The 288,358-nt window shown below is 40.1% G+C and overlaps 3 protein-coding genes across 4 annotated transcripts; all 3 read right to left on the reverse strand.

The window, feature by feature from the left end:
* Positions 1–1,308: 1,308 nt before the first annotated feature.
* LOC117391017 (actin, alpha cardiac muscle 1) lies at positions 1,309–6,510 on the reverse strand. 2 transcript variants are annotated; one of them, XM_033988831.2, is made up of 7 exons: positions 6,431–6,510; positions 5,760–5,897; positions 5,365–5,689; positions 5,128–5,289; positions 4,819–5,010; positions 4,239–4,420; positions 1,309–1,643 (listed from the first exon to the last, which is right to left on the reverse strand). In XM_033988831.2, exons 2-7 carry the CDS (start codon positions 5,886–5,888, stop codon positions 1,500–1,502), a joined length of 1,134 nt encoding a protein of 377 aa, XP_033844722.1. In that variant the 5' UTR covers positions 5,889–5,897; positions 6,431–6,510; the 3' UTR covers positions 1,309–1,499. The 2 variants fall into 2 exon arrangements, with proteins under 2 accessions (XP_033844722.1, XP_055086961.1); XM_055230986.1 differs by having other exon boundaries at positions 5,760–5,895; positions 6,434–6,502.
* A 17,579-nt stretch (positions 6,511–24,089) lies between these two features.
* Positions 24,090–120,733, reverse strand: aqr (aquarius intron-binding spliceosomal factor). Its single transcript, XM_033988015.2, has 36 exons — positions 120,632–120,733; positions 119,839–119,949; positions 118,937–118,993; positions 118,820–118,860; positions 117,696–117,731; positions 117,491–117,611; positions 115,838–115,978; positions 112,606–112,674; positions 111,011–111,111; positions 110,856–110,932; positions 108,327–108,391; positions 104,470–104,586; positions 103,241–103,354; positions 101,211–101,314; positions 96,945–97,047; positions 95,108–95,228; positions 92,601–92,742; positions 91,896–92,074; positions 90,279–90,446; positions 88,748–88,917; positions 87,542–87,783; positions 86,644–86,793; positions 85,375–85,444; positions 84,619–84,729; positions 83,503–83,612; positions 76,036–76,171; positions 72,780–72,989; positions 65,999–66,136; positions 63,125–63,196; positions 62,524–62,711; positions 61,624–61,795; positions 50,570–50,740; positions 44,443–44,528; positions 31,475–31,649; positions 25,531–25,641; positions 24,090–24,527 (listed from the first exon to the last, which is right to left on the reverse strand). Exons 2-36 carry the CDS (start codon positions 119,926–119,928, stop codon positions 24,249–24,251), a joined length of 4,437 nt encoding a protein of 1,478 aa, XP_033843906.1. The 5' UTR covers positions 119,929–119,949; positions 120,632–120,733; the 3' UTR covers positions 24,090–24,248.
* A 3,036-nt stretch (positions 120,734–123,769) lies between these two features.
* Positions 123,770–242,371, reverse strand: dph6 (diphthamine biosynthesis 6). The gene is made up of 15 exons (XM_033988274.2): positions 242,251–242,371; positions 240,995–241,086; positions 238,142–238,326; positions 200,355–200,428; positions 198,696–198,814; positions 185,285–185,346; positions 184,723–184,817; positions 184,144–184,237; positions 178,865–179,015; positions 177,021–177,146; positions 173,134–173,263; positions 171,579–171,771; positions 137,214–137,462; positions 127,536–127,920; positions 123,770–124,028 (listed from the first exon to the last, which is right to left on the reverse strand). The coding sequence occupies exons 1-15, from the start codon at positions 242,271–242,273 to the stop codon at positions 123,910–123,912; spliced, it is 2,097 nt and encodes a 698-aa protein (XP_033844165.1). The 5' UTR covers positions 242,274–242,371; the 3' UTR covers positions 123,770–123,909.
* Between the last annotated feature and the right edge of the window lie 45,987 nt (positions 242,372–288,358).

Genomic DNA, 288,358 nt, shown 5'->3' on the forward strand with positions numbered 1-288,358 from the left:
GGTTTGGAAAGAGAGAGATACCAGGAAAGCGACTCCAGAAGTTAATTAAATAATAGACTTATGCGTAAAGGTTGTGCGTTAAGGCGTAAGTCGTTTCTGAATAGACCTTTTAAAATGCTCTGTCATCAGAATGTTAAGCACTCCAGAATGAAAGTACATTTTGAACAAATAACTGAAATCAGATCTAATTTAAATGATTTTAAAGAGATGATATTTCACTTCTATGGGGTATTGACTGCTAAAACATAACATGTAGATCACCATGTTTCCTTTTACTGTTTTGAAAATGCTATATTCACCAAAAACAAAGAATTAACATGTTTAATAAGTTTTTATAAGTTATAACATGGTAGAAAGCTCCAAAAAGTCGATTTTTCATAACTCTTTAACACTTTAAGATTTTTTGTGACTTATATGAGCAACAAGTTTGAATTTCCATGGAAAATGTCAGTTTCTCTGCATCTCTATTCAAAAAAAAATCTAGCCTCCAATTTGTATTTAGTGTGAATAAGAGCGTCTGTAGTAACTATGTAGTACATCTGTAGACAGAATATTTGTCCAGTAAATCTTAAAAATCAAGACTGTGACCTCAGCTAAAATACTAAATGTGTTCACTAATCACAACAAATTACATAAAGTATACAACTACTTCTGCTACAGCTACTACTTCTACTACTACTACTACAGCTGCTGTAGTAGCAGCTGTAGTAGTGTTCTGCTACTACTACTACTACAGCTACTACTACTACTACTTGTACTACTACTACTACAGCTGCTGCTACTTCTACCACTACTACTACTACCACTACTACTACTACCACTACTACAGCTACTACTATGACAGCTACTACTATTACAGCTGCTACTACTACTACTTCAACCACTACTACTACTACTACTACTACTACTACTACTACCACTACTAGTACTACAGCTGCTACTACTTCTACCACTACTACTACTACAGCTACTACTGCTACAGCTACTACTACTTCTGCTACTACTACCACAACTGCTACTTGTACAGCTATTACTACTTCTACTACAGCTACTACTACTTCTACTACTACCAGTACAGCTACTACTACTACTACTTCTACTATTACTACAGCTGCTACTACTACTACTTCTACTATTACTACAGCTGCTACTACTACTACTTCTACTACTACTACAGCTGCTACTACTACTACTTCTACTACTGCTACTACAGTTGCTACTACTACTTCTACTACTACTATTGTGAGAAACAGTGTAACGCATCCATGTGTGTAGTATTTGTAGTATTTGTAGTACTTCAGAGGAGCAGAGGTTTGAATGTTCTTCCTTTATTATAAATTATACATTTCATAAAAATATCACTTTGACGTAAACAAACATTTTGGTGAGGACTCGACGGAGCTGCTTTTCACGCTGGAGGCACGAGGACGAGACGGAGAGATGGAAGGAGGGAGAGAGAGAGGAGAGACGGAGAAAGAGAAGAGAGAGGGATGAGGCGGTCAGAAGCACTTGCGATGGACGATGGACGGGCCCGCCTCGTCGTACTCCTGTTTACTGATCCACATCTGCTGGAAGGTGGAGAGAGACGCCAGAATAGAGCCGCCGATCCACACAGAGTACTTCCTCTCAGGGGGGGCAATGATCTGAGGAGGGGGCATGGAAGTACAACGAGTAAAGTACTGGACTAAAGTAGAATTTTTAGGTATCTGCGCTTTATTTTAGTAGATTTTACAATGGATACTTTTCACTTTTACTCCACTACATTGAGAGCAGATATGTGTACTTTCTACTGTACTACATTTCTGAACTGGACTCAAAAGTAAAAAGTACTTTTCGAATGATTTGAGGGGTTATTTTGATCATGTTTGTGGTAACATCCTGACTGATGTTTTTGAGTTCAGGTTTTTGAAAAATAAATAAATAAATAAATACACAACGTTCAAAAGAAAAGTGAAAAAAGTATTTGTATTATTACTGTTGAACAAAGTATGTGTCATTTTTAAATCAGTATCACCACATTTTATACACTAACAAATGGACACTTACTTTGTACTTTACTTTTTACTCTCAAAGTACATTTCTAAATGGGTACTTACTACTACTACAGCTGCTACTACTACTATTACTACCATTACTACTACTACTACTACTACTATTACTATTACTTCTACTACTACTACTACTGCTTCTACTACTACTGCTGCTTCTACTAATGCTACGACGACTACTACAGCTGCTACTATTACTACCATTACTGCCACTACTACTACCACTATTACTACAACTGCTACAATAACTACTACTACTGCTGCTGCTAGTACTACAGCTACTATTATATTACTACTGCTACAGCTGCTACTACTACTATTATTACTACTAGTACTGGTAATATCACTATGATAACTACTGCTGCTACTACTACTACTGCTACTATTACTTAAGTCAATTGTTTCATGTGATTACTTTTACTTGAGTAATTTTGTGCCTCAGTATCTGTACTTTTACTTAAGTAACATAATTGAGTACTTCATGCAGCAGTGTTCTACAGGAGCTGACACGTGTGAAGCAGGTAAAACTCTCCCATGTTGACAATATAAAAAGTATTTTCAAAGTAGATACTTTTTACTTTTACTTCACTACATGTGAGAGCAGTATCTGTACTTTCTACTCCACTACATGTTTGTACTGGACTGAAAAGTAAAAAGTACTTTTTATTCCAGTTTGAGACCTGCTGAAAAGTCTGAGGGTTTAAAAATGAGGGAGGGAGAGAAAGGGAGAGAGAAAGAGTTTATTGAGGAAAAGAAGGGAGAGATGGAGAGAGAAAGAGGAGTGAGAGGAAAGGAGAGAGGGCAGGGAAGAGACAGAGAGGAAAGAGCAGGAAAATGAGAGAAGAGGGAGAGAGAAAGGAGTAAGAGAGATTTAGAGAGAGGAGTGAGAGAGCGAGAAAGAGAGGTGGGAGAGAGATGAAGAGAGAGGAGTGAGAGGGGGAAAAGAGAGGTAAGAAAGAGATGAAGGGAGAGAGGAGTGAGAGGTGAGAGAGATAAAGAAAGAGAGAGAAAAAGAGCTGAGAGAGATGAAGAGAGAGGATTGACAAAGAGAGAGTGAAAGAGGTGAGAGAGTGAAAGAGGAGTGAGAGAGAGATAGAAAGAGAGAAATTGACAGAGGAGTGAGTAAGAAGAGAAAAAGAAAGAGGAGTAAGAGAGAAGGGAGAGATAGAAAGAGAGAAAGAGGAGAGAGACAGCAAGAGAGAGAATGAAAGAGGCAAGAGAGTGAAAGAGGCAAGAGAGATGAAGAGAGAGAGGAGTGAGAGAGGTGAAAGAGAGATGGAGAAAGAGACAAAAAGAGGTGAAACAGAGATGAAAAAAGAGTGAGGGAGAGGTGAGAAAGAGATGAAGAAAGGACTGAGCGAGAGAAAGAGGTGAGAGAGAGACAGAGAGAGGTGAAGAGGGAGAGAGAAATATAGGGGAGAGAGTGAAAGAGAGATGAAGAAAGGAGTGAGAGATAGAGAAAGAGAGGTGAGAGAGAAAAGGAGAGAGGAGTGAGAGAGAGAGAAAGAGAGGTGAGAGAGAGATGAATGGAGAGGAGCAACAGAAAGAGGTAAGAGAAAGATGAAGAGAAACAAGTGAGACAAACAAGAAAGAGATGAAGGGAGAGGAGTGAGAGAGAAAGAAGTCAGAGAGAGAAAGAGGTGAGGCAGAGAAGAGAGAGACTATGAGGGTAATGAGAGGAGGAAGAGAAAGAGGGGGGTATATTTAGGGAAACAAGGGAAAGACAGAGAGGGAGGAGTGAGAGAGGGTTTTAAGAGATGGAGGGAGATAAAGAGGGAGAGGAGGAATTAGGAACGAGAGAGGTAGAGAAAGTCCATTGAGGGAAAGAGGGGAGAGAGAGGTAGAAAGAGAGAAATTAACAAAGGAGTGAGTAAGAAGAGAAAAAGAAAGAGGAGAAAGAGAGAAGGGAGAGATAGAAAGAGAGAAAGAGGAGAGAGACAGCAAGAGAGAAAGTGAAAAGAGAGAAAAGAAAGAGGGGAGAGACAGAAAGAGAGAAAGTGGGGAGAAAGAGAGAAGAGAGAGGGGAGAGATAGACAGAAAGAAAGTGGAGTGAGAAAGAGGAGAGAAGGGGTAGAGATAGAAGGAGAGAAAGTTAGAGTGAGAGAGAGGGAAGAGACAGAAAGAGAGAAAGTAGAGAGAGAGAGAGAGAGAGAGAGAGAGAGAGATGTTTTTTGTTTCATCTCTCCTCACCTTGATCTTCATGGTGGAGGGTGCCAGGGCGGTGATCTCCTTCTGCATGCGGTCAGCGATGCCTGGATACATGGTAGTGCCTCCGGATAGCACGTTGTTGGCGTACAGGTCTTTGCGGATGTCGATGTCACACTTCATGATGCTGTTGTAGGTCGTCTCATGGATGCCCGCAGACTCCATACCTGACAACACAACAGGCACAAGGGTCAAATACAAGTAATAAAACAGGAAAGAGAGAGAAAGAGAGAAGGAATGAGAGAAGAGGAGGATAGAGAGGGGGAGAGTCAGTAAAGAGAATGAGGGGGGAGACAGAGAAAAGTAGACAGAGAAAAGGAGTGAGAGAAAGGGAGGGTAGAGAGAGGGAGAGTCAGTAAAAAGAAAGAGGGCAGACAGGGTAAGGGGGACTGTCCACTATTGTCTAAATGTGCATGTGTTAATTTATATCTGTCAGTGTCCACCTCATTGTTATATTTTGTTACTTTTTCTGTTTTGTTCTAATATTAAACTCAATAAACATGTACATTATGAAAAGGGGGCCAACTGGCACAAAATATTGTATGCGTAATTACGCATGACGCACCGATGAAAGACGGTTGGAAGACTGTCTCGGGGCAGCGGAACCTCTCGTTACCAATGGTGATGACCTGTCCGTCGGGCAGCTCGTAGCTCTTCTCCAGGGAGGAAGAGGAGGCGGCCGTGGCCATCTCGTTCTCAAAGTCCAGAGCCACGTAGCACAGCTTCTCTTTGATGTCTCGCACGATCTCGCGCTCAGCTGTAGGGGTCACACGGGGTCACACAGGGTCACATGAGGTCACATTGGGTCACATGGGGTCAGTGAAGAGCACGTGTAAATTAATGATGCTTTTATATTGTATGACGCAGCGCGCACCTGTCGTGACGAAGGAATAGCCCCTCTCCGTCAGGATCTTCATCAGATAATCTGTGAGGTCACGTCCGGCCAGGTCCAGGCGCATGATCGCGTGCGGCAGAGCGTAGCCTTCGTAGATGGGTACGTTGTGCGTCACACCGTCACCGGAGTCTAGCACGATACCTGCAAACGTCACAGAGTTTAGCCGCTAGCTACGTCCGTGCGTAAAGGCACGTGGGTGTGCGTGGGACTCTGTACCTGTGGTACGTCCGGAGGCGTACAGAGACAGCACAGCCTGGATGGCCACGTACATGGCGGGGACGTTGAAGGTCTCGAACATGATCTGCGTCATCTTCTCGCGGTTGGCCTTGGGGTTAAGGGGGGCCTCTGTGAGCAGGGTGGGGTGCTCCTCCGGAGCCACGCGCAGCTCGTTGTAGAAGGAGTGATGCCAGATCTTCTCCATGTCGTCCCAGTTGGTGATGATGCCGTGCTCGATGGGGTACTTGAGGGTCAGGATACCCCTCTTGCTCTGGGCCTCGTCTCCCACGTACGAATCCTTCTGACCCATGCCCACCATCACACCCTGCACAAGCACAGTGCGCGTGAGCGCTGCTCCACTTCACACACACTCGAAATGTTCGCGCATTGTTTACCTGGTGACGAGGCCGGCCCACGATGGAGGGGAACACGGCGCGAGGGGCGTCATCTCCCGCGAAGCCCGCCTTCACCAGCCCCGAGCCGTTATCGCACACAAGAGCGGTGGTCTCTTCGTCGTCGCACATGGTGAGGGTCTGCGGACAAACGAAGCGTTACTTCAAGTTTTAGGAACGAGACAGACACTGGAGATACGTCCTGATGCACCTCACACTGCACTCAAAACCTTCAGGTCTTTTTATTGTACAGCAGTGATACATGACTTCAGTAACACAGATCTGTCAAAGGTTCCACAAATTAAGAAACGTGTTTTCTTAGGACTGATCCCGGTCCCTGCTGTTCTAAACCCGTACTTGGCACGGCGTGTGTTTACGCACAGCAGCCGCCCACATCTCTTTCATCTCTGTTACACTCCACTTACTCCGTGGGCCTGCGCGTGGCCCTATACACTACATCAAATGTGCATAGCAGTTATAAATTTCAGTGTAATCCAACTATTATTTACTGTTAGTCAAATCCACGTGAACGAGCAATTGTAAACAGCCGAGCGCGTGCATGTGAATGATTCCAGTCCAAACTCCTCGTTTGGTTAAATCAGGTTTGGCAACTTCAATGAAAATCCCGTGCGCCTTGTCGCCTCCTCCACGCATCTTTATCCAGCTGTACTCACCAGTGAAGCTCAGAGCAGGCCGGTCCTCAGAGCACCAGACTGGGGTGTCCTTCCACTCTGCCCCAGCCCCACTTATATACCTCCCCAGTGTCGGTGGGGAGGCTCCGGTCCGCGCTGTGTAAAAACCTCTCCATATTTGGCAGCGAGCAGTTCCATTGACAACAGCTCTCCATGAATGGAATGGCGTGGACAGGGAACTCCGTGCGCCCTGATCCATGTATGGCGCCCCGAATAAACACCTCTCCTGCCGGTGTTTGATCTGCCCGACCCCCCTTTCCTAATCCCATTATACCGCTACTGTCCCGTGCTCGTGGATCTTTACGCACAAGGACGCACGGGACGAAATGTGATAAGGATATGTCACAGCGTTTCCATAGTGACAGGATGCTTTACGCGCACGGACTCTTTTGGTTGTCCATGTCCCTTGTAACGAGAGGTGGGTAGAGTAGCCAAAAATGTACTTAAGTAAGAGTAATGTTACTTCAACTAGCTACTCGAGTCGCTAGGAGACTTACAGCCAGTACCGTTACTTATACATATGCTGCTAGAAAAGTACTGCAAAAAGTACAATGTTTAAAAAGTTACCCAAGTAAATGTACCTGAATAAATGTAACTATCCATCTCTGTTAGATTTACATTTGTGGAGTTAGAATATGGACCTGTATGAGTGAAGATCTCAAAGATGATTATAGCTATGTAGAAGAAGGAACTTAAGTTAATGTGTCAGTTATTTTGTTATTATTATTATTATTATTATTATTACATATGATCATATACTTATGAGGGGGAGGTGGAGGAGAAGAAAGGAGAGATGGAGAGATGGAGAGGAGAGGGAGGAGGAGGGGAAGGTAGAGAGGAGGTGTCACTTAGCCTCTTGTTATCTGTGGACAGAGATAGGGGCCAAATGCAGAACACTTGTGACCAGCTGCTGGTGCCTGAAACAACACAAAGACTTCCACAGACCACACAGGAACACACAGGAACACACAGGAACACACAGAGCACACAGGAACACACAGGAACACACAAGAACACACAGAGCACACAAGAACACACAGGAACACACAGGAACACACAAGAACACACAGAGCACACAGGAACACACAAGAACACACAGGAACACACAAGAACACACAGAGCACACAGGAACGCACAGGAACACACAGGAACACACAGAGCACACAGGAACACACAGGAACACACAAGAACACACAGGAACACACAAGAACACACAGGAACACACAGAGCACACAGAGCACACAGGAAAACACAAGAAAACACAAGAACACACAGAGAACACAGGAACACACAGAGCACACAGGAACACACAGAGCACACAGAGCACACGGGAACACACAGAGCACACAGGAACACACAGAGCACACAGGAACACACAGGAACACACAGAGCACACAGGAACACACAGAGCACACAGGAACACACAGGAACACACAGAGCACACAGGAACACACAGGAACACACAAGAACACACAGGAACACACAAGAACACACAGGAACACACAGAGCACACAGAGCACACAGGAAAACACAAGAAAACACAAGAACACACAGAGAACACAGGAACACACAGGAACACACAGAGCACACAGGAACACACAGAGCACACAGAGCACACGGGAACACACAGAGCACACAGAGCACACAGGAACACACAGAGCACACAGGAACACACAGAGCACACAGGAACACACAGAGCACACAAGAACACACAGGAACACACAAGAACACACAGAGCACACAGGAACACACAAGAACACACAGGAACACACAGAGAACACAGAAACACACAGAGCACACAGAGCACTGCAGGGAGGGAGGGGCCTGAGCAGGATGGAAACAGGACCATTCAAATTATGAAATCATTTCTTCAAGTGTTTTTTATAGAATGTTTTTCTTTTAAATGTTTTAAATTGAGTTGAATTGAATTTTAATTAAATAGTTGATCCTATTTTAATTACACCTTTGGTCTCTGTCTGCTTCGTGATCTCTTCTGTATGTGTGGAAAAAGTATTCTATAAATAAAGATATCATTTTAGTTTTTTATTATTGTTTTCTCATCTATGTTTTAATGTTGTTTCCTCATCAAAAACAGACCAGGAGTTGTGTTTTGTTTCATTCACACATTTAACACACAAACACTGTACATTTAGACTGAGTTCTTCTCTCAAACAGAAAACACTCTGTTCCACCTTGTGATGTCATCATGTGGTGATACAGGAAGTGCTCCACTGTGTTTTAAAATCCACACGCCTTCACTGGAATCATCTGGATAATTTCAGCCCTGGAATTACCAATCTCTACTGAACTAAAAGTAAAAGGTATCTGTAAACTTGAAAACTACCACTTCATGACATCACAAGGTGGAACAGAGCATTTTGAGCTTTGGATATATGATATGTTTTTGATAAGGTAACAACAAACCTGCAGATCTACACTCACCTGAAGGATTATTAGGAACACCATACTAATACGGTGTTTGACCCCCTTTCACCTTCAGAACTGCCTGAATTCTACGTGGCATTGATTCAAGGTGCTGATTCATTCTGTAGAAATGTTGGCCCATATTGACAGGAGCATCTTGCAGTTGATGGAGATTTGTGGGATGCACATCCAGGGCACGAAGCTCCCGTTCCACCACATCCCAAAGATGCTCTATCGGGTTGAGATCTGGTGACTGTGGGGGCCATTGTAGTACAGTGAACTCATTGTCATGTTCAAGAAACCAATTTGAAATGATTCAAGCTTCATGACATGGTGCATTATCCTGCTGGAAGTAGCCATCAGGGGATGGGTACATGGTGGTCATGAAGGGATGGACATGGTCAGGTAGCCCGTGGCATTTAAACGATGCCCAATTGGCACTAAGGGACCTAAAGTGTGCCAAGAAAACATCCCCCACACCATTACACCACCACCACCAGTCTGCACAGTGGTAACAAAGCATGATGGATCCATGTTCTCATTCTGTTTACGCCAAATTCTGACTCTACCATTTGAATGTCTCAACAGAAATCGAGACTCATCAGACTAGGCAACATTTTTCCAGCCTTCAACTGTCCAATTTTGGTGAGCTTGTGCAAATTGTAGCCTCTTTTTCCTATTTGTAATGGAGATGAGTGGTTCCCGGTGGGGTCTTCTGCTGTTGTAGCCCATCCGCCTCAAGGTTGTGCGTGTTGTGGCTTCACAAATGCTTTGCTGCATTCCTCAGTTGTAACGAGTGGTTATTTCAGTCAACGTTGCTCTTCTATCAGCTTGAATCACTCGGCCCATTCTCCTCTGACCTCTAGCATCAACAAGGCATTTTCGCCCACAGGACTGCCGCATACTGGATGTTTTTCCCCGGGGCCTTTTCACACCATTCTTTGTAAACCCTAGAAATGGTTGTGCGTGAAAATCCCAGTAACTGAGCAGATTGTGAAATACTCAGACCGGCCCATCTGGCACCAACAACCATGCCACGCTCAAAATTGCTTAAATCACCTTTCTTTCCCATTCTGACATTCAGTTTGGAGTTCAGGAGATTGTCTTGACCAGGACCACACCCCTAAATGCATTGAAGCAACTGCCATCTGATTGGTTGATTAGATAATCGCATTAAGGAGAAATTGAACAGGTGGCATTTGAACTCTACATGTTTAACCCAGAGTCAGATTTTTTTTTTTTTTTTTTTTGAATAATTGCAAGAACATACAGAGCTGTGGGTGGAGATAGGGGGTAGGTGAAAAGAGGAATTTTCAGAACACTCAAAATACAGCTCTGGGTAAGCCAACGATGAGGGAACACTGTTAGAACATGATTAAAAGCTCATAGAGGTTGGTTTTACAAAATAGTTTATAAAGATGTGCGGAAAGAAACGGATTTCAATTAAATATACTTTGATACTTTGTTTGAGTTGCTTAGATTAATGGGGAAAACCTTAGCACACTTGCATAACTTTTTAAAGAAATTGTACTTTAAGAGTACTTTTCTAGCAGCATATCTTCTTCTACTTGAGTAACATTATTGTGAAGTGACGTTACTCTTACTTCAGTACGATATTTAGCTGCTCTACCCATGTTAGATCCCAACAATTAACCTTACTTGAGTAGTACTTTTCCAAAATACTTTTAAACTACTTGAGTAACATTATTTTAAAGTGACATTACTCTTACTTCAGTACAATTTCTTTGCCAACATCTGTCTTTGTTTCGTTCTAACATCAATAACACATATACATAAAACACAACCAGAGTGCTCTATACGTCATGCTAAACATTACAGGGGAGATTAGCATAGCATGAGCATTAGCATAGCATGAGCATTAGCATAGCATGTGCTGACGACAACAGAACAATAAAACTAAAGATCTGCGCTTCCAGTCAGAGCTTTGTCTCAATCTACAGCCTCCATCACACTTATGACAGAGGGATTTTGGTGCATTTTGTATTTGCATAAAATCAATGTTGTCCATAAATGTAATGATGTGACTGATGCGGAGGCTCTGGAACGAGTGGAGCGCTGGGATAACGCCGGAATAATGCCGGAATAATGCCGGAATAATGCCGGTCGTCGGGATAACGTCGGGATAACTGGAAAACCCACCCCGAGTTATGCTTTACAGAAACATGTATCGATTTCTCATTTGCATCCCTTATTTTGGCTGAGCTCATGATAGAGAGAGGAGAGAGGGAGGGAGCGAGAGGGAGAAAGGAGAGAGAGAGAAAGGGAGAGGAGAGAGAGGGAAAGGAGAGAGAGGGAAGGAGAGAGAGAGAGGAGAGAGGGAGGGAGCGAGGGAGGGATGGAGACAGAGAGAGAGAGAGGAGAGAGAGAGAGGGAGAGAAGGGGAGAGAAAGGGAATGAAAGAGACCACAAGAACAAGAGAGAGGGAGAGAGAAGGGCAGAGAGGTAGAGAGGAGAAAAGAGAGGAGAGAGAGAGATGGAGAGAGTAAAGGAGAGAGAGATGGGAGGAGAGAGAGGGACAGAGAGACAGAAGGAGAAAGAGAGGAGAGAGAGGGAAGGAGAGACAGAGAGAGAGGGAAGGGGAGAGAGAGAGGACAGAGGGAGGGAGAGAGAGAGAGGGAGATATGGACAGAGAGAGGAGAGAGAGAGGAGAGAGAGGGGGAGGGAGATATGGACAGAGAGAGGAGAGACAGAGAGAGGAGAGAGGAAGGGAGCAAGGGAGGGAGGGATGAGACAGAGAGTGGGAGAGAGGAGAGAGAGGGAGAGAAGGGGAGAGAGAGGGAGTGAAAGAGAGTGTGAGAACAAGAGAGAGGGAGAGAGAAGGGCAGAGAGGTAGAGAGGAGAGAAGAGAGGAGAGAGAGATGGAGAGAGTAAAGGAGAGAGAGGGACAGAGAGAGGCAGAAGGAGAGAGAGAGGAGAGAGAGGGAAGGAGAGACAGAGAGAGAGGGAAGGGGAGAGAGAGAGAGGACAGAGGGAGGGAGAGATAGAAAGAGAGGAGAGGGAGAGAGAGGTAGAGAGGAGAGAGAAGGAGAGAGTGAAGGCGAGAGAGAGAAAGAGAGAGAGCGAGTGTAGGAGAGAGAGAGAGAGGGAGAGAGAGTGAAGGAAAGAGTGAGGAGAAAGAGGAAGGGAGAGAGAGGGAATGACAGAGAGAGAGAGCAGGATTCTAGGCGAGAGAAACAGGGAAAGAGAGAGGAAATGATAGAAAGAGAGATAGAGGGAGAGAGAGAATGAAGGAGAGAGGTAGAGAAGGAGAGACAGAAGGAGAGAGACAGACATTTTGACTTTTAACAATACACTTATTCTGTGTCACTTGTGAGTTAAAAGAAATGTGCAAAGCTACAACACAATCACACATCCATCACATGTTCCAGCCCCTCCCTCACTGAACACGGAGCCCTCCTCACTGTCCACATCACCTCAAAGCTCCACCTGCCCCACTAGTGTCCTGTATGTGAACTCCACCTTGAGCCGTGGCCCCACCTGTCTCTTTAACAGAACACTGACGTCACCCAAATATAAGTAAGTACCTATGTAGTACCTAAATTATTCTCATAATCATAAGGCCGACTTCAGCGATTCACGAAAGACGTTTAGCAATTCCAAGTTTGTGGCGCTACGTGACGTGGCTAAAGCTAGAGTAACGTCTATGTCTGTTTTATCACCTTTTTCTGCATTTATTTTAAAGACGTGATTGTGTTCATCCTCTTCTCCAGTCCCTGTCTCGAGGAGGAGGAGGACACAGGAACATGTTGTTGGACCACAGCTCTGTCCTCTCTGTCCTCTGCGTTCTCTCTGAGTCACTGCTCCAGTCAGCTGCAGGACTCCGGGCCCAGTGCTGCTCACTCACTGTGCTTTGGGCTTATGTAATAACCAGTGGACTTCAGGCTTACTCTGGGTTAGGATTGTTCATACTGTCTGTGTAATCCCTCAGTCGTCCAGGTAGGTTCCATCACAAAGAAAATATATCCAAAATAAAAATCCACAAATGTTGCAACCTTGAATTTGTTTGGGTTTGTTTCAATTTCGTTCCAGTTTTTGTTTAATGTGGATAGGCCCAGTAATTATTGGAGGTGTTTTACATGTATGTCTATGGTGGAATGTTCAGCAGTTACCATGGTGACTCAATGCACACACAAGCAAACGCTGACAAAAACAGTTTGGGTGTTTGATTTTCAGCAAAAAAACAAAAAGCAAAAAACTAAACAAAAGTGACAGTAGTACAAATCAGCTCACCTGTTGTAGTTCTAATCGTACTAGTTTGTCCTGATGAAATTGCGCTAAAATAAAGCTCAGTTTAAAGTCTAAATTTAGTAACAGAGCTTCAGACAGAGCAGTGCTTACAGTTAGCATCATATCTCCAGCTGCAAAAGTATCAGTTCAATTCAGTCGACTGGATAAAAGTTTTTCAGAGTGAAAAATGTTTTGCCACTTTTCCAAGAGGCTTCTTCAGTTCTGACAGGGTTTTGTAAGTAACTGCTTCATATCTGTCTGAAGTGAGGAGCTAACTACACTGGGTCTAACACACCCTAGTTGTTTACAGTTAGGCAGTATCTGTTAGGACTATTATCCATCCATCCATTTTCTTCCGCTTATCCGGAGCCGGGTTGCGGGGGCAGCAGTCTAAGCAGGGACTCCCAAACTTCCCTCACCCCAGACACGTCCTCCAGCTCCTCCAGTGGGACCCCAAGGCGTTCCCAGGCCAGCCGAGAGACATAGTCCCTCCATCGTGTCCTGGGTCTTCCCCGGGGCCTCCTCCCGGTGGGACATGCCCAGAACACCTCCCTAGGGAGGCGTCCAGGAGGCATCCTGAGCAGATGCCCGAGCCACCTCAGCTGGCTCCTCTCAACGTGTAGGAGCAGCGGCTCTACTCCGAGCTCCTCCCGTGTGACTGAGCTCCTCACCCTATCCCTAAGGTTGAGCCCAGCCACTCTGCGGAGGAAACCCATTTCAGCCGCTTGTATCCGCGATCTTGTCCTTTCAGTCATTAGCTCCTTCTTTACCACAGCGACCGCATCACTGCCGACGCTGCACCGATCCGCCTGTCAATCTCACGCTCCATCCTTCCCTCACTCATGAACAAGACCCCGAGATACTTGAACTCCTCCACTTGAGGCAGAGACTCATCACCCACCCGGAGAGAGCAAACCACCTTTTTCCGGTCGAGAACCATGGCCTCGGATTTAGAGGAGCTGATTCTCATCCCAGCCACTTCACACCCGGCTGCAAACCGAGGTCCTGGCTCGATGAAGCCATCAGGACAACATCATCTGCAAACAGCAGAGATGAAATCCTGTGGTTCCCAAACCAGACCCCCTCCGGCCCCTGGCTGCGCCTAGAAAATCTGTCCATAAATATAATGAACAGAACCGTTGACAAAGGGCAGCCCTGACTTACTGCCGGCAATGCGAACACAGCTCCTGCTCCGGTCATACAGGGACCGGACAGCCCTTAGCAAAGGGCCCCGGACCACTCCCCAAAGGACACCACGAGGGACATGGTTGAATGCCTTCTCCAAATCCACAAAACACATGTGGACTGGTTGGGCATACTCCCATGAACCCTCAAGGACCTTGAGGACCCGATGGAGGACTATTATTTAAGTGCAGAATCCTAAGCTTTTCAGACTGGAACCTCCAAAATAACCATGCAACCAGCCCAGGACCTCATGTGGCAAAATGACCCTCACTTTTAGAATCGCTGCCCTAAGGTGTGACTCAGGCGGCAGTTCACACCTTAGGTAAGTTTAGTATAAATCACTCTTTCGCAACATGCTCTTGTTATTTCTCATTTAATCTGTGCTCTTGGTGTTTCTCGCAGAGGTCACAGTGGCACAGGGGTTAGTCTGACACATGCACAGTCGCCCTGAAGAGACTTCTGTTTACTTCAGCCTGAGCTGGTACTACTCTGCTCCACGATATCGGTTCCTTGTTGTGCGTGTTCTTTGGGTTGATGTAACTGATGTAATACGACTGTTTGCTGGTCGTAGCTGGTCTAGAAAGTATCATAATGTTTGTAATGTTAATAACTTGCATTGTAACCGCATCATAACCGCAGACGTCGACCGGCAACAGTTAATCACTTCTTCTATATCGCTACGTTGTGAGCATCACCATAGCAACAGGTAAACAATGAATTATTCTTAAGAGGAACTAATTTCAACTAGTTTGAACATCCATGGACAGCCAAAAGTTTGTCAGATTATTTATTTTCAGTTTGTGGGACCATGGTATAAATGATACAAATCTGTTATGTGGATACTTGTGGGATAAATATGAAATACAGGGGTCCCAACGAAATATTAGAGTGTGGTCTACAGCCCCTTAGCCAATCAGGACGAAGAACACAATGCAAGAACAAAAAGCATGTAAAATTGCACTAAAAAAATCTGCGAAACAGCGAGACGGCAAAAGCTCAACCGCGATATAGCGAGGGACTGTACATGTGGATTAGAATTGTCTTAACGTTATTTTTGTTTTAAGGAAAATACAATCTATATTTAGTCCCTGCACTGGTATTGGTTGATATCCCTAATCCATCCCTAATCTGGGGGACAAATAAGGAATTTAAAATCAAAATCTTATATATTGGCCCTTTAAAGTGGGACTAAACACTGCCTGGAGTTGTGTTTTGTTTCATTCACACACATTTGAGTAACCCTGCATTATTAATCTGTCTACATCTCTAAAGCTCAAAACACTCTGTTCCACCTTGTGATGTCATGAAGTGGTAGTTTTAAAGTTACCTTTTTACCTTTAGTTCAGTAGAGATGGGCAACTCCAGGTCTGTTTGCGTTGAGGAAACATTATAACATAGATCAGAAAACCCAACCATTACTGTTCCACGCAAAATCGCATAATGAGCTAAACTGTTCCCAGCACACACAAACACACACGCACCCACGGGATATCGATCGTGAATATGACATCATGGTGTGTCCAGGGGCCCGAGGGGAGGACATGTCTGTGGCTGTGGGATCAATGAGAGGCACATATAGAGGAACGTCCCGCGCAGGGTGGGCTCTGGGTTGGTGCTCACGAGCGCTCGATACTAAAAGCCCTGTGTGTGTGTGTGTGTGCGTGTATGTGTGTGTGTGGTGGTCTGCTGCAGTGTCCAGAGCAGAGGTCACAATATGCTGCAGAGATATGAGAGGATTGTAGTCAAAGAGTTGGGAAGGTAGATGATGAAATTAAACCGAGTGGGATTAGGAGTTGTTCCATGTTCAATGTGTCACACTGGTGTTAATCTGTAAAAAAAAAAAAAATTAAAGGGCCCATATTACGCTATTTTCTGATCTTTCTGATGTTATAATGTTGTTTCCTCATCACAAATAGACCTGGAGTTGTGTTTTGTTTCACTCACACTGCATATTTAGACTGTGCTCTTCTCTCAAACTGAAAATGTTCTGTTCCACCTTGTGATGTCATGTGGTAATACAGGAAGCTCATGCATAATAGGAATTCCGACTGCCAGTATCATAACAACCAAAGAGCCAGTCCGGAGCGAGGGTGTTGAAGGTAACCCCCCTTCCCGCCCCACACCACTGGTTTAGCGGGGAACAGGCGCTTAGCAACGCTGTCAATCAAAGCTGTTACTAAGGCTAGTGGGAGTGACCTCAGGGAAAGATTGTGCCTGATTTGCCTCTTATTAATGTTCATATCTTGATTTACGGATAAAATAGTAAAATAGAAAAAAAACAAACAAAAAAAACCAAACAAAAAAACAAACAAAAAAAACCCAAACAAAAACACCAGGATCATGTCGAGTGGGTCAATACGTACATTTTAAGACCATAAAGAAAAAAAGTGAACTGAAGTTGATGGAGCCGGACACACGTCCATGATCACTTCCTATTTGAAACATGGCGTCTGGCAGGTTAGCCATGTCCATTTATATATTCAGTTTATGCACTGAACTTGAAAACTACCACTTAATGACATCAAAATGTGGAACAAAGCATTTTGAGCTCTGGAGATGTAGACAGACTAATAATAAAGGATTACTCAAACGTGTGAATGAAACAAAACACAACTCCAGGTAAGTTTTTGATGAGGTAACAACATTATAACATGACTTAAAACTCCCAGAAGTCCATGTGCTTGTACTTCCTGGTTCTAGTCAGTTTGACAGTTTTGGCAGTTACAGGAGCAAAGTGAGTCCTTACTAAATATTTACATCTGAAGCGATACCTGTATTACTTCTTTAAAACACAAACAAAATGCTTCTATCTCCATTTTTTCCACTTTCTACTTTTGTTACCAGCTCATTTGAATTTTGCATTGCACATTTGAACAATTAGCATAGCGCTCTCCACGTACTCAGCGTCTATACTCAGCAGAGGGCCTGAGGTTAGAGGACACAGGATTAAACACGAGTCAAACTTAAATAAACCCAGGAAATAGACAGCTCCCAGACTTCTTTGGAATTTAAGCAGTTTTTTGGTGGACGGGCCGTGGCTATTTTTGGAGCAGAGCTGAGGAGGCATCGTGTCAGTCAGGAGCAGAGATAAAGGTGGGTTTTACGAGCCAAGCAGAGGTACTTAAACGCATCACGCAGTTACATTCAACTCAGATGTAATTGCTCTGTCACCGACGTGAGGCTGAGGGAAAGAACATGGAAATGAATCACGAAACTGTCTAAGCAAGAGTAAAGCGTTTGAGTTTTTACTACAAAGATTGCAAATTTTGGTTTTAGTTTAGTCATTGGTTTTGTTAGAATAACATTAGAAAAAAAGAGATAATCATGACAGAATGAAACGATTTGAACATGTGCGTTTCTTGCAGCTCCTTCAGATGATTTAGTTTGTCTCATTTTTGTGTCTGTCCTTTAAAAACACCAGATTTTGTGCAGTATTTAATGATTTCTCCTTAAAATGACATTCAGATGTTGCGTCCCAACAGTTAGTTCAGTAGTAGTAAAGGGGCAGGCTAAGTTACGGGTCAGATCTGTGGACATGGACTCCCTCACAAATCACCGCACCAGTTGCACAGCTGCCTGAATATTCACCAAAAGACTCACCTTCACTCTGGACTGACCCCCACCCGACCGTCATCTTGATTCACTGCCAACGTTCAAATCCAGACCCAAAACAAATTAAATTAGCGTACTCCCATTAATGTCCCCATGTTTTACAACCTGTCCTTGTTTGATTTTTTTTAAATTTTTTTATTGTCTGTCTTAGTAGGTTCAGCCTGCTTAAAATTGGAAAAAATAAAATAAACAAAAAATAAAGACTATCCCATTATTTCTATATGTGGAATACTTCATTTTCTGGCATTATTTTAATATTTATTATGCCTCAAAATTCACATTGTGTTAGCACTGAGACACAAACATCTCAGTGTGCTCCAGTAAAGTATTTGTGTAGTTTTTAACATGTTGCCTGATCTTTAAATATTTATTAATTTTAACGTGACTCTGCAAAAACCTCATCGAGATACAGTTAGACAGGAAGTAGTGACGCTAACAGATCGCCGGGTGCTATTGTGCATAGAGCTAATTGTTTGTACGGTGTCCCTGAGTGGCCACAAAGACGCCTTTAAATCAAATGCATCATCATCATCATCATTATTATTATTATCATTATTATTATAAATCTCCCATAGAGTTACAAAAGCCCCCGCTGTCCATCAAATTCTATAACTTGAAAGCAACCTAGTCACATACTGTGCAGATGGGCGTGGTTTAGCCCGATGCCCCTGCTCCAGTGGTGGGTGGGGCTGCAGCGTTGGTCATAGGAGCTGGGAGCGTGTGTGTGTGTGTGTGTGTGTGCGCGTGTGACTAACATGGCTGAAAGTAAAAGCACGCGCCCAGAGCATAGAGTTAATCATGGACAAATGTCTACAGTTCTACACAAGCACGAGAGGGAAATTATAGGCTTCAAGGCACGACAGTGACAAAAGGGGTTGGACACGATTATAAATATATGTCTTTATGTCACTATGAGAGAAACGGCCTTTGAAGTTGCCATGTCACGCGTATCTCTATGGAGCTGTGTTGATTAAATGAAATAATAAACACATTTGGTGCAGATTTGACAGTTGTGTTGTTTCTACATGAAAGCTTTTATGATGAGAGACCAAACTGACCAGTATTGTTGTTTTTTAAATAAGAGTTTTGCCTGTAGTCCATCCATCCATTTTGTTCTCGGTCACGGCGGCTGCAGTTTGAACAGAAAGGCTCAGACCTCCTCCTCCACATATACTTGCCCCGGTTCTTCTGGGGGAATCCCGAGGCGTTCCTTCCTTTTCAGGGGTCTCCGCCCTTTAATATTGATTTGACAAAACAGAAGTGCTGCCTTTTATTTATTATTATCTATATCATAACTCATAACCAGTGGTGGAATGTAACAAAGTAAAAGTAGTAAAGTACTGTACTTGAGTACCAATTTTAGGTATCTTTACTTTACTTAAGTACATTTTGAAGTGGATGCTTTTTACTTATGCTTCACTACATCTAAGAGAAGGAATCTGTACTTTCTACTGCACTAGATTTTTAAACTGGACTATAAAGTATTTTTTATTATGGTTTGAGACCTGCTGAAAAGGCTGAGTGTTTATTTTTAATGTTTTGTTTTTTTTGAGCAAAAAAAAAAAAAAAAGAAAAATTCAAAAAGGAAAAAAAACCCCAAACAATCGATTTAATTGTTAATCAAAATTCAGCACACACCTTTATCAAAATCACTGTATTTGAAGCTTAATAAGACTTCAAAATCTGTGTGCAATTCTACTTTTTAAGTGCTTGAATACTTTTTCATGTGATACTGGTATTTTTTTTTTTGCTCAGTATCTGTATGTTTAATTCAAACAAAAGTGATAACTTCTCCCATCACTGCTCATAACGTCTGTGCAATTTAGATTTTTGGTGATTTTGTTTACATTATGGTAACTACTTTTTATGCTGTGTTTTAAGCAAATATATTTCTATTAATATTTTACTGTCCATCATGTCAATGCAAATACTTCCAAAGCGCTGGGTGTTTATGTCATATAAATCCTATTTAAAAAACAAAAAAAAAAGTCAAAGATTTGTTTTGAACTTTATTTAGACAGTGACACTGAAATGTAGTAACAGGTACTCAAACGTAACTTCCTATGACCTGAGACTAAAACGAAGTATGTGACAAAACCTTGACTAAAACCAAAAATTTCAGCAAAAAGACAGAAATAACATGTTTTTTGTTTTCAGGATAAAAAATGTTCAATAAAATACCAACTGTATCTTTCATAAAAACTCGAGCACCACGTGACCGCATCCATGTCTCTACTGCCCGCCCGTCGTAGAAATAGGGGACAGGGGACAGGGGACATAGAGTCTCAGCAGAGGGGCTTGGCGTGCCTCATGTTCTGGGCACAGAGGCGTCCCACGTTGGCCCCCTCCAGCAGCAGGTCGGAGAGCCGGTCCAACCCTACACAGGTGGTCAGGGGGCTGATCAGACCGTAGATACCCCCCAGGAAGATGCTCAGGGGCCAGCCGATGAAGAACAGGATCAGCAGCCACACCAGGGTCCAGAGGCAGCACGCCGCGCTCGCCATCTTGTGGTAGTCAGTGGGGGAGTACTGCGTGTGGAGAGAGGGGAGAGGTGTGAGGTTAAGGAAAAAACAAAACATTGCTACGGTTTGGTTTAATAGTTCTATTCGTGTGTTTTGTCTTACTGTAATATGGCAATTGAGTCAGTTTAAATCAGGCAAAAAAAAAAAAATGACAGTGCTAACAGCTAATGTTTCTAGCGTCATTTAAACTGCTTGTTCACACTCCTCCTCTCGTCTTCTTCTTGACCGAACAGGGCTGTGTTGGGCTGGGCAACACGAGGATGTCCCATGACAAGGTCCGGCTCAGGGAGGACTACACCAACACTCTCCCCCAAACTCAAGCAGCTTACATTAGATTAGTTTATTTGACGTTTTTATTTTGTGCAACAGGACATGTAGTAAAAGCATCTGTGGATACTTTTTACTTTTACTTCATTATTGTTGTTTGAGAGCAGGTATCTATACTTTTCTACTACATTTTTGAACTTTCACTTTTACTTTGATTCCAAGGTTATTTTGACCATGTTCGTGGAAACATCCCGACTAAAGATTTTCAGTTCGAGTTTCGACTTTGAGCAAACCAAAAATAAATACACAAAATTCAGAAGAAAAATTTAGAAATGGATTCGTAATACAACAAAAATCTCTATCATTTTTAATCAATATCACTTCATTTAACACTTTAACAAACGAACAGAACTTCTACTTTTCATACAAAATCTGTGTGAAATACTTTGACTTTTTACTCTAAAGTACATTTTAAACTTTTACTTCAGTAGATTTTTTCATTTGATACTTCTACTTGAGTAACTTTTTACATCTGTATTTGTACTTTTAGTCAAGTAACAAAGTAACAAACCCCACAGTGATTTATCAGCCTAACTCCTGTGGGCAGAAACTGTTGAGTGGACAAGGAGTCTCTTTTCCTCTGACTGCAGGGATATTTTCTCATAAAGACAATTAAAAGAGCACTTTTTCTAACATCTAGTGAATGTAATATTTTTGTATTTCCATAGTTCCCTGTTGTGTATTAACATAAAAACAATTAAAGAAATCCATAGCCTTATCTGGTAACACTTTATAATAACTGCACTTTTAATCCGTTTAAAAAGACAAATTGTTTATTAAAAATGATTCAGACTAAAGGGCCCATATTAATCTATTTTCTGATCTTTGTTTTAATCTTGTTTCCTCATTAAAAACAGACCTGGAGTTGTGTTTTGTTTCATTCACACATTTAACACACAAATCCTGCATATTTAGGATTCTTTTCTCAAACTGAAAACACTCTGTTCCACCTTGTGATGTCATATAGTGATACAGGAAGTTCTCCACTGTGTTTTTAAACTCCGTACACATTCACTAGAATCGTTTGGATACTTTCAGCCCTGGAATTGACTATCTCTTATTGAACTAAACGTAAACTGTAGCGGTTAAACTTGAAAACTACCACTTCATGACATCACAAGGTGGAACAGAGCATTTTGAACTATGGAGATGTAGATTTCCAGGTATGTTTTTGAGGAGGTAACATTATAACATGACTTAAATCTCACAAGAGTCAGTTTTGTGTAATATAGAACCTTTAAATAAGGTTAAAAGTTAAGATTAGAGCATTAATTAAGTAGTTCCTAAACAGTATACATTCAAATAATTAAAATTACACATACGTTTTTGTTTTCAGACCAGCCTGGTACAGAAATATCCACACATTTTAACACATCCTGTAGTAAAGTGCATGCGGTTAGTCCATGTAACACTATCAACTCTTAGCAGGAGTTAAAGACAGCAGGAGCGCCATGGCAACGTAGCTATTAACCTAATGAATACCTGTCTGGTGATTATAAAAGACATTTCACCTTCTTCACGCGCAGAGGAGAGGAGTCTTTAAGTCCGATAAGTCACAACTGACTTCCCTGCTTCTCCGGGCGTCCTTGGTATCCAGAAATTTGCGAAATGCCTGGGAAAGAACAAAAAAAACAAACACGAAAATTAGCTGCTACTGACCAGTTAGAGGTAATTTTCTAGATTCTTGTGAGGCTAGTCATGCAGAAGGCTCTAATAGGGAATGTCTGAGCTGGCAGTGAGTTACACAATGTAGTTGTAAGTTCATGTGACCCAAGACCAGGTTCCTGTCATGTGGTTTTCCGCTGATTAACGAGAAGTGAATAAAACTGTGAAAAGGAAGTTATCATCTATATAACATTGTATTTTCTTAATGTTGCTCAAAAAGGGAAGTGTATCCACGATTTTGATTTTGATTTTAACTCCATAAACATGACTTTTATGTTCCCAGATATGATTTAAACATCTGCAAATCAAATACACAAGAATGGGAGGGCATCTGACACACACGAGGATGGGTTTCCTGCAGTGATTTAGTAGGGCGTGTGGTATACAGGGACAGAGGTGGAAGGGAGGGCATCTGACGAATATGAACCCAACGAAATAGCAGATAAAAAAGAAAGTATATTGCAGGTTAAGAACGCTTTATACACTGTAAGGTCAATTACATTTATATTAATTACATCTTTAATAATAAACAATCAACTTTAATATGTGTATGTTTTAATTTAATGTTAAGATACAAAGTCCAAAATTATTCTTCTTTGTCCAGTCACACCCCAAACTTCAGGTCGACAGGACAAAGCAGAAGCAAATCTGCATTTTGTTGTGTTTTGATCGTGTTGCCATGGTGATGAGTTGGTCAAATTAACTGTAACTGTCACTAACTCTAAACTGATCTAATTAATGTACATTTTTAAAAATCTAGGCTATTCACACTTTATTTCATATGATAAAATCTGGTGAACATTTTTATACATCAAGATGCGATAAATTAACTGAAAAAAAACCCCAAAAAACAGAATACACTGGCAGTTAACCCCAACAGACAAATGCTTACATCTAAACAAGGTAAAAATCTAAACGTGTCAGTAATTGTCAGACTAATCATATTGTTATAGAAAGTAAAAATGTGAAAATAATGTGAAAATTAAGCTTAAATAAATAAAAGATCTTTACCTTTAACAGCGATAGATGAGCTCACAACAGCAGTGGATCTTCACAAATGCAGTTTGAACTGAAAAACGTCGTCATGGAGATATTTATACAAGTCCCAGAACCTGTTGATTTTAAACATTTTGTTCAAAAGTAAATAAAATCAAATATGAACAAGCTAAAATGACCAGCTGTGCATTATCCATCTGTTATTTACCCAAACACCTCATGTTATCTGTATTTGACCTGCTACATGTCACGTAAACACTGTGGGAATACAAGAGGTAGGGAGGGCATCTGACACACAGGGATACAGGAGGATGGGAGGGCATCTGACACAGGGATATAAGAGAATGGGAGGGCATCTGACACACAGGGATGAAATAATAGGAGGGCATCTGACACAGAGACATGCATGGGTTTCAAAATTATACGAAATTGAGACTGTCACCATAGCGATTAACAATTTAAAACAAAATTATATCTATTTTGAATGAAAAAAAAAAAAAAAATCCTCAAAATGTTGCATGTAACAGGACGCTGAAATCCATATAAAAGGAAGGGAGGGCATCTGACGAATATGAAACCAACAAAATAAATAAATAAATAAATAAAATAATAATAATAATAATAATAATAAAGAAATATGCAAAAAAAACAAAAACATATTCACAGCACTGGATTTACACATTTTTTATTTTACTAAAAAAGTAGACACCATTACAGATGAGTGATAGAAAAAAACACTATTTATTTTATTATTTGGTAGAAAATAAGGGATCACAAAGTACATTTAAAAGTTCTAAACAAAATGGCCGCTCCGAGCTGTCCTACTGCCCTCCGCCCTCTTCCTCCTCCTTCTCTTCTTCACTGTCGCTGTCGCTGTCCCTGCCCGGGTGTTCTGGCATGGTGGTGGCTTGCTCTGTGGTGTCCATCTTGTCCTCCGTCTCGCTGGGGGCCGTGTCCGGGTGCGTCCCCTCTGATGTGTCCTGGTCCATGGGCGTTTGTTCCTCTCTGTCCCCCTGCTTCTCCTGTGTCGGCTCAGGTGTTTTCTTCTCGTCTTTGGGGGGCTGGCTCTGCTTCGGTGGTTGGGCTAACTGCTGCTGTTGCTGAGGGAGGACAAATAAAGTTATTGAACATGAAAAAAAACTTATTGACAAAACATCTAAACAGTTACTAAATAAATCATAAAAATGCACAATAGGTCTTTAAAAGGCTCATATTACGCTAAAATAATAATAATGATAATGATAATAATTAAAAAATAAATAAAATAAAATAAAATAAAATAAAAAAAATAAAATAAATAATAATAATAATAATAATAATAATAATAATAATAATAATAATAATAATAATAATAATAATAATAAATGTAATAAACCCATATTGTAGTAACAGGCCAACAATATTACAACTATGGTGAGTCAATAAAGTAATAAAGTCTTGCCAATAATGTAATAGTTCAGTAGCTCTCAAACACTTCACACCAAGGACCAACAAAGAAAAGATTTGGCTTTCTGAATGTCACCAGATCTAAACCGGTCTATTGTAGGCCTAACCTGGGACTAAACCAGGTCTAAAACTGGACTACATCATTTCCACTGTAGTTCTAAGTGAGCAGGGACAGTATCTCAGTTGGAAAGTGTTTGTCCACTGATCTCAACGTTGGCAGTTCGTATCCCGTTCTTGACATAAACATCTTTGGGGGAAGAGTCAGATCCACTAACCCACAGATGAATGCTTTCATTGTGTCCTCGGGCAAGACACTTAACCCCCCGCTCCCCTAGTGTCTGTGTACACTGGTGTATGAATGTGTGTGTGTGAATGGGTGAGTGGTTCCTTGATGTAAAGAGTTTTGAATGCCTTGGAGGTGGGAAACCGCTATATAAAAATGTGACGATTTAATGATCCAAAGAAGGATAAAAAAGAGGATAAAATGAACTGTAAATCAAGCAACCCCACAAACTGAAGAACTTACGGGATTATTACATTTAAACTTGGCCAGGATGATCACGCTATAGATGTGAGAAACACTGAACCTATGGCCTAGATCCTCCTCGAAGGCCGACTTTCACACCAGTTTGTGTCCCATCGTGTATAATGTGTTACCTGTCTGTTCTTCTGGCTGCTCTGGATCATGTGCATGTACATGTTGTAGACCAGGTTGGCCATCTCCGGCATGTTCTTCACCACTCGGTCTGGCTGCGCAAACGCATCCCTCTGAAAAAGTCGAGAAACAAGTTTGGCGTTAAATTACAGTTTTTCTTCCATCACAAAAAACACGTCTCGAGTTGTGTAGTTTCATTCACATCTCTTTTAATTAGGGTGGTCAGCCGTTGTCTCTTTGTGACTTTAAAAGATTTGGTAGTCCTTATCTCCGCCTACTTTTCAAACCCCGCCTACACCAGGAAGCACAGACAAATTTGAAAAAGGTTTAATAAGTGAAACTGCTTTTTCCCCGTGGAGATGTTATTGCTTAGGCTAAAATGTTCCACAATATGACACTAAACATATCAATCTAGCATTTACTCAGTTACAAGTGTTTTTTATTGTGCTTAACAATGGGGTCAACTCTCCACAGATCTGACTTGTAACTTGAATTGATAGGTCTACGGCTCTGTACCTGATTTTTTCCATGTATTTACGCAAAATGTGTCTTGCCCCAGTACGGATATTTTGTATAAGCAGCTCTTGAGGTCTAAATAAGTCTGCTGTGTGCTTATAAACTCATTGGGGTGAATAATTAGGATGTTCAGAATGCATAAGGTAAGTGAGGAATGACTTTGGATCACTACAAACTCCGCAAAATGAACTAGTAGTTTTTCACATTTACCATAAGTTTGTGAAACATTCCAGGCAAAGCATACACATTTCCTGGGACACAGTCACGCACAAGAAAAGTTGCGTAATGCGCCTTTAAAACGAGCGAAACGAAACAACATTTATCTAAGTTTATACCCAGACTGTATTGATCTGATGTAATTGCGCTGGGGTCTTGAATGTTAGCTGGCTGCCTCCGGACACCGCGGCTCGTGCATTATAAAAGGGGAGGCAGGGCAGAGTTTAAAAGCATTGGTATGCAGACAGACACGTATCCCGCGGTGAGATGAAAGCCAGCGTAACTATGGAGTCCGCTGGGATGGTAGTACTGCTTAAACTGACCCGAAGGCAAGTGTTGAATATTTATACACGTGTGGACGGAGCTGCTTAAACACTATACATCAGTCAACATCCCCGGATTATACAGTTACGTCTCCTGGTATTCACTGCTCGTCTGAACGCTTTATCTAAAAAGAGGCGTTTCATTCGGAACTTAATAGTTTGGTCTGCAAGATTAATCGCACTCAAAATCCAAATCCAAAAATGCAGTTAGTAAATCGCAAAGGCTGCAGTTTTTGAAGTACCATAATTTCCCCCACAAACAACAAAATCTCTCATCTTATTCTGGATAAAAATGGCTAACAATGTAGTTTAAATGTATAAAAACATGTTCTAAAATGTCCCTGTGTGTCAGATGCCCTCCCTGTGTCTGCATGAGGTCTTGTTCTGCATAAAAAAAGCATGTTCTGAAATGTGATTCTTGTATTAGTCAGTTCATATTTCAGTCTTTTTGTCAATTCTTCTGGACGTGTTTAAAATATAAACATTCAACAGAATCCTATTATTAAAACAGAAATTGCAAATCTAGTAGCGATGGAGCAGTGACCGCCCGCCCTCGATTCCAAAAGTAAATTTCTCATTAATTTTTCCTATGGACTTCAAATCTGTTCCATATCTGTAGAGACAAAGGTTCCATCCCAGCTTCAACCAGAGCTCTGTACCTGGGCAAGACACTTCACACAACTTGTATAAATGTGGTGTGTGTGTAGTGTGACTGAATATATATCAAACACACGCCTTTCTTTAAAGAGGTGATATTTTACTTCTATGGGGTATTAACTGCTAACCATAGATTGTATAAAATAGTGGACTAAGTGAATGTGATGTCACCCATAACGTTCGGCTCCAGTCAAATGAAGCTCATTGAGGCAGCGGTTATAGAGGCGAATTTGGAGCCGGAAACAATAGCAAAATAAAAATACGGGGATCATGTAGAGCGGGTTAATAAAACATTTTAATATCAAAATTGACGAGGCTCACTGCAGCAGTTACAGAGAAAGTTTTTCAATGTAAAGGGAATTGGGGCCATAGTCGATGGAGCCGGAAGCGCACCCATCATCACTTCGTATTTAGAATGAGGCAGCTAGCAGGTGTCCGTTTATATATATAGTCTATGTCGCTAACGCATAACATATTTAGGACGCCATGTTACCTCTTATTATTCTGAAAATGCTATATTCGCCAAAAACAACGTATTAACATGTTTTATAAGTTTCACTTTTGCTTTCGTTAAGTCACTCCCCCTTCAGTGCGCTATCACAACGCAATCGCTGTTTATCCCACTAATGAAACTACTGCACATCGCATCAGATTTGTGAAGTTGTAGTGTATAGTTTTGTATCTTTTTTTTGTATATTTATGGAGAACATGCATGGGTGACATCTAAAACCTCTTTAGGCATGTTTTTGATGAGGGGACAATATTATAACATGACCAAAAAAATCTATTTCTGATCTTCAAGTATTTATTCACTTTAGCACGACTCAGCAAAAACACCATAGATTTATAATTGGACAGGAAGTAGATGCTAACAGTGAGCTAGCCGTTTGCCGTTGTGCAGAGACACAGAGAATGTTGCTTAATGCCATTCCAATCATTACCAAGTCCAAGCAGCGGTTTACACTCTAAATAGGAAGTATAAGCAGGGCCCCATGTGTGTGCCCAAAAGAGCCGTCCCCTGTAGGTATTTTTGACACCTCTGTTACCACACACACACCAGCCGTGATGCCAGCCGATGGGGGCATAGTCTGGCACTGGCAGGTCTGATGGGAGCGGGCACGGTGGTGGGGGTATGGTGGTGACCTTGGGTGGGTAATTATAGCCACGCGTACATACAGATGGCCACTTTAGGAGGAGCTAGTGGAGAGGGCCCGGTGGCTAATGCTACGCGCTAAGACCTGGGACCAAGCTAAGATTCCATTCAAAATATAGAGGTGGGATTAGACAGAAGAGCGGCGGTGACGTCAAAGCGGGGACGCACTGCAAAAAGGAATGCGTACTCTCCGTGCTCCAGTATATCGTCTGTAAATAAGATACTATCGAAAGCAATCGGTGACGCACGTGAAACAAAGGAGCTCGTTGGTCATGTATCGTTTTGAACAAAATGAAAACTCTCTCCCCTCAGATTAACAGATTAACATTGATTCTGCAAAAAATGTGACGTTGTTATGATATATTTAAATGTCTTTTTGTCTCATGAGCAGCCATGTTTGTTTTGATACCGAAGGGACCATGCATGTCCCTGATTGGCTAATCCACCTGTCAATCATGTATATTCTCAAATCAACCTGTTTTTTTTTTTCATATCGTAAAAGCAACTCTATTTGCACAGCGTTTTATTCTTTCTTGGCATGCTAGTTGGTGCTACTTTTACTGTGACGGCTAACTCTGGTCTCTGAAAGTTGTGAAAAGTGCTTATAAACTCATCTTGGTGAATAACTAGGATATTCAGAATGCATAAGGTAAGCGAGGATTAACTTGATCCATATTGTGCGTGTTTTTAAAAGGTGGAGGTTGAGTTTTTGCAGTGTGGAGGGTGAACTGTGTCAAACATGTGGGAGGAAGACGCCCGGCTCTTATGACCATATTTGGAGCTGCCATAATCAGCTGCAGAAGATTAGGATGCTTCAGGAGTCAGGGATGAGTGAGAGAGAAGAGAGAGATGAGATAGAGACTAAAAAAGTGAGAGGGTAAGAAGAGAGACAGAGATAGAGACAGAGAGAGATAGAGACAGAGAGAGACAGAGAGAAGAGCAAAGGAGGAGGGAGAGAGAAACAAAGCAACAGGGGATATAGACTGACAGAGGGGGTAAACAGAGGGAGAGAAAGCGATAAGAGAGGGAGGAAGAAGCGGAGAAGGAGGCGAGAGAGAAGAGAATAGATAAAAGGCAGAAAGCAAGGGAAAGGGAATTGAGATGGGGAGAGAAAGAGAGATACGAGAGGCAGGAAGAAGTGGAGAAGGGGGAGAGAGAGAAGAGAATGGATAAAAGACAAAGGAAGGAAAAGGGAATTGAGATGGGGAGAGAAAGAGATAAGAGAGGGAGGAAGAAGCAGAGAAGGAGGAGAGAGAAGAGAATGGATAAAAGACAGAAAGGAAGGAAAAGGGAATTGAGATAGAGAGAGAAAGAGAGATGAGAGGGAGGGAGAAAAGGAAGGAGAAGAAAAGACAGATGACAGAAAAAGAGAAATGGAATAGAGAGAGAAATAGATTAAAAAGGGTGAGGAGGGGAGAAAGAGTATAAAAAACTGAAAAAAAAGAGTAAAGATAGGGATATAGAGATAAAAGAAAGAGATAAAAAGGGTAAGGAGAGAAAGAAGAGCATAAAAAACTGAAAGAAAGAAGGAATAATTATAGAGGTAGAGAGAAGAAGAGCAAAGGAGGAGGGAGATAGAGGGAGAAAGAGATAAGAGAGGGGAGAGAATGAAAAAACAAAAAGAGGGAAAGAAAGAAGAAAGAGAAAAAGGGGATGTCTAGAAGAAGGAGAAAGATAGAAAAAGTGCGATAGGGAAATAATGAGCTACAAGAAAGGCAAGATGAGAGAGAAGATAATAGAGATAGAGGATGGAGAGATGAAAGAACTAGGAGAGAAAAGGAGATAGATGAATATAATACTGAGAAAAAGACAGAAAGAGATGAAAGAGAGAGATAGAAGAAAGAAAGACAGATGGGAAAAGAGTAGGTGATAGAGAAAGAGACAGAAAGGGGGAGAAAGGAGGGAGAGATGAGAGAGGGCTAGGAGAAACAGACAAATAGCAAGATAATCTAATAGAGATAAAGAGGCAGAAAAAGGAGAGAGAGATGGAGGAGAAAGAGAGAAGGGAGCAGAGGAGAGAGAAAGAGCTTAATTGGGATAGAGAGAAGTAAAAGAAAAAAGAGAAGAAAGACAAGTAGAGAGAATGAGATGGACAATAATAGAAATGGGGATGCAGAAAGAAGAGGGAGAGATGAAGAGCACAAAGATAGAGAAGAGGAGAGTAAGAGAAACAGATAAAAGATAGAGAGACAGGGAGGAGGGAGCGATGGAAGACTAAAGTGAAGTGATGGAAGACTAAAGTGAAGTGAGAATAAAGAAAGGCAGAGAAAATAATACAGATAAAGAGATGGTCATTGGCGGAAAGAATGGAAGAGACAAGTAGAGACAGACAGAAACTAGATGACAGAGGTGAAGAGACAGAAAGAGGAGGGGGTAATGGAAGAGACAGAGCTAAAAGATAAAGTGAAAGAAAGAGAATATCATAGAGAAAAAGACATACAGAAAAGAGGGATTGAAAAGAGAGAGCTCGTAGATAATAGAGATAGGACAGGAAAGGCAAGGAAAGACAGAGAGGAGGGAGAGAGAAAAGAGAGGCTAGAAGAAAGAGACAAGTGGAGAGAGAAGGATTAGATGATATAGAGGAAGAAACAGAAACACAAGGGCAATGAAAGTGAAACCTCAAAAAACAAAAGAGACAGGGGAGGGGAGAGAAAGAATATGATATAGATGGAGTGAGAAAGTGGAGGGAGAGAGGGCTAGAAGAAAGTAAGACACAAGAAAGAGAAACAATATAATAGAGTTAGAGAGACAGAGAGTGGGAAGAAATGAAAGAGAAAGAGCTAAAAGAAAGAACAAAAGATGGAAAATAATGGAGAGAGATGGACAGAGAGATAAGGAAAAGATGAGAGAAAGAGCGAGTAGATAACAGAGAGTAGGGAGAAATGAAAGAGAGAAAGAGCACCAAAATAAAGAGAGATGGAAGCTAATCGAGAGATAGATAGAGATATAGAGAGATATATAGAGAGAGATAGAGAAAGAGAGAGAGAGAGAAAGAGAGAGAGAGAAAGAGAGAGAGAGAGAGAAAGAGAGAGAGAGAGAGAGAGAGAAAGAGAGAGAGAGAGAGAGAGAGTGTCCACATACCGGTTGCTCCTGGCTGTAGTACTCATTGGGGCGTATGTGGAGCTCCAGAGGGCGAGCGGTCAGCTGGTTAAACACTGGGGTCAACTCAAAGCAGTTCTGGAACAAAGACACTCGAGCGAAGATGTACAGCCCCAGCCTGGCTCTGGACATGGCAACCACCAACCGCCGCACATCTCTGTGGAGGACAAGAGGAAACAGACAGGGAACATTAGAAGAAAATATATTGTGAAGGGATTATTACAATAGAGAAATCCCTGAAAATGGCTGCTACATAAAGGTCCTATATTATGAAACAAAACACAACTCCGGGTAGGTTTTTGATGAGGAAACAACACAAATCAGAAAATAGTGTAATATGGGTCTTTTAGTGCCATACCGTGTGATACTTCAGGTAAAGTAATAACATCTCCATGGAGACAAGCAACTAATGGACCCTCCACCAAAAAAGTTACATACCATTAAAACTTTAAGTTTTTCTTTTCTTTGCATTTTCTATTTTTTAAATAATAACCACAATGTTTTGATAAATGTCTCTTTCTTAAATTTCCAAATCCAAAAACTACAATAGCAAAACAACTCCTCAAAACAAATGTAGGCTATAAATTATACAGCGCGAAACAGGAACAAAACAACAGCTAACCTAACAAAGAAACACAAGATTAACAATAAATTGAAAATACGCTATGCTATGATGTAGGCGGGTGTTGTTTTATGGAAGGATAACTGAGGTGACAATGAACTAAGGTTTTCAAAGGGCATAAGTAAACAGAGTTCTCCAGCCTGAGTGAAGAGATTAGAGGTACCATTTTAGAAAACTGGAATCCTACACGGCTCATTCCAAAGCTAAGAGACGAGGTTTACCAAGTCCTCTGTAGAAGAATGTTTCCGAATGTCAAATAGGCAGACAGCGGTCCACTCGCAAGGTATGGTATTTCTGGATTTACAGAAGTTATAAGGATTAAGTAGTGTGAGCCATGTCAAATCAATCTAAATTCAAAGTGAGTTTAATCTTGACTGAAATGAATAGCAGATGGTAAATATGTCAGACCTGGCTTATTCTGCATAGATTATTTATTCAGACTAGTGGTATGTCAGTGTGTATAGAAGTTATTTTTAGAGATTATTCCCTTTTTGGAAAGCCTTATAGAGCTGCACGTGTTTTATAGGACAAACTAAAGCACTATTATCATCAGATTTAAGGCTGTAGACATTTAAAGAAGACCTATTGCGCTTGTTTCTGCTATGTGGCTTTAATCTATGACACCCGTAGATCGTTACATTATAATTTGGACATTTTAAATCACAATAATCTTCTAAAAGGACTTAATAAAAGAAACAAGTTCGCTGACTTGCGCGACTGCTGTCCCCAATGGGAGCTGACGTCACCGTAAACATCACAACAAAGAGGTGCTAGCGAAAAGCAGATTGTTTTAAATTTGTACCAAAATGACTACGCAACGCTGCTGAATCCTACACGTCCCACCGATTAAGAAAATAAAATTGAATAATGAAGTAAGTAGAAAGCACTGGCTGTATGTCGATGGCTGTGAAAACAGGGATTGAGCGACAATATGGTGTCTAGGAGATAAGTGATCAGTGCATCTTTGAATTGCTCAAAGATGCACGGATCACAACAATTACAACTTCAGGTGAGGGCAAACAACTATAACATGGTTGTAGAATAGATCTGCTTTAAAGAAATTCTTAGTGGATTAAAAAATGTGTTCTGTGCAGTGATTGGTCAATTAAAAGTGGGTGCGAGGTGGTGCTGGTAAAGCCCTCCAAACTATTCAGTATCTCTATGATTAGTGTATATCTGTTCACATGTGCTGTTTGAAACCAAAATGCTGATGAACCCTCAAGACCTCAGAGCTTCTGGTTTGTCACATCACAGGCTCTGTTTGAGACCACATTTATTCAACACTTGCTTTGGTCAAATATGCAGCTGTCGTAGTTTGGTATAACTGCAAGTAACCTGACCTGCAGTTAGTGTAAACTCAGTGTGAAGGCTCGCAGTCCAAGCAGTCAAGAGATCAGTCCTGCTCTGCTCAACCCCAGAGAGATGGTACTAAGCCTATGGAGACCATTCTTGGCTTGCTTCTTGTCACTGAGCACGCCCAACAGTGAGCTGGTTTAGCCCCACCGAGGCTGCTTTGGGGTGGAGTTTTCTAGCGCTGATGGAGAAGACAGGTGCTGAACATCATTAGAAATTTTTCTCTGTTCCCTAAGGACAAACTGGAGGATCAACTGAGGTTCTACTACTACTGCTGTCAGGACCATCGCGACTGAGCACTAAAATAGTAAATATCTTCTCAACAAATGTCAGCCCTTTCCTACACCTACACTTTCACAATCATTAACATACTTTTACATTCAATGCAATCAAATCACAATAGGCTCTTTGCACGGCAGCACGCTCGCTAACTCACTGCGTCATGATGCCATCAGTCACTCAAATTGGAAAACATTAAATAAACACCCTGTTAAAATTTGAATTAAAATAAAGACTATCCAATTACAGCTCCCTGCCCACTGCCTTATCTTTAAAAATGTATTCATTATAGCACGAATCTGCAAAAACTTCATAGAGATAAAATTGGACAGTGAAGTTGCCGGGTGCCTATTAGAATTGAAGCAATTTTTGAAGTACGATAATTTCTTCCTTCCTGTCTTATTCTCCATAAAAACAGCTAACCCTGCAGTTTAGATCTGTAAGAGCATGTCCTGAAATGTGATTTGGTGTTCTAAGTCTAATCGTAAACGCAATTTGATATTTTTCCCAAATTCAGCCCTACCTTTTGATCACAGCTTGGTTTCTCAAATCACCGGCCAAAGAAGAAGAGAAAAGGCTGAACAATTTTGGAAATAGTATTGAAATAGCAGTGTTGTTTAAAGATTTACTTCACGCATGACATGAATGGTGGTGTTTTCCGAGGGATGCTAACTGCAGCCTATGCAATTGCGATTTTGTTTCGATTGGCAAAAATCTTGCAGCCATACTTTGTACAATAGCGTTGACGAGGCGGCTGGGACATTAATCTGATGCGTCTAAATTTGGCTCTCTGCAGTACACATATTCAGATATACACAAAACTCATCGAAATTATGAGTCCACCTGAACACCACGGTATGGTAAGAGGATTAATTTCTGCAATATGCATGATGGACGTATGAATATTCAGGAAGGCTTATGGAAATGTGTGCCGAGTTTGCAAATAAATGAACGTGTTGGTATCTTAAACTGTGCAAATAAATTATAAAAATAGTGGGGGAGTGGTGTTTTCAGTGTGTTGGTATGATATGTAGGCTTAAGACGGCATGATCTATCTGTGCTTGGATGAGGGTGCTGCTGGGGCTGTCACTAGAGCAGATTGCTATGACGAAAAATGCAGGCCCGAGCGGAGAGCAGGGAGATGGGGAGATGGGGCTGTGTAGTACAGAGAGGGAAGAGGGAGGATGGGAGAAAGGACTGCTTGGTTATGGGAAGAAGAAAAAAAATCACGATTTTAGCCATAACTGATATAACAATTACTCATGATTTGCCTGGAGAGAAGGTGGGACATCAGTGCATCTACAACTGTGGTTAAATAGACCATTGGAAACATACTCGAAAAGGAGAAAGGTACGATCTGTGAGCAGCTTTTCCACTCAAGAAAACACATTTAAACGAGGTTTACTCAATTATATAGTTTTTGTAATCAACTAGAGCAATAGCTATAACTGTAATTAAAATGTGACTGATTGCACATTGATTGCCATTTTGCAGTGCTGCCTGAAGATGGATATTTTATTGAGCCCAAAGAAAGTTCAACTTTAGTTGAATCAACATTTCCACTGCGCTTCTCAGTGTCTTTTGTGTCTCGGTCAAAAGTCTCAGTCCATCTTAGCAAGAGATGAACACAACAGAAAGGCCTCTTCTAAACCAGGTCAGTGATGAGACTGGAATTTCCTTTGGAACATCTTCTGTCAGATTTAGTGTAAAAAGTCTGTGGGATCTCAGAGGTCCATAGCAAGCTCCTTACCTTTGAGCTCTAGAAGTTGAGCTTCTTAGTTGCTTAAAATCTCATGATGTTGTTCACAACTGAGCGCAAAAATCCAAAAAGCATTGAGTGGTGCCTGAAAAGAAGCAAAGGGGAGGAGCAGAGGGCAACTGCTTCATTAGCCTGTCTGCTCTGTGTCCAGGTCCTGGTGTGGAGAGTAAGAAGGTACTCGAAACCCTTAAACCATCTTTAAGAACATTTTAGAAGATATATCTTCCAGCATCCAGGCCAGGCAGACTGTGGCCACCAGCTTGAATCTGTGTAGTTTTGTGGCAGAAGATAACATGGTGGATGTGTTTTCAACTATGCAGGTCCTGGGGAGCTTGTTGAACTGGGTCATACAGGGAAGACAATGAAAGCTTTCAGTCAGCGAATCCTCAGACGAGCTCTTCTGTCCTCGGCACTCCTCCTCCACTGCTCAGGACAACTCAAAGAAGTCCTCCAAAAACACATGACCAAGCAACCTCAACTACTGCAGAGCGAAGACGACATGTGGGTCACAGCTGGAGAGATCGTCGCTTTGCCCTTTGAACTGGCCTGAAATGCAGATGTCGATTTCGAAATGGACGATGGACTTTGCGGACTGAGCCTGAGGATTGATACCTGTTAAATTCAAATCTTGCACCAAGGACAAAAGAAGGTTCGGGGACAAGAGGGTCGACCTGGGAGAATGTTATATATATATATATATATATATATATATATATATATATATATATATATATATATATATATATATATAATTAGTTGAGCCAGTGCTGCCACTTTAATAAACCATTGTAAACATGTCACTCTTTACGTGGACAGTGAAGTTGCCAGTTTGACATAATAACAACTTAACAACTCTGAACGCCCAACCAGGATATCAACTGAATTGACATTTTGGAGTTGGTACAATTTTTCCTGGATCCTACTACCTTTACCTCCTGGTCTCCTCTGCTGTGTGGGAGCCTCACTATCTCAGTTTGTAGCACAAGCTTTGGTCCTGATAAGCATCTTGTAAGAGAGGGGGCTGTGAATGCGAACAAGGGCGGGTGTAATATTCAGTGTGAGGCTGCGATCCACAGGCTGATAGAGACACAAGAGCGCTCTGCCAGAGAGATAAACTACCCTCCCTGCACTTCTCTGCTCCTCCAGCCTTATCAAAGAGAATAAAGTTATTTTTCCATCTGCTGAATGGAACAGAATCTAGTGTCAGGGCGCAAATTTAAAAGGCATATGACTCGGGTTAAACGATCAGAGAAAAATATCAAAATGCAGTTTTTCTGTCAAGCACTGAGATTAGACTTGCCATTTTTGTTGTGATAGGATAGGACACTATTCTATACAATAATATAATAAGATACTGTTCAAGTTCACATTTTAACTGCCTCTACAACAACTGTAACCTGGCTCTTGCCAGATACATACAGATTAATCCATCAATATGATGGCTTTCGCTGAAAGTGTTCGTAACCAATGAGTGGAAGGTTCAAATAAATACTTCACACTGTTTTAATCAAAGTGTCACAAAAGCGGAACAACCCAAATAATCTAACTTTTGTTAAATTCAGTTGAGAAAAGCGTATGCATCATACCCGTCTACAAGTGCACAAAGTGCTTTCCTCTGAACATTTTCCACAAACAAAATAGTCTGCATTTCCCCTAAAATAGGCTAAAGTTCATCTGTCAGTGTAGACATGTTCGTTTTTGTTTGTTTGCTGCTGACTTCTGTCCAAACCACAATGCTGCCCTGTGATTGGCCAGTCTCTGACCTATCACATGCAAACGCTTCAGCTGGAGCAGAATAAGACAGATTCTCAGATTCTTTGTGAACTCACCAAAGTCGTGAGAAATCATCTTGCTGGCAAGGCAAGAAAAAAATGACAAAAAGTGAAATATGAACGGGCAAACCAATCACACTTCAGAGCATGTTTGTACAGATCTTAACTACAGGCTTAGCAGCTTTTATGGCAGCCTTTGTGATTTGCTACACAACGCCAGGTATGTTTTTGTTTTTGATGACGATACAACATAACAGATCAGAAAATAGTGTAATATGGGCACAGAAAGCTAACTATTCAGACAGTTTAATGTCAGGGTGAACGTTTCTCAGCTTCAGGTTAAGGTGGCGTCAAAAAGGACTTAAGCCACGATTGTCTGGTTTAACTCGTGGAGAGCCTTATGTGTGAAGAGCTCGCGGTGATCTGGAGGCAGCTGAGAGCGCACACAGGCCATTTCAGAACGTATCAATTCAGTGGGAATGAGCAAAGGAGAGAAAGGATGGATGGATGGATGGAGGGAGGAGGAGAGGAGATAAGGATGCAGAGCTGGGGGGGAGAGGGAGGAGAAGAGAAGTGTGGAGCTTAGGGACACACAGTGAGAAAGAGAGAGTGAACTGACGGTTTGGGTGTTGACGAAACTTCTAAATCTCTTCAAGCATAAAAACAAGGTGGATGTATCTGAGTGCCATACGTAGGGCTATAGGACAAAAATGTTTAAAGCAGGGATGATCCCACATGGAGTTGGAGCCGATACCGATGTTTGTTATGCAACTACAGCTGATAAACAATATTTGCTGGTAAGATATTTACCTCATGGATAAGAACTACTTCATAAGCTAAATATAGCAAATCAGGAGCCAAGTTCTATATTTGAAATTCCGGCCGCAAGTATCATAGCAACCAAAGAGCCAATCCAAAGTGAAGCTGTTGAAGGTAAAGCCCCTTCCTGCCTGCACTGCAAATTTGGTAGGGAGCAATCGCTTAGCAACGCTGTCAATTGAACCTGCTCTTAATGATAGCGGGAGTGAACTCTGCGAAAGATAAGATATAATTTAATTTCATTTATCTTTATTCATACAAGGAGAGGCCCAATAGAGCACTAGACTCACTTTGTCATGAGCGCCCTGTTACAATACATTACAATACAAACAAAAACAACTGCATATGTCCATTTAAAACATTAAAAACAGGAGACTATTGAGGAATTTAGTCAATTCTCAGGTTATAAAATTAATTATGAAAAATCATTAGCCCTTCCAATTGGAGATATAACAGACAGTATAACATGCTTTCATCCTTTTAAGGTAACTACAAATGGGTTTAAATATCTTGGCATATACTTTTCTACAGATTTAAATAAGTTAATTAAAAATAATCTTTTACCTGCAATTGCAAAGATTAAAACTGACCTCCACAGATGGACGACTCTGTCATTATCTTTGATGGATCGGGTAGCAGTTATAAAAATGAATGTTCTTCCTCGCTTGCTGTATATAATACAAATGCTACCTTCATATATCTCTTCTAAAATCTTCAAACAAATACATAGTGCTATAAGAGCATTTTTGTGGAACAACAAGCGACCTAGAATGGAACTTCAGAAACTTCAGCTGCCCATCCAGAAAGGAGGCCTTGGGATTCCAAATTTCCAATTCTATCACTGGGCATCACAATTAAAATTTGTTTCAGAGTGGGTTAAAAATGGCCTGTTCTGTTTTCCTGATTTAGAAGGAATTGGCTTAGATACTGCACAGCTAGAATATCTCCCCTTTTTATGTTTGGAAAAAGTATATGCTAATATTAAAAACAATTATATTCTTAAAAATATCTGCAAATCTCTTAGTGCTATCCGTAAACACTTTAGTATTGACAAATATTCGTTTTCAGCACCTATTGCTAATAATCCAGATTTTCAACTCACCTGTACTGATTCTGGCTTTAAAGAATGGAGGGAAGTAGGTATTACAAAAATATCAGATCTCTATGTAGATGATTTTATAAAGTCATTTCAACAATTAAAAAATGAATTTAATCTCCCACAAGCTCACTTCTTTCGATATTTGCAAATTAGAAGTTATCTCAATTCTATTACATATTACAAAAATGGTGTAAAAAACAGTATTTTGGATAATATTTTTATAAAAGCTGTTGTGCTTAAAGATAAAATTATAACAAATATATATGACCATATTAATATGAATACAGGTGTAGTTATTAATATTAAGAAAAGTTGGGAATATGATTTTGGTGTTAAATTGGATGATCAACAGTGGATCAAAGTACTAAATGATGCAAAACAAATCACTAAATCAAATAAATCTCATGAAGTACAGTATAAAATTATTAATAAAATGCATGTGACCCCTGTAACTCGGAGTAAATATGAAACTTGCACAACACTTTGTTTTAAATGCAAAAAGGAAGCAGGAACCTATTTTCATTTAATGTGGTCATGTCCAATTATTCTTTCATTTTGGTCTTCAGTTCTTCAGGAAACTGAAAAATATCTTGGAGTAAAAGTACCTGAAGACCCTAAGGCTTGTATATTGGGTATAAACAACTATACTCGAGAAACAAAAATGCTTAATGTTATTATGTACGCTGCACGCCTTTCTATACTCCAGGTATGGATCCAGGAACAATCTCCCTCCCTCACCCTCTGGCGTGAAAAACTTCTATCAATTTTGCCTTATGAAAGGCTTTACAATGTCCTTGAAGGAAAGCTAGACTCTTTTGTTAAGGACTGGTCGCCCCTGCATGAGTTTTTAGGCCCAGAATGGCAGACAATAACACATATAGGTATGGACTAAAAAAGTTAAATGGGTAATAGATTCCCTGTGTTTTTTTTTTTTTTGTTTTTTTTTTTTGTGTGAAGTGAATCTGAAGTAGACCAGATTATTGATATTTTATGTTATAAAGGCTCCTTTTGGTATGATATTGTCCCCCTTGTGTGTGCTTATTTGGTGTTGGTGTGTTGTTGTTGTTTTTTTTGTTTTTTTTTTTGTGTGTTTTTTTTATATTTGTGTTATCAGTAGATATGTATTCAGTTTGTTATTGTGAAATATCATGTAAATAAATAGTTTAAAAAAAAAAAAAAAAACAGGAGCAGGTGTGAGTATAAATGTTTATCACCAGATTATTAAAGTTCTGCAGTGGCACCAATCTAACAGTTTTGTATGTCCTTGAAATGTATTCCTTTTTTGGGAAGCAAAATAATCAAACTTTTATTCCCCATTTCAGTTTTGCTGTGGCCAGTTTTTAGACATAGACAATCATGAGATCTTGTATTAAAAGTGCCTGTGTCAAAGTAAAAAACAAAACAAGTGAGTTATTCATGCAGACTATGAAGGGCTGAGTAAAAGAGTGTCTAAAAAGAATCTAAAGGTTTCAAAGTAGAAGCTGAAGTCTGGTTCTAAATTTTCCAGTACAGAAAGAAAAAATTCTTGAACAATGTCTTTTCTGTAATTCAAAGGGATAAAAGATTTGTTTCTATAACAAAATGATAATTTAGATTTTAACTGTTGTAATTCTGAGATATGTATTTTAAAAGGACACGTTTATGTCAAGCCAAAACCCAAGATATTTATAGGTGGTGACTTTTTCAATCAATGTAGCATTTAGTGTATAAAGATTTGTAGCTTGCACATCCCTTGGATGATGGATTATTTTACATCTATCAGTCCTCTCTTCAGAGAGTAGACAGCTGTCACAGTGTGTCAAGCCAGCGAGTGATGCCATACTGTAAAGGAAGTTAAACTCCTCCAGTAAAAAGATGAGACGTGAAGAATGAATGTGATCACATCCGCTTTAAACCTTCAAAACTTACACACAAGGACCCGAAAAGGAGCCCACTGCATTGAGGTGACTTGAGACAGATCGACACAGGATCAAGACACTCCAGGAGGTATGTGCCTGACATGTAATAAAGAAATCCTCACTTAATATTGCAGTAGCATCAGTAGCATAAGAATATTTACGCCAGCTCTATATTTCTCTAGCTTGTAACTTTGATTTACTGCCACTGATCGAGGGATTTTTTAATAATAATGCCCTATGAGAAGTTTTCGTCACAGTGCTCAGAACATGGAGGCAATCAATGGTGATTTGAGCTGTAGAGGGTTGAAAAAGTAACTTCTCTGGATAATCATTGCATCACTCTGCTATTTACCTGCTGCAGCTCATGCCTTTTAATGAAACTGTATTTAATGTTTTACTAGGATTATATTCCATTATTGCCAATGTGTCAGTGACATAAAATAGTTTCAACATCATCTTTTATTGCAGTATATCTCGTGCTTCAAAATGTGTTATCGTGACAGGCCTAATTGCAATTAATCTTGCAGTCTTAAGATCTACTATATGCTAGCACAGCAATTAAGCTAACAAGCCCATCTCTTAAAGAGTATTTAGAGTTCTATTGTTCTGTATTCTTATTCTTAACAATAGCTTCTTCTCTCCAGGACCATTAGTAGCAGACACCTCCTCAGACATGCTGCTATCCCGAGAAGACCTTTAGACTCTCCACGTTACCCTGGGCTCATGCATACTTCAGCATAAGAGACGCATCGCCGTAGTGAAGCTTGGAGAAGGGCAAGAAAACTGAGGACAGTTAAAGAGAGGGTATTATGCGAAATGTATTTATTTTTAGCTTTCTACCATGTTATAATGTTCTTCCCTCATCAAAAACATGTCTGTAGAGGTTTTAGATATCATCCATGCATGTCTGAGTACTTTAGTGCTCTCTCCCGGGCCCTACTCGAACCCTCCTTAAGGTTAGCTGTAAGATTCTGTGCAATGCTCCGCTCACAAGCCTACATCCCTCTCGCTCCCACACGACAATTCTCCATAAATATACAAAATTAAATAGTCTAAATTTAAAATACTGCAATGTAATTAGATTTGTGATATATGTTCACATTGTAAACAACTCCAGGAGGGTTAATATTTGAAAGAAGACTGAAATATGTACTGATAAACTAATACAAGAATCCCATGCATTACAGAACATATTTGTAGAGGTCTAAACTACAGGGTTAGCAGCTCCCCATGGAGACGCAGGAAGGGCTTCTGACACACGGGGACATTTCAGCACATGTTCGTAGAGGTCCAAATTACAGGAAAGAATTTTACTATAAAAACAGAGGACATTCTATTACCTAAATAAATCTAGCCTTTACGATTTGATCAAACGTGATTTCGATTCAGTTGTGAAACATTGTGCAGTGTTAGCAATGTGCAGGGCAAAAACAACTAAAATCACATGGACTCAACTAAAGCTGTTTTGTTGGAAATAACATACAAGTTAATAGGGCTAACAACGATCCAAGTGCTCTGATTGTGATTAGATTTGTGATTTACATTTTACAAGTAGACATTTGTTCAAAGTTTGTATTTGAACAGGTTCAAGGGTAATCAAACCTGAGAGAAGACGACTAAAAGAATCACATACATTTGAAAACATGTTATGTGACGTTATACAAGTGTTATTGTTCTAATTCTGACCTTGCAGCTTTACAAGTTATGATAGTTGTTTGAATTTTGTGTATGGGTAAGTCACACATCTACAGTCATATTTGTAACCACTAGTAAAGGAGGACCTATAGTAACAATCTAAAGCAAATCACACAGAAGGGAAAAAGCTGGTAAGGATTTGCAGATATTGCCTGAAAATGTGCCAATATCAAATATCAATGCGATCACAAAGTTCAATTTTTATTCACGTTATTCGGCCTTGCCCACTTTTCCCTGTAAGTGAAACTAAATCACGCTTACTTCCGGTTAAGTGAGAATCCCATTAATTTCAACAGAGAATTTGGGAAAAGTTTTGCCGCTATAATCTGATATAAATTAATATCAGTTAATTTGAGTAAAACGTTCTATGTTCATGAGACACAAGTCAACACTGCACTGTTTCTCTGGAGGCTTTAAAATGGCTCTGTTGTCCCTATAGAACTTATTTGCTGTCAAGCTCATCAGCCTCATGCAAAATAATACAACCCCAATGACGATGGCGGGGCCCACGGCAACTTCCTGAATAAGGTGAATACAGATTCTTAATCATAAGTATCTTGTTTAACCAAAGTTTGTGGAAATTTCTTAAAAATATAGCAAACCTTCTGACTCTTATATATATAAACAGTGAGCAAAAAAAAAAAAAAAAAAAAGGTATTAGCAAGCCTTCTTCAAATAATTTTGACAACATTATCAAGTGGTATTGGTTCCCAGTATTGGAGCAAAATGAATGAGTACGAGTGTAGACACGTGATATCCAGCCAATAGGTTAACAGTACCTGGCCTTCTATCTTTCTTTATCTCTATTTATACAGGGAGCCCAGTGAGAGCACTTAGACTCTCTTTTTCATGGGTGCCCTGTTGAAAATACAATTATAGTATATAAATAAGTATAAATACAAAAGTCCATTTAAAACAGGGGTGTCAAACACATTTTCACCAAGGGCCACATCAGCAAAATGGCTGCTCTCAAAGGGCCAACTGTAAATAAATCTAACTAACATGTTAATTAACTGTTTATGTATTTATTACTTATTCAAGTTACAAATATTGCATATGCATTTGCCTAGATGTAAAAATATGGCTGTGTAACTGTGTATCTCCTGATAAATTGAGATTTTAAGACCAAACCAGACCTTTTAATTCACCCTGTCGAGGGCCACATAAAATGATGTGGAGGGCCGCATTTGGCGCGCGGGCCTTGACTTTGACACATGTGATTTAAAACATTAAAAAACAGGGTCAGGTGTATGTACAAAAGTTCGTTACCAGATTATTAAATTGTGATTGTGGCACCAAAGTGTTCAGTTTTGCTTGACCTTGAAATATATTCAATTTTTATAAAATAAAACGGCTAAAAACAGGCACTTTTTCCCCATCTCAGTTCTGTTGTGGCTTAGACTTTCACAGTCATGTGATCAAATGTTCCTGTATCAATCATTAACGAGCAGGTGTGTAATGTCTCTCATTTTTTACCAAAACACCCCCACATCAGCAGTAAAATGGACTGATCCAAGTCAAGAGACACTAATATACTCAATAAATCTCTGCAACTTTGTGCTCAGTTTGTCCTACTGTCCAAAATGATGTGCACACAATATTATTTTGCCATCACTGAATTTGCGAAGTAGTTGAAACATGCATCGTCACTTACCTCAGATGACCCACGGCTTTGGTGCGTACCAGAGACAGGATGATGTAGTCATTCTGCTGACCCTGGAACCTGTCCACTGTGGTCACCTGTCACGCACACGGAGAGACAGAGAGGGCATTACAAAACACAAACAAGCTAACCAGGCTAAACTTACACAGCAAAGTCACATCAACAGCTGATAATGTGAAACATACTTTCAACGTGTAACAATGGTACAAGCTCAAAACTATGCATCCCCCTGATTCACACATATTAAAGTAATCCCATTTGCCATCTCCTTCTAAATACAGATAAATAGTCAGTTTGAACTTTATAATCAGCTGAAATCAGGAAGTGCAACTGTTTGCAACTATTTTAAAGGACATATAATATGAATTTTTGTGGCTTTAATTCCCTTTTAAACGTGGGATAAGTAAACTTTTCCCACACTTTATAAACTACATCTCCATTTCCAATGAGGTGTTGAGCTCCCTCTGCTGTCAGCAATGGAAATGAACGATGAGAAAATGAAGCACTTAAGCTACGTGAACGCTATGCTAATAAAGCCATGCATTGTTGTGAACACAATTTGACTACAGAATGAGTCTTTTGATTGTTTATGGACTTAAAAACTGCAAAGGAGAAGTCTGTTTTTTTTTTTTACCTGTGACATAACAATCTGGGTAATATGCAACCAGAGCATGTTTTTAGTGCATAGAAGACAATTAAGTGTGAATAAAGCAAAATACAGTTCCAGGTGTGTTTTTGATAATGGGAAAAACAGTACAACATGACTGAAAGATCAATAAAGTTCATTTTGCACAACATATGCCATTTAACATCTGGTCTATGTTGAAGCTGACGCTCTTATTTGTCAAATCAAAATCACAATCTGACTGGCTGCAAATAGAACATTACAAAGACCGTCAATTATTTAAGTGAAATATTCTGTCCAGCGTATATTTCCAACGGCTTTATGAAATGTGTTTAGGAGCTGGAGCACTTTCCTCCTTAACGTGTCCTTGTGCAGAGAAGCGGCGCAGCTTGTGTTGTCTTGTTGTAGCCGTTATCGCTGCGGGCCATGCGGACAGCCAGCTCCACTAAACCGGCTTAGAGGGCATTTGTGGCCCCAGCCTCTTACCTGGGCCCCGGGGGACAGTGGGCGGAGGGGCCAGGGCCTGGAGGAGGTAAACTCGGAGGGAGGATTGTTTTGTGGGCGAGGGAGAATGAAAGAGGAGCGCTAGGAGATGTTTTTCAAAGCTATAGGAAAGTGGTGTCAGCCAATTTGCTTTGAGAGCAGAGTAATCCTGTCTGAGAGAGGAGCGGGCTGGAGTCACGGTGTGCTCCGAGTGAAAAGGATTTTCTGAACTTGACAAGACGGAGTGCACAGGCACAACACTGCTTTTATGTGTTCTTCTGACAGCTCTGTTTACAATGGCCTTTATGCATTTTTTACTGTAAAACGTTAAACATTCTGACTTTAAAAGCACAGGCATGTCTTTTATTTCATTCATGTATGTTTGCTGCATTTTCAGTTCATGTTCTCAAAAAACTATTCCGCCTACGGATATCATAGTAATGTCTTCCTTTTCCAAGTGGATGTCTTGCTAGCAGCTTTTGTTTTGTAGCTTTTTTCTTTTCTTTTTTCTTTTTTTTTTTAAAGCCAGAAGACATTTTATTTGGCTGGCAAATTTAGAACTACATCTCTCTGTATTTTTTATACAGAGGGACATGAGTCTGGTCACCACTTCCTCGCCTCGAGCTACATTCTGATAATACCGTCCAGTCATTGTTTATTTCAGTGACACGTGAAACAAAAGCGCTCACTGCTCATCTATTATTTTGTCAAAGGATATTTCTCATGAGTTTAGTTCTTTGCTCATTGATTCTGCAGAAGTACGCAATGTTTTTCAGTCTAGTGATATTATTTCCGTTCTTTTTTCCTCATAAACAGTCATATTTGTTTGCTTACAGACCATGTGTGTCCCTGATTGGCTAATCCACTTGTCAATCACAGCCATCTGAACTCACCGGCGACCAGACTCAAATCTTTGTTAAGCACTGGACAAGTGTGTGTTCTGGATCCCGACGAGCCGAAACAAACATGGCAACACCGACAGATGTACTACAGCCTATTTTAGAAAAAGTACATATTTTGTTAGTGGAAAATGTGCAGAGGGAAGATGTCTGTGCTTTTCTCTCAAGTGGATATAACAAAAGTTTGATTTCTCGGTTTGTTCCGCGGCCGTGACACTTGAACAATCAGCTTGGTCGTCATCACTTTCAGCCAGAGCCGTTCCAGATTGACAAATGTGCAGAACTCAATTCAGAGTGACAGAAATATGAATCTATCTTGAGCCAGATTAAACAAAATATGATTTCTGCAAAGTAAAATTTTCCACGATGAAGTATGCACTAAAATGCACAAAAAATATAAGGCGATTATTCCATTACTTATCCAACAGTTTACATCAATACTGTGCACACAAGTCTTGCCTATGAACACGAATAGTATGTTTTGATTGGGGCAGTGGTGTTTGGAGGCAACGCTCTGAGGTCAGTAAGGGACAGGCCTTGAGCTCTAATGAAGCATAGGCCCAGGCATGCTCCGGTTGCCATGGTAACCAGCTGATTGGTGCTTCAGACTGGACTCAACGGGGACTAATAAAAACACAGAGCTTTTTATTGACTTGAGTGGCTGCTTAAAATGGTGCAACTGGTCGTCAAAGAAAACATTACAAAACGGAGGTGAATACAGAAAATAAAATAAAATAAATAAAATAATCAGAATGTTGTATATATATATAAGGAGGTAATGTTGTATTTCAGTGTAAAAGAAGTAGTCTTAACCTATAGATTGCTTGTTGCGTACAAAGTGATTGAGCCTACTTATTTGTTAGTTTCATTTTTTTTCCTGTCCAAATCTAAAATTGTGAAATAAGAGTGCTCACATCCCTGGTCTTCTGTCACCTCTGTGTTCTCATGGGCTTTGTAACAGCTGAGGTTTGAGGAGGCACTTTACAGCTCCTCCTGTTGAAGGCCCAGTGGGTGAGTCAAGTTACTTTTGTGGCTTCACATTTGACATTTGCTGTTTGAAAGTATATTTGAAAGTAATTATTGTATGGTGACTTTTCTGACAAGCATTGTGATTGTGATAATATATGTGTTTTATGTTTTAATAGTAAGATTATGTTCCAGGACCATGGTGAGAGGCAAAGGTGCCTCCGTCCCTTTAAAAAAAGCGAGATTGGTGCTAAAGCTAAAAACTAGTGCTTCAGTCAGAGGCTGGAGCAGACGGGGTTTTACCGAAGGTGTACGGGCTTTATGCGTTACTTACTGAAGGAGGCAGACATGAATGCAAATCCACTCATCAGGCAGTGCTAAAAGTTTGGTTCAGCCCTTGATAACGTGCACTCTGCCTTTTACTGTAGCATGCACACACACGGGTCAGTCACTCAAGCCCGGGTGTTGTTTTACATGGCTGTTTTTCAAGTACAACTCCAATTTACATCTATTATTATAGGTCTATGTGCTATACTGCATACACTGCTGTGTTGAGGCACATAAAGTTACCACAAGGGAATTTCTTTAACCACCCTACCACCAATCCATAGATAAAGTGCTCTAAATATTCTTAGTGAATGTAATGGCTGTATCAATGGGTCGAGAATAGCATGGTGGGTTGAGTGTCTAAGCCTGGGGTTAGGGTTTTAAAGCTTTGTCCATGCACACATAGTCCCTGGGCAAGACACTTGCCAACTCCAGTCACTGCTGCAATGCTCTGTTTGCCAAAGAAAAACATTCTGGCATGAACCAAACACCATGAAAAGCCGTGCTTCATTAGTGACCTAGGTAAATCTCTTAAATATGTTCTATATATCTCAGTGCTCTTGTTGCTGCACTGAACAGGTGCAGCCCCAGAGGCAACAATATGGCGCTTCTCTCCAGTAGCAGAGACGAGTGTGCAGAGTCACATGATAGAAGCCAGGTCACAGGATGCATGGGCAGATATGCAAACACGCACAAACATGGTCACGACACATTACACAAACTGTGGGAGGAAATACTGAGAGAAGAGGGCAAAACTAAATATGCAGGAAGCTGAGAATTATATACAACCAGTACAGATATATGGAAAAAATGGCTCAAAATGAGACTGCTGTGTGTTGTCTGAATCTAATTAGAAAACATTTTTAATTGTCCGCAAACCAGGAAGTTATGCTAGTACTCTGTTAGCATTGTGGTGAATAATTAGGATGACAGATATGCTTTTTAAAACACACTTTAAAAATATTTCACATTTTTAAGACCGTAAAAGTAGGTACAGTGCCTTTAAACACCAGCTAAACATGATGGCGTCCCTTCAGAGCCTAATTAAACTGCTCTCAGAAAACTTCTGGGGCTGCTGACATTTGCTGGTTTTTGGATTATGTCAAAATCCAAACTGTGAGTCTCACTGCGGACCAAGCTCTGATACTCTGCCCTTTCAGCTCTCTACACCTCCTCTTCCCTCTCCTCCAACTCTCTCTCCCCTTCCAGACACCCATCTACAACTCTCTCTTCTAAGAATAGAGTAACCAAAACTTTTACTCCAGTAAGAGTACTGTTTCTCAAATATCAAATATATTACACAAGTCTCTCTCTCCCCTTCTCCTGGACCCCTCTGCCTCTTTTTCACCCTCTCCCTCCTCTCTCTCCTACTCCTTCATCTTTCTCTCTCTCTCCCCGTCCCATTTCTCTTACCCCTTCTGTCTTTCTCTCCCCTTCCTCCTCCCTCACTTTCTCCCTTCTTTCTCTCTCTCTCTTCTTGTCCATGCTCTCTCTCTCCCCATTCTCTCTCACTGCTTCTCTTTCTCTCTCCCCCCTCCTTTCACTCTCTCTCTTTCTTTCCCCTTCCCCCCTCGCTTTCTCCCTTCTTTCTCTCCCTCTGCCCCTCCTTGCTCTCTCTCTTCTTGTCCATCCTTTCTCTCTCTCCCCATTCTCTCTCACTGCTTCTCTCTTTCTCTCCTTCCCCTTTCACTCTTTCTGTTTCTCTCCCCTTCCCTCCTCCCTCACTTTCTCCCTCCTTTCTCTCCCCCTGTCCCTCCTCTCTCTCTCTCCTTGTCCATCCTTTCTCTCTCTATCCCCTATCTCTCTCCCCTTCTCTCTTTCTTTCCCCCCTCCTTTCTCTCTCTTTCCCTCTTTCTCTCCCCTTCCCCCCTCCCTCACGTTCTCTGTTCTTTCTCTCTCTGTCTTCTTGTCCATCCTTTCTCCCTCTCTCCCCATTCTCTCTCACCGCTTCTCTCTTTCTCTCCCTTCCCCCCCTCTCCTGTCTCTCTCTTTCTCTCTTTCTCTCCCCTCGCCTGTCTCGTGTCAGTACTAGCACTTGTGCACACAGACTGGATCATCAGCTCACTCGGAGAGGCTTTTATGGTGGAACTTTACGGGACATTTAACAAGAGGCTGTGGGCTTACTGTCACAACAACCATATATGACATGATTAAGAGGAGGGCCGTGTGCAGAGGACTGAGACAATACTGACAGATAATGGAGGCAATAGGTTATATAACAAAAGCAGATACTGTTGACTGAAAAAGCATGTGCTGGTGTAGATTGTTTAGTGATGCTGATGCTAATTCTCCAGTTTTTGTACCAGTTCCAAGGTTTTATTCCTGTAATTCTTTCTGCAATTCTAAAACTAGTTGATGTAATTGCACATTTGTTCTGGAGTGGTCCATAGAAGAAGGGAGTTTTGGCTGCCATCCAGAGGTCATTATCAATTTACGGGATTTAAAAAACATAAAAAACATGCCAGAGATGCTTCTGACTACGGTGTGAGATCAGCACTAGTTAAATAAAGGCTAAAAATGTCTAGATACAGACAAGATATGCTTTGTTGAGGTCTTTTGAGCACTGAAATGAAAATTATTGCTAAATCATGTTTCTTATTGTGAGAAGAAACATGATTTAACAATTCAACCACACCAGAAACAACTTTTGACAAACACCTCCTGTAAGTGTAATCTGTTTGAAGAACTTTTGGAATGACAAAGTTAAGTTCTTGTGACATAAACATCCAGATAATCCATACTTTTTCTTATTATGATGAAATGATAACCACACAAAACAATATCCCTTAATGTGTTTTGATAGACAGAGCGCTGGTACCTTGCTGGGTTGTCCGAAGTAGGGGTTGTTGCCACAGCGCTGGTTGATAACATCTCGGATCAAGTGCTTCTGTCCATTGTACGTGGTCAGGATGCTGATGCGCTCTGCGGGGTAGCCCAGAAGACGCATGTACATGTAGAGGGCCACAGAGTACTCTGCCTCGGCAAGGTTCTACAAAAGAAGAAGAAGAAGCAACTAATGAAAGAAGTAGTGAAAGAGACAAAGGACATGACTTTTGGTCACCTTGGGATCAGTATTTCACATTTTCTAACTTAAAATAATGTCTACATTTGGAAAAACAGTTTATAAACTATGTGTCCGTTTCCAATTAGGTATTTAAGTGTGGGAGCTCCCTCTGCTGTCAGCAACTGGAATGAACAAAGAGAAAATACACAACCGAAGCCTTTATCCCCTGTGAATGCTATACCAATGCTATGCTAATAGGGCCACGCAATTTGACGTAGCACGAATCTGGTGATTGTTTATGGACTTCAAAACTGCACAGAAGAAGTCTACATTTATACCTATGACACAACAATCCAGGTGATATGCAAATCTATTTTTGACAGGTATGTAGTAGATACAGGGGCAACAATATAACATTGTTAAAAGCTCCAAAAAGTAACTTTTGTATAATATGTGTCCTTAATCCAGGATAATAATTAGGATTTGAATGGTATTTACTACTTTGGAGTTATTTAGTTTTTGGTTTTTTTTGTTTGTTTTCTTTTGCTGGTCACAAAGCTAATATTTATATCACACTCTTTTTCACATTCAGACTTTCCATGTGATTGTGCTTTCAAATTTGGAGAAATAGCAAGTCATTTTTACTCAAAACCAAAATATGAATGTAACTAAATCCATGCTGTTCATTTGAAACAAAATGGAAAATAGTCCATCTTTAAACAAGTGAAATAATCAAAGTCTTTTACTTAAATCAAGACTGTTAGTTAACCAAATTCCTGTGCAGACATTTGAACACATGGGATGCATCACTGGCGGTGTCCTTCACGAGGGGACCAGGAAACAAAAGCGCTCACAACATCTGCATTATTTATCCACTTTCAATTAGCTCTGCAGCATCACTCTCTGCTTTACTGAAAATATCTGAGACCTGCAAGTACCTCTGCTCTCTGCACTAGTATCCTGCAATACAAATTCTGTCTAATGCATTCTAGGTTTGTAATCATGTCTATTTATGATTTGCCTGGTAGAAACATTGGTGGTGTGATCAAACCAAGAAAGTTTTTTTGTTTTTTTTTAATAGTATTTGATGCAGTGTAAAAAATATAATTGAGGATGGAATTGAGTTTCATTCCTAAACTGACTTAATAAAAGAAACAAGTCCGCTGACTTCTGCGTTAGAAAACGGCGGGTAACTGACATCGCCATAAACATCATCACAACAAAGAGCCGTGTAACTCCTATGGATAGCTGCACATCACACTAGCGAGTAGTTTATTTTTTTTTTCTTATTTGTACCAAAATAACTATGCAAGGCTGCCAAATCCTATGTGTATCACCAATTAAGAGAATAAAATTGGAGAACAAAGTAAGTACAGCGCTGTGGGTGTGTACGTGTGGTGGTGAAAATAAGCAATTAAAGATTGCTCAAACATGCACGAATCACTACAAATATGACTTTTAGAGGGTAAATGGGAAGGGGAAACAACTATAACATGGTTAAAAGCTCTGAAAAGTCGATTTTGCATAACAGGTCTGCCTTAAGTAATATAAAAACAGGTGCAATGGGGTTGTTAGTTGAAAATAATTTATCTATTCAACAAATGATCTGATTATGTCGATTACAGACGCCCTAATCGTAGAATACAGATACAAATACGACACCTCACATATTGATACTTTGCAGCTAATGTCAGCGTCACACTCCCAGGGAATGTTCATAACTGTAAGCACTACTCTATCTGAGGCTTGTTAAATTTTAATCTGAGCTTTATTTTAACCCAAGCCGACCAGAAAGAGCTGGCTTAGTTGAAGCTATAACATGTGAGCTGATTCGTGCTGCGAAACAAGTCTCACTCAAATAACATTGCAGTCATAAGCTAGTTAGCATTAGCCAACACTTGATCAGTTAGTCGCTCCCTTTTTGTTCAAAATCAAACACCTAAACTGCACCAATGCTCATACTGATCACAGACTCCTGAAGATCTTGTTTAAATCAATTTTGTATTTTTTTAGACTATCTTAAAACATTTTCACAATGTTTGATAATGTGTACATTGTGTCACCATGGTAACTGCTGAACATTCCACCATAGAGATACATGTAGAACACCCCAAATGTGATGTCAGTGCAAAGTATCGATAGGTTAAACAGTTACATTCACGTGACTTCACAATACTCTAGACCAGTGGTTCTTAACCTTGTTGGAGGTACTGAACCCCACCAGTTTCATATGCACATTCACCGAACCCTTGTTTATTGAAATATATATATATATATATATATATATATATATATATATATATCAAATTCAAGACATATGTGTGTTTTACTGGTGCACAAAATGAATCGTGCATTAACATCACTGTGTTCAAAGAATAAAACCAATAAAATGCATGAACTCACAACAAATTACATATATACCTTTTTACAAAGACATGACCTTTTTTAATTCTACCACACTGAAATTATTTAAATTTTTAACCTTATGTATTTCAACAATGAACTTATTGTATTAATGCTATTTATTATTTTTAACATTTTAACACACAACCATCACCTAATTTCCATCACGCTACAGGGGTCGGCAACCTTTAACACGCAAAGAGCCATTTGGACCCAGTTTCCACGGAAAATAAAACACTGGGAGCCGCAAATACTTTTTGACATCTAAAATGAAGATAACACTGTTTAAATTATAATAATAATGCAACGGAATAATGTACCCGTAGGTTTTATTTTCACAGACAAGCCTTCTACACGTGGCAGATAAATATGGCAAAAATAAGTTAAGTGCATAAAAAATACAACTCACCAAACCGCTGCATCAGAGGGAGCCCTGCACTTGTGTCTTTGGGATTGTAAGAAATGTTCGTTTCTGATGCAAGCGTCAAAGAGGACTAAGAGACTGAAATATAAGTCAGAAGGGTTTAATGAGTTCATCACAGGTAAAGTTAACAATGAAGCACCGGACTCTCAGGAAAGGATAGGAAGAGAGTCCTGAGATGTTTGTGTTTCCAGCTTTTATAGGCCTCCCAGTGCGTGTGCGTGAGGCGGGACTTCTTCTCGGCAACATGTGGTTACACATTAAAAACCTTTTGGCAAAATCCCTGAATGTGTGTTTTTAAGTCGATCAATCTCATTGTTTTATGACCCTCACAGGATGGGGGGCACTCAGTCCTTGGTGAACAGGGCCACAGATAAGAAGTGGCCCTGGTCATAGGTGTTATCTTCTTGGCCCCAGTGCTGTAGATTGCTTTATGACCCTCTCAGGGTGGGGGTCTTTGGTGAGTAGGGCTACAGGCATCTGGGGTAGTATTACATTGTTAAAAAATACCTTACAGGATGAGGTGAACCCATCGAGAAGTGATGAGAGACAATGACACCTGCAGTGTGATTATGTCTGGTCTGCTCCACAGTTTCTTTCAAAAAACTCTAAAGGCTTATCTTTTAATCCCAGGTACTTAGTCTCCATGTGCCAAAGCAGTTTTGAAGGTTTCATTGCCTCATTTGTTTTTCCCGCATATTACGCAGAGCGGACTGTGCACGTGAGAATCACCTGTGGCGACAAACCCATATTTAAGTAGGACGCCTGGTGTTGTCTCTTAAATTTAACTTCCTTTTTCTTGGAGGTCGTAGTCTCCTCTTCTGGCTCCTCAGTTGTCCTTTTTCCCTTTGTTAAAAAGCTCTCCAAAGACTTTTGTTTTGGCTCATTTTCACTCGCTTGGGGCTCTACTTTTGGGCGACGTGTCTGATATGTTATACGTGATATGTCATTGCAGAGACAAGAGCAGATCTATCACAGATATAATAAACTTGTTACTACATCAAATAGATTTCTGTGGCGATTTCCTATCAGGATTTTCATTATACATCTACAGACAAGCTTTTTAACGCGTCATGAGGGACGGGCGAAAGTAACGTCCTCCTGATCCTCCTGCTCCTGCGCACAGCGTCTGAAAATCAGGGCTGTGTCTTTACGCAGGACTGTGAGCTGGGTCTGTGAGGTGTGAGCAGTGTTCAAACGGCTCATTTAAGTTGGGCAGGTACTTCGATAGACACATCAAAGGCTGCATTTGTTGAATTGGACCAACGTCTGGAGACGATCGCAGTCCGCTAATCATATGAGTCGGGTGCGTGTTTTGACCTCTGCCGAACCCCTGAGACTGACTCACCGAACCCCTAGGGTTCGATCGAACCCAGGTTAAGAACCACTGCTCTAGACTCCATATAGTTTAAACAGCTGGAAAACAGTGAATCTCCAGTAATTATTTTTTGCTGGGTTTTAGATGATAAAATTTTGCTTTTTGTCGTAATACAGTGAGTTCTTGAGTCTAGTCACTGTTACAAATGATCAGGTTCAGCATTTGTGCATTTAGTTATTGGATATTTTGTGGCAAAGTACAATGTAATCAACAGGAAAAACTGTCTCTTGCCCCTGACGTCATCACTATATGAATAGTAACTGTAAAATCTCAAATGTTTTAAATTTTAAACTTTTTTTTTTTTGCTGTGTTTAAATTTGCCATGACTGTCATCGTCATGGCGAATCACAAATGCATTTAAAACTGTGTCTTGTTTACCCACCATGGACCTGTAATGAAGCTCAGAATGCCAACTATTCAACTAATTCAATTTTTTACCATCTGTGACTATTTACAGATTAGCCGAGAAGAAGAAGCCGAGAACCAATTTGAATCAATTTGTGGTTTTATTTTGGGAACTACCGCACTGAAAAGAAGGAGATTAGTGTAATATTAACTTTTTTTTTTAAATGAGCCATTATTTAATGGCTATTATTAAAAGGGGGTTTGTCAGAAATAAAGTACTCTTATTATTGCCACTTGCTAATGGTTAAAGATCGGTTTAGAGAATAAAGGCTCAGAGAATAGAGCAGCTCTGCTTGTGAACAAGTCTCTCCATGGACCAGCACCAAAGTACATCTTCCACATGTTAGAGCCACATGAACCATGTCACACTCTGAGGACTTCAGGGACCGGCCTCCTGCTGGTGCCCAGAGTCAGGACTAAAAATGAGGAAACATCATTTCATTTTTATGCAGCTAAAACCTGGAACAGTCTTCCTGAAGATGTGAGACAGGTCTCTATTTTGACAATGTTTAAATCCAGACTCAAAGCGGTTCTGTTTAGCTGTTTATGTTTTGATTTGCTGTATTGTGCACCAATTGCGCTATACAAACAAACTCACCTTGCCTTAATTAAGAATTTTGAACATTTAAATGCAAATGAATCTTCACAACAGACCCTCTACCAGATTTTTCCCATGTTTTTAAGCAAAGTTTGCCTCGCCCCAGTACAGAATTATAAAGCATTTTGTCCAAGCATCAGGAAGTGCGCGTTTAGCATGCTGGCTGTTATTAACTTTACCACTCTGGCCTCTAAAAGTTGTGAAAAGCGCTTATCAATTCATTGCTAGTTAAGTGAGGAATAACTTTGGACCACTGCAAACGGCTTAAAATGAACTAGTTCTGTTTTTCTTGATGGTATCGCAGTAAAAATCAGGTATGGCGCCTTTAAGAATTTTGTACATTTAAAAGCAATTGAATAGAAGCATGTAGATTTTTAGACCTACAGACAATACAAACCTCTCTAGCATCTGTTTTATGTAGCATTAAAAAACATACAACCGCATGCAAAAATGCTTTGAAGTGCTGCCAACTCACATCTATATTTATCATATTTACATTTGCTCCTTTGCCTCTCCAACCTAGAAACCTTGGTTACCATAACATCAAGGTCAGACCCCGCTCACTGGAGTCTGAGCCGATAGCCACGGGCTGCTCAAGAACTGAGGAAGTACTGAGGAAGGCTTTAAAGAGGGTCACAATGAGAACACAACACATACTACGAGTAAATGATCACGTTCTGAAGTCATCATTGATTTTGCAGTATTTTTATTACGTAATCGAGGTTGCACATCTGACCGTAAAGAGCCATTTGGCAGCGTATGCTAATAATAACCTGAGAGTGAAAAAGTGCAGTAAATGAGGCAGGGAAGCACACTAAAAATATATAAATTTACCTTTTGTATTGAAATCATCTCATTATTTATAGTGTTATTAGGAGTTTTGTCTAGTTTAAATTGTTTACTTGGAGAAATTTCAATAATAATCATACTTTAGTGCAAGCTGACACAAAAATAATATGCGCTGGTGGGATCTGTAACGAGATAATGCCGCCTTTTAAGACTTATTTTTTAGACCTAGATTAGTCTCAAAACTGGCAACGAGGTAATTCAAAACAGGGCTGCACAATTTTGGAAAAATTGGAAAAAACCTACCTGGAGTTTTTATTGTTTCATTCACACATTTTTAACACACACGCCCTGGATATTTAATTCTTCTCTGTAATAGAAAACACTCTGTTCCACCCAGTGATGTCATGTGGTGATACAGGAAGTGCTCCACTGTGTTTTTAAACTCTGTACACCTACACTAGAATCATTTGGATAATTTCAGACCTGCAACTGTCAAACTCTAATGAACTAAAGGTCAGTTATTGGCGTTGGCTGAACACTTCACTTACGGATGGGGCGCTACGCAAAATGTGATAACACACAGCTCTTGTAAAAGATACATTTTTCCTTGCTATTTTTTTTTTTTTTCTCACAAGAGATCGCTACAAGTTTATGGCAATTTGGGTAAAGTTATCAATATGGGATCCCTAAAATCATGAAATGTTACTCAACTACTGCACTGGCTTGATTTTTAAGATTCTGTTGATGTTTTTTGCATGTGTCTCTATAGGTTGGCCCCTCTCTGTCTCTCTGAGCTTCTGTCTGTCTATGTCCCCAGTACAACTTTAGATCTGTAGACGAGTTGATGTTGGATATTACGAGGTCCCAGCTAAAAACTAGAGCACGCTGGGCTTTTGCTGTAGCTGGTCTCAGACTCTGGAACAGTCTTCCTCTGGGTATTAGTACAGCCCAATCTAAATCTTTGTTTAAAACTCATTTGTATGCACTGGCTTTTAACCATAGACTACATATATAAATGGACATAGCTAAGCCGCTAGCCACCGCGTGTAGCTCCAAATTCGCCCCTCTAACCACTAGCCTCGATAAGCTTCATTTAACTGGAGCCAAACACTATGGGTGACGTCACACTCACTTAGTCCACTTCTTTATACAGTTTATGCTTTTAACACAAACTGCCTTTGTACAGCAGTTTGGGGCAGCCGCATATGTAGATACTGTTATCTACATATATACAGCACAGAGAACACCCAGTTTAGCAGTACTGCCAAAATGTACTTGTACTGTACAGTTCTGGCTCTGAGTCTCACTGTTTGTTCGGTTAAAACAAAATGTGCAGGTGCCAGCTCCAACTGCTCCTCCAGTGTCCAATTTATCAGCGCGGGTTGCTAGGGCTGTCCTTGTGTTTGTGTGTTTGTGTGTGTGTGGGCAGATATCTATGCCATTGGGAGTAAAGAAGAAAAATAACCTCCTTATGGTGTAAATTCTGAATTATTAGATCAACAACACGGTTTTAAGTTCAGATATGGGTTAAAACGGTTAAAGGTCTAGGTTAAAGAGATATTTTCCCATGTATTTCAGCAAAATTGTCTTGCCCCAGTACAGATATGTTGTATAAGCAGCACTGATCAGGAAATGCGCTTTAGCATGCTAGTTGTTGTCTGTTTTTAACATATTTAAGACTAACAATCAGGTACAGAGCCTTTAAAGTAAGGCATGTAGTGACTATGGTTAAGGCGAGGATCAGACCACAGTAAATGCATGGAAGTCAAGGTACAGTCTCCAAAAAGCATGGAAACCCAATATGTGTGTGTTCATGTGCATGTGTGTGTGGGGGTGTGTGTGTGGGTGTGTGGGTGTGTGTGTGTGTGTGTGTGTGTGTGTGCGCTGGAGGGAGCCGTTCCCTGGAGGAGCTTGAAAATGGCACCGTGCAGAGGAAAGGAGCTTCATGTGACCTGCAGTAGTCTGGAGGAGGGCGCGTGCTGTGGGTTTAAGCACAATACCAGTCTGTGTGGGTCATCAGAGGAGGCCTGACCGCTGGGAATACACTTTTATTATGGCAACACTGTTATTGAACTCTGGCAGTGTGTGGGAGGAAAAACGGGGAGCTCTGTGGATTACTTCAGGGAGTTAAAGGCAGGCACTGAAGGCATTTTAAACTGTTTTTTTTTTTTTTTAAGCAGAACTAAACACTATATACACTGTTTGATACTAAATTGTATACCGTATTTTCCGGACTATTCGTCGCTCTGAAGTCGCACCAGCGAAACATTGCACAATAATGAAGGAAAAAAAACATATATAAGTCACACTGGACTATAAGTCGCATTTTTTGGGGAATTTTACAAAATCCAAGACCAAGAACAGACACAAGTTATAGTAATAATAACAATAAAATGGAGAACAACAACCTGAGTGGCAGTACAACACGTTAACGTGACACATGTATTCAGCTACATGAAGCATAGACAGAACTGAATATGTGTCTGGTAAGTAAACATAAGATATTAACAGTTAATCAATCACTAAAGCATAAAAAACAAGCTAACAAGTTTACTCTCAATCTCACTAAAATCATCTGCCAACTCTGGAAGTAGATGAAGCACTTCCATTTAAAATGATATATTTTAATGATTTCACATAAGTGCCACTTATAGTCCAGAAAATACTACACATGTTTTTTTAAAAGCATCATCTACTGTTCCTAATCATTTTTTGGTATGTTTAGTACAAACTATGCATTTGCAGCTTCTTGGTTAAAAACAGTAAAAATCTGTCGTGCACTGCCTCCAGTGACCACTGCAATTTCAAGAACTACGTGACATCACACATGACTGACTGATTACAGACTGGTGTTTCTGATTACAAACACCTGGATACCTGTAGACAAACCACGCTGTTCCCTATACCCCCAAAATGTGTCTTGCCCCAGTACTGCTCTGAGGGTGAGTATAAGATCGCTGTGTGCTGTCTGCATCCAAATCTGCTTTGGAGAATCAGGAAGTACATTAGCATGCTGGATATTTTTTAGCTGTAGCATGACAGCAAAACTGCTCTGGTCTCTGAATGCAATTTTGAGGCTAGGAATGCATTAGGTAAGTGAGACCAAAAAAGTCATGTACAATGCATTTTAATAACTGCTATTAGGAATACTGTGTTGGAGTATAAACCTACTGATTCAGCAAAAGTCAACATTTCGTTCTGGGACTCAGGGACATAAACACCACACAGAAAGTGCATTAGTGATCTGGGAATTTAAACTATCCCTAGTAAAACTACATTCCAGCACTTCAAATACTTTCTGGAAAAAGAAAGGAAAAACTGTAGTAGCTTATTTACATATTATATCAAAAATACTTACACAGAAATACCTTCTAGTCTACAGTATATCAGTCACTGTACAGTAACAAGATCAAAAGCCTATATTAATGTTCCTGGAGCGGTTTGTAGTCAGCTGAAAAATACTTAAATAGGGGATATTATACTTCTATGGCGCATTAACTGCTAACACATAACAAATTTGGATCACCATGTTACCTTTTATTGTTTTGAAAAAGCTATATTCACCAAAAATAACTTCCTATCACATTTCACTCATGTAACTACATCGCAACAGGTTTGTGAAGTTGTAGCGCATTATTTTGCATCATGTTTTTGGATGTTTATGGAAAACTGTCGCGTGGAAGTATGAGTGACGTAAGCTTGTGGGCTGAGCACTGGATAGAATCGCACTGCTAATCATAAGAAGTATTCAAATAGGGTTCAGGAGAGATTGCTAAATTACCCAAACATGCACGGATGACATCTAAAACCTCTTCAGACATGTTTCTGATGAGGGAACAATGTTATAACATGGCAGAAAGCTCCAAAAAGTCGATTTTGCATAATTCCCCGTATAAATTGTGTCTTAACTAAATGCCTGTCTTCTTACACAATGTCCCAGACTGTAACTCTATCTGTCTGTGGGCTGTCTGAACACTTATGAATATCTCATATGAACTGCAGGCTAAACCAGGACCTGTTAAAAATGAATGAACCATGCCACAAAATCTAGTTGGTGTGAAATGGAGGCCAGGACGCCGCTGCTCCAAGTGAGAGTGTAAGAGGGGCGACATCATTTCACCTGAGAAGGCCATAACTGCCACACTGTGTACAACAAGATTATTTCTGCACTACTCTGGGATATGTATTACAGCATATACCTGGGCTTCAATAATAAACTCCACCTAATAAATCCAAATGAATGCATTTTAGTGACTTCAGCTGCGCACTATTAAAGGGCCTGTGTTCCAAGATTTTTTCCATGCATTTGTGAAACTGTGTCTTGTACCAGTACAAATATCTTGTATAAGCAGCTCTTGAGATCAAAATAAGTCTGTTGTGTGCTGTACGCATCTAATTATAAAGTGTTTGATTGTCAGAGAATCAAGATGTGCACGTTAGCATGCTACTTGCTGTTTACCGTGATGGCAAAACTCCTGCTCTGGCCTCTTAAAGTTGAGAAAAGTGTTTATAATCCCATCGTGGTGAATAATTACGCTGTTCTGAATGCATAAGGTAAGTGAGGAATAACTTTGGACCACTGCAAACTCCTTAAAATGAACTGCTTCTGTTTTGTGTTTTTCAGGCAAAGCAATAACATCTTTGAGTCATTCATTACAAAAGTTACATAGTGCACCTTTAATGTGTTTTCCCAGTGGTTCCAAACTTCGACTATTGCACCATTACTTAAATGATTTTCCTCTAAATGAATAGCCTAGCCAGCCAGCCTTTCCACTTTCTGTTCGAATACAAGAGTGTCTAGGACTATCCAATCTCAGTTGTCTATTTGTATTACGACCATCAGCCATTATAGTGATTTTAACTCCTAAACTGACCTGGTAAAAGTAGGGGTTGGGCTCAGACTCGCCCACTCCGTTGAAGTCCTCTACATTGATGAGCTGGAAATCAAAGGTCAGGCCGGGGTTGGGCACCTGGAACTCAGGCAGCTGCTGCACATGCGGCAAGTTGCCCAGCTGTTTGTAGCGCCAGTTATACAGGTTACACAGGCTGGAGAGGAGAGACAGATGTGATCAGGGAAAGGCAATAATACAACCAATAACATGATAGTCAATGAATGAAAGGGGCTCCTTAGACTGTATGGACATAGGTAGCCTGCTAGTCACTGCTTAAGGAGCATTGGCTCCATCGACTCTGAGGTTTGATTAACAACACTGCTAAGCACCCCCCTCGCCCCTTTGAGCAGTGCAAGCTCAAAGGGGCGAATACCTTAAACAACCTTGCTCCTGATTGGCTCTGTGGTTGCTATGATACACACGCTTGGATTTCCTATAGTGAAATTCAACTCGAAATTGGCCCCTATAACCTCGATTAGCTTCATATGGCTGGAGCCGGATGCTCTGGATGACGTCATACTCACTTAGTCCACTTCTTTATACAGTCTATGGTTTGAAACATTTTTTTCATGTTATGGAGTAAAATATGTCCCCAGAACAGATGTGTTATGAAAGCAGCCCTTGGGGTCATAATAAGGCCAGTGTGTGCTATTTGCCTCCAGCCTCTGAAAGTTGTGTAAAACATATGTAAAGCATATACTCTCATCGTGGATCACTGAACAGTTGTTAAAAAAAATTAACTAGCTTCGTTATTATTATTTTTATTAGGAAAAATAAAAACATGTACAGTGCTTTAAAGAGGTGAAGCGAGTCTTTGGAAAATGCAGTACTTTCTAATGGTAAATATGCAAGATGGAATTACTGTTTTGTAGTGTGCCTAACCTGGCGCGTGCTCGTCCCTGCGCGTCCAGGTCCACCGTGGGCACCCCGAGTCGGACGAAGCGGGTGAACAGGGACTGCTCCATGTTGGAGTACTTCTGGAAGGCCATGTTCTTGATGACGGGGGGGAGCTGGTGGTGGTCCCCGATCATGATCCAGCGCTTTAGTCTGCTGTAGCCATCCTCTGGGTTCTGGAAAGTAAAAGGAATATTTGTAGACTTAAAAACATACAAGTTGTACACAAAATTGGCTCTTGTGAGCTTTAAGCCATGTTATAATGTTCTTACCTCCTCAAAAAGATAGCTGGGGTTGTGTTTTCTTTAATTATGCGTTTCAGTAATCCTGGTTTATTAGTCTGTCTACATCTCCAAAGCTCAAAATTCTCTGTTCCACCTTGTGATGTCCTACCTTTTAGCTTTAGTTCAATAGAGACTGGAAATTCTAGGGCTGGAATCATCCAAATGATTCCAGTGAAAGTCCAATCAAAACATATTTAAAAATAAACAGAAGTGTAACTTTGCACATCTCTAGCACTCCATTTCGACTTATACAATATCAAACTAATATTGTCTGGTTGAAAGCCTGCTCAGAGCATTTCCATTACCTGTAACAGTAGAGGGATGAACGTCTCAATTTCCAAAATCTGGGCTGCTTCCTCCATCAGGATGTTGTCATACTAAACACAGAAAAGCACAATACATTTGGTTAACAGGTCGATACATGTCCCTGTTACTCTCTTCATAAAACTTGTCTGGTGAAGTTTTCAGTATATCCATCCATCCATCCATCCATTTTCTTCCGCTTATCCGGGGCCGGGTCGCGGGGGCAGCAGTCTAAGCAGGGACTCCCAGACTTCCCTCACCCCGGACACGTCCTCCAGCTCCTCCGGTGGGACCCCAAGGCGTTCCCAGGCCAGCCGAGAGACATAGTCCCTCCAGCGTGTCCTGGGTCTTCCCCGGGGCCTCCTCCCGGTGGGACATGCCCAGAACACCTCCCTAGGGAGGCGTCCAGGAGGCATCCTGAGCAGATGCCCGAGCCACCTCAGCTGGTTCCTCTCAACATGTAGGAGCAGCGGCTCTACTCCGAGCTCCTCCCGTGTGACCGAGCTCCTCACCCTATCCCTAAGGGTGCGCCCGGCCACTCTGCGGAGGAAACCCATTTCAGCCGCTTGTATCCGCGATCTTGTCCTTTCGGTCATTACCCAAAGCTCATGACCATAGGTGAGGGTAGGAACGTAGATTGACCGGTAAATAGAGAGCTTCGCCTTCCGGCTCAGCTCCTTCTTTACCACAACGGACCGATACAGCGACCGCATCACTGCAGACGCTGCACCGATCCGCCTGTCAATCTCACGCTCCATCCTTCCCTCACTCGTGAACAAGACCCCGAGATACTTGAACTCCTCCACTTGGGGCAGAGACTCACCACCCACCCGGAGAGAGCAAACCACCTTTTTCCGGTCGAGAACCATGGCCTCGGATTTGGAGGAGCTGATTCTCATCCCAGCCGCTTCACACTCGGCTGCAAACCGCCCCAGTGCCTGCTGCAGGTCCTGGCTCGAAGAAGCCATCAGGACAACATCATCTGCAAACAGCAGAGATGAAATCCTGTGGTTCCCAAACCAGGCCCCCTCCGGCCCCTGGCTGCGCCTAGAAATTCTGTCCATAAATATAATGAACAGAACCGGTGACAAAGGGCAGCCCTGGCGGAGTCCAACATGCACTGGGAACAGGTCTGACTTACTGCCGGCAATGCGAACACAGCTCCTGCTCCGGTCATACAGGGACCGGACAGCCCTTAGCAAAGAGCCCCGGACCCCATACTCCCAGAGCACCCCCCAAAGGACACCACGAGGGACACGGTCGAATGCCTTCTCCAGATCCACAAAACACATGTGGACTGGTTGGGCATACTCCCATGAACCCTCGAGGACCCGATGGAGAGTATAGAGCTGGTCCAGTGTTCCACGACCAGGGCGAAAACCACACTGCTCCTCCTGAATCCGAGGTTCGACTATCGGTCGGATTCTCCTCTCCAGCACCCTGGAATAGACCTTACCGGGAAGGCTGAGGAGTGTGATTCCCCTGTAATTGGAACACACCCTCCGGTCCCCCTTCTTATACAGAGGGACCACCACCCCGGTCTGCCATTCCACAGGTACTGTCCCCGACCGCCACGCGATGTTGCAGAGACGTGTCAGCCAAGACAGTCCCACAACATCCAGAGACTTGAGGTACTCAGGACGGATCTCATCCACCCCCGGAGCCTTGCCACCGAGGAGCTTGCCAACCACCTCAGTGACTTCAGCCAGGGTGATGGACGAGTCCGCCCCTGGGTCCCCAGTTTCTGCTTCCTCCTCGGAAGACGTGACAGTGGGATTGAGGAGATCCTCAAAGTATTCCTTCCACCGCCCGACAACATCCCCAGTCGAGGTCAGCAGCTCTCCACCCGCACTGTAAACAGTGTTGGTGAAGCACTGCTTTCCCCTCCTGAGGCGTCGGACGGTTTGCCAGAATCTCTTTGAGGCCGTCCGATAGTCCTCCTCCATGGCCTCCCCGAACTCCTCCCAACCCCGAGTTTTTGCCTCTGTGACCGCCCGAGCCGCAGCACGCTTGGCCCGCCGGTACTCATCAGCTGCCTCAGGAGTCCCACGAGCCAACAAGTCTCGATAGGACTCCTTCTTCAGCTTGACGGCATCCCTTACTTCCGGTGTCCACCACCGGGTTCGGGGATTGCCGCCGCGACAAGCACCACAGACCTTACGACCACAGCTACGAGCAGCCGCATCAACAATAGAGGTGGAGAACATGGCCCACTCGGAGTCCATGTCTCCAACCTCCCCCGGGATCAGGGAGAAGCTCTCCCGGAGGTGGGAGTTGAAGACCCCCCTGACAGAGGGCTCCGCCAGACGTTCCCAGCAGACCCTCACAATGCGCTTGGGTCTGCCAGGTCTGTCCGGCTTCCTCCTCCGCCAGCGGATCCAACTCACCACCAGGTGGTGATCAGTTGACAGCTCAGCCCCTCTCTTCACCCGAGTGTCCAAGACACGCGGTCGGAGGTCAGATGACACGACAACAAAGTCGATCATCGACCTCCGACCTAGAGTGTCCTGGTGCCATGTGCACCGATGGACACCCTTGTGCTCGAACATGGTGTTTGTTATGGACAAGCTGTGACTAGCACAGAAGTCCAATAACAAAACACCGCTCGGGTTCAGATCGGGGAGGCCGTTCCTCCCAATCACGCCCCTCCAAGTGTCACTGTCGTTACCCACATGGGCGTTGAAGTCCCCCAGGAGAACAACGGAGTCCCCGGTTGGTGCACTGTCTAGTACCCCTCCCAGGGACTCCAAGAAGGCCGGGTACTCTGCACTGCTGTTTGGCCCGTAGGCCGACACAACAGTGAGAGACCTGTCCCCGACCCGAAGGCGCAGGGACGCGACCCTCTCAGTTTTCAGTATATCGAGTAGTAAAAGTACCTTAAAGCCCAGCTCCACCAGGTCGTGGCGTTTGAGGGCTGCGTGAGTACATGTCATAGCGATGATCTTAGCTTCCTTCACCAGAAGATACTTGGACCGGTCCAGTCCACTTCTGAGCAGCTCAAAGGCCCTGAACTCCTGCACAAGGGAGAGATAGGCCCATTACAAACAAACATCTAAATCATTTCTTTACAGATTTAGTTTAGACTCCAAAACATTTTTATACAGCGGTTTTCCACCTTCAAGGCGTTCTAAAGAAACGAACACATACACATACGTTAGCGTGACATTTACACTTCTGGTAAGCAGTAGTAGTCCCACTGAAATGCATTACTGGTATTGTATCATATTTTTTACAGTAGAGTACCCTGAAAATAGCTTGTTTACCCGTACTCCCCTCCCTGTGTCCTCCACTGGATTTTATTGGTCAGTGATCCCCACACCCTCTGGTCTCTCTCTGCAGCCGCACAGCCGTGGATGAAAATCTGAGCTAAAACTGCTTCCAGACTGGCTTATCGAGCAAAGGACAGTCTGTAGCTTTTATATCTCTGCTAGGGCTGAACGATATGGGGGAAAATATCAAATTGTCATTATTTTGGCAAGCATAACAAGTTCATATTTTAAACACGTCCAGAAGAATTGACTAGAAAACTGAAATGTGAACTGACAGACTAATACAAGAATCACATTTCAGAACATGTTTTAATACAGAATGTGACAGATTTTGTTGTTTGTGGAGGAAATTATGGTACTCCAAAAAGTTATTTATTCAACCCTCCACATTAGTTCATGAGTCAGTTTACAAATACATATCTGATGCAATAAAGATAAACCGGGAACCGATTACACATGGACAAACACAGCTTAGAACAAAATATCTCTGCTGTATATTGACAAACTGGGCCGATGCCGATATTATGGAAAACTATAACAGTGATACATTTTCAAAGCCTTGGTGAGTTATGCATTAAAAGGGGTTTATTCAAGAGATATGAACTGGACTAGAGATTCACCGATCTTGCTTTTTCAGTTCCGATATCGATATTTTGACTTTAAATATCTGCTTATACTACATATTAAAGAGCCCATTTAATTATAATGTTGTTTTCTCATCAAAAACAGACCTGGAGTTGTGTTTTGATTCATTCACACATGTTTAACACACAAATCCTGCATATTTAGGCTGAGTTTTTCTCTCAAACTGAAAACACTCTGTCCCACGTTGTGATGTCATGTGGTAATACAGGAAGTGCTCCACTGTGTTTTTAATATCCATACACCTTCACTTGAATCATTTGGATCATTTCAGCCCTGGAATTGCTAATCACTATTGAACTAAAGGTAAAAGGTATCTGCTTTTAACTTAAAAACAACCACTTCATGATATCACAAGGTGGAACCCAGCATTTTGAACCTTGCAGATGTAAATAAACATGCGTGAATGAAATAAAAAACAACTCCAGGTACGTTTTTGATGAGGTTTACAGCATTATAACATGGCTTAACGCTCACAAGAGTCAGTTTTGTGTAATATAGTCCCACTTGTGTTTTGTAACTGTTATTTATGCTTCATATCAGCTTCATACAGATAAACGTTTTCATGGATGAGACGTTCTAGGCCAAGTTACATCCAATTAAAATCCCAACCAGGATGTCTATCACACCAATACAAGAAAAAATCTCTACTGCACAATATCGATCTAGCTACTCCTTGTCAACCCTCGTTAACGTGATGACAGATTGCATTCAGAGGTTGACTGATTTCACCCTCTACTTCCTGCTTCCCGGGCGTCTAGACGTTTGTTCCGGCTGCTCCTTAAAGGTGCTGCTGACGCTTCACTTCAGATACATATCCTATCCATCACTGAGAGCTGGTGCCATCCATCTGTGTCAGGACGGCCTTCAAAAACAGCAGGTCTGAGCAGCTAAAACGGGTCCCGGCAAATAGAGACATATTGACACAAGTATTTCTGGTTTTAAGGGTGAACTAAAGATAGTGTCATTTATGTGCACTTTTTAGACACAACGCTTTTAAGATGGATAAAAAATTAGAATATGGGAGAGGAAACGAGTAAAAGATGAATGGAGATGGCTTTTTGGTCAGGAGAAGGGTTGTCAAAAGAATCACATGCTAATCGATGCTAAAACTAGTATTGAAACTAGATATTCATTTACGCGAATGTCGATATCACATTCTGTTGTCTAAAGGAAGTGTTTTTTATTATCATTGTGGTATCGGAATCAGTATTGAGTATTGAGTCTATTCCTTACTACAAAAATCGAGTTTTTGTACTGTGACAACACTAGTACGTAGATAATTTGTCCATATAGGTATAATCTATATCCATCTATATCTACCTCTCCATCCAACGTGATACGATAAAAACTGTTTACGGCTAAACGATTTAACTGTGTGCGTTGTGTTTTAATAGCGTTGTCAACTATTGTGCCTAATTTGCAGTGAAAATGCCAAAACAGCTAAAGATGAATGTGTACTGCCTATTGTGGTCACTTCAATTCCATGTACTATGTGACATCACGCATGACTGTCCTGATTACAGCCAGGTGTTTCTGATTACAAACAACTGGCTAACTGGCTGCAGGAGCGGAGTTTGAAGTGTGGATTCCTTGTTATAGACCAATCACACCGTTCCTTATAAATCCAGAGCCCGCCCCTCCTCCCCCCCTCACTCTCCCCTTTAACCCTGCAAGTACTGGCCAGTTTATCAGTTCTATTTGAAATGTGGTTGTTACGATATTAAAGCTGATTTCAATACTAAGGGATAGACCTGATACTCAAAACCAACTCCGATACGACAATGATTAGAATAAAAACACTCACAGATTCAACATGTTGCCAGGTTAGGTAAGAATTACAATATGTAACCAGAATCTATCATTTTGAACCTTGAGCAGCCCTTATTACCGCACTGCCCAAAGCAAAGATAGAGATTTTTTTTTTTACAGTGCATCTTGACAGACAGGCCAGACACCAGTCGTCCTGGGGCATCTCTGGGGCGTATAAATATTTGATATGTTACTATTTTAAAATTAATATTAACCAATCACACCATGAATTATTGAAGAGGTCTATTTTTAACCCCTGAGGCTCCAGATGGGTGGCAGGCTGAAATGGAGAGATAGTGAGGGCAGAGGGGACGCGTGGTCTGGGACAGCAACAAGAGGAGAGGAGGAGGAACAGAAGGAGGAAGAGGAGGAGGGGGAGGAGTATGAAGAGGGAGAAGAGGAGTGGGGTGAAGAGAGGAAAGAGGAAGGGTGACGAGGAGGAGAAAGGAGGAGGAAGTGGAGAAGAGAGGAGGGAGTGGAGGGAAGAAGAGGAGGACAAAGGAGAGGGGGAGGAAGAGGAGTGGGGAAGGGGAGGTGGAAGAGGAGGGCAAAGAGGAGGAATAGGGGAAGGAAGAAGAGAAGTGGAGAAGAGGAGGAGGAAAAGGAGGGGGAAGATGAGAGGGAGAATGAAATGGAAGGGGAAGAGGAGGAAGAAGAGGAGCAGGAAGAAAAGGGGGAAGAGGAAGAGGAGGGGGAAGAGGAAGAGGAGGTGAAGGAGGAAGAGGACGGGGATCCATCTTTGGAGGAACCCGAAAGGCATGCTGACCCTCCGCTCTGCACTAAAAACATGGTCGTGGCTGCCAAATGAGTAAGAACGGGATGATGTCATACTCCCAGATGGGGCAAAGAGCCAGATTTCCATATTGATTAGGTTGTACTTTGCCATGAAATATCTAAAAGGTAAATTCACAAATGTTGGATGACAGATTTGAGTTTCTTTATTTTTGGTGAAGTTAAGGTTTAACTTCCTGGTTGGCCATAACAGTCGCCTAGCAACCATAATGCTAACAAGGGTCAAAATTTCCCTAATATGCACAATATGCAAATTAGATTATAAAAATGAAAAACAGAGAAGGGAGAGGAGAAAAGAGGGGAGGAGAGGGGGAGAAAGAAAAGAGAGGAGTGGGGGCCGAGAAGGGCAAGAAGAGGAGGCGGGAGAAAAAATGGAGGAGAGACAGGGAGAGAGGAGCGGGGTGAGGGGATAGAGCAAAGGGGAAGAGAATGAGAGAATGAAGATAAAGAGGGGAGCAAAGAGGGGAGTGAGACGGAGAGGGATGAGAACTGATGAGAGAAGGGAGAGAGATGGTGGAGACAGAGAAGAGGGAGGGAGGAGAGAAAGAGAGATGGAGAGAGTAGAGAGAGCAGAGAGGGAGGGCGGAGTCGGGGGAGAGAGAGGTAATAGCAGAGGAGAGACAGAGAAGAGAGAGATGGTGGGGTAAGAGGGATAGGGATGAGAGGGGGAGAGAGAAGTGTGAAGAAGAAGGAGCACAGGAGAGAGAGAGGAAGGGAGAAAAGAGAAGAGAGGGAGGGAGGGGAAAAGAGAAGAGAGGGAGGGATGAGAGGGGTAAACAGAAGAGAAATGTGAAAGAGGAAGGAGCAGAGGGGAGAGAGAGGAGGGGGGTGGAGAGGAGAGAGAGAGAGGAGGGGGTAGATAGTAGGAAAAGAGAGGGAGGAGCAGGGAAGAAGAGGTGAAAAGAGACAGTGTAAAGAAGGGTGCAGAGAGGGTAATAGCAAATTAGAGACGGGGAATGAGATGATAAAAATAAAGAAAGGCATGCAAGGGGAGATAGAATTGAGAAGAAAGAGGGAAGGGCAAAGGAGAGGAAGGCAAGAGAGAGAGGGTGAGGTGAGAGAGGCGTTAAAGAAGAAGGAGTAGAGGAGAGTGAAAGGAAGGGAGAAAAGAGAGGTAGAGAAAAGAGAAGTGTGAAAGAAAAAGGACCAGAGGAGAGAGAGAAAGGAGAGGGAAAAGGGGAGAGTGGGTTGAGAGGGGTAGAGAGAAGGAAAAGAGAGGGAGGAACAGAGGAGAAAGAGGGGAAGGAGAGGAAAGCAATGGAAGAGAGATGACAGGGGGAGGGAGAAGAGAGGTGTGAAAGAGGAAGGAGCAGAGGAGAGAGAGAAAGGGAGAAAAGAGAGGAGGGAAACAGACACGTGAAGTGTGAAAGAGGAAGGAACCGAGGCGAGAGAGAGAGGAAGAGACAGAGAGGGGGAGGGAGAGAAGAGAGAGATGGATGAGAGGGGTAAAGAGAAGCAAAAGAGAGGGAGGAGCAGAGGAGAGAGAGTGCAGGTGAAGAGAGAAGTGAGAAAGAGGGACAAGGGGGGGAAACACAGAGAGGAGTGAAACAGGGAGGGACTAAAAGAGCAGGTAGGATAGGGGGAGTTGGAGATGCAGAGATACACAGCCCCCAAAGATAAATCAAGGTCGCGGTACATGTTGGCCATATTACCTCCAGCCAATAACTCCTTTATTGCTTTTCAGAGACCTTCCTGGTGTTCCTCATAAATCTGCAACGCTCCTCTCCTCCCCATAGAAATACAAGGCGGATCCCAGGAATTAGACTGAGCCCGAGCCGCTTGTAGTAAAGAGCTGACAGTGAGTAAAGATAAGTAATAGCGTCGTGTATAGATAACAAAGAAACCCATGTGAAGTATCTTAACTCAATATTACCACCAGATAGTACACCGGGGTATACAGACACTACTGCAGGGAGACTGTGTCAAAAAAATGCTAATTAAAAGGTGCACTGTGGAACTTTTCTGGTGTCCGTGCGTGGGCTGGTTGTCTCCGTGGGGATGTGATTACGCTGAGTGTTTCACAGTATAGTATTAGACTGATAAATCTCTATGCAGGCGACTCCACGAAGCCAAGTTACAGGTCCTTATATTACACAAAACTGACTCTTGTGAGTTTTAAGCCATGTTAAAACAATGTTACCTCATTAAAAAACATACCCAGAATTGTGTTTTGTTTCATTTACACATGTTTGAATAACCCTTTATTATCAGTCTGTCTACATCTCAAAATGCTCTGTTCCACCTTGTGATGTCATGAAGTGGTAGTTTTTAAGTTAAGCTGCCTTTTACCTTCAGTTCAGTAGAGATTTGTATTTCCAGGACTGAAATTACCCAAATGATTCTAGTGAAGGTGTATGGAGTTTAAAAACACAGTAGAGCACTTCCTGTATTACCACATGACATCACAAGGTGGAACAGAGAGTTTTCTGTTTGAGAGAAAAAACTTAGCCAAAATATGCAGCGATTGGGAATTAAACAAAACACAGCTCCAGGTACGTTTGGGATGAGGAAACAACATTGCAACATAAATCTGAAAACAGTGTAATATGAGGCCTTTAAAGGTAAGATCTGTGGAGAGGCAACCTCACTCAAAGTTTTAGAGTTAGTTTGAGAAATACAAACCTCTGAAATGGAACATTCCAGCTAAAGCAATAAAATCTCTATGGAGACAAGCAAACCCCTAGACAAGACAGTACAGTGCACCTTTAAAGGTTTGCCTTTTATATTATTCTAAATTAATTTGACAGTTTTGCAATGCTATAATGTAATTTCATCACAAAAACATACCTAGAGTTGGGTCACTTCCACCTTGTGATGTCAGAGAGTGCCTGTCCATGTTTTTAAAGTCAAACGTTTAATAGAAGTCAAAATGTCTACACAAAGATGGAGTTCAAGACTGAAGCTAGCAGCTACTGTTTTTTGTTTTGATCAGTTTCATTATAGGTTTAATCCCAGTGGCATTTGATAGCAGTGTAACAAAAACTACACCAAACAACAGACCACAATCCTTTGCTCCGTTTCAACGCAGCTAACATGAAGCAATTACTTTATAGCCTCTAGAGATAAAACCAGGATTTGTCATCATCGTTGTACCAAATGACCTCTAACCCTTTTGGACATTTGGACAGTGGTGCGTCTTTACCTCAAGCTGAGTGAAGATTTTCTTGATGTGGCGGTAGCAGCCCTCTGCGATGTCCATGTCCTCCTCATACGAGCGACCTTTGAACACAGGCTGGGGGGCGTTGGAGAAGAACTTGTGGAAGGGGAAGTGTTGCGCCACGGCCTGCACCTCCACTGCTTTACTCTGTTTTGGCTTCACCTTGCTCAGGTACTGCTCCCAGCGAGAGATCACCTGTAACACATGGGAGTCTGTGCAGTAAAACTGACCAAGTATTCTGTTATGACTAATGGAGGCTGACAAGAAAATGAATTTAACATACTATAGATACTAAAATCAATATAAGATACTATATTTGGAATTACGACAGCAACCGCCAATCCGGAGTGAGGCTGTTGAAGGTAATGCCCCTTCCCGCCCACACTGCTGGTTTAGAACGGAGCAGGCACTTAGTAACACGGTCAATCAAACCTGTTGCTAATGCTAGTGGGAGTGACTTCGGCAAAAGAAGGCACCTGATTTGTCTGTTGTTAATTTTTATATCTTGATTTACAGACATAATAGCAAAATAAAAAAAAAACAGCATCATGTAGAGCAGGTTAATATGAACATTCTAAGGCCAAAATGACGAGTCTGACAGTGGCATTTACAGAGAGAGGAGCGACGTTTTAAATGGAAAGTAAATTGAAGCCAAAGTCAAAAGAGATGGAAGCACGCCCTTGCTCACTTACCATTTGTAATGTAATGTCCATTTATATGTATGTATACAGAGTCTACGGTTTCTCACCTAGCTTCTGATATCAGGAATCTTTACACTAGTTTAATCCTAGTTCAGAACTGATCATGCTTTTGCAGAGATTCCACCATCATGTGTAATCTGTTCTGTGCATTGTTGCTGTCAATGTTGGGAAGAACACTTTTACTGTTCTATAATCAGGACGTGTACTTTAGCATGCTAGTTATTGTCATGGCAAAACTCCACCCAGGTTGCTAAAAATTGTGAAAAGCATTTATAAACTGATCTCTGTGAATAATTAGGTTGTTTATAATGCATAAAGTAAGTGAGGAATAACTTCTGAACCATTTAAAATGAACTACTTAAAAATTAGGTACAGCACATTTATAGCAAAACGCATAACAATTTCATCCTCTTTCATTAGCTGGTGACCTTTTATTCTAAACCTATGACCCCACAAATAACCCCTATATTTTACACATACTTAAAACTACATTAGGGCAAAGAGAAATGAGAGTCTTATATACAGAGCGTATATATAGGGCTTCCTGCTGTGGACCTAATAACCCAGCTCTAGACAAACAGCAGGGCAGCCAGGCGCTATAAATACAGCTAAGAAAAACAGTAGCATTCTGCAGTCTGCTGGAGGCCCGGATAATGACTTGTTAAGTATCTGTCGGAATGACCAATTTAGACGGCAGCCCGAACATAAAGCATTTCCTCTGGCCAATCCGATTAGAGCAGCGTTAGAATTTATCAGGCTCTAAACAGGCAGGTTATTGACTGTAGAATTCAATAGCACTGCAGCTCAAGGTACTTTTCATTAGACCTGACCCGGGGATGCCAGTGAAATACACATATTTGTTGAACAAGTACAATTTTCTATTAATTAATTAATTTTAGGAAACCAGAAAGTCAGGTATTGGATTTCCAAATGTGTTATTTAGACTATATTATCTTTGGAATGTCCTAATTTGAGTCATCCTTCGACCATTCCCACTAAGGACCTGTCCAGATGTTGAGCCATGACTTTCCTTTTCTATAAATAGAGTCTGTAATGCTTAGGCTGTCCTCTTAATTAAATTGTAATTGAACTGAGATCGAATTGTTTCAAATGGTCAATGATCAGCTTGGGGATTTTTAATGAAGAAATTAACAGCCAATCAATAAAAGTCAAACTAAATATTGTTTGGAGTAAATTTTGACATTTCTGTGTGTAAAATCACCCATATTTGTATTAATATAACATGATAGGGGGCGCCCTGCTGCACTTATTGGCTTGTGAATTAGAGCTACATGCAAGAAAGGACTTAAAAATGGCTGCTTTTGATAAAAAACACTGGTGTTTAAATGTTAATAACAAAACAACAGATTTTTTTTTATGAAAGCAAAGATGTGTTGCTTTCCATTATGATACATATTTACATTTTAAAGTAACGCAATTTCTTAATTACACTAAAAATGTGCGAACTGTGGATCTTGCATAAGACCCATTTTTGTCATAAAACATATTTTGGCCTGGCCTAAAGCTGGGAATGCATGTGTCTAATTGTGTGTGTGAATGAATTGTTCCTGCAGCTCCAGGCTACAGTGCTAATGAGGAGATAGGCCTGTACTGTGTCAGGGAGTGGACCTCTGGGTACATGCTGCACACTACATGGCTTATTGAGACCGTAATGTATAGGAGGAACAGCAATAAAAAATGAACTAGTAAATTAGTGCTTTTACAGTATACATCCAAGCTTTGCACACATAAAAATAATCAAAAAATTCTTGCTGTAGTAGTTGGCACTACAGCAAAAAAAAAAATCCCTCCTGCCCAGTAAGAATTTTTCTCATAGAGGGCAATGTAATCACAAATTGCTCGTGTTCGGCTGACAGGGACTGAGAGAGCACCTGCAACTTTCACCAAGGTCGAACTTTGTGCCAATTTTTACCTATTTTCAGATCATAAACTAAAAAAACAGATCAGCTAAAAATCTGTCTCTTATTTTAAAAAACACTTTTTAATCGTTAGCTTCAGCTACGTTCTATGCCCGCTCTAACTAAGCTCAAGCGCTGATTGGTTAGAGCGGTCACATGGTACGACATGAACGAGTGTGTGAGTGATGTGAATGAGCCGCAGGTTTAGAACATGGTTCAGAAGCTCCTAGAAGCAAAAACATTATAATTTCTTATTTGTAATTATTTATTATTCCCTTGTCTCGCTCGCTCTTGTCAGTCAAAGCCTCATAGGCCATAGCTCAACTGTGCATGGTCCATGAGCAGGGCAGAACTGGATGTACTTCGCCACTAAATACCACGAAGCTTGAGGGACAGCCATATAACATTAAAAACTGACTTTGCATATTACATCCCTTTTAATGCCAGTCTTGATCCACACAATTCTTGTAAAATCCAAAATATATATAATGACAAAAACACTGGCACAACCTTCTAACAGATACATAGCACACAATAAACTCAGATAGTTTCAAAAGCAACTCTACCTTTAGAGCAGAATCCTTATTTAAATGTGTGGAATATTACGCAAAAAGACCTTACCTGATAGAGGTAGAAGTGCCCGGCAGTCTCACAGGTGTAGGACACGTCTCCGGGGACATCCAGACTCTCCTGCAGACGACCCACCTCCCCCAGGAGCTCCAGTCGGCGGGCTAACACGTAGTTCACCCTCCCGTATCTGTAACACAAAACATACAAGATCAATGTGGTAATAACACAGGCTTTTGACTTAGAGCTGGGGTACCTGATTTTCAAACACTTAGTTCTCACAAATAGGTCATGATAACACATTTTCAAGCATTTTCCTATTACAAAAAAACCCCAAAAACCTAAAATCTCCCCTGGTCAGATCACTAGTATTCACACGCATGGATCTTTTGGCTTTTCAGTTTGCTTTTTCAGGCAGTAAAGTGAAGCAGAGACCCACCCTCCACAGCCATCACCTGTCATCCCAAAATGAGATAGTGACCCACATGGCTCCCTCTTACAGGTTTGTACAATATGTAAAATAGATAGAATTTACACATTATGAGGAGAAAACTAAAGTATTTCAACTCCATGAAATCAGAGCTACAGTAGTTCATATATATAGTGATGAGAGCTATATATTTTATATTTTTTATATTTAAGTATACCACATGACATCACAAGGTGGCAGTTTTCCTGGTATTTAGTAAAAAAAATATATACATGCATAGATCATTATTATAGCTTGCATAAAAACTTTACATATTTATTTTTTCATTATAAACCACAACGCTAATGTGCATCTAATATAAACAGGTCCATTGACTTCCTGTATAAAATGGCTGAACCAATTCTCTGCGGTTGGTCCTGCCTCTTCCTGGCATTTCAAGGTAACAAGCAATGGATTTTCATACTCATTATTTTTGAAAAATGGCTTTGTGACATTTTCAAACCCTACATGTACAACCCCAAGTCTGGTTTTCTTAATAATCACAAGAAAATATAACAGTGGTCAGGGGCAGGTGAAAACGAACGTTCCGAGCACTCAAGCTTCAAATACAGGACGATTCAGGGTTGCTCAAACATGCATGAACCACTCAAAATATAATTTTGAGTGAGCTACTGTTGAAGGTCAGCTTTATAAAGATAATATACACAGTATACTCCCTTGAAATAAACAAACACGTTAATTAAATCTTAAACAGTGGCATAAACTAGTTTCAATATTATCGTTTATCGCAATATTTCTCTGTAGTGATATATTGTACTTCAAAATGTGTTATTGTGACAGGTGTACAAACACATACCCACACATGGTCCCGCCCCCTCTGACCACAACACACCTTATCCCTCCATTCTTCACAGCTGGCAGAGCGCCTTAATATGCACAAATGAACTGACTGGAGTAGTATTGATCGAGTGCTTGTTCTAAGATTGTTCACTTGAATAAATCTATTTTTCCTTCGCTCTGACTTACACCTAATCCCGCAGAAGAGAAGCCAAATGAGGCGCAGGTCACCCACGAAGCAGGTTATAGCGGGCCAATGCTGTACCAGAGGTCAAATCTATTTTTAGAACCATCTCCCTTGACGTGTGGCTTAAGGACCTCCCCTTTGGCTGTTCGACCTTCTCTATGTATATGCAATTGATTTTTTTACTCGGTTGGGTTATTCTAGTTTCGGAATATTTCATCATTTCTGACCTGAATTGACACTCACTACGTTTACATGCACAGAGAAAACCCTGTGCGCTAAACAAGCAAGTTCAAATCGTCTTTGCGAACGTGCGCTATGAGGCGTTCAGGGGCATCTAGTATTTTGGAACTACTTTGCAGCACAGAAACAGAAATAGAGTAGAAACTTTTGGCAGAAATAGATAAGAAACATCTCATTTACACTGATCATTTGATTTTCAGACATGAGGAACTGTTACTTGCAAATAGTGTTGTCACGATACAAACATTTTAAGCTCGATTTCGATACTAAGGAACAGGCTTGATATACTCAATACCGATTTCAGTTCCCCTTTATTTAGACAACAGAATGTGATTTTCAACATTAAGTACTTTCTTTTATATTCCCATGTGGCCTTATGTCCCTCAGTGGTCCAGGTAGGTTCCCATAATGGTCCATGGGCGTATACTAGTCTGTGTCTTATACTTGTTCTGATACAGCTCAAGATCATTCTAAAGATATTCAGGAAAGGTTCATGTCTGTCCTGTCACTTTTTTAGTATCGATACCTGTTCAAATGAGTATCTAGTTGTGATACTATTCAATACTCATAGTTTACTTTGCTATTGATTAGTATCTGAAATACGATATTTTTGACAGCCCTACTCACAAGTTATTTGCTCTCTACGGCACAAAAAACACATTGAAGCTCTGGAAGGTTTCACTTTAACATAGTGGACCAAAACAAAACAATGTGCTAGTCCGCGGTGGTGGGACTGTAGTTTATCATCGCTGCTGATCTAAAATGAGTGAGTAAAACGTCCAAACACATGTCAAATGTTAGCCTGGCTGTTTCTTACCTCATGCAGTTGAACGCCTCTCCTAGTCTGTGCCTAATGCAAATAGGCCTGTACTGTTACATACAGCGGGCATGAAAGTACGTATCGGTTTCTCCAGATGCGTCATTGGGATCTGAGAGTTAATTAATGACAGCTCAATTGTAGTTTCCGGGTTTATATGCAAGTGCCTAAGACAGGTTTTGATGATCTTCTATTATAAAGAGTTTCATATTGATAACATCACACTAGGAAGATTAAAGTGATGCAGAATTAGGCCTGTCACAATAATCACTATATCGACTTATCATTCAATATATTAAAGCTGGAACAGTATATTTTGGGACTCGGTATTTATGGTGAGTACTTTTTCTTTGCCAAAGTGGGGAGATTTTGAGCATTTTTGTTGTAATATGATAAGATTTGACTTGTAGAGGGGTGAATAAGTCCCTTTTATGGCAAATTATTGGTGCATTCTGCTATTTATTTGTTGTCTTTTAATGAAACAGTCCATTTAAAACTGGTTCAATGGGATTATCTTGCATTATTCAAATCGTAATTACTGTCAAAGTAATTCCAATATTATCGTTTATTGTGATATTTCTCTGTAGCGATATATTGTGCTTCAAAATTTGTTTTCATGACAGGCCTATACACATACACAAACACTTTAAACATTTTTTCAACAAAATAAAGGTGTTTTCTTTTAATTGTCAAATAACATGTTGCTAATTAACAGTTATGGAATTCCCTAGTGTGATGTCATGATTTCCAACCAGGAAGTAACATTTGAACCTTAAAAACTGGCCAAACTATGGAAAAAAGGGAAATATTTTTATCCAGGTCTTTAATATAATGATCTTAACTGTGTTTTAGTCAAATGAGCAGTCCAACCTGTCAATTGGACTAGGCTATTATCCCATTGTCCTGGTGTGCATGTAACTGTACGGATTGTCATTCCAAATTCCTCTTTGACCTGGATTCACACTCCTCATTGAAAGCCCCGCTGCTGATGGCACCTACACTGGAATTATAGCAGAACAAACCAGGAACAAGAGGAGGTGAGGAGAAGGAGATGTGCTAAGTGGTAGAGATGTTATGAGGAAGTATCAAGCTTTATGTTACTTGTTTGGGGAATACATAGCATTGCATTGTAAATTAGTATCTGAAATATATCAAATAAACAATCACATAATATTAAATATGAAATAATATTATTACCTTAACTTTGTCCCCAGATGTGAGGTAAAAATGTTCAAATCAAATATAGCCTTTACTGACAAGAATTGTAACACTGATTTATTCTTATAATTTGGTGTTTAGGTTCTCAAGATGATTATCCAGTCAGAAAGTAAAATGAGTCTTACATGAGTCTCTCGTTTGGGTTGCCAGCTTCAAACTGAAATCCAGGTGGTTTAAACCAGTGCTTCTCAATTATTTTATATCATTCCCCCCTATGAAGAAGATTATAGGGGGATTATTATTATTATTTAATAATAATAATAATTATTTTTTATTTTATACTTATTTGAACTATACATATTTTTTGGAACAACTGATTGAACCATTTAATACTGAAAAAATAAAATAAAATAAAACAAAATTTAATTAAATATCAAATAAAACAAATTAATTAAACAAACATCAAATTAATAAATTAAAATTAAATAAATATCAAAATAATACATTAAAATTGAATAAATATCAAATTAAAACAAGCACTTTAGCAATTTGGTACGCCACCTTATATGATGCTGACAGTGCTTGCTGGTTTAAGTGACATTCACAAAGTGGGATGATTGTTGGCAAAATTTGGCACGTTTACGCTGAAAAAACTCTAGCGTCTTATCAGCATGACTGAGGTGTAATGAGGTGGCACCTTAACTTATTTGGCTTCATACTGTCCGCTGCCAACATTTTCACGGTGGGACACCGGTCTGTCCTCGTGTCCCACCGAAGTCACGGTGAAGCCAAGTGCTAAATACGCTTCATCAGACTTCCTCGTCTTACTTTTCGGGTGACTTTCGTGCGTCTCATTACCGCCGTCTATCTCCACCTTTCTTTTCATCCCTGTTAAAATGTTTTCCATAGTGTCTCTTTAGCAAAAGTGTCTCTTGTTCACTGCCCTGTGTCACGATCTGTTCGCTCTCTCCTGTTCTTTGCTGTGTGCGCACTGCGTACGCGCTGTCTACAGTATCTATAGTGTCATACGCGGAGTCATACGTGCCCCCCCCTGGCATCTCACCACACCCCCCTGGCCCACTATTTGAGAAGGACTGGTTTAAACCTACAAGGACTCTCTCTGATCTGAATTATTAATCAGTGCTAGTGCATCCTCTGCAGCTCAGTGTGTGAATTCTGGAGGCCTGTTTTTAACCTGCATAAAGAGGACACATAAATATTTTTCTCATTTTCACTATAAGGCACTGAGAACCCAGGTTCTGTTTTTTTTTTTTTTTACTGTAATGACGCAGGCTATATACAGTTTAAACACACTACAAAGCTATCACATAAAAAAACATGCAGGGAGTTGTCTTGAAAAAAAGACCCAAACAAAACTATTACCATTTAAAAGCTTAATTTTTGCATAATATGTCTTCTTTAACTATGCAGCACTGCTCTAAAGGCCACTAAGACTGGTGTAGAAAGATGATACACCCCTTTAAGCATTTACAAAAGATGAGGTTTTGTAAATAGTTTTCTCCTGTTACAAAGCATACACATTCATAGATGTTTTCTGTCTTCGCCTTGATGTCAGAGGGGGCAGTATTGTGAAGTCTGCATGTTGTAATGAGCATCAGACACACAGAGAACATGCACTTTGGTTTATGTGGCTCTGTGTTGCATTATTCACTCATGCGCCATGCTGCTGCAGTGTAGAGATGACACTTGTACAATACATGCTTTGCAAAAGACAGTAACCGTAAGGAAATGAACGGCACCTATAGAAGTGTAGTTTAAAGTATCACAGGACTGAGGGCTATGTGTGCCAGTGAGTACATGTTATAGTTCTTTTGGAGAACAGAAAGATAAACAGAACAATTATAACAATTATTTAGCATAATACCCCCTCTTTAAGGATTAGTTCATTCAGCTAAACATATCAAGTGAAAATGTATAGAAAACTTAAAATCTAAAGAGGGGGGTACTGAACTAAATAGATTTTTGGAGCATTCTACCATGTTCCCTTCTCAAAAACATGTATGAAGATTTAGATGTCATCCATGCATGTTTGAGTAATTTAGCGACCTCTCCCAGGCCCTCCAACCTTCCTCCAGCTGTACAGTTCTGTCCAGTGCCCAACCCACAAGCCTATGTCACCCATGCTCCCACATGACAATTTTTCAAAAATATACAAAACAATACGCTACAACTTCACAAATTTCATGTGATGTGCAGCAGTTTCATTAGCGGGATGGTCACTGAATGTGCTGTGATAGCGCTCTGAAGGAGGAGAGACTTAGAGCAGTGAGCAAAGGGAGGGGAGACTCAGCATGAAAAACAAACTTATAAAACTTGTTAATAAGTTGTTTTTTTTGCAAAACAACAATAAAACATAATTTTTAATAGACTTCAAATGTGTTCGGTTTAAGTTAGACGTTCATTTTTTCTGATTTTAAAGTTTGCCAGACATTCAGAATGAAGAATGTGTCACTCATCTATTCCCAGAAGCAGGCTAGACTGATAAGCCTTCACTCAGTACTCAGAACACTATAAAGGATAAAGGAGTGAGGGGGTGTTATCGGACCGCATAACCCAGAGAACAAGGCTACTGTCTTGGGAGCGATCTTTTTCAGTGATGTAGGAGGTGTGGAAGTCCGAAGATGCCTAATGAAGACAAAGTAGGACCATGACGGGTGTATGACAGGTGAGGACAGGTGTGTGACAGGTGCGGTTGGGGGTACGGTGTGGCCCTGTTGGCTCTCACACACTATGCAAGGAGCAGCTGGGACACTTGTTTGACATGTGTGCACTGCAAAAATGTATATCTATATGGGATAAATAGACTTGAATTCAGAATTTTTATCTTTATATTGGTACTATTTGGGTACTCAGAAAGCAGAAGGAGTTCCCGATTCTGGTTTACCAGTTAAACTTGTGCTTCAGCCCGTAATGTACGTCAAAAAATGTCATTTCAGTTTAAAGAGTAGTATTGTTTTTTTTAATCAGTAAAGTTAACGCCTTAAAAAAAAAAAGAAAAAAAAAAAAGTGACTACTACTACTACTAATAATAATAGTAATAATAATCATAATAATAGTAATAATAATAATAATAGTAATAATATGGTTATCTTTTAATAGGGAAACAATGAAATAAAAGCTAATCAATGTATTCTCAACTAGTCAAAAACACTTAAAGGGACTATATCATTATAGATTTAGATTTTAAATTCCAGAAATTTACAGACAGCTATATATCTCTGTCCCCAGATATGAGGAAGACAAATCAAATATATCGTTCACTGAAAACAACTGTAATGCTGATTTATTCTTAGTTACAAAAACATTGGACATGATGCACAGCTTATTTATGTTATAATTTGGTGTTTTGGCTCTCAAGACGATTATCCAATCAGAAAGCAGAATGAGCCTCACATTTGGGTTGCTGTTTCAATGCTGAAATCTAGTTAGTTTAAACCTAAAAGAACTCTGAATCGTTACTACCCCAGCTCCTGCGGCCGATCATTAATGAGACATGGCTGTTCCTGTTCCACATACTGCGTAAAGCTTGTATATGTGCTCGATATGCACGTTTAGGTTCAGCTGTGATTCTGATAAATACAGTTCTTTAATATCCTAAAATCATTGGTAACCCATGGCGATATTTATTTTACAGTGTGCGTCCTAGCGCTGTCAGCTTTCATCAGGCTGTTCTGCTGGTGCGGAGTAGCCCGTTCACACCTCGCATTGTGTCATTTCAGGCGGTGCTCTCTGCTTTCAGGGTCGCGCTTGTTTGTTTAGCCGTCTCCCCCCTACCCCCATTTCCACCTGTCGCTCTCCTTCCCCTCCTCCTCCTTCTCCCCCGTCACACACCTGCTGAAGTCCTTCTCGGTCTCCAGCTCCTCCTCTCCGTGGCCCAGACGAAGGAGGTGGCGCTCGTCGATGTCCAGAGCCATGATCTTCTCAAACAGCTGGTTCAGAGCCTGTGTGGAGAGGGAGGGGGAGGGGAGGCCATAGTGTGAGGGAACGTTGTGGTGACCTGGTGAACTTTGCTAAGATGTTCTAAAAGGAGGTACACAATTGTTCAGTTGTTCTTTTTATATTTACAGATGCTTAAGGCTGGACAGTGGGAGATCTTCCATAGCTTATTGAATATTAAAGGTGTAAGCGTATTGTAATGGTATTATCAAAACAAATTTACACTTATCCTGGCCTAACATCTCATATTGGCGTTTCAGTTTTCAACTAGAGCTAGACCTGTGTTAAATCTCTAGCAGAGGCCAATATAGCGTTTGGGCTGAGCAGCTGCCTAAATATGCATGAAGAATACAGGCTTAAAACTGCATTTGAACAATTTAGTCCTAAGAGGGAACTGGACAAATGTGACCACACTACTCTCTTATCCAGTTTGTACTAAATTCAAAGATGGATAGATAAATCATCCTACATATTGGCTGAAAAACAGTCCCAAAGTTTAAAAGCCATCGGTTTCTCTTGATTTCAAACAACTGGTATCGGCCATGAAGTACAAATAATGGAAAACATAGCACAAAGATGTCTGCCGCCCTCAGCAGGCAAAACTGGGGATTGCAGCATTTTGAAACGACAAATTAGCAGCACGGCCTTTGTAAAAAATAAAAAATAAAAAAAAAAGGGTAAAAATCACCCATGATTCTGGTGCAGATGTCTGGACAGAACACTTACTGGCTTAATGTGGATGCAGAGACGGTAAACAGACTGAATCACACCACGTAACTACGTTTCTCAAGTGTAATAAAACTATATAACTATGGTTCTATGATTCCCGGATGACTGCCAGAGGGCTGTGTTGAAAGCACTGAATGAATCCCTGGGCATATACGAAGTGAATCATTCAGCACCTGCGGTCAGTAGGGACGAAATAGAACTGTAAAACCACCCCAGGTATGCTTTTAAATGTTGAAAGATCGTATCGTTAGTAGCAGCTGCAAAGTCTAGAAAAGCACATACCTGATTTGAATGTGTCACTATGAGAGTCCTCTGCTCAGGGAAGTTGTGGTAAATATTTGAGATGATTTGGACAGCCACATCAGTCTTTCCAGTCCCAGGAGGCCCAACCACCTGGAGAGGAACCATCCAACACAAAACATGTTAAGTAGAATTGTATTTTTTATGTTCAGGATATTGATATTAAATGCCAATTATTTGTTTTTAATAAGGTGAAAACTTTTTGTCATATAGCCCAGCCGTACAATATTATCAAGTGCAATTAGATTTTTATCACCTACATTAACCCATTATCAAACTAGAAAACTAAACTCCATCTCATTTTTAAACATATAAATATTCATTGTCCTGAGTATGTGTCCCTAACATGAGTCATAATAGCTAAAAATAGCACTTGTAATTAAAACAAGTACATAATGAGCCATGCCAGACCAAACCACAGTGTATTTTATGAAGACTAGGGCACATGCCAAGAGGAGAGGTTATGGGAGGTGAGGGGCAGTGTAGTGTAAAGCATGTAGTGTAGTTTATGGCTGTGCTGATAGCTTGGCAGCCATTTTTACTTTGGCAATGTACAAGAAATAAGTCACACAGCCAGTTAGCTCTCATCATGTTAGCGTAGTGATATATGCTTATGAAATGAGAACAGGTGATGGTGCAGGCTATGGAAAAACAAAACAAGTATATAATGATTAATAAAAAGAAATCTGCATAAGTAAAGTTTATTTTCTATTGCACTGGGGAAGGAAAAGTACCGACCATTGTGAGTCCTGGCTGCATCCCGGCTCGAATGGCTTCTATCTGTGTGGGGGTGAACTGGATTGTATTCCTGCAAAGAACACACAGTACATCACAAATTTATATTACTGATACTGATTTGATATTACTGTTCATACCTTGATTTATGGGCAAAATAGTGAAATAAAAACACCAGGATCATGTAGAGCGGGTAAATATAAACATTTTAAGGTCAGAATGGCGGGCCTGACAGCAGCAGGGTGTGTACTGCATGTATATCTATAGCAGAATGTTCAGCAGTTACCATGGTGTCACAATGCAAAGATTAGACAGTCAAAAATAAGTGTGAAAACTCAAAAAAACAACAAAAAAAAACAACAAGAAAAAAAACGCTTTAAACAAAACATTTTCCGGAGCCTATAAACCACATGTGTCAAACTCAAGGCCCGCGGGCTATATATGGCCCTCCACATCATTTTATGTGGCCCTCGACAGGATAAATTAAGAGGTATGATGGTCTTAACATGTCATTTTATCAATAGATATGCCGTGACACAGCCATATTTTTACATCTATGCAAATGAATATGCAATATTTGTAACTTGAACAATTAATAAATACAGAATCAGTTTATTAAAAAGTTACAAATTAGTTACATTTATTTTACATCTGACTCTTTGAGTGAAGCTGTTCCGCTGATGTGGCCCTGGGTGAAAATGTGTTTGACACCCATGCTGTAAACAATAGAGTCATTCATGGTCCTGTTTAAGTGCTTGATCTTCAGCAAAAAAATGAGAGTGACAAACTGAAAAACTGTTGGCTAATGCTAGCTAGTGTGTGACTGTAATGTTTAAGACAGACTTGTTAACAGCACAAATGAGCTCACCTGTTGTAGTTACAGCTAAGTCAGTTCTTTGTATTTAGATTGTGTTAAGTCTGACTTGAGTAACAGAGCTTCAGAAGAGAGCAGTGCCTACAGTTAGCATCACACCCCCAGGGAACGTTAATGACATGAGCTGCAAACTATCAGTATATACTATGGTCCTGATATGGTCTTTTAAATTTAGAATTGTGACACTGTTTGACTATTAATAACAAAGTGACAACAAAATAATTAAAATCAAAATACTTTTCACATTATCTCTATGGTGTTGAAGGGTTGCAGGATATGTTTTTGCAAATGCACATTGTACATTTTAAGTGTATACACAGCTTGTTCCTTCTTGTGACATCCATAATCCACACGATACCATCCGTACCATATAGTGTAGTTCAGCTAGTACAGCTCACCTCTTGGGCTGGTTATAGGGATATGGCCCTCTGTTGGGAGCGACGTACGGTTCAACTATTAGAGTCTTTCCTTCTTGTTTCCTCTCCTCCTCTTCTCCAGCCTTCCTCTTCTTCCCCTTGTCCGACTGCTCCGAGATGGGAAACTTGATTCTGGTGTGTAAACAAATATAGTGTAAGTTTAGTCCAAAATGCATTTATATTTATAGTCAGAACAAACTCACTTGTATTGTGTTTATGTGAAGTCAAAAAGAATGGTAATATTTAGGATAAACATATTTTCGGGATGCGGAGACATGAACCCTGAAGACATTGTGATAGTCTCTTCCATTACAGGGAGTATTATGCCACAGATAATGTAGGCTAAGATATATACATCTTAAACTGTAATCCCTTCATAAGTTCCAAGAAATTGCTAAAATTGTGGGGACTGAGAAATATTTAGAGATTTTCTCTACTGTGTCGCTTGTGTTAGCTTCCGCCTTAGCCGGTTCTCTCTGAAATTCTGAATCTCTTGGGACTTCCTAGTCTCAAACCAAACAAACCCAATTTTATTTTCCAGTATCTGAGCAAAATGTGTTTTTCCCCAGTACACATATTTTGTATAAGCAGCTCTTGAGGTCAAAATAAGTGCTGTGTACTGTCTACATCTAATTATAAAGCGTTTTATTGCCAGAGTATCATTAAGTGCACAATTAGCATGCTAGTGTGTTAGCTGCCTTCTGGTCTCTGAAAGTTGTGAAAACCACTTGTAAACTTATTGCAGTGAATAATTAGGATGGTTTGATTTCATAAGGCAAGTGAGGAATAACTTTGGACCACTGCAAACCATTTAAAATAAACAAGTTTTTCATGTTTTTAAGATGTAAAAACTAAATAAATCAACAGTCTTGGCCCTTACCTGAAGGGGGGCACTTGCAGGGCTGAGTTCTCCTCCTTGACTTGGATGGTGTACCCGGGGAAGCTGGAGCGCAGGTGGTCTAGGGAGAGGAAGGTGTCGTTGAAGTCCAGGGTGGAGATCTGGTTGGGCATCTTGGAGTAGTGCGCACTGCCTGGGTCTCCATAGCCCAGGATGATGTCATGGAGCCAGTCTGGGACCACGCACTCGGTGTTCATGAGGTGTCTGATGGTCTCCAGCACAGCCTATGGGGAAAACAAGGGACAATTCAATAGTTTATTACTGGCAAATGCATTTAATAGATATAATGCATTGACAAGGTTTTTTCACAGGGCTTCAAAAAGAGGACTAGTCTAGTTTTGATGGCCAAATTTCAGGATAAGCTATTTTACATGAAACATCAAAACATATAAAACTTAACCATTTGGATGACTTAAGCCTCATTTTCACTGGTTCACTTTGGAGCAGATTGGGCCCCAAGTGTCTGCACTATCTAAAGTACTGTGGAGGATACTAGCTCCCAGAGGACATTAAACATCAAAATATGAATACAAAAAAATTATATATCCAGTATATAACGGATCAAATATGGGTTAACCCCAGTGCATTACATGACAAGACGCTAAAACAGAGCGTAAAGGCTCAGAGAAGTGAAATAAATGCAGAAAAAGCTGACGATAAACTGTAAGAGGTGTGTGTTTACGCTAGCTTTAGCTTTAACCTCGTCTCGTAGCGCCAGAAGCTCGGAATTACTTAACCTCTTTTTGTGAATCGCTGAGAGCGGCCATACAATTATGAGTATAATTCAAATAGGATTCTGATTTTTTTTTTTTTTTTTTTTTTAATAAAATATGAGTTATGTTTGGGTGATGTCATTCTCTCACATAGTCGAGCCCTGGGCCTGGAAACACAACTCACTGGCCAACGCAACTCAACAGACCCACTCCAATGTGGCCCCAGCTAACTGTCCCAATGGAAAAGTGGTTTTAAAGGCCCTGTACCCTATTATTATTTATTCAACCCTCTACAGCTCAACTCTTCTTATATTACAACTAAAATAATAAAAATCTCCATTATTGTAAAGAAAATGTACACACGTTAAATCACCAAAATATACTGTTCATCATATACTGAATGATAAGTTGATATTGTAATTATCATGACAGGCCTAACTCTACCAAATGAGCAACTGGCCCCCCGCATTAGTACCTTGAAGTTGTTCTCTTTGGGCTTGCGTCTCATGAGGATGTTGAAGGTTTCATAGGGATCCTCAGTTCCACTCTGGATGTTGTTGGTCATGTCCTGCTGGTACTGGTTTGGGTCCAGCCACACGCGGAATGTTCTGGTGTCTCCATGAAGCTTAGGTCTGGGTTCAGGACCTAAATCAACATAAACAAATCATTAAAGGGGGTATTATGCAAAATTGATTTTTTTGGCACGTTACAGCGTTGCTCCAACGCTCAGTCCAGAAGGTCTACGTCACCCATGCTCCCACACAACAATTCTCCATAAATATCCAAACGGATGATACAAAACTTTACACAACTTGACAAACCTGATTTGACCTGACTGAAGCGAACCTTATAAAACATGCTCATACACTGCTTTTGGTGGCTATAGCATTTTCAAAACAATACAAGCTAATATGGTGATCTAAATATGTTGTGTGTTAGCATTTAATACCACATAGATGTAAAATTATATATTTTTCTCTGTTTTTATAACCTATCTATCTAATCTATGAGATATTTTTTACCTTTGACATGGAAACTTGACTTGCAGAGTTTGGTGACACTGGATGGTTTCTTAAAATATCTGCACATATAATCAAGTTGTGTCAGCTGTGAAGTAAAGGCCTACAGCTGCAGTGTAAAAATGTGTTCTAAAGTGAATGTTGTCAAAAAGCTGTAGCTGAAATATTTGAATGGAGTGAATTATAGTGTAAGTTTAGAAAGGCTACCGAAGTTTAAAGACAACATTGCGCTTGTGTCTGTTATATAGTTACAATCTATGAACCCTAAGGATAATTATGTCAATTTGGACATTTTAACAAGTCCGTTGACTTCTGCGTTAGAAAATGGCATTGCCCAGTAGCAGCAGACGTCTGCGTAAACGTGATCACAACAATGAGCCCACAGTTGTCGGCCCCTCCTACGGATAGCTGTGCATCGCGCTATCAGCAGATTTTTTATTCATTTGTACCAAAATGACTACATGACGCTGCTCAATCCTACGCGTGTCACATCTTAAGAAAATAAAATTGGATAACTAAGCAAGTACAGAGCGGTGGGCGTGTACTAGCGGCAGTGAAAATGGGGTTAGATCGGAGGAATGACATCTTGAATACAGGAGAATAAAGATTACTCAAACACGCATGAATCACTCTAAATACAACTTTGGGTGAGTAAATGGTGACAGGAAACAATTATGGTTAAAACATGGTTAAAAGCTCTGAAAAGTCATTTTTGTATAATAGGCTTAAAAAGTATACTGTACAATACAATGTCCCATGAATGGACCAATTGTCTCTTAAAGTCAATGAATACAATGTATTTTAATTAATAGTTATAAACCTCTAAGAATGACAGTGAAAGTAACAGCAAATCCTTCCCAATCAGTTCAAATGCTAAAGAGGTAAGATGGTAATTTTCAGTCAAATGGTCGAGGACTTGAAACTGAGAAAGTTTTGGAAAATACATACAAGAGCAACTAGTGACTGCATTAATGGTGTATTACTGACCTTCCTCTATGACACGCCCCTTATCGTCCAGCATGCCCTGCACCTCACAGCCCCTCACGTACACCAGGCCGGTCTGCTCCAGGAAGGGCTGTCGACGGTCAAATCTTGTGCCATACGGGAGAGAGGGGCGCACCGTGATCAGGAAGCACACGTCATGCTTTCTAAGGCCTAGCAAGAGAGAACAACACAGTATGGTGAAACACAAACTACTGCTAACTCGTTTTGAGGTGTCATACATTGCTACATAAAAATATCACAAATGATAACATAGACCCTTTCAGTGTTTGTAAACAGAATGCCAGAATTCCAAAGAGCTGGTAACGTTCCATACATTAGCTTAAATGTATTTTCATCATCATAAATTATTGAAAAAAGGGGGATATTTGGGCAATGGACAACCACCCGCCCACACGTGAGTAACACCAGAGCGTCGTTAGAAATGAAATTCAACATTATGCTGGACAATAATGCACCAAAATATAGCGGGCCACAACAGTTTTACAATAACTCCTTGAAGGGTCTATTGAAACCACGTTATGCCTAGACTAGGTCCTGTCGCAATAACAAATTTATGTAATAATAATAATAATAATACATTTTATTTGTTAGGCGCCTTTCAAGGCTCTCAAGGTCGCTGTACATCAAGACAATAAAACAGAATGTGTTTTTTTTGTATTTATGTATTTATTTATGTGTGATATATTGATGAAGAAAATATAACCAAAATAATTTATGCCACTGATCTGCAATATTATATAAAAAACAGTGGGTTTCAATAAATAAACAGAAGAATAAAACACTTTAGCAGTTAGTTTACATCTGTAATGAGTCATAAAAGTGATTTATTTAACCTTTTACAAGTAAGATCTTATCATATAGCCAAAAAATAACCAAAGATTTTCCAGTAATGCAAAGAAAAAGTACACACAAATAATACTGACCCCCCAAAAATATTGTTCCACCTTTCATCCATTGAACGATAAGTCGATAGTGATTATCGTGGAAGGCCTAGTTATGCCACTGACAAATTAACCATGAAGCAGGAGAATCCCCCCAAAAACATGTCTGTAATCCCTCAGTCGTCCAGGTATGATCCATAGTAAAGGAAAAATTCAACTCTGTCAACTGGACAAATGTCTTAAAGGAAGACGTTTTGCCGTTTATCCATACAAGATGAAGATCCAGACCTAAATGAAAAACCAGGAAAAAACTGTCGCAAGAGCAGCTCTGGACCCCAATCTGCCGTACACCTCCATCTCAAAGCCACTAACCACGCCTTATAGGTACTGATATTAGAGAGGGTTGAGAGGAGAGTTAAAGAGGCATTTTTTTTGTAAGGCATGAGGGTCTTAGACATCATTTATCTCCTATTTATAACTCCATCCTCAGATCTTTTGCTATGTTTATAGGAGATTATAGAAGCTAACCATCTACTAAACTTGTTTGGCCCTCAACTACTCCAATCGTATGGCACTACCAAAAATAAATTTAAAAAAACAGCTAGAGCAAAGAAAATGTACAAGAGGATCATCAATAGTAATCATCCTAAAGGACTTACTAAAGCTATTATAATACTACCAACAGAGTAACAGTTCTTTAGCTGTCCAGACTACGCACCTTCCCACTCGTTCTTGATGTGGTCCTGCACGTTGAGGTTGACGGTGACATCGGCGCGCACTCGGGCGGGCCAGCTCTCTCCGATGTTTGGTTTGGCCACTTCTACGATGGAGAACGCCGTGATGATCTGTGCCATGCGCGCCCAGCCCCCAAACACCACACCACCATATTCGGATTCCCTGTGGAGAGAGAGGAGTAAATATTTCAATATTTCTTATTATTAGTCTGCTACTAGTTTCCAAAGCTAAAGTCCTTGTGATATCATGAAGTGGTAGTTTTGTTCAGTAGAGATTGGCAATATCAGGCCAAATGATTCTAGTGAAGGTGTATGGAGTTTAAAACATTATGGAGCACTTCTTGTATTAGCGTTTTCAGTTTGAGAGAAGAATGCTCAAACATCAAGCTGTAGGGTTTGTGTGTTAAACATGTGTGAATGAAACAAAACTCCAGGTCTCTTTTGACGAAGATACAACATTATAACATAGATTGGAAAATATCTTAATATAGATCCTTTAGGCTTGGACTGGGTCCAGGGGTGATTATTACCAACACTAACATATAGATGCACCAGTGTAATGATAATTTGAGCATTAAACTGAATCTAGTAAAGATATATGGACACAGGCAATGATTACATGTGAGATACCTGAAAGATAGATACACGATTTGACATAATGTATGAAGTGTTGAACGTGCTGTGGTTACCATGGTTTCATGCGCCACACCACATCCTCTATGTCCTGTCTGATCTCGTAGGTGGACTCCAGGCGAAAAAGGTTGAAGTTCCTCAGCAGGTAGTCATGGAGGGTCAGGAACTGCAGATTCAGCTTGGGTAAAGCCAGGCACCCTGGAGAAACACAAGGGCAAGATATATACCGTAAATTTCAGACTATAGAGCCTCAATATAAGCCGCACCAGCTAAATTTGAAAAGAAAATAAATTTTGTACATATATAAGCCGCTCCTCCAACACGACATCAACACGGGATGAACACACCTGCAGGTTTAGAAAATAAAGCTGCACCAACACGGAAAATCTGCTTTTATTTCCTCTGAAAACTTTTGTCGTCTTTTTACATTGACCAAGTTGGATTCATTGATGCCGAGCTTACGTGCAGTGGCTCTATTTCAGGGGTTGGCAACCCACGGCTCCGGAGCCGCATGTGCCTCTTTCAGCCTTATACTGCGGCTCTGCGTTGCTTGGGAAAATAAATTTTAAATATTTAATTGAAGTGTATTTTATTTGTGTTAGCTCTTTTTTGTTGTAGTTTAAGTTGGAAGATTATTATGATCTTAAAATAAAATTATATTTTCTTATTTTTCATTGCTCAAAATAAGCGTCACACTCACGGAACAATGTTTAAAAGAAACACCGCTAACGTCTCACGTCTCATAGACACAGACACAGCTCACTGTCCTGCGTAAAGAGCCCTGATTTTCAGACGCTGTGCGCACAGGGGTCAGGAGCAACTTTTGCCCGTCCCTAATGACACACTAATAAGCTAAGTATATTATCTGCTCTTGTCTCTGCGATGACGTTTCACGTATAACACATCAGACATGTCACCCAAAAGTAGAGCCACAAGCGAGTGAAAATGAGCCAAAACAAAAACAAAAGTCTTTGGAGAGCTTTTAATAAAGGGGAAAAGAACAACTGAGGAGCCAGAAGACCTCCAAGAAACAGAAAGATAAATTTAACAGACAATACCTACTTAAAATCTGGGTTTGTCGCTACAGGTGACTCTCACGCACAGTCCGCTCTGTGTAATATGCGGGAAAAGCAAATGAGGCAATGAAACCTTCAAAACTGCTTTGGCACATGGAGAACAAGCACCTGAGATTAAACGATACGCCTTTGGAGTTTTTGTTTGAAAGAAACTGCGGAGCAGAGTAGACATAATCACATCATCAGCGCAGGGCTCACACTGATGCAGCGGTTTGGTAAGTTGTATTTTTTTATGCACTTAAGTTGTTTTTGCCATATTTATCTGCCACGTGTAGAAGGCTTGTCCGTGAAAATAAAACCTACATTATTCCGTTACATTATTATTATTATTATACACAGTGTTATCTTCATTTTAGATGTCAAAAAGTATTTGCGGCTCCCAGTGTTTTATTTTACGTGGAAAGTGGGTCCAAATGGCTCTTTGCGTGTTAAAGGCCGACCCCTGCTCTATTTCCTTCTTTATCTTAAAAACTGCATCATATCCATTTCATGATGCGCAAAATGATCGTTCAAAATCAAAACTAGTGAATTCTTCAGAGCAGAATCTTTCCCCACGACTGTCTCACTTTTACGTTTACAGCTAGAGAGCGCCCCCCCGGGGCCGTTATCCAGTAAAATTCTATAAATAAGCCGCACTGCTGTATAGGCCGCAGGGTTCAAAGCGTGGGGAAAAAGTCGCGGCTTATAGTCGGAAATCTACGGTATTATACATGAACATTAACCAAAGAAAATCAACATTCAACTTCTGCCAGCAATCAGTCAGAAGTTTGGACATGCCTTCTCACTGATTTTTTTTCTTTACGTTTATCACTTTCTACTTTTCAGATACACACGGAAGACAATAAATTATATCATGCAAGATATATGGAATTATGTAAGAATGGAAAAAAAGCTAAATAAATCATGTAACGTATATATTAAAATCCTCAAAGTATCCACCCTATGCTTTGTTGACAGCACTGCAAACCCTTGGCAATGAGCTTCATGATGAAGGCTTTCACTTCACAGGTGTGCCTTGTCAGGTCAAAAGTAGTGATAAAAATAAAAAGTGGCTATTTTTAAAACTCTAGCCAGTTTTGAGTTATTTTGAGTTGAGATTTTTTGTTTATTACATTCCATACATGTTCATTCATACAGTTGGCGTTTTCAGTGAGAATCCACAATGTAAATAATAAGAAAAATAAAGAAATAAAGTGTGTCCAAACTTTTGACTGGTAGTGAACATCATGGCCAACAACAGGTCTGGAGGACTAAAAGGCCAGTGAGGAGGGAGGAGGGGTGGACAGGACTAAAGGGGAGAGTGAGGGGGGAGGTATGGGGTCTAAAAATATAGAGTATGGTCTGACAGCCACAATCACTTCAAAACTCTACCCCTGGAGGAAGTCAGTTTTAGACTGTTTCAGAACAGATTACCCAAGTTTGCCCTAATATTGCAGTTTAATGCAAAAATATAAAAATACAATATTTCTTGAGTTCAGATGACATACCCTCTCCTGAGTAGTATTCTGTGGGCACAATGTTTTGGTCCCAGATGATCTTTTCCGTGGGGTACAGAGGCATGAGGTTGAGCTGCTCTATCTGAGAGATCCTGCGTTCATGACGAGACACCTGTGGAAACAAGCGTTGAGCTCCTGACATATGTACACATGTAGGAATATTGTACGTTGCCATGGCATTTTTATTACAGTCCAGAATTCAAGTTTACAATGAAGTTTAGAATGACAACTCTATACTAAACAAAACCAATACTATTTTTCAGATTTGAATTACAATAGTTAAAGGTGCCCTAGGTAACTTTTCTAGTGGACGGTCTGGAACCTACTCGTCCACGTTGAAATGTAATAGCTTTGCCTGAAATAATCAGCAGTACGGCATTAAACTTATCCATTGTTAATGGGACAAGCAGATGACAGGGCTGAGTTTTTGGTCAGATCTGTGAGGAGGTGACTCCGCTGCATTAGAATAAATGCAAGATAAATAAGTTTAATGCCTTATGGTGGAACCTTCTAAGCAAAACAATAACATCTCCATGGAGACAAGGAGTTGGCAGACCCCAACCAGAATTTACATGGTTAAATAGTCTATACAGTGGTATGAATTTGACTTTTTTAAACAGTAACAGTTTAATAACTACAATACCTGTATAGCAACATTGTAAAAATCCTGCTGTCAATGAATACCCTTGAAAGTATTAAATTGTATAGCCTGTAGCATCTCAAAGGACCAAAGCAGGCTCTTGCATGGTCTCCATGGATACGGGAAAAACAAACAACTTATTTCGCATAATCCAACAATCCCTTACTTGTGTCCTTTGAACAGCACATGCTGCACATGGCGTTATCAGCTCAAAAAACAAAAAGTAAAAATAACTGTTCAGAGTGTCAGCAGGGTAGTCAAAAAAAATGCTCATAAGAGAGCATGTGTAAATATCCACGGGACATACTTTACACATCTGATGAATAATGGTTTGAGGGCTTATGAAATATTAAAAAGAATTATAAATATTTGGTTTATGAGCTCTATCTTGAATTTGCATGTATTTCTTATGCCTGTACACCGCACTAATTCAGGGCTTCTGCAAACATTATGCATTAAATTATATGTTCCCAGAAGCCCTACATTAATATAAAACATTTACATTTAATTTTGGTAAATTACTGTACGTAGCATGTGTTCAGTTTTTAAAAAGGCACTACAATCACAACTGAACCTGGGTTGCCAGAGTCTTAACCTGCAGATTGAGGATGCAGGTGCTAGGGTTTAGGTAGTGACCATTATGATCAGAGAGTCCTTTTAGGTTTAAACAACTGGATATCAGCATCGAAACTGGCAACCCAAATGAGAGAGTAATGTCTAATGTTTTTGTAATAAAGAATAAATCAGTATTACAATTGTTTCAGTAAAAGCTATAAATGATTGGAACATGTTTACTAGTATCTGGGGACACAGATAGGTCATGTTTATGATTATCTTACATCCTGGTCCTTTACATTTTCCCAAATACAGCTACAGATCTCATCAGTCTACTGTTGTGTTTTAAGCTACACTCATGGCATTGAATTTTATTAGATTACATGGAAATAATAAGCCTTGTAATCGCATAAATATGTACATTTAGTTGGACATTCAAGGTCTATTAAAATCAAAACAAACTTATTAACGCTTAAGCTCTGAACAACAGATCTCCACTCATGTATAATGTATGAAAGACTATCTTAAGGTCTAGTATCTAGTTTGTATGAATATTTGATGTACACGGATAGGCGGTTATAATGTAAAATGCAGCCCTTATAAGTAGAATGTGTGATAAAGCAGAGTCATTACCAGCAGCTCCAGGAGGAAGTCCTTGTCATAGCTGGTGTCCTGTCCTTCGGCCAGCTCTGGTAAAAGGCACAGGTACGACGCCACCTGGTGGAGCTTGTTTGGACTGCGGAGGATAAGAAAACAGTAGGGTTATTGCAACACTTGAATGTTGCATACTGCAGCTCATAAGTTGAGATCATGTTAGTAAACAGTTGGTGAGTGGACAAGAGGCTTTTTGGAGAGCCAACTGCAAAACGCTTATTTCAGTTGAATAAGTTGACTGAGAAGAAGTCGCTTTTAAGTGTATTTTTATTATTGATACTTTGCAGTGACATCATGCTGGCAACAAAAGATTTATGATCATGTGGACAATCTTGAGCTGTGACTCTAAATCATGGGTTGTACTCACTGTCAGACAGCAACCGATATCAAGCCTGTCTAGAGTCTTGGTGCAGAGTGAGCCCTCCACTCACTGCGTCTGCTGTGATCAGTCTTTGTGGCCAACAGTAAACACAAGTGCTCCTCAGAATAACAGCAGAAGAGTGAACGGGACCATATCTGCCCTTTTCCCCTTCATTTAGTAACTTTTACCATTGTGTAAACACAGCTAGCATGTAGCGTTAGCCTCAGCTAACATGTACAGCTACAGGGACGTTACCACAAAGAGTAAACTTTGGTCTTTTCCACACTGATGGTGTCCAGCTTCTCTGTAGCTATATATTTTGCTTCAAAATTTGTTATCATGACACGCCTAGCGGACACCAGGCGTAACACATTCCAAGCATCCTAATTATTCAGTGATGAGTTTATAAGTAATTTAATTCCTGTTGTGAGACATTTTATAAATAGATGCAGACTGGACACAGCAGTCTCATTTTGACCTCAAGAGCAGCTTATACAATATATCTGCACTGGGGCAAGACAAATTCTGCTCAAATATATGGATTTTTTTTTTTTTTAAATCCGACACAGCCACTTAAAATACAGACTTCCAAGACTATCTCAGAGCCCATTCCCATTGTGACATGACATAACTTGTGCAGACACCAGCATGTGAACCAACCCCCGGCCCTAGCATTGCACAGCCTTATCCTGCACTTCTTGTGTTAGCTCCTCTCCCTGACAGTGGCCTCCTGCTCGGTCAGCATGTGGCGAGAGCCCTGGGATTATGGAAAATCAAAGCCCGCGCGGCTCGGACAAGCTGAGGCGTGGTCCTCCGCATGCAGACCCGAGCTAATCGCGCTGACACCGAAGGAGGACGACGCGATGTGACAAGACCCGGACGTGTACATGCATGCGGGTGAGGGAGGGGGGAGCGGGAGGTCGAGGGCGGGCGGGGAGCCGGGCGCGGGCTGCTGAGGAGGCAGTTCGGAGGGATGACCTGGCATGTGAGACGTGCGGATTAGCAACAAAACAACAGCGGTAACAGCGGAGGGGAGGAAGGTTGACAGCTGAGTAAGAGAGAACAACGGCAGGTTTACACAGTATTGTTGAAAATGTGTTTAAAAAGCAGGTGCAAGAGTGTACTACATCGCTCGTATAAATTATATTACAATCATAAAATCTAACTGTGATTGGACAAACCAGCCACATTTGAGCTGCGAGTATCCCTTAAAGTTTAGATGCCAAGGTGATGAAACATTGCCTTACTACATGGTCCAATGGTTTGAGCCTAGATGCATTTGTACTGGAGTCCTTCTAAAAGAAAACTCTAAAAGTATTTAACCGAAAACCACAACGATACCACCAACACTGCAGTCCTGCAAAAATATAAACTTTTAAATTGAGGAAATATGATTAAATATATGTCCTGGCTTAATGTTTAAAGTGGTCCAGGCCTGTGCTCTCCTCCCATCGAAGTTTGCAAATAAACTATAGAGATGTAATGCCATCTAAGGCCTTGTTATGCGTTTTTCGAAAAGTTTTTTTTTTTTACTGTCGTTTATTGTATATATCCATGTATACTAATATTGCCTGTTTTTTAAGGTGACTTTTTAACATCGGTCCAGAGAAAGCAGATGAAAAATACCTGTTTAGGATAATTCTGGTGGATTTATTGAAATGATGATTAATGTACAGTGTCGTGGTTAAATAAATGATTAAATTAAAATAGTATTACACCAGAAAACTTTAAAGAGGGGGTATTTTACTTCTGTGAGGCTAATACATATGTAGATCATCATGTTACCTTTTATTGTTTTGAAAATGCAATATTCACCAATAACAGCCTATTAACATGTTGTATAAATTTCACTTTCATTGATGCTCTGAGTCTCCCTTCCCTCTGCTCCTGAAGCAAAAGAGATTGCTGCGATGTTATGTATTTTCCGACTTTTTTTAGTGAGAGATGCTCCAGATGGATAAATGTGTACAACTTAATTCAGAGTATGTGAGCCAGGTTACAATCTGGCAGTATTATGGTCATTATCTTTGTATGACCATTATCTTTGCAATTATGAGGATTTTACTGAATGTTTTTTATCACTTTTATAGGTTATTGTCCCATCCCTATGACTGGCATTGGCATGATTTGGAAGAAAATGTTATTATATATGTCTTATATATTTAAATTTGTTTAAATGTGTGAGGTATATATCTCATAAGTTTAAACTCTAGCTTCCATATAGTAAGTTAGACTACAAATAGGTTACGGTGAATGGAAGAAGTCTCTCACACCGTATAGACAATAATAACTATATCATTGCTATTGAGCCAAGATTGCTTAAAGGCCTCAGTCAATCACTCTGAAATACCACAGTGAAAGGTAATAAAAAACACTGGTAATTACAATTCAGCAATAAATATAACCCTACTCACTCCCTTTTTAAACACATCTCCACTGGTGTAAAATCTAAACCATATGCAGGAGCAGGTTCACCGGAGCGAGGGCACTTTGGGCTTTTTGGCAGCCTAATATCATTTGACAAACACAGCTGTTCTCCTCAGACTGCAGAGGATCGATGGAGGTAATGAGGCGTGCCCTGCTCTGTGGCTGCTGCCGGCTGCTGTTTATCGGGGAGGCCGGGCAGTGAGCGAAGGGCACTGCTGTTGGCTAACAAGACAGCACGGGTCACAGTCCGCTAAATTAAAGTGATGAATCAAAACCGCGACAATTATTTAAAAAGTCCACTGTGCAGCTTCTCCGATAGAGGTCTGCTACACGGTGGTTTCTATGGAGATGTAATTGGTTTGCCTGGTGTGCAAGCTGGTGGCAATGTTCAGAACAAGTTACAGGTCAGATCTATCCTGACCAACACTAGCTCAAGATCTGAATCTGTTTTTTTTTTTTTTCTTTTAACTGTGGCATAATGTTGTTGTATTTTGTTTCATTCATGCTTGGTTGATGATTTATATGCATTAAGTCCACTCCACCTGAGATGCCACCACTGTTTAAATTTTTCCAGGATTGTTGCATCACAGGTACAAACCCTGTGCAGTTTTTCGGTCCATAAATCATTGCACAAGCTGTCAAATAATGTATGGTTCTTCACAAAGCCATGCTCAAAAACATGAGATGCCAAAGCAAAGTTCCTCAAGAGCACTTAATCAGACTCAATCAGGTTTTGACTGTAAATCTTTGCAGATTTGAGTTTGAAATAAAGTAAAGTTTCTTAGGATATGAAAAAAGAACCATTACAAGAGCGATAAGCATGCGTGATTCGAGATGAAATGAATGCCATATTTGCCCAAGTACACAATGGCACTGGTTGGAAATGTGTCCTCTGCATTAACCCATCCTTCAATGCTCGGGGCAACCTGTCAAAAGTAGTGGGGATTTCCAGATCTTGAGCTAGTCTCAGTCAGGACCTTAGCTGGAGGATCTGACCTATTGTGCTTGTTTTGGGTTGATGGGGAAACCGGAGTACCCCCAAGGAAACCCACCCAGACACAGGGAGATCATGCAAACCCCACACATAAATGCATACCCAGAACCTTCTTGCTGTGAGTGCTAACCAAATGCAGTTGAAAGTTGTTCAAAAATACAAACAGATTTACTTGTTGAGTCCAAATATAAAAGCAAGCAAGGTTCATTCTCTTACAAACACTCCTCCACATATCAATTCGTCTTTTTCTCAAACTCCAAACTGCATTTCACTCAACAACAAGAACAAAACGTTGTGTACTGCCTGTTTAAGAAGGTAGAGCAGTTAGATAATGAACCACTGTTGCATGTTTGGACTATGGACAAATCCTTCAGAGCAGCCACGCATACTACAGCACATCTGTTCCTGCCAGTGGCCCATATTCTCTCAGTGCTCCTGCTCCTCCTCATGGTGAGGGCTTTACCTGAGATGTCCGAAGTGCTTCTTTAAGGAATCTCTGGTGTCTACTGCCGCCACGTTAGACAGAGCAAAGTCCAGGAGCTCGGGGAAGTGGGCGAAGGCTGCCCTCTGAAAGACAGGCCACACAAACACAAGTCAGGATGCTACTTATACAAGCTGAATATGAGCTCAGTTAAACCTCAGTTATAAGCTCAATGTGGATATTAGATCAGATTTTGTATGTAAATTCTATCAAAAGACATAGCATCATTCAACTGTTGCAAAACTTGTACAAAAAGGACATTAACACACAAAATTAAAAAACATTATGATGTACTGGTGACCTTAAATGTCACCTAGTGAATAAATTGTATTAATATTTATGACACTTGTGAATCATTTCTAAAATATTTTAAATCACAGTATTGTTCTAAAACAACTTAATAAAAGAAAATGCGGCACTGATTTCAACCTGTCTGTACAGCAAAGTGCCACTCTGCAGGACCAGGCTAAACTCCTACAGAAAAGTATAGTTTATAGTAGCAGGCAGCAATTGTTTGTGCCAAAATGGCTGTGCGACGCTGACGAATCCTACACATATCGCAGATTAAGAAAATAAAATTGGAGAACAAAGCAGTACAGAGCAGTGGGTGTGTACCGCTGGTGATGAAAACAGGCAATGACGTCTTGAATACAGCAGAATAAACATTACTCAAACACACACGAATCACTCTAAATACAACTCCAGACGGTAAATGAGAAGAGAAAACTTTTATACCATAGTTACAAGCTCTAAAAAGTCAATTATGGACAATACATCTCCTTTAAAGACAAATCCGAAATAGAGTTTTATGCGGTACAAGAACCATGGTGGTGTGATGTATTGTAATATCCTGTGGCTCTGTTTGAAGTATTGATTTATGAGGCTGCAGTGCTGCATTGCGTTCACAGCCAAAAGTATCAAGAAGTGTGCCAGGAGAGAACAGGGTGAATCGGCACTTAGAATACTATCTTGCACAAATAAAATGTACACTGGTGTGAAAGTGTATGCTAATGCCAAAAGCTAGTGTGATGTTGCAGAAACATGAAAAAGAATGTTCAGTGTACAATTATAAGAAATATAAAAAAATATATATATATCACTAAGATTGGCAAAAGTATAAAAAATCAAATACTAGATACTCACCTGAGCAAGTATGAATACTGCAAAAAATCACATTAAACAGGATAAAATTTGAGCTTTCTTGAATAGCTTTTGTGTCATTTTGAGCATCATCAGAACTAGTACAAGATCTCACATAAAGTACTATTACTTTGTGTATGAGAATTACATTCTATTGCAAAAAAAGGAGCAAGTTTTATCTTTGGAGTGGTATCGTAATCAGTATCGAGAATTGAGACACTACTTTATACTCTTATTTGGAAGTTCATAACAAAAGTTTATTTTACATTTTTTATCAGCATTTTTCAGTATATTTTACAGTTAAAAATTTACAATAGTATCTGTATTTTGATATTTTTCCCACCTCTAGTTTAAAAGATAAGAGGTGTCAGACAGAGCTTTTTTAGAAAATCTCAGAATATAAAATTGAACCACAACAATTTCGTTCACATATGTTTGAATAATCCTGCGGTATTAGTCTGTCTACATCTCCAAAGTTCAAAATGCTCTGTTCCACCTTGTGATGTCATCCAGTTGTTTTAACAGCTATTTTTTAGCCTCAATCAAACTGCTTTACTCTTCAATACACTACAATAACCATAAATTGTTACATTTTAAAAATACATTATAATATAATAATATATTTTAGTTTTAACCTTTGTTCTTTTTCTTCTGGTGCCCCAAGAAGTAAAGAAGTTACAATGAGGGGCTGAAATTATTCAAATGATTCTAGTGAAGGTGAATGGAGTTTAAAAACACAGTGCAGTGTTTCCTGTATCACCACTTCATGACATCACAAGGTGGAACAGAGTGTTTTGAGTGAGAGAGAAGAACACAGCCTAAATATTGTACAGTTACGATCGTAAAAGAGAATACATAGTTTTGTCCTGTACCTGTAGTGAGATGATCCTGTCGTAGTGCAGCGTGGTCATCTCTTTCTGGGTCAGAGCGTTGCCTGTCTGGTCGTTGATCTCAAACCCAGCGTAGAACTTGAGCATGTCCAGCAGCTAAACACCACAAACAAGAAGAAGAGGTTTATTCAAATGCATACACTGCATAAAGAAGTGGACTAAGAGCGTGTGACGTCACCCATAGCGACAGCAGCAGTTACAGAAAAAGTTGTGACAGTTTCTCAGTACAAAGTGAATAGGAGTCGAGTGGCCGATGGTGCAGCAAGTGCCTCATAATCACTTCCTATTTGGAACGCAACGGCTACCAAATATTAATATAGAAATATTACACCAACATTTTTATAATGCATTTTGTTGTATAGGACATATATTTTTTGTCTTTTAACCATGGCATAACATTATTGTATTTTGCTTCATTCATGCTTGTTTGATGATTCTTATGCAGTAAGTCCATTCCACCTGAGATGTCACCAAACACTCTGTTTGAATTATCCCAGGATTGTTGCGGCACAGGTAGAAACCCTGTGCAATTTTTAAATCCATAAATCATCGCCCAAGCTGCCAAATGATGTATGGTATGGGAAAGCAATGTTCAAAAACGTGAGATGCCAAAGCAAAGGTCCTCAAGAGCATGTTTAAAAGCCAAAGATAATACAAAATAATGCATAATATGTGTTCCTCAATCAGACTTAATAAGATTTTTACTATGAGTCTCTGCAGAACTGAGTTGGAAATAAAGCAAAGTTTCTTAGGATATGAAAAAGAGCAGTTACCGAAGTGTGTGATTCTGGCAAGAATTAGCATCTCAATATTTCTTTTGGAGCATAATTATCCCTTTATACCCTTATTTGGAAGTTTGTAGCATATTTTTAACAGCTCTTTTTGCAACATTGCTTATGATAACTCTATGATATATTTGATATTCAAATTTAGCATTTCTTCAAAACAACAACCATGATTTACAGAGAGAGAAAGTCATTATGATTTGAAAGGAACTGAAGTCTTCAAAAAAACTCAGAAAACAAAAAAAAAGGAGAAATGAAAAATTATACCGTGGGTATTTCAATAATCCGTCCACCTCACATTACACTAATGTTGTTACATTTTGTGCAGCTGTTATATAATATCAGCATGTGTGGTGTTTAAATGTGCGTTTGGGCTTTTGTCTTTGAGGTTAGTGAGTGCAGATATCCAGAGTGGAGTCACAGTACCTGACAGAAGAGGTGTCCCTCCTTTTCCCGCTGGGTGAGCCCGGAAAGGTGACAGTGCACCACCAGGTGGGAGTCGTCTAGCACCGTGTTGAACCAGCGGCGGGTGGGGAGCAGCGCCTGGGCACAGAGTGTGGCAAAGCAACAGTTTTTATATATTTTACAAACATTCTTAACAGAGCTGCAATGGCCACCAAAACAACATGTGAGGGATATAATTAACCTGCATTACTCTTGGACAGTCATTTTATTCATTTCAGTTAAACCAAGCAGTTTTTCACCATTTCCTGCATTATTCAATCACGTGCCATAGCAGGTGGGTCTAAGCTTCTCTTGTAGCCACAGCTGCTCTGAAGGAGGCTAGCCAAGGCTGTCAATGTGCTCCAACGACTTCTCCAACCACCACCAATACGTCACTGCACCACATTCATACAAGGGGAAGTCAAAACTGCATTATTTCATTTTTGTCACTGTTAGAGTAAAGTTGATTCATTTATTCAAGAATGCTAAATAATAGATACAATTAATACGGCACAAGGTAAAGTAAAAGCAATTAAACATTCTGATTGATTTTACTGCAGATGTATTGTGTGGCTATACAACCCTATGGAATATACAGAATTTCACAACTGTATATTTTATAGGATATTGATCATAATTCATTGGATTTGTGCTTTTAGAAGATAAGGATGAATTTTAAACTTTGTATTTTATGGGGTAATGAATTGTGATTCTTTAATGTCTTCTGTACCTGCCCTGGGACTGCAGGTGGAAAGTAGTTTGCAGTTAAATTTGGTGCAGAGCATCTTTTCTTTAATGTAATCTGTGCACTGTCCTTGTTTGTTTGTAAATAGATAAAATACAATATTTTTAGCATTTTTGTTTTACTCAAATCCCCAGATTAGCAGCCATTTGCAGTCCAGTAACTAAGCAGCAACAAACTAAGGTAGAAAACTTTAGGGTTGTTATCCTTTAGTGCATTAGTTGTGAGTGATTGGATTATAATGGATTTATACGGGACAACAGCACAAAGGAGACAGCATAGAGTGAGTTAGCTGGAGATTTGGGCATAAATTGTGGATTAATCCTGTCTTTTTTATACAAATACGCAATTTACTAGTATTTGTCTTGCCGGTGCATTTGGGGTCAAATATAATCTAATTATATAGTTCGGGGATTTTTTTCTAATGCCAGAGCCTATTTTAGTCGACTAATGAAGAATTTCTTCAAAGAGGGGGCATTACACGTCTGCTAACATCATACATTTAGATCACCATGTTACATTTTATTGTTTTGAAATGCTATATTTGCCAAAAACAACACATTCACATGTTTTATCATTTCTTATAATTGCTCCCCATGCTAAGTCACTCCCCCATCAGAACACTATCACAACACAATCACCGCACATCCTGCTAATGAGACTACTGCACATCACATCAGGTTTGTGAAGTTGTTTTGTACAGTTTTGCATTGTGTTTTTGTGTATGAGAATTGCCGTGCGGGTGACGTGAGCTGAGAATTGCATAGAATTTTACAGCTAACCGCAGGGAGTGTTTGAATAGGGCCCCAGACTATTTTATGTTATGTTTTTCTACCTACATTATAACGTGTAGGTAGAAAGCTAAAAATAAATCTGTCTTGTAGAATAGCCCCTCTTTAATTGATTACAGCCTTAACAAACTTAACTAACTACCATGGTGGATTTGTGAATTATGTTATTTTACAAACCCACCTAGTCAATACATGTATCCAAGTGAAAAAAAAAAATATCATCACTTGCAACACCACCATTTTTGATCCCACCCTGTCATCTACTGCTGTGCACTCTCGTCTTCTTCAGTTCATTCTTGATTCATGGACACAGCGAGGGGAAGTATGGATTTCAGGGAAGTGATTGTGTGTAAAAGGATAGCGCCGGAGTGGAGGACGGAGGGCAGAGGACAGAGGAGGAGAGGGAGGAGAGGGAGGAGAGGAGGGGAGGGTGAGGGGGTAGGGGCTGGGTGGACATTTTGTGGACAGTACCGGGAACAGCGAGATGCGCCTGTCAGCACTAGGCCCGGGACAGATCAAGAGGCAGGGAGTAACATGAGAGGTGCAGAGACAGCAACTGAGAGAGGGAACACTGACGGAAGAATGTCCTATACCACATCCTGTAGCTTTAGTTTTGTAGGTTTTTAGCAGACTAACAAGATTACATTATACAAAGTCGACTTTTGTGAGCTTTAAACCATATCATCTGTATTTCGATTTATTCATGCATGCTTGAGTAAATTATGTATTGTCCTGTATTTGAAACTTGAGCAGTCATTCTTAAGAAATACCAGTCTTTTTTAAGCAAATTTAAAAGTGTGGGGTGGGAATATGATTAATCAAACCTCATCAAAACATATACTTTACTATACTTTGGGATTTAAATCAGCAGTGGTAACTTTGACAACAAATTAAGATGCAATATGTAATTTGTATGTATTTTCTGAAGGAGGAACCGCCACCTGCATGTTACAGTGTTGCCTGGATTGTTACACAGTTACGCAATTAAACATATATATTTCCATGGAGATAAACAAGTCAGATCTGTGGATAGGCAACCCTGCACACAGTAAAAATGCAGACAAGTTACATGTGATCTATACAACAGACATATTGAGCTTGTGTTTGCTATATAGCTATAATCTATGACATCCGTGGGTCATTATGTTTGAATTTGCACATTTGAAATCACAATATTCATCCAAGACTTGCCCAATGGGAGCTCACGTCGGCGTAAACGTCATCAAAGAGCAGTGGAGCTGTCAGCACCTCCCCACGTCACATTAGCGAACTACAGATTTTTTTTTCATTTGTACCAAAATGACAATGCAACAGTGCTGAATCCTACACTTATCACAGATTAAGAAAATAAAATTGGAGAGCGAAGTAAGTACAGAGCAGTGGGTGGAGGGTGAAAACAGGGTTTGACTGATAATATGGCACCTTGAAAATAAGCGATTAAAGATTAAAGAAACATGCACCAACCACTCCAAATACAATTTCGAGAGGGTAAATGAGAGGGAAACAACTACAATATGGTTAAAAGCTCTGACAAGTCAATTTTATAATAACAACAACAATAAAAATAATGTATAATCTGTTTAGACTCGTTTCCATTCATTGCCAACAAGCATTCTTACAAGCCCTAATTTATACCAGTTTAGTCCAGTTCCACTAAAGATTATAGTCCATGTAGTTCAACAATTTACTTTTTAGATGCACCGATCCTGCTTTGCCGTATACAAATCCAGCAGCGTAACTCTTCCTGACACAGAGGTGAGGCTGGATGGAGACTGGATGAGCCTCATGTTTCACAGAGTGCAGAGGTGTGCAGACAGCAGTGACAGCAGACTGCACACCGCCGAGGTCAAACCAGCATCTATCCACAGTGCTGACCAGAGCTGACCAGAGCCGGACAAACGTGAAGGACACAGCAACTGACTGCATCCACTGTGGCAGGAGGACACCACAGAGCAGCTTTTTATGCGTTTATTTATTTATTTACCCTTTTGAAGTTTAACTCAGACTGTCGGTCTAATTTGTCACACTCAGCAGTCTAGTAAACTGATGGGGGAGTGAAAGATGAAACATTTTTGCAGGTTTACCAATTAGTTAAACGAACTGTATGTAAGATTTAGATATTAAATATTCCACAAACATGATCTATCTGTGCCCCCAGATACAAGGTAAACATGTTCAAATCACATACATGTTGATAATAATTGTTATGCTGATTTATTCTTATTTACAAAAACATTGGACTTGAAGAACCTGTAACTGTCACATAAACTAATGCATTCCTTGTATAATATAGAAAAGTTCCATACCTCCAAATCAATCAGTAGCTCAATGAATCGCTCACAGTAGTGCACTTGGTCCATGGACACTGGCCCTGTTCAAAACAAATCCGACAGAATTTATACGTTTGGACACACAAACACAACATTGTTTTAAGAATTGTTATTTTATAATATATTGTGTACATTCTTTTAGGTTACTACTTATAATGAAAAGGTTCAACACTGTACGTTGTCCAACAGAAGGTTTTGTTGTTTAAAGGCAGTGCACCCTTTAGCCATAACCGTAAATCTCAGACTATAAGCCGCTACTTTTGTCCCACGATTTGAACCCTGCGGCTAATTGATAGATTTTACGGCCACCGGGGGCACTGTCTAACAGTAACAGTGAGAGAGACGTGGGGAACGCTTATGTGCTGAAGAACACACTAGTTTTGATTTTGAACTGTAATTTTGCCCATCATACACACACCCTCATCATGGAAAACACAGATGATGCAACTTTTAAGTTAAAGCCAATGGATCTGGCATCAAAGAAGGAAACAGAGTCACTGCACGTACGTTTGGCATTAATGAATTGATGGTGTGACGCTGAAGTCAGCAGCGGGAAGAATTTAGTCAATGTAAAAATACGACAAAAGCTTTCAGAGGAAATAAAAGCAGATGGCTCATGTTGGTGCTGTTTTATTTTTCTAAACTTGCAGGTACGATCATCCCATGTTGATGGCGTGTTTGTGCCAACTTTCAGGCAGTTTGAAAAAAAACATGTCTTAATCTAAAACTCAACAAAACCTCTGTGTACCGTCTTTCTGTGTAAATATGTCATGTTACAACATATGTGTAACATGCGGCTTATGTTCAAGTGCAGCTTATATATGTGATGTGGCCTATATTCAGGTGCGTTAAATAGTCCGAAATTTATAGTAATGTATCTTGCCGCAGTACAGATATATTGTAGCAGGACAAAATAAGTCACCTGTGTAACGCATACGATTATAGAGCCTTTTTTGTCTGAGAATCTAGAAGTGCACATTAGCATGCTAGTCGTTTTTAAGTTTTCCCATCACTGCAAAACTCTACTCTGAAAAGCACTTATAAACTAAATGCGGTGAATAATTAACATGCTTGAAACGCATGAGGTAAACAAGGAATAACTTTGGATCACAGCAAACCATTTAAAATTAACCAGTTCTGTTTATCAAATTTCATGTTTTAACTCCCGCAGCAATATTCCTACAATTATCTACCAGTCAGGAAGTGAGAACAACAAAGCCGTGCAGACAGCAGCGAGGCCCCCTGCTGGCTCTGGTGAGTAAGTATAGCGTGGCCGGCCCAGGAGCATGCTGGGAGCTGGGGCCTAATTACCGTGCAGTGGGCAGAGGAGTGATGAGTCCTGCTGTTTGGTAGAGTCTAATCCGTAGTGTCACTTTAGACCCCCCTAAACGCGATGGGCTGGGGCTGTTTTTAGAACTCAGGTAGGGGGGACCATGTCGTGGAGCATTACAATACCAACGCCAGCGCCAGTGGTTAGTGGCGGATGGGAATAGGCATTTTGGAACATGCATGACAACAATAACTTGGCACAGCAAGATGGATTCTCGCGATAGTTGTGAAACCTCTTGAGATACTCCCGCTGTAAGGTTCAGATTCGCCCAGCAGCTGGTGGACCAATCACAGAGCAGCAGAGATTTGCGTGTAGCCAAAAGTGAAGCACCCAAAGAAACTAAAACAAACATGGTGACGCAATTCAGCCTGTAATAATGTGAATGTTTGATTTCTTTGCTTGTTCTGCTGTTGTGATACTTCGACCAATCACGTTCAAATATTCGTCCTGACATTCATCCTTTTCCCGATCGCTTTCAGCAAGAGGCGCTCCACGTTGATATATACGTAGAAGTCACTTTAGACCCCCCTAAACGCGAGTCAAATCAAAAGATGGAAATACAGTGTTTAACCTGAAATTATGTAGTTATAGATGATTGCATGCTTCTCTCATATTGCAGCATTATAATGAAAAGCTCAGATCATAAACCATATAAAGAAGAGGACTAAGTGAGTGTGACATCACCCATAGTGCTCAGCTCCAGTCAAATGAAGCTCATCGAGGCCAGAGCAGTTATAGGGGTGAATTTGGAGCCAAGTTCCACATTTGGAATTCCCACAGCGAGTATCATAGCAGGGTTTGGCAGAGAAGGCGCGCTTAGCAACACTGTCGATCAAATGTTGCTAACGCTAGCGGGAGCGACCTCAGAGAAAGAAGGCGTCTCTTTTGCCCATTATTAATGTTCATTGCTTGAATAACGGGCAAAAGAGCTAAATAAAAACACCAGGATCATGTAGAGCGGGTTAATACGAACATTTAAGATCAAAATGACGAGGCTCACAACAGCAGTAACGGAGGGAGGGGTAACAATTTTTCAATGTAAAGTGAACTGGAGCCAGAGTCGGTGGAGCTGGAAGCGTGCCCACGATCACCTCCTATTTGGTACGTGCCGGCTAGCACATTAGCTCCATCCATTCATATACACAGTCTATGGCTCTGATAACTTTGATTCTTACCTGTAGCTGGAATGGACATCAACACTTGAATGAACTGTTTGATGAGCGCTGACAGAAAAGTCCTCTCCTTTTTAGACCTGAGAGTAACACAGACACACACGTTAAAGACCTGGTTATCCTTCTCATGACACTCAGACCTTAAATATGGTCCTCACTGCTCTGCGGCGTCGGCATCCATCTTGTCCAGTTTCTTCTTGATAAGATTCCAGAACTTCTGCAGCTTGGGGACCTTCTTGAGCTCGTGCTGCAGTCTGGCCTGGGAACGTCCGGAAAGACAGTTGTATTAGCTGAAGAAAAATGGTGCCTACGGATAAGAGAGACTGAGGTATTTCTTTACAATTGCTTCTAACTTTGTATACAAGGAGCCAATGATGATTTTAAGATGCTAAGTGGAGCTAGCAAAGCGCCAAAAGTATCCCAACACTACAATGTGAATGTATTTATGAGTAGTTACCCAGGAGTTTCTAGGCCTGTAACGATAATTACTGTATCGATTTGTCATTTCATACATGACATACGGAACAATACTTTTTGGGAATCAATATTTTTGTATAAGGTTTTGGCTAAAGATTCTCTGTGCACGTAATGCCTGCTGATTTCCCCCCAAATTATTGTTTAACATTTGTTGTTAACATTTTTTCAGCCATAGATCACACTTGAGTAAAAAGATGTTTTACGTTTCAGGCTTTTAGAAGTGTCCAATGTATTATCTATACACAAATATACAGTAGGGATGCAGTCATACAGTACATTTTGATACATGACAGGGTTGAAAGTCAAGAAAAATTGGACTAGAAATATCAGATTAGACTTGAGATATCAGATACATCAGCTGGCCAATATTTGCACTTTTTAGCATATCAGCTATCGGCCTGACTTGTTGCCTAAAAAGTACACATAAAGCTTAAAACTTTATTTCAAAGATAACTGTACAAAATGTGACTACACAGGTCTCTTATAGGATTGTGGTATTTAAGGGCTGTGTGTGAGTTTATAGTCAATTTAAATGACAAAATTTGAAGAAAATAGTCAAAATCGGCCTTACAAATCAGCCCAAAAGTACCGGCAGACCTTATCAGCCATCGGTTTCTCTGGATTCTAAACAATCGGTATCGGCATCGGACATAAAAAAAACAACATATCAGCTGATCTCTACATAAGACATGTCCTGACAATCGATTAGTCAGCTAAAAAGAGGGTGTGGAAAAGCTCTCAAAACCATTATGTATCTCTATGTATCTGACCCAAACTGCACTTGCAAGACTATACATGCATGGATAGTTCCTGCAAAAACAACTACTTATGCAGAAAACAGTACTAGGAAACAATGTATTTACCTAAGGACGGATTAAATGTGTGGATCGTGAGTTTAACCTGCGTTTTTACATGTAAATACCAATAAAAATACAAAATTTTCAGCTCACTCACTCACTTCTCCTTTCTGCTGCTGTCCCATATAAATCCTTATCATCAAAATAAAATTAATAGTTGACTGATTAATCGACTATATCCCAACATGTTTCACAAGACAGAAACTACAAAAGGGGTAATGTATTCATGTTGGATGCCTTAAAGATGCCATGTACACATCTTAATATACTGCAAATGTGTCTTGGCTTCTTTTGTCTTAATATGTGTAGATAAAAATGTGACTATTTTCCATCTGTCTATTCAAATTCCTGTATGATATCCCCTTTTTTCAACAAACCATACGTTCCCTGTTTGCAGTAGTTTGCAGTAGGGCTCTTACTGGTAGCAGACACATCCACATGGGCAGAGAGATGAGCTGCTGCACCTGCTCCCTGATCAGGTCCACCTCCTGTACAACACAGAAGAAACAGAATGATAGTACAGGTTTGATTAGACACTGGACAATCGCTGGGTTTCAGACGACATCACAACATTCTATAGGTCGATAATATTTAATACAGATCAGGGACACATAAAATGAATATTGTTAAAATGTAGATTTGTGTTGTAACACAGTGAGTTCTTGTGTCTAGTCACTAATAGAAATTATCAGGTCCAACATTTGTGCATTTACGTTTTAAATATTTCATGGCAAAAGTGCAGTGTATGTTAATAAATAAGATTTTTATAGAAGCAAGTTTCACCATATTAAATACAAAGAGCAGCTGTAGTGCGCCCTCAAGTGGCTGCCAACGCTTACTACATGTTACAATTAATCACTGTCAGAACTGATTTAATCAAATTATTTATGATTTATGAGATTGCCAGGACTGAAATCAATGGTAGCAATAGTTTTTCTGCTACTTATGTTTTGTGTGTTAGTTTTAATACCTTTATTACCACTATAAACGTTTATTTTGTTGTCTTTTTTTTTTTTTACGGTTATATTTACATTTATTGGGTGCTAGTTTAGCAGCAGATTTGAAACACATTTGAAGCAGTAAATTAGAATGCTGAAGTTTACTTGTGAAAGGACGATCTTATTTCCTGGCTTTGTTGTTTATACTAATAAAATGACCAAATAAAGAAGGTAAAGTCTCTGGATTTGCATATGTCTGACGTGGCAGCCATTTTGGAACGACATCCGTTGCTGTTGCTCAAGTCGCATCTGTCAAGCCTTTATGTGGCTTCTATGATTTCTATGATAGGTTGGGTTCATAATGTTCTACAATCCCCATAGTCTAAACTGAGCTGAAGACAGGTCAGATGGTGGATGGTGGAATTTGCTGTTCAACTGTCAGAGTTTAATTTGTTGACCTGGTTTATGGTTAATATCTCTGGGCCTATCCACATGAAACAAAAACTTGCATAAAGTTCAATGTCTTCTCTGTCAACCCCAAAGACGTGATTGTCATCAGTTGAAAAGTTTTTAAGCCATAAGATTAATATGACAAGTTTAATAAAGTTCAACATTTGTGGATCATAAGCTTGGATATTTATGTAAACGTCAGGAAGTCTCCCACAAATCTCCCATAGACTTATACAGGCTTCCATCTAAAATTGAAACATAATCAAATTCTCTAAAGTGAATACAACCTATCGCAGAGCCGTGTGACACATAATAAGAGCTGGGGTAGGAGACAGTACAAGTACAGTAGAGCCTGGACATTACATTTAACATGAATCCTCTGCTTCCCTGTTGTGTACTGCAGTACTATAGGAGACAGAGGCATGGGGCGCACCAACACTGACATCTAGTGGACTTAATGTAGAACTATACTGGATGGGTTCAACTTCAGATCGGATTTACTGAGGAAATTTTCTTGAGAAGCATTGAGATTCTGATTAGATTTGCGATTTATGTTTTAACAATAGGATTCTGATTCTTCCATACAGAAGAACAGAACGAGAACCAAAAGATTGAAACATGAGCTGACAAACTAATACAAGAATCACTTTTCAGAACATTTTTGTACAGATGTGAACTACAGGGTTAGCAGTTTTTATGCTGAAAAAGACAGGAGAGTTTGTTGTTTGTGGAGGAAATTGGTGTACTCATTTATCTAATTTATTTTTCGACTTGTGCAGCTCTATTATACAGTGGCATTACACATAGAAGTGGTGCAATTCTCCCATTGGTGGGTGACAGCTCATCTTACAGTAAACTATACCATTTTTGTCTTAAGTTAATCATATGTTCTTATTCCTGGATAACTTCAGTACAGTTATATCAAGATTTTGTAGAGTTTGGTGCATTTGTTAGATTTATATGTGCAAAAAACACTTCCCTTCCCCTTGCTCATTATATTTTAATTCACACATTTTAAATGGCACTATTCCTCTTAAACGACTTAATAAAAGAAACAAGTTCGCTGAATTCCACGTTATAAAACGTTTGTGCCCACTGGAAGCCAACGTCACTGTAAACTTCATCACAACAAAGAGCTGCGCATCTGTCATCCTCTCCTTTGGATAGCTGCAAATCACACTAGCGAGTAACCGACTTTTCATTTGTACCAAAATGACGATGCTGCCGAATCCTGTGCTTATCACCGATTAACAAAATAAAATTGGAAAATGAAGTAAATGTAGAATGGTGGGTGTGTATCAGTGGTGGTGAAAACGGGTTGAACAGCAAAATGGCATCTTGAAAATAAGCAATTAAAGATTGCACAAATTTGCACAAATCATTCCAAATACAAATTTTCTAAATAGGTCTACTTTAAGAACCCTACATGTACAAGCTGTGTATGTTGGCGTGTTGTTATGCTCTGATTCATAAACTGTTATCAGATATAATTGAAACAGCAGCTACTTACACTGTGATTTAACTAAATAGGCTAAAATTTGCAAATGAACTCAAACTTTCAATAATAATAATAATAAGGAATACACTCAATACTCAATACCGATTCTGATACCCCAATGAGAAACAAAAACACTCTTTCTTTAGACAATAGAATGTGATTTTCAACATTAAATGGTAGTACTTTCTTTTATATTTCCATGTGGCCTTATATCTGTGTAATCCCACAGTCGTCCAGTAGGTTCCATAGTGGTCCATGTGTGTATACTAGTCTATGTGTCTTATACTTGTTCTGATACAGCTCAAGATCATTCTAAAGATAATCAGGAAAGGTTCATTTCTGTCCTTAGAATGTGACTTTTTTAGTATTGACACTTGTTAAAATGAGTATGTAGTTTCTGTACTAGTTTTAGTATAGATTAGTATCAGATTTTTCGATACCTTTGACAACCCTGTTCTGTTCTGAATTGAATACTTTAAATAGATATTGCATATAATGTATAACATATTTCAATGAATATCTCAGGCGTTTGTGTATAGTTTCCTGGGTAAAATTTGTATATATTGATATTTCACATTAAAGTTGATCAGATCATTGGGAAAAAATAGCTAATGGTGATATGCAGGAATTATATCATAAAAAAGAACAGATTTTTTTATGCAAACTATTAATATGTCTGCACTTTTGTGGGTAACTTTAAAGCCATTTCATATTGACTGATACTTAAACCTATCAATACTTATCAAAATGCCAATATGTCCATACCAGGCTGTTGAAGCAGTGGTCGAGGAAGAGCAGTAGTACGGTGTGTTCTTTCAGCATTAGCCCGGCTCTCTCTCCCTGCAGCACGGCCTCCATCACACAGCGGAAGAACCACGGGAAGTGCTCCGGCTGCTTCTTAAACACCTGACACCAAACACATGAATTATGACACCACATTTTTGCATTTAAACTTTTTTTTTTTGTATTTATAGTTTTACTTTTAAGTGGTCGTTGGTGGAAAAAGTATAAAAGAAAAGCACCAAAATACAGGAAGTATCAGTAAGACAACGTACGCACATGGAAGGCATTTTTATGACAGTTTAAAGAGTGATTTAACTAAATGAAGGTGTGTCATTTATTTTTATTTGTCAAAGGGAATAGACATGTTTTAGCCCTTGCTTACATTTTGGTTGCTAGGTAACAATTATAGAATGATATATCCTTATTGGAGCGGAGCAATATGGCCAAAAAATAAAATCTCAATTTTTTGCACACACTGGACGATTACGTGACTGCTCTTTCAAACATGGAGGCTCTTTACATTTTTATTCTTTTTTTTTATTCATATGATATTATTTAAGAAATTGTAAACTGCCTTCATTTACATTTATATAGATATCTTACTGTAATTGCACAATAACAGTGCTTTTCAAGAGAGAAAGTCAGGAGTAAACTTGGTTCATAACAATCCTCGATTTCACGATTTTGCAATTTTTCAAACACTCGATTATTAAAAACTGGATTTAATTGAAAGAACTGGATTAATTGCCCAGCCTCATTACTTCTGTTACATCTGCTGCCTGTGTCCAACCAAGAAATAAAATTATAAACTTCACCAAAATTTGTATTAAGACCTTAAATATAATTACATTAACTATGTTTTAGTGAAATGAGAAGTCATATTCACTTCACCTTCATATATTAAACTTCAAGTGTTCTGTAGTTACAGACATTTCAAACGTGCCCTCTTGATTGTAAGTCTAAATTGTAGAGTTATGATTATTGTGACAAGAAGCAACACAATTTAAAAGTTATTCATGATTATTTACAGCTTGACTGAACAACAGTGAAATCTAATATTCTTTTCCATTTAAATTTCTTCCTTTATTATATCACTAACCTTATGTCATAAAACTTTCTGAATAAAAAAATAATAATACTGCGCCATAAACAGTGAGAGCTACAGCAAAACAACTTTACATACAGATTTACTGTTTTGGAGCGTAGACTGAATTAAAACTGAATAAAGGTCATTGTCACATTTTAATATAGCGCTTTTCCACCTTCAAGACACTCAAAGCTCTTTACATCAAGGAACCACTCACACATTCACACACACATTTATACACCAGTGTACGCAGACACTGCAGCTATTTCTTGAATTCATTTGATTATTATTTTCACTAAAAGCTGTAGAGGGTTGAATAAGTCACTTCTATGGCTAATTTTTGCTTCGGTGGGCTATTTATTTATTGCAGCTCAGGCCTTTTGAATGAAACAGTATTATCATTATTTTAATTGTATCAGTGACATAAAACAGTTTCAATATTATCATTTATCGCAATACATCTCTATAGCAATATATCCCTGCTTCAAAATGTTTTATCGTCACAGGCCTACAAATCACATATATTTTTAGTGGCTGTTAGACCTTACCTCCCACGCAGGCACATTCTCTCTGAACTTCTCATTGACGATGCAGCAGATGGACATGATGTAGGCGTTACTGGACACCTCAGGAGAGAAGTTCACCCACAGGTAGTTCTCCAGGTACTGACTGAACAACAAGTGTGACATATAGTAAGACTTTTCACATTTATGCCACTCACAAATAATAAAAATAAATAAAACACAAACTTACCTAAACTCCAGTAACATGATTTTCCTGATTGCAAATCTGAAATGAAATACAACATGTTTTTAAAAGGTGTTGGAGACTTTAATGTAAAAATATCTAACTGCATTTTTTCTGACACTTGTTTGCAATTAGACTATAGCAAAATATGAGTTTAAAGGGGCCATATTGCGATATTTTTTCCGATTTATGTTATAATGTTTTGTTTCATTCACACATATTTGACACACAAACCCTGCATATTTAGGCTGTGCTCTTCTCTCATACTGAAAACACAGTGATACAGGAAGTGCTCCACTGTGTTTTTAAACTCCATGCATCTTCATTAAAATCATTTGGATGATTTCAGCCCTAGAATTGCCAATCTCTACTGACCAGAAGATAAAACGGTAGCTGTTAACTTGAGAACTGCCACTTCATGACATGACAAAGTGGAGTATTTTGAGCTTTGGAGATGTAAATAGATTAATGATAAAGGATTACTCACATTAAAGAGCAAAAACAAAAAACACAACTCCAGGTATGTTTTGATCAAGGTAACAACATTATAACATGACTGTGTAATATAGGAACTTTAAAGAGCATGTCTTAACATTTCAATAATGATGTAAGAACTGCTGAACTAACCTAAGAATCCCATGCATTTCAGAACAACATTAAGCTTAAGGGCTGCTTTAGAAAACCGTTTTACTTTGTAAGCAAGGCTGAAATGATTACGTCTGACTTATTTTGTTGTCAATAAGGGAGCCTTTATTGTTCCATTGTTCCCATATGAAAATAATTTCAGTTTAGTAAACCAGGTACACTCTTGAGTCTGGCTCAGTCACTATGGAAAATTAGACAGGGATCTGATCCACAACAGGTTTAAAAGGCCAAAATTAGTCTCAACTCTGTATAAACACAGCACTTTCATCACATTATTCAGGGGATATGAATTATATGTATTTAATTAATATCCCAAAATGTTTTATAATTAAATTACTGTAGTTAACATGTACATTTTGTATTTATAAAATGTTTTTCAGTTTTATTCATATACCTCATTTAAATACAACTTCATGAATTATTATTGATACGTCACCTAATATTAAATAAGTGTGTGCCAAGTGAAACAGGGGCAGATTACTTACTTAGACTGCAGAATCTCCTGATCATAAATATCTTTCACCACCTGTAGGCAAGACAATAACAGTGAGTTAAAGCAGCACATATTTGATGAGTGGGTCTAATTGTGTTTAAGATCTTACTTTTTTGTCAAAGGGCAGTTTGTTCTGGGCCTTGGGAGCCCAGTATTTATTAGCCAACTGAAACAAGAAAAAGAGACAAGTTCATTTCAGGTTCTTTGCACCAAATCAAGAGCCAACAACGAGTGGAGAAGAAGAGGAGGAGCTAGCACTGTGGCAAAATAAAGATTCTGCAAAGAAACTGTACTACTAGTGTGTTTACAGAGTCAACTGAGCTTTTAATACTTGTTTATCCTATTACGGGTTAGGTCTCTATAGATGGCTAAGAATATAAAGAGAGTAAGTGACATTTTTTGTGTCTGAATAAACTGAAAAACAAAATAAGAATGTAACACTTTAAAATGCCATAAAATAAGGGCTGCTTGATTATGATTAAAATTCCATATTTTGGGACATAATTTAAATTAAAGAAAGTGAAGTAAATTTCCAATTCCTCTCATTTCTGATAAAATAAAAAATCCTACTATTAAGAGGTAAAAGGTCCCATATTATGCCGTTTTCTGATCTATGGAACATACCTGGAGTTGTGTTTTGTTTCAATCACATATGTTTAACACACAAACACCCTGCATATTTACGCGTCTTCTCTCAAATGTAAAACACTGGTGATACAGAAAGTGTTCTATACTGTGTTTTTAAACTCCACACACCTCCAATAGAATCATTTGGATGATTTCAGCCCTGGAAATGCCAATCTCTACTGAAAGTCTAATGGGAAGTGAATGGGAAATTAACTTCCAGAACCAAGAGGTGGGCAGTCACTGCTGAGCTCCACATCCATACTAATAACCAGACACTAATCCTAATAATTTTACTGAGCTTATTGCTACTGTATACTTATGTAATGCAGTAGTACTTCTTCCACTATGTTTGATAGACAAATCCACATACAGTGTACTGTTTACCTGTGTGACATATTCAGCGTTGATCTGAGCCACAGACGGAGCTGCAGCCTTCTTCGCTGGAGTTTCATTCTTTTCTGTGGAGGTGGACATCTTGAACAGACGCACAGGTCACTAGAGTTGACAAAAATGCATATTAACTCCTATTAGAGATACCAAAATATCAATAATACTGAAATGTATGTTTTAAGGATATAGATTAGGAAGGAACAGAAGTGTTTATCAGTGTCATATTTATAAGCAAATGCTGTATAGACAGTTATAGACACATTTGAGACAACTAGGATGGATTTCTAATACATTGTCAGATCATCGTCATTGTTATTAATCAAGTAGAAGTACAAAGTAGTACTACAGCGCATTTATAACTTTAAGTCAGTGTAACTGGGAAAGAAAAACATGAAATAATGCATAAAATCGGGTATTTTCTCATGAAACAAAACTAACAAAACCATATTCGAAGGAGTGTAAGAAACACAAATGATCAAATGTTGTCACTTGTAGACTTACAGTGGGAAAAAAACAAAACTTTTATACTGTTGTATACTAGAGTAAGCGAGGACTAACTGCACCTTAATATGATGGAGATGTAGTCACAATAATATACATTTTAAACAGAGATTAATTGAAAATTTGATTAAAGACTATCTTCACATTTAGGACCATGAATGTGTTTGTCAAAGGCTAAAACTGAAACATTTTGAGAAAAAGCAATAGGTTTAAATGGAGATCTAAAGCCAATGTAAACAAATAGTAAGTTCCGAGTATGGACAATATCCCGATAGACTTTACTAACCTTTATTTATAATGATTTTATTCCAGCATGAGCTCTTTTGGTGGCGAAAGAAAAGCATGTACACAAAACGCGCTGTTTGCGACGGACTTCCTGGTTTGGTACGTCTCAAACGTCGTCCCCACATTAAAACTTCTGTTCCGATCAGCAAATGTTCCTACCATCTTGGATTCAAATTCAAGCTCAAGTATGATTATATCATATATGAAAATACATGTGAAAAAATCACGAAAGTTGCTTTGTGCTTTGTGTAACAATTTAATGTATTATGAAATATGTAACAATTTAATGTATTATGATATATTAGATTTTTTTTTTTCATATTTGCATAGTAAAAAAAAACACATGTTAACTTATAACAAGAAACAGTGCAGTGTAATCACAATACAAAAATAACAATAGTCAAATTTAGCTCATTTACTTACAAAGTTACTAAACAGCAGTCTTTATATCGGCCACTAGAGGGCGGCACATACCAGAGAATGGCAGAGCCATTTTTCAGAGTGAAAACAGATAAAACATGTTTGGAACAAGATTTTGATCATGACAACGGCTACGGCATTTGAAATGGGAAAATAATGGACGAAATTTAAATCTAATCTAAAATAAAACCAGCCATGTGAGCTGAACTACCACCATTACAAATGTATAACAAAGGTAAGAACACTACTGTTTTAGATTGTTGTGCTACTATCTAGGAAGTGTTTTTGACTAGGAATCAGCTCAGCAAAAAACAAAGAATAATTTTATCACCAATCTTCCCCAAAAAATAGGTGAGGGAAGTGTCTTGCCCAAGGACGCACAGGTCAAAGCTGGGATGTAAGCTGGGATGTGTGTATATATATATATATATATATATATATATATATATATATATATATATATATATATATATATATATATATATATATATATATATATATATATATATATATATATATATATATATATATATATATATATATATATATATATATATATATAATAATAACTGTGCCATGTCCTTCCTCTGAGCTAAAGACAGTCACCCAAATGGACAGAGCTTACAGAGCACCCACGGCTCAGGTCTGTGCACAGGGGGAGATGACAGAGGCTGCAGGCTGAATACATGTGCAAAACTGGGACACAATATACTGCTCAGACCAGTGGGAATGTAGTCCACAACATTTAATCATTGTTTAGTCAATATCGTATTTTTGTGAATGAAAACTAAATGAAACTAATTATAAAAAGTCCTTCATAAAAAGACATAAAGACCAAAAACTATACAATCAAGCAGATATTTAAAATGTGAATACAAATGTGTATGACATTTGTTGGACTCAAACATTTAAATAAACAGTAAGAATTACCAATGTTGTGATGGAAAACAATGATTGATCTTAATTCAATTTAGATTTAGGTAACACTTAAATCTGCACGACAAAACGTTTTACTTTAAAGGCCTTGTATATCTGATATTTCTCCATGGATCTGATAATGTGTCTTTCCCCAGTACAGCTATATTGTATAAGCAGCTCTTGAGGTAAAACTAAGTCTGCTGTGTACTGTCTGCATCTAATTATGAAGGATTTATTTCCCAATAATCAGGATGTGTACATTAGAATGCTAGTTGTTGTTAGCATTACTGTCTCTACAAAACTCTGCTCTGGTCTCTGAGAGGTGTGAAAAGTGCTAATAATCGTGGTGAATAATTAGGATGCTCTGAATGCATAAGGTAAGTGAGGAATAACTGGACCACTGCAAACCATTTAAAATGAACTAGTTCCGTTTTTCTCGATACACTTCTCAACATTCAACGTTTTTTGTTTTGTTTTTGTTTTTCAAGCTTGAAATTACTTGCTCGGGGAGACTTTCATTGTTCAATTTCTGCTTACAACAATCCAAAACACTTCAATAGGCGTATAGATCAATAGCCCACTCATCTCAACAAAGTACGGCTGCATACGGTTGGCCATCTTAGAAAATGTTCCAATGTTGATGATTTTCTATACTAGAATTAACCCTGTGGTCTCAGGATCAATCTGAGACATTAGAGGTCTGATCTTTGCAGGTGCTTGGTGCTGATTGCCCATTACACAATAATAACAGTGTATGGACCCCGTTAATAGAGAGGGAGAGAGCCCTGGGTTTAACTAGTGCTATATAACGTCATAGGAGAAAGAAGGAGGGACTGAACGAGGGATACGGTATGGAGAGTATAAGGGTAGTTGGAAGAATATGGGTACGGACTTATGGGTGGGTCAGTATATAATTTGAATATTAATATAATTAGTCATCCCTCTTCTTCTCTTTATCCGGGGCCAAGTTGGGGGTGGAGGCAGTCTGAGCAGGGACTTCTAGACTTCCTGAACCCCAGACGTGTCCTCCAGGGGATCCTAAGGTGTTCCCAGGCCAACCAAGAGACATAGTCCTTGAGAATCATCTCTGCAACATCATGTGGGGGTCAAGGAGAGTATTTCTGGAGTCACAAACTGGGGTGGTGGTCCCTCTGTTTAAGAAGGTGGAATGGAGGGTGTGTTCCAACTACAGGAGAATCACACTCCTCCACTGCTGGAGCAGAGAATCCGACCGATAGTCGTACCTCGGATTCAGGAGGAGCAGTGTGGTTTTCGTCTCGGTCGTGGAACTCTGGACCAGCTCTATGCTCTTAATTTGGTGTTTAATGGTTCATAGGAGTTTGCCACAAACCACATGTGCTTTGTGGAGCTCGAGGAGGAGTTCGGCTGGAATGAAGATCAAATCCAGGGCGGTGGGGGGTCCCTGCCCCAAGTGGAGTAGTTCAAGTATCTCGGGGTGTTGTTCACAAATGAGGAAAGCGTTCCAAAAGGATAAGATGACTGATGCCAAAGGTCAAAATGAGTTTTCTCTGCAGGGTGGCTGAGAGCTCACTTAGATCTAGGGTGAGGAGCTCAGTCACACGAGAAGAGCTCAGAATAGAGTCACTGTTCCATAAACCTTTAATTGTAATCAAATTTTATTTTCACCACAATTTCAAAAACGGACACATTATGTACTGTATAATGCAAAATTGTTGTATTTATCTTCTTCCTTATACAAAAATGTCCCAAACAATTACACAAATATTATTCAATGACATAAACGCAACTGAAAAAAGAAAAGTTTGTTTCTACAGTAGATGTATACTTGCATTTGGTAACATGTTGAGCTGTTTTCAGTCCTGCCAATAAATATAGAGCCCTTTGTGTTGTCGTCTTTCCAAAAATGTCCCACAATTCCATGTTAAAGCATTCTGTTTAGAGATGTGAACTAGAGCAGGTCTAAGAGGACAGCCAGCAGGACAGGAGCAGGACCTGGGACTCACTCAGCTCCAGGACTGGGACAGTGGACAAAGCTGGAGAGGACTGTCCCAAACTAGTGGACAACGTGTCTTCAAGTCCTGTAGAGCAGAAGAAGGGACATAGAAAAGAGACAGTTTAAAGGACACATATTATACAAAATTGACTTTTTTTTGTGCTTTAAACCATGTTATGATTTTGTTCCCTCATCCAAACACACCTGCAGTTGTTTGATTTAAATAATTTTCCATCATTATCATTTATTTTATGAATGTTGTTTAATAAGTCTGTTACATTTAAGCACAACACAACAAAGCACTGTTGAATTTCCTGGGATTGTTACATCACAGATAAAAGTCCAGAGGTTTTTGAGCTGTCAAAATCAAAATTTGAGCATTTTCAAAAATTTGCTAACCCTAGTTGTGACGTCCTAACACCAATTCTTAATATTGGAGCGCACCGGTAGAAACAAGGTGTTGTCTGTTGATAGCAATGATTGGAAGTTTTAAAACATGAAACGCCAAAGAAAAGGTCCTCAAGAGCACGTTTAAGGGGCAGTAAAAATATGAATGATCCATGTGATTTAAAATAAAGTTGATACAATTATATATTTCGTATTGGTTATGGAATAGCTTGTTCAATTTCTGTGCAGTGGAGTGTGTGCTCATCAGCATCATTACACACAATCGTAGCCCTGGGCCTTCTGCTGTTGTATCCTCGGACCAAATGGACACTTTTCTATGGAGCGTTCCTCTGTAATTGTAATTAACAAGTCATTTACTGGTTGATTTGAGCGGTTTGGAAGTCAGTGTAGCACAACAGAATACTGGGATCAGGGCCTCGTGGTCTATGCTTAATCAGCCGATTAACCCAGCAGCTATTGTTTATGTTACATCATCTGATCATTTCAAATCTGGATGATTAAGGCATTTGTAAGGTCTGTAGTTGGATTGCCTGACCAGCCAGTCCCTCCTACATAGAATCTATAAGCCTCTTGACCATAGACTGTATATATAAATGGACATAGCTAATTTCAAACACTATGGGTAACGTCACACTCACTTAGTCCAGTTCTTTATACAGTCTGATTTGGACCTTAAGGGCCTCAAAGCTCCATCCAGTCACAGTAACTATTTTTACCTAAGATCAATAGTGCAGAGAGAGCATAGTGCTTTACTGTCAGTTCTGTTTTTATTGTTTTTTTTTTACATGAATGGACTATGTGCTTCTCTGATTGGTTAATCCGCTTGTCAATCATGCCCATTGGAAATCGGGGACACAGGATACAGCTCCAAAATAATGTGGAATCGATTCTGGTTAGAGCTCGTCCACCGACCTGAAGGTGAACGGTTCAATCCTCGTTACGCAACCAACACATTCTCATATTGTGTCATTGAGCAAGACATTTCGCCCAACTTACCTATTATGAATGTGGCGTGAGAGTTTGGGAGTGGCGTTTCATTGTCAGAATAATCAGGAAGTGCGAGGTTAGCATGCTAGTTGTTGTTAGCATTACCTTAACGTCCAAACTCCGCTCTGGCCTTTGAAAGTTGTGCTTATAAACAGATCGCAGTGAATAATTAGCATGCTCGGAATGCATAAGGTAAGTGAGGAATAACTATGGACCGCTACAAAATATTTTAAATGAACTGGTGTTTTTCACGTTTTTGATCCCTTTTTTAGCATTATTGGCCTATAGAATCATGATCATGTGATCAGAAACCCAGAAATACAGATCAAGGTTTTCATCTACCCTTCCATTCTGCCCGTCAATCTCCAAACACTTTGCTATGGACGATTGGCTATAACCCTTTTTATATGTCACACTGTCACTCGCCCCTTCATCGTGACTCCTCTGTTGTCACTAACCTGTGCAGACACCATGTTTAGAGATTTGATCCGCAGCATATGTGGCGTCTATCGAACCATACGAGTGACTGTACTACAGCGAGGAGCGGGGAGCAGAGCCAGAGGTGCTTACTTTTGCCGTGACTTTTAGGAATGCATGTGCCATGACCCGTGACGCCGCCCCCGGGTCGGCCTGTGGGGGGCGCTGTGATGAGTCAGTGGTTTGGGGGGAAGAGTGGATGTGTGAAATGAAGGAGAGGAGCGATTCAAGGGCGAATGGGGAGAGACTGGTTCTAGTTTATGAAAGCCCCACTAACTCACATGTAAAGGATGTAGAGATACAAGTTGTGCTGTTCTCAGAAATATTATCGATATACTGTAGTAATTGTAGTACTGTAAAATATATGCCAGATTTATGTTCACAATATGTTAGTGAATGCTTTACTACATTAATACTGTACAAATGTCTAAACTACTGTTACTGTTGCAAAATATATTGGTTCAAAAGCAGTAGCTACAAGTAGAACAAGTAACAGACAGGACAACCACCAAGCCCTTACTCCATCTATATATCAAAATGTTTTAGAACTAGTTTAGTCCTGGTTTAGACTTTGTCTAATTCTGCTTTATACCTAGATCAATTCTGTGTTAGTCTTGGTTCAGACCAATTTAATATTAGTCTAGTCCTAGTTTAATAAGCTACTGCTTCAGTGCTTGACTGGCAATTTGGCAGAGCAAAATGTTGGCTTTTGTATTTTCTTTAGAGATCTTAGCCAGAGAAAAAAAAAAAAGGTTTGACAGGGGAGGTAAGAAGCAATTTTTGTAAGGAAAGGCAATCCTTCCTTGAACAGGAGTGGGGGCTTTAGATATCATCTTTCTCCCCATCTATAACTCCACCCTCAGACCCAAAACAAACAAAGAAAACAAAGAAAACAACAGAGCTAGCCAGGATGCCAATAGGTGTGAAAGCACCCATTAAGAGCTCAATGACTATACTAAGTATGACTCTAGCACAATGCACACTTAGTGTAGTGTAATAGACCTAGACTATAAACAGAAACTGTAAACAATAGATGTTTCCAGTTTTGGGGTAGTTAGCCCCTCCCTTCAGATAGCTATAAGGCAGTGTCCACCAGTAATCTGACCAGAACTGAAGAAGAGACTTGGATGAACAGCGAAACGTCTTCACTCCTACAAGTTTTTGTCCAGCTGACAGATTTTACTTTTGGCTTTTACCTCCTCAGAGTGGTCACGTGATGTCGTTGTGATGTGTTCGTACTACATTATGAACTGGAGCAAATATCACTGAGACAAAGGACAACTGGATAAAGGAGGTAATTGAAATATGGAAACATGCCCATGGGACTTTAAACCAGGACGAGGGGGCCTTTTTACTCTTACACACCTGGGATACTATCCTGAAGAAGTCGGACTGCAGATGACACTGTCATCCTGCCCCCACCGGTAGGAAGACAACGCCAAAACCTGTTTACCTCATTGAGCTAGGGGGTAATATACTTCTATGGGGTATTAATTGCTAACATGTAACATATTTAGATCACTATGTTACCTTGTATTATTTTTAAAATGCTATATTTGATGAAAATACATTATTGGGTAGTGATTTATCATTAGATTAGTGGATGGTGGCTTGATCGAATTTCTGATTGGTACAATTTGTCATTTTTGTAGCAACACACTACCCTCACCTTGCCAATGTATTAATGTTTAGCTACATCAAGAATGAATACATAACTCACCTTTCACAATCTCCATCGCCAGTGGACTATCCCATTTGTAAAACAGTCTCGCACACAGAGGAACCAGCTCTGAGCCCATCTCCTCCAGGGCTCCTCTGAAGGCTCCTCCAAATTCCTCTACCAGGTTCTCCACCTCTGCCCCCTCTACGCCTGCCCCCAAAACAACCAAGCTCAGACAACCGTGTTTCCCATCGGCCGACCTCACGCCGCAGCACTCTACGGACCACCCGGGCATCATCTTTGTAGTTCTGTGACAGGAAGTCCTCTGGTTGGGGTCGTCCTGGACAGCAGTTACGTGTAGTTCCACAGATGCGCCTCTAGGTAAAGCAGGGACCACCACGACAGATAGTGGGCACGTGACAGCGTCAGGGCCAACCAAAATGTCCTGTAATGAGATGTATGAATGGAAAATTAAACAGCAAATTGTGTAGCGTGTCACTGCTCTGGATACAATAAGCTGAAGGGACCCCCTGCTAGGACTCCTGCTGAGATAAAGACCACCAAATCCACTCCATCAATGTTAGATACAAGCTAATGCACCTTATTGTACACCCATAAAGCATGTTTTAAAGCTAGAGTCTTTCATAAGGTGCATATGAAAGGAAAATTTGCAATGAAACAATAGTGATGTTGCTTTTCTGAACAGTCTAAGGTTACCAAAAGAAAGACGGGAACCAATTTTAGACACATTTTGTACAAGAAATGGTTACTCCATATGGGGATGTGCAGTTAACTTCTGATGGTCAGTGATCAGCCCGGGTCTTTTTAATACAAAGATCCACAGTCAGTCTGTTACAGGGAATAAAAGCATCTGGCTTGGAGCAGAGTTCAGACATTGAAGGATGAGATTTGACATTTTTTTGCATTCTTTTTGCTTAAATGTCTATATTTTCTTGCCTGACCAGCCAGTCCCTTCTACATTCTGACTGAATCCTGAAATCCTCGGTCCCATCTTGAGCGAGTCCAACCACAGTCGCTCATTCGCTTCACGTTTCTCAAATGCATAAGACGTCTCCGCTCAGACATTCTCATAAAAGAACAATATGGAACTTCTTACCTAAGATATATAAGAGTTTGGTGCTTTGATTATTGGTTCTGCAAAAATCTGCGCTGTTTCTCAGTCCTTTTGTTGTTCTTTTTTCCCCTTTTTTTTACGTGTAAGCAGCCGTGTTTGTTCTTGACACAAACGGACCATGCATTTCTCTGATTGGTGAAACCGCCTGTCAGAATTGAAGTAACTTATTTTTTACTGTGACAATTATTGTTTTTATTTCTTATGATTATACTGAGCCCTGAATAATCACAATAACTGATTAAACAAATTATCTTGACATCTCAAAACAATGACGAGCCAAACATTAAAGGCCTTGAACCCAATTTTTTTTAACATATATTTAAGCAAAAACTGTTTTGCCCCAGTACAGATATATTGCATAAGCAGCTCTTAAGATCAAAATAAGTCTGTTGTGTACTGTCTACACCTAATCTATCTTTTTATTGTCCAAAAAAGGGAATAAAAATGATGAACTCCACTCTGGTCTCTAAAAGTTGTGAAAACTAAAATAATTTGGATGCTCGGCTGCATAAGGTAAGTGAGGAATAACTTTGGACCACTGGAGACAATTTAAAATGAACTTCTGTTTTTCAGATTATGAAGACAGTAAAATCAGGTACAACGTCTTTAACTCCAAAATACAAATTAAACCAACTAGCAACATATATGCGTTATATACACTTTCATAATATCAAAAGGCCATAGCAGTTCATTTGAGATAACGCCGAACCCCCGCGCCAACACACACACTCCTTGCTCCTTAAAACGACCACTTTTCCCTGACACTTGGCTGACAGGCTCCCATTAAGTCCCATTGTGCGCTGCCCCTGGTAATCACAGTGTACAAACAACTCCGCAAGAATTCATATCAAGCCAAATGAGCCGCTAGCATGACAGCCGCTATCAACCCCTCTGTCCACTTTAGCCATTCAGCCCCGCTAACGTCGACCATTAGCGGCTAGCAAAACATCTCGAGAGCTAGCATCTTGGCTAATAGCGCCGTCTTCATCTGGTAATGGGACAAATATGAGCGCGACATCTCACAGCGCGAGTCGAAAAAAACACTTAACCCCCTTTTCAATTTGCGGGATCAATTTTTGGCGCCACTTACACCGCAGACGCTAAGTGCACGGTAATGACGGGTTGCTTACGTTTTATTTTGAGAGAGAAAAGAAAATATTGACAAGAGGAGTGACAGCGGTGACCCGAAGCGGCGCGCCCACTCTAGAGGCACTTTGGGTTAAACTTGAGTAAGTAATTGTGCGTCGATGTGATTTTTGTTTGTAAATGAAAATCAATGGAACATTTGTTGGACTGAATTGGTAACAAAATGTCTTCATGTACTCTCTATGGTTCTTGGGAATGGTTTTTAAATTCCTGTCTGAAGGCACTGAAGGCATGTCACTTTTTCATGATTTTACTCAGTGTAAACTTTGTTCTGTTTTGTTATTCATAAGTGATTTGATTATGATGTTTTGGACAGAATAGGGCAAGAGTGAACCACAAAGTCTACATCCAAAGTCACATTATGATAATACACTTGACAATGATCTGAAAAAAAAATATAGTTCCTCAATTACAATCATTATTAATTACTTAAAACGTGCACTATGTAACTTTTCCGACAGAAATGTTATTGCGTATTGCATAGAATGTACTATATAGAAGGAGATTAGCAAGAGAAGCCACAAGACCAAGTTGCCAGTCCGATCTGTGGAGAGGCGAGCCCACTCAAAATAAGAGTGCATGTTTTCGAGGTAGTGCTTGCGTAATAAAACACCTAGAATAACTACAAGATCAGTTTGTTAAATGCTACAAAATCAGAAAACATTAATTAAAATAAAGACTAGTTATTTTTAACAGTGAGGTTGCCGGGCGCTGTTGTGCACAGAACCTACTGATTTGAATCATTATTATATAAATTACGGATAGAAGATAATGTGACGTCTACACAGATCAAGGTGGTTGAGGTGTGAGGCAGTTTTTATAAAGCTGAAAACAACGGCAGCTGTGTAAATGGTTTCGTAACGGAGACTATTTGAGCATGTGCATCATCATAAGAGGTCTGTTAAACGTGACTGGTATGGATTTTAAAGGGCTGATATTTCACAAAATGGACTCTTTTGTGCTTTACGCCGTGTTATAATGTTGTTACCTCATCAAAAACATATGTGGAGTTGTGTTTTGTTTCATTCACACATCCTTTATTATTAGTCCGTCTACATCTCCAAAACTCAAAATGGTCTGTTCCACCTTGTGATGTCATGTAGTGGTAGTTTTCAAGTTAACAAGTGTATGGAGTTAAAAAACACAGTGGAGAACGTCTTGTATTACCTCATGACATCATAAAGTGGAACTAAGCGTTTTCAGTTTGAGCGAAATGTGTGTTAAACATGTGTGAATGAAGCAAAACACAACTCCAGGTCTGTTTGTGATGAGGAAACAACATCAGGACAATAGAATCTGGAGTTACAACTTAATAGAGTTTGGTCAGACATGGACAAGTATTTTGAAATGGAGGAATTTGCGATATTAAACCTCTAAGAAGGTGTCTGATAATGTTATATTCTGCCAACCCAGCTTGCACTTACAAAGACTATTTCCCTGTTCTCACACTATAGTACATCTCTGCTCTTGTCTCGCCTGTGCACTGAGGAAGAGGAGGAGGAGGAAGGAGGAAGGAGGTGAGTGATTCCTTTAGTCTGACCAGCACTGATCAACAATAACACCGGGGATAACAGAGTGGACCAGGGAACAATAGCCATGTCAGCAGAGAGCTTTGCCCCGTCAGCCCGAGTGACAGCACGCATACGCACCGGGCCCTTTGATAAATGTTAGATTAGCACTCCTGGCACCGAGCTAGGTATTCTCCTGGAGGGGGGCTTGTCAATACCGGTTCGAGCCGAGCCGGAGAGAGGGGAGCGGGGGAGAGGAAGTGACAGGGCTGGGGTCTGCTCAGCCAGGCTTAAAGGCCACCTCACCAGGCCCTTGGGTGCTCCGACCAGGGGAGCTCGGAGCAGCCGCTAGCGTCGCTTTCATCACAGGACCACCGGCTGTCGGAGGGGGTTACATCATGTTTTCTGTGTGATGGTGGGAGACAAAATGTTACGAGAGGAAGAAGTTTGCTCAGCAGTGCCAAATAAAGGGCTACATGGGGTTGTGGGGGGTATGGGACAGGAAAAAAGGAGCTGTCAGCGGTCTACAAATGTATGCAGGTAAGCTGGGGTTCTCAAAATGGGGTATGTGTACACAGGCTCTGCTGTAGCACGCTTTTACATTAGCGCATGTGTACATTTGGACTTCCTTGGGGTCTAAAGCCTACTGGCGGAGTAAGACAATGTGGCGGAGTGGTGAGCATTCCTGTGATACAGCAAGAAGGTGCCAGGTTCTATACCAAAACTGCAGAAAAAAGTTCAGCAGTTTAGTAAAATAAAGAACCTTATACTGAGTTTAGACTGTAGCATCAGGGTTTACATGCAAAGTCTATGGAGGACAGGAGTCTAGACCATGAGTATCATAGCAACCAAAGAGCCACTCCAGTGTGAGGCTGTTAAATGTAGCGCCCCTTCCCGCCCACATCGCTGGTAAAGCAGAGAGCGGGAGCTTAGCAACGTTGTCGATCAAACCTGTTGCTAACGCTAGTGGGAGCGAACTTGGAGAAAGAAGGTGCCTGATTTGACCGTTATTAATGTTCATATCTTGAATCACGGACAAAATAGCCAAATAAAAACACCCAGATCATGTAGAGCAGGTACAAATATTTTAAGATCAAAATGACGAGGCTCACTGCAGCAGTTACAGAGAAAGCGGCAACAATTTTTCAATGTAAAGTGAATTGGAGCAAGAGTCGATGGAGCCGGAAGCGCACCCATGATCACTTTCTATTTGGAATATGGCGGCTAGCAGGTTAGCTATGTCCGAGTCTATGGTCTGAGGCTAGTCCAAAGTTTCCGCGACACATTTCAAGCATTTGACGCAACACATCTTAAGAGTTCCGCGGCGAGTTGAGAAAATGCACTATGTACTGTTTCTGGTGGAGCATACACTACCTCCTTGTTGCCATGGAGATTGCCTTGACTGGAATATTCCACAATGCAGGACTAAACTTAATTGGTTCCTAACTGGAGATAAATTACAGTGTACTGCGTAACATTCTAGGCAAAGCAATGACAACTGACTCCATTGAGATATGCAGGTGATGCAACATACACCTGAAAAGTTACACAGTGCACCTTTAAATAACTATTAATTGTTTAAATATTCAAGAAAGCAGTAATACTCTTTCTCCGCTTCTTTTAAGATGCAGCTGTAGACTCCTTGCTAACTGATGGAGATTGTCTATTTTGCTTCCACCGTCTCGCCCCTCCCACCCGCGGGCCCATGAGCCTGCAGCGTGCCGCGGGTTGAGGGTGTGAAGTCGAACGGTAAATACAGTAATAAGGAAATTTAGTGACGGCGCGGGGCAGCGGGGGGCAGATGGAGAACAGGGTCTAGAGCTGGTTTCTGAGCGTTCCCGTACATTTCCTGCCCAGTGGGACACCTCCTTCAGCGGAGTCTATAGGTTTAGTCCATAGAGCTGTCAGAGCAGAGAGTACTGCCCGAGCTCTACAATGGGATGGTTACTTAAAGAGGGAGTATTATGCAAAATCGACTTTCTACCATGTTATAACATTGTTTCCTCATCAAAAACATGTCTGAACTGGTTTTACATGTAACCTAGCAATCTCTCCTGGGCACTATTCGAACTTTCCTTACAGTTTGCAGTACGATCCAATATGTCCTGTGAACATTTAATACCCCATAGAAGCATAATACCCCCTCTTTAAAAAGTGCACTATGTAACTTTTCTGGTTATGCTTCTACCACCTGCTGGAATTTATTGCTGTAGAACGTTCCACAGTATCGCAAAAGAAAAATAGAAAATCTGTCAAATGGACAAACGTTGTAGGAGTGAAAACGTTTTGCTGCTCATCCAAACCGCTTCTTCAGTTCAGGTCAGATCACTGCTGGACACTGCCTTAGATTTACCTGAAAGGAGGAGCTAATTACCCTGAAACCCTGAAAACACCTATTGTTTACAGTTTCTGTTTGAAGGCTAGGGCTATTGTGCTATCTTAAGTGTGCACTGTGCCTGAGTCCTAGTCATTCAAGCCCCTAATGAGTGATTTCACACCTACTGGCATTCTGGCTCCACAGTATGGCATTACAACATCTGTAACTGAATAAATACAAGACAGATACATTTTTAAGCTTAATGCTATATTGTGGGACATTCCAGCAATGCAATAATATCTTCATGGAGACAAGCCGGTGGTAAACCCTCTACTAGAAAAGAATACATAGTGCACCTTTAATTAAAATTCCCAAATTCCAAAAATATTTACTTATCAGACGCTTTATGAATAAGTATAAATATGCAAAACATAAGAGCCAAAAGCAGCGATCTGATTGGCTGTGCTTTAACGGCCCACCCCAGTTTCACAACTCCGACTGAAAAAAGTTGTTCTAAATGCTGAAAAAAAGAACTAGGACTGCACAATATATCGCAAAAATATCGATACCGTAATATTGACTGAAACAATAATCAGTATCACAATAATCAAATAAAAATAAATATATATCAACGACACAAAGTTCTCCATTTTACAGAAAAAAATATATAATTGTTTTAGAGTAAAATGCACAAAAGGCAGATTTTATTCACGATTTTTTTTGTATAGTCATGTACATTTTTGTTTTGATTTAACTGAACTTATGATGACAAAAAGTATAGTAAAATATGAAAACATCTCATATTGCAATACAAATCAGTTATCAGATATCACATCTTTTTCTCTTATTGTTCACCTCTAAAAATAATAAGATCTAAAGGCCCTAAATTGACCCTTATGAGCTTTAGTTTAGCAGCAATTCCAGGACTGAAATTATCCAAATGATTCTAGTGAAGATGTATGAAATTTAAAACACAGTGGAGCACTTCCTGTATTACCAGGTGACATTACAAGGTGGAACTGGGTGTTTTCTATTTGAAAGAACCCAGAACAACTCAGCACACACAACTCCAGGTATATTTTTGATGAGGAAACAACATTATAACAGATCAGAAAATACAGTAATATGGGCCCTTTAAATAGTTCCGCTTTTTGTGGTATATAAATCTGTGGAATCAGTAGGAAAACTTTTGGCCTTGTGTCACGAGTAGGGGTAACACCGAACATTCCAGAGATGTGTACAGGATCTGAAATTAGGCCGTGCTCGTCTCCTACTCCAGGCTGCAGAGGAGGTGTAGCTAAGGCAGCATCTGGAGCGGAGTGCTGGCGTGCTCAGAGGGGAGGGGAGTGAGTGTTTGACCTGTGCTAAATATTCTAATTACACTCAGTTCAAATAGTGCTTCGGCTGATCCTGCCCCCGGAGACACGGGGCTGCCTCTGTACCCGGCCCCCAGCGCATATCCCCCACTCCGCCCCTACCTCTGCCCGACCCGCCCCCACCTCAGCTTCTATCATATCTGCCCCACCCGGCACTATTTCACTACGCTGCATCACTATAGCAACAGGTAAACAAATTCGCTGCTGTTAGGAGTTTAGTATAGAGGGAGTAACTTCAACTATCTTTTTATTTTCAGTTTGTGAGACCAGGGTATAAGCGGTTTAGGAAATGTCAGATTTGCCAAAAACAACCTATTAACATGTTTATAATAAGTTTCACTTTGGTTTTTCACTCTCTCCGTCTCCCCTCCCTTTGCTCTCTACGCTAATTCACTTCCCCTTTAGAGCGCTATCACAACACAATCCCGCTAATGAAACCACTGCACATCGTATCAGGTTTGTGAAGTTGTGGTGTATTGTTTTGTATCATGCTTTTGTATGTTTATAAAGAATTGGCGTGAAGGCGCATGGGTGACGTAGATTTATGGGTGAAGCATGGATAGAATACTTCTGCTAATCATGAGAAGGGCTTGAATAGACCTCAGGAGAGATCGCTAGATTCTTTAGACTTGGATGGGTGACCTATAAAACCTCTTCAGACATGTTTTTGATGATGGAACAATGTCATAACATGGTAAAAAACTAAAAAAAAAAGTCAATTTTGCATAATACCATCTCTTCGAGTCCCCAACCCCTAACTCCAAGTCGACTTCAACCTTCTTGCTAAGTGTCGTAAGCATTAAGCATTTTCCCACATTCCTGATACTTTGAAAGATTAAGATAAAACTGTATGCAAAATGCGTCAAAAAAATTGAACAAACAGCCTCATCTTGTGACAAGAGATTTGCTATGCTAATTCACAAAGTCCTCCTGACAATTAGATGCCCGCGCTCCAACTTTGAGAAGCTCTGATCTGTTTTTGACACAAAGTTGACACTCACGGCTAACCCCATCGCAGACGCTAACACATGCTAACCGCTACTCCCCCGGCTGAGGGCAGATTACAGGAGGAAGAGAGGGCCCTATTAGGCTCGCGGGAGGGGGCGCGGGTGGGGGTTAGACTACCAAAAGGAGAGATTAGCCAGACATCTGTTTGAGAGCGGGAGAAGGCGCTATCAAAGACGGCCGCGTTTCCCAAATCATCAAGTTTTCATGAGCGATATTCACTGGTAAATATCAGCCAGAGAGGCCAGGGTCTCAGGGGAAGGGAGGGGGCAAGAAGTTTAATCAGTATATACTCCACATGTCAACAACAATGACTCCACTACTTCATAGAGTTTTATTTTGAGTAGTTTTCAGATGGCATGGAATAAGTCTATTTACAGGCTAATTTTGTCCTAGAATGCTAAATGCAAAGTTGTTCAGAAGTGATTTGAAACTAAATAACATTTGCATAACACAGCTGGATCTCTTGTGTAATCGTTAACTGTGTAGTAAGAAAAATAAGAGCCATTTTCCATCCCTACACTGGTATCAGTTAATATCGGTTATCGACTTACTTAAAGTCAAAGTACTGATATCACTGTCTGAAATGAAAAAGCTGGATCGGTGCCTCCCTAATCTTTATGTTGACAATATGAAATGATTTGAACATTTGTGTTTCTTGCAGCGCTCCTTCAGATATGATTTAGTTTGTCTCATTTTTGTGTCTATCCAAAATACCAGATTTTGAGCATTATTTCATATTTTGTCCTACTCTTACTTGAGCAGTAGTTTTACCAAATCTTACATTACTTTTATTGTGCTTTGTTACACTACAACAGTATCACTTTTCCTAACCACAATCACAATATTAGAAAGAATTGGATTTTTTCTGTTGAGGGCTGAGAATATATATTGTGGCCGTATGAGCCTGTCAAAGCCTGATCTCGTTTGATCTCAGCAGCTAAGCAGGGCTGGTTATTGCTTCAACGGGAGGCCACTAGGAATAACAAGTGTGTGTCTGTGTGTGTGAGTGTTGGTGGTGGTTGGACGGGCCCATGGTGGAGATCAGCTGCCTCATTTCTGTCAGTGAGCCCCAAGGCAGCTGTGACTACAATAGAAGCTTTCCAAGAGTTTTGATGGGTATGCACCATAAAGTGCATCACATCTATGTCAGGGAAAATTAAGCTAGTAGGACAATGAATTTTCTGTAAATCTATTGTCACTTACACTTCTGTGTCCTCAGTCCTTGCTACATAACCCACAGTGACTGACCTGCTCTCCGTGTGCAGCCTCCATCATGCCCCTCCACACTTCCCTGATGAGGTGTGTGTCTCTGGGCCTGGTGGTGTAGCAGTGAGCCTGGAGGACATGGGACAAGGACAGACCAGAGAGCACAGCCTGGAGGACCAGCCCCACATGGGTGAAGGAGAGCTGGGCTTGTGCTCTGGTCCCAGCCCTGAGCAGCTCCATGGTGCAGGGAACCAGGGCTATCTGACCCGCACAGAAAACAGCCTCATTCACCTGCAACGACACAACAGTTAAGAGACATCAGAATGAAGAATATGGACAAGCACAGTTAAACATAGCACTATGGAACTTTTGTGGTTGTCTCCCTGAAGGTGTTTTTACTTTTTTTTAAGAATGCTTCACAGTATGGCATCAAACCTGTTGTGCTGATGCCACTGACAAAGTTACAATTCAGATCTGTGGAGAAGCAAGCCCAACCATGTGTCTTTTACTCAGCTGTGGGTGTACCTAGGGCAACGTTCATGTCCAAGCAAACCAAAAACATCAAGAATGTGGCAGTAAACAACCAGAAAAATGACAAAATGATGAGCCTGACAGCAGCATGTATGGAGAGAAGGGCAACAGTTTTTCAGTAGAAAGTGACTTGGAGCCAGAGTCGATGGAGCTGGAGGTGCGTCCATGATCGCTTCCTATTTGGAACGTGGCGGCTAGCAGATTAGCTATGTCCATTTATATATACAGTCTATGGTTCAGAGTGTACACTGTAAGCAACTCCAGGAGTGTGAACATTTAAGAAGACTAAAATATGAAAATGTATCTTTTATTCTAAATAACTGCAGCCTTTGCAATTTGACAACTACACCAAGTTGCTATGAGAATAAAGTGACTACTATGCCTAAAACACGTGTCATCATGTTTTAGGTCTATTCATAAGTTTCATTTTCCTGTATAAGCAATATTTTAAGAACTTTTTTTCTCATTCAAAAGATATATTTACTTTTAAAATGGTTAACTGCTATGGTATTGTTATAAAACAGTAATATTAAAGTATTTATGGACTAATAATAACCATACCAAGTTTTTGTCAAGCTGGATCCCACGTAAACGGATTGGATTATTCATTTTTTTAATCTGAGATGTGGAAATTCTCATTCTCTTAACAGCTCGAGCTAAGGTACGCGGCTAACGCTAGCAACTTTACACAACAACAGTTTACTTAATAATGTTTTATTCATAATCAGGATGAACAGTGTGATAAACCAGCGCTTCTATCTGCTTCAGTCATTTCGTGTTGTGTCTAGTTAAAGACTGTAGACCCCTGTTGTTTTTCTATATTGACCAGTCTAGTGACCACTGATGCCCACTACTTTTCAAGGTGCATTGTGAGAACTTTTGAGTGCACTATTTTGTCACCAACTGGACATTCTGACACCACTAAAAATGGCGGGACCCCTAAATAGTGCCGTAAGCAAAGAATAGTGTGGACATACGAACATCATTAAAACAAAAAACACAAAAAAGATAATATTTTACTGAAATTAGTCTAACCTATGATTTTGAGAGGTAAGCGGTATAACACATATTAACAAAAACTGCACAAACTTGAAATATGACGCAAAATACTGACAACACACCTTTGTATTCAAGCCTGTATAACAAAGCTTACTAAAGAACCTGTTCCAATTAGCATTAATCTCAAGTGTTAATAGAAAACACACAAACAAATTCTGATTGGTTATCAAAAATGACTCATATCACCTCCAAATCTTGTTAAAACCCTGCAGTTGTGTACAAACTAAACAAAAACTATATGAACTTGAGGCCCCAACATAGAAATTGTGCTAATAAGGTGCCATAATCAAATTAACATTCATTTACAGGTCCCTTCTGTCTCGTTTTACGACAAATTATCGCCGACAACTCTTCACAGTTTTAAGCTATTCCGTGTGAATGTGCTAGCTAGCTGGGTCTGTGTATTATTTATAACCGTAATTAGCTGCACGCGATAATAAGCTAAATTCTACGTGCTAAGTACCTGGGTTAAATTTAAGCTTCACAAGTTATGCGCAGAATGGAAAAATCTATTTGTCTAATGCGGGGGAGAGCGGGGATAAGCGGCCATATTGGAGAGGTCAGGACCCTAGAGACTGCTCTTTAGGGCGCTGGTCAATGCATGTGTCCACTGGTAGAACATGTCTCTGGAGAGTGGACGGGATCAATGAAGACGTGGTGTCCTTCAGGGGTTTGTAAGTGAGGGTTTAAAAGGTTAGTGTGCGTAGTGGTGTTACAAGACGGACAGGAGGTGAGCGCTGGGGCTGGTTGTGGAATTTTAAAAAATGTTCTAAATACACTTTTCCGAAGCTTTGATTAAGAGTGTGTAAAACGGGCTAGCTATGACATAACTATGATGCAATTACGGTTAAAAAATTTACGTTTCTGGTGTATTCATTTGTTGAAAATGAATAACAAGGGGATTTAATGGTCTGTGTCAAACTTTTTAAATTTTAATAATGTTTGCATTTATTTCAAATAGTGTGAGGAAAACTTTATTGTACTCAGTGCCTTTAGTCCCTCCATGGACCAGCACCAAAGTACATCTCCGACATGTTAGTGCCACATGAACCATCTCACACTCTGAGGACTTCAGGGACTGGCCTCCTGCTGGTGCCCAGAGTCAGGACTAAACATGGACAATCAGCGTTTCAGTTTTATGCAGCTAAAACCTGGGGAATCCATTTTGTCATCCCCAGTACTGATACTTGGACCTGAAGAATCCTCATAGCAATACCAGTTGTTACGACCCAGCTCGTGTGTGGACAGGAAAGTAACAAAAGAAAACCAAGATGAAAAGTGGTAAATTAAGAAGCAATTTAATAAGCAGGGAAGTCAAGGGTAAACTAAACAAAAAAATTAAACACAAATATCACAATAAATAACAAAATCTGACGAACAAACTGAGTGAGTATTGACGACGAAGTGTCTCAAAAACATAGTGACTCTATGAAGGTGAAGGTGGACCCCAGGATTGGCCAGGCTTGGAAACTGTCCTCCAATCACGGCCAAGTTATCCAACAGCCATGATTATGGGGAAAGAAGATGACTCGGGGACACACAGACAAAACAACAAAAAGAACTCAAGGCCTAAAACTAGATATATATTTCAATCCTAATACTGTACTTCTGAATTCGATATCGCATTCAACAGCACCCGGTGACTGCTTCTATTAAAAACATCAATGGATCAAGCCTCATCATTTGCCTTCTCACCCCAATACAGTCTGACTTTTACCCGATTCCAATATAAAATAGCACGACTCCCCCCACGTAGCTCTCCCCGCTGCCGTAGCTCCTGCCCCTGGCCTCCTGCACAAATAGGAGAACATCAGTACTTGTTTAAGGCCCGTAAAGTGAATTCTGTCTTTTGTGCAACAAGACCCCTCCGTGGTACCGCTTTGCTAGAGGGCGCGCACCACAATACTATCACCATATTCACACAGGCTCCCCGCGATCCCCCTACCGCGTTCCCGCTCGCTTGTCAACTTTGATGAATCCTCCTGCTTCCCGTGTCTGCTCCTCCAAATTAACCGGCGAGATGAGATATTGAAAGGAGAGACAGAGAAGAAAAAGAGGAGGAGGCGGGGGTAAATCTGACAACCGCTAGATCATTTACCTGCGAGCGCAATCTTCCCCAGCACATAAAAGCTAGCTTGGTCGCGCGTCAACAACAAATTGTCATTGGCGTCGCGTTTACGAGGCATCACGCGCCATCATATCGGGCCGACACGAAGCGAGATCTATCGGGTTGGACACTGGAATCTTTTTAACAAGCTCTGAAAGAAAAAAAAAAAATCGGACGATGTTTTTTTTTTTTTTTTTTTTTGAATGAACGAATTTGAATATCAAAAGGGGGCTAGCATCGCAGGGCCCCCAGACTGTTAAAAACGCGACTCCCATAGCATCAAGCTAGCAGGTGCGCGCTGATCAATTATTAAGGATGTAGCGGCGGTTGATTCGTGGCGGGAGGTGGGGTCGGGGAGGGTGGGTGGCGGTTTTGGTTAGACGGCGCGGGTGCGGTGGTTAGCTATTTACATAAAATTAACAGTTCAAAAGCAGAAAGGTGTGCCCACCAATCAAACTTGCTAATTGACTGTCAATGGTGCGTCCCCGAGTACACAACACATTACATTATTCATCGGGGGGAGGCTGACAGCGGCGACGGGGGCGATTTGCATGGGCGTAGATCAACAAGCGCGCAAAGTCATGCATTTTTAAACAGGCCGGAGACCCAAGACTTCAATATGCATAAGGGTCAAACTAGGATGTGTGGAGGTAAACTTTATCTAACGGGGTAAGTATGAGAAGAGAAGAAAAGAGAGGACGGGGGTTAGGTCTAAAAGGCCCTCAGAGAGAAGACAGAAGGAGGACTGGTGTGTCTTACTCTCAGTGCTGTATGTGAGGTTTATATGATCAGATTTTACAAGCTGATCTTAAGGAAGTTTACATTTGATTGAAATGGCTTTTATCTACATTATGTTAGGCCTACTTTTACTTTAAATATTGGACATGATTTGGCAGTTCAGTTGGAATCCTATAAATTTCAAACTTACTGTCCTTGTGCCTGTAATTATGCTTTTAGTGTAGTAGTAGTAGTAGTAGTAGTGATATTGTTAGTGGCAGTAGTAGTAGTAGCAGTAGTGGTAGTAGTGGCATTAGTAGTAGTTGTAGTGGTAGCGGTGGCGGCCTTTGCACTGGAGCTGCACCGTATGCAGTCTGAGCCGGGGTAAGGCACACCAAAAAAGAGACAAGTTGTACATAATAATAATAATAATAATAATAATAATAATAATAATAATAATAATAATAACACTCATCATCATCATCATCATCATCATCATCGTAGCATCTTCAAAAAAGCAGTTTACAAAGTGCTTCACAACCAAAGTAAAAAACACAATACACACCCTGAAGATAAAACACAAAGCATAGAAATACAAAGAAAAGATGCACACATACAATTAGAAGACAATTTATAAAAAGGCCTGACAATAAAAATGAGGGTGAAGAAGGTGCAAGGCTTATGTCCCCAGGCAGGTCATTTTAAAACCAGACCAAGACCAAGAAGACTCCAACAGCCTTCATCGGGAGCCTCGACTTTGGAACAGCTAAAAGGGACCTGCCTACGGATCTAAGGCTGGAGCAGAAAAGCTAACATGGACCTACCTGAGGATCTAAGGCTGCAGGAGAACAGCTAACAGCGACCTGCAGGAGAAAAGCTAACATGGACCTACCTAAGGATCTAAGACTGGAGGAGAAAAGCTAACATAGACCTACCTGAGAATCTAAGGCTGCAGGAGAAGAGCTAACATTGACTTACCTAAGGATCTAAGGCTGCAGGAGAAAAGCTAACATGGACCTACCTGAGGATCTAAGACTGCAGAAGTGTTCGTAGAGAATCTGAAATGTAACTGGGTGCAACCTAAATGAGCTCTAAAAGTGATCAGTAAAATCTTAAAATCAATACTAAAAAGCACAGGCAGGAAGCTAAAATGTTGTATATACAGTGATATGTCTGCAGTCAGAGTTGCTGAACTGCTTAGTGGACATTAACACTGACTTGCTCTGAAGACACCCGGTGAACGCCTGATGAACTTTAAAAACACGGAGGCGATTCAGAGAAAAGTGGGACAAAACATGTAGATTTTTTTTCCTACCCAAACTGATGTCTCCTGTGGTGATTAGGCCTAAAGAACATCATCACACTCCCAAAGATGACACACTATCCTCCCTCTTCTCTCATTACCCATACCTTTCCTTGTACTTTGCCCTTTACTCTTAACAAATCCACCATTATTCCTGAAACCGCACTCGCCTCATGTCAAAAGGTCACCCATGGCACAAACAGCCCCGCTATGGAGAAGGCCTGGAGACAGTTAGCGCCCGCGGTGTCAGGAGCTAAAGCTATCTCCTTTCACCACGGATTGTCGGAGGTGTTGCTAATTGCTGCTTTTGTCAAAACCAGATGACCAGACGGTGCCAGACTGGAGGCCACCTAGCCGCTCGGCGAGTACCAGTGTCATTAGCCCAAGCTGGGGGGAGCCGCGAGGACGTGCCGGGGTCCGATGGATAAAGTGACCGGGGTATTGATGAACAGTCAGGTTGCAAGGACGGCCAAAGGTGGGAGCTAGCACCGAAGCTACTATCAGATATGCTAATGGTCATATCGCTCCCCCCGTGGAGACGTCATGCATAATTTATACAGGAAAATGATCAGACAAAATGTGTAAAATGGGATAAATTAGGCTGGTGTAGGTTTTCGTGGATGTGAGGGGAGATGTAAGCAAGCTAATAGGTACAGATAGCAGAGTATCAGGTATATGGGGTATGACGCACATGTAATTAATATTTGCTTTGAAAATGGATATGTTGGGTTTTTTTTTGTTTTGTTTCATGCATAATTCTGTGTAAGCGCACTACATCTAAAGCCATTCAGAAGGGGGTATTTAGTATTAAACTCTGCATACTTAGATCATTATTTTACATTTTGAAGAACTGTGTGTAGCCTGCACTTTTAGAGTTTCAAAAAAGGTACTACAGTCACATCTGAACCTGTGTGTCCAGAGCCTTAACCTGCAAATAGAGGACACATACAACTCTTTCTCATCTCAGTTTATGGACAGGCCTCATGTGAAAGATCAGAACCTCCAGAATTCACTCACTGAGCTGCAGAGGGTGAACTAGCATGACTGATGATTGTCTGCAGGTGCTGGGGTTTAGTAGTGACCATCAGATCAGAGAGAGGCATTTTAAGTTTAAACTGACTGGAATTCAACCCAAATAAGAGACTCATGTGAGACTCATTCTGCTTTCTGGTCAACAAGGTAAATGCATCTCCTACTGTATTGTCTTAAGAAATAACCTAAATTGTTATTAAAATCCAAACTAAATCCCAACATTTCCATCATAAACTATACATAAACTTTCTTTAAAGGTCCTATATTACGCAAAATTGACTCTTGTGAGTCGTGTTATAATGTTGTAACATCATCAAAAACATACCTGGAGCTGTGTTTTGTTTCATTCACACATGTTTGCGTGACCCTTTATTATTAGTCTGTCCACATCGCTAAAGCTCAAAATGCTCTGTTCCAAATTGTGATGTCATGAAGTGGTAGTTTTCAAGTTCACAGACACCTTTTACCTTTAGTTCTGTAGAGATCGGCAATTCCAGGTCTGAAAATTTCCGAATGATTCTAGTGAAGGTGAAGTTTAAAACACAGTGGAGCACTTCCTGTATTACCACATGATGACATCACAAGGTGGAACAGAGTGTTTTCTGTTTGAGAGAAGAAATCAGCCTAAATTTGCTAACATGTGTGAATGAAACAAAACACAACTCCAGGTCTGTTTATGATGAGGAAACAACATTATAACATCAATCAGAAAATAGTGTTATATGGGCCCTTCAAACACTCTTTTTCACTCTAATCCTTGACAGTACATCCCCGCAGACACAGGTGACACATTCTTTTTCACATTTTGTTGAATATTTCAGCTTTGCCAGTCGCTCCAAATAGTTCAGGGGGATCACGGAGTCAGGCTGAAGTTAGCAGAATTAAGTGCATACATTATAGAGGTTTTGGGGAGGGTCTGATGTGCTTTGACTGTTTAATCCCAGCTTGTTGGAAGGCACTTTGCCACTCCCGACAATCCTGACACCTCATCTAAGAAAAAAATCATTTAAAAAAAATCAAATAAGCCTTTTGGAAGATGGCAAATTTAAAAAAGTAAACACGGAGGAAGAGAAATAGAGAGTTTTCATGTATTTAAGCAAAACGTGCCTTAGCCCAGTACATGTATATTGTATAAACAGATCTGGAGGTCAAAATAAGTCTGCTGTGTACTGTCTCTTTTATTGCTCGAGAATCAGAAGTGTGAGTTAGCATGCTAGTTGGTGTTAGCATTACTGTGACGGCAAAGGTCTGATGTGGTCTCTAAAACGCTTATAAATTCATAGGTGAATAACCCATAGGTGAATAGGTGCAAACTGTTTAAAATGAACTAGTTCGTCAGTTATCAGGTACGACTTTATGACTTTAATAACAGAAGAGAAAATTGTCCTGTTTACATTTGGATTTGGAGGTATAATGTCTACACGGGTTCTCAAGCTGTGGTACTGGTACTTCTAGTGGTTAACATACACATACATAACACTTTGGTCCTTGAATCCATGGGTTTCAGTATGATGAAAAGTTCCTTAGTAATGACCATAGTAACAATAATTGAAAATGAAATGTATCTTTTGAATGATCAGTCGCCCTCAAAATGGCACCATATTACCTGTGGTGGAAGAAGTACTCGATTTTGTTACTTAAGTAAATGTACAGACACCAGTAAAAGTATTAAAGTACCTGTTTAAAAATGTACTTCAAGAGTAAAAAGTAAAAGCATTTTGTTTATTTTTGAGACCTTATAAAGCTTCAAATGCAGTGATTTTGATAAATATGTGCATTTTGTTCACCAGAAACAATTGAATCAATATTTTTTTTAGATACAACAATACAACAGTTTTTATTTAAATAGTTTTGTTTTGCTCAGATAATGAGCGTGTTAAAAATAAACCCTAAGCCTCTTCAGCAGGTCTCAGACAATCATAAAAAATACTTTTCAGTTTAGTTCAAAATGTAGTAGAGTAGAAAGTACAGATACCTGCTCTCAAATGTAGTGAAGTAAAAGTAAAAAGTGTCCACTTTACGATTGACTTAAGTAAAATACAGATACCTCAAATCTGTACTTAAGTATCATACTTCACTACTTTTACTTTGTTACATTCCACCACTGCATATAACAGGAAGCCAACCCACACACAGCTCTAGTTTAAACCTTTTTCGACCTGTTTTAGTCCTGGTTTTGATCTGGTGAAACTTGGAGAGAATACATTGGTAATAATTGCTCTCAAAAGTTTGACAAACATGGATATTAGATTTTTTTTTTTTTACTTTGAAATTGTTCGTTTGTAGAGCATATTATCACCAACAAAACTATATATAGAATTACTGAAGACACCGCACACTGGATGGTTTAAGTGTCTTGTCCAAGGACACAATGACAGTATTCATCCGTGGGGGCTGGAATCGCACCGCTAACCTGTGGGTCACTGAATCAGACCAATCAGACTGGGATTCGAACTGCCAACCTTCAGATCAGTGGACAAACACTAACAACTGAGCCTTTTTTTGCATCCCGTGTCTCAGATATAGGACTGATGCTATAACAGAAACAACTTTGCCTGATTATTTCATTGGAATAATCCAAAAATATATCAACACCATCGCTGTAGCTGGACTGCGGTTTATTGCAGGAGGAAGGACATCCGGCATAAAAACCTTACAAATCATCATGCAACTGGTTCTCTCTTATAACCCTGAAAAAAGCCACAAAAGATGAAAAAAAAACTCCATTAAAAAAAACCCAAAAACAATGATTGCATATATCTCCCTTTGACTCTCATCTCATTCCGGCCTCTGTCAGTTTTCCTGTCGGCTCTCATCACGGAATGCCCCGGAATGCCCCGCTGTCACACAACATCAGTGTTAGCAAACAGACACAGTCGCAGCTAGCTCACGTGCACGGGGCGGGCTAACATAGCACATCTCTACATCCTCCTCTCCCGTCTCTCTTCTGTTTACACTATCAGACACTATAATACGTACGAGCTAAGAATGCTAAGCTATGAAGGAAAATAGAATCAACTAAACTATAAAATATATCTAAAAGGTGCAAATAAAACAGTATTACCATCACCTGAGCTTGGAATGAAATTATTAGCCATACTGGTAGTTTTCAGATTCTAGCATGTGATGATACACTCTGAAATGAGGGACAAGAGCCACTTTTTGGTACTGATTACATTGTGTTTTTGTGAGAAATATATAAAAGGCAAATGTTGAACCTGATCATTTCTATTAGTGACTAGACCCTAGATCCTGCCAGAATACAACGAATTGTGCATTTTAAATGGGGGTATTACACTTCTATGGGGTATTCATTACTAAAACGTAAAATATTTAGGTCAACATGTTGCCTTTTATTGTTTTGAAAATGCTATATTCACTCTTTTATAAGTTTCATTTTTGTTTTTGATGAGTCCTCCGTTGGACAGATTCATATCGCTAACCGTGTGGAGAGTTTGAATAGGGCCCGGGAGAGATCACTAAAACACTGAAACATGCATGACATCTAAAACCTCTTCAGACATGTTTTTGATGAGGGAACAAAGTTATAACATGGAAGACAGCTAAAAAAAAAGTCAATTTTGCATATAATTTTAGCTGTAATAAATATTATTGGCCCATAGAATGTTGTGATGTCATCTGAAACCCAATACTGCAAGTACATTGAATCATTGAGAGCTCTTTTGGCTTTATCACAAACTGGTTTTACTTGCAGAATCTAGCAGCCCAAAGTGAATAGCTAATAGGCTTGAGAACCAGAACACAAATCGTAAACAACTTTCTTATCATGAAAAATGTTTTGGCAAATAAAATTACAAAACGATATTCATGCGATGGCACAGATTATGTTTATGAAGTATTTAAAAGTATAGTTCTTTTTATTTGGTGTATCCTGGTAGGTGTGGCTAATATAGATTTAAGTAACTGGCCGCACTGATTTTACTAGTTTTAATATTTGATTGTCATTTGCTTCTTTTTCTATGAAGTGCAGAAGGAACAAAAGTCCTCAATTGTGTTTGGAAATAAAAAAATAAATATATATAATAATATATATATATATATATATATATATATACAAATAAATAACTAAATAAATAAGTAAATACATTAAATTAAAATAAATTAAATCCAGGTCATTTGGACTCATGTGGAGGGGTTTGTTTACTGCAGTGTGGATGTAAACAGTGAAGTGTGTGGAGCTGTCAGGTCAACTCTGGTCACACGGTCACATGATCTGCCCATGTCCGGGTCAGAGGTCGAGCAGGGGACGCATCTGATCGCCCGTGGCAACCAGAATTGTATAGGATGTTTATATTGAGTATGAACACATTTTTCGTTATGACATAAAAGCATACACATTATTTATTGACATGACTAGTGTGTGGAAAACTATATTGAAATTTGAAAGTTAAAATGAAGTGATTTTGAAATTTTGTTGCATCGTAAAAATGATACAAAAAAAGATACAAAAAATACAAACTACAAATTTTGTCTAATGAAATTTTTTTGTATAATATAAGAAAAATTCATTAAAAGTAATTATTGAAAACAACTACAGAATACACAGGCTAATTTTAAATAAAAATAGTATGACAAATAACTAGGTAGATAATTTAAATGTGCAACAAAACTGCTTTAAATTTTCACAATTTAAATTTCAACATAACAACAACACAAAATTTTAACTTCAAATATTACAATTTCTTTGACTGGATCAGAATGTGTTGCAAAATACAGTGTTTTGGGTTTTTAGTTTTATTTTTTTGTTTCTTTTCCATGACGAGTCCCCAAATGTTGTCTCTTCTCACTGCCTTAACGTCCCTGCTTTCTGACGGATTGCTTCGGAGCTTTTCACGACTGATGCACATCCCTCAAAGATCTATCCTGCCATGTCTACCTCTTTCTCCCCCTCCCTCCCCCTCCGCGACCTGCCCGTGGGTCCCTCTCCGCGAGTCGCCCGATCAAACCGCATCTTTCCAGGACAACGCGAACGATGACGAATTCCATCATCCCGAGTTACGGTATTTTGCCGCTAATGTGCCTAATTCGAGAGAGGGGGGAGAGAGAGAGAGAGAGAGAGGGGGGAGGAAAATAGAAGGGGCGGGGGGCGTCCGGGGGGCATGGCGCTGTCCGACCGCGTGAAGCTGAGGGGATGCTCACGTCCCTGGGCTCTGGCGGGGGACGCGGTGGCTCCTCTTGTCGGTTCAGATCTGCTCTTTTTGTGGGATGGGATAATCTGAATCCATGGTTTGAGCTGACACAGACAGAACGATGGAAAAAATGAGGCTTGGTTAGGCCTGTGAGTGGGACGCTACTGCTACTGGATTGTATGTTCACTGTGGAACTTTTCTGCTGTAGGGTCCGCCACCTGCTTGTCTCCATGGAGATGTTTTCGCTTTGAGTCCATGTCGAGAAGCAAGTGATAGTAATAATAACAATATACCTTGAGCCAGAGTTTGACAGTATCATCCAAATCAAATTACTCTCACGTCAGAGTTTAGCTTTTGCTTCGTTCATTGATTCTACGGACACCAGAGCGGAGTTTTGCTGTCACAGTAACAACAACTAGCATGCTAACATATACTTCCTGCTTCTCGGACAATAAAAAACTTTATAATTAGACACAGACAGCACACAGCGGACTTATTTTGACCTCGAGAGCTGCTTAATAAAAAGACATAATATATCTGTACTGGGGCGAGACACATTTTGCTCAAATACACGGGGAATAGTCTTTTTCTCAACATACAGCACTGAAGAATTACTTTTGAATCCTTTGTGTTCCTCTAAGACTCCATTTTGAGTTTTCGTGGAGTCAGACCAATGTTTTTCCGTCCCCCGTGATATATTTTTGTTTCTTTTTTTCCTCCTAAGCAGCCATGTTTGTTTTGATACGTACTGACCATGCACGTCTCTGATTGGCTAATCCACCTGTCAATCACGCCTTTCTGACCTCGTTGAGATTCACAGGTGACCACTCACATCTTTGAAAAAGTATTGAAGAGGTGTGTGTTCTGGATCCCGGGCGAAGTGATGATACTATAGCCAAATTACAGGTCAGATCTGCGGAGAGGCGCTCGGTGTGAATGCGAGTTTGTCAAGGTATTTACAAGCAATAAAAACATCTGTATTGAATCATATATATATGAGATTAATTTATCGCAGTACTGTGAAACATTCCAGGGAAAGCAATAACGTTGTCATGGAAACAAGCGGGTTGCGTACCCTCCATCAGAAATGTTACATAACGCACCTTTAAACCAATCTGCCGCGTATTGATTCAACTGTTCATGTTTCAAGGATACTTTGGGATACTTTGGAGCATGCCTTTCCATAGATGTGACTTGTAATTTGGCCTGGTGACATCGTCTGTTGGTCTCCATGAAGACAAACAGATGGAAATTCTAATTTGTATCAGAAAATAACTCAAACTTTACCACTAATATTTGAATGCTAAACTCTTCAAAATGCTTTTATCTCTTGTTCTTTCTATGCTGTAACAATGATACAGCTGCAGTTCCTGTTACGGTCAAAGGATGGCACTCTTACTGCATTTAAAACACCTCTGGGCCAGTCCAAGCTTCCTCCTTCATCAAATGTTTGCTCAAATAATTCCCCAACAACACAGAATACGCAGTTTATGAAATTATCAAAACAAATATAAATACTTTTTTAACAGAATGCTGCAACATTTTAGTTCTAGTTGCATAATGGGAAATATTGAAACAGAAAATACAATTGCAAAAGGCCTATTTGTGACTAAATCTATGTAAATTATGAATACATACAAGGTGTTCTACATAAATAATGCCACTAAAGTGTAATAAAAATTATACTTAGTGAGAAGTGCGGAGTAACCCGTTTAAGCTTTGACGCGAATGGCCTTTAAAAATGTCACATCAGGGTAAAAAGTCACGACTCCAGAATTGTTGAGAAATTTATGACAAAATATGGATATGAATACTCGCTTTGGTCTGACTCCACGAAAACGCAGCAAAAATTCAAAATGGAGTCTCAGAGGAATGTGAAGGAATTCAAAAGTAATTCTTCAGTACTGTATGTTGAGAAAGAGACTATTCCCCGTGTATTTGAGCAAAACGTGTCTCGCCCCAGTACAGATATATTATGTAAGCAGCTCTTGAGGTCAAAAGAAGTCCACTGTGTGCTGTCTGCGTCTAATTATGAAGTTTTTTATTATCCGAGAAGCAGGAAGTATATGTTAGCATGCTAGTTGTTGTTACTGTGACAACAAAACTCTGCTCTGGTCTCTGAAAGTTCTGAAAAGCGCTTATAAACTCATCATGGTGAATCATTAGGATGCTCTGAATGCATAAGTGAGTCCTGTTTTCACGTTTTTAAGATTGTAAAAGTTAAAATTGTAAAAAAAAAAATCAAAAAAAGTTATCAAATTATTAGACTAATATTGTGATTGTGATTCAACCCATTACCAGGTTGAGTTACAGGTCAGATCTGTGGAAAGGCAAGCTCACTCAAAATATGTTATGGTATTTTGAGATATAAAAACACAAAAAATTTCCAAAAACGCTTTTCTTTACGTGTAATTGTAAGTGGAAATGTTACGCAATGGGGCTTTAACGTGGTTTCAGCTTGGTCATTTGGATAAAAAAAACACAAGCAAAAAAAAACAAAACATACACACATATTCTACTAAAATAATCTTGCAAAATCAAAGCTTCATGCTGAAATAATTTGGCAATAAAATTCTATCATGCTAATGCTAACAGTAAAACAGCTAATTATAAAGTGATCAGTACTAAACACTACTGTTGTTACGATACTAAAATTTTAAAAATCAATTTCAAAACTAAGCAATAGGCAAAAATATGTAACCATATTTTAAGGCTCTGACAAAAAAATAAAAAAATAAAAAATCTGTAACATTTTTATGCATGAAAATTGGTGCCAATCCATGACTGTCTGCGAACATCCAAAACCTACCGGTGACCTGCGTGTTGTTGTGAATAAAACATTGGCATAGAGCAGTAAAATGCTGTCAAGGAAGGGGTTAAAAACATCTCCTTCCTGTAGCCGTACGTCCTATTAACCAGGATCTGTCTGCCTCTCTGCACCCAATCTCCGCTTCTCCCTGTACTCCTTGTGTATATGTGTGTGTGTGCGTGTTTATAAAGACATGTGGGGACTCAGAGCTGTTAAAAGATATTGAGCTGTTTTCCATAGGAGGATAGGAAGGTATAGGCATGTCAGGATAGCAAACTTTTGAGTTATAAATACATTTTTTATCTGAGAAAAGAAAAAAAAATGAAATTGTTGAAATATTTTTATCATTTTAATGCAGCATGTCAAATTAATGAAACCTAATGGGGATATAAGTTAGTTAAATGTGTTTTTATGAATAAAATAAAAGAAAAAAAAAATTAATATCGATCCAATACTACTACCATTTTTGTTTCAAGGGCTGTACAATTTTGCACTTATGTAAACGCTACTTTAGTATATTCATTTTCTAAAAGCAACTGATTATATATATAAAACAGAAAAAAATTAAAGAACAATTACTTGCATCAAAAAGAACTGCTTCAATCTTCAATAGCCCCAAATGAGTGAGTAAGTACTTCCTGGGTCAAGCATCAGCCCCGCCCACTTCGAAGCCCATAGAGATTCCAGAAGTAAATGTCCCATTCATTTTTCCTGTACACTTTTTGCAAAAATTCAAATTTAAAGACATGGCCACGACGTAAAACACGGTTACAAGGAGTTTTTTACAAATGGACTATAGCTAGAATTGTTTAAGTTACTATTAGTTACTATCTAACTTTCCAAAAATGTTTAATATAATTTTAAGCATTCATATTCATATCACTGGAACATGTGTGAATGGAATAAAACACTAAATCGCATTATATCATGGCTAATGCTAACACAAACGCTAACGGCAGATTATAATGTCACCGGTAGTAAACACGCTCATCGCCACAGCACCTGCAAATGAACACTCGTCTACACCCAGACCCCGCGAGCCTTGTAAACGTGACCGTGTGTGTGTGTGTTTGGGTAGGGGAGGGGCGCGCGGGCACGGGGGGCTGTCATCTCGGCCTTCTCGTCACCGCGGGGGGACGGAGAGATGCTGCCTTCTGAATATAGCGCCTCGTTACCATAGTAATGGGCTGGTCGTGCATCGCCGGTGATACGGGTGGACAGGGCACGATCCGCTGCTTTTTATCTGCGCATTCGCTTTTGTTTTGGCGCTTGCTAGTCTAGAAATGGGAGAGGAAAAAAAACAGGATGAACGAGGAAGTGAATAGTTAGTAGAGGTAGAAAGTAAATAATTACAAATACTTACGTTACTGTGGGTAACTACTATTTTTAGGGTAATTTTACTTCATTGAGTACATTTATTAACCTGTACTTTTGTAAAATTCTAGCCATGTAATTGTGTTAGTTACGACGGCCGGAGGAAACCTGGGTACTCCGGTTTTCCCCCGTCAAATCCTCCAGCTAAGGCTCATGATGAGGTGCGCCAGCGGATTTGAGGTATGGGTCAAATGCAGAAGACAAATTTCTCTATGGCACATGTGTCAAACTCAAGACCCCCGGGCCAAATGTGGGCCGCCACATCATTTTATGTGGTCCACAACAAGGTAAATTAAAAGGTATGACTGTCTTAAAATGTCAGTTACACAGCCATATATTTCTTTTTTACATCTATGCAAATGGATAAGTATTATTTGTAACTTGAATAAGTAATAAATACAGAGGCAGTTAACTAACAAGTTAAAGTAGTTACATTTATTTTACATCACATCTGGCGCTTTGAGGGGAACCATTTGGCTAATGTGGCCCACGGTGCAAATGTGTTTGACACCCCTGCTCTATGGGGACGACAATATGTACCTTATGAGTTATCTTAATTTTAAATCATGGCAGTTACTAAGTACTGTCCCACGCTCCAACTGTGTGAGAACATGCAGATTGCGATTTAAACTATGTATAAAACTGTGATCTAAACTGCTTCTCAAATAACTAAATAGTATTTTTCATGCGTACAATTTTGACAGGAGTGCTTGTACTTAGCTACAGTATTAATGAGGTAACTGTACTTCTACTCAAGCACAAATCTGCGGTACTCCTCGCACCACTGATGGTTAGATCTTGGCTCGTACTTCACGCCGAGGGATATGGGAGCAGTTGATGTGTTTTGACTGCTGGGTGATTGCGGTGCGTTGGGGGGAAAGGAGAGGGAAGTGTGAGTGTGTGTGTATGTGTGTGTGTCTGTGGAGGTGGGGGGGTTCCTCTTCTGATCAGATGACAAAGGGATAAGTAAACAAGGTGAAGCACGCGCAAACACAACACGATCACAGTTCTGTCACTTTCCTCTGGTAGCGGTCAAATGTGGCCGTAGTGTACACTAGTAACTACGGGTCTAAGAGCAACGTTATATATAGAGGCCTGTTCAATCAAGAGGATGCCAGAGTTATATTGTGATTACTGTCAAAATGAATGAAACCTTTATTTTTTTTAAATTTAAAAAAACATGTATTCTTAAATTACTTTCATTCACATTTCATTCACACGACCTATTCTGCAAAATCGACTTTTCAGAGCTTTTAACCATGTTATAGTTGTTTCCCCTCAACATTTACTCACCTGAAGTTGCATTAGGAGTGATTCGTGCATGTTTGAGCAATCTTTAATCGCTTATTTTCAAGACGCCATATTGCCGCTCAACCCCCGTTTTCACTGCCACCGGTACACGCCCACTGCTCTGTACTTACTTCGTTCTCCAATTTTATTTTCTTAATCGGTGATACAAGTAGGATTCGGCAGTGTCGTGTAGTTATTTTGGTACAAATTTAAAAAATATATACATATATCTGCTGCTGGCTAGCTATCCATCATTTACGGTGACGTCAGCCCCCGTTGGGAACCACAATTTTCAAATGTGGAAGTCAGCGAACTCGTTTCTTTTATCAAGTCGTTTTTGATGAATACTGCGATGTAAAAAGTGCTAACATAACATAATGATCCACGGGTGTCATAGATTATAACTGTATAGCAGATACAAGCTCAAGTTGCATAAATAATTTCTAGGACTCATAGATATAAACTAACTACCAAAGTGTTGTATTCCGCTATTTATTTGGGGATAATTAAACTTCAGTGCCATAAATTTATGTCAGTATTATCGTTTATCGTCTATATTTTCTTCAGCAATATATCGAACTTCAAAACTTGCGATGGTGACAAATCCTAGCCTAGTTTAATGCTTTTGAAAACTACTATCACGCATTGATTCCACTTAAAACACATTTAACAACTTACAAATATACAAGGTCCACCTGCCCCTATAATACTCAGACCTCCACATACCACAGTACGCAGTCTGCTGTACACACTTGTCCATATTAATATTAATCTCCGGTCCACGCTAGCCTACGCCGCAGCCGCGCAGGTACGAGGCTAAAAGCTCGCCCTGTCCCTTAGCGTGTCCCCGCCATGTCGACACGAAGCCGACGCAGTCACCCACCAATAATACATGAAGAGCTGCTCAAAGCCAATTAGGATCAGTTGTCGCGCTGGGGCCCGTAAATGAGAGAGGGATGGAAGGGAGGGGGGTTCGAGTCTGGGTGGGTGCGGAGGGGTGGAGGTGGGACGCTGGAGAGGAGATGCGGTCTGACAGATAGTAGTGGTGTCTGCTCTGTCCTACGCTAATGCAAAAGCTACTACATCAGCCAGGGGTAAAAACAAAACATGGAAGGACAATGGGGGTATGTAAGGGCTAGCTGCTAGTGTTGCAAAATGCTATGGGGTTATTGGGATTTCAGGTTAAACAAATATTAAACCAGCATTGTGAAACAGTCTATAGACACAGAGATATTTATTACAGCAAATTATTGAACTGGAGTGACATTATGTAACTTTTTAGGTAAGATTTAAAGAGCCAATATACAGATCTTTGTTATAATGTTGTTGCCTCATCACAAACAGACCTAGAGTTGTGTTTTGTTTCATTCACACACGTTTAACACACAAACCCTGCATATTTAGGCTGAGCTCTTTTATCAGTTCAGAAAATACTATGTTCCACCTTGTGATGTCATCATGTGGTAATACAGGAAGTGCTCCACTGTGTTTTAAACTCCATACACCTTCACTAGAATCATTTGGATGATTTCAGTCCTGGAATTGCCAATCTCTGTTGAACTAAGGGTAAAAAAGTAGTTGTTAACTTGAAAACTACCAACACATGACATCACGAGGTGGAGATGCAGACAGAAAAATAATGTAGGATTAATCAAACATGTGTAAATGAAACAAAACACAACTCCAGGTCTGTTTTTGATGAGGTAATAACATTATAACATGGCTTACATGGGAGACACTACAGGCCAAACTTATTTTTTTGGTCCATTTGATCAACAACAAGCTTTCATGTGGAAACAACAAATTGTCCATTCTGCACTGAAAGATGTTTAATATTTAATTTAATTCAAAGGTCATTTTCTCAAACTGCATTTTCCCCTCAGAGGGACACAAGAATCACTCCTTAAAGTAGCACCTACACACACCAAACCTTCCAGTCTTACACTTTGCAAGATTTCGACAGAACAGAAGATTTTTTTAATCAGATTTATTAAAGTTTTATCTCCCAACAATTATGGAAATTTTGAAATTTTAGGCAATTTTTCAGTAAGATTTGGTTTAGTCAAATACTAAATAAGATATCCAAAATCCCCTCTGTATATTTTGTTTGGAAACAGCATGACAAGTAAATGAAGCAAGAAATTCAAACCAGGCTCTTTTCATGTTTCTGTTTTGAATGTCCAATATGCATAATTTTTATATGAAAACATTACATGATGAAAAACTTGTAATACATTTTGTTCTTACATTTATATGAGTAAACTGCAGAAGAAGTTTCAAACTGATACCTCTAAATTTCAGATATTTTTCTATTCAGCTGCAGTGTTTTGCCTTAATTTTGGTTGTGTTTAATGCACTGAAAAGTATGTGTACTTACTGTGAGCGAGCTTACATTTCCACAAACCTGACTCTTATTATACCAGCTTCCACAATATATTTATAACAACAACAATAATAATAATAATAATAATAATAATAATAATAATAATAATAATAATAATGTATTTATTTATTTTTCAGGGACTTGTGTAGTTGTTGGACCTGCCTCAGGACTGATATGTGAGATCCTCTGTGACACTCTGTTTACATGAGTCTTGTTTATCCGGCATATCTGCGTGTATATGTTTGCGTACACTGGTTAGCAAACATCGACTGTGTGTCTGAATGTGTAGAATGTGTTAGCATAAGATAATAGCATGATAACAACCCACTAAAAGCTATATGGCATCTGCGATTCAATACACAGGCCTGGAAACTAAGATTTTGATGGGACTTCTTTACACTTTTAGTAGTTTTCGATGAATTTGCTGATACATCTGCAGCATGTTAAAGGTCTTATATTACACAACATCAACTCTTGTGAGTGCTAATCCATGTTATAATGTTGTTACCTCATCAAAAACATACCTGGAGTTGTGTTTTGTTTCATTCACACATGTTTGAGAAACCCTTTTTTATTAGTCTGTCTGCATCTTCAAAGCTCAAAATGCTCTGTTGCACCTTGTGATGTCATGAGGTGATAGTTTTCAAGTTAACAGCTCCTTTTACCTTTATTTCAGTAGAGATGGGTAATTCTAGGACTGAGATAATCCAAATGATTTTAGAGAAGGTGTATGGAGTTTAAATACACAGTGGAGCACTTCCTGTATTACCACATGACATCACAAGGTGTAACAAAATGTTTTTAGTTTGAGAGAAGAACTCAGGCTAAATATGCAGGGTTTGTGTGTGTGAATGAAACAAAACAGAACTACAAGTATGTTTTTGATGACGAAACATAATTATAACATAGATCAGAAAATTACCCTCTAATATGTAGGGGTTTATTCAAGTAGAATTTGCATGTTTTTTGTTTTTTTAAGTGGGTTTGTGACAGTTCAGAACCCTACATCTCTTCATTTTCCAAATAATCGCAACTAAGGGCGGGGACGTGGACGGGGATAAGTGAAAGGTGAGTATGCTGTGGGACATCAGTGGCAAAACTGTTGTTGTGTCTTTTGACAAGACACTTTACTCTTTTTGTCTAGATTAAATTTGGTGTGCTTGACCGATAGCGGTAGTCGGAGGGGCCAGTCTATCCCAGGGCAGCTGTGGCTACAATAGTAACTTACCACCATCGAGTATGGAGTGAAAAATGCATGTATAGTGATTTTGAGTGCCTGGATCAAATATCACTTGTGTAATTTAGATAAGCTTTGACAATTGTGTACAGTATGGTTGCTACAGTTGCATAATTACCTCTACATATGTCATATCTGCTGCCCATGTCCAACCAACCAGGAAGTAAAACCATAAACTTCACTATAATTGTCAATACAAAATGACTAGTACTACAGGTACTTCTTGTTTAATTTTTTTGCAAAATCTTAAATATAATTAACCTATCTCTTAAAGGGCCCATATTACGCTTTTTTCTGATCTATGTTATAATGCTGTTTCCTCATCACAAACATATCTGCGGTTTTGTTTTGTTTCATTCACACGTTTAACACACAAACTCTGCAAATGTAGACTGAGTTCTTCTCTCAAACTGAAAACACTCTGTTCCACCTTGTGATGTCATGTGGTAATACAGGAAGTGCTCCACTGTGTTTTTAAACTCCATACACTCTATACACATCAGTAGAATCATTTGGATAATTTCAGCCCCAGAACTGCCAATCTCTACCGAACAAAAGTTAAAACGTAGCTGTTAACTTGAAAACTACCACTATGTGACATCACAAGGTGGAAAAAGAGCATTTAGATGTAGATGTAGAGAGACTAATAACAGAGGGTTACTCAAACAAAACACTCCAGGCATATTCTTGAGGAGGTAAAAACATTATAACACGGCTAAAAGCTAAAAGAGTCAATTTTGTGTAATATAGGACCTTCAAAATACCCAGTACACGTGCTTTTAACTTGTTTACCTGCTACGAGTCCAGTCCAATACCTCTCTCTAACCTTCGTAGCCTCTCCTGCTCCTACCACCGCAGTAATGGCTTTGGCCTCGGGGCGCGCTTCCCCTGACATTGTGCCTCTGAGCCAGGGTCTTAGCGTTCGGTGGTTTGATGTCGGGGTTTGTTTCTGGCGAGTCGGGTTCAAGTGAGCGCGTTTGACCTCCAGTCCATGGCCTTAGATCTGAGAAAGTCCTCTGAGACTCGGAGGAGGGGGGGGACGGGTGGCCTGCCAATCAAAAGGGTCCTGGCACAAAAGGAGCTAGTCAGCGCGCTAAACCCAAGCTATTACGGAGAGGAAGCGGCCGGGCTATTCGGGGAAAACAAACGTCTGCTAACAGGGCTGGGCAAGCAGGTACATGTAAGCTAGAACGTAGGGTTGTCAGAAGTATCGAAAATCAGATACTACACATAGTAAAACGAGATATTTATTTGAGCAAGTATCGGTAATAGAAACGTCACATTCACAGGACGGAAATGAACCTTTTCTGATTATCTTTAGAATGATCTTAAGCTGTATCAGAACAAGTATAAGACACATAGACTAATATATACCCATGGACCACTATGAACCTACTGGACGAGTGAAGGATAACGCAGAAAATCACATTCTATTGTCTGAATAACGAGTGTTTTGGATTATTATCGTGGTATCAGAATCAGTATTGAGATTTTTCGGTTAGATTTGGGATGTATGTCTAAAAAGTAGGATTCTGTTCAGAGTATAACCGTTTGAGAGAGGACTGAAATATGAACTGATACTGATACACAAATCCCCTGCATTTCAGGGCATGTTTGTAGAGGAATAAACTACAAGAAAGAAAAAGATTTTTTTTTTTAAAGACAAGATTTTTTGTTGACATTCTATCATCTACATAATAAAGGTTTTTACTCTGCACTCTTCTCTTTTAACGTTAATTTTATGATGATTATTCAAGTTTATTATTTCTAATTCTGTAAAGCACTAATATGTTGTCAGTGACCACCCGCAGCTCCCTGTCCACTGCTAGATCTTTAAATATTTAATTATCTTAGCTTGACTCAAAACGCAAAAACCTCATAAAGATACAATTGGACAGGAAGTAATGACGCTAACAGTGAGGTTGCTGGGCGCTGTTGTGCACAGAGCCAATTTTATTTTGTTATATATTGCAGCCCTGGTTTAAATCAACGTAATATTTCTCCTGAACAAAAACACACATTGTAAATATTGCAAAACTCTGGCTATATCTTTCAAGATTTCAAGCGCAGAAGAAACATGAAAGGTATTGTTTTTAATTTAATCCTTATCAATTACAGATTTCCACTGCAGAATATATGAAATTTAAACAACAGAGGCCGGACTAACAATACGTCATTAATGTAACAAATGCGCTTAAGTTTTTTTCTATTAAATACAGGCTACAGTAAAATAAAATCACTACACTATAGCAATTATTATGAAAAACTTGACAGGGAGCTGGACAGAACAGGCCCAGTTCTGTTTATTTTCTGAACACAAGGGACCAAAACAACAGCAGTCTCAACTCACTAGAGCCAGTCTAACAACTACACATCAACAGCTACACGGACAATAAAAGGTGTCAACTCTGAACGAAACATAACATATCAGATCATTACAATATTAAGTCATCATAGGCATTAGCTGTGTGTGAATTACATCAACATAGTTTTTTTTATTTTGCCAATTTTATGAGAAAAGGCCCAGTAAAAACAGTCAAATCCATTAAATCACACTACATACATGCATAAGAAGAGATCAGTGAAGTGCATGGCTCAGAGACACAACAACAACATCATTGGTCGAAGCTGGGATAGAACCTGAAATGTTTAAGTTATCAAACTGCAAGACCAAGTTGTGACTGGGGCTGAACGATTTTGGAAAATGATCTGATTGTTGTTTTTCTGATGAGCATTGCGGTTACGATTCAATTTGCGATTGGAGTTTTGATAGCGGAATACTTTTCAAAGTCCAGATTTTAAATGTGTTCAAGAGAATTTAACATTTGAGAGAAGATTGACATTTGATAATTGATAAACTAATACAAGAATAAATGACAGTTCCTGTTTACAGAGGTCTTAATTTTTTGATATGCCAGCTAAATACTTGCAGTTTCGGCAACCATTTGAATTAAGATTTCAATTTATCTGTAGTGTTGGGCGACAGTAGCTCAAATGGTGGAGTGTTTGTCCACTGATCCAAAGGTTGCCAGTTCGCATCCCACTGTCGACATGATCATCATTGGTGAAACGGTCAGATTCACTGATCCACGGGTTGGCGGTGCGATTCTAGCTCCCACAAATGAATGCTGTCATTGTGTCCTTTGGCAGAACATTTAACCCACCTCACCCCCAGTGATACACCAGTCTGTGTACACTGGTGTATGAATGGGTGAGTTGATATAAAGCGCTTTGAGTGTCTTGAAGGTGGAAGTGAGCTATATAAAAATGTGACCTTTTACTTGATACTCAATACCGTTTCGGATACCACGATGATGATTAAAAAAAAAAAAAAACACTCTTCATTTAGAGAAGAGAATGTGATTTTCAACATTAAATCATAGTACTTTTTATATTACCACCTTATATCTGTGTTATCCCTCAGTTGTCCAGGTAGGTTCCATAGTGGTCCATGGGTGTATACTAGTTTACGTGTCTTATACTTGCTCTGATACAGCACAAGATCATTCTAAAGCTGTTCAGGAAAGGTTCATTTCTGTCCTGTGAATGGGACTTATTTTAGTATCGATACCTGCTCAAAAGACAGTCTAGTTCCGATACTAGTTTTAGTATTGATTACCATAATGATTTTCACTACTTTTGACCACCCTATTTGATTGCGATACACCTGGCAGACCTAGTTGTCAATAAAAGTTGTCATACTCAGTGAATGCAATCCTTCACGTAACGTACCAAAGCTGAACAAATCAACTCCATTGCTGCGTTTACATTTATTTTTATTCACTCTTCACCCTAGTGGCCTTTTTCCATCAACCTCCATATCACATCACCATTTAACACATTTCAAAACAGCCCCATGATGTTCTATTTCCCCGCATTAGGCTCCCTCTCCCCTGGATCTGTTGTAAATGAATGCGGCCCGTTCCCTCCGGAGCTAGCATTTACCTCGGCGCGCACAATAGCCTAGCGCCTTCTGAATGGGGAAGCTATCAACCGGCGTGCTTGTTAAACATCTCCTCTTTCCTGTTAAGGTAAAGTGGCTCACCCCAGGGAGATTCGCGAGCCTAAATTATACGTGCTGATCAGATTGTGCGGTTAGCTAGCCCAGGGTTTTTCTGGCTAGCGCTAACCCTCCTCGCCTCATTGGCCTAACTGTGAGTGACAGTCGATATTGTAAGGGAGGGCCGCAGTGGGATTTGCATTGGATTTTTTCTTCCTCTTTTTTCAGAAATTGTCAAAAAGAAAGTGGATGGTTGGAAGGAAAGAAGAGAGAAGTGGGTCTGACGTTAAGAATTTGTGTCAAAAGTTAAAGGTGCGCTGTGTAACTTTTCTGGTGGGGGGGTTTGCTCTCAATTACAACTGTTTTTATTGGTGGGAAAACATGCAGGTAGGGTCACAAGTACCGTCACCTTTCCATGGATCTGAACTCTATCTTGGCCTGGTGGGATCACCTGCTTGTTTCCATGGAGATAGATCAGTTTAATGCCATACTGTGACGAAAGCTTTTTGAAATCTCCACGGAGGTGGCGAAGAACCAGAAAAGTCACTTAGTACAGCTTTAAGTCCTAAGCATGTGCATGTCCTTAAGCAGGCTTTGAAAAATATTTTGGACATTATGCTTACTATACAACTTATTATGCTGTAAATGAAAAAAAAAAAAAATCTGTACACAATCTTGACCTGCGACGGACTGACAAATGTGGTTGCCAATCTGCGGCAACGACCTTTTTGGCTACCACTAACATCACAGTGCATTCATACTTAGGCAAGAGGGGTGAACTGTATTACCCAAAGGCACAACAGAAGTATGAGCAGCTTAGCACTGGGATCAAACCGCGAACCTCTGGAAAAGTTAGAATTCTTTCATCAAGCCACTGAGCTAATTTTAACCCTGCATAGCTAGCAGATAAAAGCTTTGGTTTGACAGCAAAAATGATCAAAATGAGTAGTATTGGCTTTAAAACCATGGCGGAGCACTTCCTGGTTTCAATTTCCTGTTTAGAGAGGTGAAAATAAGAATTTAGATCAGTTTAGAAGGAAATTAATTAATAATTTACCTCATTACTACAAACCAAAGACTACAAAATATCTAATGAAGAATACTACTCGACAGCACGGTCAAAAGCTAATACAGTCAATTACCCAAACGTCTTTAACAGTGAGATGAACTGTGGACCAACCATGTGATGAGAGGTCAAAGGTCAGGCTGAGTCAGGGGCCACCCGTGAGCTAACAGTGTGTACGCGTCGATGCCTAAACCAACGCGACAGGTACAGAGCGGAGAGCCGTGTTCACTCTGAGGCGTTCACATCAGCCGACTGGAGCAGCACAAACTGTTAGTCACTGTTTGAGAGCGCGTGTTCAACTACAGCACCGACATGGCCGTGCGAGATGAAGGAGAGATGTGTCCACTCTCAAAAACAGGTCATGAATGGTGAGCCGCCACACATGTATGCTTTCATTTTATTCAGGAAAGAGACAGTGTAATTCCTCATTTGTCCAGCAGTGGTCCAGTGTACACAGCTAAAACTTTCTCTACATGAATTCAAGAAAGAAGACACATTATGTATTTGTCTTCTATACAGTGCTACCTGTGGATCATTATTTTATATTTAGGATTTTATATATTGGCATCACAACAAAATGTCAATGTATATAGAAATGGACATAGCTAGCAAGCACGCATGGGTACCGTTTGACCCTGGCTCCAATTCACTTTCTATTGAAAAAACGTCACCCCTCTTTCGCTAACTGCTGCTGTCAGGCTTGTCAATCTGATTTTAAAATGTTTGTATTAACCGGCTCTACATGATCCTGGTGTTTTTATTTCACTACTTTGTCCCTAAACATGAACATTAATAACAGATCAATCAACTGTCTCCCTGAGGTTGCTCCCGATAGCATTTGGCAACAGGTTTGATTGACAAATATGGAACTCGGCTCCAAATTAGCTGCCAGCTTTATTCGGCTGGAGCTGAAGACTGTGGGTGACGCCAAACTCCTTTAGTCCACTTCTTTATACAGTCTATGTTCTGACTGCTGACGACCCCAAACTATGGATAGCTGCAGATTACATTGTAGCAAGCAATGGATGTGTTTTGTGTTCAGAAGAAGAAAAAAAGAGAATGAAAAAAGTAAAAAGCTGTTGCAGAGTATGGCGTGTTTGACTCTAAACATTTTTGAACTTCAGAAAGTGCATGTATCACAAATGCTAATTAATCAGTGGCAAACAGCTGACATTTATGCTCACCCAATGCTTTGAAAAACAGTACAAAGCCTATTGCCGATACAACGAATGTCTAAAACTGGCTTATTATTGTAGAACTAGGGGCTTATTTAACTCTACAGAACAAGTGTCTTAAGCAAGGCATCTGTCAGTATGTTTTATCTCCTCTCCACAGCCCTCCCTCTGTCTCTCTGTATGGATTTTGTCATAAACACAGCCCATACTTCATAAACGTCTCCATTTTCTACTCTATTAACATGACTCCAGATGCACTTGATAAAAGAGGAGGGCATGCGTGAAGTAATGTGCCCATAATATCCCAGCGCTGGAGGGGAAAGAGGCAAGAACGGTATGAGGGGACTGAGCTTCTAAGTGAGGAGATGATCACTATATCAACTATTATCACATAAAACACTCACTACGTTTACATGCGCGCCAGGAATTCGAGATAACCAGCCTTGTCCAATTTAAACCAATTTAGCAAAATGCATGTAAACCCACGAACTACGACTGAGGTGTGCTTCAATTCACACAGATGCCAATAACACATAGCAGAAGCTGTTACGTACTCGCTGTGTCATGTAACAGCACAGTCCAATTTACATTAGGAACAGAGTAAGAGAGGCATTCAACTGCACGGGGTAAGAAACAGCCCATTTCAAATATTGGCAGGTTTTGGGGAAAAGGTGGGTTGAATTTGGCTTTGGATGATCCCTTTAAAACATATATAATGCATTCTTGTGGCTTTAATTCTCTTTCAGACATGTTTTTTGGTCTTTTTGGGATAAGTATCACATTTTCTAAGTTAAAATAATTAATAACATAACATTTGGAAAACTACCTCTGTTTCCACTGAGGTATTAGAGCATTAGAGCTCCCTCTGCTGTCAGTAGCGGGAATGAACAATGAGAAATAAACAACTGAAGCTCTTAGGCTACATGAATGCTATGCTAATAGAGCCAAGCATTTGTTTTGAACACAATTTGACCATAGAATGAGTCCGGTGATGTGGGTTTAAAAACTGCACAAGCCTGGATTTTTACCTGTGTCGCAACAATCTAGGTAAAATGCGAATGAAGCAAGACGATCTTGGATTACTGAATTAATAAAACGAATGTGTATGAAGCAAAATACAACTCCAGGTATGTTTTTGACAAGGGGACAACAATATAAAATGTTTAAAACCTCAATGCACAATATGCGTCCTCTATGTATTGTCATGGCTACATATCTACATCATCTTATAGGTTATTTTGTAAACACGCCCACAGTCATCGCCATGTCGACACCGAGCATAAATGAAGCCCCTCCCTGCTCCCTGCCTACAGCTCCCATATTTACATACAATCGCCCGAGCCCGCAGTTTTGACATCATAAAGGTTAACTAATTCTTTAAATCAACGGAGATCTGCATCTGTCAGCGCGGCGTTTCCCAAGAGGAGGGCTGCGGGACGTGACAGGGGGCCAGATGGACGAGGGGAGGGTCCAGCAGCCATCACACACGGTCAGTCATGTGCTTATGGTGCAAGTCCGACAGGGAAAGACATGTTAGTTGGAATGTGCCGTCAATGAAAAGAATGGTCACCACGGAGATAAGGATAAAGTGGACAAATGTCATTTTTATTTTCAGTATTACCGGTAATTAACAAAACTGGGTTATCATATTTTGGTGATTGAATTGCAAGATCGTATGCTTTGTTCAGTATGGTTAAAAAAAAAGGGCCATGGACTGTTGCTTATTTCCGGTACGACATTAAGACAAATAAGTGTATCACGGAAGAACAATGTAACGTTTTGGTATATAATTTGAACACCAATATTCCTATAGAAACATTATTGGCACTGGGACTTCACCCGCCCACTCTTTAGCGAGACACTTTACCTATATGGCCTAACCCAATTGGCTCTGTGCACAATAGTGTCTAGCAACCTTAGTGTTAGCGTCGCTACTTCCTGTCCAGTTGTATCTCTATGAGGTTGTTGCCGAGTCTCACTAAAATGAATAAATATGTAAAGATCAGACAGTAGACAAGGAGCTGCGGGTGGATGCCACAGACAAAATATTGGATACTTCACTGGAGGACTCTTCTGTGTTTAGAAAGAAAGATGTTTGTGTCTCGCTGCTAACGCTAATGCTAATTTTGGGGCATAATTAAATATCAAAACACCACCACAAACTGAAGTATTCTACATATAAAAATAAATGTGTAGTCTTAATTGTAATGAATTATGTTTTCTGATTTTAATAAAAGTGAGTTAGCTTTGAGACACAGTGCGGTAGCTAGCATGCTGCCTATTATAGTGTCACTATAACAAGTCAAGAAATGATTGAAATAAATAAACAATTAAAAAAAAAATGTACACATTGCAAAAATAATGAAATACTTTTACTTGAATAATTACTTAAAATTGCAATTATTCAGCTAATTTCATTGTCTGTAAAACTGTTAAGGCCTTAAATTAAAATAACTATCAAATCTTAACCCTTGTAAACTCAATCTACCGGTATAATTAATCTTAAATTAGCCATTCATGGAACCAGGGGCCATATCTTGCTTGTAACTCAAATAGCATCAAACGTCCAGCCCACTTCAACAGTCAAATCCCCATTAAAATCCAGTCATTGTGCTATTTGTAGTCCCAGCATGGGGCTAATTGTGCTAATATGTGTAAATGCTAGCAGCAGATACAGAAGTGCTCATCTACCCGTGCTGAAACGAAGGCAGTGTGTTGTGACGGAGCAGCAGTCACACTGGGAGCCATATTGTTTATAGAATTATGAAATGGTTTTATGAAAGATGATTACAGTGATGAGAAATTAAGACACCACCAGGGGGAGGCCAATTTAATGTCTCGCTGATCATTCATTGGAAAACAGCAAATATTGGGCAAATTAAACGCAAATGAACATTACAATGATCGCTACCTCCTACTATGAGCAATACACAATGAGCAATCTGATATGTTTATGTATCAGAGGAGGATGAAACGGGCCGTGACTGAATCTTGAATGCACACTGAGTTTAAAGGGCTCATATAACGCCATTTTAAAATCTATGTTCTAATGTTTCCTCATCAAAAACATACCTGGAGTTGTGTTTTGTTTCAATCACACATGTTTATCCACACAAACCCTGTTCTGTTCCACCTTGTGATGTCATGTGGTAAAACAGGAAGTGCTCCACTGTGTTTTGATACTCCATACACCTTCACCAGGATCATTTGGATAATATCAACCCATCTCTACTGAACAAACAGGCAAAGTGTAGCTGTTAACTTGACTATCGTTTCATGACATCACAAGGTGGAACAGAGCATTTTGAGCTTTGGTAATGTAGACAGACTAATAAAAAAGTTACTCAAACATGTGTGAATGAAATAAAACAACTCCAGGTATGTTTTCGAGGAGGTAACAACATAATAACATGGCTTAAAACTCACAATGCGTAATATGGGATCTTTAAGTAGAATTAGTAGAATTTGTATCTTTTGGTTTGGTTTGGAGATATTTTTGAGCGATATGTAGGACTGACTTTGACCGACTTTTCCCAACAGTCGTTCAGAGATATTTAGGTTTTAAGTTCAAATCACTCAACATAATCAAATGGGGAAATAAAAATAAATAAAACACTACATAAACGCCAAAGAAATGATACAAAGAGGACACAAGTGACAGGTGGGGCTGGGTCCAATTTAAAGGTACCAGTGCAGTACCAAAAACATTTAGGTACTATTGGTTAGGAGAAAAAAGGTACTGGAAACTAGTACCTCAGGGTCACCAAAAAGACATATTTTAAAATCCCAAACCAACTAATATTTACAGTGAATTTCTGGAGTCAGTTGCTAACAATTTGAGATCAAGTGAGATTTAAAGTGGAACTAAACACTAAATTCACTTTTTCGCTACTAAATTGTGTGTATGATGTGCATGTGTGTGTTTGTCTGTGTAGTATTATCTACTGTTCCTAGACCTTTTTGGTAATTTTAGTGCAAATTAGGTACATTTGCAGCTTTCTGGTCAAAAGCATCTAAGTGTATTCTGTCTTTAGTTGCCTCTGCAATTTCAAGTAGCTGGTGACATCACAAACGACTGCACTGATACCAGCCAGTTGTTTCTGATTACAAACACCTAACTGCAGCGGCGGAGTTTGAAGTGTGGATACCTGTTAGACCAATCACACTGCTCTTATACCCCCACACCCCACCCCTCATCCCTCCTCACTCTTTTAGTCCTCCAGGTACAGCGCAGTTTAGCAGCTAGTGGGCGGAGTTTAGGTGTTTAGTCCCACTTTAACATTTGTACATTATGAAAATATGACCCCACCCATAGAGCTGTACTGACCACTCTATTTGGAATTTCTGAAATAATCAAATCCTATAAGATAAACCCGACCTACTGACATCTTTACATCTTCTGACAAAAGTCTATTGAGACGACTGCCCCATGAACAAAACATCGCCGGAATCCACAGCGGCCAAACATTTCAACATACCACCGAGCAGCCGCTAATCCACACGTGTTCTCACTCAGGACGGGATTTGGATTTGGGATCAAGGACCGTGCGGAGGACATGGACCCGCTCCTTGTTGACAGTACCTTGACAGGCCTAATCCTGTATAACACACACAGGGTAAACAAAACATCCAGCTGAGCGTGCAACCACGGAGCGTGCTTTGAAATTCTCCATTCTCTCTCAAAACAAAAGTGAGGATCTTTACAAACAAGCAGGGAAGATAGCCTTGTGCTGGTAACTAGTAAACACCGAAAAGTACAAACGTAGCGCACAACTATAGCCGCAAACTCTAGAACAGAGGAGAGGAGCGTAAACAAAGATGTGATGGACAGGCGGGGTCTAATCAAAAACTATAAAAACCAAAGAATCACAAGGAGCGGTGAGTTTGTCCTGAAGTAAAAGTTCAATGCTGGGTGTATATGGTATGGTTTTGGGAAAAAAAAAAAAAAATGAGTAAAGTTGTAGTTAAAATAGTGGTAATAAATCTTAAAAGAGAAATGCTGTATGACTAAAGACTAGGAATGGTATATTGGTTATCGGTTATCAGCAATATCAGAGAATTCCCCCAGATATTGTATTGGCTCGATACTGAAAATTTTGCTAATATTTGTCATCAATATTTTTTCTCCACCGCTTCAGTCTGTGCACTCGTGTCATAGCTTACAGTTCCATCAACTCCAATTTACTATAACTGCTGCTGTTAGACTCAACATTTTGGTCTTAACCCTTTAAGGACTGAGCACACTATGCCCCATGCCTCTGCTTTGAGATGCCGTTTGAATTTCCATGATAGCACAATTGGTGGTGGAAAGTCCGCAACCGCGCTCTATCGGCAACGGTAGCATTTGCCACTATAGAGTTAAAATGTTCACATTGACCTGCTCTACATGATCCTGGTATTTTTATTGCGCCATTGTGTCCGTAACTCAAGATATGAACATAACAAATCAGGCACATTCTTTCCCAGAGGTTGCTCCCGCTAGTGTTAACAACAGGTCTGATTGATAGTGATGCTAAGCAAATTGGCCCTTGTCGCACTCACTTAGACCACTTCTTTATACAGTCTATTTCAAACAGACTAAATGAGTGAAAATATAAATTTATAAATGAAGTTTGTTTTATAAGTTAATTTGTAAACTTCACTATAAATTAACATGTGGCCTGTACTACAAATTTTAAAAGTTTAATATCAAATTTTAAAAGTTTAATATCAATATCAGTCACAAAAGCAGGACAAATATCAGATATGCAATTAAAAAAATGTCAATATCGGACCATCCCCACTAAAGGCAGTTTGACACACATTAGGGTTGTCAAAAAATCCATACATAGATACTAATCGATACAAGGATTGATGCTAGATACTCAAATACTGAAGAAATAATAAATATGATGAGTTGGATCTGTCCTAACTAGTTTTATAGTGGTCTGGAAAGATCAGAAAAAGTATGAGGCCACATAGTAATATTAAGGAAAAGGTTATTAAGTTTTGTTGAAATGATTTTTTTTTTTTTATCTTAAACATCAAAATCTAGGTTGAAATTCTGGTATTGTGACCTGTGACAGCACTATCTCAGATATCAGCTGAGTCATTTAGAGTATAGACCACAAAGAACATTCTCTGACCAAAACCTAATTTCTGTTTCCAAGGCGATAAACTTACCAAGTAAATGTTATGTTGAACTGTTGAAAGTTTTCACAGTGTCTTATGACTGTGTAAACAATGGCGGTTTGAATTATTTGTCATCTTTGTCTATGAAAACTGATATTTTATTTGTATTTGTACCAAAATGCCTACATGAAGCTGCCAAATTCTACACGTATCATCGATTAAGAAAATAAAACTGAAGAACAAAGTAAGTACGTCACAGTGGGCGTGTACCGCTGGCGGTGAAAACGGGAGATGATCTGCAATATGTCGTCTTGAAAATAAGGATTACGGACTGCTAAAACTTGCACAAAACACTCTAAATGCAACTTCGAGAGGGTAAATGAGAAGGAAACAACTATATTAACAATTTTGCACAACAGATCTGCTTTAAGAAATGTCAGCTGTGAGGGTTTTTTTTTGCCTCAAATGTAAAATCTGATGTAAGATAGTTCAAACATTGAGGGCTGTATTAATAAAGCCAGAAGCTAAATTGGTTGATATTTGTGAACATGTTTCACAGCGCACAGGAAGAGGAGTTCAGGACGTGTGACGCTTGTGTTCACCTTTAACAGGTCCTAGGACATGAGCAAATGTTTCATAAATGTACCAGATAATGATATACCATAAAACTAAACCGACCTAGTAAATGTTTACTGATTACCTCATATTCACCTTATTCCAGACATTGCCGTAGGCGCCGCCATGGTCATTGGGGATTATTTTGCATGAGTCTGCCGATCTTGAGAGCAAATGCGTTCTATACAGACTCTAAAGCGGTGTAAAGCCTCCAGAGAATCAGTGCAGTTTTGACTTGTTGGTCACATGAACACTGAACATTTTACACAGTTCAATCTACTTTGTATCATTTTTAGCAGCAAAACATTTCCCAAATTTTCCATTGAAATGAATGGGAGTTTTGCAACGAAAGGACAGGTTAAGAGCATTTAGAGGCAAATGTGGGCGGGGCAGAAAAGGTAAATAGGATCAGACTGGCCACTAGTGCGATCCAGGTTCCAGCACTCACCCTGTAGGCCTGACTGTAGGGCCCGATGTTGGCTGGGGCCCAGTGGGACAGGCTCTGGACGTGCAGGGCCTCTCGACGGAGGTAGCAGCCCTCCTCCTGCACCACCGGATCCACTGGAGAGGGGCCCCAGGCGTGGAAGAGGCAGTCCATCTGCAGCAGCTGACCGGCCGGGAGAGGAGCCTGCAGACAAACTCTGGACAAGAAAGACAAGTACTACCTTTTAACGTCATGAAATAATTATATAAGATGGTACAATTATGAGATACCATGAAATGTATTATGAAACTTTTAGCCTGACTGATAATGAGCTGTGCATTTAGTGTATTGGCCATCAGCCTTAAAGTTCCAGCACAGGCCAGTAATTAGTTTGGGCCAACTGTTTTAGAATAAATTGAAGTAGTTCAAGAGTTGGTAGAAGAGGCATGAGGCCACTCTAAATGTTAAAATCTTAGATGGAATACTCAGGCTTAAAGTTCTGTCAGTTGCCAATAATCAGTTGTGCTTAGATGGAAATAAACCAATAACAGGCTTCAGGGCTCGAGACGAGCCGTGGACGGTAAAAATTGAGGCGGGGACAGACTCAGCCCCTCCCTCCCCCATCACAGTCTTATCATACAGTGTTGAAAGGCTGCATCAGTGGATTTATCATACACTTTATTATCACATCGTCATTTACAGTGCCTTAAGTGTGCCACAGAGCAAAGACTGCTATATCGAGGCGTTAAAGAGAGCCGCGCACTCTTCTTCCTCCTCTTTTTCGCCTCGGAGCAGGGAGACACACAGGACAGGCTGCTGGTGCGTCTGCTTGCCCTACCTGATCTCTGCAGTAGAGCTGTTCACTGAGTACATCGGTGGCCCACAGGAATATTTATTTATCCCATATCTATGGGAGGCTTTATTTCATTCACTTTTGCATTCTCAGGAGAAGGCTTCTCACAGCGACAGTGTGAGTTGTGGAGCTCCGTTAGTTTCTTTCAAAACTATTTCGGAGTCCTCTGCAGACTGTTTACTCATCTGAAAAGCAGCTTTAGCGCAAAATGCTCAAAAGTAAGAAGTAAGTCCACACTGTATCCACACAGAGGACAGAGGCATGGGGGGTGTTCTCACTTAAAGTCACTAAATCTAAATCAGTGTCACAGACAAATCAAACACTTTTAACCAGGGTGTATAGGTCAAGTGAGTAAATAAACCCACATTTTATTACAGTAATTAAGGAATTATAATTCAAGAAATTAAAATATAAGTGGGTAAAACTAATACATGAACTAATAACTAACTAATAATGGATTAAATACTAATTTGTGTAGTACAATATGTAGCAGAAATGCAGTGGAAATGCTTCATTAAAATATTAATATTAATAACAAACATAGTTTTATAGTGACAGAAGGAAATCTATTAGTGACGGGTCAGTCTGAGGTTTGGGCCAGTTTTTGGACAGTCCCCAAAACGTTAGTCTGGAGCCCTGATAGTCTTATTAAGTATAAAGATATTAACCAAACAGCACGTCTTTAGAATGTTATGATTTCACATACACATCCCTTTCCAGGCTTACCTGGCTGGAGGGTTGATTCCAAAGTGCTTCTTGTACACAGTGTTGATCTGTGCAAAGTCCTCCATGTTCTTCACATACAGATGGACCAGGACTATGTCTCTCATGTGCCAGCCTTTACTGTCCAGCTCACCTGAACAACGACAGAGTGGTGGTCAAAATGGGCTTATCTGGATTTTAAAAACAACAAAAACTTAATTCTAAGGCATGGTCAGGTATGGATCTTCTTTTCTAAGGGACTACTTTCCTTTGGAGATTAACTGTACATGTGTTTGATGTAGGCCAAACCAGAGGACAATTAAAAGATTACAAATGTGTTGTGCTGACTTTTTGGCAGCAGAGACTCCGTGATTAGTGTTTACCCACAACTGTTTCATCAGCTTCTGATGATTTCATACTGCCGTTGTGTCCTTGGGCAAGAAACGTAACAAATGTTAAGTATGAATGAATGGTGTGTGACGGCTGTGATACAGATTGGTGCCCTCGCTTGCCCTCGGCATCTGTGACAACAAAAGTAGCACGCTAGAGCAGGACTCAATCTGTTAAAGAGGGGTATTATGCAAAATTGACTTTTTGGAGCTTTCTGTTATAAAGTTGTTCTCTCATCAAAAACATGCCTGAAGAGGTGTTAGATGTCATCCATGCATGTTTGAGTAATCGAGTGATCTCTCCCAGGCCCTATTTGAACCCTCCTTACGATTACCAGCCCATCCAAAATTCACAAGCCTGTGTCACTCATGCTCCCCACGGCCATTTTCTATTAATATACAAAAGCAGGATACAAAACAATACACTGCAACTTCACAAACCTGATGTGATGTGCACATGCGCAAGGAGTAAGTGGAGGGGGGGTCTCAACAAAAACAAAACTGAAACTAATCTATTGTCAACGTTGTTTTTGAGGAATATAGCAGTATAATAAAACCTGCTCTGTAACGTTCTGATTGTAAAATGATGAGTCACTATTTTACATTAGATTTTAATTTAAATAGTTCCTATTTACATCCATTAATACATGCATCATTTTTCATGTGTAAAGGTTGTATATTACACAATATTGACTCTTGTCAGCTTTAAGCCATGTTATAATGTTGTTACCTCATCAAAAAAATGCATGAAGTTGTGTTTTGTTTCATTCACACATCTTCAAAGCTCAAAATCTTTATATTTAGTTCAGTAGAGATCAGCAGTTCCAGGGTTGAAATTATCCAAATGATTGTAATGAAGGTGTATGGAGTTTAAAAACACAGTGGAGAACTTCCCGTATTACCACGTGACATCACAAGGTGGAACAGAGTGTTTTCTGTTTGAGAGAAGAACTCGGCCTAAATTTGAGTCTGTGTGATAAATGTGTGAATGAAACAAAACACAACTCCAGGTTTGTTTTTGATGAGGAAACAACAATACAACATAGATCAGAAAACAGCGTAATACGGGCCCTTTAACCAAACCGTAGAGTGTGGAGACAAACACTGAGACACGTTTCCAAACATCTCCGAGTTAGTTTTCCCCCTCTTCTTCACCAGACTACTCTTCGCCCCATATAAAGGGCCTGTCCATTAAATATTAACTTGTTTAATATTGTCTCAACTCTGAAGGCTTTTCTACGCGGCTAAATATTAAATATGCTTTTCATCTTTCGCCCCTCTTTCCCTCCGTCAAAAAGAAGAAAAGAGTGAGATGCACTGTAAAAAAAAAAAATCTAAAAATAATCTCGGGGGCAAAAACAAAAACCCATCCAACATGACTGAACTATTAAAAAAAGAAAATATTTGAAGAATTCGTCCTTGCTTGATGGCCAGCGTTGGATATTATAAAGTGTGACATGCACGCTTTGTCTGATAGTACTTTTGAATAAAAAATAACTTGTCAACCAACTGCTCCTCCTCGCGTGCGCTAAGCTAGCACGAAAAACGAAGACACCCAAGGGACAGAAAAGCTTTGGTGTATGTACGAGGATGTAGCCTGAGAATGCTAAGAGGTACAGCTAGCACGTCTTTGAAATAAATGCTATGTACTATAAATAATGGACCAAAGGATTCTGATAGAGAACGCATTAAATTTGTATTAAGAAGAGATGTACTTTTAGGGGAGTGTTAGGTACCGTTTTGTAAGAAAGTCTCATAGGTTTTTGTGTTATATCTTGATATTTAGCTATTTAGTAAATGGTCATGGTCACATTTGTATATAAATTACACCTTCAAAGCACTTAAAGTCTTTTCAATCAAGAAACCACACACATATTCATACACCAGTGTACGCAGACACTGGGGCGAGGTGGGTGAAGTGTCTTGCCCAAGGATACAATGACAATATTCACCTACAGGTCAGTGGATCTGCCTGCTCTACCAATGATGGGTTTTTTTTCTTTATGTTGAGAGCAGGATCCAAACCGTCAACCTTCAGATCAGAAGATGCACACCAACTGAGCTACTGTCACTCATGTTTATTATGTTCATTTGTACTATTACCTATTTAGAATCCTTATTTATTCGGAATAATGTTTTCTGTTCATCTACTAATGTTCATTATTTTGCTGTTGCAACTATGTTTCTATATTTTGGGACAAACAAAAGGTCTAAATTTATCTTAAAAGTCCTATATTACACAAAATAGATTCTTGAGAGCTTTAGACATGTTATAATGTTGTTACCTCATCAAAAACACGCCCAGAGTTGTGTTTGGTTTCATTCACGCATGTTTGAATAGTTCTAGTTTATTAGTCTACATCTCCAAAGCTCAAAATGCTCTGTTCCACCTTGTGATGTCATGTAGTGGTAGTTGTCAATTTAACCTTTGCCTTTTGTTCCAGCGCTAAAATCATCCAAATGATTCTAGTGAAGGTGTATGGAGTTAAAAAAAACAAAACAAAAAAACCCCACAGTGGAGCACTTCCTGTATTACCACATGACAGGTGGAACAGAGTGTTTTCCGTTTGAGAGAAGAACTTGAATTTGTGTGTTATGTGTGAACGAAACAAAACACAACTCCAGGTATGTTTTTAATGAGGATACAACATTATAACACAGATCAAAAATAGTAGAATATGGGCCCTTTAAAGGTGCACTATGTAACTTTTCTAGTGGAGCCCCCACCAGCTCTATTGAGATTATATCGATTTGCCTGAAATGTTCCACAGTATTGCATTAAAGTTATCTATCATGCAGGAGGCGCAACAAGTGCAAGTTACAGGTCAGATCTGTAGAAAGGCGAATACAAGATAGGTTTGTCAAGGTATTGTACAACTATAATATACTTACCTTTTTTGCATTTATGTGTGTTTACTAGGCAGAGAAATATAACGATAAACGATAATATTGAAACTACTTTAGACCACTGACAAAACAGACATCAAACAAGATAATCCCAGTGAACCATTTTGTAACTATAGAGATCACAGAATGAAGCAATAAAAAGCCACGCGAGTGACTTAGTCAACGTTCTACTGCTCAAATCTTATTATAATACAACAAAATTAACAAAACTCTTCCCATTATTGCAAAGAAAATGTAGACAAAAGTACACACGATAAATAGTCGGCCCAAAAATATATAGTTCCATCTTCCATATATTGAATGATAAGTCGATGCAGTGATTATTGTGACAGATCTACTTTTTACAACATCTGACCTGTAACTTGTCTCCATGGAGATAAAAACTAATAAAAGTCTCCAACATTCCAGGCAAATTAATAATATTATGGAGACAAGCAGGAGGTGGATTCTCTGTCAGAAAAGTTGCATAGTGTACTTTTAATATAATATAACTTTTATTTCTGATGTGGGAGCTTAAAGGCGCTCTATCTGATATTTACTGTCTTACTGTAGATACTGCATTAGTTGTACAGATTATTATGTATTTTATTTTGCATCCCAAGAGTTCAGTCTTACTCTGTAGCTGGTTGAAGGCAGCGGATGTTTGCTTCTGGACGTCCAGCTCCTCACACTGGAGACCACAGATGCCCCCAACCCACTGGAACCCTGAGGGACTCCTCTGGGACCAGGAGGGAGACACGTCTGAAAAGGGAAAAAAAACACAAAAGATGACTTATAACAGGCTTATATACTTGTTTTAAGACTTTTCCTCTTATTTAAGCAAAATCTATCGTGAATGTGCTAGAAAATTATTTGAAATCACGTCTTCCATTCCACCATGCATTCCACCATCTTTATTTATTAAATTATTACAGTTTATTATTATTATTACAGTTGTATTAGTATATTCCCAAATGCAACATACTTCTTGATAGGCCTTGTATAAATATTGCTTCACATGATTTAAGTTAAAATGGCTGCACTTATTACACGTAGTTGAGTCAAATTTGACCGCTGTGTGCTGTCTGTATCAAATTATGAAGCATTTTATTATTCAAGAATTAGGAAGCACACCGTTTGCATGCTAATATATGTTAGCAGTACCGCTCTGGCCTTTGAAAGTTGTGAAAAGTGCTTATAAACTCATCGCAGTGAATAAATAGGATGCTCAGAATGTGTGAAGAATAAGTTTGGACCGACGAAAACAGTTTGAAATGAAGTAGTTTGGTTTTAAAAGTTTTGAAGGGAGTAATAATCAGATACAGTGCTTTAAAATTCCAATTTGTAATATTAATCTTATTTTTTTACAATTTTAGACACAAAAGAGCAAATTGGCTGTACTGCACTACAATAATTCAGAGGTTCTCAAAGTGGAGTCTGGAGAGCCTTGGACCATGAGTTGAGGGCATAGACTGTATATATAAATGGACATAGCTAATGCACTAGCCACAACGTTCCAAATAGGAAGTGATCATGGGGGCTTTTCCGGCTCCATCGATCCACTTCAAGTTGTTACTCCTCTCTCTATAACTGCTGCAGTGAGCCTTGTCATTTAGGTCTTAAAATGTTCATATTAAACCACTCTAACCAAACTATTTTGATGTTTTGTCCATAAATCAAGATATGAACAAATGAGGTGCCTTCTTTCCCCGAGGTTGCTCCCACTAGCGTTAGCAACAGATTTGGCTGACAGGGTTGCTAAGTTGCTAAACCAGCAGTGTGGGCGGGAAGAGGCATTACCTGGTTGCTATGATACTCACAATTCGGAAGTCGGAATTCCAAATTTGGAAATCTGCTCCAAATTGGCCTCTATAACCGCTAGCCTCGATGAGCGTCATTTGACTGGAGCCGAACGCTATGGGTGATGTCACACTTCATCCGATAACATTGATCATTACTATAATTTCTTATAATGTACAGTCCAAAATCTAGATTATTTCTGATGGAAAGAACTACAAATGAACAACAAATTCATATTTCATCCAAATCTGGCTGTAAATATGGTTTAAACTTGTGATTGTTATTGTTATGTCATAGTGAAGGACGGTAGGTGGGTCCTTGGAATATTTTCATATGGATAAGGGGTCGTGTCCCTGGCCTGAAAAAGTTTGAGAACCCCATAGTTGACAGAGATTTTTTGAATGTGCTTTTTGTTGTTTTGCTTCTCCATAAGTAGGACACGCCAAACGCTTCTATAATCCAAATGCATATGCAGTTTATGTCAAAGGATAAATGAATTCAGCCACTGTCACAAATCAGCACCGGGGACTTGACAGCGCACGTCAAGCCGTCACTGCCCGGCCGAGTGACACCGAACCGGGGTACGGCGTCAGACCCGCCCCCTCCTCTCGCACGGGGCCGTAAATATGCACGCTTTATTCACGTCAACACCAAACAGTCCCACACACAATGCATCTCACCGCGGCCCCGCTGACAGCTGAGGTTAGCGCCTGATGGAGATTCCGGGGGCTCGTCTTCGGCTTGATCAGCGCATTCCTCCTCCTCCGTCATCCTGTCAATGGAGCTCCGGCAAGGACAAGCACCACGGGGCAAAACGCTGGCTGCGGCGTTCTGTGGAAAGGGTGGGGGGGTGGGATAAATAAAAATCACCACAGGGAATACACGGGGCCAAATGCCCAGCTAAGACAGACAAAATGCTGCATGATAATGTGGTGTGGTACAGTTCTAAAGGCTCTGTTTAGAATGAGATGGAGGACGGGTCAAAGGAGGGTGCAGCTCTGTGTACAATTTGATGTGAACATTTGAGATGGAGGGCAGGAGGCCACATAACTGAAAAGGAGAGAGACATTTTTGAAGGACATTTTTAAAACAACAGTATGTAACTTGACTAAAATAAAAGCATCTTGTTCTTTTCATTGTGGTTGAGTTTATTACCCTGCTTGCATCTCCACAAACCTGACTCCTATTTGGTCTGGAGGAGGGTCTCCGCCTGCTTGCTTCCATAGGAATGCTGTTACTTTTGCTGTAACCTTCTACAGTATGGCATAAAACCTATCTATCTCCAAGGAGTGTTTTCAAGTATGGTTTTAACTTTCAATTTCCATGGAATCGTGCAGGTGATGTGCCGCCAGAAAGTTACATACTGTACCTTTAAATACAAAGAATCCACACATTCCACCACTAAACTAATGTTGTAAACCAGACACCAAGTAAAAAAAAGATTTTGCAAAATTTACAATCAAAACACAATCTGTTCTATGTTGTAAATACAGATATGTGCCTGATTTACAGATAAGATCTTTATATTCACTGACCCTAGTCCAGCATCTTCTCTGTCAGCACAGTAAGTAAATGTTTTATATATAATTAATCCCTAGCATTGTGGTTTGGGTGGAAACCAAAGATGAAAAGCCCAAACGAACCAAAAACAACATGATGACGCCAACAGATGAACTTCAGCCTATATTAGCAAAAACACAGACTGTTTAGTTTGTGGAAAAACGTGCAGGAGGAAAACAATTTGTGCATTTGTGGACAGCGGACATGTCTGATTTTCTCTCAACTGGACATAACAAAAGTGTGATTTTTCGGCTTGTTCTGCTTTTGTGAGAATTCGCCCAATCAGATTCAAATAATCGTTATGACGTTCCGCTTTTTCCCGATCACTTTCAGTGTTTTTCGTTTTAGATTGATAAATGTATAGAACATGTTAATCAATCCCTCCGCCTCCCCTTATCCAAGATCAGAACGTAATCCACCAAAGATAGCATTTAGCGACAAAACTTCAGATGACTTGAAGGTGAATGAATATGAAATAACATGCTAACGTATTCACGATTTAGGCGAAAAGGGAGTGGCGTTCTCCGCTATTGTAGATTCAATCATGCTGCCTGTCAGTCAAAACTCGGGGATGCCATGTGCCTGTTTGCTGCGTCTTCCCACCGAGTAACATTTCTTTTCCCTTTTATTGTTCTTTAAATAACAAATCATTCTCTCAAGGCCGTACATATTACCTGCCAAACCTGCTGGGCATCACATTTGAATACATCTTTCACATTTGCTTGCCCCCCCTGTCTGCTGTCAACCGCATTACGCCGTATGGTAATCAAATTAATTACACTCTAGCCCCTCTCTTCTCCTGGCGCGGGCATGGAAAAATAGCTTGACTAGCATTAACGTGAGGGCAAATGGTGGTCCTACCCCCCACCACCAACACTACCGACCCCCTACCCAGCACCCTGGTTCTGCTACCGGAGAGGGGTGTCACTGTGGATCTGTCAGCCTGACGAGAAGCGTTTGAGCAGGCCGGAGCGGGGCTGGTCTCTCCCCTGGTTCCCCCGTGCTTGTCTGGGGGGGGTAGGGGGGTGAGAGGGGAGTGTGCGTGCGTGTGATGGGGGAGGTGGTAGGGGTGGTAAAATATATAGCTGGAGGGAGAGAGGCTGCGGGGTCAGGCCGTGTGTGGGGGGTATGTTTTCTGTCCATAACTGTCCCCAGTGCAGTGAGTCATAAGAATACATGCATAATACTGTAGAAAGAGCCCTGCTGTGTTTTATTCAAGATTTTAAAGGGGACATGAGACGTAAAAATGACTTAAAGGTCCTATATTACACAAAATTTACTCTTGTGAGCTTTTATCCATGTTAGAATGTTCTTACATCCCAAAAAACATAACTGGAGTTGCGTTTTGTGATTCTAGTGAAGGAACTCTAAAAAACATAGTGGAGCACTTCCTGTATTATCCCATGACATCACAAGGTGGAATAGAGTGTTTTCTGTTTGAGAGAAGAACTCAGACTTAATATGCAGGATTTGTGGGTTAAACATGTGTGAATGAACCAAAATACAACTCCAGGTATGACTTTGACGAGGAAACCACACTATAGCATAGAACAAAACTTTGCACGTTAAGATATTAAGACTATAGGGGAAAGGCTTCAGAAATATGTTGTAGCCATATTACAACTATTTGGTCAGGGGTGTGACTTATACTCAGATGTTATTTTTATGTGAAATATATGTTTTTTCTTATGCATTTTTTTAAGCTGGTGCGACTTATACTCCTGAAAATATGATAAATAAAAATCTTCTACAATGAAAAGAAAGAAAATGGACCCATTTCTAATATTAAGCTGTGTTAGATTGATGCTGTGGTTTACTATGATCAAAATGCAAAATAATGATCTACGTATCTAATCTGTAAAATGGGTGTGTACCTTCAAATGTACTGAATGTATAGAAAAAAGTATCTGATCAGCAGTGAGTCAAGTGTCAGGTATTTGAGTGTCAGTCAGGTATTTGAGGAGCACTTTCTGAATTAACGCCTAATGACGTCATGCAGTGAACCCAAGCACAACCTCATATGGGACCTTTGTAAAGTGGGTATTAACAGTACTCTTTAATTGTTAACCCATAACATATTTAGATCACCACGTTAACTTTTATCGTTTTGAACATATATTCGTCAAAAACAACATATTAAAATGTCGTTTCACTTTCATTTTTGACACCGTGCCCCCCCTTCCTTTGCTCTCTGTGCCAAGTCACTCCCCCTTTCAGAGAGCTAACACAACACAATCAGCTGTATCCCGCTAACGAAACTACTGCTCATCACACCAGGTTTGTGAAGTTGTAATGTATTTTATATTCTGTTCTTGTATATTTTTATAGGCTTGTGAGCTGAGTATTGGACAGGATCATATCACTAACCGTACGGAGGGTTCGAATAGGGCTCGGGAGAGATCGCTAGATTACTCAAACATGCATGGATGACACATAAAACCACTTCAGGCATGTTTTTGATGAGGGAACAATGTTATAATATGGTAGAAAGGTCAAAAAAGTCAATTCTGCATAATACCCATATATGGATAATACGGGTAATGGATATTGTTGAAGTATTATGAATTAAAATAGTCAAGCTGGGCATTTTAAATACTCAAAATCCATATCCATGCAGTGTCTGGCCTTACATAGAAGCCTCACGAATCACCAGAGCCATCCATCATCCACTGGCTCTCTTCTTATTAACATGGGCAGTTAATAGCAATGTAATTAAGAGCCAAATTAGCTCAACGTTTTAATTGACAATAATATTACCGTTATAAACTCGTCTGCTTGTGTAGAAAAGTTCCCTGGTGTCACTTTTTGATGAAGCCTCCCCCCCAGCTCCCCGCCTCTCCATCCCTCCCACCCCTGAGTGCTTAGCCAGCTACCTGAATGCTAAGCTCCTCTAATGCGAGCGGACATGTTTATTAATCTGGGGCTAGTTTGGGGCAGCCGCGAATATTGCGGCCGTCGAAGTAGGCCGCGTGGGGCTGGCGGGAGGGAGCGGAGGGGATGAAGAGGAGCGACGGAGCTGGAGGAGGAGACCAGAAAGGCCCTAGGAAGTGGATGTGACCATAGATTTACAAGACTGAAGGCGTCTGTTCTCCTATGTGTTTTTGCTCTCGGTTTAAAAGCCCAAAGCTAAGTGTTTTCATTGTGATTGGGCTTCGGATGACTTTGATTGTGTAAAAGGCAAGTTTTTACTTTTGAATTCAGCATGAAATGTCGATACTTTATTGTAAGACAAATATATTAAAGGGCTCATATTACACTATTTTCAGATCTATGTTACAATGTTGTTTCCTCATCACAAACATACTTGGAGTTGTGGTTTATTTCATTTACACATGTTTTACACGCAAACCCTGCATATTTACTGTAGGCTGAGTTCTTCTCTTAAACTGAAAACACTGTTCCACCTTGTGATGTCATTATGTGGTAATACAGGAAGTGCTCCACTGTGTTTATAAACTCCACACACATTTACTAGAATCATTTAGATAATTTCAACTCTGGAATTGCCAGTCTCTACTGAACTAAAGGTAAAATGTAGATGTTTACTTGAAAACTACAGCTTCATGACATCACAAGGTGGAACAGAGCATTTTGAGCTTTGGAGATGTTGACTGACTAATAATAAAGGGTTACTCATGTGTACATGTGTGAATGAAACAAAACACAAGCTCAGGTATGTTTTTGAGGAAGTAACAACATTATATCACTGCTTAAAACTCACAAATTGTGTAGTATACAACAGTTCAGTGCAATTAAAGGTTAACAATGCAACTTTTTTGCCCACCATCTGCCTATCCCTATGGAGATGTTATTGCCTTGCCTAGATATTTTTCACAATATGGCATTATGGCCTGATCTCATCAGATCTCAGAAGCTAAGCAGGGCTGGGCTTGGTTAGTACAAGAGAATTAGAAATGTTAATGATTCATATAGTGGCATTTCACTGTAACAGGGAGTGAATTTTACATTTTGAATCCACATGTTTTTAGTGTTGAAAAATGACTAAGTGACTGTTTCGAACTTTAAATGATCCAGAGTTACATTTTTTTGAATAATCATATGTAAATACAGAGCAGTGGGGGGAGACAGGAGTCAAATGCAGGACAGGATTCCTCTCACATGCATGAAAACAATTTTGTGTAAGCTAATAATGAGGAAACACCATTATAACATGGTTTACGCTTATAAATGTCTACTTTTAAGTGCTTTGAATATTTTGATAATTCGGACCAAACCTGATCTTAAAAAGGACTACAAACACGAAATCCCCTAGAATGATATTTTTGTTCTTCCTGAGTTTTCAGTTCCCAAAGTTTTCCAGTTGTGGATTGAACAGCTTTGATTCCGTGCTGCACCGAGCCGGTTTGGACTTGTGTATTCCGTCAGAAGTCGGACTCACCGTGTCTTTGTTCTCCGTGTGCATTTTGGTGAAGCGCAGATACCCGACCGGAGCGAAGGCGTCGGCTGAGTGGATCACTGTCTCCATCGCATCACTACAAAAACACAGGGAAGTACAAACAAACTGAAAAAAGTTACATCTACAGGAGTATTAGACTAGTGTTTAGGGTGAGTAGTATTGACAAAAAGAATATCTCAATATTTTTATTAAATTTAGAGCAAACATGTCTTTAAATGTCGTATATTACGCAAAATGGACTCATGCAGTGGTAGATTTCCCTTGAGTTCCAATGCCAGGACTGAAATCATCCAAATGATTATAGTGAAGATGTACGGAGTTTAAAAACACAGTGGAGCACTTCCTGTATTACCACATGATATCACAAGGTGGAAGAGAATGTTTTCTGTTTGAGAGAGGAACTCAGCTTAAATATGCAGGGTTTGTGTGTTAAACATGTGTGAATAAAACCCGGCAATTACCCATATTTCAAGAGTCTGCACACCTCTACTAGTGTTGTGTCCTTTGGCAAGACACTTCAGCCGTTATGCTAAAGTATAAATGTGTGCTATCTGGACTCACATGACGATCCGCCTTTTAAACAGAGGGCAGTCCAGGGTGAAAGTTTCGTACTCGCCTCCTTCGCCGCAAATATGAACGCCGTACTTCTTTGAGAGCTGGACACAATGGGATGTACTGTTAGGTGATCAGATCCTTTGACATGGTGCTTAAACACAGACGCTTTTCCCTTCCCAATCACATTAAACGCTCCATATTACACTCTTTTCTAATGTTATAATGTTGTTTCCTCATCACATACCCGAAGTTGTGTTAAGAGACAAACTGTATGAAAACACGATCAAACACAAATCATGATCTAGGTTATATAAAACTGTGATATGATTGTTTTTGGCATATTGAATATTGACCCCCTCAACCCAGGAGACAAAAATTACAGTACACCCACCCCTGGAATCAATTCATTAGCATTATCAAAGTGATATTTAGCTGCCAGCCAGAGTAGTATCAGTGGCATATGATTTAGTTTAATTTAAGAAAGGTAAATTACCATTAGCTTTTTCATAACAAAAAAAGAGGATATTGACAGTTGGATTGAGATAAACATGTGAGTAGCACGTCTGACCTGGCGGAGATAAGGCTGCATTTGGGCCAGAGATTTCCCCAAGTGCTTCTCTGGATCCAGACCTATAAAAAATAAAAATGTTATTGTATAGACCATCACAGCTACACACAGACACAGGCACCTGAAATGGTTTTATATATAGATTTATACAAAATAGACAACTTTTTCTACATGTGCGCTTTATTGGGTTTTTTTTTTACATGTGCGCTTTATTGTCAAATTGATCAAATAAACAAAAGACCCAGGAACGCTGGAGGGACTATGTTTTTCAGCTGGCCTGGGAACGCTTTGGGGTCCCACCGGAGGAGCTGGAGGACATGTCTGGGGTGAGGGAAGTTTGTGAGTCCCTGCTTAGACAGCTGCCTCCAGGACCCAGCCCCGGATAAGTGGAAGAAAATGGCTTTTTAAAATTTATTTCAAAATCTTCTCTGTTTAGGGCTCTGCATTAAGCCGGTTAATACACAGCAATAATGTGTCCCATGTCTCACTGGCAGCAGGTGAATATGGACCAGTGGATTCACTCACTGCATCAACAGATCAGTGTGTGGATGCAAAACAACTTTCTCCAGCTAAACTCAGACAAGACTGATAGTCATAGTCTTTGGCCCACAGAAACAAAGAGAAAGTGTCAGCAGTCACCTCCAGTCTCTCTAGGATAATAATGCACTCAGACATGAACTTTAACAGCCACAACTATGTGTACGAATTGTGCTATACAAATAAACTTGCCTTTTCTTGCATGAATTAACTAGTTCCCTTTACCCCTCAGTCTGAAGCTCCTCCTTGTTCTCCAAAAAGCACTCTGAACATCTCCATCCCCGAAGAACTTTCTCGAACTACGCCCCCGAGCCCAATCTTCACTCATCTCATTACAATGACATTACAATTAATAACTGTCTGCATAATATAAGGTGCCATAAGTCCGTTCCATCAGACCATCACTTTTGAAAACGTCCCCTAACTCCACTCCTCTTATACCGCAATCCAATTCTCTCTCTATCTGCGAAAGCCTATTAATTGATTGACATAATCATTAACGCGCCAATGGTGAACTATGGCCGATGAAGTCCGGTTGTGACAGTTATGCCATCGCAATCTGGGACAACTTTTTTTTTAATAATCGCGAATTACCGATTCTATTCCGTAATCTTCCTCTATGTGTTTAATTACCGCTAGCTTAATCGTAATGTGTGAATCTCTCTATCTCTTCGCTTGACGTTCCCAAAGGTCACCGCTCAGAGCCCATGGAGAGAGGGTCTTGCCTGGGAGCTTAAGTAACGGGGTGGGGGTTGGCGGGTGCGGGGGTGGAGGGTCCCGAGGTTCGCAATAATCGTATCTGCTATAGGCTTTGCGGTAAAAAGGACTAGCTTCTTCGCTTCCCGAGAGATCTTGCGTCTTAATTAGCCCGAGAATATCTAATCTCAACGTCCCGTCTCATCTTAACCCCGCCAACAAAGGTAATGAGGAAAAAGGGAGCATTAAAATTCAATTCGGTTATATATCCTCTTTAATTAGTCATGCCTTTTTAACAAATTGTAATAATTGGCTTCAAATTGCTGAGGGGATGCCGTGAGTTTAATGTGTTCATTAGCGTATAGCGCGGTTAATAAAATATGAAACATGATGGTTGATGGTTCAGTGGTAGAAAGAGCTGTCTGTCAAAGGGAGTGATCGATGACATGAATGCTATGCTTTTCGTAGATTTGAGGGAGGCTGATTAATCCCCTTTTAGAATAGATTTTTCAAAGGAATAGTTCGTAAATGAGGCATTAAGATGTCATTAAAGGGCCCATACCACGCTACTTTCTGATCTATGTTATAATGTTGTTTTCTCGTCAAAAACATACCTGGAGTTGTGATTTGTTTCATTCGCACAAACCCTGCATATTTAGGCTGAGCTGTGATGTCATGTGGTAATACAGGAAGTGCTCCACTGTGTTTTTAAACTCCATTCACCATCACTAGACTCATTTGAATAATTTGCAGCCCTGGAATTGCCAATCTCTACTGAACTAAAGGTAAAAAAAATGCTGTTAACTTGAAAACTACCACTTGATGACATCAGAAGGTGGAACAGAGCATTTTGAGCTTTGGAGCTGTAGACTATTAATGGAGGATTACTCAAAACGTGTGACTATGTTTTTGACATACCTGACATTATAACGACTTAAAGATCACAAGAATCTATTTTGTGTAATATAGGACAAAGAAATATAGATCACTGCGATACCTTTTATTGTTTTGAAAATGCTGTATCTGAATAGTGCCCAAGAAATATTGCAGAATTACTGAAACCTGCATGGATGACATCTCAAATCTCTTCAGGCATGGGAGAAAGCTCCAAAAATTCCCACAATATGGCAATAAACTAAATATTTGCATGTTTGGTTGTATCTAAATATCTTCATGGAAACAAGCAGGTGGCCCCAACAGGACACGTTACAGGTCAGATATGAGGAGACCCATTTCACAGCACTTCATCAGTGACCTTAAGTAGCAAGAACGTACCAGGTTTGACTCCTGGGGCGCCCGTGAGGAGTTTTCACGTTCTCCCCGTGTCTGGGTGGGTTTCCTCCAGGCACTCCAGTTTTCCCATTAACCCAAAACATGCAATAGGTTAAATCCTCCAGTTAAGGTTGTGACCAAGACTAGGGTTCCCAGATGCAACAGTGAAGTTGCCCTAGCATCACTGAAAGAGGACAAATTTACCTACAAGGACAAAAAAGTGTATACCTTACTTAATTAAGTAAGTATCTGAATGTAGACAAGCAGGTGGAATCAAAAGTTACAAGTCAGATTTGAGATGATCTAGCTCACAGAATGCATACTTATTATTGTACTACCAAAATATGTATTTATTTAATATTATTTATTTATGATTTAACTAAGCAAATATGGGTTGTAAAGTTGCTGCAGTTGGTCAGGTCTAGGTTCAGCAACAGTCTGTGCTCAAAGAATGAGGTCAGCTGACACCTGAATATACTGAATGACCAGGTTATTCCATCAATGGATTTTTTCTCCCCTGATGACACGCGCATATTCCAAGATGACAATGCCAGGATTCATCGGGCTCAAATTGTGAAAGAGTGGTTCAGGAGCATGAGACATCATTTTCACACATGGATTGTCCACCACAGAGTCCAGACCTTAACCCCATTGAGAATCTTTGGGATGTGCTGGAGAAGGATTTGTGCAGTGGTCAGACTCGACCATCATCAATGCAACATCTTGGGGAAAAATTAATGCAACACTGGATGGAAATAAATCTTGTAACATTGCAGAAGCGAAATCGAAACAATGCCACAGCGAATGTGTGACGTAATCAAAGCTAAAGGCGGAACAATGAAATATTAGAGTGTGTGACCTTTCTTTTGTTTTTGGTGGCGACTTGTTTTTTGACCAGGCAGTGTATGATGCCATATGGAGGAACGTTCACACAATGTATATTAAATGTAACCAGCATTGTCCACTTCAAATATGTTTCAATATCTAAGGGTTTGGACTCCCTCAGAAGTCTCGTGCCATCTAGCTTCACTCACAGACATGATCTTCACAGCTCCATCTTTAAACCAATCAGCTCGCCTCATTATGGAGCACTAGAGTGTGCCATTAGCCTGCCGCAGTGCACTCCAGAGACACTCGGGAAGGCTGAGAGCTTTAACAGGGTTTTCCACCTCAAATGAGCCAATAAAAGTCCAATTAAAACAGGTGAACTTTAGAGTCGGGAATTCGCTTATTAGCCAAAGTATTTGTAATGAAGAATTATGGGGAATTAAAAAAAAGGAAAAAAGGTTAAGTGTGAGAGTTAGGGAAATAGATGTCTTAAAGTGTTTGCAAATAAATGTTGGATTATTGCAGTTAAATGGGACTCAGAGCAGGAATGTGGAAGTGCTTCTGTAACAACATAACATATTTTACACAAGAATTCGCAGAAGCTGTCTCAAGATATAAAAATTACTATGGAAATCAGTTAAAACATAAAACAATAAACATTAAAAATTTCTATTCCTTAATTATATGGGTGAGGGGTTAGATGAACTACAATGTATCGGTGGCGTGATGACAGAGTGTTTAACATTTCCACCTTATAAGAACCGAGTCATAGATTCAATTACAGGACTAAATAAGGTTTTTCTGTGCAGTTTGCATGTTATCCCTGTGTCTTCACTAATACTAGGAAAAAACGGCCAGATTGCGAGCAACAGTAGATCAGTTGGTGGAGCGTTTGTCCACTGATCGGAAGGTTGGTGGTTTGAATTGAGCGGTCAGACCCACTAACGCACAGACTGGTGGTGCGATTCCAGCTCCAACAGATTAGTGCTGTTCTTGTGTCCTTGGGCAAGACACCTCCCACCCAGTGTCTGTGTACACTGGTGTGTGAATGGTGAGTGGTCTTGAAGGTGGAAAAGCGCTATATAAAAATTTGACCGTTGCGTAGCAGTTTTATTTGAATTCGACACATTTATCAATCTGGACCGGCTCTGATCGGGAAACGGCTGACCGTCATTTCTAAAATTTGAATCTGATTGTTTGGCAACCTTTTATTACATCCAGTTGAGAGCGAAGCACAGACATTTTTCCCTCCACAAATGCAGACTGCTTCCATTCTGCACAGTTTTCACAAAAAAAGGGTCTAAAAGTACAGGTTTGTTTTGCTTGGTTGGTTTGTGCGCTTCACTTTTGGCTCCGCCCAAACATCAATGGCGCCACGTGATTGGTCCATACCTCTGTTGACCTCAGCTGAATTGAGACCAGATGGTTTTTTCAGAAGTTTGTGAATTAATTTTGCTGACTAGGTTAAATTCTTGTAGTAAAGCATCTGCATTGACATCATCATAGTTGCTTATAATTTGACTCACTCTATTATTTATTCGTCAATTTTGGGGGGATCGTTTGCATACTCTGCCTGTGTCATTAAGCGCCATTGATTATACACATGACAAAAGGTTGCAGTGCAATTGGGTTGTAGTAGACCTGTCAAGCCCATCTATTAGTCGACTAAAAGGTGGCGTGACAAAAGCTCTCAAAATTATTATGTGTCTCTATGTATGTCTCACCAGGAGGAGGCCCCGGGAAAGAACCATGACACGGGGACTATGTCTCTCGGGTGGCCTGGGAACACCTTGGGGTGCCACCGGAGGAGCTGGAGGACATGTCTGGGGTGGGGGAAGTCTAGAAATCCCTGCTTAGACGGTTGCCCCGGAAGAAAATGGATGGATGAATGGATCTCTATGTATCTTACCCAAACTGCACTCACAAGACTACACCAACAGGGGAGTTCATGCAAAAACTAATATTTATGCAGAAAATAGTACTAGGAAACAATGCATTTGTATACATTTATACAGATTAAACAGATTATACAGTCTATTAAATATTTCCTTAGTCTGTGCTTTCTTTTAATGCTAACAAAACCCAATCTCAAAATTCTCACACATTTTCCAAGATGTCAAGGGCAATTATCTCCAGAGTAGACTTTAGTAACAGTCTCTTAATGATCCTGATAGACTTTTGGCCACCACTGCGCCTCTCCCAACGGAAATCCACACTTTTCTCGCCTATCTAATTGAAACCACTTGCGATTTTGCTTACCGTGCCTAATGCCAAATTAAAAGAAGTGAGGGAGATGGGAGATACTGTCTACGCCTTGCTGGTAGTCGTCAGTTTGGGCTACGCCGGCTCTGACAGCTCACCTTTAATCCCGGGAAAATTGGATTCATGATGTGTCACATTTTAGCCTTTCTTTAAATGGTTGGAAGAAGCGTGCGTTGCCAGGTAGGCGAGATGACAAAAGCCTATACGGCGAAACAATAGCCCGCTTCGCTATCGGCTAATCTGCAGAAGAGAGGCAATGGAGGGGGTTCGAACAAAGCGTGATAAGATTAAGGTTGTGTGTGAAATTTGTCAGCAGCTTATGGGCGATTGGGAGTCTGTGAAGGGAATAATGGGGTATTAGCAAAGCAAGAATCGCAGGAGATGGGATCAGCGCAGGCAAACATATCAAAGTGAATGAAGTGGGAAAATTAACCTGTGGATATGAATAATGTGCAGTTATCTATATGGTGATGCAATACTGAATAGGTTTAACCCTTTGCAACGGTGGTTGAGCTAGCAGCCATGTTTCACAACAACATGATTCCGGACTGAAATCTTGAGTTGTCCAGGTCTTTCTGTGTAGAGTTTGCATGTTCTCCCTATTTCTGAGTGGGTTTCTTCCGGGCACTCTGGTTTCTTGCATCAACCCAAAACACCCATCATAGGTAAAATCCTCCAGCTAAGATAGTCCTGGCCAAGGCTAGTTCAAGATCTGGAGATGGGTCACACTGCTGCTGATTAGATGCCCCAGTGGTGTTGAAAGATGGGTCAAATGCAGAGGACAAATTTCCTACAGGGACAATAAAGTGTACCTTAAAGATAAGGTACTCTTTAGTGTCTTACTGTATGAGAGCAAACAAATGAAAAATAATATTAGTCCTGACTTAGTTCTGGCGGAGTTATGGATTAGTCCTGGTTCTGCCATGTTTTAGTCCTGGTTTAGTCCTGCTTTGGTCCTGGTCCCAGTTTAGTCCTGGTGTAGTCCTGGTTTAGTTCTGGTTCGGTCCTGGTTCAGTTCTGATTTATTCCTAGTTGACTTATGGATTAGCCCTGATTCATTCCAGTTTTAATGCTGGTTTAGTCCAAGTTCAGTCCTGCTTTAGTCCTGATTAAAGCTTAGTCCTGTCCTGGTTTAGACCTGGCTCAGTCCTGGTTTAGTCCTGGTTCAGTCCTGGTTCAGTCCCACCTGCTACCCACATGGAGAATGCTTCGCCTGACTTGTTCCACAGTATGGCAATAAGCTTGCCTATTTTGCATTCAGTCATGCGCTGTATTGCTCAAAACTATCTTGAAAAACATGCATTCACACTGGGATCAGGGTCACCATTTCAAAGATCTGACCTGTGACTTGGCCTTGCTAGCTATCTAGTTAGCGAGATTTGTATTCATAAGCCTTGTGGCGTTTTTCCCCAAACAAATCAATCATATTTATCTTCTGAGTTTGCAAATTATCCAACTACACAACATTACCCATTATACATTTGACACCAGAACCATCTTCCTCATCTAATTGTCATTTTTCCGTGATATACCCTTCTCCATATCTCTACGCATGTTGATCATAGAAGCTAATTTGTAGCATAAATCTTTTCTTGCAAAGGGGTAAAGATCACATTGCGTTGAAAGGTTTTCCCATGGATATTCTTTTATTTCACACGTGCCAATTATCCTCAGAGCCGACGAACAATTAACCATTCAACCTACGCCCCCATATACACCTGCACTAATCAATCCATTAACCAGATATGAATTTTTAATAATACTGCCTTTTGGAATCGCCAATTACCAAGGTTAGTTCAAAAGACACTGCATAACAACAATCCGCGCCAAGGTTTTCCCTGCTAATTAGATGTATCCTGACATACTTGAGCGCAGACAGTTCAACTTTTTCTTACAGTTTGGTGTCTTCAAAGTCGGTCTTTCAATCTTTTGTGGGTTTTTAAGGCGCTGTCAGCGACTGAGGAGAGAATTCACTTAGAGGATCATCTTGCCTTTGGATAGCTGTCTTTTCACAAAACAGGGATTTGTCATCGAGGAATGTATCCCGGCCTTAAGAAACAAAGTCATTTAGCGCTTCCGTCCGCCCACTGCTAATTTCTACCTGTCGTCTGGAGTGGCTAATGACGGAATATTAATCTGGAATGATTTGAAGCTTTTCAGGCACCGTGAAGAGCAGAGAAGAAAAGCGTGTTCCCGTTATGGCTGCGTTTTTTAGATTTTGAAAACTTGAAAAATCACTGTCAGTATTTAGATGGAGGAGGCAGTGGAGCAGTAGCCCAGTGTGTGGTCGGATCTAACGTTGTCCAGATGTGTGCCTCAGCTGAACTATACATGAATTTTGGCTGGATGGTGGTTGAGAGGCTTGTATTTTTGCCTCACATCAAGAAGCTTCCAGGTTCGACTCCCAAGTGCAAGTTTCGCCCAAATCTGGATGGGTTTCCTGCATCAACCCAAAAAATGCACAGTAGGGAAAATCCACCAGCCAAGATATGGAGGTAGATCCCCTGGAGCGGCAGCGCGGTGCTCACTGATCAGTTTGCCCTATAGTGTTGCTAATGCTACTGAACAATATATTACACAAATATCTATTTTCAACATTGCAAGAAAAAAATATTATTGAAAGCAACACAAAGTTCTCCATCTGAAAGAAATGTTCTGTTTATTGAGGGAAAATGTTTAAGTCTTACATTGGTTTTCCTTAGGTGTTCAACTAGTAGTATGTACATTTTAGGCTTTCATTTAACTGAACTTATGGTGTCAAAAAGATCAAAATATTGCAATCAAAAATCCTCACAAATCCTTAAAAATACAAAATATAGTGGTCAAATATCAAGTTACTTGGATCTGTTAAACGACCAATTCAAGTTAATTCAAGGTAATTTGCTGTCACCTATAAGAGGAATATTGGTTGTATTATGGTTATACTGTACGAGTCAAAATGAAGGACAGCATTTTATTGGTAAAATAATTAATGATAATGCATTAAAGGGTTTAGCTTATCATGCCAAAAATAAGTTCCTTTTGTTTACTTGTAGCACTGAACATTCACTCTGCTAATTAAGTTACTTTTCTAATGTCTGTGTAATCCCTCAGTCGTCCAGGTATGATCCACACTAAAAGAAAAATTCCAGAAAACAAAAGGTTTCTGAACATGTAGTTGTTTCATTTAGAGTCTCATAATCAATCATGTAAGTATAAAACATTACAACAGCAGACAACACAACATACAACCTTCTTAACCATCTTTTCAGACACCAAATCACTGCTAATTTCTACCTGTCATCTCAAGTACCTAACAAACTCATTTTCATCTTTACTGGCTTCCTGCTATTCAAAACCACCCATCCCGACTTGGCAAGGGGATCACACACTGTTTTGGCTGCCATGGGGGATCTGACGCTTAACCTTTGCCCTGGCTTGACTTGTTTTGCACAGCTGCTTGGTAAGAGTAAATCCTTTTAAATCTTTTTTTTTTCTGTCCCTCTACAGGTATGCCCACTGTCACCTGAGATATTTAAACAAGCACACCTTAACGCTTAGACCTGCAATTATCCAAACCCTGCCAAAAACGCCCAAAGCTCTCATACCTCCACTCACTCCTCTCCTTTATAATTACAAGCGCCCCAGGACAGGTGAGGAGTCAGATCCCGATAAGATCTTTTTTCTTTTTTGCGTGTAGCCAAAACACACAGCGATGCTCTGACACAATCGCTCGCGGAGGAACAGCTCTAGGCACCTGAGGTAATTTTCTGTGTTAATTATAATCTGACAAAAAATGCGGAAAATTCACTGAAGTTGAAATGTTGCCGACAGCGGTGAGGTTAAATGGAGCTGGGTTCAGGGCCGTGTTTGTTTTCAATACAAGAGTCATTTGGCAAAAGGAATGATCGATGATTACTGTGGCGCCTGGAGTGAAGCTGTCTCTGTATAAACTGCAGCTATTTCATTTAAAGTGCATATGCATAGATACTTTTTTCACTAAAACATAGTTGATATTATATTTAAGATTTTACTAACATTTGTGGCCAGTTTTGTGTGGTGAAATTCATAATTTTACTTCCTGGTTGGACATGGACAGTAGATATGACAAACGCAGAGGTAATTCAAGTTCTGTTACCCAGCAACCGTAATGTTAACAAGGACCAAAATACACGATAACACCTTTATTTTTAAGTGTTCAGTGTTTAACCTGTCAGATAAATGTGTAAATGTCACTGCATTTCTGTGCTGATGACTCATGTAGAACTCACTGCTACTTCATGTGTCTGTGTATTTATCTTTCCAAACTGTCACTTAACTGATGTAAAACTATGATACATATTTACCACAGGTATTATTCCATCAAAACAAGTAATAGTGGAAAAACATCAAAACCTGTCATATGAACTTCAAATGTCCTCTATGCAAAATTGGCGTTTTGTGCTTTTGACAATTTACACTGTTGTTAGCGTATCAAAAGTGTACCTGGAGTTGTGTTTTGTTTCATTCAAACATTTGAGTTTAATGCATTTATTTGTCTCCCTCTCCAGAGCTAAAAATGCCCCACCTGTGACATCATTCAGTGGTATTCCAGGATGTAGTCCTCCAAAGTCCATACACTTTTGCCAGACTCATTTCAGCACTCAAATCACTAACATTAAGATGTAGTACAAGAATTCACTTTACAGCTAGCAGTTATTGTTTTTAACCTAATTTTTACTGCTTCACTTCGAGTGAATGTCTTTGTAATGATTTGTAAGATTTTGTATAAGTGCAGCAACTTTAAGGATTGAAGGATGGGTCAAATGCAGAGAGATGCAAAGAGATTAATACAGTATACCTTGACCTATACCTTAAATGAGTAAAAGTTAATTATCTAAATGATATTGTATCTTTTGTTCAAAGAGAGAAGAGAAATTTTAAGTTATGGTAGTTCTGACCTTTTGATGACATACATTGTGATTGTAATTGCACAATCGATCTTATCTAAATTGCTTGGTTGCCCTGTTAAGTATAAAAATCCAAACATTTGTCAGCCTATTTAAAAATGACATCACTTGCGTCACATGTCACATCACATGATTTATGACCTGAGGCGTGTTCATCATCAAACCGTTAAAGGAGATAAATGATCTGACAAGTGCATACTGCAGAAGGACTGCTGAAAGATATGCAGAGTACTTGGGTCACACCATAGTACAAGCACAGGCCACAATGGGAAGAGCATTAGTTATAACACATCCATTTTAAGCAGTAATAAACATGTGGGAAAGATCATGTAAATGAGGAGGTTAAAAAAGAGTAAGCGGGCTGTACAATTTGAGAAATGTGATATTTGATAAACATATCGAGATGTTTTCTGATATTTTATTAACCAATTCATGTAAATTTAGGCATTTACTAATCAAAAGTATAGCAAAAAGTTAAAGCCACAGTATGTAACCTTTTTGACAGAATACTGAGATAAATATAATAGCTTTTTTTTTTTTTTGAATTCACACTTGTTTCATGACTCCATTCATCCAAAATAACCTTCCCTGAGCTTTCAAAAATACTGTTTATATTTTGCCCAGATTGTTTCGTCACAGATAAAAATCTGAACTTCACCTGCACAGTTTTTTAAGCCCATAAACCATCACCAGACTCATTCTGCAGTCAAACGGTCTTTACAACGAATGCATGTCTCTATTAGCATAGCACATTTGCATTCCCTTTGAGCTACATTCATTTATTTTTGTTATTGTTCTTTCCCATTGCTGACAGCAGAGGCATCTCCAACACCTAAATGCCTCATCGGAAACATAAGTGTAGTTCATAAAGAGTGTTTTCCAAGTTAGAAAAACAGGAACTATTCATCCCAATGTGACCAAGAGCATGTCTAAAACGGGATTATGCCTTTTGCAATCTGCTAATTACGATCCATATTATAACTGATTTCATTGTGATTAACCTTGCACCTCCATAGATTCATCTGAAACCTTCCACTGTTTTTGCTGTCTTCTTATCCTCCTACCCCAGGGCCATTTCAGCGTCGCGTCACCTCTGCCTCACGCTTAGGCAATAGCTAACCTCTTCAAGTCTTCACACTCCATAGATCCTAAGTGCAAAAGTGCAGATTGTCGTGTTTTGCGATGGAGATATTGACAGCTCATATTATTTTAAGGCCAATCACCTGCTCCGCACCACCCAATAACAAAAGAGCGTTTAGCTTCTGTTACAGCTCCGCCCTCCCCTCCACTGCTCCTTATCGTCTCATATTGTTCGTCGCTTCAATGGTTTCGCCCCTGGCACAAGTCGGCGAACTGCTGCTAAGCCCTAGATTAATGATTGGGGCATTACTCGAGCTCGCCTCCCTCTACTGTTCTTGTTCTTTCACAGCGTTTTTTGGGGGGTTTCTTTGGCACTTTGATGCTAAAAAAAAAAAATAAAAAAAGTGGTTTTACATGTTTTCCAAAGCACAACTTCTTCAGTGGTTTCCAACAAGTACATTTGTGGTGAAATTAATTTTTAGAGTGCAGGTGAGTGGAGTGTGACGTGTTTTATTTTTTTTGTTTTTTTTAATTAAGTCACAGTTTTGTAAAATAATGACCTTCCAAAGCAAGTCATACCAATTCTATCAAAAAGTACAGTTTATTTATACTTAGAAATACTAATACAGTATGTAAACTTCTAGATGTGGCACCTGCATGATACATTGGAAACAGAAAGTTAAAACCACACTTCGGGACATTCGCCATAGCGATAGATACGTTTTATGCCATACTGTGGAAGATTATAGTCAAAGGAACAACGGCATGGAAACAAGCAGGAGAAGGCCCAATAAGAAAGGTCTGTGGAGATGCAAGCCCGGTCTAAGTAAGGACACATGTTTTCCAATGTAAGAAACAAACGACAACATCCTAACGAAAAAAATAAATAAATAAATAACATTCTATATTTTGGTCAAAAAGTTACATACTGGGGTTTTAATATTTATAACTATATACATTTAAAATAATAAGTAACCAGTCAAACTTATAGCACTGTGTAATTACTAACACATTTGTAAGTCCATCTACAGGTATCTTGTGTAGAATTTTGTACACAATAATGTTAATTCTTTTCCCAGAACCTGGATGATACTAAAGCAAAACTGTATTCAAATATTTCTTATTGTGAGTTGTTTCAGCGACCGACATGACATGACTGAATCTAACCCGAGCTCTGTCTAGACTCTATTGTTGTCTTTTTGGATTGGTGCTGACATTTCCTGTTGGTGGCATAGTTAAATTACAGACTACAATGCACTGTGTTCCTCTCAGTACATTCAGTGACATGTAAATAATCCGATCAGGTTACATCAAACCAGACACTATGACTAACTCTTATCCAATGTTTTTTCAGTGTGGTGGTTACATGTTTCTTCTTTTAACCAGCTGAAACCAGGAGGCACTGTTGTAAGTTAGAACAACCAGTGTTACCGGTGTTGATTAGGCTGTTACGGTAATTACTACATTGATTTATCTTTCAATACATGACATGATACATGATAAGATTTGAGCTGTAGAAAGTTGAATATATAACTTATAGATACAGACTAATTACTTAAGTGTTTCATTCTGCTATTTATTTTCAGCTCATGTTTTTTTTTTGATAGTGTAGAATTAGTTTTTTGGTGGATAATTCTGCTTTACGGTTTGGTTTCAATATCAGCGTTTATCGTCTAGATTTGCTTCAACAATATATCACACTTCGAAATGTGTTATCGTGACAGGCCTAGTGTTGACTAAAGCATTACTGATTGGGTTATTAGGCCCGAGTACTCGCCATCCGCCTAAGTCACATGACACAAACTCACCTACTGCAGCCACTTTGATGATAATGGCGTTGACGTTAGCCGATATCATCTGAGACAGTAGCTCCTCCTGGTCCCTCCTCCACAGGTAGGCGAGGGGCTGCAAGCCAAGCCGCGTACATCTGCACAAAAGGTGAGGACAGGCTATTATGGGACGGCGGCCGCGTTCGGAACCACTTCAAAGCGGGGTGGGATGGGTCTTTGTCGTTCTGTGAGAAGGCTGGGTCACGCGAGGGTCAAAGCGCGCCCACTGCCAGACTGTTACCTCAGCGGCTCTTTAGTCGAGCGCCAAGAAACCGCAACAGAAAGAACCACACACTCTTCTTTGTTGAACTGCAAGAGCTTTGTGTTGTATGAAAAATGGATCATAACGTTTGGGGTGTAATGCGATATGTTTAGCTGTTTCACATTTGGCACAAGAGGTGAGTAACAGAAAGTATAACTAATTATGTAATCTACAATGTTTCCATGTTAAATTCTATGACTGATTGAGGCCTTTGGAGTTTCAGGCTGGCTTATACTCCAGCTAAGTACTCCTGTCAAAGATCAAGGAATAGTAGCTAGTGAAAAGTAATTTGGTGCTGCACTGCTGTTTACAGTGAACACATTTTTGTACAGGAACAAAAAAGTCAACCTATGTACCTTTTCTGGTTGAAAGTCCACTATCAGCTGGGTATTTATGTTATTACTTTGCCTGGGATATACCACTATATGGTGTTAAATGCAGCTTACATTTCACTTGCTCAGAAATACCTTGAAAAACATGCGATTTTACTGTGAGCGGGCTTGCCTCTTCACAAACACGACCTGTAACTTGGCCAGGTAGCGTCACCAGTCTCCATGGAGATATACAGAATAAGGCTAACACCATACTGTACACCTTCAAGGCACTCAAGGCGCTTTACATCAAGGACCGACTCACCCATTCACTCGCAAATTCATACACGAGAGTACACAGACACTGGGGGCGAGGTGGGTTAAGTGTCTTGCCCAAGGACACAACAACAGTATTCATTTGTGGAAGCTGGAATCACACATCACAACTATGGGTCAGTGAGTCTGACAGCTCTGCCAATGATGTTATGTCGAGAACGGGAATCGAACCGTAAACCTTTGGATCAGTGGACACTCTACCAACTGAGCGACTGTTGACCAGAAAAGCTTCATAGTGCATCTTTATTGTTGCTTTACTTATTCATTCAGACAGGACAAAATTGGAAATAGTAAATTGCCAAGTCCCATCACACCGACATCCAACTTACTAGAGTCAGTTAGTGGTTTGAACCTCCCTAAAACACATACTGCCCATGTGTCTTTGGGCCAGACACTTTACCCTGCCTTGCTCACTATAGTGTGTGACTGCCCCATCACGGTGAGGAAGAGTCATATTATTATTTTTGATGTATTGTTTGCTTCTCTCAAACGTCATGGTATTGCATTTTAAAAAGTTCAAAGTCTTACCCAGTACTTTTTTTTAATCAACTTGAAATAACACAATCAAAGCAGGTCTAAATAAAGCCTTGTAAACAGACTGTGTGTTGGGTGACAGAGGGGTTAGATGGAGGATGTAGCATGTGCGTCATCAGGGGGGAGGTGAGGGGAGGTGAGGGGAGGTGAGGGGAGGTGAGGGGAGATAGCAGCTCTTTTCTGAGATACACTTACACGTTCTCCACCCGGACCCTCTGGTAGTCCGACAGGATGGCCCCAACAGACACTGCCTCCACGCGCTCCTTCTCCTGGGCACACATGGAAAGAAATCATATTGATTATATAATATTGCTTATATGATTGATAATTTATACTAAAGAGAAATGCTGAAATCATTCACATTCATCCACAAGGATCTGTGCTTGGTCCAATCCTATTTACTCTGTATATGTTGCCATTGGGTAACATTATCAGAAAACATGGCATTAATTTTCACTGCTATGCTGATGACACTCAGCTGTACTTATCAATGAAACCAAATTTGACTGATCAAATAGATAAACTCAGTGTCTGTGTGAAGGACATCAAAACCTGGATGACCTTGAATTACCTGCTCTTAAATCCTGAAAAAACAGAGGTCATTATCGTTGGTCCCAAAGGTCAAAGAGATTCTCTGTCGGACCAGATAATCTCACTCGACAATGTGAGTATTGCTTCTAGCCCTACTGTAAAAAATCTTGGAGTCCTATTTGATCAAAATCTCTCATTCACAGCCAATATAAACCTAGCTTGTAAAACAGCATACTTTCACCTGCGAAATATAACTAAAATTAGAAATATTTTACCTAAAAACGATGATACCATGCATTTGTTACTTCCAGACTTGATTACTGTAATTCTCTGCTCGCCGCCTGCCCCAAAAATACTATAAGGAGCCTCCAGTTGGTCCAAAATGCAGCGGCCAGAGTCCTAACAGGAACTAAAAGAAGAGACCACATCAGTCCTGTCTGCCTGTCTGGCCCTCCTCCACCTGCCTCCCTCTCCTCCTCGCCTGGCTCTCCTCCTCCTCGCCTGGTCTTCCTTCTCCGATTTTTCTTGTTTTGTCTGATTTTTCCTGTTGTTTGATTTTCCTGTTTGTTTTTGTGTGTAGGCAGCACGGTGGCTGAGTGGCAACACTCATGCCTCACAGCAAGAAGGTTTGGTTGGATCCCCGGGTCGCCCAGGCCTTTCTGTGTGGAGTTTTGCATGTGTCTCCCCGTGTCTGGATGGGTTTCCTCCGGGTACTCCAGTTCCCCCCATCAACCAAAACATGAACACCCTTCGAGACAACTGTTGTTGTAATTTTGGGCGTTACAAAAATAAAATGAACTGAATTGAATTGAAATGAACAACAATATCATTCTTGTAGATTTCTATACCTGTCCTATTTACACCTTAAATAACTTATTAGGGGTTGTGGCGGAGAAGTGGCATTTTTGGTTTATAGTTAAAACTGTTTGAGTTTTTGTGTTTAAATCTTTGCTTTTTAGTATTTTTTTTTTCAGTTTTTGTTTGTTTGTGTGTGTGTGTGTGTGTGTGTGTGTGTGTGTGTGTGTGTGTGTGTGTGTGTGTGTGTGTTTTTATAGTATTTTACTTTATGTTACATAACTTACATAGATTAATTGCTTTGAAAATTGTACAGTTGATTAAAGGTGCACTGCGTAACTTTTCTCGTAGGGTACAGAAACTGCTTGTCTTGGCATTAAATAAATGAGTTGATAAGTTTAATGCCAGACCATGGAATATGGAGGCAAACCAATAACATCTCCATGGAGACAAGCAGGTGAAGGACCCCCCACTAGAAAAGTTAGTGTGTAATTCAAACCATATCTGTAAGTCAATACAATACTAGGGATGGGACGATATACAATATTATCACTAATCATGATTTAAAACATCCGCAAATTAACCGTTTGTGGCATAGTTTAATGATCGTGATCATCGCACACAATTATAATCGCCTTTAATCGCCTTTTTCAACATAATGTTTAGATGTTAGTTCTGGTATTTGCCCACAAGGGGGCCCTCTATAATACCAATGAAACTTATTAGCTCCTGTGCCTATTATGAATTGGGGATGGTTCTTCACCTTCATCTGGATGATGCCACACATTTATATTGATGTTTCAGTGACTTTTTTTAAAACTGTAAACCTTGGGTTAATAATTATCCTGATAATATTGTTATTCGCAATTATTTTGGTCAAAATAATCATGACTCTCATCGTCCCATCCCTAAACAAGACCAACTCAAACATAGTTTCCACTTTTTTATATGTACTTCTTCACATGAGTAAAGAGCAAAGTAAGTACAAATATGCCGAAATAACATCTCAGACATTTCCATTACACATCTCTATCTCCCACAGGGCCAAATACTGCTTATTCATAGTACAATGGGATCCTAAGTGTTATGTGAGCATTTGTAAACATAAGACGCAGGTAGAGAGGAGGCACAGTGCAAACACACAGCTCTCTCTCTCCTCTGTGACACTGGGGATGTTTACACTCTACAGATATCACAGACAACAGGGCCGGGCCATATCCTCCAGAGAGGGCCCACAATGCACTGGATACACACAGCCATAAAACATCAACAAACACCCACATGAATATCTATGGTACTATAACCTTTTATTCAGCATGCACATTGTCATGTCTATTCCCTGGGATGCCATGGTTGTGGCTGGCTGTTCTTGTGGTCGACTGGCTGGCACACTAAGCAGTTTTTAAACTTTTACATTTTTTTACTTGACATTTGGGTATTTTGACCAACTAAGAAGTGCAGTATACAGTTCAAAGCATATAATTTAAGGACTATTAGATTGTGTGATTTGAGCAGGTTTTTAGCAGTGATTTTTTTTCTTGTATCCTGCATGGAGCAAGCTATGCTAACTAGCTAGCTCTGAAATGCTACAGACATTTTACAACAATGCAACATTCTACACCAAATATAACAGAAGGCGGTCCAGACAGAATGGCCTGTCTCATCACTGACCAAAACAAAAGTGCAGAGTGAGAGGTTTAAAGAGGTGTTCCTGTGGTGTCTCCAGACTTCACCTGGCAGAGTAGGAACATTTTTGTCCTGAAGGCTGTTACTCACCTCAAACTGCTCTGATACACTATCTAATGACCCTACATTTTTAATGACCTACATTATTAACTCGCTCTACACTTTGTGGTGTTAAGTTACCATTGTAGCCACAGCTGCCCTGGGGTAGACCAATAGACATGAGGCTAGCAATCTGTGCCATCGGCCCCTCTGACCATCACCAGTAGACCATGGCACAGGTTATACCCTGTACTCTTGCTCTAATGCAAGGGCGTCAAACTTATTTTCACCGAGGGCCACATCAGCAAAATGGCCGCCATCAAGGGCCAGATGTGCTGCAGTGTAAATATCACTAAATGTAACCGAATGTCATGTAAAATAAATGTAATTACTTTTTAACTTGTTAAGTAATGATTTCTGTGAAAAACTGACATTTTTAAAAGTGTATATCTGGTCGGGACACACACTGCTCACAGACCTTCAGCTCTGCTTCAAATACGGTCTTTTACAGCCTTTTAATTATTGGACAATTGGTTGTTTTTCTTGCAGACTAACTTTTTCATACTTAGCTTCGTATTTGGTGTCAAAATGTCGATGTAGATTGTACTGACCCCGCCTCATAACACAAAAAACTTTCTCCTCAAAGCACAAACTTGTATTCACCTTCACCTTTCTTTCTTCCAGCTTCCTTCCATGCCAACAATTTTCCTCTTCATGAAAATTTTGTCATGATTATTTACAAAATATTTATCAGTTCCACTTGCTGGGAAAATCTCTTTAGTTTATTGTCAGTGCACATTAAAGCAGTACAGACTTATTTTAAAATGAGTCATGCCTTTTAATTTATCTTCTCGCGGGCCACATAAAAAAATAAAAACTCTAGGGATGTTTTTGATGAGGAAACAATATTATAACATAGATCCAAAACAGCGTAATATGGGCCCTTTAAGAAAACATATTTTTTTCCATTTGCAGAGTTTTAAATCACTTTCCCAGTTTTGTTTTTTTAAATATATTCAAACAAAGCCGTGCCAGACCGCCTGACAATGAAAAAATACATGGATACCCTGACTACACCGCCCCCTAGCTGTTTGTATATTGACATTTACGCTCATTTCCCAGCCCTCCTAAGAGCTCCGCCGACATCCCAACTGACGTCCCCACATCCCCACTCCCTGCACTGCGCCTGAGTGGCATGTATCTTTAATATGGCTGAGGGCTAATCTAATTGCTTTTCATATCGTATTCATATTTCACAAACAGCGCGACAAGTGTGCGCTGGGGAGACGCTAGCAGAGGCCTTGAGTTGTCGTCAATCTCCCCTCACAAAAGCAGGGCTGATGCGCGCTGACACACATGTAAATATAAACATAGACCGTCATAAAAGGCACACTCTGATCAATGTAGATGCTATTTTGAGTGTTCCCCAAAGATGGAAGGCACCAAGATATTTTTAAAAGCAAGAGAAGAAGGACACAAGAAGACAATGTTGTTTATGGAGTTATTTGGTTTGGATTTTACTAACACTTTTTGGTACTTATATTCAAAAATATTATACAGGTTCAAAATAGATGTTATTTTAAATCATTTTGTTTGTTTTTGTTTTGATTCCTTTTCTTGGCAAGTTTTGTGGAATGAATGTGACCAGCAGTGGTGGAAGAAGTACTCAGCTTTGTATAAGTACGGATACAAAAAAAAATACTCATGTAAAAGTAAAAAGTAAAGTATCACATGAAAAAAACTTAAACTTAAAAACTAAGTAAAAGCATTAAAGTACTTTAAAACCTTTAAAAATATACTTAATGAGTAAAAAGTGTAAGTATTTCATGCAGATTTTGAGGTATTATCAGGCTTCATTTTGATACAGATTTGTGCTGAATTTTGACAGAAACGACTGAATTGAATGATTTTTTTCTAGCTGTTTTTATTTGTATATTTTTCTTTGCTAAAACTATGAATGTGTTAAAAATAAACTCTCAGACTTTTCAGCAGGTTTCAGACAATCATAAGAAATACTTTTATTCTTCAGTCCAGTTAAAAAATGTAGGGGAGTAGAAAGTACAGATACTGCTCTCAAATGTAGTAAAGTAAAAGTAAAAAGACTCCACATTAAACTGTAAACTGTAAGTAAAGTACAGATACCTAAAATTTTTACTTAAGTATAGTACTTTACTACTTTTATTTTGTTCTGTTTTACCATTGGTGACCAGGTAGGTAAGATAAGGCATGTAAGGAAAATATAGATATACCTTAGCTGGAGGATTTTGCCTGCTGCGTGCCATCAACCCTGGACCAAGTGGCACGTAACAATGAGGGAGTACCAGGAGGAAACCCACTCAGTCCAGCACTAAAACCACAGGCAAAAAAGCTTTGCCCAACTGCCTTGTTTTGCAACACACTAAATTCTTATTATTTGGCATATGAGAGTAACTACAGCACAAAATAAAGGCTTATCAAGTTACCATATAATATTTTAGCCTAAAATGTAGACAAACATGAGTCCTTACTGTGAGCAGGCTCACATCTCCACAAACCTGACTCTTAATCGACCAGCCGAAGGACCTTCTCCTGTTTGTTTCCATAAAAATGTTGTTCCTATCTCTATAATGATTGAATAATGATAGAACATCTGAAGTTTTAGTTGTTTTTACTTTTTATTTCCATGGAATCGTGCAGGTGATTATATTATAATGCAATACTGTAAAATAAGGACTCTGTTTGCCAGTTCCATCTACTTATGTTAAGCTGAAACACTTTGAATGATGGGTCTTCTAATGTAATCTTTTAATATTTATTTTTCCAAACGACCCCACAAAATACTGATATTGGTAGTTTAGGTTATGTCAAAATTAAGACATCCTGTTCACAAAATCTCAACATCTACATTGTTCACTTCAAATAGCCCAGCTTTGCAAATCCTTTTTAATCTAATTATGTTTGCTGTTTACATGCATGCAGACTACACCTTACACACACCCCCGATGCCTCCACCTTAGCGTTCATTACCCCATTACAAGGCTTGTAATTAGAACCAAACGCCCGGGCCAAGAGCAGCGCAGGGGCCTTCACTAAATTACCTTGTAGCCGTTATCAATTTCCCTGGCTACTGGTCCTTAAGATAACCCTCCCTACCTCCGCCCCGCCTCCCCCGGTGGTCCCCTCGTGCAATTTTTCTCTGCCTGATAAACACGCTGATTAAAGGCAACGGAGTGTACACCTCGGGTACTCTCCAAATGAAACCCACGGCCTGCCCACGGCTTGCTGCTACACATATAACAGGGTGAGCGGGCTAATCAGATAACGGATGGGTTGCAAGGGAGGAATAGAGGGAGGGAGAGATGGAAGGATGGAGGGAGAAAGTGTAGCTAAAATTGGGAGGGTCTCACTTTTTGACAGGGGTCTTAAAATTGTTGCACACAAGAGTTGGTAACTTGAAGCGTCTCCTTTTGTCCTAAGCTTTGAATCTCTCCAACGCAAAATTTTCAAACTCGATGGATACTAAAGAATAGACTCGATACTCAATACCGATTCCAAGACCATGATGATGACAAAAACGCTTTCTTTAGACAACAGAATGACATTTTCAGCACTAAATGGTAGTACTTTCTTTCATATTACCATGTGGTCTTAAATCTGTGTAATCCCTCATGTGGAACTATGGTACTGATACAGCTCAAGATCATTCTAAATTCATTCAGGAAAAGTTCATTTCTGTCCAGATGTGACTTAGTATTCATATTTATTCAAATGTCAAATTTATTCAAACATCTAGTCTCAGTACTAGTTTTATTATTGATTAGTATCCAATTTTTGATACTTTTGACAACCCTCGTTGTTCCATTCATTGTCTATATAGAATTACACGTCATGCTAAGTAAAAGTTGTGGATAAATAATCAAAGACCTTGTGTTTTCTTCTAATAAGACAAGATAAGGTACAAAAAACTATAGGTAAGATTTCCTTTATGTGAGATGTAACTGCTTCAGCAAAGGAAGCGTTTTAAGAAATAGCCATTTCTATGGATACATTTTATTTCACTTAGCATTAGCTTAATCATTACTGAACTATTCTGCATACAGAAATAACTGACTTGTCATTAGTTTTGTCATGAGCAGTGGTGAAAGAAATACTCAATGTTGTTACTTAAGTAAAAGTACAGATACCGGAGAAAAAGTACTTTAAAGTACTTTAAGAGTAGAAAGCTAAATTATTTGGAGAAGTGCTGAATTTTGTTCAACAGAAACAATTAAATTAAGTTTTTCCCTAGCTGATTTTATTTGTATGTTTTTGCTTTGTCAGACTACAAACAAGATGAAAATAAATCCTCAGCCTTTTCAGCAGGTCTCCTTTTCAGTCCTGCTCAGAAATCTAGTGGAGTAACAAGTACAGATACCTGCTCTCAAATGTAGTGAAGTAAAAGTAAACGTTACGTTCCATCACTGGTCATAAAGTTTTATGTTCTAGTTTGAGTTTTAGATTAGGTTGGCATTAGCTTCAAGACACACTACTCATATAACATTGTCTTATGATTTTCAATTTCAGTTTTGTTTAATATTGGCAGAACCCGACGAATGAATGAATGTTTTTCATTTGTGTCATTTAAGGCTTGCACCAACACATTTTAAAAGCCTTGGCCCCTCACAGTGTCCCTAATACTGTGTCCGGCGCGGCTGCATATATCGCAGGTAAATCTATAGGCGCTGACAGTAATTACATTGGACTGATAACATTTGAGAAGGAGGGCGCTGCAGGCACACTCGTGTAATTCTAGGTACTCGCCCCAGGGCCAGCTCTGTACTAACACGAGGAGAACCTGCTCCCACAATGCAACTGTCACGGCCTTAAGAGGGGAATTAGGAGATACAGAGAGGGGGAAAGGAAAGAGAGAAGAAAAGCGAGAGAGGGGATTGAAGATCACCAAAAATCTAACTCAAATTAGATATAAAACTCATGTTAACCCAAACGTACTGACTTCAAATAGTATTTATTTTTATTCAAATGATACCATGGGCCTAGAATTGCATTTATAACACCTGAAAGTTTTTTGTGATGGCAAGGTTATGTCTATAGCAGGTAAGACACTACGGTGAATCTCCCTGTTTTCAGATGAGCAGGATTGACAGATGGATTAACCAATCAGGGAATGGCATGGTCTGTCCGTATCAAAACAAAAATGGCTGCTTACGAGGAAACACTACAGGAAAAAATATCAGAAAGGACTGAAAACCACTGTGGATTTCTGCAGAGCAAAGCAATAAACTGAGGTCAGAAAAATGCAGTTTTATTTGTAAATCATAGATGACAATGAGCTCCTTCGTTCAAGATACATTACTAAAATGAAGCAATCTGATTGGACGGCCATGTTTGGTCAGACTCGAGGTGTGGCAGAGGGGGTGGTAACCAGAAAAAATACATTCTAGACTTCCTCGGAAAAAGTTCTCCCAAGATTTTGAGACCGACTGGAAACCCTGCATTCTTTCCCAAATCGTTCAGTCCCAACTTTGACCACTGAGAAATATGAAATAACCCAGCACAGAGGTCATTTGGACTCCAGCGGCCCACACACACTTCATGATTCTTGGCTTGGCTAGTGGCACTTGTGCTTCTAACAGCCCTGGTTCATCAGTGGAATCCTCACCTGATCCTGCACTGCCCAAAGGGGGGCTAATCCTGGCATTCAAGTGTGCTACAGTGCCCATCGGTGGAGGAGCTAAACAAAGAACTGGCCTTGGCTATTAATGAGGATCTATAGCCCTGAGCGATGGAACCCCGACCATGTCCAGAGCGGTACTTAGCCCCATGCAGGCGTTAGCTTCTGTTGCTAATTGTCAAATTCATTAAAGTGATCCAGCCCCCACACCGGAGCATTCTGGCCTGAGTTATTAAAACGTCAGCCAAGGGAAGATAAAAACAGAGGACATACACCACAAAGAAAGAGTATGAGGGAGAGAGATTTGACAAAAAATAAATACCTTGATAACAATATTCAGACTAAAAATGCATCAGCAATGTGCGATGCGTTTCAATCCATCTGTGAATGCTTCAAGTCTATCACAAAACTGCCCTACAAAAGTGCAAAAAATTAAAATCTCTATTGCCCCAGCACAGATATATTGCATTAGCAGATCTTGAGGTCAAAATAGGTTGGTTGCTCGCTGCCGGCATTTAATTATGAGGCGTGTGTTAGCATGCTATTTGTAGTTAGCTTTACCGTCACTGTAAAACTCTGCTCTGGTCTCTGAAAGATGTGAAAAGTGCTTATAAACACATCATGTTGAATAATTAGGATGTTCTTCTCTGCCCTTTTCTTTCGAGATTACTCTAGATGTTTCTGTCTCTTTTTGACGGCATACTAAATATTCAAATTTGGCCTCTCCAAAACAATAAGTTTGTTTTTCATTGTATCTCCCACATTTAGTGTGTAAAATACTGATCTTGAGTTCCCAGAAAAATTTGTCTGAGATTTTTTACCAGCAGTTTGTTGGCCCTTTGCAACCATATAACATTTACCTTTGTATACAGAGAGGTGAACTCACACTGAACCAACTTACTGCACTTTGGGGGATTTATTTGCTTGGGCACAGTTCACTTGTTGCCTTCTCTTCTAGGCCTGGTTTTGTCCTGGTCTAGTCCTGGTCTAGTCCTGGTTTAGTACATGGTTTAGTCCTGATGAAGTTCCTTGTCTAGTCCTGATTTAGTTCCTGGCCTAGTCTTGGTTTGGTTCCAGGTGAAGTGGCGATGTAGACTAGTTCCTGGTCTAGTCTTGGTTTGGTTCCAGGTGAAGTGGTGATGTAGACTAGTTCCTGGTCTAGTCTTGGTTTGGTTCCAGGTGAAGTGGTGATGTAGACTTGGTTGGGTTTTCCTGTAGATCTATTTTGGTTTTATCCTGGTCTACTCCTTGTTTAGTTCTGGGTTAAGTGATGATGCAGATTTTGTTGGGTTCCCTGGTTCTCTTAGCCCTGGTTTAGTCCTGGTTTTGTTCCTGATCTTGTCCTGGTTTAGTTCCTGGTGTGTCCCTGGCTTAGTTACACAGTTAAATAATGTCTAGTCCTGTTATAGTTATGGATTAAGTGGTGATGTAGCCCTAGATGGTTTTTCCCTAGTCCTGGTTTAGTTCCTGGTCAAGTCCTAGTTTAGTTCCTGGTTTAGTTCCTGGTCTAAGCCTAATTTAGTCCAGAGTTATGTGCTGAGACCTAGTTGGAAACTCACTTAGCCCTGTTTTAGCCCTTGTCTAGCGCTGGTTTAGTCCCGGATTAGCCACAGTTTCAATATGTGGGAGTGAGAATTCAAATCCCAATCGGAATCATTTCAAATGAAAAAGACGTCATTGCCACATAATGGTTATTGTTTTGGACTCCTATTCTTTTGAGCTTTGAGAACATGCCAGTGTGGAGTTTTAGCTCATTAACATTGCACGCTAGGGGGCGCTATTATTCTGTCCATCACCTCCGAAAGCGTGTAACGTACATCCACTTACCCCACACGGAGCCGGCGCATTATTCACAAGTCTTTAATGGCAACCGGGGCAATTAGAACGCCATCAAATATTAAAATTTCAATATTCATACGGACTACATCAGAAGCCTCATTAGCTCTCGCTCAATGCCTGTCACAGTGATTTCTTAATTACACCCCTTAACAATACAAAACCCCATTTGGAGAAATAGTGGGTTTCCGAAATACAATTGAATAAGACTGTCAAATCTTAAAACCTCTCTTTACCCATAATGCTCTTTTTCTGTTGACTCCTATTAGATGATTGGCTCGGGGTATAACGGCAGGGTGGGAGAAGGACGAGGAATTAATGAAAGTGGTTTGCTCAAGGGCACGGCGGTACACCACTTTGCGGCGATGGTATCAACACCTCGTAGCCGTGCGCCCATCCCCCCCCGACGCGTCCATCAAGTGAGTGAGTAGGCGCGACACGGTTTTAAAGCTGTCCGCCATTCGATCGCGTAATGGTATTGTCCGGGCTTTGTTCATACGAGGTTAGGACATATTGTGGAATGTAAGAAGGGTCGGGAGGGTCAAAAGCACCAGTGTATAATAGAATGTCAACAGGGACGGGGACGTGTCGGGGCTGTCCAGACAACCGAGACATAAGTATAGGCAGAGTTCATTCACTCTTCTAAGATGTTTATAGAGAGAGGTCCTGTTGTTCATCTTGTTGCGTAGATATGAAACAGTAAGGATTATGTGTAAGACAATAGTAATAATGCATAGACCTTCAGAAATACTACAATTTGATGATGCCATAATTTCAGATGGAGGGCAGGGGCCTATATGACTGGGTCTTCGAAAGAAATATCCATATGATTCACAAATGTTGAACTTTATCATTATTTCTTTGGGCTTGGCTCCACAAACATGTGATATTAATCTTATGCCAAAAAGTCATTTGAACTGACAACAATCGTGTCTTTGGGGTTGAATAATGGCACCAGTTTTTAAAGTTATTGTGGGAAAAACTTGATTTACGCAGATAGAGAAGATGTTGAAGTTTTTGGGGTTTTTTTTGTTTTTTGTTTTGTTTTTTTTCATGTGGATAGGCACAGTAATTCCAGAGATATTAATCATAAACCAGGTCAACAAATCTGCAATCTCACAGTTAAACAGCTAATTCCACCATCGAATTCTGACCTGTCTCCAGCTCAGTTTAAACGATAAAGATTCTACAATATTGTCATGTCATGTGAACGCAATCTTTTCTATTGCAGTATATGGGTCAGAATGCTGGGTCTTGAAAAACGGAACAAGGAGACAATTGAATGGTTTGAACTGTGGACGAGTGTTGTGAATAAACTGGACAGAGAAGAAGAAGTGCTACAAAGAAAGTGCATGTTGTGCGTATAATCTACGACATCCGTGGATCATTATGTTAGAATTTGCACCATTTTAAATCAGAATAATCATCTAAAACAATATTTGGTGTCCAATGGAAGCTGACATCACCGTAAATATCATCAAAACAAAGAGTCAACACCGATGGATATCTACAGATCACGCTGGCGAGTAGCGGAATTGTATTCATTTGTACCAAAACCATTACGTGACACTGTCGAATCTTACATGTATCATTGATTAAGAAAATAAAATTGAAGAATGAAGTAAGTACAAAGCAGTGGGTGTGTGAAAACAGGGGTCAGCAATATGGCGTCTTGAAAATAAGCGGTTGAAGATTACGCAAACATGCACGAATCACTTCAAAAACAACCTGTAGAGGATAAATGAGAAGGGAAGCAACTATAACATGGTTAAAAGCTCTGAAAAGTTGATTTTGCTGAATATGTCTGCTTTAATTCATTAAATGCAAAAAAAAACAAAACTTTGAGGCTCCTTTCTTGAGGTATGATCTGGCCAGAGGGTTAGTGCTTACAGACAGCACCACCATTGCCACAATAAATGACAGTTGTAAACTAGCCAGTTCCTGTTATCTTAAGATACATCCCTATATTTCAATACTCTACCTGTGCCAATCCATGTATTAGATTAGCAAAGTCTACAAACTTTGCAAATCGCATTATCAAAAACAACACCGGCAGAACCTTGTTGGAAAATGCTTTGCTCGCGCTGCTCGAAATGAAGTCAGCGGAGAAGGTGTTGAAAGACACGCCATTTCTTTGTGCGGGCGAGATGATTCACTGCCCGTCAGTCTTCGAGGTTTAAGAGCAAAACAAACGCGCTCCTGAGATGTGTGGAGACAGGCATGGCCGACAGCGAGAGGAAACACAACATGGAGGAGATGTGGAGGAGGTGATGCAGGTGTGTCTGGACCAGATGAGTGAAGGACAAGCAGGTGTAGACAGGTGGTGGCAGAAGGTATGACGCATCTGACGTCGCTTAAACACATGAACATCGAGCTAGCTAAAATTTATAAATACGCGTCAATCTTTTATAATGGTTTTAAAGTTTGTTTTTAATGTCGAGTAGGGATGTCAAATATATCAAAAAGCAGATACTTATCAATACTAAAACTGGTATCGAAACTAGATACTCATTTGAGCAGGTATCGATACTAAAAAAACACTTTCACAAGACAGAAATGAAGTTTTAGAATCATTTTAAGCTGTATCAGAACAAGTATAAGACTACATAAGCTAGTATACGCCTATGGACCACTATGAAACCTACCTGGACGACTGAAGGATTACACAGATATGAAGATAATGCTGCATATGTTGAAACTTCTACAAACATATTCTAAGTTTGGTTCTTTAGTTAAATAAACAGAAACTTTTAACTTTCCAAAAATGGTTCAACCTGACCTGTAGCCTGTACCTATGCACACACTCTATACTGCAGCTAAGTGATTAATTTGCAGTGACGGAGCTGTTTTGGGCGTACAACAGCAGCATAAATATGCCATGGCACACAGCTGGAGAACTGAGAAATGCACCGGGTTAAACAGTAGGCAGATTAACGTTTCACCAGGCTCCTCAGATTTATACTGCTCTGTAAACATAGGTACAGTCAGCGTCATGCAGGGACAAGGTACGGGAAGGAGGAGGGATGGGGAGTTCATGGCTAATGCAAGCACAAAGCCTCATCTGAACAGGCCAAGGACAGGAAGGGTAGTGCATGTCACCACGGAAAACTATGTTGAAGGACTGAAGGAAGATACTGCACCGTTTGTCAATGCTATGTACATCTGCAAATACTTGGAAATTGTGCCGACTTATTTCTTCTTATTTCTATTCTCTTTAAAGGTCCTATATTATGCAAAACTGACTCTTGTGAGCTTTGAGTCATGTTATAATGTTGTTACCTCATTAAAAACACACCTGGAGCTATGTTTTGTTTCATTCACACATGTTTGAGGTATCCTTTATTATTAGTTTGTCTACATCTTCAAAGCTCAAAATACTCTGTTTCACCTTGTGATGTCATGAAGTGGTACTTTTCAACTTAACAGTCTTTTACATTATGTTCAGTAGAGATAGGAAATCCCAGGGCTGAAATCATCCTAATGATTCTAGTGAAGGTGTATGGAGTTTAAAAACACAATGGAGCACTTCCTGAATTGCCACATGACATCACAAAACTGAAAAACTATTGGTTAATGCTAGCATGTGGCTATAATGTTTTTCGGGAGGGACTTGTTGCCCCTTCATAACTTTTATGTCAACTGGCCATATATCGATAAAAAGTGATTATTTTGAAAGCATTTAAATTACGTCTACATATTCGATATCACAAAACTTTGGTGAAAAGAGGCATAGTTTTGATCACGATTTTAAGCTAAAATTTAGCAGTGTGGCTAGCATTCACACATTCACGGCGAATAAAATGGCAAAAATCTTAGAATACATTTGATTTCTTGTTAAAACATGTAGTAAGGCTCTGTGTATGATTAGTTTGTACAAAAGTAATAAAACTATAAATATTAAACAATTTAACAGGTTAGCTAGGTATGGGGTAAGTGGGTTTCACTAAGAGCAATGCCATGCACAAATCAGCACTTGGTCAGTCTGTGTTAATCAGTGTAATTTGATTAATAGATGTTGACAGTTCTTTCTACATTCTTAGCAAACAACGAAGTTCTACATTCTGTTAAAATCCAGAAAGGTCTGGATCGGGATGGAGCTAATTTGTAGCACGTGTCCCTCAAATGCAGAAGCCAACTCCTCTCGAAAATTCTCATTAGCCACATTTACAACTAAATATATCACTTCTTTTACCTGAGATAATTAAGAGTTCAGTGCGTTGCTTGTTGATTCTGCAGAGGTCTGTGCTGTTTCTAGGTCATCTTTGTCATTTTTCCCCCTTTTTTTTTTTTTTTTGAGACGAACGGACCACGTATCTCTCTGATTGGTTAATCCATCTGTCAATCACACCCTCTGAAATTGGGGAGACAGGATATGGATCCAGACCCACGTACTCGTCTTTGTAAAGTTTTGTCAAAGTGTGTGGTTCTGGCTGGTCTGGTAATCTTCAGACAGGGCCATGCCTCATGTTAGCTTGACCCATCCAAGGAATGTTGATGACAAAGTCTACCCTGCAGAAAATTGACTACATTTTTAATTTATAGTTTAGTTAATAGCTAAGCCTACTTGTTTTCCCTTTCTTTGACTCAGCATAATCAGTTTCTGGAAAGTGATTACAGTAAAATATCCGCAGTTGCCACACAAAATCAATGTCAATTACTTTTACCAGTCCAACACAGGCAAATACACACTGTGCACTGTAAATGTTTTTGTGCTGAGGTCACGATATGGCCTCTTGGCTTTTCTACTCTAGCGTTCTCCATCATTTGCAGCTTCAAACGACCGTTCCACATTCCCTCTTCTCCCTGGAGAGACATAGCCGCAGTAATGCTAGTTTAACCCACTCTCCGCTCTCCACGCGGTGTTTGTGCTAGCGCGGGTTATGACTGTAGCCGCAGGAGGGGATGGAGGCCTGCCACGACTCTTACTGCCGAGAACCGTTTCGGGCCTCTTCGTTTTCGAAAGCTGAATGGCAGGGAGCTGAAAGATGGAGTGTAGGAGAGTCAGACAGTACTCAGACAGGATACTTAAAGGGAAGCGGGTATGTTTGTACTTGTAGATGGCTCCGAGGGTGTAAAAACAAAACAAAAAAAGAGTTACAGAAATGAAAAAGTTCATCGTGGGACTTTGAGAGGTTTATTAATGTTATTCTTCTGGTAATTATGGGTATTGCAAAATGTTTTTTTGGGGGGTTTTTTTGAAGGGGGGAGAATAGGGGTATGCAGAAATTGTTATAGGTACAGTAAATAATTTGAACTACCATGGCATCACATCAAAGATACTGGGTTCTATTTTTGCGTCCTCTTCCCGTGTCTGGCTGGGTTTCTTCATCGTGCTCCAAGTAAGTCATTCTCAAACTTTTCTCATGAAGTACCACCTAAGAAAATATTTGCCCAACAGTGTGCGTTGAGAAACAATATTAAAACGACATCGTAGTCACACCCTGTTGGTCTGTTTAGCATTTCGCGTATCTGTGCTAATGTCATAAGACCGAATGCACGTGGTTTTTGCTAAGGACGCAACAATCCAGGGTTTTCTGTTCTGATACTGATGTCAATACTTTGGCTTTTTATATTTACTTTGGATGTACCGTAGATTTCGGACTACAGAGCACACCTGAATATAAGGCGCACCAGCTAAATTTGAAGAGAAAATCAATTTTGTACATATATAAGCCGCACCTGAATATAAGCCGCAGGTTTTCATATTGTAACATGAGATATTTACACAGAAAGACGGTGCACCGACATGCTTTTTTTTAAACTGTGCCTGAAAATTGGCACCAACACGACAACAACACGGGATGAACACATCTGCAGGTTTAGAAAATAAAGCTGCACAAACACGGAAAATCTGCTTTTATTTCATCTGAAAACTTTAGTCGTCTTTTTACATTGACCAAGTTGGATTCATTGATGCCAAGCTTACGTGCAGTGGCTCTATTTCAGGGGTCGGCAACCCGCGGCTCCGGAGCCGCATGCGCCTCTTTCAGCCTTATACTGCGGCTCTGCGTGGCTTGGGAAAATAAATTTTAAGTATTTAACTGAAGTGTATTTTATTTGTGTTAGCTCTTTTTTGTTGTAGTTTAAATTGGAAGATTATTAAAATAAAATTATATTTTCTTATTTTTCGTTGCTCAAAATAAGCGTCACACTCGCGGAACAATGTTCAAAACAAACTCCGCTCACGTCTCACGTCTCAGAAACACAGCTCACAGTCCTGCGTAAAGAGCCCTGGTTTTCAGACGCTGTGCACACAGGGGTCAGGAGCAACTTTCGCCTGTCCCTAATGACACACTAATAAGCTCGTCCGTAGATGTATCATGAAAATCCTGCTGGAAATCGCCACAGAAATCTATTTGATGTAGTAGCAAGTATATTATCTGCTCTTGTCTCCGCGATGATGTATCACGTATAACACATCAGACACGACGCCCAAAAGTAGAGCCACAAGCGAGTGAAAATGAGCCACACTGATGCAGCGGATTGGTGAGTTGTATTTTTTTTATGCACTTAAGTTATTTTTGCCATATTTATCTGCCACGTGTAGAAGGCTTGTCCGTGAAAATAAAACCTACATTATTCCGTTATATTATTATTATACACAGTGTTATCTTCATTTTAGATGTCAAAAAGTATTTGCGGCTCCCAGTGTTTTATTTTACGTGGAAAGTGGGTCCAAATGGCTCTTTGCGTGTTAAAGGCCGACCCCTGCTCTATTTCCTTCTTTATCTTAAAAACTGCATCATATCCATTTCATGATGCGCAAAATGATTGTTCAAAATCAAAACTAGTGAATTCTTCAGAGCAGAATCTTTCACCACGTCTGTCTCACTTTTACGTTTACAGCTAGAGAGCGCCCCCCAGGGGCTGTTATCCAGTAAAAATTCCATATATAAGCCGCACTGCTGTATAGGCCGCAGGGTTCAAAGCGTGGAAAAAAAGTAGCGGCTTATAATCCGAAATTTACGGTAGTTCCTATAAACACAATCAGCTGTTTTGTAATTATGTATTATGAGACGTTTTCGGTCAACATCGGTCAGCAAATTGTCTTATTACACCATGATGATACACATGAAACGATATCTTGGAAGCCAAACTTCGTCATACTGAGTGTACTAAGCTGTAACAAAGACATCACAACCTCTGCAGAGAAAATGGGTATCCAGGTGAAACAATAGCCAAAGATAATGAAAGCTGTTAACTTCAAAAACATACAACATACTAAACTTTCCCGCAAAAGTACAACCTGACCATATTCCAACCTGAAGTATTTCTAGACGCCGACAACTTTTCAAATTTAATCGGAGCAGAGCACAGCCAGGCATCCAGCTGTTTTCAAATTAACCTAAAATAGCAGAGAACAAAGTGAGGAGTGTGAACTGTATTTTCATTAGCCGTGACAGTGGAGATGAAATAACAGCCCTCGTACGATCAAAAGTAGCATCTGTTGTTGACGCAAACAGCCCAACTAAATGTCAGGAAGAAATCTAATGGAGTCGAACTATACTTTTTAATATTTCATCTCGACAAAAGAGACACTTACCGGGACGCAGTTGAAATGTATAATTTGCGAATGCTATAAAGTCATGGAGGGGGTGAGCAGAAAACTTAGAACAATTATGTCACATTTTGAATTTGTCTGTTGAAACCACTTTGGACAGAAGCAACACAGAAATTAAATAAGTATCTTTTATTCTGTGGCATCATTTTGTATTGTCAAAGCAAATCTTAAGGTAGAAATGAGACCACTGTATGCTCTCTTCATCTGATTAAAAGTTTTATCCTCAGACAATCAGGAAGTGTGCAGTTAGCATGCTAGTTGTGATGGTCAAACTCCGATCTGGCCTTTAAAATTTCTGAAAAGTGCTTATAAACTCATCATGGTGAATAAAGGATGTTATGAATGCATAAGGTTAGTAAGGAAAAACTTTGGACCTCTGCAAACTGTTTGAAATATATTAGTTTTGAAGACAGAACTCAGAACTAACTGAAGCAAAAACCAAATCATCCCTCAAACCGTTTAATCATCTCTAAATGGCCTCTCTGTTCTTTTTCCTGCTGGTTTCAGCTACATGTCCCTCCTCTGTCCCACCTCCACCGCAGCAGCATAACCATCATTCTCCTCAGCGTCTCCATTTCCTCCTCTTCACCACCAGACACTAGGTCTAGCCCTCGAGGAAGATATACATTTCTAAGCAGATCTTTAGAGTTGACAGGCACAATAATGTTAAAATTACAATCTTGATTTCAATATTCAATGTTAAAAGCCTGATACTGATTTTGATATCGTGCTAATAATTTAAGAAGATATATACTTTTTTATGTGTCTGCTGTATAGTTATATTCTATGACACTTTTAGATCATTATAATTTGCACTTTTTAAATCGCAATATTCATTAGAAAACTGTGGTGCCCAATGGGAGCTGACGTCGCTGTAAATCTCATCACAACAAAGAGCCGTGGAGCCGTCAGGACGATATTGAAATTTTGTATGACCATTATTATGGCCAAAATAATTGCGATTACCGATTATATCACGATAATGATTAAAATGGTTATGAATATGAATAGTTATAACTTTAGCAGAGAACGTTATGGAAGCACGGCCATTCGACTGAATTGTGGGGGCCCAGGGCAGTAAGCCTCAAATGGCCCCCCTATAATACAAATCAATAGGAAGATGGTCCAATTCTGGGTCCCTAAGACTCTAGCGGCCCCTTTGTCAGCCCCTTTGACTCGAGTTGTTTTTTCTGCCCATTCTGGTGATATAATGGCGATTATCTTTGTTGGCGATTATCACAATTATTTAAAATGTCCCACGAATGATTATTGTCGACCCTTTTTATCACAATAAACGATATTATTGTTTATTGCCCCATCCCTACTAACAAGAGTGGATTTAAAAAAAAAAAAAGTTTACAAAAATGACTTCGTGATGCTACTGAATCCTATGCATGTATCATTGATTAAGAAACTTTTACTGGAGAATGAAGTGAGTACAGAGCAGTGGGCGTATGCCAGGGGCGGTGAAAACGAGTTGAACAGCCAAATTATGTGTTGGAAATAAGCAATTAACAGTTGCTCAAACATGCACGAATCACTCCAAATACAACTTTGGGTGAGTAAATGATGAGGGGAAACAATTATAACATGTTTAAAAGCTCTGAAAAATCGATTGTCCATAACAGGTCTGCCTTAAAACACTCTAAGAGAATGTAATTTTAGTAGTAGTTTTATTTAATATTATGATGTGGTGTTAGATCAAGATTATTCAAAAACTATTCATTAAAAGACCAGCTTCAAAGGCAATTCGATGTGTTTCCTTTACACATTTAGCAGCTGGGTTACTCACTGGAACCAAGCAGACAGTGGATCATGCCCTTGGCCAGAAGAGATAAGGCTATCAGCTTCCATCATTGCTAAACAAGATTGAGCAAACTACATTAAGCAGAAAAATACAAACAAATTACAAAGGCTGCAGGCTAGGCTCTTTATCTAATGCTGGTGGGGGGGGGCTGTTAGCGGCGGTCGCAGAGAAATGGGGCTAGCGGCTAATAGGTCCGACCCGGCACTTCCACGCGCCTGCTGAACAGTGCACTGCGCCATTATCTGCCCCACTAATGCTAATGCTAACGCTAACTCTAATGCCGTTCTTCCTTGTGTGCAGAACAAGCAACGCAACTGGAGAGAGATACAACCATGGATGGAAAAAGTACATTACACCATTTTATTTGGAGTTTAATTCATTGCTGTTGTGTCGCTACGCAAGACACTTCACCTCCATCAAATTTATCGTGTTGGTTATTCCTCGTAATCGTATCGAATATGACACAAAAAGGACAGAAGTGCTCCTCCGTGTTTTTAAAGACGAATCGCCTTCTAATGGATGACAGCAGAAAGTAGAAGTCATGGAGGGAGTTGGATAAAGATGTGGGAGTGAATCATGAGTGTAATCTGCATTTTCTTCAGAAATTGCTGGGGGGTTTTTTGCGTTAAGTCCTGTGCAGCTGTGGTCTTCTGGAGGAGTTTGGGTCATATACATGGTCAGATAATAAATATTTCAACGTTTTGCCACGCCCTTTTGTCTGTAGTCGACCTAGAATTTCAACAGCCCTACTATGTAGCTAATTAAGGGTGTCAAACAAGCTCACGATAATGGTTACTACTTTTTTATATTCCACCTGTACGTGATTTTAAACCATGAGTAAATAGCGTTCTGAAATTAACTGTTAGCTCCCATGAACCATGAAAGAAGAACAACTGTGTGGGATAGTTGCAGGCAGTTGTTTCCACGTGGTCCTCATTCTACATCATTTCTGATTGGATAAAATAATCTGTCTCTTCTTGCTTCCTTCTGGATCTCATCCAGCAAAATGCAAAATGTATAAACGATCTCATGAGGGGTTTTTTCACAAATAACTGTTTTTGCAATATGAAATGTGGCATAAAAATGGTCCTCACAATCTAAAAGAAATTGAAGTCAGGTAAAAGCCCTTTTAAAAGTTCTGCACCTGATTTTTTTCCATGTATTTGAGCAAAATGCGTCGTGCCCCGTTACAGATATATTGTAAAAGCACCTGTTGAGGTGAAAATAACTCTACTGCGTCTGCCTGCATCTAATTAGAAAATGTTTTAATGATAATCAGAAAGTGTGAGTTAGCGTGTTAGTTGTTGTTAGCTTTAATGCCACGGCAAAACTTATAATGGCATATTTAAGGCGCATTTGAAAGGTAAATGGTTCCAATCACACAACCCTTTTCATTTGGTATAAAACCCACCAAGTGCTCACTTCTGTATTCCCCCTCCTTATGGGTCTCTTAGCTCCATAGCTCCGACCTGTCTGCATTAGCTGTGATCCTCCTAAACCCCCGTCGTGACCCCAGATGTCATGATTTATGCATTAGGCTGATTTTTCTTTAATACAAGAAATCCATTTTCTACTGCGTCCACAAACATAACTCTAATGTGGCATCCTGCTGCTAATCTGCCCTCTCTCTCCAGGCTCCTCTCACCTCTGCACCGTCCAGCCCCGATCGTTACGACACGGGTGCACTGGGCATTCCTGCACCTACACAGGTCTACATAAATATTCTTTTATTGTAGTCAAAGGACAGCAGTATGGTTACAACAAGAAGGTTCCTCTGTGTGGAGTTTGCGTGTTCTTTCAGACAGTGGGATTGAAGGATGGGTCAAATGCAGAGGACAAATTTCCCTAAGGAGACAAGGAAATGAACCGAGACTGGTATAACACCTGCTTGCTTCCATGTATGTTATTGCTTAGCCTGGAATGTTCCATAGTACGCCATTAAACTTCACTATCTTTTCATTTATTCAATTATAGGCGTTTGTATTGCAAATAGATAACTTGAAAAGCATGTATTCTCATTGTGAGCGGACACGCCTCTCCACAGACCTTACCTGTACCTTGACTTTGCAGTGTTACCTGTTCTTCTTATGGAGAAAGGTTAGTTTAATGCAATATTGTGGAACATTCTATTCATTCAGATTTCCATGGAGATAAACAGGTTGTGAACCCTCTCGCACACCATTTACATATTACACCATTAAACAAAGATATTACACAATGAATAATTTATGCTCGGGGTGTCCAAATTTTTTTCACTGAGGGCCGAATACTGAAACACATTTGAAGCGGAGGGCCACAGACCGGTGTTGATATAGGGAGTCAAATGGTGCATTTCACACAGGTTTGACAGAGATATTGTACCTTTAATAAGACTTTTTTAGGTCTGTGTCACAATGCAGTGTGATGTTATTCAGGTTATAGAGGTAGAACTGCTTAAATTTGTACTAAAAAACACCTCCTGATCAATTGGGCCAGATTAGGAGGAGACATGAGGGCCAACAAAAATTGGTCTGAGGGCCGCATTTGGCCCCTGAGCCACAGTTTGGACATCTCTGGTTTATGCCATTAAGGCCAAGTGAATTGAACTGCAACAGAAATAATAAAACAAGACTATAACCATTGAGAGAACATGGGCCTATTCATGGGATTGAGCTTCCTGTATATGCAAAAGTTTGAGGACTTTTTTCCCATTCAAAAGATAGAATATTAAAGGCTGTTAACTTGAAAACTATGTTTTCATGACTTCACAAGGTGAAACAGAGCATTTTGAGCTTTGGAGATGTCGCTTTAGCCATTTTATAATACTGTTACCTCATCAAATCTCAAGTTGTGTTTTCTTTCATTTGTAGATGTCTGAGCAACCCTTTATTATTAGTCTGTCTACATCTCCAAAGCTCAAAATGCTCTGTTCCACCTTGTGATGTCATGAACAACTTTTCAGTTTAGAGTTAGGGTAGAGTTTAAAAATGCAGTGAAGCGCTTCTTGTAACATCATAAGGTGGAACAGCGTGCTTTCAGTTTGCGAGAAGAACACAACCTAAATATGCAGGATTTAAAACACAACACAACTTTGGGTATATTTTTGATGAGGAAATAAGATTAATAATATGGGCCCTTTAAGTCTTTATACCCATGTCGACGTCCTAAACTTCCAATCTACTTAGGAACAATTACCAGAATAATTAAGCAAATCCAAAAGTATCAGGAGTCGGAAAAAACAAAAGGGTCTCACCAAGTCGAACGCAGTAAAGGAGAAGAAATGTGAAAGTACCGTTCTTTGAGACTACGACAAAGATGTCACACAGCTAGCTAATTAAAGCCGACACAAAGGAAGCCGCGCGCATCAGCTATTGTTCCTCATCACTCTAACGAGCTAATGTCTCCGGTCCTAAGTCGTCAGCGCAGAGGTGGCACGGGCGACGCAACGCTCCAATTAGCTTTTTTTTTTTAACGGAAACGAATTAGCAAAGTTGCCGTTTGGTCCGTAGCTTTGCAGAAGTTTTGAAGAAATGCAAGCCGCGGCACTATTTGCAGATCTTAAGAGGAGAAGGTCAAGATGTTATTTTAGTACATGAAAACGCTGTAAATGAGACAACGACAGATATTAATTGAAGTGTACTAGTCTGAACTTCTGATTGGAGCTTAATTAGGTTTGTTGCAACAGGTCAAGAATGTGGACATGTCGGAGTTTGATGAGTGTAACAGTTACCTTTGACACATAACTGCTATATTATGTCAATAATGTAAGTGTTTTAATAATGAAAGAGTGAAAGATGAAAATGCTTCAGATGGTTAAAAAGTCCAATAGGATTTCAATGTTAAAGGCCCTATGTTACCAAAAACATACCCAGAGTTGTGTTTTGTTTCATTCACACATATTTGAGTAACTCTTTATTATTATTCTGTCTACATGTCCAAGGCTCAAAATTCTCTGTTCCACCTTGTGATGTCATGAAGTTGAAGTTTTCAGTTTTGAAGCTACCTTTTACATTTTGTTCAGTGGAGACTGGCAAATCTAGGGCTGAAATCATCCAAATGATTCTAGTGAAAGTGTATGAAATTTCAAAACGCAGTGGAGTGCTTTCTGTATTATCACATGACATCACAAGGTGGAACAGAGTGTTTTCTGTTTAAGAGAAGAACTCAGCCTAAATATGGAGTCTGAATATGTTTGTGATGAGGAAACAACATTATAGCATAGATCAGAAAATAGTGTAATATAAGCCCTTCGAGTAGATATTTGTTTCTTTATGGTATTAAATAGTTAGCACAAGGTGAAAAGATGTAATCAGAGTAGAAAAGCAATAAGGAAGTGCACGGTTAGCATGCTAGTTGTTGTTAGCGTCACGGCAAAAACTCCGCTCTGGTCTCTGAGTTGTGAAAAGTGCTCATAAACTCATCGCAGTGAATAATTAGGATGTTTAGAACGCACAAGGTAAGGAAGGAATAGCTTTGAACCAATGCAATGTTTAAAATGAACTATCTCTGTTTTTGTGTTTTTAAGACAGTAAAAATCAGGTACAGCTCCATTACAGTACAGAGAGCAGAATTGTACCTTTTGCCATTGTATTGAAAGTCACTCACAGAAACGGGTCAAAAGGGCGCGCTATAACCGTGGCCTACTTTCACCTGACCTTGAAAGCTAAAGGAGGTACGGGAGAGGCGGGGGGGGGCGGGGTCAGGGGGCATAAAGAGCCGGTATGTCAGGTCACTCATATCCCCACGTAGAAGGACGCTGGTACACTTGAAGGATGCGATATGACTAATATGAGGGGGTGGGGGTCTTTGGGTGGAGGTGGGTCGGTGGTTGGGGGGAGGGGCTTTGGGTGGGTGGGGGTGTCATGGCCGCGGGTGACTGACACTGCTGATCTGTATCACACATCAGAGAGGATCAGAGAGGAGATGGAGATGGGGAAGAGTAGTCAAAGGAACTGCAGTCTGGAAAAGGGGGAGGAGACGGGAGATACGTGTTGAGAGGTGAGGATGGGAATTCAAATATAAAGATGGCGTGTTCCGACGATATGATAATGTTCTACGCCGAGCGCCAAACGACGAGGAAGAACCACTATACACGTGACAAAATATATGGAGATGTGCTTAGAGGCTAGGTGAACTGATAACCCTAAACTAGGGAAGACAGCGGATCTTCTAAAGCTACAGTACGGGACTTTCTAATCTGTGAGTGTGCGTGTGATTACTGATACTTTGGGGTATTTTTGGCACAAACTGGCGACCATCTTTCTGTACCCCAGGGCAGTTGTGGCAACATCTTACCACCAATCCTGGACAGTTAATTGATAAATGCCTAATTATTCAAGAAGCTGAGGTTAGGTTTTGCTTTATTATCATTCTAATTTAAGGATAATTGTCCTCTGCATTTGACCCATCCTTCAGTGCTGGGAGGGCAACCTGTCAGGCGCAGTGGGTGACTCCAGATCATAGCTCCAGCTCATTTTACATTGGAAAACTGACTGTGACCTCAGGCTTGTAATTTTGGTCTTAAAATGTTCATATTAATCTGCTCTACATGATCCTAGTATTTTTACTTCGCTATTGTTTCCGTAACTCTATATATGAACATTAATAATAGACAAATCAGGCGCCTTCTTTCCCTGAGGTCGCTCCCGCTAGCGTTAGCAACAGGTTTGATTGACAGCGTTGCTAAACTAGTGGTATTGGTGGAAGGGGGCATTACCTTTAACAGCCTCACTCCAGACTGGCTCTTTGTTTGCAATGACACTCACCATCGGAATTCCTAATATGCAACTTGGCTCCAAATTCTCCTCTATAACTGCTAGCCTTGATGAGCTTCATTTGACTGGAGCTGAATGCTATAGATGATGTCATACTCACATAGTCCACATCTTTATACAGTCTATGCTCTTACGTTTTTTCAATTACCTGGTGAGGCCTGTAGTGCATGTTTTAGGTATCCCAGTTTCCCCCAGCAACATAGCACAAACTCAGAACTCCTAACCTCTTTTAAGTAGTTACTAAGGCTGAATTATTCTGCATAACCTATGTCCTAACCCTGTTCTGTGGATCCGGATGCTCCCCTTTCCTCACCTGGCTAGATGCCCCCTACCCTATCCTGGATGAGCTCCTCTCTGCTCTTACTCTTGAGTGGGCTCTGGTCCTACAGATTTGAACTGTACCCGCAAATAGATACTTGTTAGTCCTGGACACAGCTGCAGCCTGGACCTGGTTTAGTCCTGGTTTAGTCCTGGTTTAGTCCATGGGAGCAGATCTCTCTTTCACTGTGGTTCTCCTCAAGGTTTTTTGGGGATTTTTCCTTTCCGAGAAGGTGGGTCTAAGGACAGGGGACGCTCTGGGACAGTTCTCCATTTGCTTGTTTTCTATGAATGTTGGTTAAACTGTTTCACTGTTGGATTTTCTAACTTTCTTTTGGTTAAATTAATTATCTCGTAAAGTCCTAAGAGGTGACTGCTGTTATACTTTGGCTTTACAAAAATACTGAATCAAATTGAATTAATAAACTATTTTTTTCATAATAACTTAAGTCTTTGTTCATGCTTATTAAAGGTACAATATTACACAAAATTGATTCTTGTGAGCTTCAAGTTGTGTTATAATGTTGTTATCTCCTCAAAAACATATCTGGAGTTGTGTTTTATTTCATTCACACATGTTTGAGTAACCTTGAAATATTAGTCCCTCCACATCTCCAAAGCTCAAAATGCTCTGTTCCACCTTGTGATGTCATGTAGTGGTAGTTTTAAAGTTAGCAGCTACATTTTACCTTTTCCTCAGTAGAGATCAGCAATTCCAGGGCTGAAATCATTCAAATGATTCTAATGAACATGTATGGAGTTTAAAAACACAGTGGAGCTTTCTGTATTACCACATGACATCACAAGGAGGAACAGAGTGTTTTCTGTTTGAGAGAAGAACTAAATATGCAGAGTTTGTGGGTTAAACATGGTCCAACTCCAGGTCTGTTTGTGATGAGGAAACAACATTATAACATAGATCTGCTTTAAGGATGTAAATTATAAAAAGTTACCAAAAATTATATAATTTAGCATAATACAGTGCCTTAAAGTTTTATAAGTTAAGGTATAAGTGGTAATAAATCATCTTTCACACATACCCAGAATTCACCTGTCCATACCTCACCTGACATACCTTTGAAGCCAACGAGCACAATACCTTTCCAGAGCCATTCAAATCCAGCCTCGGAGCCATACGAACATCGAGGGGTAAGAGATCCCCCCCTTGCCCCGGACAAAACTGTTCCACCCCCCACAACCCTCACCCATCCTAAAAACGTCCCGAGTTCAAAGATCAGCACCTATAGCCCGTCCTGCCTATCAGGTTCCACACTTCAAAGAGTCGTCCCGAATACAGAGAGGGTGATGAGAGCGGAAGGGGAGGAGGGGGGATGCGCGGATAGCTCCTTCTCCTATCATATCTGAAGTCTTTTCCATCGACAATGCTTCGGAAGAATATGATCTCGTATTTCGGAATCTGGTGAATGACTTCAAAAGGCAGACCTAGACATTTTTAGATTTTTTTTTTTCCAGACTCGGATTTCGGATGGGTTTTTTCCAATCGTGCTTGAAATAGATAGTTCAGATGAGTCGTAATTGTCGGGAAAAATTGGGATGTCTTTTTGAAGTTGGAGAAATACGAAGTTGACTAGCCTAATCGTGCGTTTCCATGTTCAAAATTACTGACCGATTACCATCCATGAGCCAACCCTCCGAGCCCTCTCTCCAACTCCTCTCATTAACCTAAAACATTCACAATCCTCCAGCTAGGTGCTTCCGACCACAATATAATGCAACTTTTTTGGAGGAAGATCTGCTGCCTGCTTGACCTGCTGTCTCCATACAAAACCTTCATCTAGATTGCTCCACAGTATAGCATTTAAGGTCCTATCTGACACAAAATTGACTATTGTGAGCTTTAAGACTTGTTAGAATGTTATTACCTCATCAAAAACATACCTGGAGTTGTGTTTTCTTTGACCAACCCTTTATTATTAGTCTGTTTACATCTCCAAAGCTCAAAATGCTCTGTTCCACCTTGAGATGTCATGAAGCAATAGTTACAGTGACCTTTTACCTTTTGTTCAGTAGAGATGGGAAATTCCAGGGCTGAAACTAACCAAATTATTCCAATGAAGGTGTGTGGAGCTTAAAAACACAGTGGAACACTTCCTGTATTACCACATGACATCACAAAGTGGAATAGAGTGTTTTCTGTTTGAGAGAAGAATTCGCAATACGCAGCACATGTTTTCAAGGTATTTGAGCTATATATATATAACACAGAATACATAAGTTCAATGCAATGTGGACTATTCTTGGCAATGCAATAACATCTCCATGGAGACCAGCAGGAGGCGGACCATCACCAAAACAGTTACATAGGGCACCTTTAAGTCTGTACTTTCATGTTAAATTCAAAATAATGTTGGCATGTTGTCCTATTACATCTAAAAAAATGAAACAATTTTGTCATTGATCGCAATATTTTATTTAGCTAGTTAACTCACATAGCATATAATAAGTAAAAATAACCAAGTGCAATCTATTGATGAAGTAAATACAGACGATAAACGATAATATTGAAACTAATGTGTTCTACTGACGCAATAAACTGAGCTACTGTCGCCTTGTCTATCTACCTGTGGGTCAATCTATTTCCATTGTTACTCATGGGTCTGTTCAAAAAGACAACAGTGAGGCGCCGAGGACAAATTGGAAAGGACATATGGGCACACAAAAAATGGGGCAACGTCAGAAAAATATTGGTGCCAAATATTGGTATTGGCAGATATTGAACAAAAACAAACAGATATGTGTGAAAACCCATTCTCCTTCATTCTCCTGATCTTATTTAGATGTTTGGCAATCATGAACAAATTAAACATTCTTGTAAGTGAATTTTGCAGTCTAATTTTTCAGGAAATTCGCTGTTTAAAGGTCCTACATTACACAAAACGGATTGGAATGTTTGAGTAACTCTGAATTATTAGTCTGACATCTCCAAAGCTCAAAATGCTCTATTTGCTCTGCTCTGAAACGATCCAACGAAGGTGAAGGTGTAAGGAGTTTAAAAACACAGTGGAGCACTTCCTGTATTACCACATGACATCACAAGGAGGAACAGAGTGTTTTGTTCTGTTTGAGAGAAGAACTCAGCCTAAATACGCAGGATTTGTGTGTTAAACATGTGTGTATGAAACAAAACACAACCCCAGATATGTTTTTGATGAGGAAACGTTATAAAATAAATCAGAAAATGGTGGAAAATGGGCCCCTGAAGAGACATTACAAAATATATTCTCCATTTAACAAATTTACACATTTTCTACACCAAAGAGTCTACAAAATGTTTCTCATCTAAAAGCCAACTTCCACTCTTTCTATTTTCCACACCACCCCAGCTGCATTCTCCCAGAGGCCCATAGATGGCACTGTTGGCTAATGCTACGTGCTCGTGGCTTGTGTTGAGAAGTAGGAGGAGAGGGAAGCGTGAATAACTCTTTAAACTCATCAAGTGGAGATGTGAGGAGGGGGGGAAAAAAAACCTGCTTTCATCTCTGCCGGAGTGTCATTTGCCAAATATAATCGTGTAACTTCTAATTAATTCAAAGTGCTCCAAAGAATCAAAAAATCACACTCTCTCCAAAGCACAAAATGTTCTCTTCCTGCAGAGTGGCTATAACAGCTCGTTATCAAAGACCTGTTTTAAATGTTGTTGTTTTTAGATTTCCCCCACACCCATCAACAACTAACTTCAAGGTGTGGAAAATTTTATATATATATATATATATAAAAAAAAAAAAAAAACATGGGCATAAATAGGAAAAGTTCATAAGTTGTGTGTGTAATTAGAAGAGACGTTTGAAGACAACGCTATGTCAGAAAGAGTGATATTATGTGTAATTTATGTAATCATTTTTATTTTTTTATTTTTTGTATTAGAACTCTTTTGTATTTTTATATATATATATATATATATATATATATATATATATATATATATATATATATATATATATATATATATATATATATATATATATATATAATATTTATTTATTTTTTTATTATTATTATTATTATTTATTTATTTATTTTACAAAGGTCTTATTCTATCTGGACATACTATTTTTCTTTTTAATGTTTTTACTATGCTATAACTTTACTAAAATATATACACCTGAAACATTGCATGGTAAGTCTGTGTATTTGTTTTATACAGAGGGACATCAATCTGGTCACCACTCACTCCATCACATCTCAAGCCAGAACCAAAAAATTATCGTACACTTTTTAATTAATTTTTTTCTGTGAAGCGAAGGAGCTCATTGGTGGCCCATCATTTTTAATAAAATTAGACGTCTTTCACCTCAGATTAACAGAGTTTAGTGCTTCGTTCGTTGATTCTGCAGAAATCCGCTCTGTTTTTCCATCCCCTGTGATAATTTTCTCCTTTCTTTTTCCTCATAACCAGCCATATTTGTTTTGATCGTATGGTCCATGTTTGTCTCTGATTGGCTAATCCACCTGTCAATCACGGCCATCTGAATTTAGGGATATTCACCGGTGACCAGACTCACATCTTTGTAAAGTATTGAAGAAGTGTGTATTCTAGATCCCAATTTGAAAGTGCTTATGTACAATTTAGAAATTTAGAAACCGGGATGCGAGATTTTGTCACAAGATCTCGTCAGATTAAATTGCCACAAGATTACGCAAGCATGATCTCATGATATTTCTCCATCTCGCCAGATTAGCTGCTATCAAATGTATCCAATCGCAAGTTGAATGAACGCAATTAGCAAATCGCAAAGGCTACAGTTTATGAAGTACAATCATTTCCTCCACAAACAACAAAATCTCCTGTTTTATTCTGCATAAAAACTGCTAACCCTGTGACTAGACCTGTCACGATAACAAATTTTGAAGCTCGATACATCACTACAGAGAAATATTTCAATAACAGATAAAATTGAAACTACTTTATGTCACTAAGTCACAAAAGGGACGTATTCACCCCTCTACAGCTCAAATGTTATCGTATTACAACAAAAATACCCCAAATCTCCCCACTTTGGCAATGAAAAAGTGCTCACCATAAATACTGAGGCCTAAAATATAGTCTATGTAGTAGTTATTGTGACAGGCCTAGTACAAACGTGTTCTAAAATGTGATTCTTGTAGTTGTGAGTTTGTATTTCTTTTTGTCAATTCTTTTGGACCTGCTTAAAAGGTCAACTTCGAACTGAATCCTATTACTAAAACATAAATCGCTGAGCCTTAATTTGAAAGTTTAAAGTTTCCGATCAAAATTCAGACCCAGATCTATCCTCAAGGTTACGCGTGGGAACTCTGCAAATGCGTGTCACCCGGCTGAACTAATGGAGGAGCCGGGTTAGCCGTGATTACCCTGGTTCGCAGAGTGGTTAACCTGAGCCGGAGAGGGCACGGAGGAAGTGCTTGTTTATGGGCCTGGCTGATGACGCTTGTGGGGGTAAACACGGACACGACGCGCAGGCGGCTGTGGGGGTCCGCGAGGAGGTCCCCCGGGAGCCCGCCGCTCTGATCCATGGCCCTCGGACTGTTGTTGAGGTGGGAGGAGGGGGGCTGGGGAGTGGGCATCTCTGTGTAATTGCCCGGGCCTGGATGAGAGGGAGACTGTGGGGTGAGAATCAAGGTCAGTGTTTTGTCAATGCACGTTAACTTTCACATTTGTCAAATATGAAGAAAAGTGCCAAATGTAAAATGTTCCAAAGTTTGATTTCAGCTCTGGATTTATAATCCAAATCCTAACCATATATAGTTTTGTGGATCCCAATACTTTTATCAGCAGCACTGTTTTAACTCTATATGACCAGTGGATGTAAGTGACTCAAACATTATTCTTTTACCTGATTATGAAGAAAAAATTAAAGCCACAATATGTAACTTTTAAGCCCAAAAATTACAAAAAAAAACAAAAATGTGCGTATGTGGTTTTGGGTGCTTTTTTGTTTTCTTTTTTTTTTTTGTTTTTATTGCACTTTGCACCTACTCGTTGTTCCTTATAATAAATGTCTTCCACAGTATGGCATGAATCTTATCTATCTTCATGGAGAATGTTCCAAAATATGGTTTTAACTTTCAATTTCCATGGAGTCATGCAGGTGCCACCTCCAGAAAGTTACATACCCTGTTTTTATAGTAAAAGAAAATTAAATTCTGTCAAGTGGACTGAGTGAAGACGTTTCTCTGACCATCCAAGCCGCTTCTTCAGTTCTGGTCCGAAAAACGTCTTCACTCCAAAAACGTTTTTGTCCAGTTAACGGAAATACATTTTTCTTTTATTATGGCTCATACCTGGACGACTGAGGGATTACACAGACGAACAGCATTTTAAATATTTTCTACAAGAGTAATCATTATAAAACATTACAGAGTCTGATGTGCACCAACTGCGACACTCACTTTAATTTGGGATTCTGTGCTTTTCTTTATTAAAATGGACAACTGGTCAAATATGGTATGTATATCATTAACAATTCAACAAAAGTCTTTAACCCGTTCTTCATTACACGTAAAAGGGTAGCAGTAAATGTAGTGCCAAAAAAATGGTAAAGGGTAATTTTTATATAGCGCATCAAGGACCCACTCACCCATTCACACACACAATCCTACACCAGTGTTCGCAGACACTGGTGTATGATTGTATGATTGGAATTGCACCGCCAACCTGTGGGTCAATGGATCTGACCGCTCAACCAATGATGATGTTTCGAGAGCAGGATTAGAACCGCCAACCTTCAGATTAGTGAGACACAACTTGATAAAAACTACAGCTTTTTCTTTGTGTCTTTCAAAATAAATCACTGACTGAAATTTTAAATCCTCTTGGCATTAACGGAAAAGAACATTCATTAACTAAAATTTATCAGATTTTTAAATGTTGTCCTAATTACTTTACAAATGTATTTCTTTTTAAGCATGATTAAAACAATATATAAAATCAGTTGCCGGGAGTGTTTTCATGCTGCAGACCACAACAGCTCAGATGATAGACAGGGAGTCCGAGGGTTCACACTGGCCTGAGGCGTCTGATCGGCCCCTGGTCCTCCGGAGGGGCCCCCCCGCAGACAGGTGTGGGCCCCTAACCCCACCCCATCAAGCACCAAAGCACCAAAGCCCTCACATCAACGCGTCTCCACAGGGTCACCTACAGGAGGAGCTAACCTACTAACTCATTTATACAGAGTCAAGTCGACTCCCAACCAACAGGCCAGTTCTGTGAGCAAAGGAGCTGTTAAAGTTTGATGTTAAGGGGCTAAAATAAAGGGGGTTTGGAACACAGGAGTGGCTCAGATCAATATGTCTCACAAGGAATTCCAGAAATGTTGCTAATAGAGCAGCACCGTATGAAAAAAAGATATTGTAATAAACTTTTTGGCACAACAAGATCCGTTACAGTAAAACAAAAAAATAAAATGATTTACTAGTCAAACCAAGTCAACATAAAAACTTAAAAAGCAAGACCAACCCAGTTTAATGTAGGACTTAATAAGGAAAATCATCAATATAATCTGCCTATTTTCTTGTGAAATCTCTTTTGCATCAGTCAATACTGCAATATTGATATTTTTGTGATACATTGTGCAGCCCTAGTTGCTAATAGTTGCAAACCTGACTTTTCTGTGACTTGTTGTTCCTTTGACCATCGTCTTCTACAGTATGACATAAAACTTATGTCCATGGAGAATGTTCCGAAGTCTGGTTTTGACTTCGTATTTCCATGGAATCGTGCAGGTGACACGCCACTTCTAAAAAGTTACGTACTGTACGTTTAAAATGTATCTAATGTATGCATGAAACTTAAAGGCAAACTAAACACTTGCTAAAACTTTACTCCACTCAAAATCAAAGTGCAAAAACTGTAACAAAGCGGAGAGTGGCCGGGGGACTGAGAGGGCGGGGCTGTGAGTGCATGTGGGGCGGGCTCTGGACCGATGATTGACAGCTGCCAAACCATCCAACATGGCGCATACCACAGTGAGAACCCACGAGAACCAGAGTAGATATTTTGTCTTTTGTCTATGATGTCTTTGCCCAACGCAACAAACATTTACCGTAGTTAAACTGGCCTTAGTGCTTGATTGAACCACTGAAATTCTATAACAAAATGATTTACAGCTGACATAAATGCAACGAATAAAGATCAGACCAACTGCTGTGCTGCAACACTGAGAAACAGAAAATGCAACCTGCCTAGTGCCATCAACCTCCTAAACCAGGGCAAACTTTTTGACACACGGGCCACAATGGGCCAGGATATATATATATGTATTTATGTATTACATTAGAGATTTGGCCTATAACATGTAGCAAAGCATGAATACGCAAGACCCATTGTGAAAACTGTTTTCCAAATGCATTAATTAAATTAATAATGAATTTATTAAATTTCAGTTAAATAGACACAGCAGAAAAACTCAGTTTTATCAAGTGCCCAAAGATCAACAACTTGTTGAAAAGGTAAACTGAACAAGGTTTACCCTCATCTTTTTAATATAATTTGGTCACGTTGGGTTCACCAGATTATTAAGACCAAAGGGCCATGTGTGGCCCCCGGGCCGTAGTTTGCCCATGTCTATCCTAAACTTTACTGTAAACGTGTACATTGCTTCTTACAGTATCCTTATCAAATATTATACAAAAACAAAGTGACGTGTGAAATGCATACAAACTGGGTTCATATGTGGTGGCTGCAGGACGCTCTGTTTTAGACACGGCCACGACATGGCCAAGAACATTTAATACAGACCATAGAGTGTATAAAGAAGTGGACTAAGTGAGTGTGACGTCACTCATGTCAAATGAAGCTCATCGAGGTTATAGCAGTTATGGGGTGAATTTGGAGCCGAATTCCATATTTGGAATTCCAGCTGCAAGTATCATAGCAACCAAAGAGCCAATCTGGAGTGATGCTGTTGAAGGTAACGCCCCTTCCTGCTGGTTTAGCACAGAGCAGCAACAGCAACGCTGTCAATCAAACCTGTTGCTAAATAGCGGGAGTGACCTCGGGGAAAGAAGGCGCCTGATTTGTCTGTTATTAATGTTCATATATTGATTTACTGATACAATAGCGAAATAAAAACCCCAGAATCATGGGGGTTAATACAAACATTTTAAGACCAAAATGATGAGGCTCACTGCAGCAGTTAAAGAGAGACGGGTGACAAGTTTTCAGTGTAAAGGGAAGCCGATGTAGCCCAAGTGCACCCATGATCACTTCCTGTTTGGAACGCAGCGGCAAGAGATTAGCTATGTCCATTTATATATATAGTCTATGGTGCAGACAGTTTATCACAAATAAAGTGAATTTGGTGTTTAGTGCACCTTTAATTAATAATACAGTTGTTTGTTTTGTTTTTTTCCAGAACTGGAGAGGCAGCTTGGATGAGCAGTGAAACGTCTTCATTCAAAACATGTTTTTGTCCAGTTGACAGAACTGAAATTTGCTTTTACTATGGATCGTACCTGGACGACTGAGGGATTATACTGACAAATACACCATAATTCAGACTAATCTTGGAAACGGAAAAACTAATTATCAACTTTCCATTTAAAATTCTGCACTAAACCCAAAAGTTAATTTTACCCCAACAACAAAAGTGACTACTATTGGACCTGACTTTTGGGTGAATGGCTGTAGGCGATGAGGTCAGCCCCCCGCGCTGCAGCCCACCTCCGCACTCTCATCCATGTATAATTCTCCATCAAATGAACAGTTCCTGCTCCAAAAGTGCCATTTGATGAAATATTAATTTGGTGATTAATTTGTGCATCTGATCTTCTGTCAGTGGAGATGAAAAACAGAGTGAGTTTTTCCCTGTGAAGCGGCTTGTTCAAGGGCACCTTCGTCTAACTTTGGGACATTAAACTTTAAAACGTGAGCTGATGGAGCGCTGGCAAAAACACACAGAAAGTCAAGTCTGAAGCTGATCAATAAAACAGAGCTGTGTGGCTGATTCATGTTTGTCCTTCGCTAAATGTGCTCAAAATGCTGTTAAGGCCAACGGACCATTTGAGGCGAATCGAGCCCATATTAACACACACTGAACGTCGAGTGTTACGGCTCTTATAGACTCGTGGTGTTTTAAAGGTTCTATATTTCACAAAACTGACTCTTGTGAGGTTTCAGCCACGTTATAATGCTGTTACCTCCTCAAAAACATACTCGGAGTTGTGTTTTGTTTCATTCACACATGTTTGACTAATCCTTTATTATTAGTCTGTCTACATCTCCAAAGCTCAAAATGCTCTGTTCCACCTTGTGATGTCATGAAGTTACCTTTTGTTCAGTAGAGACTAGAAATTGCAGGACTGAAATCAATAACAGGGCAATAAGGGTAACATGGGCCCTTTAAATTAGGACTTTTCTCTGTAGATTGCCAATAAAACGAGGAACACAGCGTTCAACCTTAATCTGAAAGAGAGGAAAGGTAGTGGCTTCACAGCAAGAAGGTTCAGAGTTCTATTCTTGGACTTTTCCGTGTGGAGTTTGAATGTTCTCTCTGTGTCTGTCTGGGTGGGTTTCCTTCAAGCACTCCGGGTTTCCCTCATCAATCCAAAACACAACACAACGCACAACAGGTCAAACGTATCCGCTAAGGAAAGCTTGACCAAGATGTGTAGATGGGTCCCTAAGCGCTGTACGGGAGTAGCCCACTGCTCCTGACAGGTTGTCCCAGCAGCACTAGTCGAAGGATGGGTCAAATGCAGAGAATTAATTTCCTACACGATGGATTAATAAAGTGTACATTAACCTTAAGAGTATAGTGAGTTTAGAGAGAGAGAAGAGTTTCCTGCACAAAGAAGAAGCAAGAGAGGAGTCGGTGGTTTGGTCGTGTCAGTCTGAGAGCAGAGACATGTCTGTAGTCACCGCACAAGTACAAAAAGCATGTGTTTTCAATTGCGGAGCTTGCGTCTCGTAGGAAATAATGGAGGCTCCTCTGGTGTGCGTTGGCTTTTCCTATTTTCAACACCAACCACTATGAAAATAATCCACTATTTTACTTTTGCTCACAGTAGGCTGTTTGGATTTGTAAAGTGATTTAACTTTTTAACCATTTTAAAATCAGCCCATTCACATAAGGCCGGACGACAAGGGACGACCAAGACTGACAGTGACACTGGCTCCACTGCAGTAACATTAGATTTAGTATTAGTTTGTTGTGTAAATTGTAAATTGATGTAGCGATATTTATTACTACTGGTACTACTACTGCTGCAACTACTACAGCTACAACAACTACTATTACTATAACAACAACAACAAATACTACTACAACTACTACTACAACAGCAACTACTACAATAACAAATACTACTACAACTACTACAAAAAGTACTACAAAAACTATTACAACAACAACTCCAACAACAACAAGGATGACTACGACGATTACGATTATGACTACTATTACTGCTTCTACAACAACAAAAACAACAACTACTACTACTACTACTACTACTACTACTACTACTACTACAATAACAAATACTACTACAACTACTACAACAACTACAATAACAAACACTACTACTACTACTACAATAACAAATACTACTACAACTACTACTACAACAAGTACTACAACAACAATGAGAATGACGACAATGACGATTACGACTACTACTACTGCTACTACTACTACAACAAATACTAATACAATAACAAATACTACTACAACTACTACTACAACTACTACTACAACAAGTATTACAACAACTACAATGACAAGGAGGACGACGTGGATAAGGACGACGACGATACAACTACTACTACTACTACTACTACTACTTGAAATCAAAATTGCGATCTAGGCTGAGAAAAATCATTTTTGCCAGACATTATGAATAAGAACTTGTTCTTCATGTTTTGGGTCAAATAAAGGTTAAATAAAAGATCCTCCACTCTTTTACAGATGATCATGACCACATTAAAACAACAATCCTACAAATCAATATAAACGGTACATTATGTCTTATACCTGCACTTTTCTCCACCCTCTGAGGTAGTGTGCTTACCTGGACTGTTCTGAGCAGTTGGTACAGGTCCTCCACCTCGTCCCCTGGGGTGTGGCTGTAGTCCCGGCCGGTGTCCAGGCTGGAGCCCTGGATGGTGCGTCGGTACAGGGGAAGGTCCATGGCCTCTGCGTACAGCTCTATGGCCTGATGTCCCACCGTCTGGTACATGTAACTGTCCAACTCGTCTGCAAAAACAACAGCAGGTAAATATGTCAGTGAAGACTTGAAACTAGGCCTGTCCCAATAACAGATTTTGAAGAGGGATATATTGCTGAAGACAGTATAGACGATAAACGATAATAATGATGCCAAACCGCAAAGCAGAATTATCCCCCAAAAAGTTTCTAAATATACGCAATTGTTAAAAAATATGAACTGCAAGAAATAAATAACAAAATGCAACACTCAAGTAGTCAGTTTGTGTCTATAATGAGTCATAAATGTTCATAATTCTACCTTCTACAGCTCAAATCTCATCATAGTACAGAATATTAACCAAATATTTCCCACTGCTGCAACGAAAAAGTCCCACGATAAATACTGACCCCAAAACTGATTGTTCCATCTGTCATGTACTGAATGATAAGTCGAGATAGTGTTTACAGTGACAGACTTGAAACTGTACAAAAGGCGGCAAGTCATGTATAGAGTGGGAGTGAGAGATTTCTAACATATTTAAAAGAAATAGTTACATCATATTATAACTATTATTATTACTCTATGGTAATGCTAGACTATAATACAGATTAAAATAAAAGCATGTTTCTTTCATTATGGATGTGTTTATTGCGCTGAAAAAATACAGAATAACACAATATGACATAAAACGTAGTAGTAGTTGACTTTCTACCCCAGAAAGTTACTTACTCTCACTTTAACTAAAGGTTGTACATTTTCTAGAGGAGGATCCACTACCTGCTGGTCTCCCTAGAGATGTTGCTTGGACTGGAATTGTCCATAGAACGGCATTAAACGTGTTAAATGTTTTGGGTTTTTTTTGTTTTTTTTTAATAACAAGAGCAAAAAGCAGTGACATCTCCAATGAGACATGCAGGTGACAGACCCTCACCAGAAAAGTTTACTAGTTCACTTCTAAGGTTTTGTTGTTGTTTTATGTGTCAGTAATTTTGCTTGTCCTGCTGAGAACTTGGGCAGGCACTCACTTCAAACCTAGCTAATTCCAATTTGATAAATCCTCTCAATAAATCTATAAGTAAACTGTTTTATTTAAACTTTCATACTTTGTGAGGCTTTTTGTAAAAAGTGGAGCACCTAAAATAACCAGGATCGCAAAATAAGCAACCGACTAGCAACCCAATTCTACAATGTGATTATGATGCAATATTAACCAAAAGTATCCAAAGAAATTTCAAAAGTAGCCTATATAGCACGACCACTTTGGTGCTATCCACCAGCAAATAAACAATATTCATCAAACCTTCATCAGTAAATAATAACAAGCTTAATTTTATTTATGATCTGCCCAAAGGAAACCGAATTGTGTTCTACCCAAATCTGTCAAAATGAAAGGGAAAAGGCGCTACATGGAGCCGAGCTAGTGTTCCATATTTCATAGTGAGGACATGGGTGATTCATTGGGGCTCTTTAGGCTGGTGCTGCGAGAGAACAATGCCCGTGGAAGCTAACACATTTGCAGGCTAAGCTACGGCTACGCTACACTGAGGAGGAGCAGTCAGGACGTCCAGAAGTGCTGATATGAAAAGGGGGGTAGGGAGCACCTGGTGACCTACATGTGAACACGACTTTTACTTCAGGTTTGAAATGCACTTGAGGACTTTATGTGGATTGTGCAGGATAAGTAGGGCTGTAGAGGACTAAAGAAATTCTTGGTTGAAGACATGCCCGGCTGATCGATTTGTTGACTAAAAAAGGGGTGTGGCAAAAGTTCTTAAAACATTTCCGTATCTCAATGTATCTGACCCAAACTGCACTCACAAGACTACATCTGCACGGGAGTTTATGCAAAAACTACTGTTTACGCAGAAAAAAAAATAGGAAACAATGTATTAAAATAAAAACAGATTAAACTTGTGAATCGTCATAAATAATTCATCTGCCTTTCTAAAAAAATACCAAAAAATACCACATCTTCAGCTAACTCACTCACATGTTTCTGCTGTCGTCTTGTATAAATCCTTATAATCTAAATAAAATTATTAGTCAAATAATACACATTTTGGTCAACGAAGACATCATTGATCAATTAATTGACTTATCGACTTAAGCACTACAACCGTAAAGATTAAGTTGGTTCATTTTAAGGACTGGTCTAGTCAATGTCTCATGGAATAAACATCTGACAAAAGCTTTAAAGAGGGGGTATTATGCTAAATCAACTTTTTTGTAGCTTTCTACCATGTTATAACACTGTTCCCTCATCAAAAACATGTCTTCTGAAGAAGTTTTAGATGTCATCCATGGATGTTTGAGTAATGTATCGATCTCTCCTGGCCCCTATTCGAACCTTCCTTATGGTTAGCTGTACGATTCTGTCCAATGTTCAGTCCACAATTCCAGTCACCCATGCTCCCACACGACAATTATCCATAAATATGCAAAAAAATGATACAAAAACACACACTATAACTTCACAAACCCGATGCGATGTGCAGTAGTTTGATTAACGGGATGCATGCTGATTGTTTTGTGTTAGCGCTTTGAAGGGTTTGTGCGTGGAAAGCCAGGGGAGTGAGGACTCAACTTGTTAACGGTATGACAGCTCTTGTCTAGTAACTTGCTTAATACAGCCATAATCAATTCAAACAGGTGTAAACTGTCCTCATTCACAGGACACCATACTATAAATTTCAGCCCTAGTTCCCTCGTGCTCACCTGTGTTTTCGGGGCGCAGGTTGGCCAGAGCCACCAGCTGATGTCCGGCCTCCATACACTGCATCATGTTGTAGCAGCTGTCTTTACCCCCACTGGAACACAGCAAGAAGGAGAGCAAAGTTACACATTTACATACCACATACTCACATGCATTATGAGGCTGTACTCCAGACACATGCATCCATTATATTAAACTCACCAGCTGTAGACACTTCTTCACAGGGAAAAAGTTGCATGCATTCTGCTTATGAAAATGTATTAAAATAGATTTATGTGAACTTGTTAGTTACTATAGTTGTTCCCCTTCACCATTTACACTCTCAAAGTTGTATTTGAAGTGATTCATGCATATTTTAGCAATCTTTAATCACTTATTTTCAAAACACTTTCCTGTACTTATTTTGTTTTCCCGTGTAGCGTAATCATTTTGTTGCAAATGAAAGGAAAATTGCTGCTTGGTAGCGTGATCTGCAGCTATCCATTCGAGGTGCCGACTCTTTGTTGTGATAACGTTTATGGCAACGTCAGGTCCCACTGGGCACTGCAGTTTTCTAATGCAGAAGTGAGTGGATTTGTTCCTTTTATTAAGTAATTTTAGATGAAGTTTGTGATTTCATCTAAAATTGTCTCTCAGCTGGCCTGGGAATGCCTTGGGGTCTCACTGGAGGAGCTGGAGGATGTGTCTGGGGTGAGGGAAGTCTAGGAGTCCCTTCTTAGACTGCTGCCCCTGCAACCCGACCCCGGATAAGTGGAAGAATATGGATGGATCATAAATAGTACCTTTTACACAAAAAAAATGTAATTCGACCACTAAAACCTCTAATAATCATAACATTGTGACACAGACCTAAAGTTTATGTTTAAAGTCTCTTTAAAGGTACTGTGGCCCTTGGTGAAAAAAGTGTGGACACCTCATGTGGTAGAGGGTCATGTTATTGCGTTGCCTGGAATGTTCCACAGTATGGCATTAAAGTCATTGACTCTAGTATTTAGTTTTTACCACCAAAACTCTGCTATAACAATCAGACCTATAACTTAGCAGAAAAGTGACATAGTGCACCTTTAATCACTACTGTGCTTTCAAACTTGTTTTTAGTTAATTCACTTTTAAATGAAGCTTTTTGTGTGAACGGAGCAACAGTTACAATCTTAGTGGTGGTCTTAGTGATCAAACTACAGACCACATTTTTCGCCCATGTTGCTCCAAAAAGCCTCACTAAAGTTAAGCTAAGACAGAGTTAGCATTTAGCCTTTACCTTATGAGCGCGACCACTCTCATCCTGCCGCTGTCCTCTGTCCCCTCCGCACAAATGCACAAATTCAAGTGTGGATGCGGTACAGTTCATTCAGCAGTGAGAGACCTGTCAGGCTGCTGTGTGTACACAACAGAAACACGTGAAAACTACACTTCCGGGTTTGACAGGACCCCTCTTAAACGTAGGTGTCCGCGTATAAGCCTGAGTGAAATGTTAGCTCGTGCTGCGGCGGTGACTTGGTTCTTGACGTTATTGTTTTATATATTTTTTTTGTTGTTTCTTCATTTTATTCTCTTTTTTATTCCCTCTCTCATAAAATATCACATGACACATGTAAAGTTACAGAAATTATTTAAATGTGATGTTTTGTCGAGGTCTTCCTTAAGAAATGAAAAGTTCCAATAACACTCCACAATTTAAATGTAGTTTTAACATACATGGAAATCATTAACCAAAACAATTTTAATAGTTTTAATTGGATGTAGTTATTGCTGGTGATATAGATCTACAGCCTAATATTAAAATGAAAAAAAAAATCTAATTATAAAATTGTATTTTGTTTTTTGTTTTGTTTGTTTTGCTTGCACGAACATGGTGTTTGTTATGGACCTCCTAACAAACACCACCCTATCCCTTAGGGATAGGGTGAGGAGCTCGGTCACACGGGAGGAGCTCGGAGTAGAGCCGCTGCTCCTACACGTCGAGAGGAACAAGTTGAGGTGGCTCGGGCATCTGCTCAGGATGCCTCCTGGATGCCTCCCTAGGGAGGTGTTCTGGGCATGTCCCACCGGGAGGAGGCCCCGGGGAAGACCCAGGACACGCTGGAGGGACTATGTCTCTCGGCTGGCCTGGGAACGCCTTGGGGTCCCACCAGAGGAGCTGGAGGACATGTCTGGAGTGAGGGACGTCTGGGAGTCCCTGCTTAGACTGCTGCCCCCGCGACCCAGCCCCGGATAAGCAGAAGAAAATGGATGGATGGATTGTTTTGCTTGTTTGTTTTTTTAAGTGATAGCCATAGACTGTATGGACAAAGTCAATGTGATGTCACCCATAGTGTTCGGTTTCAGTCAAATTAAGTTATAGGGGTGAATTTGGAGTTCCACCTTTGGAATTTCGACCTCGAGTATTATATCAGCCGAAGAGTTAATCCAGATCAAGACTGTTGAAGGTAACGCCCCTTCCCACCTGCACCACTGGTTTAGCAGGGAGTATGTGCTTAGCAATGCTGCCAATTAAGCCTGTTGCTAACACTAGCAGAAGTGACCTTAGTATGAACATTTTAAGTCTGCAGCAATTAAAGAGAGAGTGGTGACAATTTTTCAATGTAAAGTAAATTGGAGCCTCCCTAGGGAGGTGTTCTGGGCATGTCTCATTGGGAGGAGGCCCCAGGGATGACCCAGGACACGCTGGAGGGACTATGCCTCTCGGCTGGCCTAGGGACACCTTGGGGTCCCACCCAAGGAGCTGGAGGATATGTCTGGGGTGAGGGAAATCTGGGAGTCCCTGCTCAGACTGCTGTCCCAGATAAGCAGAAGAAAATGGATGGATGGTAAACTGGAACCAGAGTTGATGGAGCCCGTCCATGTTCACTTCCTATTTGGAATGTGGCAGCTAGGGCATTAGCTATGTCCATTTATGTATAGTCTATGGTGATAGCATGTAACTTTCTGGAGGTGAAAACATTACTTCGAAACATTCTTCATGTAAATAGATAAGTTTTATGCCATAGTGTGGAAAATTATGGCCAAAGGAGCATTTACAAGGAAAAAAGCAGGAGTCAGGTTTGTGGAGATGCAAGCACTCTCACAGTCAGGACACAAGTTTTTAAATATTTTTCAGCTCGATAAAACTGTTCATAATAAATATCCTTAGTTTTATGTTTGTCTAGTTTTTCAGCTAAAAAGTTACAAGGCTTTAAATGGGAATTATTGACCAAAAATATATTCATATTATTGTTACTTTTAATAGTTTTCAGTGTGATTATTGTTGGTAATGGAGCTCAACAGGGACCACCTGCTCCGGTTCTGGAAGTAATTTTCCATTCATTTTTCCAATTGACTTTTAGAAAAATGAAAATATTAAGGGTTGAAAGGCATCGCAGAGACTAGCTATGTGCTAACTAATACACATCACACAGTTGTTTTAGAAAGCACATTTAAAACGAAATACATACTTTTTATTACTTTTTTATTTGGTAAAAGGAATACATGAATAAATAACAATGATCATTTATTTAAATATTTTGTACTTCCATAAAAAAAGGTTTAAAATGGAAATCACTGATGTCTGACATTTGACTATGATCAAACTTGGACATTATAGTGATGGAAATTCTCAGCTTTTCATAGACAAATGGAAGAAGCCACTGGAAGGAATTGGACTTAAGTGTCAAAAAGACTCAAATGGACAGCCACTTTGGACTTGAACCATCACAAATCTTTCTGGACCTTTGTCAGGTATCAATGTGTTTCAGACCAGTCTATGTTCTGCATTGTTCTTTTGGCTTGTTTGTTGTATACATTAAAAAAAGTTGTAAATAAGTCATAAAAAAAAAAGTTTTAACAAAAAACTCCAAAGACGATAACCAATACTTTGCAATAGCTTCAGCATTGCGATGGAACAGCTCTCATTGCCTAACCACTTGATCCTAAGCTTAGTGTACAGCGCAGTGGTGTGGTGGATCCCTGGAGAGGCGGCCAGTCCGTCCTGTTTCTCCCCCCGGTTAGCTGTCCTCCTCTGGGGTATACAGCACGGCTCTCTCCTCCTCTCCGCGGCCCTTTGATGCTCTCTTTTGCTGTGTTGTTGTTCCAGAGCGGGCTAAGTGCGCTGCTTTGGTGTGCCTGGCTCACCTCCTGGCCCCGAGCAGCCTGTGGGCAACACATCCTGAGTCAGAGTACAAAACTGTATGAGACATCTCTGCAGCGCGCCGCTTTCAACCCCCCGCCTTTGTTTGGAGTTTCACACAGTATAGTGAGAGAAACGAGATCCAAAGGAGTTTGATTGTGGAAAGTAAATAAGCTTAAAGGTTGCTGTAGTAACGAGAACTCAGAATACTGCAGGAAAAGTTGAATGGTGTAAAGTGTTGAGATGTTGGCCCTCTTACCGAAAGGTATGGCGTTTGAAAAGCACATGCACCTTCGCTGTGTGATTGCATTAAAGCAGAACTCTTATGCAAAATCAACTTGGAACCATGTTGTAGTTGTTTTCCCTTTATATTTACTCACTGAAATTAATTTTGGAGCGATTCGTACATGTTTGAGCAATCTTTAATCGCTTATTTTCAAGACTCTATATTGCTGATCAACTCCCGTTTTCACCACTACCAGCATACACTCACTTTTCTGTACTTAATTCTTGAATTTTATTTTCTTAATCGATGATACACGTAGGATTCGGAGCGTCTCGTAGTCATTTTGATAAAAATGAGAAAAATTCCACTACTCTCTAGTGTGATCTGTAGCTATCTATAGGAGGGGAGTACAGGTCCAGGGCTCTCAGTTATGATCTTATGTGAGTAATCTGATCTGTCTTTGAGTGTTCATCCCTGAGGATGTGTTAATGGGGAAGATACAGCTATTCAGACTTTTAAATACCAGTTACACCCTACAAATGGCACGTGACACCAATTTTGGATTGTCCGAGTACGCCTTTTAGTAGACTTTTATGCCCATATCATAAACATTATATTTATGTTTAACTTCAGAAAGTTTCCTTAATGTGTCCAAACTGACTCTGAAGCAGGAAGAGGCCCTCCTCTAGGCCAAATAAGAGTCAGGTTTGTGGAGATGCAAGCCCACTCACAGTAAGGACGCCTGTTTTTCAGTGCGATAAACAAAACTAAAATGACAAGCATACTTTAACCAACACCATGCTAATACGCTATATATTATGACAAAGTATGTTACTTGTTATTAGTAGCTAAAACAAATGTAATCCAGCCAGCTACAAATAAATGTCCACTTGTCTAGAGCAGCCATTTCAGATTGATATTAAAGCTATCACTTTTATCAGTCTTGTTTTCCCCATGTTAGTTATAAAACACCTGACTCAGCCTGCTACACTTCATATTTCTCTGCACTTTGCTTTATGTCCCTCTTTGCTTCCCTTACCCTGACCATCCCCATTCCCTACCTCATCCCCAGCGTAACGCCTGATGCAAATGTCACCAGTTAGAAACCTCTAATTTATGCCATTTATTACTCCGTGCAAATAAAGAGCTGCACGCACAGTACCTGCTCTATTTACCATTGCTTTCTGCTGACGTCAAAGTACCGTTTTATGTCCATATCGCCGCGGTGACAGGGACGGAGGCGCGTTTTGATGGATAGCCGGGAGCGAGACGTGAATATGAGACGCGTAAATAAGCTAGCTAGCGGGCGAGATCGGCGCGGCACCCTTGGCCTTTTGTTTGGCGCGTACGGCTAGTGATTTACGCGTGCTAGCTAAACTCATTTTGGTGGACGCAAGGACAGGAAAAGTTTAGCGGTAATGAGAAACTACGGCTTCAAATCACGCAGGAATAAATTGTGTGTCAGCAGTAGAGGGATAGGAGCAAGGTTGAACAACAAGCGGATGGAATACAAATACACAAAGATGTAACAACAAGGATGTGAGGGAGTAAACGGTGGTGTCAATATTAGATGGGTAATAGTGCTGTAGTGGGTAAACCGCGTAGTTATGAATTGGAGGGTTGTACTCAGTTACAAGTAGGCCTAAGTAGTGCTGCCAAAAAAGTATAAAGTACCCAAGAAAATGACTACTCAAAGCACAAGTGGCTAATCCTGTCTAATCTCAGAAGCTAAGCAGGTCTGCTAGTGGCAAAAAATGGCGTTGTGTCCTTAGGCAAGACACTTCACCCACATTGCCGATTATGAAAGTGATGTGTGTGACTGTTGGTGTTGCTCTGAGGGAGTGATGGCGCAGATTGGCAGCCTCGCTTTAGTCCGCCCCAGGACAGCTATGGATGGAACAGTAGTTTACCACCACCAAGTATGAAGTGAATGAATAGCGCCTTTGAGTGTCCAAAAAAGCGCTATGTAAATCCTGTGCATTATTATTATTACTAGTTTGTAGTTGGCTGGTTGGAACAGGAAGGGCATCTGACAAAAAACAGCTTTAATGACTGAAAAAGGAGCACCTTGGCGTGATTTATCAAGAAGTTACTCATAGCTACAATACAAAAACACATAAATGGAGAGGGTCTAGTACAGAGGTGGGCAAACTACGGCCCGGGGGCTACATACGGCTCATTAGGCTTATTAACCTGGCCAGCCGAACATGAACCAAATTATGGCGCACTTTAGCTACATCAACCTTGTATTACTCTCTTATTCTCTAATCAGCCCTTCTGCAAAAAATAGCTTATCAAAGAAAAGTGGATAGTGAGCGCTGAGTGTAATAAGGAGTGGACAACAAAGTATTCTTTCACCGAATCTGATCAAAGTACCAAAGTTTTTTGCTGGCATTCAAATGAGCAAAAGCTAGCCAGCCTTTCTCTGAAGGTGAGTTTTTAAAATAATGCATTTGGAAAACAGTTTGTACAATGAGCCTTGTATATTCATGCTTTGCCAAGTGTTACAGGCCAAATATAAACATAGATATACATATATATATATCCTGGCCCAGCCCCTCAGTCAAATTTTAGAACCCATTGTGGCCCGTGTCTCAAAAATTTTGCCCATCCCTGCTCTAGTAGCAAAGTACTTCGCATTTTCCCTTACATCATGGAGGTCTCCAGATTCCACAGAAAAGGGGCTTGGGTTGGGTGTCTCTGGGTTGGGGTGACAACATACACAGTACAACCAAAGTCTGCCAAAACTCAATCTTAATAGCAGTCAATAATATCAAATTTATGGTAGAAAATAGGCTTAATTTTGCCTTGGTTTACCGCTGTCATCTCTCCAGCTATGTTCTACTGTTACAAAGCTGCTGAGGTCTACCAACAATTGTGTCAACCTATAGGAGTGTGGAAGTAATTGCTTTTATGTATATATAACAATTTTGTATTATATATATCATTTGTACTGTTATATTTGCTTATAATTATTTCTTCATTATTTCTATTAGAGGCATTTCTTGCATAGATTATAAATATATAGCAGTTCATTCTCACATTCAACACCAACATCATAATGACTACACCAAATGAATTCAAATCACATATAAATACCTCTCCATAGAGCATAACATAACATAGTAACAGACGTCTTGACAACAGCTGGGTGCCGCGCTAAAACACTGATAAATCGTCCCTTGTGAGTAATGTCGTTTTCTCTCCACCAGGGGCTCGTTTTCCAAAGCATCATCATGGTAATGACGCCTCTTTAGGGCCAAACCGTGTCCAAATCAGTCGGTAAACAGCCCAAACGGGAGCACACACGTTTTTACACACAATTAAGCGCTAGCACGAGGGGCGCGAGGATTAGCAGCCTCGTTAATGTCGCCGGCTAATCGTTGTCTGATTGGAAATGAGAGGCAAAGAGGAAGGTTGGTCCAAATAGTGTTTGATCAGGGCATGGGCCATAATGGGGGACTTTGGGGAATCTGGGTTGGTTAGCTTTTGAAATGTAATTTTGTAATTTAACCGCTAGTGTACATACTGTATTTGGCAGCACGCAGATTGGCAAACAACATGGAGAGGAAGTCAGAACGCTTTGACCAGTCTCACAATTACTTTGCCTGGCATAGTCTAGACTGTGGATCTAATCATGGAATAAGAACTGGATAAGACATTCCGCCTCTGTCCCGGAGTGAAAACGACTAGTGGCCGCTCCAGGTACTGCATCTTCTGAGAACTTGGGCCCAGAAAGACTTCTCCCATAGAGCACAATGCATGTTTTGGGGAATTCAAACTGCCTGTGCTCGGCTGACAGGGCATCCACAGCTTTCACAAAGGTCAGATTTTGTAAGGATTCTTTTGTATTTTCACGAATAAACATTTTAAATCGTCATAGCAACTTAAACTTCGTAAGATTTAGCCTAGCCTCGCTCTGAGTCCACGCTAGCTCCGTTCTAGCAGCTTTCACTCTGATTCTAACATCACATAGCGGGGAGGCGCAAGCTCGTGTTGAGGAAGTAATGCAGAAGCGAACATGATTTTTGGACCCATGTGCCAATGAGCATAGGCCATTCAAAACAACATGACGCCAGCTTGGGTTCACCTTCTAGATTTGATTATACTTCAGTGGTCCAGACTGATCTCTCTGTCACCACTTCCTCCTTCACATCACCGTGCACAGCCGTCCAATCAGATTTGTTTATTTTAGTGCTGCATGTGAAACAAAGGAACTCATTGGCCATGGATCACTTTGAACAAAATCACATTTCTCTCACTTCAGATTAACAGATTTTAGTGCTTCGCTCATTAATTCTGAAGCAATGTTTTTAGTCCCCTATGATATTTTTTCCTCCTAAGCAGCAATATTTGTTTTGATAAGGACAGACCATGCGTGTCTCTGATTGGCTCATCCACCTGTCAATCACATCCATCTGAATTCAGGAAGATTCACCAGACCAGATGACCAGACTTACATCTTCGTAAAGTATTGAAGGAGTGTGTAATCTGGATCCCAGTCCTCCTCACAGTAAGAACGCATGTTTTGAGCAAGAAAAACCTTTAATTCCTCTCAGATGCTAAGAGCAAATGGGTTTATAAATTGAAAAGCTAGCTAAATGTTTCATCAAATTCTACATGCTATTAATGAGTGTTTGAATTGCTGTTTAATTGCTTCAATCTCAACGCAAATGAAGCTTTTAGGAGAAACGTGAAGTCTGTTCCTTCTCTCCCGTAAAGTATCACATGAAAAGCCTCCAAAGCTGTTCGACAAAAGCCTTACAACACTCTCCAGCTCCTAGCTCATAAATCACTCTCTTATTATTCTTCCTTCTTCCAAAATGACGACGTTCAGGACATCTACAAACTATCAAATTATCCAAATAAACCCTCCCATCACAGTCAGGAAAAGACGTGATCCAAGACACGGCCCATCCGACCATCTCGTGGTGCTCCTCCTGTTTCCTGCGTTCCTTCCCCTGATTTGAGCAGCTTTCAGCCCGTCTGGAGCAGGGCTGAACGGAGTCTGTGAAGCAGCTCCAGGAGGATGTGGTCCATTACAGAAGACAGCAGAAGACCTCCACTCAGATGGTGATGAAGGAGCCAAAGTAAACGGAGCTCCTGCCATATACGCCCGAGAGTACGCCAAGAGAGCTAATGTTTTACAGAGGGAGGCAGCAAGAAGGATCCATCTAATGCGTCAATGGAGAGACTATAGTGTAATCGTGACGCTAAAATTTATAAGCTATATTAAGCAGAATTAGGATTTTTGACATTTTATCCATATTACTTTGATGATGTCCCGTCATCAGAAACATACCTTAAGTTGTAATTTACTTTATTCACTCATTTCATTAATCGGTTAATCCAAAGTCATCTCAAAAACTGTCAGTTCGCGTATTTGCCATAGACCAGGGGTGTCAAACACATTTTCACCAAGGGCCACATCAGCAAAATGGCTGCTCTCAAACGGCCAACGGATGTAAAATAAATCTAAGTACTTTTTTAACTTTTTATTTAACTGTTTTTGTATTTATTACTCATTCAAGTTACAAATATTGCATATGTATTTGCCTAGATGTAAAAATATGGCTGTGTAACTGCGTATCTCCTGATAAAATGACATTTTAAGACTATCATACCTTTAATTTACCCTGTTGAGGGCCACATAAAATGATGCAGAGGGACATTTTTTGTGCCATAAACTGTATAAAGAAGAGGACTAAGGGAGTGTGACGTCACCCAGAGTGTTCGGCTCCGACCGTGAGTCTCATAGCAACCAAAGACCCAATCCAGAGCAAGACTGTTGAGGGTAATGCCCCTTCCCACCCACACCATTAGCATGGATTAGCATGGAGAGGGCGCATAGCAACGCTGTCAATCAGTCCTGTTGCTAATGTAAGCAGAAGCAACCTTGGAAAGCATTTCAAGACCAAAATGACGAGGTTCACTGTCAGCTGTTACACTGAGAGGAGTGACAATTTTCAATGTTAAGTGAATTGAAGCCAGAGTCGATGGAGCCAGAAGCGCGCCCATGATCACCTCCTATTTGGAACATGGCGGCTAGCAGGTTAGCTATGTCCATTTATATATACAATCTATGTTTTTTTCCCCAAATAGTTGCTGTTATTTATTTATTTAAAACAAGAACAGTACACAGAAAACATTAATCTCAAGAGAAAAGATGTTCTGCGCCCGATTTAGCTACAGACTATTTTCCATCTGCAGACCTTGGGCAGGTACAGAAGACATTAAGAGCCTATTTACATAAAAGCATCTCTAACGACAATATTTCATCAATACCCCTGTCTCCTTAAAATAACCTCTATCCAATCCATCATTAAACATTTAAAACACAATTCGTTAAGACTAATTCCCATAAGTACAAAGTTTCACATTCATCATTAACTTCTAAAAATAATCAAAATCTAGTTCATTGTTATTAATATTCTTTTAAACACAATCCATCAACAACATTACCGTCCAGACAAATGTCATTTCAAGAAAAGTGCTAGCAAGCTTTATTGAATGAGTCACCCTTGGCCTTCAGACCCCGGCAGAAGACGTTACAACGAGGGGCGTGGCCGGTTAGATGATGTTTAGGAGATGTCTTCCCCCCAGGGTCAGGACAATGGAGGTGGTAAAGGTGAGACCAAGGTGACTTCCAAGATAAAGGTGACCTCCAAGATACTGGAGATGGCAGAGGTGAGGACGGATCTGGACACTGAAGGTGGTAAAGGTGAGGTCGGGGTCTGGACGCTGGAGGTGGTAAAGGTGAGGTCGGGGTCTGGACACTGAAGGTGGCAGAGATGAGGCTGAGGTCTGGACACTGGATTTGGTAGAGTTAAGTACGAGGTTGGAGAAGCTCAGGTCTGGACACTGGGGGAGGTAGAGGTACTACTGGGCACTGGTTGGACGAAGAGGAGAAGGTGGAGGAGTAATATGAGGAAATGATGAAGGCAAAGGAGCAGGTAAACTCTGGAGAAGTGGTGAGTAGAGCGGAGTTAGATTTTCCAGGTTGAATTTACGATACCTCCATAAGTCATAATTCTTCTACGTCTGTTCAATACATCCACAGCATTTCATTCATTTTCCCCATAGACTTTTAACTAATATCCATAACGTGGTGGTTTTAAGTCCAAAAGGGCAGTTTAAAATGCACAAAATGGTTTAATAACTTTGCTATTATAAAGTTTCTTGTGTTCATTAGTTACCACTTAGCTTATAATCTAGCTAGCTTTCGAACTTTTATTTTATTTACTTTTTAAAAAATTTTTTCGGAAGGTCTATGACAAAAATTAATGGGGAAATTTTGTTCTCTGAAATCAGCTATTGTTTTTAGCCTCCTTTGAAAACACACCATTCAGATTCAGTTCACTTTACTTGTTTTATGAAGTATTATACGTTTTTTTTTTTTTTTTTTTCGGTGAAAATGTAGTTTTCCGGGAACCATTTAAAAAAAATTCTAGGCTAAAATGTAGTAACTATTTCCCGCTCTTATGAAATGACTTACCTCATTCTGATACTCATGCAGCTCTTGATATATATCTGTAGACATTTTATCACATGATCACACTCACTTATTACCCATAACCCCATTTGTTTTGCTTACTTTGCAATCCAAATGTTCTTTTATTCCCTTCTCTCCATAAATCTCCTGCCTCATTCTCGCTCATTCCTCATCCATCTCTGTCTGCGGCGCTTACCTACAGTTTGCATCATCCCTCCTCTCCCCCTCTTCTCTCTGTATTCGTCTGTACTTCCTCCATAGTAAGACGTCACCTGTGCTAAATCGCTAACATAAGCACAGAGTATCCCGAATGCCAGACAGCAGCTTGGACCCCGTGCTACCATTCGTCATGTGGTTTTTGGGGACAAGGGATTTGTCTAGTGCGCTGTCCAAAGTCAACAGCAAACAGTAGCTTTGGAAATAGGCTACACTAGTGGGCTGTTTCAAGATTAATGCAGGAGAGAGGGAGAGGGGGAATATGAAGGAGGACAGAGTATGCAAACGTTTGATGGTGGTTGGCTGCTCTTGTGGCTACCTGGCTGGAACACTGAGCGGTTTGGGAAACTTTAATTAGAGCTCGGTTTTTAACATGATATCTTTGGATTTTAAGGAAGACCAGCTTATGAAGTTCAGAAGATTGTGTAAAATGAGCTGTTTGTTTTTACTGTATTCATGTGGGCCATCAATCCATTCATCTTGTGCTTATTTAGGGCCGGAGACAAGAGTCAGACCAGGGACTCTCAGACTTCCCTGACCCCAGACACTTCCTTCCTCTTGGGGGGATGCCAAGCTGAGAGACATAATCTCTTCTGTATGTCCTGGGTCTTCCCAGAGCATCTCCCCTGGGAGGCGCCCGAGCCACCTCAGCTGACTCCTCTCCACGTTGAGGAGCAGCGGCTCTACTCCGAGCTCCTCCCTTGTGACTGAGCTCCTCCGTCTATCTCTGTGGTAAGGGGTTTTACTTTCAACAGCCTCGCTACTGATTGGCTCTATGATACTCATGGTCGGAATTTCAAATATGAAACTCTGCTCCAGATTTGCCCCTATAACTGCTCTAGCCTCAATGAGCTTCATTTGACTGGAGTTAAATACTTTGGGTGACGTCATATTCCCTTCCCCTATACTTCTTTATTCAGTCTAAAGTCATTATCCAAAGTTCATGACTATACGTGGGGGTAAGAACCAGTAAATCCAGAGCTTTGCCTTTCAACTCAGCTCCTTCTTCACCACAACAATCTGACACAGTGGTGGCATCACTGCAGACGCTGCACCAATCCAACTGTCAATCTCACGCTCCTCACTCCTCCTCCCCTTACTCATGAAAAAGACCCCAAGAGATTTGAACTCCTCCACTTGAGGCAGATAAGATCTCAATCTGTATCTATAAAATAGAATATTATCATGATTATTGCCCATTATCAGTTTATGGGACAAAGAGGCAGATGCCACCACCAGACTTCATTTAGAGATGATTTTGTTAGGCACAGTATATCCACCTTATTCCTCCACTCCCACTTCAACTTGTGGCTGCTACTCACCCACACGTCTGTTGGGATTTACATTTCCAGTTAAGCGGAAAATACCATTTAGGTCAATGAGAAACTTAAGGAAACTGAGGGAGTGTGTGCAGTGATAGAGGTCTGGGCATTTCACCTTTTCCTCTGCATTTGACCCATTCTTTTTTTGCTTTAAACATGTAGAGGGCAGCAATACAAAAACATTCATTTCAAACATGGACGTTAACATGACATAGGTAAAATGATTTCATATTTATTTTCATATTTATTTTACAAGTATAATTTTCTGTATACTCTAGAAGTACATCACCCCGTCCCTTGTTTGCAGTGATGAATAGGTGCCTTCAGTGTGATCCTCTGACACAGCGTGTCCACAGCAGTGTCGGTGTGAGACATAGAGTCTGATCAGCCCATGGCCCTGCTCAGCTGTGACTGTACATAAAACAAACACACCCAAGGCCTCCAGCTCACTCTGAGATGTGACACGTGGACCTCTGCTTTACCGCCCCGGCCACAGAGGAGATTGATGGACATCCATATACTCGAGATGCATAAAACAGGACTCATACGGGACGGAAATTCTTGTATAATGGAGCCATATGTCAGATTTTGATTTTAAATTTCATAAACATGACTTAACTGTGTCCCCAGATATAAAGTAAACAGGTTCAGATCAAATATAACTTCTACTGATAACAACTGTAATGCTAACCTATTCTAAATCACAAAAGCAGCAGACATGATGGCCCATGTAGTTATGTTATAACTCATATAATTCTCTTTATTGTTGAAGCAGGTAAAGTCAAATGTGCTTTAAAAACACACACAGAGTGACACACTTTCTAAAATAGATTATCACTTGATGACATCACAAGGTGGAGGAGAGCATTTTCAGCTCTAGAGAAGATGACTTACTAATACTTTATAAAGAAACACATTTGTCAAAATGATAATTAAGTTAATTCAAAAATAATATAGTTCTTTTGGAGGAAATGTAGATATGATTTGGATTTAAAATTTCATAAATTGTCTGTGTCCCCAGATATATAATGCTGATTTGTTCTTACAGTACATTAGAGATGATGGCCAAGTTGTTTATGTAATTTGGTGTTTTGATTCTCAAGATGATTATCCAATCAGAAAACAGAATGAGTCTCGCATGAGTCTCTCCTTTGGGTTGCCAGTTCCAAAGCTGAAATCCAGTTTATTTAAACCTAAAATGACTTTCTCTGATCTTCAAACCCCAGCACCTGCAACCAACCACGAATCAGTGCTAGTGCAGCCTCTGCAGCTCAGTGAGTGAATTCTGGAGGTTCTGAGCTTTCACATGAGGCCTGTCCATATACTGAGAATGAGAAAAACTTGTATGTGTCCTCTCTCTGCAGGTTAAGGCTCTGGCAGCAGACGTTCAGGTGTAATTGTAGTACTAGCGCTGAATATACAATTCCTTCACCAAGGCAGGCTTTGTGAAAATCCAGCTTGACACCCTAATGGTAATTCAACACCCAATGCCCTGAGCAGACTTGGAAAAAAAACACTGTACAAAACCCCAATAACAGTGGCATGACATCAGTGGCCCTTGCATAGGCTTGGGTTTTACGGGCCGGCTCTGTGCAGTGGCCACATATCTGCGCTCACTGCAGTAGGCGGTGGTTAAAATGTACAGAGACATGAACAGACAGGGGGCAAGTCCACAAAAAGAGCTGATTTAGTGAGCTGTCAGCCATGTTCAGACCCAAGACAAGTTCAAGTCGCACCAGGAGGCTCATAATGGAGGAGCAGAGAGGAAAAAAGAAGGGGGGAGAGAGAGGAGGGAGGGTCAGGGGTCATCTGGGGGTCATCAGTAGGTTGACGCAGAGAACGAGGTATTCTAATTTCCTACATTATTAAGACCACAAAATACTAATATATGTCCATTCAAATCATTTGAGAATAGAATTTTGCTCAAACTCACAAGATGGCCGCCGCATTTTCCATGGCAACAGAACCCACGATCTCTCTGGCCATTGTTAATACCTCATTGGACGCAAAGTATCTTTGAGTTTTCAGCTGGTTTTAAACATAAAAACGAAAAAACAGCCAACAACAACAAATCTAAATTACACTTTTTTGTTGATAATATATCTCTTACATACATTTCCACAAGTAATAGACTTTATACTTTAAAGAAGGTTTTATGCAAACTTCTACCACATTATAACAATACACAACAACTTCACAAACCTGATGTGATGTGCAGTAGTTTCATTAGCGGGACGCAAAACAATAATAGGTAGCATGCATCTAAATATTTTGCAGTTAGCAGTTAATACCCCATAGAAGTGAAATACTCCCTCAAAAAAAGTGCAACACATTTACGTAGATCAGCAATTTTCATACCAGTCATTATTGAATTGCAGTAGTCACAGTAAATAAGATTAAGGTAGACTTTATTAGCTAAGAAAATTCTTCCCTCTGCATTTGACCCATCCTTCGACACCACTGGAGTAACCTGTGAGGCGCTGTGTACCCATCTCCAGACCTCGAGCTAGGCCAGGGTAAGGGTTGTCAAAATTCGAAAATCAGACACCAATCGATAATAAAACTAATATAGAAACTAGATACTCATTTAAACAAGTATCGATACCAAAAGAATCTATAGGACCCTCTTGTTGTGAGGTCTGTCCAACCACTCTACTCCACCTGTCTTTTGATACACTTCCCTTTACAACATTAGTGCGAGGGTTCATATCTGGGGTGTGACCAATTTAACAAGATTCACTCCTGGATTTAGAGCCTGAGTTACCAAGTTCTGGACCCCTCTTTGGGCTTTGAGCTAACCTTGTAAAACTCCTGACCCCACCATCGGACCCCTCCACCCCCTCCCCTCTTTCTTTTTTCCCAGGATTCCTTCAAGTACCGCTATCCGCCTCATGTAAAAGACACATCCTGAGCAGCTTTCCTCTCTTATGTTTAATAGCCATCCCATCCAAGGATATACTCCCCTTTCCTTCCATCCGCCCCCTCCACCCTTTGGCCCTTGGCTCACCCCCACGTGTCCCAAGTTCAGGGTTGGGACAGTAGACTTCCAGTGGGGGGGGGGGGGGGGGGGGGGGTCCGGGCCTGGTAGCGACACCGGAGCAAGCCAAGGAAGGAGCACTTGTCTGGGGTTGGGCCTGAGAAGTTTCCATGTAAGAGGATGGTAGTGTTTACATGGTTTTATAGGTTTAAAGGGGAGGTGTAGTGTGAGAACGCAGGGATTAAAGGGGAGGGGGGCCGTGATGGAATACTGTTCAGATATTGTAAGTGTCACATAAAATATTTTTAAAAAGGCAGCTTGAGCGAGGTTTATTGTGAAGAAACAGCGGAAAATAACATGGAGGTGAAGTGGGCTCTTTGGGTTTTTTGCCTCTCTATTTTGTTTCTTGAGGTGGCGCTATTGAGTCGTTTTGATGCAATATATATATATTTTTACTTAATTATTGGACTAAATAATTTTTCACCAACTTCAAATAATGATTTTCCGTTAAAATTCAGGTGGTCCAATTTTGGGAAAGTGATTTGAAGTAAAATAATGATTAAACCTGCAAGCGGTGATAAAGGCCCTCGCCACACCATGCCTTTGCACTGACTTCCTGTACTGTTTAGGGTGGGGCCATAATATATAATATATTTTTGCCAAGTTACAGATTTTTATGATGATTTTTTCCAGGTCAGGCTACAATTAACCACATGAAAATCAAAGGTGGCGCTACTGAGTCATTTTTCATAATTCTTTCTCTTTAAGTTCTAATTTTCTGATTAATATCTGCACTTTCAGATATTAAAAGGGCCACCAAAACTAATTTCATAGACCCTTATATTAGGGTTCTACTCAATTTGCTGTTATTTATGGATCAGTACATATTAGAAATGAGAAGGAAATGAGACGATCAGTCTAAAGTTATTCCTCATTTACCTTACACATTCCCAAGATTCTAATTACTCACAGCGATGAGTTTATAAGCATGTTTCACAACTTTCAGAGACCAGAGCAGTGTTTTGTTGTCACAGTAAAGCTAACATGCATGATAACCGTGCACTTCCTGCTTCTCTTCAATACTTCTCCAATACTTTGCGTAGATGTGCGCCTGGTCACCAGTGAATCTCCCCGAGTTCAGACAGGCGTGATTGACGGGGAATTCAAGGGCCATTCAAGGACACACGTGGGACAAATTTCTCTTTGTCCAAAATTATGGGTGACCAATGAGTTTCTTCACATGCGTCATTTTGTATTTTTATTTTTTGAAACATATATGTGAAGGCAGGAGCTGGGACCAGACTGACACCTCTTCATATTAAAAGTGATGTCATTCGTAAACAATATGACCTTTTTTTTTTTTTTTTTTCATGGACTCCAAATAGACCATAAACAAACCGTACTGAAATAGGCTGGCTGGGATAACAAATGCACTCTGCTTATGGCCCTGTGATGGGTTCATTTTTCACCAGGATTAAGTCACTGATTCTCCCTGGTCGCTCGTGTCTGTATCTCATGAGCACACCTCTCCTGTCCTGATATATGGGCCAGTGCGATGATGTCAACTAAAAAACTCGTTCAATAATTGCCATGATGAATATTCTGGACCTCTTGCGTCTTCTCACTTCTGCGTGGATACATATCTCCATATATCAGGCTGCTCTTAAAAGTCTGAAGCGATGCAAAGTTATATTACTGTGTAGTGTCAATAATGCTACATTCATTTAGGTTAAAGGAACTGTGTGTATTCTGCACTCTTACCGTTTTAAAAATGATACTGGAATCACAACTGAACCTGTGCTGCCAGTGTCTTAACCTGCAGATAGAGACGCATACAAGTTTTTCTCATTCTCAGTATATGGACCAGTATAGTGACCATTCAGATCAGAGAGAGTCCTTTTAGGTTTAAAACAACTGGATTTCAGCTTTGTTTTTAGTCATCATGTCCAATGTTTTTGTAATAAAGAATAAATCAGTATTACAATCGTTATCATCAAAAGCTGTATTTGATTTGAACATGTTTACACAGATCAAGTTTATGAAATTCAAAATCAAAATCTTATTATTCCTTTAAAAGAGCCAATGTGCCAAATACTTTTATAGTGCATTCATGACTTTCAAAAAAAAAAAAAAAAAAAAAAAAAAATCACTATAAAAAGTGGTAAATGTAGTATAGTATGCATTATTTTAAAAGTACTTTAACAACCCCACTGTGTTTATAAAGGGAGAATGCAATGACAGAACCAGACTTTCTTTTTCACCCTACAATACAAACAAAAACAAGCAAAACAAATAAAACTGCATAGTCTCTTTAAACATTAAAAACAGGAGCAGATGTGATTATAAATGTTTATCACCAGATTATTAAAGTGCTGCAGTGGCACCAATCTATCAGTTTTGTACGTCCTTGAAATGCCATTTTTGGGAAGCAAAATAGCCAAAAGCTTTTATCCATAGTTCAGTTTTGCTGTGGACAGTTTTTAGACATAGACAATCATGAGATCTTGTATTAAAAGTTCCTGAATAAAAGTTCAATAAACAAGTGAGATATTCATGCAGACTATGAAGTAGTGCCTTACAAATACATTTTATACAGTGTTGTTCTCTTCTGACACAGTGAGTCTGCAGTGATGGGGTTTAAATTCATCACCTGTTATAAAACGAAGGGCTGAGTGAAAGAGTGAATATAAAGGTTTCAAAGTAGAGGCTGAAGTCTGCATGTTTATTATATCTACATAATCTAGTTCAGAAAGAAAGGTTGTTTTCTTTTCTGTAATTCAATGGGATGCAAGATTTGTTTCTATAATAATTTAGATTTTAAACTATTGTATAATTCCAAGATAGGTTTTCGTCAAGCCAAAACCCAAGATATTTATAGTTGGAGACTGTTTCAATCAATGTAGCATTTACTGTATACATTTGTGTAGCTTACACATCACTTAAATGTGTTTTAGAAAAAAAACACACAAAAAAACATATAGTTTTAATCTTGCTGCTGCAGAGGAACTTGCATACAAAATAGCATCATCTGGATATAAATGTGTGAGGCTTTCTCTTAAATTGCAACCAATGGAATTAATAAATATAGCAAAAAAAAAAAAAAAAAAAAAAAAAAACAGTAGCAGGCCTAAAATTGAGCCTTGGGGTACTCCTTTGCTTGAAGTTAAAAAACTGATTTAAATCCACTGTGTACTACTACTGTCTAGGTTTTGTTTGAAAGATAATTTTGGACACTGTTCCCTTACCAACTGAGGCCGAGCTGACTGATGACTAATCACATCTCTTCTCCACATTTTGTAGTATCTTTATGGACATTGAAATTACTCTGATTTTGCTGTCATAATGCTGTGGGTGCCTCTGTGGGATGGTAACTCCTCCATGACTTGATAAACATGAAAACTCGTTCAGGTCAAGAATGTTAAGTCTATCTGACGGCTCCAATGGCTGCCTCTGAATTGGGCTTGTGAGAAAAAGTAGAGGAAGTTGGACCCTTTGGTTTGGCTGCACCATGACAACTCCATGTATCCTCTGTCATCTCTCTTCAGAGAGTAGACAGCTGTCACAGTGTGTCAAACCACTGATGCCATACTGTAAAGGAAGTTAAACTCCTCCAGTAAAAAGATCAGATGTGAAGGATTGTTTTGTGAACTGTAAATGAATGTGATCACATCTGTTTTAAAACATCAAAACTTACACACTGCATTGAGGTGACTTGAGACAGATCGACACAGGATATGGTGTGTATGTGGTATGGTGGTTTGGTGTGTGTCTGACATGTAATGTAGAAATCCTCACTTAATATTGCAGTAGCATCATAGTATACGAATATTTACGCCAGCTCTATATTTCTCAAACAAGCTTATTAAGTGGCTGCTATACCTTTGTATTTGTTCAGCTGCACAATGAAAACAGTTTGTGAACGGAGGATTAGAACAAGCCCATTGATTATAATTACCAGTAATCAAATTTATCCAAATTAACTCAGATGGTAAAGCAATCCTCAGTCCTGTTTCCAATCAGCCACGTTCATGCTGGTGCTTGAAGAAGTGGGTACATTTACACAGTTATAGCTGCTTGAGTAACTTTTTAAAGAAATTGTACTTTTCTAGCAGCATACTTTTACTTCTATTTAAATAATGTTTTTGTTGTTGTTTTTTTCGACGCAACAGTACTAAAAGTTTTGTATCATCTTCCCACTGTAAGTCTAAGTCACAAAAGCTATTGATTTGTTCTTTGTTTGAACATTTATGTTTCTTGTGCCACTCCTTCAGATATGATTAAATTGTCCTTTGAAAATACCAGACTTTGTGCTTTATTTAATGTCTAGTCCTTCCAATTACAACAACTGTAAATTATAAATCCGATGTGACAGTCACTCTCACTTAGTAGTACTTTTTCCAAATACTTTTTTACTCTTACCATAGTAATTTTTTGCACCACTACTTTGCACTTTGTTATATTATTTTGAAGTAACGTTACTCCTACTTGAGTACAATCATCCCTCATCGTCACCTCCCCACTAAATGCATCTGAGAGTCTTCTGTAATGCTTTGTCCGACTTGTCAGCGTTATAAATTCAAAATCCAATATATTGTTATTATTATTTAACGACCTCTGATTTGACTGAGATTTCTGACAGTCGTTCTCTGTGTAAAAATGAATAGGAGTCAATTAGGCCTGTATTGTTAAGCACCCATGGTTTACCGACGATTATCAAAGCTATTACCTGTCTCTTTCGGAACGCAGTATGCTAATCGTCTACCCCTCTGCAAAATCCACACGCAAATGAGGACGTTTAATGCCATGTGAATATAATGTGATTTAATGAAACGGTTCAGCTCTTTTACACCTACACTCACATGCTTCTTTGGTGATTTACAGAAATAATAGGGGCAGATGATAAAGATTAGTCATAAATTTGCCACATTTATTCCACAGTTTGACAAATCCATGCGTTTAAGTGGACAGATGAGGAGATGAGTGTATACAGGCAAGAGTTATTAACCATGTCTAGGATTTAAAGGTCCAATATTATGCAAAATTGACTCTTGGGAGTTTTAAGTCATGTTATAATGCTGCTACCTCGTCAAAAACATACCTGCAGTTGTGTTTTGTTTCAGCACTTCCTGTGTCATCACATGACATCACAAGGTGGTACAGAGTGTTTTCAGATTGAGAGAAGAACTCTAACTCCCTAAATATGCAGGATTTGTGTGAATGAAACAAAACATCTCCACGTCTGTTTGTGATGAGGAAACAACATTATAACATAGATCAGAAAATAGCATAATATGACCCCTTTAAAGCTAAAAATATCTTTATGGATCATACAAGCATCTGCACAGCAATCAGTAATATAATGTGTTTTTAGTAATCTTTTGAAGAATTTTAGGCATAATAAGAATTGTCAACAAAAGTTACATAAGAAAGGTAAAAGGTAAAGTAAGAATTCAACTGAACCATTCAATTCTTTCATCCAATTTTGTTTTGAATTGTTAATTGCAAATTTTTCATCACTCTAAATCCCATGGATAAACACAAATACATGTTGGCAATGGCAGTTCTGATTGTTTGCTAAAGATGCACTATGTAACCTGTCTAGTGGGGGGTTCACCACCTGCTTGTTTCCATGGAGATGTCATTGCTTTGCCTGCAATTTTCCACAGTATTAATTAGAGATATGTCTTCATAAAACTGTAAAAAAGTAGCTTTCTAGCCTTCTTTCTAGGCTACTTTTACTCCTACTTGAGTAATCTTACTTGATTCAAAGTTTTGATTACTCTTCTCACTGTTCTCCTTCAGATATTGCCTTTTTAATTGTTATTCCTTCAAAAATACCAGCTTGTTTGCACTGTTTAAATAAAAAAATGGATGTTATGTTCCAACTGTGACTATTACAATTACTCTTACCTGAATTGTAATTTCTCCCAAGTAATTTCTTAGACCACAGTTTTGAAGTAACTGTACTCTTCCTGGTGTACAGTATGTGGTTCCTTTACTCACTTCTGAAAGATCCGGCTGTGTCCCATTCATGTGCATCCGCAAACACTGCACTTGTGACAGGAAATGGTTTTACTGCTGCGTCCATGTCCTATTTATTTACAAAGACTTCCAGCACACTTAAGGCAGGATATGTGATATGTGACTGCACTTTTCCGAGCTAGTTTCCCAGCATCGCCCGTTACCATGGTTACCAGTCTAAACATTTGGTACAGACAGTGAATTTCCCTTGTTTGATGTTTTACGTACTTTCTTTTCATCTGACCGTTGCTATGCTGACTTGGTCTTCGTTCTAAACAGATCACAGTTTCAAATATTTGGTGTAGCGTGGTGCACTACAAACACATTGGCAGGTTCATGGACTGATAAGAAACAATAGAAATATTTTTGCGCAAAAGTGGAATGCATTCAAACCACATCAATCTACGATGTACCGGTCTGGACAAGGGACGCAAAAGTGCAGAGCTAGACTTGTTGTCGTGGAAACTAAATAAATATTCAATGCTGAAACTTGTTCTAGCCATGGAGTGCCTTCCAAATAGGAGGTGAAGCGATTCCTTTAAGCTCTGGTTGCTCTCTCTTTTTGTAACCTTGGGATTTTGGTCATAAAAAGTTCGTTTTAACCTGCTCTACCCGATCCCGGGGTTTTTATTTCATGATTTTGTCCCTTAATCAATTACTATGTGAACATTAATAACAGACAGCCTGCTCTCCCCGAGGCCACTACCGTCAGTGTTAGCAACAGGTTGATAGACAATCTTGTTGCTAAGCGCCTGTCCCCTGTCAAAACTAATGATACAAGCTCAAGGGGGTGTGTACCTTCAGCACCCTCGCTCCTGATTGGCTTTTTGGTTTTGCACTCCATTTCCAGATATAGACCCTGGTTGCAGATTAGCCTCAATCATCTTTATTTGGTTGCGACTGAACGCTATGGTTGACGTCACACTCCCTTCTACTTCTATTATACAGTCTATGGTTCTAATGTAGGTTTAAAGAGCTTCATTTCAAAACATGAGTCAGGAACATGTTTTGCTACTGTGATTCTGCACCATGACTGAGAATCAACAGTGCGGAATAGTGTGATGAGGTTGTTTCCTTATAGTTCTCACACCTCTGTCTACTATTTGCTTTATTGTCACTCTTGAAAATCCATCTTAACAAAGAATCAAGTGTCTTAGATAGCGTCAAGCAGTTTGTTTCCCATGATTCTTTTTACTTTTACTTATTTAACAGTTGTTGTTTGGTTTTTTTACCATAGAATGCACAATGCAATTCACCTTGAAAACAATGCAGAACAACAATATCAGGTACAGGCCCTTTACCCCAGGACTAAACCACATCTACCTTTGTTAGATATTGACCATTGCAGATTGGAATGCTCCAGAACTGCACTTGACTAACCTGGACTAACTCAGGTTTAGCCCAAGTCTTACTCGGGGGCCTCTTATAGCACTTCTGATAAAACTTAACCAAGTCTAAACCAGGACTAAACTAGGCCTCAACCAGGTCTTATTTGTGTCGAAACCAAAGCAAAAGGCGAAGTTTAAATCTGTCAACTGAACAAATCGATGTAGGAGTGAAGATGTTTCGTTGCTCATCCAAGTCACTTCTTCAGTTCTGGTCAGATTGCTATTGTCTCCAGTTTCAGCCTTAATGACTGTATTCAACCTTTAATGGCCTTCCTATTGTTCTCTTTGTTTCTTTTTGTTTGCTTTGGGAGGATGGAATCATAGATCTGTGAGAGATTATGTCTCAGGTCCCCATTCCTGTTTAAGGAAGGATTGGCTTTCCTAAAAAAAAAAAAAAAAAAAGATTCTTTAACTCTCCTCTCAAACCATTTCTCTGATTAAGATCTGAACCTCACTATGTTCAAAGGAGCAGTTAGTGGCTTTGAGATGGAGATGCACAGCAGACTGGGGTCCAGAGGAGCTATGGGTCAGACGTGGACGACTGAGGGATTACACACCACGTTTTAGCTCCTCTTATGCTATGACCAGAATGCGGCTTCTTCTTCTAGATGTCAACAATTACTTCATGCAATTTCAATTAACATAAGTGTAAATGTGTATTTCTCAACAGAATCCTAGCATTTTATTTTACTAATCGCCACGACTGTGGTGAAATTTATGACCCAGAGACGCACGCAATTAGAGAAAGAGAAACAAGCTAGCCTTAGAGCAGCAAAGCAAGATTTACGACAAGTGGAGACGCTCTTTTGGAAATTGAAAGCGCGATTAGTGCTGATGCCTGGTCTGGGAGAGGACCATGTCAGGACTACTCAGGTGTGCCTAAGTGCGGCTCTCATTATATCCTCCATTTGGCATAATATAGCCTAGCCTGTGTGCCATATGACTGACAGGTTCACAATGGGCTTCGAGGTGTTAGCATTAGCCTGTATGATTTATATGTCAGGAGGAGATGGGGTGTAAGCGTGTCATGTCCAGAGTAAGTCTACTTTAGAATCTCCAAGTGCTTGTAAAAAGAATGAGAACAGTCTAAGGCCCTATTACATTACAATGGAGGAGTTAGCATTAGCCTAGCCGACAACTACGACAAACTATGAGTCATCAGATCTAGGCTACTTTTACTTATCCACAATGCCAAATCCTTTTTGTTAACAAACTTGCAGCCGACGAGCAGAGGAATGATCAAAAATAAAAGTAAAAAAAAAAAAAAAAAATGCAACAAACTTAAACACATTATGCAAAATTGACTTTTTTTTACGTTTTAACCATGCTATAATGTTGTCCCCTCGGCAAAAACATACATTTAGTTGTATTCTTGTTTCACAATAGTTTCACTAATCCACTGAGTCCAAAGTTGTCTTCTCTGCAGTCAAAAATGCTCCTTTTGCATATTGGCTGTTTAGTTGCATCATAGATAAAACTCCAGACTTTTCCTATGATGTTTTTGAGGTCATAAACCATCACTAGCCTCATTCTGTGATTAGGATGTTCAGAATGCATAAGGTAGGTGAGGAATAACTTTAAATAACTGCAAACTGTTTAAAATTAACTAGTTTTTCCAAGACGGTAAAAATCAGGTACAGCACATTTACATTTCTTTAATTTGTCTGCCGGACATCTCTATAGAATAGTCACAGTCTAAAATAGGTAGAGAATGACAACCTTTCACCGACCTTGCCTTATAAATATGTTGAGTGATTTGATAGCATTTGAAGAGGCCATCAGTGCAGATTGAGTGCCATGTTTACATCAATCAGCCCTGGGGCAGCTGTGGCTAAAGAAAGTTTATACCTCTATATGGAGTGAATGAACAACAGAGATGGGTATAGTAGCCAAAAATCGTCATTAGCGTCATAAGATTAAGGTTATTTCAAAACAGTATTACCGTATTTTCCAAACTATAAGTTGTACTTTTTCATAGTTTGGCCGGGGGTGCGACTTATACTCAGATGCAATTTATATGTGAAATATGTTTTTTTTTTCTTCATTATTATGCATTTCTTGGCTGGTGCGACTTATACTCCAGAAAATACGGTACTCAAGTAGAAGTACAAAGTAGTGGTCCAAAAAATCACTCAAGTAAGAGTAAAAAGTGTTTTGGAAAAGAACTACTCAAAATCTGGTATTTTCAAAGGATAGACACAAAAATTTGACAAACTCTGCTGCCTGAAAAAAAACTCTGAAAACAACAATTTCTTTAAAAGGTTACTCAAGTCAGTGTACTTGAGTGAATGTAACTGAGTACTACCCACCTCTGATGAAGAATGCAATGTAAAGTAATTTAATAGGAGCTGTATAAACTGGAGCCATTACATCTTTAGAATTATGTAAGCACTTGCAATCATTAATCGAGCGGTCCTTTCTTTCTGGCTGTGGATTGGCGGGCATTGGCTGGGCTCCGGTTTGTTATGGTGCGCGCGGACATTGTAATCAGGGGCCCGTAATCACTCGCCTGGGGCCGGTGCCAGCAGCTCTAATGTGGTTCTCCTCGGGGCCGATAGACTGAGCGCGCACATACGGCCTGGCATATGGAGCCCGCCATTAAACACGCACAATCAGACAGCAATCACACCGCAGTCTGTGAGAGAGCAGAGGCAGAGGATGGACCGGCTTAGGGGGTTAGCTGAACGGCAATCAGGGCTAAAACAGGGTTTAATGGAATTTAGGAGCTCGAGTGAGAAATTACCAAAGATTATTACAAGTTTTAGCAGGCGTAATTAGGCATTTTCTCAATTATGATGATCCAGCAACAGGAGGTCAAAACCAGGGTACTATTGTGAATATGAGGCTGAATGCTTGTGTACTAAACGTGGCACATAGGGCAATATGCAGGACTATACATGCTGGTACTGGTTTACAGGTTATGTGCAAGAAACCACTCCGTTTCAGTTGTCCCCAGATAGTCATGCCTCTCTGTGATTGCCCCCGGTCCAGTTGTGATTGCAGTGTGGGACTGGTTTAGTTGTGGTGTGACACTTACTGTGCTGTTGTGGTCACCGCCTTTGAAGCTGTACACCCAAAACCACATGTTCACGCGATAATTAAGGGAAAAGCTTGTGGTAGGCTCCAGCGTCTGGCAAAAAGACTTCAGCGGTACCAGGGGTTTAGCATCAAATTCTGAGCCCTGGGTGCAAATTATCCTGCTGGGCCCATTACAGACTTTGTAAAGGGCCCTTACTTGCATTGGGCCCTAAGTAAACAGTAACCCCCTGCACCCCCTAGTCCGATCAGTACCATCAGACTGCATGCCATTCGTTCTGCGCTCTTCTAGCTTGGTCTGCTTATAATTAACACTCGCTGAACACTTGCTGAACACTGGACCAGAGCACTACCCAAGCCCTACGGTCCTAATCGTGGCCGCTCATTCAAGTGAAAGGGTCAAACTCAATGGCGTCTGTCTTTAGTTTCATCGACGGAATAATAATATGGATTGAAATAATTATTTTACAGTTTACAGTGACTCTGATTCAACGATTGCAAACCACTCATACCTGGTACCAACCTTTTCCCCCCAACTACAAACACGCCACTGAACAAAAGCTCAACAAGTGGCGATCTGAAAGCCGCCATTTTCCCAGCATGCCTTTGTCTGCGTGCGGCTTTCATGGCGTGTCCGCGGGGCGCTCCCTCTCTTCCCTCCCTCCGGCTAGGTACTCCTGTCTGCGGTGGTCTCCTACTGTCCGTCCGCTTTTGAGAACCAGTCATCACCACATCCATACCTCCGGGCTAACTCCACTCCCCCCTCTCCTCTCCTTTTTCCATCATATCTCCACCTGTCTTTTTTACTCCATCTCACTCTTCTCCGTCTACCCCTCCGCTCCCCCCCTCTCAGGACAGCGGGGTTTGGGTTGGAGTCTATCACGGTGGATCACAGCCCATAACCTGTGCTGCGGACAGGAGAGCCGCACGGGGCTGGACCTTGCCCGAGGATAGGTCCACGCGTGCTGGGGGCGAAGGGGATTGGAGGGCGAGGAAAGGCCGGGGGCTAGGTAAGCATCCCAGGCAGTCAGTTTGAACTACAGCAAAAGGGGGGAGAGGGAGGGTGATTGAATGACAGGCCAGTGAATAGATGCCAAGTACAAAGAGGTGCAGTTGCGATGTTACGGTTTCATTAAAAGTTTAGTAGGTTGGGTTTTTACGATTGTTCCGAAGATAATGGTCAGACAAAAACAGATTTTTACTTATTCAAAGCCATAGTCAGTTTTGTGTTTGCTTATCAGTGAAGTCCAATTACACGAGGAGCAGGCTAGGGGTGGCATTCAATTCCACGAGATAAGAAACAGACAGGAAAATATTAGAGATCGACCATTCTTTTCATGGCCGATGCTGCCACCCATAAAGTTTTGAGCTGATATGGAAAGCTGATTTTGGTGAATTTCTGGATATGAGAGCATTTTTGCAGTTCTTTCTATGGATTAAATGCTCAAATTAAACTTTATGCATATATTATTTTTGCATATTTAGGCAAACAAAACATCTACTGGAGATTTAAGACCAATATGCTACAAAGTTCTAATATAAGCCAGCCAAGTTATCAGTTTATGGTCAGAGAAAATACTTCAAGGGAGTAGCCCAGTAGTTTCATTACTGACCAGAGAGAGAGGCCTAGAAGAGGCTTTCCTGTTGTGTCTCCAGAGTAAACCTGGCGCCCCCTGGACACTGCTGTGATGTGGCAGGACACGGAGGACAGAGAGGAGGGACACTTTTGTCCTGAGGGCTGCTACTCTTCTAAAAACTGCCCTGAAACTCTTACTGCTCAATGTGCTTAAATTGCCCCTTGATTGACGTGTTTTAGATCTGCAGCTATGTGGTGTGGTTATGCATATAATAGCTGTTAGCAATTATAGCTGCTAAGTTTTAGTGCTAATGCAAAATTATTATATGCACCATAATGTCTCACAACCCCCCGTTCACACCTATTCAGTTCTTTGCCCCGCTGCAGCCTGGGACAAGAGTGATCTGACTCTGACAGGTTTTGGACAGGTTGAATTTGCCTGTTTAGCTCACTTGGAGTTCTCCGTGCATGTAAACGTAGCATGTTATTCTAGTACACAACAAGCTCAACCCAGAATTCAAAGTGGAAGAATCTCTCCTCTCTCTCATCCCTCTGTTGTCAGTTTTGTCCACCCCACAGGTCAGTGAGGGCAGTCAGGCAGAGCGAGGGCAGTCGTGCGGGGCGAGGGGGGCATCCAGGAGACGGAGGGGTGTCGGTGAGCATGACGGGTATGGGCCTGATTCGGACTGTGATCCACGCTGTGATCCATCCAAGAGTAGGGCTGACAGGTGAGAGAGCAGGCACACCGATGATGGAAGGGCAGCCGGGGCTCGGATAGAAGAATGAGGAGGATGCAGGGAGGAGGTGGGCTGGGGAGAGCGACGGAGGGAGAGTGGAGGGGAAAGAACTATAACAAAGCTCTGAGAAGTCAATTTTGTGTAAAAGGTCTGGGGATATATTTGGCTTTAAAGTTTCATCACCTCTCACTGTTGGCAATCTTGTATATACCATTCTATTTTCTACAATGGACAAAGCAGTTACCAGTTAATCAAAATATCAGAATTATGAAAAATTAGGAGTGTTGCCATAGTGCTTAACAATTATAACAATTCCATCGTCATTTGGGTTGGATTATTTCGCATGAATCTGCCGATCTTGACGGCAAATAAGTTCTATACAGACTACAGAGCCGTTTTGAAGCTTCCCAGAGAATCGGTGCTTTGCAGACTTGTTGTTGCACATAAACATCGAACATCTGGCACAATTCAACCACCTTTATCAAAACTTTTCCCAAATTCTCCATCGAAAGCAACAGGATTCTCACACAACCGGAAGTGTCGCCCCAAAGAATGCACAGTTTAGTTGCATTAACAGAAAAAGTGGAATAAGGGCAAAACCACTCTATTTTTTACACTGAAAAAAGCAGTGTTGCCATAGCGCTTAGCAACTATAACAAAATATTATGTCCATGTAACAAGAAACTGAAAATTTACCAAATCTATAATCTGGTTCATGTGAAGTTTAGGCACTTCCCCTTGATCTGTTTCATCATCATTGCTGTACTACGAAAATCTCACAGCAACAAACACGCTGCAAATAGAAGCCTTGGAGACGCCATATTTAAAAAAAGCAAAACGCAGAAAACCTAAACATGGATGGAGAGCGTGTGCGCACATGGGTTAGCATAAGCGGGCCAGTGTAAACCAATCAAATGCCTCGTGTAGTGGAGTTAGTGAGCTGTGCCGTGCTGATCTGATATGACCCTCTGATGGAGTCCATATGCTGATGCAATGATACGTGCTAAGTGAATCTGTTTTTACAATATGTGCACGTTTAGCATAAAGCGTGTGGGTTCATAGTGGTCATATGGAGTAATTGATGCCATGTTTAGGCAAAATCTGGGAAAAAATAAACATTTTAAGATGATGCACACTACAGTGAAAGGATGGATTCTCATAAAGGAGGCTTAATTTCCATCATTGTTTATTCTGAGGTAGTATAGTTTTTTCATTGACCAGCGCGATGTTATTGCTTTGCCACATATGTACTACTAACATCGTAGTTAAACATTGGATGTGCGTTTCAGTTGACCTTTGACCACTACAATTGTCCCCCACTGTATCGCGATTCACCTTTCGTGGTCTCGCTGTTTCACAGATTTTTTTTTGTGGCAATTTCACATGCTTTTTTACAGCATCTGAACGTGCATTGTGTTCTGCGTCCTGATTGGTTGAGGGACAGTAGACCATTGTCCATCAGTCTCCTCTGTGCCGTGTCTCCTGTACAGTACAGAATGTGTTCAGCCAAATTTACATAAATGTTGGATCACAGTGTGACTCTGAAGTGCTGTATGTTTGCAAGTTTTCCCTCCGACAAAACCCACAATGTCGATGAAACATTCTGCACCGACAAAGGCTCAAATCAGCCAAAATTCATATCCAGATCAGTTAATTTAGTAACCTGGACATTGTTACTACGTTAACACTTAACAAAGCAATGTTTAGGATGGAATTTCTGTTTTAGTCATCAGCTCTGTGTACATGTTAGCATAACAGAGCCAATGTATTTATAACTGCAGAGGCTCAGGGGCTGTGCAGGAGCAGGCTCATGGGACAGTAGGGAGCAGCTAAAGGGAAAATAACACGATCAATATTTGAACTGTCAGATTTTTAATTTTCATCAAACGCAGGGCCCAGTCATGTTGGTAGCTATGGCTACAATAGTAGCTCACCACCAGTGAGTGTGGAGTGAATGAATAATGCACTGTAGAGCACTTTGGGTGTCTTGAAAGGCGCTTCATAAATCTAATGAGTAATTCATAATTAATTCATTAACTCAATATGGATCAAATCTGATGCCCATTTCTTTATTTACACTTGAGCAGCTCAAAGGACAAAGCTCTTTAGGCCTAACATGTTTTGTTGTTTCTCTTCCTCCTGCAGTTGTCTTCATAGACTTTCAAATAACTGGTGAAAACTGCTGTCACTCTTAACTTTTGTTTGGACATTTCTCCCTTGCAGAGTGAGATCCTTGTAACCATAGTAATTGTAGTAGTAGTATTTGTCTGATTGGTAGTTGTAATTTCTGATCTTTGCAGTCATAAAATTGGACCTCTGTTGTGAACTCCAGGCCTTCTATCTTCATGTTTATTCTGTTTCACCTGTTCTTCGTTCTCTGCTGAATTGAGCTTTGCAGCCTTCCGTGACATCTCACAAGCATCCCAGACCTTGTTTACATCAACTGCTCGTGTGCTTCGTCTTCTTCTTTTTGGTGACTTTCATGGCTTCATCCCCAGCTTGCATCTCATCAAACTCGGAAACTTTTCAACAGAAGCTGCTCTCTGTACCTCTACCCCCTGCTGCTGTTGTTCATATCAGAGTTTCCAGGTGACTTCTGTCTCCTGGAGGCCCCTCTTCTCCTCAGCCCAGTGCCTCTCCTGCTCCCACTGGACCTGCTCTCTGGAAAAACTCTTTTCTTCTTTACCTGGAAAGACCTCGGTGACAGTGCACAGGTTTTATTCCATTGTTCCTATTGTCACAGAAACTTGTTCTAAGCAAATGCAGCTGAATTTCAAACTCTTAGCATAATAGTTCGACAATCATTTTTGGAGGTCAATATTTATGGTGAGGACTTTTTCTTTGGACTAGTGGGGAACTTTTGTACGATGATAAGATTTGAGCTGTAGAAAGTTGAATAAATGACTTCTGTGACTCATTGTTGGTTTCATTCTTTTATTTATCGCAGTTTGTGTCTTTTAACCATATTGTATATTGTGCAAATTTTTTTCAATATCATCGTCCATATTTTCTTCAACGATATATCATACTTCAACACTTGTTATCATGACAGGCCTAGTGTCTTGTCCATCGACCAGTTTGGCATGAAATGAACCTGCGAACACTAAGATATTTTGATAGAATGGGCTAGAAAATATGACTATTGCTAGGTTACAAGCTGCAATCCAGATTTGAGATTGTCGTTAAGATGAGTTTATTCCCCGTTCCAGTCACACTTGGAGGTCGGAACTCAGATTTTGAAACTCAGATCTGGGAATAACATCATCTCTGAGTTAAACATAAAAGGTGTGTTCCAGTTTTCAAGAGAGTTTTGAGAGAGTTTCAGTTTTTGTTGACGTGTAAAGGTTAGCAGCATTAGCATAACGGCAGAGGTTGTGCAGAAGCAGGTTCGAAGTAGCAGTTACACTCAATAGTTATTCATCTTTATTTATGTCATTGCTTTTTCTGTAATGTTCCGCAGCATTGCATTAAACTATCTTACATTTCAATGAGACATACCTTGAAAAAAAAAATCATTCTCATACATTAAGCGGGGTCACCTCTCCACAAATCTTACCTGTAACTTAGTCTTTACGGAGAAGATTTCCAGGCAAAGCAACATAACATCTCTATGGAGACAAGCAGGTGTCCAACCCTTCACTGGAAAAGTTACATAGTGCGTCATTAAACTGTTTCTAGGGTCCACATCTTGACCACCTCCTTGCGTAGCTTTATTTACCCAAAACTCCATGTTGACCAAAGTTATTTTAAAGACACAGACATGCAAGGGGAGCGGGACGTGACCGCTTGGCTGTGACAGGGGCAGGTGTTGCGGCTGCCCTCCGTCTGGGTCAGGCGGTGGGCTCGGCTGCGTGGAGGGGGTGGAGGTGAGGAGCAGGTGGGCATGGGACATAAGCCACCTGGCCTACCCTCCCTGCACAGCTTGTAGAGGTTCTGACCCACCGAGGTATATTCAAACTCCACCGAGCAGCCGGCCGGGCTCTTGGGTGCGCCCCTGTCACGTTTAAGACAGGTTGGGGTGGAGGTTGGTTGAGTGGGTGGGGGGTAAGAGTAAACAACAGCACCTTTTGTCCCACATCTGTCGGTATGGTGGCGTCCTATGGCTTGTGACAGTTTTGGTTCAGAGATAATGAGTTGCCCCCTTATGTACCGCGAAGGGCAGAGACTGTATACAGACATCAGGGAGGAGCTGGTGAGGCGGGAAGAGGTTTCAGACAGCATGTCTCAAGTCCGGTGTAACAGATCTAATGACTAATCAAAAAACGGTGTTGATACTATGTGGAACTACATGTATGTCTATGGAGGAATGTACAGCAGTTACCATGGCGACACAATGTATAGATTAGCAAACACTGCCTGGTAAGTTGTTAGATCGTCTGAAAACTATGGTCCCATTTAGATGTTTCATTATTAAAGTCTAACTTGAGTAACTGAGCTTCAGACAGGACAGTACCTCTGGTTAGCCATCCATCCATCCATCCATTTTCTTCCGCTCATCCGGGGCCGGGTCACGGGGGCAGCAGTCTAAGCAGGGACTCCCAGACTTCCCTCACCTCTGGTTAGCGTTCTACTTAATACTTAAACCTTCAGGGAATGTTGGTGAGCAGCTGAAAGGATTCAACTGGAAATCTTAAATCTTAATTCTTCTCATCCTGATAATTCTGCTTATTCAAGCAAGGGTCTGCCACCTCTTTGTCGCCATAGAGATGAAATGTTCCACAGTATGGCGTTAAATTAAGATCCCTGATTCCTGATTACCAAATACATGGAACAATGAGTATAGAGCCTTTAAACGAGCAGTAGAGCCTCTCAAAAACTATTATTTTTATTTCCTCCTCTCGCTTGTCACTTGCATCGCGAGTCGGCTCATCTCCGCTTTTGGGCGCGGCCTACAGGGGGCGGGACTACCTCTGTAAAGCGTCCCTGCACACTTCCTGTCAGCGCTAAGTCGACAGGTGCTAACCGCTAACACCGCGCTAATATCCTTATGCATATTTATGAAGCTCCCCTCCCTTTAATACGCCCCTCGTTACTGTCATGGCTGCCAAATGTTGACGCCGACTTTCTTTTTAAAAAGCGCATAAATAAACCGTCTTTTGACCTGCTTAAGCGCGACATTTCCCAAGCTGCTTTGATCACATAACGTTTCATAATTTAAGCTCGCCATGCTTTTTCTTATTGGGCAAAATATAGCTGTATTTAGAACTAGCTATCCCTTCATCTTTCTAATGCGCAATCCTCAATGCGGTTCAAAATGTCTAAGTGTTGTCATTATGGGCCTATATATGCATCAAAACCAAGGAAATAGCTTGAAAAATATCCACGGATTTAGTCACTGATTGCTTCCTAATGCAGGCTTTGGATTTTAAAACGGATTTGCAAGAAAAGTTGGCAGATAGTTGTGAGGTTGGATAAAAATGTGGAAGATTTTGGACAGTGCAAGTTTAGGATGTGATTAGATGGAAAAGAAAGGATATGGTGCAGTTAAAATAGGATAATAAGCAAAGAACAACTGCTACTACTACTAAGTTAGAATTTAGTTTCAGAGGTCATTCATTCATTCATTTTACACCAGAAACGTCACGAATTACGCAAAACTAAGTCTTGTGAGCTTTAAATCATGTTATAATGTTGTTATTTCTTCAAAAACATACCCAGAAGTGTGTTTTGTTTCATTCACACATGTTTGAGTAACACTTTTATTAATCTCCAAAGCTCAAAATGCTCTGTTCCACCTCGTGATGTCATGAAGTGGTGGTTTTTAAGTTAACAGCTCCTTTTACCTTTAGTTCAATAGAGTCGTGATGAGGAAACAACATTATAACATAGATCAGAACATAGTTTAATACAGGACCATTAAGTTGACATCCCTGTTGACCTTTTGTCAGCTGTTACCATGCAAAGCCGTCCTCTTTCTTAAAGTTTTGTAACTTTTTTTCTCGTGTCATAACGGGTGATGAATTTAAACCCCATCACTGTTCACTCTGCAAAGTAAATTGGCCATCGCTATCTGTCAGAAGAGAACAACACTGTATAAAATATATTTTCATAAGAGATTCGTTGATAGACTGTCTGCATATCTCACTTGTTTGTTGAACTTTGATACGGGAACTTTTAATACAAGATTTCATGATTGTCTATGTCTAAAAACTGGAACTGAAATGGGGATAAAAGCTTCCCAAAAATGGTATTTCAAGGACAAAACTGGATACATTGGTGCCACTAACGCACTGAAATAATCTGGTGGTAAACATTTATAATCGCACCTGCTCCTGTTTTTAATGTTTTAAATGGACATATGCAGTTACTTTGTTTGTTTTGTACTGTATTTTAACTGATTGTTCATGAAAAAGAGAGTCTGAAGTGTCTCTTTGGGCTCTCCCTGTATAAATAAAGATAAATGAAAATGAAAATGTGCAGATTAGCGGCATTTAGAGGCAAAAGTGTGCAGCTGCTATAGTAGTAGTAGTAAACAGCATCACATTTCCCCTATATGTAACAATAACCCTAACCTTACCTTTGTCTGGCCCCCACTCCCTCTGTTGCATCTCGAGCCAGATCCAAACGTGATCGTCCAATCCGATTTGTTTTTTCAGTGATGCATGAGAAACAAAGGAGTTCATTGGTCACCTATCATTTACAAACAAAATGACCTTTCTCTTTTAACAGGGTCTAGTCCTTTGCTCATTGATTCTGTAGAAATCCACAATGCTTTTCAGTCAGTTGTGATATTTTTTCCTGCCTTCCTTCGTCATAAGCAGCGATGTTTATTTCGATACAAACGGACCGTGCGTGTTCCTGATTGGCTAATCCACTTGTCAATCACGCCCATCTGAACTCAAGAAGAAGTGAATGCTACTCCTCTCCTCAATGCACAAGCAGAGGATGAGTCTTTCTGTCTTCTGCTGACAAAAATGGCGGTTTATGTAACAACACTACCAATAGTTACGCATTTAAAGTCGTTGAAGATGCGACAAGCGAGTTCCACAGTGGACTTTTAAATCAGTAAACTGCCCCTTGAATGCTGACCCCACTCTCTCCCTTCTAATCACTCTTTGTTTCATGTTTGTTTCATATTATTAAAAAACCCAGTCTCCGAAATTGAACGCCACCATGATAGACGCCCAAATTAGCAAGTTCCACACAATAGCAACAATCCCCCAGACACACAACATGTAAATTACACTCTTTATTAAATTGCATATATAAAGTCCAGTCCTGACATTGCACTGGGACCGCCAACTGTCCCCAACCCGTCCGGAGAATACACAAATGAGCCCCATGCATCCAGAGGTGGGGACAGGCTGACTGCGGCTCGTCTTGGCCCAATGAGCAGATGCTAGCCCCGGCTGAGGAGAGGGAGCGAGCGGGGGTCTTTTGGATGGATGCCGGTAATTACCCACAATCCCGCGGGAGAGGGATGACACGGCCGCCACTCCGCGAGATCACAGGGGCGTCGTTAAAGCGCCGCTAACAGTTGTTAATGGGGACGGTACATACGAGGTGCCCTTGGCTTTGTTTGGGAGGCGTTGTTGTAATAGGCACAAGTCTGGACAGTCAAAGTGCTGCTGTAGGTCTTAGTGTTAGAAAGTACATTAAATATCGGCATTGCAGTAATAAAAAAAAGACTTCCATCCTTTAGTATCAGTCTTATAGCTCCATGAAGACAAGCAAGGGTCAGATCTGTGGAAAGGCAACCCCGCTCACAGTTCAAATGCATGTTCTCAAAGACAGATTCTATGAGATCCTAACTGCAAACCCATAACATATTTAGATCACCATGTTACCTTTTATCACTTTGAATGCTATATTTGCCAACCACATTCATCTGTTGGAACTGGAATCAAACCGCCAACCTGTGAGTTAGTGGATCTGACCGTTCTACACATGTTTGTCGAGAGCTGGAATCGAACCGCCAACCTTCTGATCAGTGGACAAGCAACAACACTCTACCAACTGAACTACTGTCACCCTCATTAACATGTTTAATACTTTTCAATTAACTGACACTCTGAGCCCCCCCCCCCCCGCCTTTGCTCTCCATGCTAAGTTACTCCCCCTTCAGAGCGCCATCACAGCACGAGCCCGCTAATAAAACTACTGCACATTGCGTCAGGTTTGTGAAGTTGTTGCGCATTGTTTTGTATCATGCTTTTGTGTATTTATGTCAAATTGCCTCGTACTGCTAACGTATCGCAACGAGGGTTCGAATGGCGCGAGATTACTCATGCACGGATGACATATACCCATAACAACGTCTTTCAGGCACGTTTTTGATGAGGGAACAACGTTTTAAAAAGCTCAAAAAAGTAGACTTTGCATAATACTGCCTGTTTAAGTTTGTTTTGAACTATAAAACAGCTGTGATAGAATAAACGCAACATCAAAAATGGAAAATTCCAGGTAAGCAGATGGCAGACTCTCCACACCAAGAATGCTACATAGTACACATTTTTTAAATTACTTGGATTTTCTGCGCAAAGTGAATCTAGTACATAAAACATCGTAGACGTCAAACTGTTCATAACTTCAATTAATCACATCATATTTTGACAACTCCCCACTTACCCGGCACCTCTTCAACCTTCTCTGACATCTCTAAAACCTAACGCCATCACCACCGAAAGCACTTACACCGTTCAGCGCCCTCCCACAATGCAATGCAACACACATTCCTCCATTTTGTACTCTGCAGAAACTATTGGCCTGTCAAGTGGCACACAGGGCTTCAATGTGGTCATTTAGCCAGAGCAGAGTGGAGAGGAGAGGGGAGAGAAAAGACAGCGCAGGCGGCCATTTTGGTGCTGTCAGGAGGTTTTGTGGCCCGGTGATGTGCGCTGACACTCGGCTCTTGTTTGGGGCTTTTAAGGACGCGGCGAGGGCACTTAGAGAGTAACGCAAAGCTAACGGCACAAAAGCTAAAGACCATGAAAACTGCACTTAAATGGATTCTGAACAGAAGCGAGAGACCTGGCGTAGCTGGGGTATTGTAAGGTGAAGTTACTAGTGATTTTAGTACAACTTTTGGAAATATTTGGCGCGGTTAAAGGTGCTGCGCCTGATTTTTTTTTTACTTTAAAATGTGTCTTTAAAATGTGAAAAACAGAACTTTGGTTTGCAGTGGTCCGAAGTTATTCCTCACTTTCCTTACGCATTCGGAATGTCCTAATAATTATTCACTGCGATGAGTTTATGAGCAAACTTTCAGAGACCAGAGATAATTAGACACTTCCTGATTCTCAGAAAATAAAATGTGAAATGCAAACGGTACACAGCGGACATATTTTGATCTCAAGAGCTGCTTATATGCTATATCTGTACTGGGGCAAGACACATTTCGCTGAAATACGTGGACAAAAAGATGGATCTATTGTTAAAGGAACTGAAAAGGAATCACAACTGAGCCTGGGTTTGCAGAGTCTTAACTTGCAGAAGCTCAGAACCTCCAGAATTTTATGGTTAATGATTGTCTGCAGGTAGTGACCATTCAAAAGAGTCCTTTTAGGTTTAAACTAACTGGATTTTAGCGTTGAAACTGGCAACCCAAATGACTCATGTGAGGCTCATTCTGCTTTCTTATTGGATAATCATCTTGAGAACCAAAACACCAAGATATAACAAACAACTTGTCCATCATGTCCAGTATTTTTGTAATTAAGAATAAATCAGCATTACAATTGTTGTCAGTAAAAGCTGTATTTAACTGGAACATGTTTGCCTCATATCCAGGGACAGAGGTCATGTTTATGGAATTTTAAAATATCTTACATACAGTTCCTTTAATGTTATTTTTAACATTCATTCTCTGTTCTAATCTTCCACCCTGAGCATTTTGTGAATTTAAAGAACCATCTGATTGAATTACTGCCGTGATAATGCCCACTATTGCCTCTCTGAGACTCCCATAGAGACCACCCTCCACCAGGCAGGACTGACACCAGATATCCACCCCCAAAACGACGCTCGCTGGCAGGCCACACTTACAGCATTAACCCACTGACCCACGAAGATGATGTCCTCCGAATGGGACCACAAGGGACCCCCGGAGAGGCAGGGGCAGGGCTGCCGCTTTAGCTGTGAGAGATAATGTGAGAATTTAAAGCTAGCATTCAATTACTGAGCTCAAATAGAAAGGACTAAACAGGGCTATTTGGCCAGACTGACAGTTGTAATGGACATGTAAGATCTGGAAAGACCAGAGTGTGGCTACTGCATTGCAAGAATGGGTTTTGCTTGTGCCATAGAAAGTGGATTGGATAGGAGCAAATGCATAAAAATATTTGGGGCATATGTAGGCCTACTATAGTGATGCCAAGTTATTTGAATGTATTATGAGCAGCTCCATACCACATTTCAAACAGAAAACACTCTGTTCCACCTTGTGATGTCATGTGGTAAGACTTCCAGCTTCATCAACTTTAGCTCCAATTCACTTTACATTGAAAAATTGTCACCCCTCTCTATGCAGTTGCAGCAGTGAGCCTCCTCATTTTGGTCTTAAAATGTTCATATTTGATATGAACATTAATAACAGACAAATCAGGTACTTTCTTTCCCCAAAATCATTAGCAACAGGTTTGATTGACAGTGTTGCTAAGCGCCCGCTCCCTGCTAAACCAGCGGTGCAGGTGGGAAGGGTCATTATCTTCAACAGCTTCACTCCTGATTGGCTCTTTGGTTGCTATGATACTCGTGGTCGAAATTCCAACTATGGAACTCTGCTCCAAACTCGCCTCATAACTGCTAGCCTCGATGAGCTTCATTTGATCAGAGCCAAATGCTATGGGTGACGTCATACTCACTTTGTCCGCTTCTTTATACAGTCTAGAGTAATACAGGAAGTGCTCCACTGTGTTTTTAAACTTCATACATCTTCCCTAGAATCATTTGGACGATTTCAGCCTCGGAATTGCACATCTCCACTGACCAAAAGGTAAAAGTAGCTGTTAAGTTGAAAACTGCGACTACATGACATCACAAGGTGGAACAGAGCATTTTGAGCTTTGGAGACAGACTAATAATAAAGAGTTACTCAAACAATGAAACAAAACACAACTCCAAAGCTCACCACTCACAAGAATCCATTTTGTATAATATAGAACCTTTAACCAATTTACAAAGCTAACCAACTCGCGCTCCCATACTATTTTTATTGTCCTTATTGTTCTTTGTCCTTAGGCATCCCCCAGAACAACAACCGCACTTAAGTTTCAAATCCCCCTTTCTTCCACATTACATCTCCTCCCGCTCTCCTCCTCTCTCCTCGTCTCTCCATCTCGTCTGCAGCCCTGTGTTCCTGTTGTCAGCGCATCATGACTTATTCACTCCTTATTTCCCTCCAGCTTAAATATTTCATGGCGTTGGAAGCGCGTTTTCCCCGGGCTTAATAAAAGATGGTGTGTGCATTCTGAACACAAACTACATGAAGGCGTTCAGGGAGGTTTTGTTTCACGTCTGGTGTCTCTACTCACAATAATGTGTTTTAAAATGAGGATAAAGAGGAGGAAATATGTATTATTCAGAAGGTAACACTTTGCTTTGCTATTGTTTTAAGTGTTTATTTTAAAAAAAGACATATTAGGCTTTTTCCAGGTAGTTTTAAGTAGATCATTATTTAACATCTTGTACAAGTGTGTTTTTTATTTATTACGTGTGTTTTTATTTAAAAAAAAAACATGCGCCCTTACGATAGACTGTATAAAGAAGTGACCTAAGTGAGTCACCCATAGCGTACAGCTCCAGTTAAACGAAGCTTGGAATTTTGTAGCAACCAAAGAGCCAATCAGGAGTGAGAATGTTGAAGGTAACGCCCCTTCCTGTCCCAAAGATGAGTAGATCTGGAGCCTGTCTTCCTGATTTCAGAGGGCGTGATTGACAGGCGGATTAACCAATCAGACAAGCGCATGGTCCGTTCGTATCAAAAACAAACATGGCTGCTTACACGTAAAAAAAGAAACATGGCCGATATTAGCAGAATCAGCAATCTAAGAACCATACTCGTATTTATAGCAGGTAAAAGTAGTTGGATTTTGTTCTGAATGTTACGAGAATATTTGGCTCTTTGGTTGCTATGATACTCGCGGTCGGAATTCCAAATGTGGAACTCGGCTCCAAATTCACCCTTAAAACTGCTCTGGCCTCGATGAGCTTCATTTGACTGGAGCTGAACGCTATGGGTGACGTCACACTCACTTAGTCCAATTCTTTACACCCTTCCTGACCTTTCTGGATTCGATCAGGCTGTAGAGGGGAGTGGCTGGTCAGGCAATGGCAACCCCCTAGTAATCAAACATAAACATGACTGCAGTATTTAAGCTAACCATCTTGTTATTTATAGCTCCCTTCATCAGTCTCCAATCAGCTGTTCTTTAGCTAAATCAATAGTTCTGTCCTAGCACAGCAGAGGGACTTAGCAGACTGCATTAGCATACCCAGTTACGTGATTACCCCACTGCCTTCCCACCGGCACCTCTGTATCAACTGAACACTTAGCACTCCTCGCATGTTACCCGGGCGACCGCTCCCTTGGCTGGGGTTGTCATATCGCGGCGGCGGGCTGAATTTAAACACATTTGGCAACCTTTAGTCTCCTTTAATCTTGCTCCCGAATCAATACAAGCACACGCCCTTGATCCAGCGTGGAGGGGCCCGCGATCGATACCAGTATTGATCCATAAGTGGTATTGGATGTGTCGGGAGGTCAGGGCACCGCTGGAGAGGTCGGGCCTAATCAGGTTAAGAAGCCCGAAGGCAAAAAAGGGTGAGGCTAAGTGGTGTTTAAGCAGTGACCAGGTCTCATAGCTGCTTTAGAGTCATCGGAAGTGCGTAATTGTACTTGTGATTATAGGTTTAATCAAATGTTAGAGAGGTTTGAATTTGGTTTAATAAAGATGCTCAAACTTAATCGAAGCAGACGAGGTTGCCCTATGTCGCTGGTTAATTTTTAAAGGCAAAATTTCTGTATATTTCTACATATTTATAGGTACTGGAGGGGTCCGAAAGTTAGAATTTGAAATAAAGCAAACACATATAGGCGTATTTATTAATCTTTATTATGTGCTGTCATGATACTAAAATTTCAAACTGTATTTTGATACTAAGGAATAGACTCCATACGCGATACCGATACTCAATTACTGACACCACGATGATAGAAAAATAAAAAAACAAAAACACACTTTCTGGCATCACCTGCTTGTATCCATGAAAACAGATTAAGTTATAAATATAAGTTTGAAGCTGTTCTGTGCAAAATTCCAGACAAAGCAATAACATTGCCATGGAAACAAGCACGTTCTACCCTCTATCATAAAAGTTACATCTTATTTTTAAGTATTTTATGATTAATATTTGCCAAAAAAAAACAAAAAAACATAAAAGCTACTTCTCATTAAATGTCCTGTACCAGATTTTTTCCCCATGTATTTGAGCAAAATTTGTTTTAGGGTAGTCAACTGCATGCTGTTTGCATCTAATCCGGTTAGCATGCTAGTTGTTACAGCTTTACCGTGACAGCAAAACTCCGCTCTGATCTCTGAAAGTTGCAAAAGGCGCTTATAAACTCATCGCGGTGAGTAATGAGGATGTTCAGAATGTCTAAGGTGAGTGAGGAATAACTTTGGACCATTGCAAACCGTGTTTTGTGTTTTTGAGACGGTAAAAATCAGGTACAGCGCCTTTAACATTCTGTATTATAAATGAACTTAAAGGGACTTATTTATTGGTTCTGTGGAATTACAGTACAGATATGCTAGCAGAGGTTTTGTTAAAGTGAAGGCTATACCACAGTAATGATACTTTAATATAACACAAAACAATAGAACTTATATACTGAATACATTTTATACTTGTGCTTCTTCTTGTGCATGAAAAATTCTATCCAACATGAAAGAGTGAAAGAAAAGCAATGAGGAACAGTATACAGTGCATGACCTTTACCTAGCGCCCTTACACATAGTGGGGCAGGTATTTATAGACGCGGTGTTCCTGAGGTTAGCCCAGCAAAATGCCACTTCTCATTAAGGGCCCCGGCTCTTCCAGAGGCCTCGTTTACCGGCTGAATGGCTCCGGTCGGGAGGGGGTCCAGAGTGGAGGGGAGGGGCCCAGCGTGGAGCCCAGGGTCACCTCTTAAATCCACAGTCCCCATAGAGAAGTATCATGGCCACCGGGGTGTACAGGGGGTGGAGGGATGTTCAGGTGTGTGTGTGTGTGTGTGTGATGTTAATATTTTTTTAAATGCTGAGTTTGTTGTATGAAACAAGAATTGAAAAAACTTGAATTACTGAAAGAGTGGCATTTTATTTAGTCAATTTAAAGTTTCTATATCAGCTTTTGAAAAAAAAAACTAAAATCATACCTATCTCTGTCCTTGGGTTTTATGACTGTACATGTTCCTGTTAAATGAATTAATTAAAGTGAATGAACAAAAAATTGTGTTTTCTGGATGTGGCACATCAACTCCATGACTCCATAGAAATACAAAGTTAAAACCACACTTTGGAACATTCTCAATGGTGATAGATATTATTACCGTATATATTATATTATAGCCAAAAGAACAAGAACAGCAGGAGGCCAAGAGTGAGGTTTGTTGAGATGAAAGCACTGCTCATATAATAATAATAATAATAATAATAATAATAATAATAATAATAATAATAATAATAATAATAATAATAATAATAATTATTATTATTATTATTATTATTATTATTAATAATAACAATAATAATAATAATAATAATAATAATAATATTATTGTTGTTGTTCGTTTTTCAGTGCAGTAAAAAAGTTAAATTAAAATTAACCAAAAAACATGTTTTTGCTTTTGTCTATTCTTTTTAGATAAAAAAGTAATGCATTGGTGGTTTAAGTATATTTCCTGTTTTCTAACTTAATACAATGTAATATATACTTGTCCATCCATCATCCATCCATTTTCTTCCGCTTATCTGGGGCCGGGTTGTGGGGGCAGCGGTCTAAGCAGGGACTCCCAGACTTCCCTCACTCCAGACACGTCCTCCAGCTCCTCCAGTGGGACCCCAAGGCATTCCCAGGCCAACTGAGAGACATAGTCCCTCCAGCGTGTCCTGGGTCTTTCCCGAGGCCTCCTCCCGGTGGGACATGCCCAGAACACCTCCCTAGGGATATACTTGTATTGTAGTAAATACATTTTGAACATGCTGATGATCAGAATGATTTTAGTGAAGGTGAAGACTTCAAAAACAAAGATAAGTACTTCGTGGAGATGGCGGGGACCACCTCATCACATCAGTGGTGTCTAAAAAATGCAGGATGTAGCAGTCATATTGAGAAAGCACTTTTTTATTAGTTTACTTTCTTGGACCAATGTGTTTGTCCACTGCCAAAAACAACTTCACTGTGATATAAACTTGTAGCTTGTTAGTAATGAAGCTGCCACAGTCTCACATGTCTTTCCTCTCTCCTGTTTCCAGACTGTGATTGTGGAACCACATGAGAAGGCAAAGCTCCAGCACACATGTTCCATCTGCAGCACCTGTCCCAGGACAGGCTCTCCAGAGGGGGGCTGTAGGACGATGGGACCCCCAGAGGATACTGTCTGATCACACACTGTGCAGAGAAAACTGACCATCAAAAAAAGTGTGAGCTAAATAGGTAAAAATATCATAATATAGTTATAGTAGTTAAAATATAAATTAATATAAATAATAAACTAATATAACTAACTAACTAATACACTAATATATAATAATAGTTAAAATATTGTTTCAAAGTGCATTTGACAGGTTATACTACACAAAACATAGTGAACATAATTATATTTAAGATTTTACGTGTGGCCTATTTATCCTTTAATTTTCTTCCACTTTATCCAGGGCCAGGTTGTGGAGGCCCCAGTCAAGCAGGGATGTCCAGACTTCCCTTACTCCAGACACTTGCTACTGAGGCATTCCCAGGCCAGCTGAGTGACATGGTCCTTCCACTGTGTTTTCGGTCTCCCCCTGCGCCTCTTCCCGGTGGGACATACCCGGAACACCTCCCTAGGGAGACGTCCAGGAGACATCTGGAACAGATGCCCGTGCCTCCTCAGCTGCTCCTCTTGATGTGGAGGAACATTGTCTCTACTCCGAGCTCCTCCTGTGTGACTGAGCTCCTCACCCTATCTCTAAGGGTGCGCCCAACCAGCCTGCAGAGGAAACTCATTTTGACCCCTTGTATCCACGATCTTGTCCTTTCGGTGAATTCCCAAAGCTCATGACCATAGGTGAGGACAGAACCAGAGATCTAAACCAGGTCTAAAGTAGAACTAACCCAGGACTCCCCACCTACCTGGAAAAAAAGGAGAGGGCACCACTTTTTTCCAGTCTTGCTTAGTTATTAAAATTTTTTTTCAGTTGTGGTGAAGCTTGGTTGGACGTGCAGCAGATATGACATGTTTAGACGTAATCAAGAGCCAAAATGTGTCTATTCCGCTCTACAGTTACGATTAGACAAACAATAAATGAAAACAAACGGTCTGTATTTTGTATGTCTAGCCGTTCCCTTTATAAACCACACCACACACATTTTAGTCATTCGGTAAAATTATTCAAAAATATGTTGCGGAAGTTGAATTTTGGTTCACCTTTTGGATATGAATATTTTGGTGTATATGTTCCTCCATGACATACGTGTACGTGTGGAGCTTGTTTGTACAGTGGAGCATGTGTCAGGGAGGACCCCATTATCCCTGCGCCCTGTCAGACTCTGTGGTGACAGCACAGCCACGACAGAGAAATGTATCAGGGCGGGTGCCATATAAGGGTTAGAACTGTGGTTTTATAATGTGACTGTTACGATACGCTAAGATATACACATAGTTTATACTGGGACTGGGAAATATAGGCACGGTTTATGAGGTGACAGTAGCTCAGTTGGTAGAGCGTTTGTCTGCTGATCTGAAAGTTGACAGTTCGACTCCCACTCCAGTGACACACAGGTTGGCGGGGCGATTCCAGCTTCGGGAAATGAAAGCTGTCATTGTGTCGTTGAGCAAGACACTTAACTGACCTCGCCCCCACTGTTTGCGTACAGCGTTTGCGGGTTTGAGAGCCTTGAAGGTGGAAAAGCGCTATATAAAAACGTGACCATTTACTATCAAATCTAGACCCCGATTTTACAGATTAACTCGTCAAAGATCAGCTTGTTTGTTGTTGTTGTTTTTTTTAATAAAGAGCTAATCCAGTAAAATCTGTAAAAACATGTGGTTTGGAGCAGACGCGAAAGTTTGGAAGAATAAATTGTGTTAATGTACTAATGAAAAGTATTGTTTAGGTTAAGTGAATGAAGGAAGCCATGTTTTAGTTAGAAAAATGTATAAAATTGAATCAAAAATTGTGATTGACAAAAGAATAAAGAGAAGAAATAAATAACAAAACATGATACATTGTGGAAAAAGACCAATTATTTCATTAAAGCACATTATGTAACTTTTTTTAATCCAAAAATAGACAAAAACTAAAAGCAAGTTACATACTGTATCTTTAATATATAGGCAAATATATTTACCAATGAACAATTTTTGCACATGTGACGAAGAAATGGCTAATATCAAAGCAAGTTACTGAATGTGTATGAAAGAAAGAGTATTTGTACATCTGAAACTGAGTGATTTTGTGTGTGTGTGAATAAATTGGTATGGTTGTGTATGTGTGTGTGTGGGGGGGGGGGGGGGGGGGGCGTGCGGGTGGGTGTGTGTGTGTGTGTGTGTGAACTGAATGTTTGGCGTATTTGAGGGGCGAGATGCGTTTTAATTGACGTATGTACCATATGTTTACAGGTCTTTCACTCATCTACACCAAACTGTTGCTTTTATTTAAAGCCTGTCCAGGGACTACAGGTTGAAATTTGTACTTTTGCTATAACCTGGCACCAAACATCTTTCCTGTTTTTTAAGGTCAATGTAATGTCATGCTCTGTCCCGGTCTAAATAAAAGCATACCATACCATTTTCAACAGACTGAAATGGGCCTATGCGGTGTGTACTTTTTACATTTAAAAGCTTTAGGCCTTAAAAGTTTTAGGCCTCAATTTAAGTACTTTAAAGACGCTGTACTACATTTTTTACTGTATTTTCCGGAGTATAAATCACACTTGAGTATAAGTCGCACTGGAGTATAAGTCGTACTGGAGTATAAGTCGTACTGGAGTATAAGTCGTACTGTAGTATAAGTCGTACTGGTGCATAAGTCGCACTGGCGCATAATGGGCTCGACACACGGGGAGTGAGTAACGACAGCGTGCAGTGACACT

The sequence above is a fragment of the Periophthalmus magnuspinnatus genome, chromosome 22, assembly GCF_009829125.3.
Source record: "Periophthalmus magnuspinnatus isolate fPerMag1 chromosome 22, fPerMag1.2.pri, whole genome shotgun sequence".
Lineage (NCBI taxonomy): Eukaryota > Metazoa > Chordata > Actinopteri > Gobiiformes > Gobiidae > Periophthalmus > Periophthalmus magnuspinnatus.

What these genes read in the sequence shown, in the direction of transcription:
- LOC117391017 (XM_033988831.2), bottom strand. Translation starts at nt 5,888, where the DNA reads ATGTGCGACGACGAAGAGACCACCGCTCTTGTGTGCGATAACGGCTCG. An exon ending in CTATTCCTTCGTCACGACAG is followed by an intron (nt 5,011 to 5,127) that starts GTGCGCGCTGCG and finishes TGACCCCTACAG; the next exon opens with CTGAGCGCGAGATCGTGCGA. An exon ending in CCTCCACCATGAAGATCAAG is followed by an intron (nt 1,644 to 4,238) that starts GTGAGGAGAGAT and finishes CCCCCTCCTCAG; the next exon opens with ATCATTGCCCCCCCTGAGAG.
- aqr (XM_033988015.2), bottom strand. Translation starts at nt 119,928, where the DNA reads ATGTCCACCTCCACAGAAAAGAATGAAACTCCAGCGAAGAAGGCTGCA. An exon ending in AGAATACTACTCAGGAGAGG is followed by an intron (nt 92,743 to 95,107) that starts GTATGTCATCTG and finishes GTGTTTCTCCAG; the next exon opens with GGTGCCTGGCTTTACCCAAG. An exon ending in TGGTGGAGCTGGGCTTTAAG is followed by an intron (nt 63,197 to 65,998) that starts GTACTTTTACTA and finishes TTCTGTGTTTAG; the next exon opens with TATGACAACATCCTGATGGA.
- dph6 (XM_033988274.2), bottom strand. Translation starts at nt 242,273, where the DNA reads ATGAGAGTGGTCGCGCTCATAAG. An exon ending in AGGGTCCGGGTGGAGAACGT is followed by an intron (nt 198,815 to 200,354) that starts GTAAGTGTATCT and finishes CCTTTTGTGCAG; the next exon opens with ATGTACGCGGCTTGGCTTGC. An exon ending in ACACGGAGAACAAAGACACG is followed by an intron (nt 179,016 to 184,143) that starts GTGAGTCCGACT and finishes CCCTTTCCACAG; the next exon opens with AACGCCGCAGCCAGCGTTTT.